At 38.1% G+C, this 288358-nt stretch overlaps 2 protein-coding genes and 1 pseudogene across 4 annotated transcripts; 1 reads left to right on the top strand and 2 right to left on the bottom strand.

Annotated features, from left to right (window-relative positions):
* Window positions 1-46205: 46205 nt before the first annotated feature.
* TPH2 (tryptophan hydroxylase 2) lies at window positions 46206-175570 on the bottom strand. Of its 3 annotated transcripts, none has more exons than XM_027873983.1 (12): window positions 175462-175570; window positions 175262-175275; window positions 170620-170760; window positions 165947-166127; window positions 165749-165849; window positions 155310-155377; window positions 136243-136439; window positions 132538-132673; window positions 114325-114451; window positions 66819-66914; window positions 47095-47228; window positions 46206-46380 (listed from the first exon to the last, which is right to left on the bottom strand). In XM_027873983.1, exons 1-12 carry the CDS (start codon window positions 175568-175570, stop codon window positions 46206-46208), a joined length of 1479 nt encoding a protein of 492 aa, XP_027729784.1. The 3 variants fall into 3 exon arrangements, with proteins under 3 accessions (XP_027729784.1, XP_027729794.1, XP_027729783.1); XM_027873993.1 differs by lacking the exon at window positions 175262-175275 and adding an exon at window positions 172910-172925 and having other exon boundaries at window positions 170620-170752; XM_027873982.1 differs by lacking the exon at window positions 175262-175275 and having other exon boundaries at window positions 175466-175570.
* An 11183-nt stretch (window positions 175571-186753) lies between these two features.
* On the bottom strand, window positions 186754-262194 carry TBC1D15 (TBC1 domain family member 15). Its single transcript, XM_027874057.1, has 17 exons — window positions 262114-262194; window positions 244434-244532; window positions 243676-243750; window positions 240733-240871; window positions 233265-233475; window positions 227244-227346; window positions 225803-226000; window positions 223890-224018; window positions 223313-223416; window positions 221423-221517; window positions 215501-215617; window positions 198173-198273; window positions 194462-194561; window positions 193885-193982; window positions 191221-191337; window positions 188847-188933; window positions 186754-188131 (listed from the first exon to the last, which is right to left on the bottom strand). The coding sequence occupies exons 1-17, from the start codon at window positions 262147-262149 to the stop codon at window positions 187910-187912; spliced, it is 2031 nt and encodes a 676-aa protein (XP_027729858.1). The 5' UTR covers window positions 262150-262194; the 3' UTR covers window positions 186754-187909.
* Window positions 262195-279953: 17759 nt separating this feature from the next.
* On the top strand, window positions 279954-282617 carry LOC114050417 (annotated as a pseudogene).
* The last annotated feature ends 5741 nt before the right edge of the window (window positions 282618-288358 follow it).

The raw sequence follows: 288358 nt of genomic DNA, 5'->3' as shown, positions 1-288358 counted from the left end.
GTGTCGGCCACCGTTTGATATCCTGAGCAAAGAATGAACCAAGTCAATTGAGAATCAGAGAGTCACATCACAAGCAAAGGCACAAACTGTCCAAGTCAAAAAGCCCTCCACTTGGCTTACTGTACGATGCAGTAAATAATGAGTTTGCTAATATCAAAATATGCCATGGAGAATTAGAACAAAAATTAACTGTAATACTATACTATAAGCAATGGAGAAACCAAAATGGTGGCTTCATTTTGTCATTGCGAGAAGCAGCATGGTATGGTGAACAAGCCATGGAGCTAGGAAAATCTTGGATCAAGTTCCACATTTGACACATATTGGCTGTGTGACCCTGGGCAGACCATTTAAATTCTCAATGTTTTAGACAGCTCTAAGACTACAGGTCGCTGAGAAGGTGTCAAGCTGCACTGGCAGAGTTTTCTCATCCAGGAAAGTTCCCTAAACGAATGAAATCACAGGCTTAGTCTATATCCTCACCTTTGCCATTGGAGAGACTTTCAATCATTTTTCACATTTAATAAAAAGTAAAATGACAGTATCACTTTTATATAAGAAGGGAGAAGAAAGAGCAGGTACTTAGGAATCAGGAGAGGACAGTTCAAATTCTATCTCTGACAATTACTGGCCATTTGACCTTGAGAGTTTCATTTCTGCATTTCTAAATTGGAAATAAAAACATGTTGCAAACCTCGTGGGACTGTTGTGAGAGAAGATGAACTAAGATGGTGGAGAAAAGGTGACGTATCAAAACTGTTATGGAGACAAGGATAATAAGACTTGTTAACTGACTCGATATGGGGAGTGAGTGAGAATGAATTTCAAAAATGAATAAATAAAAGGATGGTGATTCCATGGATAGTAACAGGGAAGACTGGGGAAAAGGTGGGTTTGAAGAGCGAGAAAATGAATTCTGTTTTTAGACATGTTGCATTTGAGATGCCTAGAGAACATCAAAATGTCCAAGAGAAAGTCAGTGGAATTGGAGCTCAGGAACTCAATTAGGAGCTAGAGCTCAAAATAGATAGTGGGAATACAGTATTGGTAGAGTTGTGAACTGATCCAGTCATTCTGGAGAGCAATTTAGAACTATGCCTAAAGGGCTATAAAACTGCATACCCTTTGATCCAGCAATAACACTACTAGGCCTGTATCCCAAAGAAATCATAAAAAGGGAAAAGGACCCACATGCACAAAAATATTTATAGTAGCTCTTATTGTGGTGGCAAAGAATTAGAAATTGAAGGGATGTCCATCAACTGGGGAATGGCTGAACAAGTTGTGGTACATGAATGTAATGGGATACCACTGTGCTATAAGAATAATGAGCAGGTGGATTTCAGGAAAAAACTGAAAAGACTTACATGAACTGATACAAAGTGAAGTGAACAGAATCAGAACATTGTACACAGTAATAGCAATATTGTACAATGAAGAACTATGAATGACTTAGCTCTTCTCAGCAATACTATCATCCAAGACAATCCCAAAGGACTCATGATGAAAAATGCTATCTGCCTCCAGAGAAAGAACTGATGTTGTCTGAATACAGACTGAAGAATACTATCTTTCTTTCTTCTTTTCTTTTCTTTTCTTTCTTTCTTTCTTCTTTGTTTGAGTTTTCTTGTACAAAATGACTAATCTGGAAATGTGTTATATAATTACACATGTATAACCTATATCAGATTGCTTATCTCTCAGGGAAGGGGAAGGGAAGGGAGGGAGGGGCAGAATTTGGAACTAAAAACTTAAACCCACATGTAATTGGGGGGAAAATAATTTAAAAAAAAAAGAAAAAAAATAGATAATGGGGTTAGATATATGGACCCAAAAGTATTCTGCATAGAGATGATAACTGAGCCCACAGGAGTTCATGTGCTTACCCAATGAAAGAGTATAAAGAAAAAAGAGAAAAAGACCCAGGACACGGCCTTGAGGTACACCCACAGTTAGTGGGCAAGTCATGGATGAAGACTGATCAAAGGATGCTGAAGAGCACTCAAATGAGTAGGAAAACCAAGAGAAAAGTTTCAGAGACCCAGAAAAAGAATCTAGGAGAAGACAGTCAACAATTTCAATGTCTACAGAGAAGTTAAAAAGGAAGAAGACTTCTGGATGGTGGTCCTAGGGTGAGAAGGGGTGCTGGTGTGGTAGAACTTGTAGTGTCAATGGAGAGGAAATCCTCCTTACAGTTCTAAGACAGAAAAGAGTGCTTGTGGTCACTCATAGACCTGAGCACCAGCCAGGAAAGGAGTAAATACCTTGCCCTTGATCATACTACCTTAGAAGAACTGAAAATTTATAGGTCTCTAGAAGTATCTCTGAAAATAGCTACGCAAAACCCCCCAAAGCTTGGGACAGTACATTCTCCACACTGGAAGCAGACCCCTACCTTAACAAAGAGTTTATAACTTAAGTAATTGGCTGGGATCATGAGCAAGCAGCACAAAAAAAAAAGTCAGACTATAGAATCTTACTCTGGTGACAAAGAAGATCAAAACATACAACCAAAAGAAGACAACAAAATCAAAGCTCCTACAACCAAAGCCTCCAAGAAAAATATGAATTCGTCCCAGGTCATGGAAGAGCTCAAAATGGATTTTGAGAAGCAAGTAAGAGAAGTAGAGGAAAAACTGGGAAGAGAAATGAAAGTGATGCAAGAAAATCATGAAAAACAAGTCAACAGCTTGCTAAAGGAGACCCAAAAAAATACTGAAGAAAATAACACCTTAAAAAATAGCCTAACTCAAATGGCAAAAGAGGTCCAAAACACCAATGAGGAGAAGAATGCCCTAAAAAGCAAAATTGGCCAAATGGGAAAGTAAGCCCAAAAGCTTACTGAAGAAAATACTTCCTTAAAACTTAGAATGGAGCAATTGGAAGCTAGTGACTTTATGAGAAATCAAGACACTGTAAAACAAATCCAAAAGAATGAAAAAATAGAAAACAATGTGAAATATCTCACTGGAAAAACAACTGACCTGGAAAATAGGTCCAGGAGAAGGAATTTAAAAATTATTGGACTATCTAAAAGCCATGATCAAAAAAAGAGCCTAGACATCATCTTTCAAGAAATTATCAAGGAAAACTGCCCTGATATTTTAGAGCCAGAGGGCAATACAGAAATTGAAAGAATCCACAGATCACCTCCTGAAAGAGAAACCCAAAGAAAAACTCCTAGGAATATTGTAGCCAAATTCCAGAGTTCCCAGGTCAAGCAGAAAATATTGCAAGCAGCCAGAAAGAAACAGTTCAAGTATTGTAAAAACACAATCAAGAGAGCACAAGATTTAGCAGCTTCTACATTAAAGGACTGCATGGCATGGAATATAATATTCTGGAGGGCAAAGGAGATAGGATTACAACCAAGAATCACCTACCCAGCAAAACTGAGTGTAATCCTTCAGGGGGAAAAATGGTCATTCAGTGAAATAGAGGATTTTCAAGCATTCTTGATGAAAAGACCAGAGCTGAATAGAAAATTTGACTTTCGAATACAAGACTCAAGTGAAACATGAAGAGGTAAACAGGAAAGAGAAATCATAAGAGACTTATTAAGGTTGAACTGTTTACATTCCTGCACGGAAAGATGATATTTGTAACTTATGAGACTTTTGTCAGTATTAGGGTAATTGGAGAGAAAAAATTATATGTATGTATATAGATAGATAGATAGATAGATAGATAGATAGATAGATAGACAGACAGACAGACAGACAGACAGACAGACAGACAGACAGATAGATAGATAGATAGATAGATAGATAGATAGATAGATAGATAGATAGATAGATAGATAGATAGATGGAGGACACAGAGTAAGTTGAAGATGAAGAGGTGATATCTAGAGAATAAAATTAAGGGGTGAGAAAGGATTATACTGGGAGAAGGAGAAAGGGAGAGGTAGAATGGGGTAAATTATCTCACATGAAACAGACAAGAAAAGGCTTTTTACAGCGGAGGGTAAACGGGAGAAGGTGAGAGGGATCGAGTGAATCTTATTCTCATTGGATTTGGCTTAAGGAGGGAATAACATACACACTCAATCGGGTATGGATATCTATCTTACCCTACAGGAAAAAGGCGGGTAAGGGGACAAGAGAGCAGGGATGATAGAGGGGAGGGCAGATTGGGGGAGGGGATAATCAGAAGCAAACACTTCTGAGGAGGGACAGGGTCAAAAGAGAGAATAGAATAAATGGGGGGCAGGATAGGATGAAGGGAAATATACTTAGTTTTTCACAACATGACTACTATGGAAGTGTTTTGCATGACTCCACATGTATAACCTGTATCAAGTTGCTTGCCTTTTCAATGAGGGTGAGTGGGGAGGGAGGAAGGGAGAAAATTTGGAACCCAAAGTTTTAAAAAACGTGTTAAAAAAATTGTTTTCACATACAACTGGGAAATAAGAAATGCAGGAAATGGGGTATAGAAATCTATCCTGCCCTACAGGAAAATAGAAGGAGAAGGGGATAAGAGAAAGGGGGGAGAGATAGAAGGGAGGGAAGATTAGAGAATGGAGTATACAGAATGCATGCCATCTTGGGGTGGGGGAGGGATGAGATAGGCAGAAAATTTGGAACTCAAAATCTTGTAAAAGTGAATGTTGAAAACTAAAAATAAATTTTTTAAAAAATTAAAAAACAAAACATATTCCAAAATTGAAAAAAAGGAAGAGGACTGAGAAAATGCCATTAGATTTGGCTACTTAGAGATCATTGGTAACTTTGGAGAGAGCAGTTGTTGAATAATGAGGGCAGAAATCAGATTGCAGAAGGCTTAGAAGAGGTGAGGAGGTATTAGCACCAACTGTAGATGGCTTTTTCATGGCATTTAGCTGAGAAGAGAAAGGCAGACAAAGGATGATAGTGTGGGAATGGTAGTGTCTAGTGAGTGTGAGGTTTTTGGTTTGTGGGGATTTTGGGTTTTTTTTTTTTTTTTAAGGAGGAAGATTTGGTCATGATTCTAGGCAACCAATATGGAGAAGGGGATAGTAGAAGCAATCTCCTGGAAAAGAGAGAAGGGACAGGATTTGGGGGGTATATGTAGAAAGGGTGATCCCATCAAAGAGAAGAGTTACCTCTTTATCAGAGACCAGAGTAAAGAAAATTACCATACACGAAGAGCTTAACCTTTTCAGTTTTAGAAGTCCCACTGTGGAGCCTTATTTCCTTGGAGAGTGCCTCATACGGCCTACTAGGTCAGGCCACGCCAGGCCAGCTCCAGATATGCTTCACTTTTCTCCCCAGCCATTTTCTTTCTAGATGCCTTGCCACCATGTTCCTGTGCTCTGCACTGCCTTTCCCCCCACTTCCCAGTTCAAGAGCCATAATGAAATCAATACTGCTATTACTACTGATCAGGATAGGTCAATCTACCCCTCTGTGGTAACACTGATGTACCTTTCCAAACCAAAAGATTCCCCCTTGGCCACCACTCTCCTTTATGTGCTCTCAGGTGCAGGCCTGACACTGGCACGCTGTTAGTTGAAGTTTCATACTGGATGAGATGAGACGCTCATAGTGTGGACAATCAACAAAAATTTTACTTCTCCCTAACAGAGCAAAGATATGCAACAAGGTTACAGTGGCCATAGCTTTCATAGAACCCCCACCCCCATCTCCACATTGAAATATGACTGGTCATCAGGGCAAGATGTGGTTATTAGTAAGGGCCTTAGACATAAACCAAGCAAGAGAGGCCCAATCTCCATGTGGGTAGGAGTTGTATACCCTTAGGTGACCAGGAAGCCCCTCAATATATCCAGAGTCTCCTAGGAGAGGGAGACAGGAGTCAATCTAGCCCTGGGGACAGCTTTGTCACCTTTTAGGGAAGCCTAATTCATATTCAGGGCTGGGGTAAATAGGAAACCTTGTTAGATGTAAGTCATCTCATATGTACTATCTCCTCCGTTAGTCAACAATCAATCAGTCCATAAACATTTATTAAGGGCCTACGATGTTCCAGGAAGTGTGCCAAGCAGTATTAGAATGTAAGTTCCTTGAGGAAAAGAATCATCTTTGTGTTTTTATTTGTATCACCAGTGCTGTACATTGCTTGGCACAGCACATTTAATACTTTTTCATTTGTTCATTCACTCATTCGTTCATTTTTTCATTTATGCATAATGCGTGATAATGTCAGTAAGAGTCAAGAGGAGAGGAGAGGTAAGGGAGCTGGAGGCAAATGACCCTGATTTTTTTTCACTGAAGCAGGAGGAGAAGCCCCTTAGCTAAGAGGGTAGGGGGAGAGGTAGGGGAGCTTTGAGGACTGAAAAGAAAGTCTGAAGCAATTGCTGTGGAAAGAAGGATAGAGAATCGATAAGGGAGCAGTAGACGGACTGCCTTCTTACAATGAGGGCTTAGTTGAGATTTGGTAACATAAATTTGTAGTGGGCCTAATGGGCGAGGTTTCATGACTTCCTACAGCTCCACTCAGCAGCATGTGAATAAAGAAGTAAAGGAGATGTAGAGTGGGAGATCCTTCGTAAGAGCATAGATTTAGAACCACAGGGGATCTTAGAGGTCGTAGAGACTAAATCCCTCACCTTTACAGAAGAGGAAACTGAGGCTGACAGATATTAAATGACTTACCAAGCATCATAGAGCTAGTTAAGTGCCTGAGGAAGGATTTGAACCTAGGGCTCTTTGATTCCAAAATCAGTGCTCCACGTACTCCACAATGCTGCCTCACAGGAACCCCCTCAAGGGCCTTTCAATAGGATGTTTGGAGTTGACCAGGGGCAAAAGGGTAGGAAAGTGGATGTTTAAATATGTGTGTGTGTGTGTGTGTGTGTGTGTGTGTGTGTGTGTGTATTTTACACTAATAAGTATAATGCAAAGTAGAACTTGATAGGGACAAAAGGCAGTTCCAGACAAACACCTCAGGAAAACTTTAGAATGAAAGGTTAGCTAGGGAGCTATAAGAAGGCTTTATAGAGAAAGGAGTACCTGAGCTGAGCACTGAAGAAATACAAAGACTTCAAAAAGCAAGAGATGTGAAGGGACTGTGCTTCCAGAGAGTGAGGAAAGGACAAGTAGAAAAGGAATCAGGGCAGCTTTCCAATATACCACTCCACAGCCTTTCAGAATTACTTCTATTCTTTTCTGTCCTCTCTCTATCCATAGATAGAATAAAGACTAGACTTGTGATTTCATGGATCTAGGGAACCTCCAGGTGAGAAAACTCGCTGTGCTAATACAAGTTATTAACTTATCTGCAATTTGTAATCTTAGAGAGTTGGTTGCCTAGAGCACTGTGAGATTAAATAACTTGCCAGGGTCATATGGCCATTATATGTCAGAGACGAGACTTGAACCCAGATCTTCCTGACCTTATGGCTGGCTCTCTATCCACTATATAGATACTCATACCAGGCATTCGAGAATCTTAGTGCAGAATGAAACTTCCTGACATTATCTAAACTACTTGCCTTCAGGCAGGTGAATATCGAAGCCATTTGAAATAGGCAGATAATAAATCTTTCAAGGGCAGTGACCATCACATCTTCCACCTCTGTGTCCCTCACATATCTTAGACCAGCGCTAGACATTCAATAAATTTCAGTTATTGGTCAGTCCTTTTTCAGTTGTGTACAACTCTTCATGATCCCATTTGGAATTTTCTTGGCAAAGGCATTGGAGTGGTTTGTGTTTCCTTCTTCAGTTCATTTTACAGATGAAGAAACTGAGGCAAACAGGGATAAGTGACTTGCCCAGGGTCACACAGCTAGTAACTGTCTGAGGCCAGATTTGAACTCAGGAAGATGAGTCTGCCTGACTCCAGGCCCAGGACTACCCACTGCACCACCTAGCTGCCCCAGTTCAATAAATACTTGCCAATAGGGACAGCTAGGTAACACAGTGAAAAGAGCACCAGCCCTGGAGTCTAGAGGACCTGAGTTCAAATCCAGCCTCAGGCACGTAACACTCACTAGCCGTGTGACTGGTCAAGTCACTTAACCCCAATTGCCTCACCAAAAAAAAAAATGAAGAGCAAACAATACTCGCCAATATGTGAAATGAGTTTTTGGCCATCTTCACAGAGATTCACAATCTCCCTCAGCTGCCTATTTCAATGTAACTCAATCCAGCAAACATTTATTAAGTACTCATTATCTGAAAGATATTTTTTAAACTATGGGTCAAGAATGACTTCACTACAGTCAATCACGATCTCTCATACTTCTTTCAAATCACAGGATCATAGATTTAGAGCTACAAGGGACCTCAGAGGCCATAGTCCACCCTCATTTTTACAGATGAGAAAACCGAGGCACAGAGAGGCTAAGTGACTTGCCCAGGGTCACATGAGTAGTAAACGTCTGGGGTAGATTTTAAACAGAAGTCTTCCTGACTCTACACCCACTGGTATCCTAGCAATGCCACCTAGTTTTCTTGGTTCGAAGATTTGAAAAACTGACTAGCCACCAAAAAAGAGACCCTAGGTCCATATCCCAGGTCTGACAGTTACAGGTATTATCAGCTCAGACAGGGCAGGTCACATCACCTCCCTAGGCTTCTATTTCCTTATCTGGAAAATGAAGGGATTGAACTGGATAATCTCAAATTTCCTCTCAGCCCTAAAATCTATGACTTATGCTCCTTCCATTATACCCCAGCCCCTGGAAAAGGTCCTAAAATTGTATCTTCATATTATGAAAATTGAATCATAGAGGCAGAGTGGAGACAAGTATGTGTAGCAGATAGAGTTAGAAAGACCCAGGTTTGAATTCCATCTCCGACAGTTACTAGCTATTAGTCAAAGGTGAGCTTGCCATCTACTTAATGAAGAGGGTCCATAGGATCACAAGCTTATAAATTTAGAGCTGCAAAGGATCCCAGAGACCAAGAATTCCCCACGTTGACAAAACTGGATTCTACTGACTCAGAGCTAGAATCCATCAATCAACAAGCAATTATTAAAAGCCTAATTTATGTCAAGCACTGCACAGGTCCAACCATATCACCCCTTTACTCCATAAACTCCAGTATCTCTCTGTCTCCTCCAGGATCTAATACAAAATGCCCTGTTTAGCATTCAAAGCCCTTCCCAACCTAGCTGCCTCCCACCTTTCCAGTCTTCTTACACCTTACTCTCTGACACCTACTCTCCAGTTCAGCAACACTGGTCTCTTGGCTGTCACACAAACAAGACACTCCATCTCTTGGCTCACACATTCTGGAATATTCTCCTTCCTCTTCTCTGACTACTGATCTCTCTGACTTCCTTTAATTCCCAACTAAAATCCCACCTCTATTGGAAGCCATCCCCAACCTCTCTTAATTCCAGAGCCTTCCCTCTGCTTATTTCCTATTTATCCTAGGTACATCTTGCTTCTTATATATTTGTTTACATGTTGTCTCCCCCATTATATTGTAAGTTCCTTAAAGGCAGGAACTGTCTTTTTCTCTTTTTGTATCCCCAGCCCTTAGCATAATGCTTGGCACATAGTAAGTACTTGTTAGATATTGATTAATTGATCAGCTTTATGTTGGGAATAAAAAGCCAAAAATGAGACAGTCCCTACTCCCAATGAGTTTACTTAGAGATCATCGAGTTCAACAGCTTCATTTCATGGATGAGGTGACCAAGGCCTAAAGAATTTAAGTGATGTACCCAAGGTCACACATATACTAAGTGACATACTCAAGACCCAAATCTAGATCTTCAGACTTTTGGTGAAGGGCTTTTTCCACTATATAATGCTGCCTCTCCACATATTTATGAATAAGGTAAAGAAGACCATTCTCCTCCTCCCCCCATATGTGGATGGACCTCCACTAAATAAAAGACCTAGACCCAAGGATGTGCTGGTACATACGTAACAACTAAGGGAAGGAAGAGAGGCAGGGAAGGTATGCACACACTCTTTTAAGTTTAATTTGAATCATGAGCACTTTCTTAAATCTACACAATCAACAAAACAATAATTCAAGCCCTGATTTGTAGCAATGATGTCTAAGGTGTAACTGTTCACAATGAAGATTTAGCAATCTGTCCTCACTGGTTAGAGCTGGCTCCAGAACACTCCTGTCCATATTCCGTGTTTACCTGGGCCAGCATTGTGGAAGGCAGACATTGGCCCAGGCGAAGTCTGAGATGTAGGGAAGGAAGTGCTGCTACAGTATAACAAAAGTATTTTCAAGAGCAACTCTATCTTGGCAAAAGCTGTCGTTACAACCTGTTTTGTATAAAAGGCAGGTATTTGTCACTAATTTAGTTTACTCTAAGTGGGGGAAATACTTGGGCCTGGAGAGGGCCGAACTCAATGATTCTCTAAAAATGATTTTTGTCAGTTTGAACGCCTATGAACATGGTGAATTGTTTCATTCCTATGCTCCTACCAGGAAGGACGGAAGGAAGGAAGGGAGGGAGGAAAGGAGGGAGGGAGGGGGAGGGAAGGAAGAAGGAAACAGGCATTCATTAAATGCCTACAATGTGCCAGGCACTGTGCTAAGTACTTTATAAATATTATTTCATTTGATCTTTAAAATAACCCTGGGAGGTAGATGCTATAATTTCTCCATTTTATAGCTGAGGAAACTGAGGTAGATAGAGGTTAAGTGACTTGTCCAGGATCACACAGCTAGTAAGTATCTGAGGCTGTATTTGAACTCAGATCTTTCTGACTTCCTTCCCTATAACCTCCAAATATGTTCATGTCTCCCCTATCCTGAAAAAAACCCTTGCTTGACCCTTCTATCCCCACTATCATCCTCAATCTCTTCTTGCCTTTGTAGTCCAACTTCTCGAAGATGCCTTTACAATAGATGACTCCACTTCCTCTCCAGGAGACATCTTAAACTCAACATGTCCAAAACAGAATTCATTATCTTTCCCCCTAAATCCTCCAACCCCCTACCTTCCCCATTAGTGTTGAGGGCAGCACCACCCTCCCAGTCCTTCTTCAGGCTCCAAAGCTAGATGTCACCCTTGATTATTTACTGTCTCTCACCTCCCTTCTCCAATGCGTTGCACGGGCCTGTCGATTCTACTTTCCCAGCATCTCTCCTGTATGCCCCTCTCCTCTCCTCCAACAGTAACACCACTCTAGTGCCGGTCCTCATCACCTTTCCCCGAACTATCGCAAAAGTCTGCTGGTGGGTCTTCCTGCCTCAAGTCTCTCCCCATTCCAATCCATCTTCTGTTCGGCCACCAAAGTGATTTTCCTAAAGTACAGATCCAACTGTTTCACCCCTCCTACTCAATAAACTCCAGTGGCTCCCTATTGCCTCCAGCATCAAATAGAAAGTCCTCTATTTGGTGTTCAAAGCCCTTCAAAGCTAGCCTCCTTCTAGCTTTCCACTTTTCTTACATCTTATTCCCCAATATGTACTCTTTGATCCAGTGACCCTGCCACTTTACTGTTCCACAAACAAGACACTCCACCTCTTGGTTCAGAGCATTCTCTCTAGCTGTCCCCCATGCCTAGAATGCCCTCCCTCTGTATCCCTGTCTACTGGCTTCCCTGGCTTCCTTCAAATCCCAAGTAAAATCCCATCTTCTACAGGAAGTCTTCCCCAACCCCTAATCTTAATTCTAGTGCTTTCTCTCTTTTAATTATTTCCTATTTATCCTGTACATATCCTGTGCTTGTTTGTACATATTTATTTGCTTGTGGTCTCTCCCGTTACATTGCAAGCTCCTTGAAGTCAGAGAATATCTTTTGCCTCTTTTCATATCCCCAGAGTTTAGTACAATGCCTGGCACATAGTAGGGGCTTAATAAATGTTTATTGACTGACTCACTCTAGGTCCAGCACTCCATCCAGTGAGCCATCTAGCTGCCTCTAAGAGCAAGAAACTGACTTTATATTTGTTTGGAGAGGGAATTGATTTTTTTAAAAATGATAAACATCTGATTAAAATTCTACCATATAGCCTCAGCATAATCTATTTTATTTTTCAAATAAGATTCCTGCAATTATGTTTATCATCTAAACCAACTCTGCTTATTCATAACTTTGATGATTCTCTCCTGTGCTCCACATGGGTTACTTTAATCGTGTTCTTATTATCATTCTTATTTAAAATTGCTAAAAATGAGACCATGACCTTCCAAAATAAGCAAATGAATACTGACCTTCCTCTGGGCTAAATTAACTTTGGAAGTAACTACAGAATAGATTCAGGCGACATGGACATTCATTTTTTTTCCCTCACTACTTAGTTCCTGATGACAGTGGCCATCTATTTCTTTTTTTAAAAGAGATGCAGGAAAACAAAGGATTATTAGGTCTGTAAGAAAATATCAGGAGTCATTAATGAAAAACAAAAGACATTTCCATCAAAGACAGTGCTGAAAGTACCAATTATGACAAAAAGAATAAATTCTATTGCAAGTGGTAAGGTTTGCAGAAGAGAGGCCATGCCCCACACCCTTTGGGGGCAACTGAGCTGGGCAGAGAGAATTATCCTCAGTCACTGGGAAGTGAGATCAGAGAGGTACAAGGAAAGGGCCCTAAAAAGGGAGAAGGACCAAAAAACACCCAGAGGCGCAGGAATGGGTGGGTCTGATGATCACTGTAGGAAGTAAGTATACTTTACCCTATGTCAGGGCCCAGGACAAAGCCCCAGTGGCCCTGCCCTAATTATTGCTAAGGTCTAAAGTGGCCATAAACTTCTTTCATTCTCACAAAAATCCAACTGATCCACCATTCTTATTTTATTGAAGGAGATCAAATATGTTCAAAGCCAAGCAGAGGTGATAAGTTGTTTTAATCAATCTATTCTAGTACCAAAAAAAAAAAGTGGTGGCTCTTATTCTTGAAAGTTAAATAAGAACATTTATTAAGCACCTACTATGTGAAAATTTATACTATACAAAGCACTGCTAAAAAAAAGATTTGACTTTTTTAAATAACAAACATGATGCTCATCAAAAATTTCTTTGGCATGTGTTACGGGCACATCATGACGAATGGGTTTAACAAGGGCTTTCATTGCCTATTCCAACATAAAAGTTAGAGATGAAAGAGAAATTGAGGAGGGAAGTTATTATTAATTGGAAAAAAATAAAATTTAATTTTAAAAACATATTTTAATAAATAATGCTACCTTGTTTAAAAAAAAGTAAGAGGGGGAGCTAGGTGGCACAGTGGACAGAGCACCAGCTCTGGCATGAGGAGGACCTAAGTTCAAATCCAGCTTCATACACTTAATAGCTTTGTGACCCTGGGCAAGTCACTTAATACCAATTGCCTCCCCAAAAAATTAAAAATTTAAATTTAAAAAAAGTAAGAAATATATTACGGCAGAGCCAATAGAAGGTTGGCCTTTGAGTCAAGAAGACCCTGCCTCTGATTCAAATCCTGCCTCTGATATTTCCTGGCTATGTGACCATGGCCAAATAATTTAACCTGTCAGTGCTATAAGCAATTTTCTTAGACTATAAATTATAGATAAGTTACCTGTCTATTTTGAAGAAAGGAATTTTCACACTAGACATGCTCTTCAAAAGTTGTAGTATTGAGATATCAGCAAAAACTATCAAAGATAAAGAAGAATGTTTGGTAGGTCTTTAAGCACTTGACCAATGAGTACTCCATGTCTTTCAAAATTCATGAAACCATTAGTTGTCATCTAAGTTAAAAAATTATTCCAAACATTTGATTAATAACTGTCTTTCTTTATAAGTTCCACATATACTACATAAGACTTTTAAGCAAGATATTCAGTGCTTTGAACCTTCCACTTGAATCACACTTAATAAAGTAAAAGAAATGAATGGGACTTCCTAAGATATATAAAGGACTTTCACTACACAAAGAACTGATACACAGCAGAAAGCCGAAGCCAATCCCTTTCATCCAGGCCAACGGAATTTGTCTTACAGATCAGACTCCATCCTTATGGATGAACACTCCCTACCTCCTGTCAGAGTACTAAAAGAATGACTACTTTTGCTCATGCATCACTATCATTAAAACTGGGAAAATAGGCCCACCCATCCCCTCCTTTTTATAGAGGAGGAAAAAAAGTGAAAAATTAATAACTCCCTATTTCTGAGCACCAGTTTTTTAAGGACTTTGTGGAGATCCATGAATTCTCCAAAATTAATAACCAAAGATAAGCCTCCTCAAATATTTTGTAGGATGCTGCCAACACATTTCTGCATGGCAAAGCAATTTATTTTGCCTTTGGAAGAGGGCGGGGGAGAGGGGGAAGAAGCAAAACTTAGAAGAATAAACTAACTTGAAAAACAAATTATAAAGCTGAGAAAGTAACATACAAAAGAAAGTCTCTCACTTATTCACAATTTTTGTAATCTCAAGATGTAAAGGAGAAATTTTCACTTACTTTCCAACAAAATCCTTTTCTGCTGAAATTGCAAAAACAAACAAACAAACAAACAAAAAAACAATTATTTTGCAAAGTAAAATGAACAAATCCAAACGGTTCTAGCATGCTGGGTATAAATGCTAAAAATAAAAGGAGGAGGGGGGAAGATGTAAATGAAAATGAAGAAAGGAGAAATAAGTTCGGTAAATATTACTTATAGGTACACATGTCAAAAGTAAACTTCCTAATTTATTAGTTGATCAACTTCTAAATTATACTAATCTCCATCAAAAGAATTCCTCAGCCTTTAATGACTATAGGAGAATATAAATTACCAAAATGCTGAGAAGGAAAAAAGATACTAAGACCACTTGTCCAGAGCCGTTAAGTTTTCATAAATCAGCAAAGGTATCAAATACACACTGATATCTAAGATGAGATTGGAAAGGAAGGCTTTTGAAAGAGATTAAAATAATTAGATTATTGGTGGGTATGTAGAGGGGACAAGAGGCTACCCGATGTTAAGTGGTAACACAATTTAACTCCATACCTCAATTCAATAAATAGTTCTTACGCACGTACTAGGTACAATAGTGACGAAGAGTAAAATTTCTGGTGGACTAGTTGGTTCTAGCCAACATAACACCTCACATTTATATGATATGGTATTTTTACAATATACAAAATTTTGTACCAATAATATTACTCCCATTTTAAAGATTAGGAAATTAAGACTTAATGGGGTTATGTTATACGCTCAACCGTGTAGTAGTAGTAGTCCGAATTATAAAGCAGGTCTTCTTTGACTCCAAATCCAGGTCTCCTTCCACTCTTCAACAAAGAACAAAGAAGACTGAATGTGGTGTTGTATGATCAGGATGGCATCTATTCTGCACGAGTAGCTTTGATGAAGATGCTTCAAAGGATCTTTGATCTCGGGAGCATTCCCTCCAATGACACAAATAGCAACCTATCCATGTCTTCTCATCCGGTCATTCCCTTCTGACCATGTCTTCTCCCAAATCCATTAGAGTGGCTTTCTTCCATCTGTCTTCATATTGTATGGATACCGATGGAGCAATGGGGCTCAGTTAGTCCCCGCTCGTCATATGATCAGCATGCCTTCTTTTCTAGTCATGCCTTTATATTTTTACATTGTTTCTCCTCTGTAATTCTTAATTCTTAATATTATGTTGTAACCTACTCACACCTATGAGATACCCTCCTACAGCACAGTGAATGACCCACAACTTAAATTCTTTGAAGACCAAGTTGTTGCTGGTCTTTCAGCTACATAGAATCATCAGAAATAATATTAACATTGAAAAAACAGGTCTTTGTGTCAGGGAGGAGATCGGGGTTATTAAAAGCATTGGGCCACTTCCCAAGGACAACCTGAATGCTTTCATCCTCCTCATCCATTCTAGCTCCAATTTACTGTCCATTTGCATTGTTTGTCCTTGTATATGTATTTACAGATCAGTTCTGTGAGTTGGTTCTCCATGCAACTGTATTTCATATTCTGGATGACAATCACTTTTAAGCACTTATTTTTCTTTAGTAGGCAGGAAAAAAATCTCTTAATTACAAATGTCACTTAACAGATGCAGCAATATTTGAGACTCTGGTACGATCAGCATAATGGCAGCTACCAGCAGGGGCACATGAAGGACCTCATCATTGCTAAAGAACATCTCTACTCCATTCGGACACTCTGTTGGACATCATCCATGACAGCGGTAAATACTTTTGGTGAGCAGCCATCACCCTGTTAATGACTCTCTTGAATAGTCATAGGATCACAAAAAGCACTTGTGGTGTTACATTTATTAAGGAATCTTAGAAAATTTCAACATGCATGTGGAAGACATCTTGTTGGAGGAGGGCCTTAAGGCAACATTTTGCTCTTTTAAATCAAATGGTTTCTAAAGTTGGCAAATAAAAATCACAGTGTAATCTTAATATTTTCTATGCTTTTAAGTCATGTGTAACTGTAAAATGTAGTTTCTTACAAAATATAATTTGCAAAATTCCATCTCTTCCCTTTACATCATCATCGTAAATGTCTTCAGCGAGTACATAGATGGTTCTCAGAAAGGTAGAAATGGAAGAGTAGGCATATATGTAAAAAAGTGATAGAGATTTTTTGGCCACCTTTCTTGGTAAGAATAAGGTCTAAGATTCTGTGTGGGTATTTTGCATCCTTTCCTTTATCACATATATCCTGAGAACTGCTCCTTCATCAGGCATAAAATCATGCCACCTTCATCACAAATTTTCCCTGCATATACTTCATCTAGTCCAGTTTCTCTTCCTATCTCTGTTTTCCTTAGCTCCGTTTCTACTTTCTCATGTAACACACAGAGGACTATGAGGTTGGAATCCAAATATGGTAGCTCCGCTGTCACTGATGGAGAACAGAATTTGTTACAGAAATCTTTACAGAACTTTCCTTTTTTGTTGTTCTCCTTCCAGTTTTATCCTTGGACACCCTCTGGATGGCACAGCTTTCTCTAGACTTGTTTCCACATCCACTGCTTCTTATTGTTTGATAAGGTGATAACTGCTCATAATCTCCCACTATCCTCCTCCATGTGGGAATTGTAGGAACTGAGTGAACCGTAATGACTCCATCTTGCGATTCAATTTGAAACTAACTCAGTTCTTTTTCTACTCAATTATGTCTAATTTCTGTTTTGTAAAAAAAACTTTATTCAATTATAGGAATTGTGAGAAAACTTCATTGCATTGTTTGAATTTAACTCTGCATGACTGGGAAGCTGGACAACCTCTATGTGTTATGTAGAGACACTTAATTAAGGACATACTAGGTTAGGCTGACCAGAAACCCAGTCAGATCCAAAAATTGATACAAGGAGTTTTCTCATAATTATACATTTCAAGCAACTCACATACCTTATCTGAACATTGGCCCCAGAGTGGCCAATCAGTTACTGTTGCCTTGTTCTTTGATTAAATACAGACACTTGGGGGGAGTGAGACACCTCTTTTTCTGATTTGAGGAAACTGCACTTATTGGCTCTCCCTCTCCCAACTCAGAAAGTCCCTAATCTTTCCTCCATTTAGAAATCAGACTACCTAATCTTGTATCCTGGTTTATATCCTGTTAATTGTTTTCTTTTAATGCATGAAAGTCTGTCTCCTCCTGTATTTGGGGTCCAGTGCCAGACTGAGAAGGCCTGATTCCATTTTGTTATGCAATTAGCATGCATTACTTAATAAATCAATATACTTGAAAGTTTGAGCCTTTGTTTCTTCAGTCACTTCAGATTTCACCCATCACATCCAAAAATGTTGGTAACTAACACATTTATGTAATTCTGTATATCATAGTCATATATTGGTCCTTCATCCCTTCCCCACTATGGATATTTGAGAAGCAAATAGAGTGTGTAATCTCCTTGCAGGCAGGGATCTGCTCTCAATTATCTTTGTATCTCCCAAGCACAAGTCCTTACAGATAGTGGACGCTGTATAAATAATACTCTTCTAGCTGTAAAGCAGTGTGGTACAGTAGAGAGTTGACCTTGAAGTTCAGAGGAATTAAATTAAAAGTCCCATTGCTGACACATATTGACAATGTGACCTTGAGAAAGTCACTTAACTGCCTACAGCTCCAGGAAACTCTCTAAGATATCCAATATGGTAAAGAGAGTTTCCACATCAGGAATTCCCTATACCAATGATCCCTAAACTGATGACTTTTTAAAATTGGTATTTAAATATTTCATTATGGCATGCAAATCACTTTAGAGACATCATTTCAATTTGACCTCCACAACATCCCACATCATAATACTATGAGTATTATTATTCCCATTTTACAGATGAGGAAACTGAGATTTAAGTCACAAAACTAGTAGGATTCAGAGGCAGAATTCAAACACAGGTCCTCCTGACTCCAAGTCCAAGACTCTTTACACTACATCATGCTGCTTTCTGAGAAACTTTTATTCAATTGAATAACCAGAATAAATAACCCTTACACAAAAGAAGAACTATACAAAGCCCTTATACAAAGAAACCTGTTGCTTTTCTCTGCCTTCCTAACCCATCAGTCAAGTCCGCAAAGCCTGGATGCCCAACATGAGTACCTTTTATTGGAGTAGAGAAATTCATTGATTTAAACTTGTTGTTATGTACATAGTACATTTCAAATTGTTCAAAAGAAGTTTAACTCCCTTAAGGACAAAAAGAAGTATGACTTTGAAAAACTGTGGAATAAAATGACTGAGGGGAGCCAGATTCCTCATATCTCACACACATACACACACACACACACACACACACACACACAAATAAAACACTGAAGGGAAAAAAAATCTGGTCTAAAGTCTAAAAAACACACGTATGAACAATAGGATTTTTAAGAAAGCAAATTAAAAGTAGCATGAACAACAGAGGCAGAAAGAAGAAAATCTGCTAGCTATCCCAAGTGATACCTTACAGTGGATAAATAACATATTCAAAGAAATTAATCAAGAATAATAAATAATAATTCAACAGCACAGATGAAAGCTTAGAGAAAGTATAAAACACCACATATGTAAGAACTGAGTCACAAAAAAACAAGAAGAAATTATGAAGAAAAACATGACTATGGAGAAAACATTATAAAAACTCAAAATAACATGAAGACTGATAAAACTTAAAAAAAAATTTCAAACAATGAAGAATAGGTAGAAAAACAAATGCAAAGAAACAGTTAACAAAAGAATTACAGGAGACACCTGAAGGATAAATTATACAATGTAACAATCTCAGGACCACAGATATCTCCTAAAACCTTAAAAACAAAAACAGAAGAAACTAAACATTATATTTCTGGAAGTTTTCAAAGAAATTTTCCCAGAATTTCTGAATACAACCAGCAAAAAATAATCCATAGCATGCCCACAAAGAAAAACCAAATATGTAACACACCTATAAACATTGTAGTTAAAAACCCAATGCTATATTAAGAGGGGAAGACAGTACACATTGCTAGATGAAGCAATAACAAGCAAGGTATATTGATGATTAAGTTTATAATTTTTTTGAATTAGGGAAAAATATCTACAGAAAGATATATATACACATATATGTGTGTATATCTATATCAATATGTATATATCTATAGATATAGATATATCTATTTCCAGGAAATCTTCCAACAACAAAGTCTCAGACAAAAAGAGAAGTATTCAAAATAACCAAAATAAAAGTTGTTAAAGAACTAGAAACTAAGAAGATGCATCTAAACTGAGGAATGGCTAAACAAATTATGGTATAAGAATGTAATGGAATAATATTTACTGTGTTATAAGAAATGACAAAGGGGATGGGTTTCAGAGAAACCTAGGATGATTAGCACAAACTGATGCAGAGCAAACTGAGCAGAGTTAAAAAGTGATAAAAGTAAAATAAAAAGATAAATTGAATGCAATTTATATAACAACATTGTAAAGACAAACAATTTTCAAAAACTCAAGAACTCTGATCTATGCAGTAACCAGCTATGTTTCCAGGGAACTAATGATGTATGCCATCTACTTCCTCACAGAGAAGAGATGAACACAGTGCAGAATGAGATACACAGTTTTGGATCTGGCTAATGTGTGGATTTGTTTTGCTTGACTATGCAAATATGGGTCTCCTTTTTCTTTTACCAATAGTTGGGAGGAGAGGGTATGAAGGATGAGAGGGACAAAAAAGAAATATTTATTCTTTGAAAAAATTAAAATGACAGTTGCTAACAAAAATGGGAACATGGAACATCCTAGTTAAGATGGTATCATGAAAGAGATTGTAGAGAAACCTGGCTCCCTCACATAAACTCCAGAAAAGACCGAGAAGGCTACCAGATGGAATAATGATCAAAAAATCCAAAAAGACAGACAAATAAGCTCCTGCAGGCAGCCCAGAACTGAACAAAAAGAAAGCCAGAAGCCGGGGACTACTGAGAGAAGGCCCACTTTGGAAGCCAACTAGCACCCTGAGGAGGAATACTCTTCAGGGATCTGAAGCCTACAGGCATGCTAGGGATGCTCTAGAGGACCTGAGCACTGACTGGGGCTACTACTAGATAAGAACTCTTTATTCATCAAAAACTGCTAAGAGAACTGGAGAGCAGTCTGGCAGAAATCAGGTTTAGACCAACAGCTCACACTATATACCATAATAAGTTCCAAATGGTTGCACAACCTACATACAAAAGGTTCTATCGTAAACAAATTAGAGGAGTAAGGAAAGATGTTTTTTCACAACCACTGATAGGGGAAGAGTTCTTGATCATACAAAGGTTAGAAAGCTTAATAATAATAATAATAACTAATCTTTCTATAAGTGCAGCATCACAGAAGATGGAACATTTTTATTTCATAAAATAGAAAAGGTTTTTCATTCATAAAAAATCAACTATACACAAAAAAGCCATTAAATTATTGATTCTCTTTGAACCAAGTAGCATTTTTTGCTGTAGCAAAGAAACAAAAGGGGTACCCATCAGTGTGTATGTTCGTGTGTGTGTGTGTGTGTGTGTGTGTGTGTGTGTGTGTGTGTACAGAGGAGGAGGACAAGGAGGAGGCGGTTGTGTGAGAGATAAAGAGTAGACAGAAGAAAGGTTTAGAGATGAGGACTAGAAGGGGTGAGGAGGAAGAGCAGGAGGAAAAGAAGGGTGGAGGGAAAAAGGGAGAGAAGGAAGTGGGGAAGGGAAGGGGGAGAAAGGAGAGGAGGAAGAGGTGGAGATAGGAGGAGGAGGCTGCTCAAGAGAGAGAAAAAAGGAGAGACAGAGGAGGGGGAAGCAAAGGGAAGATTAGGAAGGGGGAGGGGGAGGGCGGAGGAGGGGAGGGGGAGGGAGGAGGGCCGCATTCCATTACGAACCTCGTGCCTGCCGGGCTTTGTGCAACAGGCCGAGGCCCTGGAATGTTCGAAGGACGGAGCTCGTGACCAACGTCGGAGCCAACGGCCCTCTCGGTCGAGGGGTCCGGAGCGGAAAGTGGAAGACTAGGTGCAGCCCCCAGGCTGGGCAGCCGCCGAGCCCCAGAAGGACCAGTGTGCGCCTCTGGGGAAGCGGGCGCCGTCCGAGGTGAAGGGGCCAGGCTCCCTCCCGGGCGGGCTCCTACCCCCTGCTCCACACACCTGGGTAGGCTACCCGCCTTGCCTCCTCCCCCACTCACCACCCTTTTTTTTTTCCTTGGCAGCTTCTCTCCATGGTGGTGCTGGGCTTTCAGCGTGGGGCCGGACAGGAGGGGCTTCTCCTGCAGCATCGCCCCCAGGCTCCTGACCCGCCTCTGAGACCTGCGGCCATCTCCAGGACGCCTGGCACCCCTCTCAGCCTTCTCCCCAGATTAACTGGGAGGCTTAGGTTTTTCACAAGGATCCCACGATGGGGATCTGGCTTAGTTCCCATTTCAACTGACAACAGACTATTTTATGTTTAAAAATAAAAACAATAAAATGACTTACAATTAATGCAGTAAATGTGACTGAGGAGTTTTGTTCAAGGTGGGTCTGTTTGGATTAACGATCGATATAATAATAGCTAATATTTCTATAGCACCTAATGGCAGCTAGGTGGGGTAGTAAATAGAGTGCCAGGCCTGGAGTCAGGAAGACTCATCTTCTTGAGTTCAAATCTGGCCTCAGACACTGATTCTGTGAGCTTGTTGCCTTAGTTTCCTCATCTGTAAAATGAGCTGGAGAAGGAAGTGGCAAATCACTCTAGTATCTTTGCTAAGGAAACCCCAAATGCAGTCATGAAGAGTTGGCGAGAACTGAGCAAACATAGCACCTACTATGCGCCAGGCACTGTGAAAAGAAGCATATATTCCCTTCAATGAAGACAATATGGCATACTTGGCCTTTGGGGCTAAGTCAGGAAGACCTGGGTTCAAATAGAGCCTCTGAAATATACTGACTGGGTGACCCTGAACAAGTCACTTAACCTCTTAAGTGCACCAGGTGATGATAAATTGCAGAGAGGATGTTGACCTGCATTGGTAGAATTTCTTCAGGAGTTCCTTTACCATGGAAATCAGCAGGCCAGTCCTTTCCTCTATATTAATGTAAATAATGTTTTGGTGTTTTAAGAATCAGAAAATAGCTAATATTTATATAGCACCTACTACATGCCAGGTACTTCACAATTATCTCATTTTATCTTCACAATCTGTAGGGAGAGTATTATTCTCATTTTACAGATGAGGAAACTGAGGAGGTGGTGACTTGCCCAGGGTCACAAGGCTAGTCAGTATTTGAGGCTGGATTTGGACAGTCTTGTTGACTGCAGGTCCAGTGCCGTGTTCTCTCTGCCACCCACGAATTCAACGAAATGTAGAAAAAATAACCAGTAGTGAATGTACAATATAGTTACATTTCTTAAAAAAAGAAGAAAAGAAAGTCAGAAGAAAACTGGGCCAAAGGTGGGGAAATTTTGGTCTGGCCTGAAAGGGGACAGAGAATAAAAGTGTTTTCTTTGCTTATCAGTTATTTGTTAATTCCTTTGGTTCTGTTTTGTTAAAGGCCAAGGATTTGCTCTTTTGCTCCCTATTTTGTTTGTTTATTTGATTGATCATTTTTATTGATGTCTATTAAGTTTAAATTTCTTTTTTTTTTTTTTGTTAAATAGAAGCAAATCTATCAGCAAAGGAACCAGTTAGACTTGTACTAAACCCAGAAGTGGAGAGCACATTGTAAATTATGGACACTCCTAGACACAGAAGTTGAACTAGGTGCGCACTTAACTTTTGTTGTTTGAGGAAACAAACCCCTAAATCCGAAATAGTTTTAGAAAGAAATTAGGTCATTCTGTAGAGGAGAGAGCTGGAAAGAAGGAGTGGCTCCCGTCTCCTCAGGTTCTGGAAGGTTTACATTATATAGGATTTTGACAAAGGTTTCTGCACACAAGTCACACATGAATCACATGAAGGAAACCCAAAACATGAGTTTGGGTGGACCTACAAGAAGTCCTAAACTAGAATGCTGTGGGTGGATACAGGATCTGGGAGAACCTAAAATTTCTTGTAGCCATCTCTAGTATTCCCAGAGAATTACTGAGGTCAGTTTGACATTCTGGGTGCAGTCTCTAAGCATGTAAAGTAAGGTTCAAACAATATTAACGACAAATAATAATTCATACCTCTATTTGCCTCAGTTTCCTCATGTGTAAAAAAAAAGGGGGAATAATACTAGCACTTAACTCCCAGGATGGTTGTGATAGAATGAGACAACTTTTGCAAAGCACTCTGCAAAATTTAAAATGCTATATAAATACTAGCTATTATTATTAATAGTTTGTTGGTCATGACAGTAATGACGTTAACTTGATCCTGAGTGGCTAGAAAATCGTGATGGGGCAAATATGTGGGACAGATATTTTCTTCTTCCCTTTTGACCTTTAGTTAAAGAGACACAGAAGACAAAGGTCCTAAGCTTGTTTGTCCCTGTGGCATGACCAGCTGGCTCTGCTCTAAAACATTGGCACCAGAGAGCTCCGTCTCTACCCTCCCTTCCTCTTCCAGTAGGCAAGCCTCTAGACAAGTTGTCCCAACCTCAGCTGATGATCCACTGACATCCTGAGATAGACGGGGCATGTGACAAGTCCAAGCAGAGAAACCTGAAAGATTTGATTAGGCAATAACAACAGAGGAAAAGAGAAGAACAAGTGGAGTGATCTAGTTACCTGCTCCATTCAGCATTTATTAAGTGGTTGCAATGCACTGTGGGGCCCCTGGTATAATACAAATATAAGTAAGACATGATTCCTGGCCTCAAGGAGTTTACAACATTTGTTAAGGACCTATTGATTGCAGATTACTCTGTTATGTATTGGAGAGGTGCAAAGTTTTTGTAAGATAGTCTCTACCTTTAAAGAGTTTAGTACGGAGAGGAAGGGAGAGAGTAAGAGAGAGAGAGAAGGAAGAAGAAAGTAATAGATATAATAGATGATAGATAAATGATAGGTAGATAGATAGATCAATAGATGGAGGCAGAGACACAGAAGAGAGAGAAGAGAGAGAGAAGATAATAGATGATAGATAAGTGGTAGCTAGATGACAGAAAAATGACAGACAGTAGATAGATAGAAAGAAAGATAGATAGATAGATGAACTCTATACAGTTCGTAGTATCATAGATTTAGAGCTGGAAGGGACCTTAAAGGTCATGGAATCCAGTTCCTTCATTATACAAATGAGGAAACATGTTTAGAGAGGATAAGTGACAAATACGTTCAGATGTACGTATAGTTTTTTAACCCTGACTTATGATTTCATCCACGTAAGGAATTCCCAGTGTGAAGATCTGGAACTTTTTTTTTTTAACTTCTAGTCTTAGAACAGGGCTTCTTAACCTAGGGTCTGTGACTTTGTATTCTTTAAATATTTTTATAACTCAATATAATTGGTTTCCTTTGTATTCTCATGTATTCTATTTTATGCCTTTAAAAACCTCATTCTGAGAAAGGGTTCATAGGCTTCTTCAGGGGTCTTTGACACAGAAAAAGTTAAGGATTCCTGTCTTAGCAAGTTGTATAAAAAGTTAAGTGATACTTGAACCCAAATCTTCTTGACTTTAACTCCAAGGCTAGCTCTCTACCCATTACACCATGCTAACTCTCAAACAGGACACATGCATTTTTAAAAAATTAAAAGACACATGCTAAAAATTAATGTGCTATGTGCCTGAAATAAAGTGACCACATAAATTTTTAAAAAGAGCAATCAACAAGGAGTAGCCAGAGCATGACTTGGAGTCACTAAAGAGCCATCCAGAATTTGGGACTATAGATTTTGCCAAACATACTCAGGTAGATTTACTTAGAAAATCAAATATTTAAATAGGGAAGGTAGAAGGGGAGAAAGTAGAAGAGTGAGAGAGTCAATTGAGTCAAACACATCATCCCCATTTAAATAAATGATACCTTAAGAAGGCAGGTGAGAACATGTCTGATCAATAAATTCATTTAAGACATTAGACTAGTTGTAGGAACAGTCCCTGATCAACTAGAGTGACATTATAAAAGAAGCATGTTTAGATTGGTTAAAGAAACTTAAGCACATACTAGCTGCCTGAAAGATAAGAGTAAGAGCTGTGAAAGAGCAGCCCAGCAAAATTCATGAAGAGGAACTTCTTGGGGTGCGGGAGAAGTACCTCAGCTTTAGCATTGTCCCAGGTCACCTTCCCTGCCCTCCCCTCCATCTTGGCCAGAGGAGGACCTCACGAGATTTGAAAGGTCTAGAGGATTTCAGATTTCCCATCTTGCCGTTAGTATCTGAGCAACATCCTCTGGGATGGTGTCAACCGGCAGCAGGAACTTAGAACAGATGAAGCAGGATGCAGGAAGGCAGCTCATCAAGGAGCCCAGAGAAAAACTACCTTGGGGGGGGAGCATCTTGAGGACTCCAATGAAAGGACTTCCATGTACCATGAGTTACCCCTTAGATGTGCTTCATAAGTTTGAATCCATTTTCTCAGAGACTCTATATGTTCTTGTCAGGGAATATGTAATAGACCTTTGGGGGAACGTTTGTACCAACTCCCCTCACTGTACCTCCTTAAGTAAATATCTCCTTTCTAAAAGCAAATTAAGTCTGGATGATTATTGGATATCACTAATAATCTTAGGGGGAAGGGAAGCACACTGGTGGGGGCTTAGGAGCTATTGCACTAGACTGAATCCCCTGAGACACTCTCGGCTAACCCTAGACTCCTGAAAAAGATCAGCAGGAATGGAAATTGGTAGTTGCCACAGGGTATGTACTACATATATGATTATGTATGCTACATGTTTTGGTTATGCTTCTATATATACATGTTATCTGCTCCAATAGAATGTAAGCTTCTTGAGGACAGGGAGTACCTGGAACATATAGGCATGTAATAAGTGCTCGTTGATAAGATTGACTAGCTTTGTGACCTGGACAAGTCATTTTTTTCTCTCCAGGCCTCAGTTTCTTCATTTGTAAAATAGGGGGGAGTGAAGTAGATGATCTCTAAGATCTCTTTCAACCTTGAAATTCTAATATTTTAAGAAAAAAATAATAATTTCTTAACAATTAGAGTTATCCAGACATAGAATTAGCTCCTCATCCCCAGAGAATACAGTATGGATGGCCACTTGTCAGGTACATTGTAGAGCTGGTTCTTATTCATATATAGATTGGATTAAACAGCCTCTGGAGTCCCCTCCAACTCTATAATTCTGCAATACTGTCCAAAGAGAATGTAATTAATTCTCAAGCAATATTCAAGGTGTCATTTTGTCATTGCTGGTTGAAAAGTCTTGTGAATTGTATGTCTGATTTTATTGATCTATGTATCCTCCAGCAAGAGATCTCAAACTTCACTAGGATAAGGGGCACCGTTGTTTTGTTTTCCTTCCCTTGAAGGCCAATCTCGTGTGCAGTTAGGGCAGCAGTTAGAGATAACGGAGAGCACACAAATTCTACTTGTCATCCAAACCATATCTTTTCACAGAAGCCAGAACAGATGATTTTGTATTACCCTGAAGTATTGTGAACAGAGATAGTCTATAAAATATAAGCTCCTTGGGGGCAGGCACTAATGCTGCATCCTGCACTAAGCACTAGCACCAATGCCTGCTACTTAAATGCTTGTTGAATCGAATCCTCTGAAAACCCTGGAACAATGGAGAAGTATCACACCAATTCATTAGAAGAGTGAAATGGATGCATCAGGAGTCTGAGACGCTCTAAATCATTATTGATTAGAGAAATGCTAATTAAAACAACCTTGAGATATCATTTTACACCTATCAGATTGACTAAAATAATTGAAAGGGAAAGTGGCAAGTGTTGGAGGGGTCATGAAAAAACTGGGACATTAAATCATGGTTGGTAGAACTCCCATTTTGGAGAGCAAGTTGGAATTGTGCCCAAAGAGTTATTAAACTCCCTATACCCTTTGACTCAGCAATACCACTACTGAGTCTATTCCAAAGATGATTAGGGGAAAAGGAAAAAAACCTAGATGTCCCAAAAATATTTATAGCAGCTCCCTTTGTGGTGGCAAAGAACTAGAAAGTTGGGGGATTCCCATCAATTGGGAAATGGCTGAATAAGTTATGGTAAATGATCATGATGGAATACTACCATGCTATAAGAAATGATGAGCTCATTGATTTTAGAAAAACATGTATAAACTTATGTGAAAGAAAAGAAGAAAAAAAAAGAAAACGAAATGAAAGAAGAAAAAAAATAAGAGTGGAATGAGTAGAACCAAGAGAATGTTGTATACAGTAACAGCAAAACCATTTTAAGAACAACTTTGAGCAACTAAGCCATTTTGACTATTATAAATATCCAAATTAGCTACAAAGGACCTATGAAGGAAGATGTTATCTGCATCCAGAAAAAGAACTAATAAGTATGTATAGAATGATTTTACATATGCATATACATATATATGTATATATATATTTGTGTCTAATGGTAGCCATCTCTAGGGTGGGGGTAAGAAAAAAAGGGAAAAAAAGAAATTTACATGATGACTTTATTATATAGTTGAAAGGAATAGCAAGTTGTACATAATAGATTTGCAATTTCATGTACAATCATATTTTTTATTCTACTATGTTATGGAAATGCTTGTTTAATTTCATAAATTATAAATAAATTTTTAAAAATTTTTTAAAAGAAAATTATTTCAGAAGGCAAAACCAAGAAACAATACTATCTTTCCAGCCTTCTCACACCTTACTCTCCACCATATGCTCTGTGATTCGGCTACTCTGACCCCCTCCTACCTCTGAGCATTTTCTCCGGCTGCACCCCACAATCTTGAAAGCACTCCCTCCTGTTCTCCTCCTGGCTCCTCTGTTTCCTGCAAGTCTCCACTAACGTCTACCTTCTGCCAGAAGCCTTTTCCAGGCCCCTTCACTTTAGTGTCTGCCCTCTGAGTCTATCCTCAATTTATCCTGTTTATATCATACTTGTGCATTCTAGCTTGCATGTGGTTTTCCCTATCAGACTGGGGAGTCCTTGAGAGCAGGAACTGTTTGGAGTTTTTTACCTTTGTACCCTCAGCACCTAGCACGCACAATGCCTGGCCCACAGTAGGCATTTAATAAGACTGTCAGATGGGTAGGGGAAGCATTTAATTTTATTTCTGTGCCTTTGAAAAATTAGGGTTATATGATATAGAGCCCCGATAAATCCCTATTATGACAAGCTTGTGGATATTAAGTTAATCCTGACAAAACAAGCTGGTTAATATTAGCATGCAGGATTGAAACATAATTCTAAAAGAGAAACCAAATGATAAATTATGATTAGCCAGTGAAATACTAAAATGAGTCAAAACTCATGGGAGCCGGGGTGGGGAGGGAGAAAAGAAGGAACTGCATATCTGACCAAAAAAAAAACCGTAAGCTATAAATATCCACAAAATAGAGTGCGATTAGACAGAGACCATATTTTTAGGATGGTTGGTAGCTGTCTCTCCAAAGCCATTAATGCAGCTAATGAGTTAACCTCTTTCCAGGGTGAAATTAGAGGAAACGATTGGAACTCTAGACAGTCTCAGACCAGAGCTGATGTCCAGCTCCCCCTTCTTTGTATGCCATGATGCACCCACAAGGTCACAGCATACCAAGGAGAAAGCAGTGGGAAAAGCTTGAGACACAATGAGGAAGCAAGGCCAAAGTTTTCCATTAGTCCCCTACCACAAGCCATTTATTCTAAGCAGCGTTCAGTTAGTCAATAAAGGTTAGGTACTTAATGTCGGCTTAGCTTCTGACTTGTACTTTGACAGCAGTTTGGACTGCAAAAAGAAGTAAGGATACCTGAACACAGGCATAAAATCTGCCTACCCAGTAAAACAAATAAGTTTCAATATCATACTGGAGCAAGGGTCTGAGTAACATGAAGACAGTAAAGCATTGTTCTGCGGAGCTTTTAATTTTTGTGACTTTAGACACTGGGAGGGTGTGGGGGATAAAGGGGTCAATTAACATAGTGGAAATCATGATATCTTGCGTTGTGTTACAAAATGATGAATTGGGCTACATTGTCATTGTAATGGGGCTTTACACATGTCCAAATCATCTAAGATAGAGGCATCTATGTGAGAGACAGCAGGGACCTGCTTCTGGGAGAAGACATCATATCTTTCCCATCACATGAGAAGGAGCAGCTTTTTTCCATTGACTATGGAGCTGAAATGGACTATTTCTTCAAAACTGCCAGGCTTGCTCTGTTGCCAGCTGTATCTAAGAGTGAAGCTATTATTCATCCAAAGATGGGCACCATGAACTAAGCTTGCTGTGGGGGAAAAGAATCAGGCTCGGGGTTTGGTGTGTTTCCTTTGTCCTTTTCAGGCAGTGGAGTCCCCAGATGCAGGAACTTGAGCAATGGTGACCTTAGAGCAAAGATTCTGGGTAGATGTTGGTGCCAAGCCAACATCTCAGGGAAGCCCTGAGAAGCCTAGGTGCCATGGATGTGAGCCCTGGTTAATTTGTGTCTTGGGTCTTTGAACTTGTTGGGACTATGCTATTTTAGGACTCAATTAAGCTGTGAATCTAATCCTTCTCCCTCCCCAGAGCCTGAGGTGGTATATGTGTGATGGGCTTAGGTGGTATGTGACTTAGAATCAGAAGACCTGGGTTTGAGTCTCTTCTCTATCACTCCCTAGCTGGGTGACCTTGGGCATCTCCCTTCTCTGGGCTCAGCTGCCATGTCTGCAAAATGAAGGGGGTGAACTGAATCATCTGTCAGCTCCCCTTTCACTCTGACATTGGGTAGCACAGTGAATATCTATGATGAAACTATGGCGGAGGGAGGAAGGAGAAGGGAGAGAGAAAAGAGCAGCAGGAAGAGTTTACCCCACTTGTGAGCACAGTCCCAGCTGTTCTATAGATGGGGTCAAAGGGGTAGAGATAGAAAACAGTAGAGATCCACAGGAAGGGTCAGGGCTGTCCCATGGAAGACAGAATTTGTTGTTCTTGACTCCAGGAGGTAAAGCCAGGAGCAAGGGAAGAGTGGAAATGGCAAAAGAGGTCAATTTTAGGCTTGATATAAGGGAAAAGTTCCTAATAATTGTTATCCCCAAGTAAAATAAACTACCTCGAGAGGTACTGGTTTCCCCCTCATTCCAAGGTCTTCAAGCAAGTACAAGATGACCAGTCATAGAGTACATAGTAGAGAGTCTTCTTATTTAGATACAGTTGGACTTCATGGCCAACAAAGTCCCTTCCATAACTCCGAGATTCTGTGGTGCTGTTTGATTAGGAGACAGAAGGTAGGACTTCAGAATCTGTTCAACACCCTCTTTAGATTGAAGCCACAGACAAGCTTCAGAAGACCCATACGTTTAAAATGTCAGATCAAAAAAAAGTCACCAAAACTGATCTTGAAAGATGGAACATCAGACTAAGAGGTGACGGGGATCTGGAATAAGTTCATCACTTAAATGATCGAACTGTATATAGCACAGCAGTCAGATTCACCTTCTGCCTAAACTATTCTGAGACTGTAAATTGGGCTATGTTGCCTGAATGAGGGGAATAATATATTTATGGAATCAATCAATCAATAAGTATTTATTAAGCACCTGCTAAGTACCAGGGCCTCTCTTAGGCCCTGGGGATACAAAGACAAAATGTAAAAAAAAAAAAATCCTTGTCCTCTGGGAGTTTGCATTCTGTTGGGGAAAACTACATGTACACATATAAAAAGACATAAAATATATTTCAAAGCAAATACCATATAATTTGGGCTGGGGTGGGAGGGGGTAGGGTGGGAGGAAAGGATTAACATAGTTTTCAAAGCTACTTTGTAACTTTGAAAGCCTTAACAGAATTTTGATCGGGGCAATGACCAACCGAGAGACCAGAAAAGCAATGATGAAGTCGGCTGTCATCTTCCGACAGAGAGGAGATGAAATCAGGGTACAGAATAAGACGTACATTTTTTGGATGCAATGTAGGGACTTGTTTTGTTCAACTATGCATATTTGTTTAAAAGGTTTTGTTTTTCTTTTTTCAGTGGGTGATACAGGGGAGAGTGTGGGAGAGAGAGAAAATTGATTTTTGCTCATTGAAAATTTTTAATTAAAAAAACTACTTAATTTCTAATCAAGAAGGACAATCAGAAAAAAAAAGAAGCAAGCTTAGCAAGTAGAATCTGAAGCTGAAATTCAGCTGTGATTGTATTCCCTTCCAATGTCCTAATTCCAATGCCTTAGCATGACATGGAGGTGATACTGGGTTCTCCAAGGTCATGGCAGCAGGGTACAAACCCTGGAGAATCCTACTGAGCTAGAAGGACTGGAGAGAGGAGAGGGCTAGTGACCAACAGGCTAGATAGGTTTGTCTTCCAGGGACAAGACTGCCTAAAAATAGAGCAGGTAGCTTTGGCCTCAGCAGCCCATCTAATTCAAACTGGGAGACGTTATGACCTGAACCAATGGAAGAAATACCCATTCAGAAAAAAAAAATCACAGGTCCTTGAAGTTTTGAAATAAAAATGTGTTTCTCAACCAATAAAGGATCCTTTCCCCCTAGAGCAAAATTCAGGTAGATGAACAAAAGGGAAACATATCTTTTCAAAAGGCATGTGGCAGACAGAGCATCCCACATCTCCTTCCACTGGCTCCTTCCTTTAACAGGAAGGATTTATGCAGTTATTTTTATGGCCCACATACATCTCAAAGATCCCTGTTTATGTTCTGTAACAGATAGAGAGATAATTGTCCTATTGAACTACAAAACAAGTTGCTGACTGTGGGGCAGGCCCCCGAAATTGAAACCTTGTCAGTCGGTATTAGTGAATCATCTCATGAAACAAAGAGTTCCTTTTTCGTTCCGTCCATTAGCTACGAGGATGAAAGAGAATTACTCTTCCCACACATAATATTCCAATTGCCTGTGCTCACTTAACACTTGTTCCCCCTCTGCAAATAAAATGCATTTACATCCCAGACTTAATTCATCCCTTCTGACCAGGGCTTTACAAACCTAAGTGATTGTTCAGGAATGGAGAAGACCTGGCAGACCACGGGTAGGATGAGCTTTCTCCATCTCAGTGGATAGCTGACCATCAAAATGTACATTCTGCTAACCAGTGAAACCAAGAAACTGACCCCTATTTCATGGTGGTTGTTCTTTTTCTTTCTGACATTGCAAAGGCAATGAGTGCCTTAAGACCAAGTTGCCACAACCCAGTGATGTTCTAATAATTATTCAAGGGGTTATCAGTACAGTTTTCCCTTTCATGACTTTCCCCTTAGTGGTTTCATTGTATTGTGGGGAATTTTCTGGGAGCTTTGCAAAAGTCACGGATGACACAGAAAAAGTTTAGCAACTCAGAAATGCATAACGTATATGTGTGGTATTGTATAACATCAACATATTTCATCTTTTAATACCATAAAGTTTCTGGGTTTTCAGTTTTATCCTCAGTTGTACTATCTGAATTTAATATTTGACTGTTTGCTTTTTCTTTTTGAGGCAATTGGAGGTGAAGTCACACAGCTGGTAAGTGTCTGAGGTCAAATTTGAACTCAAGTCCTCCTGACTCTAGGGCCAGTGACCCACTGCACCATCTAGCTACCCCCATTGCTATTCCTTTTTAAGACTCTCAGATCATAAGATTATTCCTATCATTTCTCTGAATTTTTTAAAATATATTTTTCATAAAGTCTAGTTCACTATGCTTAGGTATCACTAATTATAAGATAATACTATCACAGTTTCCCAGGGCTCTCACCATCTCCCTTTCAACAACCAGTTCCTCTTTGTTGGGTCGATTAAGTCCAAAGTAGCAATTCACTTTTATTTTCTTCCCTTGCCTCACCTTTCCCCCTACCCCATAATCCATCAACAAGGCCAGTCAGGAATTCATCAGATGTTCTGGTTTTAATAAAATGAAGCCTTTAATTTTGGGTAGCTGAAATTCTCTATCACCACTACAATTTTCCACTGTGCCAGCTTTGTTTATGTCAAGAAAGTACAATCTATATGTTCCTTCTGACCAGGTTTGTAGTGTAGTTTCTTGAGAATACTATTTTTGTTTCTCTCCTTTCACTGTTAGCCAGAAAGATGATCTTCACTCCCTCCCTGCTCTCAGGTTTGTATGTTTTCTCATAGATAAGAATCTTCTTGTTATGTAAAACTACTCAACTAATACATCTATCAGATCTTCTTTTTTCTTTTGAAGAAGGAATATCCTTTAATTGTTCCATTGCAACAAATCTTTGTCATACCCATGAATGAATGTTTACTTCCTTGAGCCAAAATTTCAAGTTCACTTTGTTTTCACCCATCCCCTGAGAGTTACAGACATCTGCTGTCATAAGCATTGCCTCCAAGCCTCTTGCTGAGTATTTCTCCTTATTAAGTATTGGATACCTCCTTCATCATTATTATATATGTAATACAATGGAGAGAGGTTGGTCTTGGAGTCAGGAAATCCTGAATTCAAATCCAACCTCTGACATTAGCTGTGTGACCCTGGGCAAGTTGAACAGCTTCTCTCTGCCTCAATTTCCTCACCTGTAAAATGGGAATAATAATAGCACCTACCTCCCAGGGCTGTTGTAAGGCTCAAATGAAATAACACAAGTAAGGCACTTTGTAAAACTTGTTGTTAGTCTTTTTTTTTTTCAAAGAGGACCAATGACATCACAGGTGATGTCTTGATTTGTTTATAAATTGAATTTAAGTAAGGCAGAGTTGTGCAAAGTCATCAGCCTCCCTCTCTCTTCCAGGATCACTGAAGACCAGTGGCAGGACAACTGGAGATATCCCAGGATGTAGTAGATGATCCTGGCATCTTCAATGACTGACCAAGCTCTCGGTCCAAGGACCATGCAAAATTAAAGCACTATATAAGTGTTAACTATTGTAATGTGTTAACTATTATAATTCTTGTGTTATACCTGTGTTTGTCCTTAGTATCTGGTTTTAGAGTTCTACCCAGGGAGCTTTCTCTCTTCCAGTTCATTTCCAGTTTATAATCCTCTTGATCAGATTGACAAGTGTTTCACTAGACATGTCCTTCCCAGTTTTATTGTTTTGGTGTGAGGACCAGGACTTAGGCTGCTTGGTGTATGATAGAAGGTGAAAAAAAAAAAGGAGAGAAATTTGTTGCTGAGTCATTTTTCAGTTGTGTCTGATTTTCTCTGACCTCATTTGGAATTTTCTTGACAAAGATTAGGATCCTTCTCCAACTCATTTTGCAGATGAGGCAACTGAGACAAACAAGGTTAGGTGAGTTGCCCAGGGTCATACAACTAATAAGCATCTGAGGCTAGATTTGAACTCAGGAAGACGAATCTTCCTGATTCTAGGTCCAGCCGCTCTATCCACTGAGCCATCTAGCTGCCCTGATGAAAAGCAGTGCATGTCTTTACCCACAGTCCCCAGAGTCTTAAAGGGAGGGAGGGAGTTTTAAAGGCTGCATGCCAGAATTGAGAAAAGGTAAAAGGAATATACTTTCTCTGATCCAGCTAGAAGTATGGACAGTCTTGATAGCCATTCCTGTGACCCTTTTGTCAGCCACATGTAGTAATAAAAAAAATTTTTTAAATTAAAAAAAACAAACAGAAAATGCATTGATTAGCCCCCAAGGCTTACACAAGTCTCAAGAAATACTGAACATATTCCAATCCACCCCACAAGAAAAAGTCACAAGAGGTGAAAGCCTCAGAGCTCCAGCAGATACCATGGGACCAAAGCATCAAATGGTAGCTTCACAGGTTGTGAGCAAGAACAGAGGTGTCATATCGCTGAAGGCAGGTATAGAAGCCAAATGGAATATCTTTGAAGCTGATAAGGAATGGTAGAGACCAGGGAATGTATAGAACTATGTAGCCTACTGTGGGGTCTTGTGGGAGGTGGAACCAAGAAGCCAAAAGGCTCGCTGCTGGAATAGGGACCACGACAGGTACTCCAACCATGATACATCCCTTCCTCACCTTAGAACATAGGTTTTCTAGGGTATATTCTCTTCCCAACTAGCTTGGGAGGCTGTGAGATTTTCTACATGGGAATGGGAGCTGAGAACAATTCTATTGCTCGTTTTTTCTGTTATTTGCTTAAGTCTTCTACCCCAATTAAATGTGTTGCTATTTGATTTATGCTTTCCCGCCTGGTCTGTTAACAGAGAGTGCACTTAATGAGGAATGAGCTGTATTTGCATAATTATGATTACCCCAAACACCCCACACTGAACCTCAAGTAGCAGGAGGGTTCAGAGTCATGTGGGACCTGTGCTACAATTTAAAACAGTGACTAATTCCACTTAAAGACAAATCCTTCCCAGGTTGAAGTCATAGCCATATATCCAGAGTCTTAACCATTAATCTAGTCTGCCTCTCAGCTGGAGCATTTCTGTTCTTAAAGTTAAAACTACAAAAAGCATCCTTGGAACAATCCAATGGCCTGCAGACTAAATGCCAAGTCTCTACCTGGGGTTTCCAAGTTAAATTAGCCTTTCTACTTAGTTGTTGGCTTTTTCCCCAAGCATAAGTGGGATGAAGGCCATGTTATTAGTTTTTTCACCTAATGTTAGACCATTAAGCTCTAACTAGCTTAAAGCTAGCTGGGTAGTTCTTAGAAGAACACTGCTAAGTTTAGTAGGCTAAGTGCACAATTCCGACAGTGTTTGGTTGGAAAATGCAATTGATTTGATGTACTGGGTTCAAGACCTTGGAGGAATCACTTTACCTCTCTGGGCTTCAGTTTCCTCATCTGTAAAATGAGGGGACTGGATTTGATCATCTCTGAGGTTCCTTTCAGCTCTAAACATATGTTCTTTTCTGAAGATGGGATTTTTGGAATCAAAATAAAGTGCTTCAAGAAGGCTCCTTTCCCCATCTTTCTAGTACCTTCCCTCTGCAGTGACCTTTCAATTACCTCATGCGCATGTAATGCATGTAATTATTTGCATTTTGTATGTATGTATGTAATTATTTGCATGTTGTCTTCCCCATTAGAATGCAAGCATGGTATCTTTCTTTGTATCTTCAGCACTTAGCACAGTATCTATCACTTAGAAAATACTTAACAAAATGCCCGTTTGACTGACTAGCTGACTGACCAAATGAATGACTGATTGACTGGCTGAATGAATGAATGAATGAATGAATGACCAACTGACTGATTGGCTGAATGAATGAATGAATGAATGACCAACTGACTGATTGACTGGCTGAATGAATGAATGAATGAATGAATGAATGACCAACTGACTGATTGACTGGATGAATAAATGAATGAATCAAAGAATGGCTGACTGAAGGACTGGCTGGCTGGTTGACATCTCCCACCCCTCCTCTTGTGTTTACAAGCCAGATGCCAAAAGTGAGTAGAACCCCACAGAACCTTTTCCAAATGATGAGAAAACCTCCAGGACAAAAGCGGTGATGACTCGTCCCTCTGTTCCCAATTAGAGCTACAAAAGGCACATTACGTCTACAATGAAAATTAGCCTTGTCTGCCCATCATCAATTCAATTGTACTGGAGTGACCCATGCTGGTGATCTGTACTTGAAGCCATCATTTGGCTGGGTGAATCAAATTATGCTCCAAATGCCACTTCAAATCAGGGTTGTTATAGCTGCATGTATTTCCCACGGTCAGTATTAGACTGTCACTTGCTTTCTTTGAGTCAACAGCACAGGGGCAGGGAAGGCCCGGGGGCCTTTTCAGTTGTTCAAACAGTAAAGACTAAAAAGTTTTCCAGGTTTGGGGGAACACTTGTTAAGACCCTTCCTGATTTAATGGCTGGGCTTTCACAGTGAAATGGATGGCAGTATAGGTTCTGTCCTTGCAAGGTAGAGATTTTTCTTCCCAGTAACTATCTGATTTGGGGACCTCATTCTTTCATAGCACCATGTGCAGCGATCAATCAGTTGTAATGATCAGAAGGAAGCTTGTCCCCAATCAATCCTGATAAACAAATATCTGTTGTGGTGACAACTCTAATGTGCACTTGGCTCCAAATTCATTTGCCAATAATTGGCCCCATTAATGTCTATGAAGTTAAAATTTGCTGAAATTGGGCAGGGCTGTCTATTCAATGTGTTCAGTGGTTTGCAAACCTTTGGAAATGCCCACCCCCACCTTGCCCTATTCATTTAGATGAACAGGTTGAAGAGGGAGAAACCTATAAGGTACCTAGCTAGAAGGAGGAGAGCAGGGCAGGAGGAAGACAGCCAGCCACCTTCCCATAATTAACAGTCCCTTTCATAACCTTCCCTAAAATGAGCACTAGCATGGAATCCTATGTCAGAGTTTTGTTTTTGTTTTTTTGACACAAAATGAATTTGATTTCTTTGTGCCATCTAGTTTTCAAATTATCCTGCCTGCATCTGTCAGATGTTTTTGTTGTTCAGTTATAAAAACTGTATCCAGACTGGATTATGAGAATGCTGCTTTTTGCAGGCACCATAACCACAGATGCCCTTGGGTTGAACATCAGGCCCACTGCTATCTTCACAAGGAAGGAAGTTCAGTTCCAGCTGCTTTGCCAGACCCATTCTTCTTCAGGAAGGAAATAAATAGCAGTGAGAGTACTTTTCCTAAGGTGTTCTATTTGAGATGAGGCCAGGGGGAGAGAAGAGAGCAAAGGGGGGAGGGGAGAGGGGAAAAGCAGGAGAGAGGACAGGGGAAAGGGCAAAAGAAAGAAGAGAATGGGTAGAGGGAAAGGGAGACAGAGGAAGGGGAAGAGGAACGGAGACGCTGTACAGAGAAGGAAGAGTTTTAAATATAATCACTTAAATTTATCTGGTCTGCGTGTTGACATGTAGAACAGTGCAAAGTGGAAGCAATGTATTTATAACTACCCTGAGAGGAAGGCATAGTAGAGGACAGAGCCCCAGCCTCAAAGCCAAGAAGACCTGGATTAATCACATCTGACATATACTTGCTGTGTGACCCGAGGCTAGTCACAACCTTTCAATGCTCTTGATGTAACTCTCCAAGACCACAAGGCACAGAAATTGATAGCACAGTCCAAATCCACCCAAAGTTTTCTTCAGTTGTATTGGCTTTTGTAGATATTACCTTTTGGTCCAATCCTGGTGCTCTTTATAAAAATGAGTCCCAAGAATAAATCAGAAACCGCATTCCAGGCTAGCCATAAGGACTGATGGGAAGTTTAAAATTCTGTTTGCTTGTTTGTTTGTTTATAAAGATTTTAGGATGTAAGAGAGGTCCTGGACGGCAAAAAAGGTTGTACCTGTCTGTCCAAGCAAGAAAAAACACGTGTAATGGCAGTACCAATTTCCCAGATTCCCTTCTTGATGGTTCTATGAAACCTAACTAATCTGTGTCATTGTCATCTTGGTTAATACAGTGAACAAAGCTGCCAAATGCAAATTGTGAGATGTGAACCCCGCAAATCTTTAATTATGCATTGCATAATTGTGGTCTATGGGACCATAATTCAGATATTAAAAGAGCCCAAAGAACCATTGTTCAACTTATTCGAAATTAGGTAGAGGAGTGGTTCTGTGCTTAGAAACCATGTCCAGTTTCCCCTCCTAAGTCCAGTCCCTTGACAATACATTCTGATTAAATGTGATTAGAAAGGAAGTGGATACTGATTATTAAAAAACGGAAAAGGAAGCTGTATCCTGCATTAGTAAATTCCCTTCCACTAGAGGTGTTCAAACAAAGGCTTGAAGAAATGATCACTTGTTTGAAATATTAGAGGAAGCAACACATTTCAAGTGCCATCTTTTATATCAACTACTCAAACTTTCCAGTGTTATAACCTTACAATTTAAGCAAAACTTTGTAGAACCCTTATAGTAAAATCCCCTAAAATTATTGTTTTAACGTTGTGATTATTCACTCATGTTCAGTCTTTTCTGACTCTTGGTGACGCCATTTGGGGTTTTCTTGGCAAAGATACTGGAGTGGTTTGCCATTTCCTTTTCCAGCTCATTTTACAAATGAGGAACCGAAGCAAACAGGGTTAAATTATTTGCCCAGGGTCACACAGCTAGCAAGTGTCTGAGGTCACATTTGTACTCAGGTCCTCCTGACTCCAGGCCCAGTGTTTGATCACCTATGCCACTTAGCCGCCCTATATTATCTTAATGTCTATTAACAAAAAAAAAAGGGTGCATTAAAAAAAAAAACTTGAGATGTTCTGTGTTCCTTTCAGCAGTCTTAGAAACTCTACATGAAACCTTTCCTGATTCCTACAGCTGCTTGTGGCCTCCCTCCCAAAATTACGTGGTGTTTATTGTGCACACATTTTTTCCATATTTATGGATGTATGTATTGTCTCTCCCACTTACTGGCTGTGTGACCCAGGGCAAGTTATTTAACGTCAGCTTCCTCAACTGTAAAGTGAGGATAATAATAGGACCTACCACTCAGTGTCATTGTGAGTCAAATGAAATATTTGAAAAGTGCTTAGCCAGCACCTTACACGTAGTAAGTGCCTAATAAATGCATGTTTCTTTCCTTTCTTCCCTCAGTAGAATATAAACTCCTTAAGGACAGAGACCTTTTCATGTTTATATGTCTTGGGTAGGGGTGGGGAATCAGCGGCCTCACGGCCACATGTGGACTTCTAGGTGCTTGGGTGCAATCTTTTGACTGAGTCCAAGTTTTATAGAACAAATCCTTTTATTAGGGGTATTTGTTCTGTGAAGTTTGGATTCGGTCAAAGGGCGGCACTTGAGGACCAAGAGGGCCACATGTGACCCCTGGTCTAGAGCCTAGCACATTGCTAGGTACATATGATGCAGTTATTAAATGCTTTTTGATTGACTATTTCATGCTTCAGGTAAGGACTGGACTATATTGATAATCACTGAATTATCCTTCCAACTCCAAATTCTACAATTCCATGCATATTTAGTATTGGAAAAGGAGTATCATGTTAACTCTCTCAGTTGGGGCAGCTAGATGAAACAGTGCATAGAGCACTGGGTCTGGAGTCAAGAAGATCTGGGTTCAAATCCAGCCTCAGGTACTTCCTATGTGATCCCCGGCAAGTTGCTTAACTTCTGTTTGCCCCAGTTTTCCTATCTGTAAAAGGGACATAATAATAGCACCTATATCCCAGGGTTGTTTTGAGGATCAAATAAGACAGTAATTGCTAACAGCACCTGGTACATAGTACTATATAAATATTAGTTATTATTCTTTTTGTCCATTGGAGGGGACATTATGGAACTTCACAAAATAAAGCTAAAGTGGGTAAGAATCATTCTGCAAAACAAGGTTTTGGGAAAATACTCAAACATGCTGGAAACCTCTGCGCTGTTGGGTTTTTTTTTTCCCCACTATAATTAAGACAAGGTTCATGAGAGTAAGCAACCAAGACACTCAATTCCTTCAAAGTTGAAATTAGATCAAATGAATTGGAGGACAACTACATCTCGTGTTAATGTTTTTCTCCCAGCGAATGAAGAAAATGAGATGATGTGAGGCATGACTCTGCTTGAAAATGAAACTTTGTATTTCTATTTGCGTCCGTGTGAGAGCACACTGTTTTTCATTTTAGACTTTGCATGGTGGTAAATGTTGCAATACTTTACATTCATTTGGTGCAGGTCCATTTACTCTGCAAGCAAAGCAAATGCAGATCTGGCATACCCGTAAAGCATCATTTCTGAATTACACAATAAATAAATGAGGCTAAGCCAGAGAGGCCCGCCAGTAGTCACACCCTTTACTGCTAATACTAACAAAACACCCTGAATTGAAGTTGCCTGTTTTTACTTTTTTAAAAAGGTAAAATCCATTGGCAGCCAATAATTCTCCAATTGTACTGCGTAAACTTGTCATCCCAGAAAACACTGGATGGATGTCTTTCACTTACTTGGAGGAAAAACTAACATACTCCAAGAAAAAACTTTGCTAATCAGGCACTGGCTTGTCATTTGAAAAATGCAACCTTTATTATAAGAAATTCATACTCTTAGTATCTTATCCTTTTTTTGTGCTTTGACTGAATAGAGGAAAAATCAGCTAAGTCAAAACTGGGTAAAGGCTTTCAAGTAAGATGACAGTCTTTCTTTAGAATTACAATCATCCTTAGATCTAGTCTCACTTTTATGTCATAGGATCATACATTTAGAGCTGGAAGAGACCTTGGAAGTCCTATTGTCCAACCACTTTCTTTTAGCAGGTAAGGAAATTGAATCATGGAAATGTAGTGAGTTGTCCAAGGTCACCCAGGTAGTAGGTAGCAGAGTACCACCTGCACTCAGGTTCTCTGACTCTGAGTAGAGACACCCCTCCCCTCTTCTCATTGGTGTGTCTTTTGGGTCATGGACTATAATTGTAAGGTATAAGAAATTATGTTTCCACAGATGTAGGGGAAGTAGTCTTAAAGTCGAATACAAGTGTGAAAGGAGCAGTTTTACTTAGAATTGTTTTTCAAAACTAGTAGTGTGGTTAAAAGTGCTGAAAGAAGGACAAAAGTCACAAAATGCTCAAACTGCCTGTGCTTAATGAGTCTATGAATATTATCTTCTGGGGAGGGGAGGATTAACACAATTTTAGGCACAATGTTGTATGTAGAGGGAGGGACCTTGCATTTCAGGACAGGAATATAACTGCTTGCTTTCGCTTCTGTAGAGTGTGTCTGCCTCTAGCAGCACACCCGCTTCTTGCAAGAACGTATGATAAACGAGCTTGCCTCATCTACCTCAGGAGTCTTTATTTTTTCCTAACAAAAGTTATTTCTAATATAATCATGACTAATTATTACATTGAACAGGCATCACGATAGGTGTAGAAAGTAGTCATGAATGTCTTAGCACTATTCCTAAGACAGCTATTTAATGTTGGCTTTTCCAATACATTAGCCAAAATGGGATTTGCATATTAAATGCTCTCAAACTGAAACTTGGCACTCTTATTATGCAGCTATGAAATATCATGACTCCCACTATGTGAACAGAGCAGAACAAATGTACAGCAAATCAAGGGTCATCAGCACCCTACCTTGATCCCCATACAAATTTTCAAGAAACCCTATTTTTTCTCCAACTATTACTTTCTGTAAGTTATTGTTGAGTTGTGTCTGACTCTTTGTGACCCCATTTGGAGTTTTCTTGTTAAAGATAATGGAGTGATTGGTTCGTCATTTCTATCTCCAGCTCATTTTACATATGAGGAAACTGAGGCAAACAGTGTTGTGACTTGCCCAGGGTCACACAGCTAGTAAGTGTCTAAGGCTGGATTTGAACTGAGGTTTTCTTGACTCCAGACCCAGCCCTCTATCCACTAAGCCACCCAGCCGTCCAACCCCTCTAAGACACAAAACAGATTTCTGCACACATTTGATAGGCAGAAGGTTCCATTTTAGATTAATCACCTGACTAATGGTCAGTTGAAATTTGTTTTTCCTGTGGTGGCCTGCTTCAATGATTTCCAATTCTGTTGAAGTGTTACAAAAGTAAGAATGCTAGAAAAAAAAAGGGATGTTTGAGTATCCCTGTAAGTGTTTAATGAGGAAAAAGCACAAAGAACCTGGGAGACAACAGCAAACAATAGAGATTACCAAAGTCAAGTTTTCATGGTTCTAAGTTGTTCCCTTCTTTGGAAAAATTCAATAGCTACTTCTCCAAATTACTGGATCACTTGGTTTGCTTGAACTTGCACCGTTGCTGAGGAAAGCAAGATCTCCATTCTCTCTTACTCAAGTATTTCCCCTTTCTCTTCCAGTCAAATACAACTCTTTTTTCTTTTCCCTCACCCATCATTTTTTAGACTTTTCCCTTCATCCGAACAAACTTTGCTCCTACTCTTTTTTGACTCCAAATCCCTTCTCAAATTCAGCTACTTTAAGAAGTCTTCAGAGACCAAAAACTTCTTCCTGATAGTCAATATAACTAATAGTTAAAATATCTGCTTCCCATTTTGTTTTGACCTGTCCGCAAGGTGTTTTTTCATTGTCTTTCTTGTTCACCTTAAGTCTATTTAGTCTACCAGAATTTTCCCATAGACCACTGGGGTTTCGAAGTTGGGAGAAGGGCCTCAATTTTTATTTATAATTTCCAAATGTCTATAGAAAAAAAAACCTTACTTTTAGACAAGGTTGAAATTGAAGTTTCAAAACTGCTACTCTGAAGGTTACTTAATGGTGATTTCTTTGAAATGTTATTTCTTTCATTTCTGGTGGCAGCATGATAAAATGAAAAGTACACGGAACTTGTAGTCAGGTGAGATCCGGATACAAATCTTACCTCCAATGTTGATTAGATGTGTGACCATGAGCAAGCATCTACAAAATAAAGGTACCACCTGTAGCACTTGCCTTACAGGGACTACTGTTAAAGGTCAAAGGTGCTTTGCAAATTTGAAAGCTCTATATAAATTCCATTTCAGTCTTGTTCTGTCTCTTACCCACCTTCTCTCAATTACTAACATATTTCATACTAGAAGCATACATGTAACAGCATGGAAAAAGACATAGAGGATGAAAAGGGAAGGGGGAAATGAAATCACGCTTTCAATCAGTAAACTTTCATTCATAGATTGATTCAAGGCCCATTCAAGGCTCAGCTGATGGTGAGAGCCACAAGAAATTTTTTGTTGATTGTTGATTATAGGGTCTTAGGGTTAGGGCTGTGAGGCATGTTAGTGACCATATATTCTGAGAGACAGGAAAGAACTTTAGCTGTCTTCCAGTGTGACCCCACCAGTTTTGCAAAGGAGGGAACAACTTCAAGAGACTAAGTCACTTATCCATGTTTATATGGAATAGGGTAGGGATTTGAACACAGATTCATCTCCCTTTCCATTGTCTTTTTGCATCACTAACAGTTTCCAAGCCCAAACTGTGCAAAGTTTAAACAACTTCAATTGTTGTGATACTGTGTCTAAGTTAGGAATGAAAGCCCTGCGGCCTCGAGGCCACAAGTGGCCTTCAAACTTCACAGTTTGGATTCAGTCAAAGGGCCCCCCTCGAGAACCTAGAAGGCCACATGTGTGTAAGTGAACAGAGGCAAATCTACAATGTTGGAAGCTCTTTGACCAGGCGTATGCTGGAACCAGATCAAATTGACTTGCAAAAGCCGATTGTCAGATTTTCACTTATGCTTCAAAATTGGCAAACACTATAAATCAGGGCTTGATATGTTGTAGGCTTGATAATGTTTTGTTCATTGCCTAGTCCTAAGAAAGTGATGGAAAAAATGTTTATGATGCAGATTAAACTTAAAAGGGTATCATGCATACTTTTTCTTCCACAGAGCTGGTTGTTAAATATTTGACTATCAACCAAACCCTATTTAATGGGGACTACCAGTTCCCCACCTGTAGTTGTAGAGTTATGCCCATATACTCAAGTACACACAAACAACATTAGATGGTAAGTTCTTTGAAGGTAAGGACTGTTCTTCACTTTCTTTGTATCTCTAGGGCTTAAGATAGTGCCTAGCACATAGTAGGCACTTAACAAATTCTCGTTGACTTGACCAGACTGAGCACTCTGACAGTCCCACAAGAAAGTATCCAAAAAACTGGAATAAATCAATGATTATGTTACTTAAATTTATCCCAAGATATCCCACAAAATTCCAACATTTTCTCTTGTACCCAGAGAGTTTTTCAATGTCTCCTCCAGAAATATCATCTTCTAAAATTAAATACTTCTAAAATATTAAATGAAGCAGCTAGGTGGCACAGTGGACAGAGGGCAGGCCTGGAGTCAGGAAGACCCAAGTTCAAATTTGACTCAGACACTTACTAGCTATATGTCAAGTCGCTTAACCCTGTTTGCCTCAGTTTCTTCCTGTGTATAATGAGTTGGAGAAGGAAATGGCATACCACCCCAGTATTTTTGCCAAGAAAACCCCAAAAAGGAGTCACAAAGAGTCAGACACTATCGAAAACTACTAAATAATAAAAAAATTAAATATCTTCGAAAATAAAATACTATGGGATATAGGCCACAACTCAATGTATAAGGTTAAAATTATTTGCATATTTCAACTGTAGTAAGTAAGCTCTCTGACATTCTCTTGTGTAAATCCCCAATTTAAAAAAACTAGTTCCATTATTGATTCACCACATTTTAAAATAGGATATGGATTTTTTTGTTTGAAATAGGCATTGTCATGTAGAAGCAGGCAGAGCACAGTTATAAAGAGTCCTCCTCAGAGCCACAGTGACCTGGGTTCAAGACCTTTCTTTGAAATTCTGTCTGTGTGACCCTGGACAAGTCCCTTAACCTCTCAGTGTCCTAGACCATTCTGTAAAACTATAAATTGCAGAGAAAGTGCCAACCTGCATTAATGGGGGGGGCGGTTTCCTCCTCTGGAAGTTCCCTATATCAATTCAATCATAGATCCAGTGTCATGCAATTCTTGTTTCCTCAAAAAATAGAGACGGGAAAATCCAGCTTTGCTGCAATTTAAAATAATGAATTTCCTAATTTAAAAAAAAAAGGACAGGAAATAAGGACAGAGTCATTGAGATGGAGTCAAAGAGAGCGAGTTCTTATAATTTTTAATGAGAATAAAAGCAGCAAGACACAGTGGACAGAGCTCTACTTATTAGCTGTATAACCATGAGCAAATCAAGTAACCTCTTTGGGCCTCAAGCAAGTATCTAAGGTCACAATTTGTAGATGCCTTATGATCTGGCTTAGTGGAGGGAGTGCCCTCTCCAGGTCGTATTTAAATAGATGCACGTACTTTCAGGATACCAAAGTAAGTCTATTAAAGCAACCATCTAGTCTTTGGATATTGTAAATCTCTTTACGACATATATGATGATTGTCTGCTATTATATTCTTCACACGGTAGCCTAATCTTATTTGCTCTGCAAATTGCAATTAGGTAGCTATATAATGATGCAAGTTACCAGCCAAGCCTCAGCACATAGAGGGTTACTACAGAAGGAATGGCGTCATATGAGGCAGATTCATTTGCCACTGAGTGAAGGAAAGATGAGGCTGGCAGAACAACTGGTCCCAGGCCTCAGATCCCCAAATATTTGTTCATCTTATTTAAAGCATCACACACTGTATTCAGATCACTTCGGAGGTCCTGGACCACATTCTCAATGCTCCTGGTATCCTTCAGTATTTCAATGCTCTGTGTGTAAGGATTGAAGTACACAGAGAAGGGGCGAGTTATCGACTTGGCAAAGTCTCTGCAAAATAATAATAATGAAATGTTAAATAATCAGCTAGCACTAGTTAAAAAAAGAGAGTGGGATAGGGAGGAGAAGGAAAGGGAGAAGGAGAGAGGAAAAAACGGGGACAGAGAAAGAAGAGAGAGGAGAGAGATATAGGAAAGGAAAAGAGAGAAATAGAAGAGAGAAAAAAGAGAGAGAAAGAGGGAAGAAGGGTAAAAAGAAAGAAGAGAAAGAAAGATAGAAGGGAGAAAAGAAGAGAGAAAGAAAGAAGAGAGAGATAGAAGAAAAAAAAGAGAAGAGAAATAGAGGTAGAAGAGAGGCAGTAGAAGGAGAGAGGAGAGAGAAGGGAGACAGAGAAAAAGAGAGAAAGAAGAGAGATAAAGAGAGAAAAGAAAGAATGAGAAGAGAGAGAAAGAGAAAGAAAGAGAGATAGAAGAGAGAGAGATAGTTGGAGGGAGAGGGGAGAGAGACAAGAGAAACAGAGAGATAGAAGAGAGAAGGAGATAAGAGAGAGAGCAAATGAGAGAAGAGAGAAAGAGATAAAGGAGAAAGAGGAGGGAGCGAAAGAAAGAGAGAGAAGGGGAGGGGGAAGAAAAAAGACAGAGAAATTGAGAAAGAGAGGACAGAAGATGGAAAGAAAAAGAGAAAGAGAGTGAGAGAGGCATAGAAAAAATGAGAGAGAGAAATTGACAAGTTGTCTTCTTTAGACAGGAAAGGAAATAAATTTACCTCATCTTTTCTTTTGCTTCTTCAAAACTTTCGGAAACAAAGTAGGCTTCCTGAAAGGTGGTGATAAGGCATTCCTGCAGGCAAGTTGTCTTTGGGTCAAAAGCTTTCACGCAGGCCTTGTCAGACAGGGCATGCTGCAAAGGATACCCCAACACTTGTTAAGCTCCATAATGAACCTCCAAGGTTCACTGACATCCCAGTGCTACAACACACTCCATCGCAGAGGCTTCCTCCAACCCCACTCAGTTGTTAGTCTCCCATGAATTATGTAGTTCTCTCATGCATAAGGCAAATTAGAGGGTATTTTTAAGTCTATTAGATACTGAAGGGGAAAATGGGATTATGGCATTATTTTATTTATCATCAGCAAAATTCGTAGTGAAGGACAGTTCAGAGTCATACCCCCAACAGGAATGGAATTTTAAATCTAGGCTATGAGTAGGAGCAGCACCACATAAATACACTCTTAAATACATCTCTATGAGCAATGTCCTGAAATCTCACTTAAATGGCAGAAGTAATAATTACCTGCACAGAGAGGTAATTGAGGCTCTGACTAAACCATCTGTGGGAATCATCACAAGACATTTTTAGGCCAGATACTGAGAGTCACCAGAGTGACTTTAAAAGTGAGTGATTCTGGAGTTGCTAGGTGGCACACTGCATTAGAGCACCAGCTCCTGGAGTCAGGAGGACCCGAGTTCAAATCCAGCCTCAGACACTTACTAGGTGGGTGACCGTGGGCAAGTCACTTAACCCCATTTGCCTCCAATAAATAAATAAAAATTAAATTTAAAATGTGAGTGATTCTATATTGAAGATGATGACATTTATGGGATGTTGAAGAAATGCATTGCTTTCTACCGAGTGTATCACATGACTGGGGTGGGGTATACAAGGGGAAAGAGAGAATTAAGAGATTGCAATTTATGCCCCAAGTGAAGGGGGAGCAAATGTTATTACTTTCTGAAAAGTCATCAGGTCAGTTGTACTGATTACATGATTGGCACTGAGAACTGTAAGGAATGATCAGTGACAGTGATTTCAAGACAGGCGAGAGGCAAGGAGAGCTGGCGGCCCTCCTTCCACCTTCACATTTTTCTCTGCTAATTTGCTAATTTGTGTTTGCTTTAATTAAGTAATTATTTTTTTTATTTTGCACTCAGACAGCATGATCATTTCCACATATAAATGACAACAGAAAAACAAAGTGGAATATGAAATCACAGATGTGTATGTCGTGGATTTCTTAAGCGTACAATAAATTTAAAACAGTGATTCTATGACTGCCCTGTTTGGAGGTGTCTCTTTCCTCGCTTCCTTCCACTCTCTTCTCTGTATTTCATAAATGTTCCGTTAACATTGTTTTTTTTTTCCTCTTTTTTTTGACATCATCATTACTCCTACCCTTAGCACCTATAACTCTTCCTTCCACAAAATAATAATAATAATCACCTCCCTTGCAACAAATAAACATAGTCAAGCAAAACAGATCCATATACCGGTCATGTTAGAAAATGTATGTCTCACACTTGTTTACTTAAATGTACATGGTTACTCAGGGTAAGAAAAACATTTCTGGGTAAGCTAGCTTATCTAGTGTCCTGCACAAGCCCTATATCATATAGGTGACAATAAATAAATCTAGAAGGAAATATTAATCTAGTCTAGCATTTAAAGCCCTACACAATTTGGATCCCACCCAGTCTTGTTTCATATTGCTAGGTAGGACAGTGGATAGAGTGCTGGATCAAGGGTCAAGAAGACGAGTTCAAAGCCAGCCTGACATTTACAGTTTTGTGATCTTGGGTAGGCACTTGACCTCTGTTTGCCTCAGTTTTCTCAGCTGTGAAATGGGGATGATAATAGCACCAACCCCCCCCAGGTGTGTTGTGAGGTTCAACTAAGATAATATTTGCAAAGCATAAGGCACAAGGGCTACCACACAGTAGGGGCTATATAAAATATACGTGCTAACTAGTATTATTATTATTTGCTAAAGAGGTTGCATGATATGGTAGAAAAAGCACTGGTTTGGGATTCAGAGGATCTGGGTTTAAATTCTGCCTCTGTGACATATTACTTGTGTGACTTTGGGCAAGTCACTTAGTTTCTTCAAGCCTCAGTTTCCTAATCTATAAAATGGATGGACTCAAAATCTATGATCCCTTCTTACACACTCCATTCTAGTCCTATCAGATTGCTTGCTGTTTCCTTAATCAACCTTGTGATGCACAGGTTATTATTGTTCCCATTTTACAGATGATAAAAATGAGACCAAGACAGTTTATGTGACTTGCCCACAGAGTCACACAGGTCACAAATGCTTGAGACAGAATTCTAACACAGATTTTCCTGTCTCCAAATTCAGCATTCTAGTCACTACTTTCTCTGTCATTATATAAGATTCCATAAAAGGCTCAGAGCAATTTTAAGCTTTACTAACTTTAAACTGCACTAATTTTTTTTGGAGGGGACACCTTATGTTATGTCACTTCTCCTAAGCTACACGGTGCACAACATCCCATTTCCACCTCCGTGATTTTGCACTCTATGCCTGAAGCACCCCCTCTCCTCAGCTTTCTTCAAGGCCTAGCTCAGTTGTCACCTCCAATAACAAAGTCTTCCCTGGTTCTCCCCAAGAAGTCGATGCCCTCTTCCTCACACCATTACTCTGTACGTACGTGGTGTTCATTTTACATCTGTATCCACTCAATAGGACGTAAGCTCCTTGAGGACTAGGCCTGGATTGTCTTGTCTTTGTAGTCTAAACGTGTAGCACAGAACCTTGCACGTAGCAGAGGACCGATAAGCAAAGCATGATCCCATTTCGGTGCTCCACATTCCCTTTCATTAGGCCTACATCAGGAACTCCCCCCATGCCTTTGTGTGCTGAGCATCCTCCAAGATGTCCAACTTTATTTATCGGGATTTGCTGGAGAAATTTTGAGAAAGCTCTCCCCACCCACATTCCTCATGCATTCTCCAGTGAGTAGATGATCTCCATGAAGAAAGCTGAGTGTCCTCCTGTTAGGGTGTGCTTGAGCGCTGCAGAAACTGCCCACGAGGCCCCCAACACACAGAGCACACACTGTCTTGTTATTTTTCTTTTCCAGTAAGTTCACCTGTCTCGATAAATGCGTATCTGAAACTGGGACTGCCGAAGGAATCTTCCAGTGAACTCATTTCCCCTCCACAATAACTTCATTATAAGCAGAAGGTCACTACACCTGCAAATGCATCTGGGCTAAATTCAGTGCAGTGCTTTGAACATTAGGGATCTTTGGTTCCACATGACTGACGATTCCTTCCACTTAGAAAAACAATCTTATGTTTTTTCATTTTTTAAATTTCAAAATGAATGGCCCTTTAGGAGGACTAGTTCCCCTAGAAAGAATGATAGGATCATTTAGGCTTGCTTGCTTTTTCGAATTTAGAAGTATTCTCCTTTTAGTCACACACTAAGCTTACATCTTATCTATATTCTATTTCTCTAATTGGCGACTTGCCCATTCATCTATTCACATGGAAAGGTAATGTAATGATGGGTTCAGCAGCCTCACCACCTCCCCAAACCAATCTGTCTCCACCGCCTTCAACATCTGAGAATTGTTACAGGGTGATAGCAGAGGAGAAATGTGGTATGGCAGACACAGTGCCAGATCTGAAGCCAGGAAAACCTGGGTTTGAATCCGGCCTTCAACACTTACTGTGTGATCAGGAGCAAGTCACTTCTCTTTTCTGAACCTCAGTTTCCCTACGTGTAAAATGGGGATGATAGGATGATGATATCTGTGGTACTTACTTTGCAAGGTTATTGTATGGTTCAAATGGGATACTATATATTAAGCACTTTGTGAACCTTAAGGTACTATATAAATGTTGGCTACTAATAATACCAGCCGAAATGTAGCATATATATATATATATATATATATATATATATATATGCAAAGTATTTTCTACATATTAATAATAGCTAACATTTATATAATGCTTTAAAGTTTTGAAGTACTTTACATATAGATAAATAAAATATTTATTAAATGCTTACTGTGTGCCAGGCATATAGTATTAATAATACATTTATCAGGAATATGTATTACTATTATTAAAAGCTAACATTTATGTAGCCTTTCAATATTTTCAAAGAGCTTTTACAAATAGAATCTTATTGTATCCTCCCAATAATCCTATGAACTGGTGTTATTATTTTCCCCATTTTACAGATAAGGAAACTGAGACTCATAAGTGAATGCCCAGAGTCACACAGCTAGCAAGTGTCTGAGGCAGGTATCAAACTCAGGTCTTCCTGACTTCCATTCTAGTACTCTAGTCGCTGCTTTAAGCTGTCATCCCTCTGGAACCTAATAGGGATCTATAGGGTAGCAAATAAAAGTGAAGAGCAGAAGAAATTCATATTCTCACTCTGCAAAGCAACCTGAAGATGCTAGCAATCTGTTATTATGTGTGTAAAGTTCTCTTCAAATCACCTATAGAATTTCTTCTTTTTTGTAGTAAAAATCAATGAAGTTTTCATCATGGGAAAATTCATACTATGGTAATTCTGTAGTAGGTATACCCAGTAGAGCTCATGTCATCTTCCTTCACTGCTGAAGGGGATTAAAGTAGATCAACAGAAGCCCAGTAGATTAATTAGACACTCTGCTAAAGCCTGGTATAGCAGGCACCCAGAGGCTAGCGTACACCATTCAGAGTACTGACCTAAGATTTAAGAAAAGTCAGTGTGCTTAGAGCATTTTATTTACAAATATGATCATTTTGGCAACAGTTGTGATACCATTCAAGTAATGTAATATTGGAAGGAGAAAATGCAAGTTAGTGTTTGGGTCTTTGAAGCCTAAAAATATATAAAGAGGACAAAGAATGTTCATCATCCAGGCTTTTGTAGGCAGTTGGATGGACAATTCAATAGTATATGTGTATACACACACACACAGACACAGACACATACACAAGCACACACAGGCACACACATACACACATATGTATGGATATGTGTGTGTATATATATCAGTATATACATATGCATATGCATATATATGCATATACATGTACATGTGCATCTACATATACACATGCATATGCATATGCATATGCATTTACATATACATGTACATATACATATACATATATACCTTGGACAAACACTGTGGATGAACAGTGATTTAGGCCCAAAACTGAATAAGAGGAGGAGAAACAGGTAGATTGCCTTTGGAAAATTGCATGGTACTTCTAATGACCCCAAGCTTCTAGCTTTAATAGCAATATTCGTCCAGTGATGCCATGTGCCTATGAATCATGGAACACCACAGTCTCCAAAGAATTAAAATTGTAGGTCACCCAAAGAGTAGTGGAGAGGCGCATGGGAAGCGTGAGCAGGCAGCAGCATATTACTAATGAACAACAGCCTAGGATAAGCAGCATAAGGGAAATAACCAGAAGAGCATCTGGCTGGAAAAATAGGCAGCCTAGCCCTAAAGCCATAGCAAGGGATAACCAATGGAGAATCCACATGCTCTTCTGATCAATACAATGCCCCAAAATCCTAGGATCAGAGTATATCTAGAATTGGAAGGGTTCTCAGAGGTCACTTAGTCCAGAGGTACTAGACACATAGCCTGTGGAGTGCATTGGAACCAAATCAAAAAATAATTGGAACCCTTCCCAGCAACACAAGGATCTAAGACATCTCCAAAGGCCTCGTGATGAAAAATGCTATCCACATCCAAAGAAAAAACTATGGAGTTTGAATGCAGATCAAAGCATATTGTTTGCTCTTTTTCCCTCTTCTGTTGAGTTTTGTTTCCTCTTTCTGGTGGTTCCTCCTATTGGTTCTAATTCTTACTTACAACATCACTAATGTGAAAATACGTTTAATAAGAATGTATATGCATAGTGCAGTCTTGGGGATTGGAGGTGGGGAGGAAGGGAGAGAAAAATTTTAAAATCAAAAGCATATGGAAGTGATTGTTGATAAATCAAAATACATTAATAAAAAAGAAAAAAGTAATTGGGAAATATTAAATAGATCAAATAGTTTATTATTTATATTACATATTAAATTATAATAATTATTACCTATTAAATTATCATATATTAAATAAACATAAAAATATCAAATTAAGTAATAATATAGTAAAACATAGATGAAGAAGAAATAGAAGACAAGAAGAAGAGATAGAAAAAAATTTGTGGTTTTCTAAATCACTCTGTAGCTGGCAAGGATCCTTATGTACCCTTTAGTGACCCCCATTTCTATTTGGGTTTGATGCTACTGATCTAGTGCAAACCCCTCATATTACAAATGAGGAAACTGAGGCCTACAGATGTGAAGTGTCTTGCCCAAGGTCCAACAGGTAGCTTGCATCTGAACAGGAAACTAAACCCAGATTTTATCCCTGTACTGTGCGGCCTCCAGAGTTCTAGAGGAAGGTTCCTAGCTTGTTGAATACACCCCTATTCAGGATTTTCAGAAGGATATGGACAAGAGTCAAGTAGGATGAGAAGATGTGGGTGGACTGAGCTCTGAACCTATGGAGGGAGTAGCCACATCATGGGGATCTTTGATCATCAAAGGAGTGAAAAAATAAATTGTAGCTTTTATGGCCCATACTAGAGACAATGAGTATAATAGCAGACAGTGAGTATACAATGGGTGTAATCTATTGTATGGATTGTTACAATGTAAGATATTATTAGTAACAATACGGTTAATATATTGTGTAGGCTTTGTATGACTTTCTCTCCAGCTTAAACTGTAATTATTGCTGCGTCTAACCCTCTGGCATCCAATACACACTGAGTCAATAAAACTCAACCAGAATGTATTGAGTGCCTACTATATTAGGATACTTTACATCATTGGGAGGTACAAGTAGTAATAATACTCTGAAATTTCCAAAACATTTCACATATGCTTTCTGATTGGAGTCCCAAGGCAACCCTATCAGAGATAAGGTGTGTGCTAGAGTAATTAATATTCCCATTTTACAGATGAAGAGACTGAAGCTCAGGTAAGTTAAACGATTTGCTCCAGAAAGTATGAGAGGAAGGATCTGAACCCATATTTTCCTGATACCAAGTCCAGTAATTGGTCCACTACGCCAAATACTAAGATATGGTCATGTAACTCAAGGAAGCAACAGTCAGTAGGGGAGATGAAACACAAACACAAATAACTAATAACAAATAAATTTTAAAACATTAAAATGTGCTCAGGACAACGAGGAGGCATGGCGTGGGGACCAGAGACAGGTAAGGCTGCTGAAGTGAAGGGAGGTGGTCAATGAGGGTTGCATCTAACAATAATAATAACAATGAGGATGAGGATGAGGTTGATGAATAGTTAGCATTTAAATGGCTTTGTAAAACACTTTACAGATATATCTCATTTTATCCTGACACAACAACCCTGGGAGGTAGGTGCTATGATTAGCCCCATTTTACGGATGGGGAAGCTGAGGGAGACAGAGGTCAAGTGCCTCCAACTAGCTAGTGTCTGATGCCCTGTGACAACTGGCAACTGGGACTGATCTCCTTGCCTGATAATGACCGACGGGACCCAACAGGATATACCACAGGCAGTTCAGGCAATGACAAAAAGGTAATAAAACAGGAATGGCCTCTCCCTTTACTCCAAAAGGCACAGACCTGAATGGAATGCAGGACCTACTTCAATTTGTGACTACTTTTGTTTCTGCCTGTGTCTCTGTCAGTGTCTTCTTTAAGAAATCGATATCACGAGGACTGCCTTCCATCTTGTCACATGTCATACAATACTTACCCTAGGACGGATTTTTAATAAATACCGAACCCAACTCTTTCAGGCCCCTAGGGAACCATTTAGTCAATTATTTTCTAATGGTTCATAATAACATTAATATGAAGCATCGATAGAACCAATTAGGCTTGCTTTGCAACTGTTTGCATTTAAATAATGAATTTCAGCACACAATACATCATAGCTGCTCTGTCACTTTGTCTAAGCCTCCATCATGAGACTTTGTTCATTCATTTCCATTCTCTTTTCCTCTTGAGTGCTTGTAGTTAGCATCTGCTCTATTATTCTGGTTCTGCTCTTTTTTCCCCGCTTTGTGCTATTTCAGAAAAGGTATTTCCACATTTCTTTTGGGCACTTAGTCTTCATATTTGTCACCCTGTGTCACTTTATAATATTCTGTAATATTAGTGTAGCGTGGTTTATTTAACCATTCATCTGTTGTTGGGCATTTAGATTGCTTCCAGTTTGGATTTTTTTTCTTTTAAACTATGAATTAGGCATAAAAATCTTTGAACAGCACCTTTTTTTTTGTAAGACTCTCAAAGTATACTCCTAACAATAAAACTATTGGGTTAATGGCTTATGATATAAAGTTAAAGGGTATGATGATTTCTGTAATTTTTAACAGAGAGATCGCCTTCCAAAAAGATTCTACCCGTTTCAATTTCACTAGTAATGAATGAGCATACATGTTTCTTAAGAGCTGCCACCATTACTAAGTTTTTGCTTTTAATTTTTTCACCAATTTAATGGGAGTGAAGTCCCTCAGAGTTCTTTTTAATTTACTTCTCTTTGATTATCAGTGAGACTCAGCATTTTTCCAGTAATTATTAGCAATTTGTGTTCCCCTTTTTGAAAACTGTCTGTTCATATCCTTTGATGATTTCTCCATTGTGGCCTGAGAGTTTGTCTTTGTAAATGTTTAACAGCTCCATTTAGTCAATTAACAAAGTGAACGACACAATGCCGAATGGCCTCAGAAAGATAACACAACTTCCAACAAAGAAGGAGCTAAACTGAGAATATAGTTCGTTCACCCCTAGACTGTCAAACACCCTTTAAAGCAGAGAGATATTAGATAATCAGGTTTTTACCTAAACTCCCTGAAAGATCTATTCTGGACTGACTTATTCTTCTGAGTTTGCACTTGCTTTTAGAAAGAACGCTGGACTGACATTCAGGAGACCTGGATTTCTAGTCCTGGCTTTGGTCCTAATAAGCTGCGTGACCTTGAGAAATTCGTTCATCCTTTCTGGGCTTTACTTTCCTTATCTATAAAAGGATAGGACTGGACAATATGATTTCAAAGGCCTTTCAAACTCTCATTGTCCCGAGCTTTAATGCTTACAAAGAGCTAGGGTGCAGGGACAGAGACCTACCTCAAAACTCTCTTTCTGCCATTTCAACATCCTCTCTGGCTACTGGTCTAAATGCATAAGACTTTTCAATGACACAAAGCTATTTTTTTTCCCCAAACTTTAATGACATAGAATGTTATAGTCACCATTCAAATGAAGGTTGGTTAAGACTGAAAAACAAAAATACCTCAAAGATAAAGTCATGTTCTTGGCCAATTTAGGACCAGGACACACACACATATGTACATGTACATGTATATGCATATGTGCGTTTATATGTATATGTACATTGTGTATTGTATTGTGTATATGTGTGCATATGTATATGGGTATGTATGTATATATGTGTGTATATGTGTGTATATGTCCATATAAGCATATATGTATATTATGTACATATATTATTGTATATGTGTATATGTATTGGTGTATTTTTGTTGTTCAGTCATTTCAGGCATGCCCAACTCTTCGTGATCCTATTTGGGGTTTTCTTGGCAAAGATCCTGGAGTGGCTTGTCCTTTCCATCTCCAGCTCATTTACTGATGAAGAAAATGAGGTAAATGGGCTTAAGTGACTTGCCCAGGGTCACACAGCTAGTAAGTGTCTGAGGCCAGATTTGAACTCAGGTCTTCCTGACTCCAGGCCAGGTATTCTATCCACTTCACTACCTAGCTGCCCTTTTATATATGTCTCTGTGTGTGTGTGTGTGTGTGTGTGTGTGTGTGTATATACATATATATATATATGTGTATGTACATATATATGTACTTAGCACAGTGCCTGGCATATAATAGGCACTTCATAAATGTTTATTGATATTTATATATATATTATATATATATATATATGCTTATATGTATGAGCAACAGGCCTGCAAATACAAGTTTTCCCATAGAAGAAAAAACGGATATGTATATTTTTAAACCCCCCATAAAATGTATTTCCTGACAATGAAACTTGACATATCATTTCTGTCCCAGTTGTCAAACTGGGCAGTGATGGGATCAATGCTCCCTTAAAGCTTTATAAATGATACTGTCAGTTTTATCTACTTAAGCAAGCTGTTTGAGTCAAAGGGGGATAGAGAATAATTCTATCCTTCAGGCATTTACTAAATATAAGCTTAAGATACTGTCTCCCAATCTGGTTCTCACTCACTTTGTACGGAAAGTGTTTGTACTATGGTAGAACACAATACATCCTGCAAAGTCACTTGGTCAGTCAACAACCAGCATTTACTAAGCACCTGCTGCCCTGGGCTAAGTGCTGAGGATTCTAAGACAGAAGACAGTCCCTTATCTCAAGAAACTTACAATCTAACAGGAGAGACAACAGGCAAACTATATAGAAAGAGATAGAGGGAAAGAGAGAAATAGATATGGTAAATTCAGGGGTGTGCTGGAAACAGACAATTGTTAAATTTTCAGTGTGAGCATTTACACCCCAGAAATCAAAAAATGTTACAAATCAGGTCATGATTTATTGTTTTGTTGATTTCTAGACTTAAGAAAATAACGGAGAAAATGAAAACAATACAGATAAAACCTAAAATTGAGTCGATATTTTTTCCCCAGAGAGCTAGTTGTTAAACATTTACCAGCACACTCCTGGATAAATTGGAGTTACTCAATATAGAAAAAGCTATCTTCTTGTGGAAGATGGGATTTTATCTGGCGAAACCAGGAGACAAAGATGAAGAAAAAGAGAATTCCAAGCATGGGGGGGTCTGATAGTAAAAATCTCTAAGTCTGGAAATGAAGTCTTTTCTTGGAAAAATAGCAAGGAAGTCCAAGGTCACACAGAAAGTATATGTCCGAGGCAAGATTCGAACCCAAGTCATACTGATGCCAAGGTCAACCTTCTATTACATATTATATATATAATTTATTTTATATTCTAATTTGTATTATAATTATATGTGTCAATTGTGAGCTCCTTGAGGGCATGGACTGACATTTGCCTTTCTTTGTACCCCCACCAATTATTTAGCACAATACCTGGCATGTAGCTGGCACTTAGTAAATGTTTGTTGACTGGCTAAATGTCCTATCTTTTCTACATTCTCCTATTTTAGTCAGTTTTTGAGAAACTTTTCCAGATTGAATTAAAATAGAAATGGTTCTATGATATAGGGACATTCAGAGAAAGGAACCAGAAGCAGTGACATTGAAGGCGTGAATGGCGTAGTAACTCAGAAGTCAAGAATCCTAATTCCAACCGTACCCATGGCAAGGAATGACCTCAGAGCATAGCCTGGGCCCCCTCAGCCTCTCATCTTTGCTGTTGTTGTTCAGTCATTTTTTTTTTTTTGGCAATTGGGGTTAAATGACTTGCCCAGGGTCACACAGCCAGTAAGTGTCAAGTGTCTGAGGTCACATTTGAACTCAGGTCCTCCTGACTCCAAGGCCAGAGCTCTATCCACTGCGCCACCTAGCTGCCCTTTTCAGTCATTTTTCAGTCATATCTGACTCTTCATGACCCCATTCATGGTTTTCTTGGCCAAGGTACTGGAGTGGTATGCCATTTCCTTCTCCAACTCATTCTACAGAGGAAGAAACTAAGGCAAACTGGGTTAGGTGACTTGTCCAGGGCCATACAACTAGCTAGTGAGTATCTAAGGCCAGATTTAAACCCAGGTCTTCCTGACTCCAGGGCCAACGCTCTATCCACTACACCACCTGGTTGCCCATAATTATTAATAGTCCTAGTAAAAACAATATGATAAAAATCATTATGCAGGGATATTAAAAAAAATATTAAAGCTTAAGAAAAAAGCTTGATGAGTCTGCAGCCCTAAGAAACCTAAACAATAAGAGATTACATATTTAGATATTTAATATTCCAGTGACCTCTGTGGAGAGGTGCTATGCCAAACTTTTTACAGAATCAGTCCTTGACCTTCAGAAGCTCAAAAGCTAGCGCTCACCAGGTAAAGAAGAGATGACTCATTTTTTGGACAGATTAACTCTTGTAGGGGACCAAAGTGTGATTCAGACAATTAGTCAGCAACTGTGATTTGGGCATCTATTCTACCTAAATCTCACCGTGTGAGGCCTACCTCATCCCTGGAAGGATCCCACCTGTCACAGGTCAGCCAGATAATTCATCTGCTGGGAATTCTGTCTCTAACAAATACAAGACATGGTTACTACCTTCAGGGAGCTGAAGGCAAAAACTAGGAACTGAAACAATGCGAGAATTTAGGGAAAGATGAGCTTTCAAACTGGGCTTTAGAAATCTATCCCTTTAGAACCTCACATATCTGCCTCCCAGCTATCTAAATCTTGGGTTTATCTGGGCCGTTTGATGACCAAAGTCAGGAATGGACTACGAACAGTAGTAGATAGCATTTACAAACCCACTCTAAGTTTTGCAAAAGTGCTTTACATATGTAATCTCATTTTACATAATAAGCTTGTGAGATAGGTGCTATAATCTCCATTTTATAGATAAGGAAACTGAGCCTGAAAGAGATGTGACGTTGCCCCAGGTCACATTGCTATTAACTATCTGAAGCAGGATTTTAACTTTCCCCTTCCTGGCTTCCGCTCCAATACTCCATTCAATGCTGTTGTTCAGTTATTTCAGTCATGTGCAATAAAAACACAGGTATGGTCCCTATCCCCATCCTATGGACAAAAAACTAAAGGCCTCTGGGAAAAGTCCACTTTCGAAGAGTTTTCTTAATCACTCAGCAGCATAAAAGGAGAGCATGGTACTATGTGCAAACATTATTTAGGACCTTTAAAAGCATTTTATAGAATTTACGTAATCTGTGTGAGTTGCCACACAGATTTCAACCTTCACAATGCCCAGATTTATACTTGCTTTTACAAGATTTTCCATATTTATTCGGTTTATCTTTTCAAAGGTAAAAATAAGCATTGTCAAAAAGAAGAAAAAAAATAGAAGTTACGTCCCTGACTATATATTCTGCTGGCAAGCCCCTCAGCATCTCTGAAGTGCTCCATCAGAGCTGCTGAGAGACTAAGCCTCTGAAAGCATGCATTAAAAATGGGCTAATTCCAAGTTAACAGGAGGATTCTGATAGCTGTGTGGGACTTAAAGCAACTGTGCTGAAGCAATGTAAAGGCATTGAGAGCTTAGCTTACAGTTGGAGCAGCATGAAATGTTTTCTCTTGAAAGGTAAGAATGTGTACAAGCTAGAAAGTAGTATAGGTGACTGATGGGGAATTATCGTAGCATCATTACTTCAGTGAGGGGTCAGTATGGCAGGCCAGGACCCATTCAAAGCATCTAATCACCATCTGGGTTCATTGTTGCTTCTGATATTTTTCTGAATCATACAAATGCTCCAAAGTAGTCATTAGGGAGACTAGAAAATGCTTGACATTCTGAGAGAGGAAGAATCGAAATGCCCCAAAGTGATGAAACTGAACAATAAGATGCCTAACGGATAATGAGAAGCAGCCTGGTGTCGTGGGCAGAGAGCTGGGCTTAGAACTTCTAAGAGCTGCCAATCTGATCGTGTGATAACCAACTCCAGTGGCTTCCTGTTTGCTCCAGGATGAAATAGAAATTTCTCTGTTTGGCTTTTAAAGCATTACGTACTCTGGCCCCAAGCTATCTTTCTAACCTCAATGGACAGTAAGCTCCACCCCCCACTCTCTCTGCCTTCTAGCCAAACTGGTTCTTTCTCTGCTCCTCATCCATGACATTCCATCTTCCATCTTCATGTCTTTTTACTAGACATTCCCTATGCCAAGAATTTATCCCTTACCTCTACTTCCTAGAGTGTCTTTCTTCCTTTAAGACCTAACTCTGGAATGATCGTCCTCCCCACTCCACCTCAACTGCAAATGCCCGCTCCCAGACTACCTTATATGGAACAACTTTGTATATATTTGCATTTTTTAACTTTATATGTATGCAATATTTATTTTCACATGTGTTTGCTATGTCCTGAATTAAAGTGATAAGTTTGTTGAGGGTATGAATTATTTCAATTTTTTGTACTTGTATCTCCAGCACTCAGCATAAGGTGCCAAGCTCATAGTAGGGTTGTTGTATTTGGGTCATGAAGAGGACTGAAATGACATCACTATATTGGAGTCAAGTCACAGTGTACCCAACTTGGTTGATCAGACCAGTATGAGCTTGGAATGCTCTATCACAGGTGAGGCACAAATAGTCCATATGAACATAAGTACTGAATGAGTAATTCATTGTCCTCAGTTCAAATCCTAGTACTTACTAGCTCAGTGACCCTAGGCAAACCACTTAATCTCTCTGCCTCAGTTTCCTTATCTGTAAAAGTGGGAGTTCTACTTAATGGGCTCTAAAGTCCCTCCCAGGTCTAAATCTATGATCCTATGATTGTTACGCAACATATGTAGTTGCCATATCTGAATCTGAACTTGGTGACAATGACTCTCCTGATGTTGGAGAATGACAAGGTTTGCATTCCTGTGTGAGCTCTTGTGTGGATTAAGGCAGGCAACTATACCTGATGACAAAAGGGAAAAGCGTCGGTAAGCATAAGCCTATGGTCAGCTCCAATATCACCACAGCTGCAATACGCCGGAGAACTGTGACGCCCACCAAACAAAAAGACCCCTGCAATGGCAAAGACCAGCCTTGACTGGTCAAAGGGCAATAGGGATGAATTAAGGAGAGATACATCCGGGGGTGGGGGGTAAAGGGTGGGGTGGGGCAGGGTTCTGTAGGGAGAAATGATAAAAAAAAAAAAACAGAAGGAAGGAAGAGACACAAGAAGAGAGATAATCTGATGATACCTCTTTGGAACTAGAGAGAGTTTCAAAAGGAGGCAGGACTGAAAGTAATGTATGAGGACAACCCCCAACATCTGATAACGCTTGCTAGGAACAACAAGGAATTGTAGATCTACCATTGGAGTCAATGCCAGGAGAGGGCAGTAGGCCAACCCCAGATGAGTCACTCAACCAATTGCCAAGACCTCCATAGAATTAGAGAGAAAGAAAAAGTGAATATTACAGTAAGTGCCCAGGGTTTATAATGAGTCAAGTTTATTACATACTCACTATGTGTTATGTACTGTGCACCCAGCTTTGACACAGAATTGCTCCTTGGAAGGTTTTTATTGGTATTCCAAGGGCTCCGTTTTGTTTCCAAGGGTTTTTTCCCTGCTCTTTTCCAACAACTTCTTTAATATTATTTACTATGTATTTGAAAAGAGAGGTGGTGTTAGCATGCTGGATTTTCCTTTTCAAGAAAATTTTAAGACAGAGAAAAGGAAACTCAAAGTATACTAGGAATGTTATCTTGTGAGAGCCTCTAATGCAAGAGTTATATGTGAAGATTTGAGAGTGGGAGATAAAATTTTTAAATACGCACCAAAATGAGGGCATTCACAGGCAGCTAGGTGGCACAGTAGATAGAGATCTGGGCCTGGAATCAGGAAGGTCTGAGTTCAAATCCAGCCTGACACTTACTAGCTATATGACCCAGGGCAAGTCACTTAATCTCTGTTTGTCTCAGTTTCCTCAACTATTAAATGAGTATAATAACAGCACCTACTTTGCAGTGCTGTCTTGAAGGTCAAATGATATAATAGTTGAAAAAGTGCTTAGCGTAGTGCCTGGTACATAGTAGGTGCTATATAAATATTTCTCCTCTTCCCTCTCACTTATTGAATCTTTTCCCATATTTCCACATTATAATAGTATTCAGCTAATCTTTTTTTGCTTGCAAAGATAAGTAATGAGTAGAACAATAAGTAATGAGTGACGTGTATGGTAGTTTGCGAAGTGATGTACATACCTTAACTCATTGGATCTTTGCAATAACTCCATGAATGTGTTATTATTCCCATTTCACAGATGAGGAAATAAGGACCCAGGGGGCTTGAGAGACTTGTCTGAGTCAACAACAAGTCAACAGGCATTTTGTAAGTGCTTACCATATGTTAACACTTTGCTTTGGGAATACAAATACAAGCCAAAAACAAACAAACCACAAACCAGTGAGAGATAATAGTAAGAGACATTTAAAGAGAACTTTTGGGCAGCTAGGTGGTGCAGTGGATAGAGCACTGGCCCTGGATTCAGGAGGACCTTAGTTCAAATACAGCCTCAGATACATAACACTCACTAGCTGTGTGATCCTGGGCAAGTCACTTAACCCCATTGCCTAGCAAAAAAAAAAGAGAGAGAGAGAGAGAGAGAACTTTCAAGTTTGTAGCTCATATTATATATATTAACTCATTTGCACCTCTCAACCATCCTGGGAGGTAGGTAATACAGGAATAAGTAGTTACATTTTCAAAATAAGAACACTGAGACTCAGATTAGTTAAGAGACTCATCCAGGGTCACAGAACTAATAAGGGGTCAGAGATGGGATCTGAACCCAGGTTTTCTTCATTCTAAGTGCCACACTTTCTACACTGCCTCTTCAAAATAAGAAATAGTGAGGAATTCATAGTAGAGGAACAGCTAGGTAGTGCGGTGGATAGAGCAGACGGCCTGGAATCAGAAAGAACTGAATTCAAATCCAGCATCAGGTATTTACTAACTGTGTGACCTTGGGCAAGTCACTTAACCTGTTTGCTTCAGGAGGAGAAAATGGCAAACCACTCCAGTATCTTTGCCAAGACAACCCTAAATGGGTCCATGGCAAGTTGGACCTGACAGAAAAATGACTCAAACATCTTATCTGTAAAAAGGGCGTAATAAAAGCACCTTAGGGACCTAGAGTCAGGAAGACTCACCTTCACGAGTTCAAATCCAATCTCAGACACTTACCAGCTATATGACTCTGGACAAGTCACTAAACCCTGTTTGCCTCAGTTTCCTCATCTATAAAATGAGCTGGAGAACGGAATGATGCACCACTCCAGAATCATGGCCAAGAAAACCCCAAATAGGGTCACAGAGTCAGATACAACTGAATAACAACAAAGAGGAATTCAAACTCATGTCCTCCAACTGCATGTCTAGCTCTGTTTCTACAACATTCCAGTGAAGCCACAAGGTCCAAGCAAGACAACGATGAATGATCATTTTTAATAGACTCAAAACCAACATAAAGCTTATGGATGCTGAATTTGTTTCGTAATACTGTATGATGAGAAATGATCCTCCTAATAGTAGCACTGGGATCCTTACAAGAACATGAGTGTCTTTGAAGATAGATTATGAGATGGCATGACATAGTGGAAAGAACATTGGTCTTAGTGCAGGGATTCTTAAATGTTTTATGTCATATACATAAAAAGGTGGTCTTGTAAAACCTATGATTCCTTTCCCAGAATAATGGGCTTTTAAAAATTCATAATTGAAGGAAATGATAAATTTCAGTTAGAGTTTAAAATTTAGAGTTTAATTCTTTCTTTTCTCTCTCTCTCTACAGTTTCATGGACTACCTGAAATCTATTTATGAATGCTCCTCCTAACCCCCTAAGAGTAAGAAAACAAGAGTCAGAGGTCCAGCTCTGATGCCTCCTAACTGTGGGACTGTGGACAAGTCATTTTCAATTTCCTTAACTGTAAAATGGGAAAATAGGATTACTGTGAGTCAGCCAACAAGTATCTATTAAGCACCGACTATGTGTCAACCACCGTGCAAACCTGAAAAATGTAAAATAAATATGAATATTGCTGTTATGGATGCTTTTGGAATTTGAGACTATACTCCAATTTGAAAATCAGCAATTTTCAAAATTTTCAATTTTCAAAAAATGTATGGTATAGATAGGTGTGTTAGTAAATGTTTAATCTCTGGGAGGAAAAAGCATGCATGACAGGCTTTTAAGTTTAACATTATTATTAATATTTATTAACATTATTGACATTTTCTCAATCACTTTTTGAGTCTAGACAATCAAACAAAAAATAAGTCAAGCCTTGATTTGTAGCATTTGCTGATTTCTGAGGTCTAAATGCTTATACTGAAAATTTAACAATCAGCTTTATGAGCCAGTAGGAGCTATCTCCAGCACACACCTGGGTTTAGATAGCAACTCTAAAGTAATCAGAATATTCAATGAACCAGAGAACCCCATTTCCCAAAATTTCTTAATAAATGGCCTTTTCTGTATGTTAAATCAAGTATCAGCTGATTTCAACTACAAAATGGAGAGAATTTACCCTATACATAAAGTTTTCTTAAGGAAAGCTACTTGCCATCTTCAAATCATTACATAAAGCGAGTTTTTAGTATTATATCCTAACGATATGCAAACTAATTAAATATTCGGGGAAAGGTTCCAGAGTGGTAACAGTATCTCCCTCATAAAATTACTTTGTATTATTTTGCATATGTATATTTATATTGAGAGGCAGTGCAGCATAATGGTTAGAGAATTGATCCTGGAGTGATCAATATCTCTGGCAGGTATTGGCAGTGTCACCTGGGGCAAGTCACTTGACCTTGGAAGTCAGGTCTCTAAGACTGTGAATTTCTCAACCAAGTCAAATCCCTAAGACTATGAATTTCAAGGGGCAGCTAGGTGGCACAGTGGATAGAGCACCAGCCCTGGAGTCAGGAGGACCTGAGTTCAAATCCAGCCTCAGATACTTACTAGCTTTATGACCCTGGTTCATAACCCTAATTGCTTCCTCCTCCCAAAAAAAAAAAAAAAAAGACTATGAATTTCAAAGCAAACAGTGCTCTTAATTAATAGAAGGAATTTTCTCACTGGGAGTTCCCTTTGAGGTAGGTAGGTGGCAAAGTGGATACAGTGCTAAGCCTGGAATCAGGAATGTATGAATTCAAATTCAGCCTCAGACATTACTAGCTGTATGACCCTAGGCAAGTCACTTACCCCTGTTTGCCTCAGTTTCCTCATCTGTAAAATGAGCTGGAGAAGGAAATGGCAAAGCATTCTAGGTTCTTTGCTAAAAAAACCCCAAATGGGGTCATGAATAGTCAGATACAAATGAACAACAACAAAAACTTTGGTAGAAGGAACTCCTCACTGGGAGTTCACTATTCCAGTGAAATCATGGGTTCTATCCCTATCCTATTCTGTATACTTTGTATTCATGTTTGTAAATACAAATACTTCTGTACAGGCTACATTCTCCCCAGTGGAACATAAGCTCCTTGAGGACAGGAATTACTTCATTTTTATCATTGCATCTCCCTCGCTTTGTCCAGTGCCTTACACAGGGTAGCCACTTAATAAATGCTTGTTGAATTTAAGTGAATCACATTTTAGATGCCCAAAAATATTGTGTGTATGTGAATTTAAAGATAACTTTTTTTGAGGCTGCCATCTGGAAAACTACGCAAATTTTACTTCAGTAAACTAGCCTGTTCCAGTTGGCCGTTTTTTAACCTAAAAATTACAAACACAAACACAAACACACTTAGCCTTTCTGTTGATTGCTGCCCATTATTACTGATCTATTTGTGTCACACCATGAAAACCATAAATGCATGCCCCATTTTCCAAAGTGTAAAAAGTTAGGTCAGCACCCATATCTAAGGTGGTAAATCTTTGGTATTAAATATTTAAGGGATAGTTGTAAGTATGAATGCTCAGGCAGACAAATCAATATTTTCCATGACCTTGAACCGACTTCCTGAGTAGAATATTTGCATGCACAGACACATACCTTTAATTCTCCAATGGAAGAAAGGAGCCCTGCCCCATAGGCTCGAAGCTGCCCTTCTTGTTTGCAAAGTCCAAACTCAATAGTAAAGAAATAACACTGGAAAAAAAAACATACAGGGACAAAAATCAATTGAATTTGAATAGAAAGCATTTCAATATAGTAAAATGACACCCACTGGGCAATGTTTCTTTAATATTTCCATGTTCTTTTAAATCAGTTTGAATGAAAAGACCCTTTAATAGTCTAATCTCCTGAGGTCTAACCGTTCCCTAGATTTGGAAGTGATGCACAGAGCTAAACCTAGTGTGAGCCAACTGGAGTTTTTCCCCATGGCATGAAAATTTAGAGGGCGCAAAAAATTTTAATAATAATATTTAAAGATCATGCAATTTTCAATTGTATTACATTTTGATGACCCTGTCACTCCTTCAGCATCATAGAAACAAGTTAAGAATAATTAAACGAACTTGGAATCTACTGAATGCAATACTTGCTCCCCTGACTGTCCACCAGCTACTTCACACCACATTTTCTCCCTGGTCCAGCCCAGATGCAAGCCTCTTCAAAAATGACCTCATGGTGTCTCAGGATCTCCCTCATGTGGCCCAGTATCACAGGATCTCTGGGACTAATTCTGAGGTTCCCCAATTATAGTTGATTTAAGGGTGGATGCCACTTTGTCCCAAACATTATTAGGCATCAAAATGACTGATTACAGTTCTGGCAAGGCCTGTAAGAGCATTAATTCCTTACATCATCAAAGATAACAGAGTAGAACCTCATTACTCTCCACATTGGACCCCACTATGGTCATATGATTTCTCCTATAATATAATAACTACATGCAGAGAGAAAAATTGGACAAATGCAATTAGCTCACAAGGTAAATATTAGTCTTGTCCTCTCAACAACAGCAAAATAAAAGACAGTGTGGAATTTAGTAAGCAGCCTGAATAAGTTCAGGAGACTTACAAACACATCTAATTTACGATGGTGATTCAACAATAAGAAAGCAATGCCAACATGTTTATTGATAACCAAGCTTTCTAGATTACGATTTTAATTTCAACTCATATAGCCAGACAAGAGAATTACTGACGTACTAAAGGCTTCATGAATTAAGAAAATTCAGGAACCTCTGGATTTAGGAGAAGGCTCCATCAGCAGCCTAAATTTTGAGTAATTGCCAGAAATGCAAGGAAAAGGGAGTTTCACAGTAACATAGTAGGCACTTAACAACTGTGTGTTGATTGAATGAATGTTAAAGAAATCCAAAATTAGTCCTGCTGGTTTGGAAAAGTAATCCATTAATGAGATCATGGTTCAACCTAAATAAGCTAGAATTACTGCTGAAACTGTATAAACAGCTACACTTTTTCTCAGAGAGAAAAATGAGAAGTGGTGACTTTGAAGTGTAAACACTACACAGAATTAGCCAGGTCCTGTCCTAGTAATGACAGATAGTGCTAAATGTGTTGGCAAAGAGAGATATTTTAAAACTCCAGAGATACAGGGAAAGAATAATTATTTCCAACCATCAGTGACTTGTTCCATATTCCAATTAACTCGCTGGTTAATTGACCCTTGGTTTATTTTGGAATATTTTATTCTCCTAATCAAAATGATGTGCTAAGGATGATTGCCAACCAAATATAGCCTAGAACACGGAGCCCCAGGCTGGATCCTGAAGGAACTCGAGGTTTATTTCTGTGAAGTCCTCATGCAGCTCCCCTTTGTTGTAGTATCTCCACTGGAAAGTTTGTGGAAACTTTGAGGTTCTCCCCTCACAGACTAATTCTTTTGGGAAGGAAAACTAGGCCATCTTCTGCTTCAATTTTACCTAGCTTTTAATCACTGAATGCGTGTCGTCTCAGACAAAGTGAGACCTGGAAAAGACCTTAACTTAAAAAGGGCAAGGTCTCCCACTGCATCCCGGGCCATTGCCGGTAATCTTGACTTATATCTTGCCGCTGGAGTCCAATGACTCTGGAGGAGAGAGTGGGGCTGATGACTTTGCACGGCTCTGCCTCACTTAAATCCGTTCACTTGCAAATGAAGTCATCACCCTCCCGATATCATTGGTCTTCTTTGAGAATGAAGGACAAACAACAACAGCAAATTGAGATCACTTGGGATCCCAAGGTCTACTCCTCCCCGCAAATTGGCTCTCAATTGTCAAGGCTAGCCTTCTCTTCAGTCCCTAATCAGTTCTCTTTTCCGCTGCCAAGGATTAGAATCCTCAATACTTCTAACTCCCTAGAGTAATTGCTTTTCTGTATCTGTGTCTATCTGGATGTACATCTCTGCTCCCTCAAATGTGCTCCAAACTCTCTTGCACGGCTCTCTAACTGCAGTTTAAGGCATCTCCCTCTGGGTAAGTCATTGTTCTACCTCATGACCAATGGTCTGGGATGTAGAGAGGACTCATCTTCTCTTCCCCTGGTGAGGTCTCATCCCCAAAACACTCCAGAAGCTACAATCCAAGGTTTAACTGTTTTTCGTTTTGCTTTTCTTTCTTTTTAATTTAATTTTTTGTTTATTTTTTAAGTTCCAAGCTAAAAGTCCTCAAAGGGGATTAAATTTTTCACTCGGTCAATTACTTTGTTCCCTTCCGACTCAATCTTTCATACTGTAAAAGGATCCCTGGATGTTTTACAGTTATTTTAACACCTCATTACCACTTTGAAATCTTTGGATCAGCGGTTAAATCATATGACTACATCAACCAAATTATAGGAAGTGGGAGGGGGAGAAATCACATTCCCCTTCCTTATATAACATGGGCTTCCCATGCCCAAATGCCCCCTTTTAGGTGATGCTTACTGTAAAAGTATTTCTTACCATCTGTCCTGCTTCTACACCCATCACATCCCATAGTCATTGCAATTTGAACTTCTGATGTACTCCAAGGACCTTTGGGTCTTGCCATTCATTCCACTACTATGCTCTTAAACTTCTAGGACTGTCCATCCGCCTTGTAACTGAACTTATATGCATTATCCCTCCCAGTTAAGAGTGTGAGCTCCTTGAGAACAAGGGTTACCTAGATTTCTTGTTTGTATTCCCAGTGTTTATCACAGGAGTTGGCACATTGTTTTCATTTGTGTCTGACTCTTCATGACCCCATTTTGGGGTTTTCTTGACAAAGACACTAGAGTGGTTTGCCATTTCCTTCTCTAGCTCCTTTTACAGATGAGGAAACTGAGGCAAACAGGGAGTTAAGTGACTCCCCTAGGGTCACACAATCAGTAGGCATCTGAGGTTGGATTTGAACACAGGAAGATGAGTGTTCCTGACTCTAGGCCCCACACTCTATCCACTGTGCCACCTAGGTGCCCATGGCATATAGTAAATATTTAAGAAATGCCTTTTCATTTTTAAAATTTTGTCAGCAGAGGGACTTCAGAGTGTAGAACCTCTCCACCAAAGCAGATCTCAAGTTCATCTAAAACATAGAATCAGAGAGCACCTAGATGCCCCTGGAACAAAGTAAATGCTTAATAAATGCCTTTTCGTTGATTTTTGTCAGCATAGGAACTTCCAAGTGTAGAACCTCTCTCACCACCAAAGCAGATCTCAATCTCATCTAAGACATGGAATCATAGAGCTAAAGTTGGAAGGAGTCTTAGCTGTCATTTACCTAACCTCTCCCTTTTACAGGTAAATAAACCAAGACCCACTCAGGGACACACAGACAACAAATGGAAAAGCTGAGATTGGAACCCTGATCCTATGACTCCAAATTCAGGACTCTAAATCCTAATGAGCTATTATTGGATGTACATAAAGACTGAGTGACTTGCCCATGGTCACATGGCTAATAAGCATTGGAGGTCTTCTTGTCTCCAAGCCCAGCTCACTGTCTACTATGCCAGACTGCCTCTATGTGATTACTGTGAAGGGAAAACGTGCTATGAAAAATTTTTTAAAACCAAAAGCATCCTATTGCCCAGAACCAGCCCTGGGTCTGTCCTACAAAAGAGTTGGCATGTTACAAAGTACAAAGAGGGGAATGGAGCCAAATGGCATGCTTCATGATCCAAATCAAAACAGTCTGAGCTAACCTTAGAGGAAATCTGGTTGAAAATGCCCACTGAGACCTTCAAACACATTTAAAACTTCATCTTCATTTTAAGTCATGCCTGCATACCTGTTAGTCAGGGGCAAGTCTCAAAAGGTCAGCACTCAAAGTGAATCAAGATTCAGCATCAAATGCATCACCCACAATACCTTTGGTCTCTGCGTTTCTGTAAGTAGGCCAGTGTCTCAGGAAATAGATACCATATGACTTCCCGTCCATCTCTCAAAAAGGCTCCTGGACCCATACCTGTTCTGGGAGGCATTCCAGCAACTGTGACCTTCCACCCCTCCCTCCATCTGCTGATTTCTTATCTGCTTTTTCCTTCAGCACCTCTCCAGCTGTTCCCCACTCCCAGTAGACCCTTCCACATCTTCTTCCTGGGCCCTCCCTCCTTAGAGAAGTACGTATTTTGCCAAAAGAGTCTCCTCCTATTTGCGAGTTCCATGAATGCTAATTGATGAAGGGAGATACTAAAATTCCAGTAATAAACAGTACCTGAAGTTAACGAGACAGTAAAACGTGTATGATTATCTTGCTAGAACATGCCACAATTCTGACATCTCTGCCTCTGCTGCTAACAAAAACCCAGACTTTGGAGTCTCACAAGCAGGACAATTAAGGAGGAGGGCAAACTAGAATTGCCGATGCCCAAACTTTTGTCCAGGTTTAGATTTATACCTATTCAGTCCAGCTGAAAAACAGACAGAATTGCTAAATGAGATGATCATTGCTATCCCTTTCAGTCCTAAGATTCCAGGATGAGTGAGGAATATTTGAAAGGGCATTCTTTTCCCCAAACTCCTTTTCATATCAGATATTGTTTCTTCTTTCTTCTGGCATTACCTGGGAAGAGATAAAAATCTATGCACAATTGCGATTTCACTATGAAATTTCACAATGAGGAACTCTACCTTCCTAGATCAGCATCTATTTCACGACTGAGTCTTCAAAAGTTACTTAGAGCACTAGAGAGCTGAAATGATTTGCCCAGAGTCGCACAGTTCGTTTGTGATGTGGGCAAGACTTGAACTCAGAGCTTCTTGGCTTCAAAGAGAGCTCTTTGTCTATGATGCCATGCTGCCTCCAGGGCTAACGTTGCAGAAAGAATATCCTTCAGGTTTTCAAAAACTCTGTACTTTGCAAACCCCAAGGTTGGCCAAAAGATCATCTCTAGTATTTGACCACTAATACAAACACTTCTAATGAGATTAGGAAGAACACCCGGCTTAAAGAGCCTCCCTCTCCTCATTTAGCTCTGAACATTCCCAGATTCTCATGTTTTGTATGAAATTTTCTTTCTATTCTATGTGGCATGGAAGGGAGAAAGAGCTGAGACAGAATCACTCACAGAAATTATGTGATGGAGACTCCTAACTTGACAACCTGATTTTGTAGTACTTTGTTACAATCACAAGCCTGTGCTAAGTGACTTTCTGTATGTTTAAATAAGAAAATGAGATAGATCACCCAATGCTGCCATCTTCAGATCATTACTTGGTAGTTCATTACCAGTATAACTGAAAAGTAAACTACTCAAATGGGGGAACCCAGAGAGTTGGGAAACTGGGTATGACCACACAAGGTAGATCACACTTGGCAAAACATCCAATGATCTCGTCAACACCCGAGTATCATGTTTGGAGCGACATAACCGAGACTGTGAATTACATGACAAAGTGTCCACGTAAAGAGATATGTGACTTCTTCTCGGGGTACTTGCCGGGACAATAACTTAACATTCAGATGCCTCCTGGAGAGTTCTCTTCTCTCTCTGCTTCCATCCAAACTCTGATAGAAGAATGTATACAAAGTCTTCCCTAAACTTCATATTACACTAAAAGCTAATAGGTAACGTTTATATAATGCTTGTTATGTAATAAGCACTTCATGATTATTATCTTATTTGATCCTCACAACAACTCTGTGAAATAGGTGCTGTAATTATCCCCATTTTATAGATGAAGAAACTGAGGCAGGCAGAGGTTAAGTGACTTGTCCATAGTCACACAGCTAGTAAGTATCTGAGGCAGGTCTTGAACTCAGGTCTTCCTGACCCCAACTCCAGAACTTTATCTGCTGTACCACCTAGCTATCTGATAGGCACACTGATAAGTTACAGAAAACAAGAAAAACCCTAAAAAGCAGACACAAGGGCCTTAAAACTAGAGCAATCTAGGGCTGTTTCGCATAGAGACAAATAGCCTATATATCTCATTTGTTCCTGAGGGCATCAGTGTGTTAGAGCACAATATAGTCATTGATTCTTAAGCTCTTACAGTAGAGATTGTTTCATTCTTGATACTATCCAATTCTTGATACTATACAATGCTTGACACATAGTTGGTCCTTAATATTTGTTGACTTATTGATTGACAATGATCCTGAGTCACCGAGAAAATGTTTATAAAGTGGAAAAATCAGATGAGTCCATAGATATTGTCTGACCAATCAATTAACAAGCATGTATTAAGCACCTGTTGTGTACCAGTCACTATCTAACACTTTCCAAGTCTTCCTGACTCCAAGTCCAGCACCCTCTCTGCTATGCTATTCATTTTTTCTACTGTATCATCACACTCCTTTTCCATGCTCAATAAACTTTGTTTAAGAAGTCATGCAACTTTTGACCCAGATACCTCAGTGCTAGGCACATACCTCCAGGGGAAATCAAAGACAAAAAGAAAAGCTCCATATTTACCATAATATTCATAGCACCTTTGCAGGAGCTGGAAACAAAGTGTGTGCCATGTTTGAGGAAATGGCTACACACATTAAGGCCAGCTAGGTGGTACAGTGAATAAAGTGCTGGGCCTGGAGTCAGGAAGACCTGAGTTCAAATCCAGTCTCAGATACTCTCTAACTATGTGACCCTGGGCAAGTCACTTAACCCTGTTTGCCTCATCTATAAAATGAGTTGGAGAAGGTGTCTTTGCCAAGAAAACCCTAAATGGGGTCATAAAGACTCAGACACAACTGAATATGAAACAACTAAACAGATTACGGTACATGAATACAATAGAATAATACTGTGATATAAGAAATAAGTACTATAGAGAATTCAGTGATGCATGGAAAGATTTATATAAACTGATACACAAAGTGAAGCAAGCAGAACCAAGGAAAAATATATCTTGTAATAGCAGCAATGTAAGCAGAAAGAACAATGGAATGAAATTGAATACCGTGTAATTATAATGCTCAAACCTGCCCTAGGAGAAGAGCTGAACAGATATATTTGCCTCATCTCATTGCAGAGGTTGGGGATTAGGTGTATGAAATATTGTGTATAATGTCAGGTATAATCAATACATTTGTTGGTTTTACTGACTTGCTTTTTTCCCCCTATTTCTTTTTGAATCTTTGCTACAAGAGATGATTCAGTGAGTAGGGAAGAAAGTGGGGCTATGGGAAATATTACATGGTGCAAAAACAGAAGACTTTGGGGCCGGTAGGTGGTGCAGTAGATAGAGCACCGGCCCTAGAGTTAGGAGGACCTGAGTTCAAATTCGGCCTCAGACACATAACATTTACTAGCTGTGTGACTCTGGGCAAGTCACTTAACCCCAATTGCCTCACCAAAAAAAAAAAAAGACTTCAATAACATAAGTTTTAGAACTTCTAAAAGGAGCCAGGGAAATACATAACATTTTAAGAAAGACTTACAAATTCTTAAAATAACATTTTTTGTTCTTTACAGAGATTATTTTGAGTAACTGAGGTTACCTTGCACTTAACCTCAAAAAAATTTCCTATAATTCTGTTGTTGCTTTCCCAAAGTCTTTTATATGGAGAAGAACATTGTCTGTATTTATAAATCTCAGAGGAAAAGAAGAGTGTGGGATTCAAGTCTTATCCACAACATGGATTCATTGGATTGACAAGTACAGTTCTTTTAATGGTGTCAAGGCATGGTTTTCCCCTGAAGTAAGTCTTTTTTTTTCTTTTTATATCAACGTTCTTCTGGTGATCTTGTATGGCTGCAGGCCATTGAGCCTCCAAAGACTTGAAATTAAGGCTCAATCAAAGGTCAATGGAGGGGCATATAGGGGGTGTGAGCACCCTAAGATACCTTACAAACAAAGAAGGAAGCAGGTGATATTTTCTAAAGTATTTTATCAGAGAAAAAAAAAAGATGTACTGGTCGCACGCAAGAGCAAGGGGCAACAGATTAGCTCACTAGTATCCACGCAATGTCAAAAGAACAAGAAGGCCCCCAACATGGTGGATGGACCTTCCCTTGGTGGATTTATTGGAGGTCATAGACAAGAGCACATTAGATAGACAGGCATAGTTGTGTTGCCATCTGTATCACTGGAGCTCCTCCTCCTCCTCCTCCTCCTCCTCCTCCTCCTCCTCCTCCTCCTCCTCCTCCTCCTCCTCCTCCTCCTCCTCCTCCTCCTCCTCCTCCCTAACATTTATACGGGAAGCTAGATGGCTCAGTGGATAGAATGCTGAGCCTGGAGTCAGGAAGACTCATCTTCATGAGTTCAAATTCGGTCTCAGACGCCAATTAGCTGTGTGACCATGGGCAAATCACTTAACCCTGTTTGCCTCAGTTTCCTCATTTGTAAAATGAACTGGAGAAGGAAATGACAAACTACTCCAGGATCTTTGCCAAGGAAACCCCAAATGGGGTCACAAAGAGTCACTCACAACTGAACATTTTATATAGCACCCATTATGTAACAGGCACTATGCTAAGCATCTTATAAATATCATCTCATCTGATCCTCCCAGCAACCAGAGGTAGGTGTTATTATTATCTCCATTTTACAGATGAGGAAACTGAGGCAAAGAGTTTAAATCACTTGCCCAGGGCCATACAGCTAGTAAGTCAGTGGAATGGTATTTAATAAGTGGTTACTATGGGCCAGGCATTGTTCTAAGCACTGGGGAAACACAGAAGGGCAAAAATACGGTCCCTGTCCTCAAAGAGCTCACCTTCTAAAGGAGCAACAACATGAAAACTTAACAATATAGAGTATTTAACCGATGTGGTAGGTAATCTCAGAGAGAAGGCATCGGGAAGACTCAGGTGAGGGGGAGAGAAGGGACCAGGAAAGGCCTTTTTGCAGAAAGTGATCTAATAAATAAGCTAGTCATTGTTTAGGCTCTGAACAGCAATGTTTTACACACACACACACACACACACACACACACACACACACACACACGCCAGAGTATCATAAATTCTATCATTACACATTCATAACTTTGCATTCTTTCCATACAGAAATAACCATAGTTAAAACCTATGCAAAATGCTTAGGTTTATAAAGTCCTTTTTTATTTAATCCTTACAACAATCCTGTGAGATAGGTGCCTTTTTTATTGCCTTTTATAGATGAAGAAACTGAGGCTGAGAAGTTAAATGACTAGCCCAAGGTCACCTTGTTGGTAAGCAATCTAAGGTAGGATTTGAGATCAGGTCGTCATGACTCAGTCCTGTACTCTACCAGATACCCACATTAACCTCATTTATTAGGACTTTATTTCTTTCTTGTTTTGAAAGCCTATATAATAAATACCGCAACATTGTGTCTATCTTTTCTTTGCTTCCTTGTAACTTTTCTTTTGTTCTTGGCTGTGCACTTTCTACTCTGTTCTTTTTCTCCCTTCCCCCTCCATCTGGAAGGCTGAAATTAAGCATGGATGTATTTATATATAGATATAGATGTATACATACATATATACATATACACACATATATACATACATACATACATGTATAGACATATATTTTCCCTAACAAACTCTCCTCCTGATTTTTGTTTTTATGTTTGTGCATATCTCTTATTTCCTATCCCTCCTGACTCCTCTACTTCTACCTGCTACCTTGCCCTCCTATTATTTAACCTACCCCTCCAAGGACCCCTCCTCTATCCTCCCATTCCCATTAATCTAAACACCCTCCTATACCCCCCTTTGACCTATTTCCTCACCCTTCCCTCTAGAGATCCTTCCCTTATCCTCTCCCCCCTCCCTACCCCCTTATCATTTTATTTCTTTCTGTTTAGAAGACTTTTATACTCTTTAGATATATATGTATTGTTCCCTCTTGAACTGATTCCCAATGAAAGTAGGTTTCCAGAACTACCAGCCCTCCTCCTCCAACTAATTCCTCTGTGTCATTTCTTCTTCCTGTACCTCATCTGTATATGATAATTACTCTTTTCAGCTGTTCCTAAATGGTTTTACTTTTTAAAATCATATCATACTCAGGTCTACCCCAATCTTTCTTACTATCCAAATACTAATACTTTTTACATTTTATATACATTAAAGGTAAACAGTCTTTCCTTATTGAGTCCCTTAAAATTATTCTTTGGTATGTACCTTATATTTCTCTTGGATCTTGTATGTCACATCTCCTATTAAGTTCAGGTGTTTTGGGTTTTTTTTTTTTTTTACAAAATCCTGAAAGTCTGACAATTCATTTTTTTTTTCATTCAGAATTATGTTTAGCTTTGCTGGGTATGATAGGACTTTTCTTACAACCTGAGCTAAGAAAGCAATATTGTTCACTTAGAGAAAGTTTTAAGAAAGAAATATAAGAAGGCATAATAGAAAGATTTATCTATTTCAAAATTTTCACTGGATCTAATGCTGAGTAAAAATAATAATGGGAAGAAAGTCCCTAGAACCCATTTGAAGCCATTTCTCAGCCTTTCCAAAACCACTGATCCTCCATGTAGCAGTTAGCCTTTCTACAATGGAGGGAATAACAATTATAACCCAATTATATAGCACATTTAGAGAGTCTGCTAAGCAGTATAGGTGATAGAGCTCTCTGCTTCGAGTCAGGAAGACCTGTGTTCAAATCTTGCCTCAAACCCTTACTACCTATATGGCCCTGGTCAAGTCATTTAACCTCAGAGCTTTAATTTCCTCATCTATAAAATAAGGATACTAATAACCCTTACCTTACTGGGTAGTTATGAGGATTAAACAAGAAAATATTTGTAAAGTACTTTGCAAACTTTAAAGCACTGTCAAAAATGCTAGCTATTGTTATTATAATTACTGTAAGGTATACAGTGGGTCAGCTAGGTGGTACAGTGGGTAAAGCACTAGGCCTGGAGTCAGGATGACTCGTCTTTGTCAGGAAGATAAATCTGGCCGTAGACACTTACTAGCTGTGTGACCCTGGGCAAGTCATTTAACCCTGTTTGCCTCAGTTTCCTCATCTGTAAAATGAGATGAAGAAGGAAATGACAAATCATCCAGTATCTTTACCAAGAAAAACCCAAATAGGGTCACAAAGAGTCAGATACAACTGAAATGACTGAACAACAACAAAAATGAAAGGTGTATAAAACACTTGGCTCACAAGTCTGAAAGCTAGTCCAAGTCTCCTTATGCCCATTTTACAAATGAGAAAACTGAGACTCCAAGAGGAGCAGCCACTTGCCCACACTTGCCCAACTGGTTAACATCAGGGCAAGAAATTGAACCCAAGTCTCCTAACTTCAGAGCCCCCTTTTCTTTCCTATTGCTCTAATACAGTGTAGAGTAGTAACAGTATTTCAAGTATCATTATGTCACCTAATTAACTGTGACCCTGGAAAGCAAAAAGAATACACATTTTGGTAAGTTAAGAATTGCTGTAGAATAAAATAAAACAGAAAAGCCCAAGCTCTGAGGAAACATTATACCAAACCTAGCGGAAAATTGATGATCAAATATGAGAGCAACATGGGATGGGTAGGGGCTGTGGAGGGGTGAGGAGGAAGCATCAGCAGAAAGCAGTCTTTATCGAAGAATGCGTTGATGTAGGCAGTTTTCCACCGAAATGTTTGGTCAGATTTTTGTTTGTGTTTTTTAACTGCTATATCTTTTTAGAGACTTTCAAGAATAAATGGATAATTTTACTAAAATGCCCTCTGGTTATTTTGGTTTTATAGACCTTCTTGGGCCTATCTGAGAGCATTCCCAACTTCAAAGAAAGCTGCTGGACTGAGTTATCATTTAACTGGGATTGAGAATGACATGGGCCTTTCATGGTAGGAGAGAAAAAAAAAGGAAAGAAAAAGATTCCCCCAGCCCCTCTCCACATCCATTAGAGTGTGCTTGAAGGTATAAGTATTAAGGAAAGGAGTAAGAGGAGTTCTGCCTTCTTAAGAAAAACAAACCATTAATAATAGAAAGTTAGACTTAGGAGAAAATTTCGATAATTATCCTCTCTATCAGTTTTCCACACTCCCCAGGTAGCAGGATCAGAGATAGGTGGTGATTGCGGCAACGGCAACAACAAAAGTAATTGGATGTGATTTCATTGGTATAACTGATGATGATGATGATGATGATGATGATGATGATGGTGGTGGTGGTGGTAGTGTTTACATAGTGCTTTAAGATTTATAAAGTATTGGGGAAGCTAGATGGCGCAGTAGATAGAGCTTTGGCTTTGGAGTCACGAGGACCTGAGTTCAAATCCAGCCTCAGATACTTGATACTTTCTAGCTGTGTGACCCTGGGCAAGTCACTTAACCCCAATTGCCTCACCAAAAAAAAAAAAAACAAAAAAAAAAGAAAAAAAAGAAGATTTATAAAGTACTTATATATGTGATCTCATTTGATGCCCCCAAAAACCCAGCAAGGTAGGGAAAACTGCTATCCCCATTTTTGATCAATTGTTTTATCAGTCGTGTTCAACTCTTTGTGACCCCATTTGGAGTTTTCTTCTTTTTCCCAGAGTGATCTGTGATTTTTTATTTAGTATTTTATTTTTCTCCAGTTACAAGTAAAAATAATTTTTAACATTCAATTTAGGGGCAGCTAGGTGGTGCAGTGGATAGAGCACTGGCCCTGAAGTCAGGAGGACCTGAGTTCAAATCCAGACTCAGACCAAACACTTGACACTTACTACCTGTGTGACCCTGGGCAAGTCACTTGACCCCAATTGCATTAAAAAAAATTCAATTTAAAAACTTTGAGTTCCAAATTTTCTCCCTTCCTCCTTCTCCAACCCCCTCATTGAGAAGGCAAGCAATACGACATAGGTTATACAGTCGTGCAAAACATTTCCATAATAGTCATGTAGTGAAAGAAAACATTGACCCCCCCAAAAAAAAAGCTCAAGAAAAATAAAGTTTAAAAGTATACTTCAACCTGTATTCAGACACTATCAGTTCTTTCTCTGAGGATGGAGAGCATTTTCATCCTAAGTCCTTAAGAGTTGTTTTGGATCATTGTATTGCAGAATAGCTAAGTCATTCACAGCTGATCATTTTACAATATTGCTGTTACTTTGTACACAGAACATTTCCCTTTCCATCACCTCATCTAAGTCTGTCCAGGTTTTTTGGAGAGCATCTTGCTCATTATTTCTTACAGCACAATAGTATTCCATCATAATTACATACCACAATTTGTTCAGCCATTTCCCAATTGATAGGCATCCCCTCAATTTCCAATTTCTTTGCCTCCAGAAAAGAGATGCTATAGATTTTTTTTAAGTATGGGTTCTTTCCCTTTTTGTTTTTTATATCTTTCGGGATACAGATCTAGTAGTGATATTGCTAGGTCAAAGGATATGCACGGTTTTACAGCCCTTTAAGTATAGTTCATTTGGAGTTCTCTTGACAAAGATACTGGAGTTGTTTACCATTTCTTTCCCTATTTTACAGTTTAGGAAACTGATGGCTAAGAGACCTAAAGTGACTTGCCCAAAGTCATACAATTGGGGAAATGTCTGAGGCAGAATTCAAATTCAGCTGTTCCTCACTCCAACTTCAGCACTCCCGGGTGAGGAATTATCCTCTGCCAATGTAGACCAGCAACTTCTCTTGGACCTCTAGTCTAGTCTAGAGAGCTGCTGAGAAGGCTGAAAAGTTACTGACTTACCTAGAGGCACATGGCTAGCATGTGTCCGAGTCAAGAATTGAACCCAAATATTCCTAGCTTGGAGGGCAGCTTTGGTCCACTACCACTCAGTGTCTCATACTAATATCAACAACAACAATGACAAGTCCTTCCAAGCCCAGTTGTAACTCTGGTCAATTGGGCTCTTGTGATGCCATTGATGGTATTAGCACCTTGTTCTGCATGATGAAACTATTCTGAATCTAAGAATTAGATGAAGTGGCATACTTCTGAAGGTTGACAATACTCACGAACATTGTGATTATAAGTTTGACGCAGAGAACAGAGGAGCGAGTGGTGATCCATCATTTTGATATCACAAAAAGCTGAGATATATCAGAACAAATCAGAAATATCCATAAGCCACCTTCAGTAAATGTTTCAGGACAGCCTGCCAGTGGGTCTGCCCATTTCGAGTCTCTCCCCACTCCAGTCTGACCTCCATTCAGCCACCAGGTGATTTTCCTAAAGCACATGTCCAACCATGTCACCCCCCACCCCACTCAACAGACACTAGTGGCTCATTATCACCTCCAAGAACAAATACAAAATGCTCTGTTTGGTATTCAAAGCCCTTCATAACCCAGCTCTCTTCTACCTTTCGAATCTTCTTAGACCTTACTCTCTGCCACATACTCTCCAATCCAGTGACACTGACCTCCCGGCTGTTCCACAAGCAAGACACTCCATCTCTTCACTCCAGGCATTTTCTCTGGCTGTCCCCCAAGCCTGGAATGCTCTACCTCCTCAGCTCCACCTCCGGACTTCCCTGGCTTCCTTTAAGTTCCAAATAAAATGTCTTCTACAGGAAGCCTTTCCCAACCCCTCTTAATTGTAGTGCCTTTCCTCTGTTACTGTTTTCTATTTTCTTGCTATAGCTTGATTTGTATATATTTGTATGTTTGCATGTTGTCTCTGATATCAGATTGTAAGCCCCTTGAGGACAGTCATCTTTTGTCTCTTTTTGTATCCTCAGTGCTTAACACAGTGCCTGGCACAAAATAGGCACTTAATAAATATTGATTGATTGATTGATTGAGGTGACCTCAACCACTAGAGTGAGCAAACTATCAGGGCAGAAGAAATGGTCTCAAAGACACGAATATTTCCCTTGTATAACGTAAAACAATTGGAAACATCTCACTAGTTATAGGCAAAGGATTCATATTTCTTTTTGCCAAATGGTACCTTTGGCTCAACAATGCACTGCTGAGCAGTGCAAGGTAATCTTAACAAAAACAAACAAACAAAAAAAAAAAACCTTGATGTTTAAGTCTAGATTAGATGAAATAAGAGTAGGAATTAGGGTGATACTGAAATCTGAAGAAGGAAAAACTTTAAGATCCTAAGGTCCCTAAAAATCTTCATTTAATGCAAACTCCAGAAATTATACCTCATAATGAGTTGGGTGACATGCATAACATTAGCTCAAATGATTTTGAAAAAGATATGTGCATACTTAGAGTGGAATTCCCAAAAGTCCTTTAAAATATAGCACCATGAATCCAACTAGCAGGCCTGGACCTGTGATTTCATTGGTATAGACAACTTCTGGATAACAAACCTTTCTCTTACCAATGCAGGCCAGCACCTTCCTGGCAATTTAGAGTCTTAGAGAATTTTCTTGAGCACCGAGAGTTTAAGTGACTTGTCCAGGTCACACAGCCAGCATGTATCAAAGGTGGAATTTGAACCCGGGCCTTGTTGGCTTCAAGGCCAGTTCTCTATCCACTATACAGCACTGCCTCTCCAAGTAGCAGGGTAATTAAAATAAAATAAATTTTAAAACCTGATATTTGTTAACCAGGGCTTTACTAGAGCTAACTCATGACAGCCAATTGCTAAATTTCCAGTATGAGCATTTACACCTCAGAAAGGGGCAAACAACTAAAAATCAGGGCTTGATTTATTGTTTTATTGATCATCTGGCCTTGAGAATATGATAGAGAAAATGTTAATAATGAAGATTAAACTTAAAAGTGTGTTCTAATGGGTACATTTTTTTTTCAGAGAGCTGGTTATTCAATATTTACTAGCACACCTCTTCACAATGAGTGAATTCACAAATTAATACCTTCTTCCACAGTATTTGATATAAAATTTTAAAATATTTCAAGATCTGCACACAGCAGTAGATGTGATGGCTATTGCCATGGTAAGAATTATGCACACACATACACACATGTATGTATGTTTGTATGTGTGTGTGTATATACACAGACATATGAACATACACAAACACATGTGTATATACATAAATATATAACCATTGTTAAGAAAAGTGGGATTGGACTTGCATCTAAAAGGATGTAGGGAAATTACTGCTTTGCTAGTAATTTATGTACCAATGTAATGCTCTTGAGCCAATAATTAAGGATCTTATCTGGCTCCACCACTCTAGCTTTACAGAGAAGTTTGAGTTTCAGTCATCTTCCTTGATGGCACTGTTCTGGCATTGATTGTGTTAATGGTGTATAAGCCATCTGATTCTCATTTGACCCAACTTGAATTTTTGCTACGTTACTCTTCTACGTAAATGACCAAAAATTTTATATATCATGTATTTACATGTATGTGTAATATATAAATATATATGTAAATAAATTTATATATGTAAATATAAAACAAAGTCTATACATAATATATAAAATGACAGTATAACATACATAAAAATACATATATAAGATATATATTACATATAAAATAACAAATTATGTTACCAAAAGATAAGAGCAATAATGCTCCCAAATATGGGTTAATTATGTGTTTATGTACTTATACAAAGGGGCATCTAGGTGGCACAGTGGGGCATGGAGTCAAGAAGACCTGAATTCAAATCCAGCCTCAAACACTCTTTAGTTATGTGACCCTGGGCAAGTCACTTAACCCTGCTTGCCTCAGTTTCCCCATCTGTAAAATCGGCTGGAGAAGTAAATGACACACCGCTCCAGTATCTTGCCAAGAAAATCCCAAAAGAGGTTACAGAGTCAGACACAAGGGATACAACTAAAGAACAACAACTTTATACAAATCATTCACTAAACTAAAGAATAATGTTTTTAATAGATGTCACCTTACCAAATACTCATCATCTACAAGCTTTCAAGATGCAAGTGTAGCTAGTAGAAGAAATCAAAAACAGAATGAACAACATGTCATTCCTGTCATCTTGTCTGCTACTGTAGTTGTACCTAGGATGCTTTCGGTGAATCTACAGAAGATGAACTTATATCTTCATGCTTTTATTCAACTACTCCAGAAAGCAGTTATTTTATTCACCTGCACAACAATCCACAGAACAGTGAAAATAAAAGGATAAAATCAGTCTAGCAACTTGTCCTAAGACTATTATGATCTAATCATGATCAACAATGACTATAGAAGGAAATGGTAGAACTTGTGTGACACATGACTGCAGGCTTCTAAAATCTTGTACCTATCAAATTCCTAGCAAAACATGAGCTGGTGGTTAGAAATACACACACACACACATACATACATTACATAGGTACATACATATATAGGTGTATGTAATAGGTTGAATTTGGAAGGATATATTTTGAGATCTGTATTTGCAGTATGGGGATTTGTCATCTCTCAGTCCATGGAAGTTCTTGAACTTCTGGCGTGTGTGTGTGTGTGTGTATACCCATACACACATATATACATATACACACACATATACATATATATATGCATATAGGTGAGTATGTATGTATATATATAAACATATATATACATACTCACACATATATACGTGTGTGTGTGTGTGTGTGTGTGTGTGTGTGTGTGTGTGTGTATGTGTGTGTGAAAAGCTCAAGACCTTCCATGGACTGAGATATCAAATCCCCATACTGCAAATACAGATTTCAAAATACATCCTTCCAAATTCAACCAATAAATTATACTGGAACTGGATCATTATCAGAGACAGTTGTCACCTACCATTGCCTAAAGATGGTATTGATCCATTAAGGCTTAAGAATAATGTTTTTAGGGGCAGCTAGGTGGGACAGTGGATAGAGCACCGGCCCTGGATTCAGGAGGACCTGAGTTCAAATCTGGCCTCAGACACGTAACACTTACTAGCTGTGTGACCCTGGGCAAGTCACTTAACCCCATTGCCTAGCCCCTCCCCCCCAAAAAAAGAATGTTTTTATTAGATGGCACCTTACTAAATACTCATCATGTCCAATCTATCTAGAATGATCATATGACCTAGACATACACGACCTGGTAACTAGGATTATAGGTCAGATATTCTATTGTACCCATACCAAAAATGCAGAACTCACCTTGACAGTTAAACAAATAAACTAGACTGTAATCACAGGCAGAAATGCTGCCCTCGCTGAGACAGAAAAGGAGTGATCCTATGAATAGGATAAAAACTAGGAGAAACAAGAGAATAACCAGGAGGAGAGTCAAGTCAATAAACATTTAAATGCCTACTGTCCGCTAGGTACTATGTGAAGCACTGGAATTAGCTTTAGGATTAGAGAAGTCAGGAGGGGGAGACAAGAAGGGAGATAGTTTCAGGTATGTGGACAGCCAATGGAAACGCATTGATGCAATGATGCAGTGTGGGAGGAACAGAAGACCAGAGTGAATGTATTATAATGAAGGGATATAAAGTGTGAAAAGACTGAAAAGGTAAGGAATCAGAAGGGTTTTAAAAGCCAGACAGAGGATTCTATATTTGATTCTGGAGGCAACAGGGAGTGACTAGAGTTTATCAAATAGGGGATTCACATGTACTTTACAAAGATCAGTTTAATAGCTAGGAGTAACGGATAGATCAAATAGTTTTTTGAGAATGGAAAAACAAGCTAGAAGCCTTACCAATAAGATCAGGGATGAAGCAAGGATGCCTATTATCACCACTATTATTCAATATTGTACTAGAAATGTCAGCTATAGCAATAATGGGAGAAAAAGAAATGGAAAGAATTAAAATAGGCAATAAGGAAACAAAAGTATCACTCTTCGCAGATGATATGATGGTATACTTAGAGAGGCCTAGAGAATCAACTAAAAAACAAGTTGAAATAATTAACAACTTTAGCAAAGTTGCAAGATATAAAATAAACCCACATAAATCATCAGCATTTCTATATATTATCAACAATGTCAAGCAGCAAGAGATAGAAGGAGAAAGGTGTAGATAACATAAAATACGTGGGAATCTACCCGCCAAACAAACCCAGGAACTATGTGAACACAATTACAAAACACTGTTCACACAAATAAAGTCAGATCTAAACAATACAATAGAGCAATACAATTGCTCATGTGCAGGCCAAGCCAATATAGTAAAAATGACAATTCTACCTCAATTAATTTACTTATTGAGTGCCGTACTAATCAAACTATCGAAAAATTATTTTATGGAGATAGAAAAAATAATAACAAAATGAATCTGCGAATGGAGGAAACATGGGCATCTTCATAGGCAGCAGAGGAGAAATCAGCAGATAGGGAGAGATAGAAGACTAGTGAGAGAGTAGGCCAGTCTGGTAGAGAAGATGGTATAGACTGGGATCATTTGTGCATGTAGAGGGGTTGGCCTTGGCAAGGAAAAAGGCTATCTCCTCATGTGAGAGGGGAGAAGGAGGAGACAATGGGTGAAGGCATCTGAGTAAGGTGAGATAATGAGGATGAAGAGGGAGCTCTTAGAAAATGGCTTCAATTTTTTCAGTGAAATATGTACCAAAGTTCTCGAGGGTAGGCAGAGGGATGGCTATGGGAGGTTTGAGGGATAAATAGTTTGGAAAAGCTATTGTGGTGAATGTAATAATGATTCAGAGACCTATAAAAGGATTGCCTTGCCTCAGTGAGGGTCCAATGGAAGACTGTCTAACAAATTTGTAGTGAACTCAAGCATTCTGTGAGTGATTTTTTTTCAGCTTCATTTAGCAACATATAAATAGCAGTGACGATAGTGGGAGGTGGGAATAATGCAAAGATGGAGCTCAGCAGGGCGAGACTGGTGATAGGACAACGGACTCAAGAGAAGACAATAGGGTAGAGTTGAACTGATTCACCAACCAAGATCAAGATGGGGAAGGAAGGAGAGAGTAACTAGTGCAGGGCTGATGGCCTGGGAAAAACTGAAAGGTGAAGAGATTGTAGGTCACTAAGAGGATGAAGAACAGGGTTAGGGGTTATGAGGCAGAAGGAAAAGTAGAATTTTTAAAAAGATTATGATGAGATAAAGAAATTTCCGAGTTCATGAGCATGGAAATGGAAAACTTGTGGGTGACAGCAAAATCAAGGGTGTGATCATCTCTTTGTGCACCTGAGGTGAGATGGAAGAAAGGTCTTCGGGAAATGATTAAGTTGAGAAACTGGGAAATAAGGATGTTTGAGGTAGAATAGAAATACACGTTGAAGTCTTCCTCTAGGGGTGGGATTAAAGTCACATGTAAAGGGGTTGGCTCGTTAAGAAGGGCCATCTCATTTCCACAGACCAGAAGAAAGGGCAAGACAGTAAAGAATTGTATCAATGGGTTTTAAGATGAAGAGAACAGGAGTAGAGGGAACTCATCTCAGATGGCCTCGATTTTATCAATAAAGTCATCAGCTGAGAAAGAGAGGGGAAAGGAGAAGGTATGATAGGCTTAAAGAGAAAAGGTTTGGAATAGCTTCTGTGCAGAGTGAGCTAGGGAATCAGTTGGGAAGGAATAATAAGATTGCCTTGTGAGCCCTGTTGAGTTTAACTAATATAACTTTGTAGCATACCCAGTCAACATGGTTCTGACTTCCTTCAGATCTATTAAGCAGCAGGTGGGTAGGAGTTGAGGAGGCAGATGGTAGGAATAATTCAGGCCTGGGGTTTGGCAAGGGATGAATGTAAATAAGACAAGCAATAGAGGCATTAGAGAGTAGAGATTGGTTAATTATTAGATCAGCGTTGGAAGAGGAGGAAAGTGAAGTCAGAGCAAAGGCAATCACACAGTGAACTTCAAAAGAGGAGAGTTTGCCAAGTAATGGTGGTGAAGGAAGAGTGTGAAAATGGCTGTAGGGAGCAAGGAATATTCTGATTCCCCTAACCTTCCTCTAACACTAGTGTGTTGGGGGAGAAGGTCAGCGGTGATAGAAGGCACAACTAATACTGGGGAGAATGGTCAAGGATGCGAAAACCAGATCTCAATGAGGGAAAGTAAATGGAAGAAGGATAAGAGGATGAGGTCTAGAATGAGTGGAAGTTTATTCATTATGGAATGAGAACTCCTAAGGCACAGTGAAAAGGAATAACAGAGTTGGAGTGAGAAATGGTAGGCTAAGGGTGAGGGGGATGGCTGTTAAGCTAGGAAGTAATAAACTGTAGGTTCAGGATTCAGATCTGACTCCCAATCTGCACCGAACAGACTGGTTTCACTTCTCCATCCTTTCCAAAACGACTCAGTAACCCTCCAAGCATCTGAACATCTCCAAACATCAGGAAGGTGGCCTTCCTGATGGATTAAAATCCTATAACATTATAAACCTTTAGGGGAAAATGACTCTATGTTAATTGGCAGTTATTTGAAGGGAGAAGCACACTAGTCTTGCGATTGCAATGGCTTTTGGCTCTGTTCATTAGAGGCAGCAGGTCTGGAAGTCCATCGATTCAGACATCTGGATCCACATCCCAAAATGTCAAGGGGAAAGTGTTTCTCATTGGCATTTCTGAAGTTTTCAGCCAACTGGAGGCTGGCCAGAGAAAATGCTAAGCATGCTTGGCTGCTATATAGGAGAGTTTGTCTTTGATAGGTGAACACTAAAGTGCTTCACGATTCAGAGACTCAGAATTAATGGAGAAAAGAGATTTTCATCAGAGTCATTTTCCGGGCCTTCCTTTAACAGATGATGATACACGAAATCTGAGAGACACTATTTTTCTCCCAGGGGTTGAGCTTTGTGAGGTGCTCATTTGTCCAACTCCGTTTTCCACAAAATTCTGTGGGCCTTTTCCGACCACATCATGAATACAAGCAGACTGCTTTGATGCCTTCTGAATGATTATCAAAGCAAAACTTGCAGAATTAGCTCATCATATACATCCACAAAGTGGAGATGTAACATTTTTCTAGGAGAAATTTGTTTTCTATTCAGCACTGTTATTCTCTGGGTTTTACAAGTATGACTAGGGCCGAATTTATAATTTGGCACCAGAGTTCACAGTTTTGCTGTTGTTCCGTTGTCTCAGTCATATTCAACTCTTTGTGACCCCATTTTGGGGTTTTTCTTTTCTTTTTTTTTTTTGGAAGGGAGGCAATTGGGAGTAAGTGACTTGCCCAGGGTCACACAGCTAGGGAGTATCTGAGGCCAGAGTTGAACTCCTGAAGATAAGTCTTCCTAACTCCAAGCCCAGTGCTCTTTCCACTGTGCCACCTGCTATAGTTCACAGTTACATGTGCTTTATATACATCATTTCATTTAATTAGTACAATAAACTCTGTCTTTTCTTCTCCTTGTTAAATATGCCCAGTACCTTTAATCAAGACCTTTCATGATCCTGGTCCTTCTCCTATGGATGCTTTCCCAACTGTCTCGAATTGGAATGACTATTTAATCCAACTCCTTTTTTTTATTTTTGCAAATGAGAAAACAAAGGCTTGGAAAGGTTACAAGATTTGCCCAGGGTCATATAGGTGATAAGTAGTAGACCTAACATTTGAACCCAGAGCTTCTGACTCCAAATTCAGCCTATGTTCAATTGTATCGTATTGCTTTTCCAATAACCTTACTGAAATGTAGTACCCAGAACTCCATAGTACTACAGTTATGGTCTGACCAGGATATTGTAAGAATGTATCACCCTTCCTAGTATTAGGTACTATGCCTCTCTTAATACATCTCCAGATTGAATTAGCCTCCTACCTCACAGCTGCTGTGTAACGTTTCATTTTAGAGAACTGTCTGAAGGGCAGAAGAAGGGGCAAAGTGACTTGTCCAGGGTTAGTCAAACAGTATTTGTCATCAGCAGAGCTTGAACTAGGATCCTCTGGAATCTCAAGTCAAATCTCTGCCTGTTATGCCACTATAACATTTGCTGGGCTGATTCCATCACTGGTTACTTTAAAATGCCTTAATAATGTATTCAGATGAAGAAATTAAAGCTATCTATAGTCATATGAAAAAATGTTCTAAATCACTATTGATTAGAGAAATGCACATCAAAACGACTCTAAGGTACCACATCACACCTATCAGATTGGTTAACATGACAAAACAGGACAAGGATAAATGTTGGAGAAGATGTGGGAAAATTGGAACACTAATGCATGGTTGGTGGAGTTGTGAACTAATCCAACCATTCTGGAGAGCAATTTGGAACTATGCCCAAAGGGCTATAAAATTGTGCATATCATTTCACCCAGCAATAGCACTTCTAGGTCTGTATCCCAAAGAGATCATAAAAATAGGAAAAGGACCCACATGTATAAAAATATTTATAGCAGCTCTTTTTGTGGTGGCAAAGAACTGGAAATTGAGGGGATGTCCATCAATTGGGGAATGGCTGAACAAGTTGTGGTATATGAATGTAATGGAATACTATTGTGCTATAAGAAATGATGAGCAGGCAGACTTCAGAAAAACCTGGAAAGACTTATATGAATTGATGCTGAGTGAAGTTAGCAGAACCAAAAGAATATTGTACACAGTAACAGCCACATTGTGCGATGACTGACTTTGATAGACTTAGCTCTTCTCAGAAATGCAAGAATCTAAGACAACTCCAAAAAACTCATGATAGAAAATGCTATCCACATCCAGAGAAAGAACTATGGAGCCTGAATGCAAATTAAAGAGTACTATTTGATCTCCTTTTCTTTTGTTGCTTTGTTTTGTTTCTTCTATCTCATGGTTCCTCCCATTAGTTCTAATTCTTCTTTACATCACGACGAATGTGAAAATATGCTTAATATGAAGGTATGGGTAGAGCCTACATCAGATTGCATACCGTCTTGGGGAGGGAGGGACAATTTAAAACTCAAAATCTTATGGAAGTGAATGTTGAAAACTAAAAATTAATTGATTATTTAAAAATTTTTAAGAATAAAATGCCTTAATATTTCAAGGGCTTTTCCCTATTCTTTCATTTTCATACCAGGAACCAAGATCTGCTTTCATTTTCTATTCCTATTTATTCTACTTTGCACAAAAGTCCTACTTAAGCAAATGTTGCAGATTTGGAAGTTTCCAAGAGGAGACTGTTCTCATCTAAGCACTGAGGAGGAGGAGGAGGAGAAAAGTGTCATCTATGCTCTCAATCATCTGTCCCCTGGAATTCCTTGAAATGTTCTGCACCAGATCACACATCCTTCCCGGGTCTAGTGGTTTTAAAGGTTATCTCCTTAATGATAGTATGAAAAATGAGTTTTTTATGGACTCTGATGTAGAGCCGTTGGTAACCACAGTTGCCTTTGAGAATCATTTTCTTTCTATCGCTGCATTACTAAAAGCAGCCCCCTCTTAGGTCCTGGGGCTAAGGAACCTGAACTTTCTTACCTGCTCCTTTCTAGGCAAGAACTGGGAGTGATTACATTAGCTGAAAACTCACTCAAAAGGTGTGTTTAGCATGGAGAGTCATTCTTGCTTCTCCATTGCACCAAAAAGCCTTCAATTTCAAGTTTTCCTTAATGAAGCCCTTTTCTTTTCCAGTCACTAACCACTCTAGCTATCATCATTGCTCACATTCAGCCATAACACTAGCCATCTATCTGTATAAGTGAGGCTGAAAAGGTTGACCTGTGAACTGGGGTTTCTTTCTCAGCAAGACCCTGAGTAATTAGACCTCTGGCAGACATTTTGAAATTGAACCGCCATGTTTCTGAGCAATGTCTGTCCATTTAGGGATCTGTGAGAGGACGGCACTATCCCATCCTTGTGTTTCCTCCTGGCCCCCTCCCCTGCCCAGGGCCATCTCAGAACCCATCTAGAACGGGCCAGGAGATGCTCACCCACCAGCACTAGGGTATACCCTTTTGGCTTCCCTTCAGTTCCTCCCCATCTCGGCTATGTTGCTGTTAAGTCGTTTCAGTTGTGTCCAATTCTTTAAGATCCCTGGATACCTGGGTAGGGGAAAGACCTGCCACTAATGGAAAAATCCTTCTCCTTTGCCTTGTCCTTTTGCTCTGGCTTCATCTCTACTCACAGGCCTTGGATGAGATGAGAATGAACAACTCCATTCCTTCAGATGAGACAGAGGACCCCTAGACCTTCCCATTTGCCCTGCTCCTACCCTCTAAGGTCCTCCAGGCCTTCACACCTCTATGCCTTTCAGTGTCCTGTCACTGTCAACTGACATCCTCATGTACCCTAGAGACTTCTAGACCTTGCCATTGGCCCCATCACCATGCAATTAGGAGGCTTCTTAGCCTTTCCATCTGAACTGAAGCTGAACTTCCTTTTATATCTTGTCTCTCTCCATGTAGCGTGTGAGCTCCTGGAGGGTAGGAATTGTCTCACCTTTTCTGTTTGTATCCCCAGTGCTCACCACAGTGTTTGGTCGATAGCCAGCATTTAATAAATGCCTTTTCTTTCATCTGTCCATTCATTCAGCGTTGCGTTAGAGCCATGGATACAGAGCTGGACTCAAATCTGACAGTTAACCTCTCGGTGCTCTAGGCAATTCCCTAAGTACGTAATTTGTAGAGAAGGTGCTGAGTTGTATCAGCAGAAAGAGGTTCTTCACCTAAGAGTTCCCCATACCAACAAAATCACTTTGTTTTTGGTCAATTAGTTGTGCTTGATTCTTTGTGACTCTGCCTGGGGTTTTCTTGGCACAGATACTGTAGTGGCTTGCCATTTCTTTCTCCAGCTCATCTTATAGATAAGGAAACTGAGGCAAACAGGGTTAAGTGACTTGCTCAGGTTCATACATCTAGTAAGTGTTTGAGGTCAGATTTGAACTTGGATCCTCCTGAATCTAGGCGGGATAACTCTATCTACTATGCTACCTAGCTGACTTACAGTTAGTACAGTTATTAAAATATGGTAATTGGTTCTTTTATTATTTACTAGTTTTCAGTTGTGTCCGACTCTTTAGTGACCCCATTTGGGGTTTTCTTGGCAAAGACACTGGAGTAGTTTGCCACTTCCTCAGAAGACCTGGGTTCAAATCTTGCCTCTGATGCTTAATAACACAGAATTAACATCTCTGGGCCTCAGTTCCCCATCTGTAGAAGGCAGGGGGCTGGACCAAGTGACCTCAGAGATCCCTTACAGCTCTAGAGTTATCACCCTAGAAGCCCACTTCTAGAAAACATCAGAAAAGGGAAACCCCTCTACATCCCAGTTGTCTGAGATGTTGAGTTCTAATTCAACTAAAGAAATGAATATTCTTAGTGGAAAGAGAACTGGTTCAATTCAATTCAATCAACGTTTATCAAGCCCCCACTATAAGACAAGTACTATGCTAGATACTGGGGTTATGAAGATGTAAATTACCACAGACCTGCCCTCAAAGAGCATACACTCCACTGTGGGAAAACATCATTTACACAAACAAGTAAACACTAAAATGCACACAAAGTAATTTCAGGTGGTAAGCTTTGGTTTTTTTAAGCATAATTCTATTACATATGACCTTGTATAACCTTGTCAAGCTATTTACCTTCTCTGTAAAGTGAGTTTAGCCTAGGGGTTCTCTAAGCTCCCTTCAGCTCTAAGTCCTATGATTCTCATAAAGAGGATAACAAAAGCCAAGATAAAACTGGAGGGGGTATTGCCCTGTACCTCTACCAAAACACTACTCTGATGTCTCGTGATGTCCCCAAGGTAACCCTGCGCTCTCAGAGACCACAGTGGTGTGCAAGTTCAGGCAGGTCCTGCCAAGCTGGAAAGGGTTTGAGTAAGAACCAAGAGATTCTTGGTTGTTCAAAGAAGAGCCTAGTTGTGGAAAGAGGTCAATTACCAAATCAATCACCATGTGGTAAGGTTTATTTTTACCATAACAATTCATGAAACCATCTCCTAAAACAAGGCGAGGTTGCCATTTGGGTCAATGGAAGGCCTCCCCAAACCAATGAAGCCATGGTACTTGTGATGCTGAAGTCAAACTATTTAGAGGTGGTGCATAGAACACTGGACCTGGAGTCAGGAATACCTGAGTTCAAATCCAGCCTCAGACACTTACTAGCTGTGTGATCCTGGGCAAATCATTTAACTTTTCTTTGCCTCAGTTTCCTCATCTGTAAAAATGGGAATAATAATAATACCTAACTTACAGGATTGTTGTGAGAGTCAAGTGAGATAAAAATTGTAAAATGCTTAGCACCAAGTGCTATATAAATGCTGATTATTATTATTATTACTATTATTAGCTTGTGACCCTGGGCAAGTCACTTAATCCTTGTCTGCCTCAATTTCTTCAACTGTAAAATGGGGATCATTATTGCTCCTACCTCACAGAGTTGTTGGGAAGATTTAACCTAGAATACTAAGCACAGTGCCTGGCACATAGTACAGACCCAATAAATGCTTATTTTCCTATTGCCCTGTAGTATTAAAATCTGAAATTAATAAGGTCAGGCTAGAAATAAATCAGACTAAGGTTGTGAAGCAAAGATATAAAACATAAGGCTGAGCACAGTCCTACATTTCTTTAAACTTCAGATGTTCCCTTGCATTTACATGATCTACACTATTTTAAAGACATTCCTAAATTTGCTGAGGACTGGTAAATTTTCAAGGCAGTAAAATGCTTATGATTCTAAAGGCTTCAGCTCTCTCTCTGTTTAGGCAATATGGCAGCTCCATTTTGCTAGTGGACCAAACTGGGAGTCAGGAAAACCTGGGATCTTTGGACTGAAAAGGACAGAACCCTCCCCCTAACCCCTGCCAAAAAAAATGACAGAGTTAATACCCAAGATAAATAGAAAAATGATAGGAGGGAAACAAGCTATCCTTGATGGGTTAAAGTCACTTGACCTAGTCAAAAATCCATCCCATGTATTGAAAGAGTTGACTAAGAATTGCTGAGCCACTGTCAGTGATCTTTGAAAGATAGTTTAGAACTATTTTGTTATTGTTGTTCAGTCATTTTCAGTCTTGCTGGACTATTCCTGACCCCATTTGGGGTTTTCTTGGTGGAGATACTAGAATGGTTTGCTATTTCCTTCCCCAGCTCATTTTACAGATGAGGAAACTGAGGCAAACAGGGGCAAGTGACTTGCCTTGGGTCTCACATCTATTGTTCATTCTTTTTTTTTTTTTTGGTGAGGCAGTTGGGGTTAAATGACTTGCCCAGCGTCACACAGCTAGTAAGTATTAAGCGTCTGAGGTCATATTTGAACTCAGGTCCTCCTGACTCCAGGGCCAGTGCTCTACTCTATCTACTGTGCCACCTAGCTGCCCCTCATTCTTCATTTTCAAAGAGGACCAATGACATCACAGGTGGATGTTTTGATTTGCACATGAATTGGATTTAAGTGAGGTACAGTTACACAGTCATCGGCCTCACTCCCTCCTTCAGAGTCATCAAAGTCCAATGGCAAGACAAAAGTCAAGTCTTTGATGTTGACTGAGTTCTGAGCATTCCACAATGCCTGCTTTGGCTGCCTTCACAGCTTTGGGCCATAGGAACAAACTATTCTCATCCATCTATTCCACCAGGAAAAAGTCATGAAAAGTCATGTCATAGAGTGAGTACATGTCTGAGGCCAGATCTGAACTCAGGAGGATAAGTCTTCCTGATTCTAGGTGGATTCTATTCACTGTGCCACCTAGCTGCCCTAGTATAGAACTAAAGGACTGGAGAAAGTTGGGAAAATATTTTCCTTTTAAAAAAAAAAAGGAAGAAAATTGGAATCTGCAAATAACAAACCAAAGACCTGGACATGGATTCCTGGAGAAATTCCGGAACTTATTATTAAAAGGAAGGTTAATGATTCTCTAGAAAAGGCAGCAGTGATCAATTAATTAATCAGCCAGCATTTATTAAATGCCCATTATGTATCAGACACAGTGCTAGGCACTGAGGAATCAGAGATAAGGGAGACAATGATCACAAAGAGAAAACAAGGTTTTATTTTAAAAAAAAAGTCATGCCAAACTATCCTCATTTCCCTTTTTTTAACCAATAACTAGACTGGTCAACCAGGGGAATGCTGTAGATAACGTTCACCTCGATTTTAGCATAGCATTGCTAGGGATAGGGACAAGCATTTGTTAAACACCTACTGCATGCCAGACACTGTGCTAAGTGCTTTACAAACGTTATCACATGCTGTTCTTGTGGAACAATTATCCCAAAGTAAAATAGGCAGAAGAGATAGACAGCTGCCTTTTGTTGTAGTTCTTCAAATACAAGCTCGGTGGGCCATTGTCACTACTGTTGTTAAAAGTTTTCTTGTTCAGATATGGGTTGGATTAGATGGCATCTCGGGCTCATTCCAGCTCTGAGATTTTATGGGATTCCATGATCCTTCCTCTGTCACTTAGCAGCTGTGTCATCAAGGTCACATCACCTAATCTCTCTGCACCTCACTTCTCTCTTCTGTAAAATGGGAATAATAATAATACCTACTTTTCCAGGATTTGTTGTGAGACTCAAATGTGTGATGTATGTAAAATACTTGGCCAAGTTTAACATGCCATATAAATGTCAAATACCATGATCTTTGCCAACCCACATCATTACTCTAACTGGATTATTTGACCGCTCTGTAAGCTTCCTCTTCCTTCTCACTTTCCATCATTCCAACTCCAAGCATGGCCTTAGCAAAAGAATGCCGATTTCTCATTCAAGAGAATCTCAGCATGTCAGGAGCCTGAAATATGCCCTCGTCTCTCTGACCTGAACCCCTGGTATCAAGAGAACTTGATATATTGCCTCTGATTGCCTCACCTGATTGTGACTTACCCTAGTGTTCTAAACTCCTTAAAGGCAGTGTGATATAATAGAATGTAGATAGTTGATTAAATTTTTAACCACACCAGCTGGTGACCCTGGCCCATTCACTTAACTTCTATGTGCCTCAGTGTCCTCATCTGTACAATGAAAGGGTTGGCATGTGCTTCATAGCTCTAGGTCTATGATAAGTCTATCCACTATTGAGCACAGAGGAATTATGGAAGTAATCTTCATCAGTAGAGAAAGTACACATCTTGACTAAATCACAGCTCTCTTAAAGTATTATCATAGGGGCAGCTAGGTGGCGCAGTGTATAGAGCCTGGCGTCAGGAGGACCTGAGTTCAAATCCTGCCTCAGACCAGACACTTGACACTAGATGTGTGACCCTGGGCAAGTCATTTAACCCCAATTGCCTCACCAAAAAAAAATAAAAAATAAAAAAAAAGTATTATCATTGCATACAGGTAGATTGTAAGCTACTTGAGGGCAAGCTTGTTCTATTGACATTTATTACCTGGCTAAGACACTGACAATGATTTTTAAATCTTTCAACTCATCCTATACTGCAAATCCATTATGGATGACTCGGGCTTGTCTTTGACATTTATTACCTGGCTAAGACACTGACAATGATTTTTAAATCTTTCAATTCATCCTATACTACAAATCCATTATGGATGACTCGGGCTTGTCTTTTAACTTAGTTTATGTAGGCAGGGCTGCCCTTAACATTAGGTCAACTTCTGGCTGTAAGTAGGTAAAGAAAGATAACTACTAATCACAGCTCACATCTCTATGGAATTCACAATTTAGAAAGCACTTTTCTTTTAATAACCCGGTGAGGAAAAGAACCCAAGTATTATTTTCCCCATTTTAAAAATAAGGAAACTGAGACTCCTAGAAATAATGATGCTTCCCCATAGTCACATAGCTAATAATTGTTGGTGCCAGGACATGACTGTGATGAGGTTGATGAGGGCTCTAGAAACTACGCTCCAGGTAGATGTGCTCCGAGAACCGAGGCTGTTTAGCCTAAAGAAAAGAAGGCTTAAGGACAATATGGCGACATCTTTTGGTATTTGAAGGGCTGTCACACGGTTTGCTATGCTTAGCTCCAAAAGACAGAAGTAAGATTAATGAGTGGAAAGTGTAGAGAGCAAGACTCAGGTCTTCCTGCAACTTCCTAACAATTAGATTTGTCTAAAAACAGAACAAAATGCCTCAAAATGTCAGGGGTTTCCCATCACTTGAGGTTTTTAAGAAGTAGTTATATTTTTAAAAAATAGGAACAAAGAGGTCCTAGCAGTATCATTTCTCAACCTAAAATAAAAAATAGCAATCGTCAAAATTATCTGGCCCTGGTTTAAAAAGGAAAACGTAGATTGGTGCATCCAGACTAGATAAACAAGACCCAAAAGTAATTGAACATAACAGCTCAGTGTTTGAAAAGCAATAGAGGGAAAGCTAGGCGGTACAGTGGATAGAGAACCGACCCCCGAGTCAGGAGGATTTGAATTCAGTTCCAGTCTCAGACACTTACTGGGTGACCCTGGGAAAGTCACTTAACCCTGATTACCAGGAAGGAAGGAAGGAAGGAAGGAAGGAAGGAAGGAAGGAAGGAAGGAAAGCAAAATAATAGAATACAAAACAAAACCCTGGAGTAGGGAGAGGAAGGAAAGGAGCCCTGAAAACTTCTAGAAAATCTAGAAAGCAGGGTAGCAGAAATTAGGTCATATTTTACAATAAGCTGATTGTGGATGGTAACTTGATTTTAATAAAAAATTTGTATCACTAAAAAAAATTAGAAGAGTATGGAACACAGTACCTTTAGATATATGACTAGGGGAAGTACCAAGGAACAATCACAAGATCATAAAAAATAAAATGTGCAACTTTGATTATGATCTTCAACAGTGGAAACAGTATGCATATTGACAAAATCAATATGTGTAATCACACAGTAAAAATCAATTTTTATTATGTGATTACACCTAATAAATAAAATGAAAATCAATTTTTATTATGTGATTATACATAATAAAAAGCTTTTATATTAACAAATTCACTGTAACTAGAATGAGAAGAGAAGTTGTAAATTGGGAAAATATTCTTCAATCAAATATGCTGACTCTGAGGCAACATTATAAAGTGGAAAGAACTCTGGATTTGGGATCAGAGAATCTGGGTTCAAATCCTGGCTCTGTTACTTGCTACTCTTGGTCAAGTTATTTCATCTCTCTTGGCCTAAATTTCCTCTTCTGTAAAATGAGCAAATTGAATTGGACCACCACTAAGGTCTTTTCCAATTCTAAATCCACATCTTATTATAAAAATCTGATAACCAATATATATAAGGAATTGACACAAACCTATAAGACTAAACCTATAAAGGCTCTTGAGCCTTCCCAAAAGAGAAATAGCCAAAGGATATGAACAGAATTCCTTTTAAAATAGATTCTATTACTGCCTTGCATTTTAAGGTCACCTACATTTTCCACTGTATTCCTTCCCCATCCATCCCTTCCCAGAGAACCACTCTTTATAATAAAGAATTTTTGAAAACCTGAAGAAGACATTGGCAAACACAAGACACATGAATATAAAATCGGCAGACAAGCCAAAATGCAGTAGGAGAGGGAGCCAGTTTTCTAAATCCACTTTTCAGTGAAAACATGGTGTCCCTCAAACATTTTACTCTTTTAAAAGGAAGAAAAATGGAGCAAGCTTCGTTAAAGCAAATAAGCATTAGGTACAATACTGTGCAATGAAACTGAGTTAAAACCCATTTGTCCTGTCTTGCCAGTGAATCACTAGTTGATGCTTTCTCCTCGAGATGTAATCAAATAAGGCTATTTCCCAACAGTAGAAAAGATGAAGTGGAAAACTTCCAAACCTTGTTACTCCAAGACTAGTACTCCCTGCTGGGCTAATGTATAATAAAGTAAATGAATTTTTCATCAAAAAGATTCCCTAAGTCAACATCCCATTAGGAGAGCACCCTGACTCATCTGTTTCCTCTCCAAATCTGAAGTTGTGATTTTTATGGGCTCCATCAAAGGGCAGACTTTTAGATCCTGAAAAGAAAGCTAATTGTTAGGAGGATGTGTGGTGCAGTAGAAAGAATACTGAAGCCGGAGGACCTGAGTTCCAATTCTAGCTCTGCTACTTACTGCCTTCATAAATTTTAGGAAGTTACTTAGCTTCTCTGGGCTTCAGTTTTCCCAATTGTAAAACAAGGGGTGAGATTAGATTACTAATTAGATTCTATGTATTAAGAATTCTTAGGGCAGCTAGGTGATACAGTGGATAGAGCACCGGCCCTGAAGTCAGGAGGGACCTGAGTTCAATTCCGGCCTCAGACCAGACATTTGACACTTACTAGCTGTGTGACCCTGGGCAAGTCACTTAACCCCAATTGCCTAAAAAAATAAAAAAATAAAAATAAATTAAAGAATTCTTGCATGATTTTCTTGAGCATCGGAATCTTGAAGGATGTGCAGGTGACAGGATTGCTATTTCTAGATGTCCAAATTGACCAGGTTTGTAAACACAGAGGCAGAATAGCAGAGAGGACATAGAGTCAGCCTCTAAACCAGAAAGACCTAGGTTCAAGTCTCCCCTCTGATAGGTACTGATTGCATGACGTTGCACCAAATCATTCAACTTCTCAAAGGCAGCTTCCATCTCTTTCAATGATCTCTATTTCTCTGGGTGATTTATTCCTTCCAAACCTATCCCCGCCTACCACTCTTTCCTGCTTTCTGCTTGCTTCGGGCACCTCAAAAACCAGAGCTTTCATTTTAGGGGAGATCACTCACCATCGTAATATCCCACTCTGCCACCTTTCCTACTTGCAACGACAAGCTTCTAAAAGTCTCAGCAAAGCACCAGACTCATGTGTAGATAGCACAGAGGTTGGTTTTTCAGTCATTGTGTGTTCCCTTTTGTGAAGTATTTCTTATCATGCTAGTACCCAATAAGCAGCAGCTTCATAATTTACAGAAATATAATCTACACCCGGCTAAACTTGAGATCATTTTTATATCACCATTCTGAAGAGTGACTTTTGAAATCCTTTCAGCTCCTTTATTTGAAAACTACATTTGTGGAATAGGGTAATTAAATTCCTATAGTTTGGTATAGTATAACTTCTGCTAGTCTATCCTGTAAAAGAAAATCTTGACAACTGTATGCTTGTTTTTGTTCAAAACTGAATTAGATGAATCCTATTAATCCAAATGTAACCAGGATTGCTTCCCATGGGGCATGTGCAGAGAGCCTGGCCTGCTTTTGGATGACCACACATGCTGACTCAGCACTCAATCACTTTAGGATGATGAAGTAATCCCTTTATTGGTTCCTTAACCCCATGATATTGGGAGAGAGGGAGTTAGAATAGCCTCACCAGTTTGAAAAAGAGAAGCAGTTTCCATCTCCCTTATTTGCTTTGATTCTCTCCTGTGGCAAGTAGCACTCTTTCACTGGATTTCCTATGGGGGTCAGGCAGAAGGACAGCACCCCTTCCCCAACCCCAACAGCATGGTAGCTGCAAGCCACATGGCAGCTAGAGCTAGGGATCACCTAGGTAAACTTGAGTCTAAGCCTCTGGTTGCCATTTCAGTTTTGTGTTTCTTTGCCTGACCATGTTACTAAACAGTGATGCTAAGATAGTACGCCCAGAGTTGGAGGCAGCTTTATGATTCCAAAAAGTTGGAGATCCTAGGTCCCTTGGTTGGAACTGACTGGCAGCAAAGGGGAATTTCTACCTCAGTAGATACAACCACCTACAACAGGCTTTGCTAAGTCTTTGCATAGACATATACCAAGACATATACCTGAAGGGAATTGTTTGGACAGTGCAAACCCAAGGTGAAATGTCAAGTTTCTATTCAGAAGTACTACCTAATGCTTTATGTGTTGCTGGTTTTAATTCTCAACCTCCTGGAAGAGTATAACAGTAGTTATTACAATTACTTATTAGATTTATTTGGGGCTAAAAGGGCCATATTGAAGACCTCAGCTATTTCCTTTGAAATTTGATTAACTTTTCCTTCAAGTACTTAGGTATACCATTTGGTGCATATATATTGCATTGATATTATTTCATTATACATGTTACTTGGCACTCAGTCAGGCAATCATACCTATTTTTACCATTGCCTTGGCTCAGATCATTATTGTCATTCCTATCAGCTTTTCTGAATTGTCCTAAATCACAACGAATTTTGTTCCACTCTCCATTTTAATTCTATAAATCTTTACATTTTAAGAGCATTTCTTGTAAACAACATAACATTGGATTCTACTTTCTAATCCATTCTGCTGTCTTACTCCTTTGTTTGTAGGAGGTATAGTCAATAATCAGTAGTCAATAAATACAAGTAGGGAAAAGAAAAACATGAGGCAGCTAGGTGGCGTAGTGGATGAATCACTGGCCCTGGAGTCAGGAGGATCTGAGTTCAAAGAGGACTCAGATACTTAATAGCTGTGGGACCCTGGGCAAGTCACTTAACACCCATTGCCTCAAAAAAAAAAAGGAAAAGGAAAATAGTCCTTGTTCTCAAGGGTCTAACTCTCTAAAGGAGGAAGACAATATACAAAATGATGCTAGAAAGAGGAGGCCACCTGAGGGTACCCTGCACAGGAACATGATTTTCACGGAATCAAAACCAAACAAAACAGCTATGATGAGTTGGCTGAGTCTTCTATAGAAGGAGGCTTTGGGAGGAATTTTTTGCTTCATCCTCCAGTCAAAACAGTGAAGCAAAGGGTCCTGAGGAGACTGAAACCAAAACAATCTTCCTAATGATGAGATTTCTGGTGGTTTATAACATTCACATCCATTTCAATTATCAATAGTGTATTTTTCCTCTGTCATAACTTCATATTTTTCCTCTTCTTTTCATCCTATTTTTACCATGAAGAAGAGAGTAGAGAAATAAAAGGAATCTGATCAACACAAGTACTCTGTAGTTTAACTGGGCTGTATCCACTCCTTTGATCCTCCTCTCTCCACCAATCTCTGATTCTTACACTTTCTTTCTCTTTTAATCTCCTTTTATTATCAACCCTCCAAAACTCACGGGTTTTTTTTTGCTTGTATCTCTACCTTGACCCATTCTACTCTTCCTCTTATGTGTCTCTCTCCCCTTTCTGTCCCTGCCTGTTTCCTTTTTGACTTAAATATATTTCTACAAAAAGAAACAAAACAACCTATGTGTGTACGTAGGTGTGTAAATATGTGTTCAACTTTCTTGTGCAAGTTCAGATAAAAGTGAGGACACAAAAAGCCAGCTCCTGTTACTCTTTCCTCCATGTTCACATCGTCTTCTTCTTATATACCTTATTTATGTGAAATAATTATTTCCTCCCCTTTTTCTTTATTCCTTCCCTAGTATATTCCTTTTCCTTCCTTTCCTCTCTTAAAACCACGAAAATAAAATTGAATCATACATAGGACCTGTATTTATCTTATTTAGCTGACTCTGTGACCCTTGAAGAAAATAGAATTAAAAAAGCATGTTTGTCTATTCTCCTTCTATTGAAAGTTCATTGTTTAACTCCTTCCAACCACTCAAATGTCTTTCTTTAACTTTCTAAGTTTCTCTTGATACCTTTGCATTTTAAAGTTTCTACTTGGCTCTGGTTTTTTCATCAGGGATGTCCTCTTTTGAAAGTCCTCTGTTCTATTAAAAACCCATTTCCCTTCCTCCTCCCCGCCTTTTAGGATAATACTCAATTTTTTAGGTTATGATATTTTTATTTATAAGCATTTATCTTTTGTCTTTTAGAATAATTCATTGCAACACTTTCTCTCCTTTATAATAATTATGTGATCCTGTCTGTGGTTCCTTTGGTATTTAAGCTCTTTCTTTCTGGTTGCTTGCAAAACTTTTTCTTTAGATTGGAAGTTCTGGATTTTAGCTAAGCCATAGCAGGGTATTTTCAGTTTGGGGTTTCTTTTGGATGGTCATCTGTGGATTCTTTTTATTTTCCCTTTCCCTTTTGCCCTTTGGTTTAGCATCAATTCTTGGTTCTATTAGAACTGGGCAATTTTCTTGGGTGGTTCCTTGAAATACACTCTAGGCTTTTTAAAAAATTTTGTTTGTTTGGTCATGGTTTTCAGGTAGTCTGATGATTTCTAAATGATCTCTCCTTTAGGTATTTCCCAGGTCAATTATGTTAAATTGTAGGTGCCTAATATTTCCTTGCTTTTTCTATTGACATTATTCTAATATTTTTGTTGTCTCCTGAAGTCATGGAGTTTTATTTGCTCCATTCGGTTTTTTCAGTCAGTCTGCTATTTGGGTAATATTTTCCACCTTCTACTCTAAACCTTTCTTCCTCCTTTAATTTATTTTCTTTCTGAACTTTCATTTTGCATCTAATCCCACTTTTTTGTCTCTTGCTTCCAGACACTCTTATAGTCCTCATTATATATGTGTTTTTCTCTGACACTCTGCTTTTAGGGATTGATATCTTCTTGGTTTACCTTTTGACTTCTCTTAACACATCATTTCTTCATTGTATTCATTGTTTTCTTCTGGGTATTCGTATTTTTAGCATCAGTTCTTGGTTTGGGATTTTATGCTGAGGCTAGTTGCCCTTGGTACTCTTGAATGAGTGGGGTAGGCCTTGTTTGGTCTTAACCACTCTCTAGTCTGAGAGACATTGCCACTGCCATTCTGGGTAGGATGGCTGGCACTAGGCCCCACCCTCTGCCTAAATCCCTGGTTTCTACCTCATTCTCTGATTGTCTCCCATAGATGCTGGTCTTAGCAAATCTTTCCCTTTCTTTTTTGCACTAACCCCAGTAAGCAGTTGGTTCCATTCATTGCTGGGGTCCTGCCAGGTCCCAGTGGAATGTTAGAGATGATATTGTTCTTAGACCTCCTCATCAGTCCCCTACTGCTGGTGCCTAATCAGTGAATTATCCCTATTTCTTGCGGTGGTTCACAGCACTCTGAAGCAGTGGTGCCAAATCCAAACTCAAATAGAATAGGGGGAGGGATAGAACTATACCTTACATAAGGATCCCTGAAGGCTGAATATTAACTTAGAAAACCACATCTTAACATTATCTATGTTCTATTATATTTTTATTTATTTTGTTAAATATTTCCCAATTACATTTTAATATGGGTCTGGCATTAAGCCTAGTTTTGACATCTCTTTTCCAAAGAATACACAGACGAGCCCAGTCTCTATGCACAAAAAAAAAAAAAGTAGAGACTGGCTCTGCCCCCTGCTTTTGTTCCGATTGACCAGAGTCATGATCTGATTTTAGGATCTCAGATACTGGAGGTCAAACTGGGCTGCAGCCTTTCCCTTTACCCTGAGAGTGAAAACTGACTTCAGGTCTACTTGTGGGAGCTTTTACCAACTACCCTGGCATGGCTCGTCTCCATATTTCCCACCAGCCTCTAGAAAGTTTACAAGGCTTTGTTCTGGCTTCCTTGATGTGACCCTTTCTACCATCTCCTAGTTATCTTTGTATGGTTTTCTGGACTGGATGGAGTAGCTTACTTCTTTTTCTTGTGGTTTGATTTATTATTAGTCATTATTAGTAGCTTTTCAAATAGCAATTGGAGGTTAGGTGGGAAAACTAGACTTCTCTACTTCTTTTCACATCACCATCCTCACCAGAAACCCCGCATGCTTAAAGTATTGAGAAGGGCTCCCTTTAGAGTTAAACCAGAGCTCTTTTTTTCCCTTTTGTACCTTTTTATACAAATTGAAATGACTCTAGGACTCTTTTATATTCCTTGACAGATGTGTATAACTTTCTTTGAGCAGGAAAAATAGAAAGAGCTCAGCGTCAAGATTTTGATCATACTAGGAAGATGACAGCTTAATGTGGAGGACCAGAGGCTTCAGAAATTTAAAATTAATCATTTCATAAATAAAATAACAAGTTTTTCGGGGTCATGTGGCATGCCTAGGATTTTTATTTTAAGAAATCCTTCAGGTAATAGAAAAGCAATATAGAACGGAAAGAATGCTGGTTACGGAGTAAGAAAATCTGAGTTAAAATTCTGGATGTGCCATTTTTAACTGTGTGACTTTTGCAAGTCGCTAGGCTCCTCTGGGCCTCAGTTTTCTCATTTGTGAGAGACTGGGTTAGGCTACATAACCTCTGAGTTCACTTCCAGGTCTCAGTCTATGATACTAAAAGTTAATTGACCTCTCTGAGCATCAGTTTCCTTGTCTGTAAAATAAAGGGTTCAGACTAGATGAACCCCATGGTCTTTTCTTGCTCAAGATCTCAGAACCTAGAGATTCTATTCAATAATGTTTCATATGTATATGTCACTTTATCCTTCTTTTACAGCACGTCACATCTGTGATTTCATTTGTTTTTCACAACCACCCTCATGAGGTAGACAGGATAAAATTGACAGATGAGAAATAAAAGTTCTTTTACAGCATCACATAGTCAGCTGCCTCTTAGCCAAGTTCTTTTTACACTAGAACACAACAACTTCGGCAAGTGAATCATTCTTCATCTAAAAGAGGCAGCTGATGATGAGGGCATAGAACACTGGGCTTCGAGTCACAAAGTCCTGAGTTCAAATTTGACCTCAGAAATTTACTTGCTGTGTGACCCAGAGAAAGTCATTATCCTCAGTTTACCTCATTTTCCTCAACTGTAAAATGGGGATAATAATATACCTACCTCCCAGGATGGTTGTGAGGATCAAATGAGATAATATTTGCTTTTTTTTTAAAGTGCTTAGTACAGTGCCTGGCACATAACAGACACAACATAAATGCTTATTTTCTTCCTTTTTCCCCTTCCCAAAAGTATAAGTATTGCCTTTAAAGTACAACCCTTAAATCTTCTCCCTCCACACAGTCCAAACACACACAAATACACACATATGCTCTAATCTCCGTTACTTTGAAATTCTGCTCTACCTGATAAGACTGTCTTTATCCTTCAAGGATGGTATAATACCTATCTTTCAAACTGATCTATCTACATGCACATGGGTAAAATATTGTTCAGTCATTTCTGACTCTATATGACCCCATTTGGAGTTTTCTTGGCAGATATACTGGAGAATCTCTAGGTTCTGAGATCTTGAGCAAGAAGAGACCATGGGGTTCATCTAGTCTGAACCCTTTATTTTACAGACAAGGAAACTGATGCTCAGAGAGGTCAATTAACTTTTAGGATCATAGACTGAGAACTGGAAGTGAACTCAGAAGTTACGTAGTCTAACCCACTCATCTCACTGCCATTTTCTTCTCCAACTCATTTTAGAGATGAGGAAACTGAGACAAACAAGGACTTTCCCAAGGTCACACAGCTAATAAGTATCTGAGAACAGATTTGAACTCATGAAGATGACTTCACATGCCACACTCTATCCACTGTACCGCCTAGCTGTCCTATGAGTAAAAGAGTTCTTGGCCATAACCAGGGCTACATTTAAAATTCTACACTGTTTAAACCCAGGCAAATAAATAAGGTCTAGTTTGATCTATTCCTTTCTGAGGTCCAATTAGCTGACTACTGGGGTCATGTTCAACTCTAAGAATCTCTCTTTCGATGTGGTCCTGGAGAGGAGGTATGGTATAATGAACAGAGTACCAGCCTTGGAGTAAGGAAGACCGGGTTCAAATTGTACCTTTGACACATTCTATCTTTGTGACCATGGACAAGTCTCTCAGCTCCTCAGCCCTCCTCCACTCCTCCCCAGAAGCTTTCTAGAAGCGTAAGCTCCAGACAAGTTATCAATCTGCATCAGCAAAGGGCATTTACACAACACAGGCCTAGAGCGAACAACAACAATAATAATAATGTTCCTCGTAGTTCCAGAGGTCTTGGGGGTAGACTGGAGAGGGCTCTTGTGCATAGGCCAAATGTCATCAAGATAGATAGTTATCAATGTGGCTATATTTTGAAAAGTTGTCAAATATCTAAAATTTTTGCATCTGCATTTATGTGACTTCTCCCTGGAGCCCTGGGCTAAAGATATAAAATATAAAGAAAGATTTAAATTGCAAAAATATATAACTGTTGCAGATTGAAAATGTGCCTGTTTCTAAAAATAGCATGCAATTAGAATTTCTTTCAAATTCCAAAAAACTGTGTCATCATCATCATCATACTTCAGCAGGCAACAAATATACCCAGTAATGGCAACACCAAATATCAGAGGCTGAACGTACAGAAACTAATATCGCCTCGTGTCCTCAATTAACAGCGTCAGTGCTAACAAAAGAGAATTGCAATCAGAGAAGTTAGAAAAATGAGTTCTGAGACCACATGTGAAAGAAGGGTAATGGCAAACAGTGCAAGTAAGGCAATGGAAATGAAAAGAGGAGGAAAAAAATTACATGGTTAAAAAGAAAAAAACATACTCTTTGTAGGATACCTCTCTTCTTTATTCACAGTAGTCATTAAAGCAAAAGCAATGGATTGGGATGTGTAGCATTAACTTTTAAACTGTTCCTCATAGAAATAACATATCTGATCAGTTACTCAACCATCTCAATTAAGACTGTGTGAGAGCTCTTTTCGGGGCTTTGTCTACTTGGCATCTAATGTTCCAAATATGTGAAATAGTTCAAAAGCACTAGCATTGAGTAATTAAGCCTGAGACTTATTGCATGCTCTCTGTTGAGCTACCAATCACCCATGCTCAGAACTATAGCTGAGTAGGCACTACCGTCATCCTAAAGTTTTTAACTCCTGGCCAAGAAAGGTGAAGGCAAGGACACATGTAACTATTAAAACTTACTAATGTCTTGGGTTACCTTTACGTTGATTCTTCCCTTTCAAATTATAATTGTTGCTTCAGATTTATAGTTGATTACCATTCTCAGCACATGAAAGCACTAACTAAGCCTGGGTCCCTAATGTAAAATAGAAGATTTGAAATTCACACATTCAGGAAATTCAAACATATTTTCATTTACTCATGGACATTGATGGCTTTAATTGAGGCAGAACTTACTTAAATACACAAAAGATATGGTTCCACATATATGTCTATAGCAAATGTTGACCTTCTCTAATGTAGGGTTGGGAGGGAGGGATGGAGGGATACAACTAAGAGCTCAAAATCTAACAAAAAAAATGTAATTATAAAAATAAATAAATATACAAATGGTTAGCCTTGAAAACAGAAATACAGACATGATTACAGTTCAAGAATTTCCTACAGGGGCAGCTAGCTGGTGCAGTGAATACAGCACCAGCCCTGGATTCAGGAGGACCTGAGTTCAAATCCGACCTCAGACACATAACACTTAGTAGCTGTGTGACCCTGGGCAAGTCACTTAACCCCATTGCCTAGCCAAAAAAAGAAAAAAAAGAATTTCCTAATCACTTTTTCCTATTGCAATGTTAGCTGAACCAAACGTTCCTAGTAGGTCCTAAGACCATTAATAATCCCACCTTCTCAAAGACCCTGGAACAGATTTGGAAATGAATACAACTCTTACTCTTAGCAACATTCCTCAAACTTATTGACTATGACTCCATCCCTCTCTTTCCATCTTTCCTGTCCACCAAAAAGTCAGGAATTCCAGATGAGTTGGGACCTCAATTTCTTAGGGAAAAAAACCCAAAAAATAAAAAACCTGGATGAATGATTTTCCATATATAAAAAATTCCAACTGGGCCACAGGCTGATTTAATCAGTTTGTGAAACATCTGTGGCGTATTCATGCTGATTGCTTTCTCCTAAAGATGATATACAGCTTTGTCTGTTTCAAATGCCTTTATGAGGGGAGAAATGAATGAACTGAATTGATGCCATCTGCATCACAAGATAGTTACATGGTTTAGGAAAGCAGCCCCCTTAAATTTACTTAAATATGGGGGGAAATCAGCATATTTCCAGGAGTAAGTTACTAAATTCATCTAATCAGCAAATCTCTATTCACGTATCCCTGCCTGCGACAATGAACAATACAAATAGTAGAGTGCCACTGAGCATAACAGCATAACTCATCAAGAGCTACTAGATAATGAACTCGACAAACATGGTTCCCACAATGCAAAGATGTCAATTTTAGTATGCATTTGGGAAACTGACCATCATGAAAAAACATGCTGTAACAGGCAATGCATCATGGACTCAATCTCCTGCTTCCCACCACAAAATCCCCATCTATGCTGAGTTGCTTGAGTCATTCTATCTCATGAAAAATATTCATCAAGAATTCACTAGAAAGTAAGCCACCAAGAACCCTCAACCAAGTTAGAACCGAGCTCTCCAGCGGAAAAATGGCGTCTCTCTTCAGTTGAATAAATCTACTATGACAATGTCATAGATTTACTACTATGTACATAGTAAGTCCTACATTCTCTTTGTGGGACACTTTTAGTCACTGGAGATACAAAAACAAAGACAAAACACTCACCTCCCTCCAGAGCTCACGTTGTAATGGAGAATGAGGAGAGAATCAAGATGAACATGAAAAAGCAAATATGATGTTCAGACAAGATAATATAAAATAAGAGAAGTCAAAAAGGAGAGTGTGAAAAAGGAAACATTTGATCTGTCCTTGGAAGAAAGCTAAACAAACATGCTTTTCCCTATAGCGATCTCTAGCCTACCCTTACCCTTGGTTTGGTGACTAATTTTGTATATTACTAACACATAGACCCAGACAGCTGACGATTAGTATGGAAAGAGCAGAACAGCCACAATCAGAATCTTATTCATTATGCACTGGAGGGCAAATTATTTACATTTATAACAATGAGTCAAGACATCATCATCAATTTTCCCAAATACAAAAGTGTTTCATTTAAATAGTTTTCTGGGCATGGAAACCAGTATCCAAATAAAACAGAAGAAATTTCTTCATTCCCCAACCAAAGCGTTATTAAAATGTCAAAATAAATATCATGCAGAAATATGGCAAAGAGCTATAATAGCTACTGGCAATAGGGTGGTAGTGTGGGAGAAAGATCCAGAAGTTCAAGTGGAACATTGGACAAAACAATGAAAGTCTTCTGGTGTCACTCAGTCCCTTGGAGCAATTACTTCTTTCTTTCCTTGGACAGATTTGTTGACAGCACATCTAAAGTAGTTATGAAATGTCTGCCTTCACTGGGGTTGCTTAACTCCTTTCTGCCTAAATACTTAAATTTACTCAAGAAGGAAAAACAGGCTTTGCATAAATATCATCATTAATACTATAAATCTCACCTGGTGCAAAGAGTAATATCACCTGCCTCATCATTCTACATAATCAGTACTTTCTAGGTTTTTTATTCTATCAGTTTTCTTCTTGGGTCTATGTTATTTATTTCTTCCTCTGGCGCATTACTTAATGGAAACAAAGTTCAGGAAGTCCATTAATGATGTCTTCATTTCTGGTATGAATTCCTAAAAGGTCCATTTCTTTTCCCTCCATAGGCATTTTCAGCCCCTCCCAGCAATGCTTTAGTTGTTAATCTCTCTGTGTTTGGAAATGGGTCATCTTAATGGTTTTATTGCTCTGGCATGTTGCTTCGGGCTCATTAATATGCATGTTACCCATCAGCTCATTTGTTTCCATATTTACTTTGAAGCTGCCTAGCTAGAGTCTTAGCACATTTTCTCTCTCAGAGATTTTCCTGGCGTGATTCTGTTCACTTTGTTCTTTAACTGAGAGACAGGATGTTGTGCTAGAAGTCAAAAGCAGCTCTGATGTCATCTCAGGAAAAGTCTTCCTAACTCCTTATAGTGGTAGTTAATAGGAAACATGTCACTACTCCTCTATGCTCCTAATATCACTTGAGAGCTTTCTGAGCTTTTTTTGGTCTGCAAAAAAAAATTTTCAAAGCAAGAAGGACTAGTAAACCAGGTAGTTTAAAATTGAAGGTAGTTGAAATGTTAAAGTTAATGAAAACTAGGAATTGAAATGGGGGCAGGAGGAATCATTGAATACCGGGTAAATAAGGAAAAGGAATTTTAGTTGACCCAATACAAATTTCACCAGTTAAGAACAGACAATTTTTTTTAGTATACACACTACAAGTCTAAATCTTGCTCTTATTTCTTACTACTATCTATCATGGTCACCAAGTTCCAACCCAGTTGGCCCTATCACTGTTTCTCACCCTTGTTCCTCCCTAAGTTGTTTATAGAGCTTGCTCATTACCATTCCCCCTGCTTGGAACAACTTTCAAAGGGCCATTGGTCTTGAGCTAGGAGTGACCACAGAGAATTTGTGGTCTAACTCTTTCATTTGACATGTAGGGAGAATGAGGTCTTTCTCTAGTCAAAGTATAGCTCCAAAGCAATTAGACTTTGCTTTCTGATAGATATTCAATCAATAAGCATTTATTAAACTATGTGCCAGGCACGAGGCTAAGTGCTGGGGGTTACAAAGAAAGGTAAAAAATAGTCTGTGACCTCAAGGAGGTCATAAGCTAATGGGGGAGCAGATATGCATAATAAAGACAAGAATGAGGACAAGGTAGATAGAGAACATTGACCTTGCTTCCCTGAGCTACGTTTAGTTCAAGCTCATACTTAAACCAGAGATGATCTTGGGGTCACTAGGAAAGGTAGGTGGTACAGCAGATAGACTTTTGGGCCTGGAGTTAGGAAGACTCATTATCCTACATTCAAATCTGGCCTCAGACATTTGTATTAGCTGTGTGACCCTGGGCAAATCACTTAACCCTGTTTGCCTCAGCTTCCTCATCCGTAAAATGAGCTGGAGAAGGAAATGGCAAACTACTCCTGTATCTTTTCCAAGAAAACCCCCAAAGGGGTCACTAAGAGTTGAACACAACTGAAAAAGGCTGAACAACAACAACCTAAACCAGAAATGATCTTGGAGTCCTGTGGGTGACTAATCACAGTGAGGTGATAATAAACATATCCATAATAAACAGCTTTGATCTCTGATTCTGATACAGGTACTGAAAAGGACAGACCTATTCTTAGCCTGTGTTAGTTGTTCATGGTGAGTATGACTAAAGAATTATGAATGTGCTTTTATCTGGGCAGATTCAGGCCACCATACTCTAGCCTACCAAAGCCCCAGCAAGTCAATAATTCCCAGCACCCAGTAAAATACAAGGCCCGGAACAATACCACTGTGACCAAATGAGAAGCAGGCCAGGTAGAAACACCATTCTGCCCAACAAGGAGCAGGCCCAGAAAGCTCAACAGAACAATGTACCCAGTGGAGATGCCATGCTTGGTAAGGAGCAGGCCTACTGAAAGCAGTGTGATAACATCACTATAAGACACCATCCTGCTGTGTGGAAGATATAAGTTGTCCCTTCATGTGTATTCCTCATGTGTAGGCCCCTGATGCCTCATCACGTGTAATTCCTAGCTATGCCCGCTCACTCTCTCCATTGATGGTATACACATGTGATACGGTGCACCATATGTCTATTGGAGGAATGTGCTATTGTAAATCTTCTTACCATGCTATGTCATGCAATGCCTTCACTTTGAACTAATTTTGTCCTCTGTCTTGCTAGAGAAAAAGAAAACCTATTAATGGGACTTCATGAGGTAGCTAACATGTTGAGCAGGTACGGGCCAGCAAAAGACCATGAACCTGGTTCACCATGTGTTAAAACATGGGGTGTCACACGCGCTATGTACAAATGAGAAAACTAAGGCCCAGAGTGACTAAATAACTTGCCCAAGATCACAAAAGTAGCAGACATCAGAGGTAGAATTAAAACCCAAGTTTTCTGATTATACCTCTTAGCTTGCTACATGACCTCCCAACCTTCAATCCCAACATCCAATATTGGAAGCTCTATAAATACTAGAAGAAAAAAAAAAGGCAATGCGCCATAGAGGACTGGTCTTAGAGCAAGAAAGCACAGGTTCAAATCATACCTTTGACACATAATAGCTGTGTAACTATTCCCAACCCTTCTTAACTCTATTGCCTTCCTTCTCTTAATTATTTCCTGTTTATTCCGTATATAGCTTGCTTTGTATATATTCATTTATATGTTGGTTTTCCCATTAGATTCTGAGCTCACTGAGGATAGAAACTAGTTTTTTTTACCTCTTTTTGTATCTCCAGCACTTTACACAGTGCCTGGCACATAGTAGGCATTTAACAAATGTTTATTGATTAATTGATTATGAACACATCATTTAACCTCTTTGGACTCCAGACAATTCTCAAGAATGTAAGTTGCAGAAAAGTCGACCAATTTGCATCAGTAGATGAAGTTTACATACTGGGAGTTCCCTACATGAATAAAATCACAAGTCCTGACCCCCAAAAAAAGTAAACACTGAAGCAAAAGTATGATAAAATGGCCATATCTGAACATTGTAATGTAAATTATGCTCAAAATAGCAAAGTCTGTAAGGTGATCAATTCATTTGGAGGGTGAACAGAACAGGTCAAATGAATATTAAGTATAAATGTATCTAAACTATGTTATAAGCCAAGAAAATAAAACATTAAGCATATAAACTAATATTGAACATTAAAAACAGGTAAGGAAACAATTATCTCAAGAAATATTTATTGTTATTTGAAGATATAAATGTCACCTCCCTGAAATGTGATCTCTCTTCCTGGAAGAGCTAACGTCCCAGAATGTAACATGGCATCATCTATCTAGCCTCTCAATGCTACCTACTCATCTTCAAAATGTAGTTTTACTTTCACCTTTAATAACTGTAAAAATCTTTTTTTTTTCCTTTAGTATCCTCGGATGAACAGGAAGATCTTTTTTCAAAGTCTGACATGAAAACACAGAAGGACTCACCGTGGCAAGCTTCTGAACATCTTCATCAGAGGCTCCCAGGGAGGCCAGGCCTATTTCTTGTGAGAACTGAGCGAACTTAGGATCAGCAAGTAGGGGGACGTGTCCCAGGAGTTCATGACACGTATCTCTGACAAGAATGAACACAAAGAAATGTTAGCATAATTTATATTACAATGTTCAGATATGGTCATTTTATCATACATATCATTTAACCTCTTTGGACTCCAGGCAATTCTCAAGAATGTAAGTTGTAGAAAAGTTGACCTCTTTGCATCAGTAGAGGAAGTTTACACACTGAGAGTTCCCTACATGAATAAAATCACAAGCCCTGACCCCCCCAAAAAAAGTGTTGAGAAACTTTATGCCCCTCATAGAACTTGACTGAGAAATCTACAGAAGCTCCAGCTACCAATTGCCCTATAATAGGTATGGCATTTACAGTATAGGAAATGATAGAAAAAAAGGCACCTTGACACAGTGGAGAGCCTGCCTCAGAGTCAGGAAAACATGAGTTCAAATTCTGCAAGTAATACATGTTATGACACCCTAGGCAAATCACTTAACCTCTTACCCTCAGGTAACTCTAAAACTATATACACTTATCCCTTCTACATGGCGTGGGTGAGGGGCATGGCACCCCCACAATCTGAAAAATCTGCATAAAATTTTTAGCCTTCCCTACCAGAAAAGAAGTCTCGATTATTATGGTATTAAAAGGTAAAATACATTATATATTATATTATTAATTTGTATTATATATTATTAATACATATTATACAATACTATATATTTTATACATTTCTGAATTTCTAAACTTTGTGTCATCTGCTGGCTTCTGCAAAACTCCCCAAAAAATTCCCATTTAACTTCTTATGCCAACGCGGGATATAGTGAAACCGCAATAGGGAAAGTCACAATATGTAAGGGATAATTGTAATTGTTGATTTGTGTTGGTGGATATAGTTTCCTTACTGAAGAGTTTCTTCCAAAATATCACAGGATCAGACAAAAAAAAGACTACTATAGAGAAAGAGATTCATACAAGTAATCAGTGAGACATGGGAGCTAAATAAATTCATGCACTAATAGGCTGCATTAAGAGGGAGAATTTCAAGGACTAGAGAGTGAACAGCTCAGTCCTGGGTGCCACATTTTAGGAAGCACATGAGTAAGGTGGAGAATATCTATAGGACAACCAGAACAGTGAAGAGCTACCAGGGATCTTTTGGCAGTCTGGCGAAGCCTTTACACCCCTTCTCAGAATCATGTTTTTAAATGCAAAATAAAATATATAGGATTACGAAGGAAATTTATTTTGAAATAGTTATCAAAATATTAAAAAATGATAAGAAGTCCCCAGGCCCCAGGTTAAGAATCCTTCTCCTATATCATCTGATACCGAAGATCATTTAAAGGGACTGAGGATGTATAGCTTGGAGAAGAGAAGGCTTAGGAGGCAGCTCTTACAGCATTTGAAAGGATGGCACGAAGAAAAGGGGATAGGCTGATTCTGCTTGGCCCTGGTGGGCAGAGTTAGGAATACTGGGTAGAAGTTGGAGGAAGATTTCTGCTTGAGGACAAGAAAAAGTTCCTAAGGGTTAGAGAAGCCAAAATTGAAATGCGCTGCTTCAGGAAGTAGCTGGTTGTCCATCACTAGAAGTATTCAGTCAGAAGCTGGGGCTGTCACAGGTATGGCTTCAGGTATGAGTTTGGACCATTGGTCATTTCAAACCAGATGTCCCACAGATAACCCAAACTTTTGTCCAAACCAGCCCCCCTTTCAAATTATTTTTCAAAACTTTTGAATAAACTATTATTTAAATATTCCTGCTTTTGTTGAGGGTACCACCTCCTCAGTTCCTCATTTGATAAATCTTGCCATCTCTGCTTCCACAACATCTCTTGCACCCATCGTCTTCTCATTACTTGTGACAGCCACCACTTTTGTTTAGGCCCTCATCACCTCTGGTTAAAACTATCAGGGAGCTACATGGTACAGTAGATAGAGCATTGGGCCCAGAGTCAGGAAGATCTGAATTCAAATTCAGCCTCCCTTACTAGGTGCGTGACCCTGGGTAAAGCATCTAACCTTTGTCTGCCTCAGTTTCCTCAACTGGGTTTAGCACAGTCAATAGTCAATCAATAAATTTATATTAAATACCTACTATGTGCTTACACAGTACCTGGCACATAGCAGGTGCCGAATAAATGCTTATTCCCTTCCCCCTTATGACAACAGCCCCCTAACTAGACTCCCTGATTCAAATCTCTCTCCACTCCAATTCACCCACCATACAGCTTTCAAAGTGATATTTCTTAAGCACAGGCCTTACCATGTTACTCCCTTACTCAATAAACTGCAATGTCTGCTTCACATATGGATCACCTATGAACTTTTTTTGCATCACCAAAGCTTAGCACAGTACCTGGCACATGGTAGGTACTTAATCAATTAACTTGAGGGCAGGAATTTTTTTTTTTGTCTTTTTAATCCCAGTGTCCAACACATACTTTCATATTCTAATGAATAAGTGATCTCATCAATGTGGCTATTCTTTCTAATGATGTAGATATCATTGATCTAATGATATAGATATCTAATGATGTAGATACCCCTCCCTTCTCCCCATTTTGTAGGACTGTCATCCATGTTACCCAACAAATACATTATGATAGTGGTGGGGGATAGGGGGTGGGATCTACCTTAAGGTCCCACTTGACATTTCATGTGTATCAATGGAGCTATCCATTGGTTATCCCTTCATCTCTCTACATAGCTATCCTTTTTCTAGATATATAAATATAATACATATTTGATTCCATCCTTTATATAACTTCTCCTGAGTGATTGAATGTGTCACAATCTGCTCATACCCATTATTTGCCTCTCCATTGCCCTTTGGGCAATCTCCAACTTTAACTCTTCATAAAAACATAGGATTTCATAACTTGCAGTCATAAAACATTGCTGAAAGACTATAGATACTAAAGAGACTTTGTTGTGCATAGTTGGTGCTTAATAAATTTTAAAAATTAAATAAATAATTTTAAAATTAAATAAATAGTCCAACTCCCTTAAAAAAAAAAAACTGATTTGAAACCCAGCCCATGCTCACTTCACTCTTCGTTTACTCTTTGGACTTTTCCATCTTCTTATCTGCAAACTCGCTGTTGCATTGAAACTCTAATCATCACCCTTCCCCCTTCTAGTTCCCTTTTATGTGTTGTCTTACCTTCATTAGAAAATAAACTCCGTGAGGGTAGGAACTATACACATTTATTGTATTAGCTTTTGCTTGCTTAGTACAGTGCCTGCCATGAAGTAAATATTAAACAGATGCTTTTAACTAACTGTCTGGGCAGCTAGGTGGCACACACACACACACACACACACACACACATACACACACAGTTTAGAACCCTGTTCTAGAACTACAAGTTGAAGGGAAAGGGGTTAAGGAAGGGAATAAGCATGTATTAAGCACCTACTATGTGCCAGATACAGAGGCAAACTAGTGGCACAGTGGATAGAGTGCCAGGCCTGAAATAAGAAGATTCATCTTCTGAGTTCTAATCTGGTCTCGCACACTTCCTAGCTGTGTGACTCTGGGCAAGTCACGTAACCCTGTTTGCCTCAGTGTCCTCATCTATAAAATGGGCTGAAGAAGGAAATGGCAAATCACTGCAATATCTTTGCCAAGAAAACCCCAAATGGGGTCACAAAGAGTCAGACATGACTGAAACCACTGAACGTTGAACATCTATCTATCTAATGCAGGCCTCCACAACATTTGGCCCGTGGGCTGCTTGCAACCATCCGAGGATTTTACGCGGCCTGCGAAAAATGTAGGGTTGCCACTGCGCATTCTCTTGTTTGTCACGTGACCCGCAACAACCAACCATTGTCAGTCTGTCTTTAGTCTAACCTATCTGAGGCCCAAAGACGTTTAGCCTATTTTAATTTTGGCCCCTACTTACTGCCAAGTTGTGCAGGTCTGGTCTAATGCATAGCTCAGTTCCTGGCACATAGTACATACTTGAGAAATGGTTGCTGAGTGATTAATTTCCACTACATCAAATCACCACAGTAGGAAAGGGCTTGGTCATGTGAATTTAAAGTTAAGATTTCATGTGTCAGAAAACGATTACCTAGAACCTTTTTGGGGCAGGTAGAAGGCTCTAACTGCAATAGCGTAAGGAACCAATACGTAGGGAGAACAATTAATTCCTTTTTTATTACTGCTTGAGAGGGATTGTCAATTTGGGAGGATTAAAAATTATGCAAAGCCACAGAGCAATCCCTGTACTTTCAGTTGAGTCTAAAGGCCCAGAGCAATGCGCCCAACAGAGAATTGTAAATGGGGAGATAAAGATGAGCTTCATCTTACTGCAAGTGGAAACGCTGCCACTGTATTTCAGCAGTCCTCACGTTCTCTCCTCACGGCATCCTCTCTCTGTGGGGCAGAGGGCTGTGAGAAAAGAGCCTCTGATTTGGAAAGAGAGCCTGAGAGCAATATTTACAGTAAACTCTCCTCTCATGGGGCAAAGGCTTTGAGTGCTTCTATTTCAAAACCAGGAACGAGGTGATTATCTTTTATGACTTCAGAGGAACAGTCACAAAAATAAAACCAAACTGCTCTGTATTCCACAGCTTTTGCAAAGTTCCATAAACAGGTGGGAAAAAAAAAAAGGCATGCCTGGAAATATTCTCACCCAAAGTGAAACTTGGAGATTTCAAAGGCTAATGATGAAGCTATTAATTCTGGTGTTTTAGTTTCCATAAGATCAATATGGTACCTTGGCATTTCATAGACTCTCAGAATTGAAAGAGACTTTGGAGGTCATGTAGTTCTACTCTTTGCCCGTGGTCCCTTTTCAGCATCCCTGGCAGGTAATCATCTATCATCTTCTCCTTGAATACCTCCAATGACTGGGAACTTACTCCTTCAACAGATAGCCCATTCCATTTTTGCACCTCTCTTCTTGTTTCCTTATATAACAGAAGTGACTGTGAAAGCCCCGATTCTCTGAAGTGGGGCACCTCCCCCAAAGCTGGAAATGTGCACCAAGTTGCTTGTCTTCTAGCCAGGGTGCATGTCCAGTTCCTTGATGTGAAATATGCATCTTTCTGGGATGATGCAACAGCTGCTGTTCGTAGACCTATTGAGAATTGTTTTAATATTCCAAAAAAGCACGTATCTTTCTTTCAGCAAGGAGCTGGATATGCAGTCCAGTCGACCTTGGAGTACACATTCAATTCCATAGAAAGTGACCTAGCCTAGCAAAACAGGGGTTCCCTTGCTCACCCCAAACAATGCTTACATTCAGTCGAAATCTGCCCTTCTGTAAATCCTACTTTTTGTCACTTATTTTCTTCTACCTTAGGGTCAAGTCTACTCCAAGGGTTCTTAACCTTTCTGTGTCATCGACCTCTTTGACAGCTTGGTGAAGCCAATGGACCCCTTCTCTGAATAATACATTTAAATATATAAAAAAACAAAGAATTGCATAGGAAACCAATTATATTGAAATAAAGATATAATTTTCTTCCCATCTAAGCTCACAGACCCCCTGAAATCTATTCATATACTCCTTGGGGGTCTGTAGTCCCCAGGATGAGAACCCCTGGAAGAGGAAGTCTACTCCTTCTTCCAGGCTCTTAGATCCTTTATAGAGTATCCTCAAAGATAAGGTTTGCCTCCATTCCTAAGACTGAGAGATATTTACAGATAAGAAAAGAATATATTAAAAAACACTCACACACACACAAAATAGAATCTAGAGTGGAAAGGGATATCTATCCAAGGCCAAAAGAACCACATACTTGAAACCTTAAACTGGTTTCACTTGAGTTCATTGAAATGAAAACAGTTTATTTAGCCCACTTAGCACACTGCCAGTGGCCAAGCTGCTGGTTACTGCTTTGGAATCCACTGGCAATATGGATGCAGCATCCCTCACAACTGGACCACTGAGCATCTCATTAGAAATGGGTTCTGACCAGGGAGATACTTTTGCTGCTTTATTCCACTAGATCTTCCTTAAAAGATTCAATTATTCAACCATAATTACACCTGTCAGCACAATCTGTCCCCAATCTCTACATCGGCAAACTTTCCTCTTTTCAATTCCACTCAGCTTTTATGCATTTTCCCCCGAAGAATGCTTCAATGTCTCATTTTTTTTTCACACAAAAACATTCTTGTTCAGTGAAAACGCAGAACCTTTCAAAATTGTCAACGCTGTAAAACATCATGTCTCCTTTTCAAAAAAAGAAAGCTATGGATCATATCAGACATCCAACCTTTGCTGCCTTAAATTGGAATCTTTTCTGATAAGACCTGTGTTTAGGTTTCTAAAGCCTACCGTAAAGAGACTTTTTATAAGTCCAAGCAGAGCACCTCAAGCAATTGCCTGAATCATTCTAAGAAAGTTGCGTTAAGTTGGCCGCCAGCAGATAATAGACCTGGTTGTAAAGTTCACATTAAAGACAAGTCTGGCGTTTTCTTCTTCTTATCACTTTTCAAAGATGACTCCTCACACTGTGTTGAGTGACTTTTTTCTTATGTTTGTGGTAAATTAAAGCCTTTAAAAGGCATCGGACAAGCATCGAGCATTTGCTTCCCATTCCAAATATTCCCATCTGTCTTTTAAGGCATATTTCTATAGGTTTTGTTTGTTTTAAATGACACAGAAGCTGACACTTTAGATAAATCTTAAAAAGGAGGAAAATAAAAGAGATGGATGGGAGGGGAAAAAAGAGGTCGTGTGGATGAAAAGAAGCAGGAGGACGACTCTGGGAGGGGTTTTCTGCTTTAACTCACCATTTGGTGGGTAAGTGCACCTAATTGGGGATAACACAGAAGGAAACTTAACAAGGGAATGATGAGGTTTGCTTTCATCATGCTGACTAGAAAACTCTCCAGGAGTCAATTTAGGATTGAAATGGGCTTACTTATATTTTTGTTTTGTTTTGGTTTTTTACCGGTGCCCACTTCACAGATAAATGAGGAGTTTCTTCTGTTTGTATTAAGGCCAACATGCTAGCACATCTGGCCCTTTTGTATTTATATGCAACATTAAATTGACCTGAGCCGTGGTTTCATCAGTATTGAAGAGTTTCTGAAAAGAAAACCCTCTCTATCAATGCAGATCTTAAACTGTTCTGTGGCTAGGTACCTGGGTAACACAATGGATTGAGCTCTGGGCCTGGAGTCAGGAAGACTTGAGTTCAAATCTAGTCTTAGATATGTACTAGCTGTGAGACCCTGGGCAAGTCGTTTAACCTTTGTCTGCCTCAGTTTGCTCAACTGCAAAATGGGGATAAGAATAGCACCTACCTCCTGGGGTTGTTGTGAAGATCAAATGAGATCATAATTATAAAGTGCCTGGCACATTTTGCTGTTGTTGTTCAGTCGTACCCAACTCAACTCTTTGTGACCCCATTTTGGGGTTTCTTGGCAAAGACACTGGAACGGTTTGTCATGTCCTTCTCCAGCTCATTTTACAGGTGAGGAAACTGAGACAAACAGAATTAAGTGACTTACACAGGGTCACACAGCTTGTAAGTGTCTGAGACAAGATTTGAACTCAAGAAGATGAGTTGTCCTGACTCTATCCACTGCGCAGCCTAGCTGCCTCTAGTACATAGTAGGTGCTTAACATATGCTTATTCCCTTCTTAACCCCCTTCCCTTCAACTTACAGTTCTAGAACAGGGTTCTAAACTCTGTGTGTGTATGTGTGTGTGAGATGGATCTCTTTAGCAATCTGGACTCCTTAGAATGATGCTTTTAAATATGTATAATAAAATAACAATAGCTAGCATTTATGTATTTCTTTTAAAGATTTGTCAGGTGCTTTACATATGTTACATTATTTGATCCTCACAACAGGTAGTTGCTATTATCATCCCCATTTTACATATGAGGAAATGGAGCAAACAGAGGTTGAGTGACTGGCCCAAGGTCTCACAGTTATTAAATGTCTAAGGCAGCATTCAGGGATCCTCAAGTTTAATTCCTACACTTTATCTACTGCACTACGTCGCTGCCCCTAGGATTACAAAGGAAACCAATTATGTTGAAATATGATTATCAAAATATGGGTTAGAAACCAGTTCATGTGCCCCGAGTTAAGAACCTCTGTTTCAGAGAGCTGCCCGTGAGGCTAAGTGACTTGTCCACAGGGTCACACAGCCTATATCTGTCAGAGGTGAAACTTGAACCTGGGTATTCCTGCCTCCAAGGTTCTTTATCAACAAATTATACGTAAATACCCTTACATATATATATATATATATTATATATATGTCTCATCAGATACTATTTATAACTATATTTTTGGCTTTATTTGCTCATCCCTTACGCCTTTTATTAGTATTTCATCACTTAAAGAAGAATGGAGGGAGGGAGTATTTTGTTTGTGTGTGGATGCGGATGAGTATATTTTTAAATCAGACCTGGGATTTTATTTGGAGGAGGGAACTCCCAGTATGGAAACCATCAGTGCAGAATAATGGCTGCTACCTGCTCTGCAACTTACAGGCTGAGAGAGTATTTGAGAGTCATTGAGAAGCTAAGTGAATAGCCCAGTCAGACATGTATTTAAGGCAGGATTTAAGCCCGGGTGTTCCTTACTCAGAAGTCAGCTCTGCATTCACAGGCGTCAAACAGCCTCAGCAGGGAGCCTCCTGAGTCAGAGTCCTGGGGAAATATTCAACAAAATGAATAAAAATACAATAAACCATATACAACTTGTGGTTTTCTAAGTCAATTTGCTGGTGGGCAGGATGATTTAGTGGCCCCATTTCTATCTCAGTTGGATAGCATTGCACTAATATTAGGATACAGGGTGTCCCAAAGATCTTAGTGCAGCACTAAGCTTTAATAAGCTTAAAACCAAACTAACGTTTTTGGGACACCCTCTATTATGTGGAAATATTATTCCAACAGAAGTGAACTGGACCCTACTCTTCCCTGTTGGCAGATGTTAGAGGCCTAAAGTCTGCTTAATGCTTCCCGTACCTGACCTCATTACACCAACCATGTGAGAAAAGTAATACTAGTGATCCCCTCATTTTTTCAGATGAGGAAATAAAAGTCATTGAAACAAAGGGGCACACAGCTAGTGGCTGTGACTGGTAGCAGCAATAATCTCCTTCAGAGAAACTGGAGAGGTATTAACAGCATATCGGTTAGAGGCAGCATGTTATAGTGGGGAGTGTTACCTTGGTTGAAATCCTGCCTCTGACCCATATTGGCTGTATGACCTTAGGCAGATCACATAACCTCTCTGTGTCACTGTTTCCTCATTCATAAAACAATAATAATCATACGATACTACCTGTCTCTCAGGTTTATTACAATGATCAAATGAGAGCATACCGTTATTATTATTGTCTTTCCCCAAACATGATTAAATTTAGACCATTCACATTTCTTCAAATGATCCTCAGAAAATTTATCTCACAGGAACCAGAGTTGGAAAGGACCTGCAATATCCTCTAATCTAAACCTCACGCATGCCTTGACTTACTCTCCAGGCTTCTCCTCTTTTCCAGTTGCCTTCCCAATCTGGAGGAACTCCTCCCACCCCCCACCCCAGGTTTCCCTCTCCTGATTGCCCACTCCTTTGCTGAGATCATTATTTCAGAAGAGGCTTCAGCCATGCTGCCTCTCATTAATGCCTCGATTCACACACAGGACTTCTCACCAGCAACCTTGCCCCCATGTGGGTATCCTGCCTCTCTTTTTCCAATTCCCCTTCCCCAGTCATCTTCCTCAATTAGAATGTAAGCTCAAAAGGGTAAATATTGTCTTATTTGTTTATATTAGAACCTAGCACAGAATTGTTTGTCCTTCATCCTCAGAAAGGACCAATGACATCAGGAAAGTGACGTCTTCACTTGCAAGTGAATTGGATTTAAGTGAGGCAGAACCATGCAAAATCACCTACCTCACTCTGTCCTCCAGAGTCATTGGAGTCCAGTGGGAAGACATAGGTCAAGAGGACTGACAATGGCCCAGGATGCAGTGGGAGGTGTTGGCCTTTTTAAGGTAAGGTCTTTCTCAGGTTTCAGTTTGTCTGAGGCAATATCCATTCAGTATTTAAAGGCTAGGTAAGAATTGAGGTAAAAGATGGCCTAGTTTGTCTTCATAAAAGAAATGCTTAATAAATGCTCTATCACCTAATTATCTTCTTTCCATCATTTATCTATCATCTATTATCTATCATTGATCTATCATCAGTCTAATACACTTAATTCTCATTCAGAGTTTTAAGATCTTAAAAGCTGGAAAGTCAGTGAAAATTAAGCTTCTAAATTAGCTGGGGATGGCCCCCACCACTACATCCAACCCCTCAGTACACAGACCCATACACTGACACCCACATACACACACACCATGGACAGATCTTGCTTCATGATTGATATAACAAGTTTTTTTTTAATTCCCATAGATTGAGAACTGGAAAAATAAGTTTTAGCCATGGCAAACTTTTGTGTAGATGGAATAACCAGAGTCACCTCAAATATTCAAATGGATATGTGATCTTGTCCATTTAGTGATTTAGATTACAATCCATCCATTCCTCTGGATAGCTTAGAGGCAGCTAGGTGGAATGATAGGCAGAGGACTGATCTTGGAGTCAGGAACACCTGAGTTCAAATCTTATCTTACACACTTACTAGCTGTTGATCCCAAGCAAGCGAAGTAACTCTCTTGGCCTCAATTTCCTCATTTGTAAAATGAGGGAATTTGACTCAATGTCTGCTAATGTCCCATCCAGCCCTAAGAGGGCCTAAGATCCAGATCTGCCCATCTTGTGCAACACTTGTTGCCATAGAAGGGGTCCACCCAATATGATGGAGGCCTTTGATACATTCTCCTACCACGAAAGGCACCAGTGGAATACTTAAGCTATCTACCTATCATCTCTCACACATGTCCAATCCATCTTCTCTTCCTATCATACATTTCCCTGATTAAAATAGAGTCTCCTCTATGTTATAATTTGAAGAATGTTAGCAAATTCCATATTCTATTCCTTCAGGTTAAAAATGTCCAATTTTTAAAATAATTCTTTAAAAGGGGCCAACTCGGTAGACAGTTACCCATCAGTCATACCTTGGTATAGAATAGTACGTCAAATTACCATCCTTCTGACTGCAGAGCACCAAGGGAATAGGAGCTTAGATTGGGAAGGGTGAGAAAAAGAAGACAAATTTGGAAGCATAGGGCTCTGCCCGTTTAAGTAGATTAGGCTAGATAAGCCCCCACTGGGGAAGAAAGGTCTACATCCAGTCCCACTGAAGGAAGCATTACTCAAAAGCACTGCTGAAAACGGGAAAGAGCAATCATATAATTTCAAAGATGGAGGGGACTTCAAGAGGTCATCCATTACCACCCTGTACCTGTGCAGGTATTCTCTAAATGGGAAAGGAAACATAATAGAAGCGTTTGGTTTCAAACTGTATAGGTTTTAAATAATTTATTACACTTTTTTCTTATATGACATCTCCTGTTAGAGGATTTTGAATTCCTTAAAGGCACTCAGAAACCTACAGCCTTATCATCATTTTTAAGAACTTCAGAGACTATTATGACTGAAAACGTAGAGCTTGACTATGTAACTAAGCCATCTCTATGGCTTTATGAGAAACACCAGGCTTTAACCTGAGTTTAGCTGGTGCTGAGTAAAAATAGATCTATTTTGTATTTATATAATGCTTTTCTTCAGGGGTGATTGAAGCATTATTTCATTAATCCTCACCCTGGGAGGCTAAGTAACTTGCTAACGGTGGCATGGAAAGTTAATGGCAAAGCCTGAATCTCCTTATGTTCTGTCCATTAGGTCTCTTGGCCGGAGGTTGTGAGCTGTTCTTCCTATCCAACAATAACAGCTGGCTAGAGCAAAAAGCCGCCTACAGTGGAGAGACCTTGGTGCTTCTCATGCCCAAGATGTTTTCTTGAATTAGGGGTAGCTAGGTTTTTTTAAAATCTGTTACTTTTAAAATATGTCCAAGCATCTCCATGGTTTAAAGAAACAGGGTCATTCAACTAAATTAGGGAAATGTTATAGATAGAGCATAGCCAGATTTCAGCAAAGCCCTTGGCAAAGGTTCTTCATGTTGACCTTGGGGACAAGATAAAGGGAGGTAGGCTAGAGAATAGATTGAGGTAGGCAGATTAGAGACTGATTTAATGACTGGGCTTAAGTATTGATCATAAATAAATTAACGTCAACTTGGAGGAAGTTCTCCAATAAGTTGTCCAATAAGGACAAATCCTAGGGTAACATTTTTATCAGTGAGAGAAGAGCAAGCCAGCCTTGGAATGAAGAAGACCTGGGTTCAAGTCCTGCCTGTCATCCATAGTGGCTATGTGACCCTAGGGCTCTTAGCAATATTCTAGGAATATAAGTTATAGAGAAGGTGCTAACCTACCCTGGCAGTGGACATTTCCTCTATCAATGAAATTACAGGTCCCTTCCTTGCCACTGTCCCCATACTATCAATAACTCAAAGAGGCAGCATGATATAGGAGCTAAAGACTCCCCCTTAAAAGTCAGAAACACCTGAGTTCAAGTCCCACTTCTGATACCTATCGGTTGTATGACTCAAGGTAAGTCTCATAACCTCTCTTACTCTAGATAACTCTTTAAGACTACCACAGAAGAGCTGCTAATCTGTATTGGTAAGAGGAGTTTCCTTATTGGGATTTCTTGATACCAATAAAATCACAGATCGAGTATATTTTTTTAAAATTGATAACTTGAATGAAGATGTAAATAAAATGTTTATCAGGCTCATACACTGGATGGCAGGATCATGATCTTAAAAAGATCATAGCAGACTGGAACAAGGGGGTGGAACTTATGATAAAATTTAATAAGATAAATAACAAATTCCATATTGATGCCATTCAGGTGCATCACTTAACTCTGCTTGCCTCAGTTTCCTCATCTGTAAAATGAGCTGGAGAAGGAAATGGCAAACTACTCCAGTAGTTTTGCCAAGAAGATCCCAAAATGGGGTCATGAAGAGTCAGACATTACCAATCAACTAAACAACAAAACTTATTTTCACAATTCCATATATTGAAAGCTTTAATATCTAAAAAATATTCCTCCCAGATTTGAAAGGAGAAAAAGTAAAATTCATTTTATGCAATGCCAACTTATTCCTATTATTGTTATTGTTATCATTCCATTCGCATCTCTTTGTCTTTTGTGTTCTCCTTTGCCTCATCTCTAACTATATAACAAGAGCTCCATGAGATAAAGATAGTCATTCAAGGGGCAGCTAGATGTCGCAGTGGATAGAGCACCAGCCCTGGATTCAGGAGGACCTTTGTTCAAATCCAGCCTCAGACACTTACTATCTTACTATCTATGTGACCCTGGGCAAGTCACTTAATCTCATTTCCTAGCTAAAAAAAAAAAAAAGATAGTCATTCAAAAGTAGAGCAGGTAGCCAAATTGTAGGACAACACATTACAGACCTGCTTTCTTATTGGTGTCAAACCGAGAACATGGCATTTAGTCCCAGAGACAGAGCTTGTGAAAGTGTTTGGCCAGAGCACAGCACACACATAAGAATTAACCATATCAAAAAGACTGGCCCTAAGGGTCTTTAAAGGATTCATGGGAGTCAAAAGCTTAGAGTTTTACCTAAGACTTTTTAAGTACATGGGTAAAAATGTTTTCCTCTTAAAATTGTATATGTTTGTTTCCAAAAAAAAAAAAAATCTTATTTCTTGACCTTTTTTCCATCTTCCCTATGTACCTGCTGACATAATCGCACATTCTAATGAGGTACCAGTTATTAGGAGCTAAATAACAAAGCACTTGCTATTTGTCAACAGAGCTATTCATAGCCCCTGGCTTAGATTTAGTGTTTACCTTTTTCTTACTCTGAGAACAGTCCTTTGAATACTCAGTCTGCCTGAGGAAGTATTTCTTCCTGGAGTGTCTTGGAGTCCTATAAGTAACCTTTGTTTATCATGAAAACAGTTCCACTAAAACTGAAAATGATTGGGAAGCAGTGTTGTTTGTGGCAGGGACCCACTTAGTCAGTGAGGCTTATGTTATTTAAATGCAGTAAAGAAAAGGAGGTTTGAGAGACAAAGCTCTCATCGCAGATCCTCTTCTCACTACCATCTAACACAGAATGGGTTAAAAACCAGAATGGAATCAGAGGCATTCATTATTAATATAAAAATGAATAAATTCAGTGGGATGAGAAATAATGAATAATGAAATAGAGTTTGGTTAAATGTCAAATATTCAAGTCAATGGAAACTCATTGTGGCAATATGGTACACTAGAAAGATGGCTAGATTTGGAATCAGAGGATGTAGGTTCAAATCCTGATTTTGCAACTTACTACCTGTGTACCCTTAGGCAATTGAGTTAAAATCTTTGGGCTTCAGTTCTTCATCTGTAAAATGTAAAGGTTGGACTAGATGACCTCTAAGGTCGCTTGTAGCTCTAAATCTATGAGCCTGTGGTCCTATAAAAGCCTGAGTAAGCAGTGAGTGACATGACGGCATCTCTATAGGTCATATGTATCTGGCTTCTGGATGGTAGTCTTGGAATTACTTGGTCTTCATGAAAAAACCCAGAAGCCTATGACAAGGATGAAATCATCATCTCATCAGGGGCAGCATCCCTTTAAAGAGACAAGATGAGTGCTGGACTTGAAGTCATGAAATTCTTATATAAGGTAAACGGACCCTTTAAGGACCTTTTTATATGGAGTCATTTGATGATGAAAAGTGTTTAAAGGAAAATGTATTAATTTTCAAATGATACAAGACATTGCTAGTTACAGATGATCATTTTGATACCTAAAAGGAGTAGAAAGAGAATTTTATTGTAATATATACTGCTGACATACATTTAAAAAGAAAAACAACTTTTAGGCAGGATTTTGATAATTTTGGAGAGAAAATTATCTATGATGTAAATATACAGACTCAAATCTCTTTGTGGATGATATAAAATGATGGCCTGCTTGTGTAGAAAGAGTTTAATCTTATAAGTTTTATTTATTAAAAATTAGAGTAAATTTAGAGAGATATAAGTAAAGAGGACACCAAAGAAATGGATGGCCATGGAGTCTTCAGAACTACAAGTGTGATAGATACCTCAATTTATTTATATGTAACTGTTTAATAATTAAAGAGGATAAAATGAGAGAGACAGAGACGGAAATCATATAAACATTTTGAGACCGTGGTATGATTTTAAAAGGACTCTTGATTTGATAGAGAAATTTGGGGGAGTTGTGGCTTTTAAAGTGAAAGGTGAATCATTATGAAACAGGAGGCTTTCATTTAAGCCATTAAAGAAAGAAGGACCTAACATAGGAACTTGAAGAAAAGTATTGAAGACATATCAGGAAGGCTGAAAAGCTGCTCTGTTTGGAGCTCTGGCAATTGGAAGTAGCTAAGTAACGGGAGGCTTCAGCTGAGTGTTTCCTGACCGATGGGAAAGAGAATTCATGTCGTTGGTCAAAAATTCATCGACCAAGCTTCAATGATGGCTATTATTCTTCTTTCATTATTGCTCATTGCTCTCTGCTGCCACCTCTGGCTACAGAAGGAAAATAAGGAGGTTGGAGGGCATTTTAGAGAACCTTTGGTACGTTTTCTGAGCTGGATTAAAGAGTCTACCTGAGTTGTGTTGCTCTGAGCGCTATCCTGATTGGACAGAGCAGCAATTGTGAGTGAATAACTAACTGATTTAGTCTATATAGTTGAGAGATAGCCAGTTGGGTAAGCTTTGCTATTCTCTGGCTTAAAGAAAACTACTATTTACATTAAGAGCTAACATGTTTTAAATACCCTTTTGAATACTTCAGTACCTTTAATGCTACGTTTAAATAGAGAAGAAAGGACTTTCGAGCTTAAGAATGATGAGGATCAATTGTCAAGTAGTGAGCAGAAAAACAATTTGTGTATGTAAGGGTGTATGGGTGTGTGTGTGTGTGTGTGTGTGTGTGTGTGTGTGTTGCAGATGTTCTTGAATGGATCAATAATATTGAAGCCTGTAGTCCAAAGTTGTGAGTTACCCTAAGCATGTGTTTTCCTCCCTCATATGCTTCCCTGCCAAGATTCTTCTATTGCTATTGTTATCATTCCATCCTCACCTCTATGTCTTCAGTATTCATCTTCACCTCATAACATGCTTATATAACAACAGTTCAATAGATAATGCCAGTTACTCAAAAGTAGAGTATGGTAGACAAATTATAAAACAACACAGCCCTGCCAGATGTCTCTGTGTGCCCATTCTTCACTTCAAGTATTGTATGCACGGTGGGAAAGCATGATCCGGGATTATAGGTATATATAGTATATTTTATTGTTTCCGCATTTGCTTTAATATGTTAGTGTCTATAATGGTCATTTCTTTGGCCTTATTGTTAAGTAAATGTTAGGTTTAGCATGTTATGTTGAATAAATGTTATATTAAGTTTAAGATTTCAAAGTGTCATTGTGAGTAGCTGGTGGTGTAGATAGGAAACACATTGGATAGAGGCTCAAGAGCGAGAGCAGTGAATGAAATATATTTCTCTCAAACAGTACCTTAAGAAAGTTCAACTATAAGCACATGATGCTAGTGTGAGCGCAAATTGGAACGAATGATTCAATCCCAGAGAAACACGGAGTGTAGACACACCTAGTGAAAGGAGTGATATAGATACATATTTTGTGACATTGTGGAGTTGTTTACAAATCCCAACTGTAACATTGTAACAATCTTCCTTTTTCATATTTATATTTCTAGCACTTTGCACAGTGCCTGGCACATAATAGGCATTTAATGAATGTTTCTTGACTGATTGACTGACATCACATTTACCAAGTTACACTGGGTTTAAATCTCATCTCAGAGACTGACTAGCAGTGAGAACAAAAGCAAGCTACTTAATCTCTATGAAGTTTGGTTTCCTAATCTATAAAATGGTGATAACATTACCTGGGCAGCTGGGTGGCACAATAGATAAAGTTCTGACCTTGGAGTAAGGAAAAACTGAATTCAAATCCAGCTTCAGACACTTACTTGCTGTGTGACTCAGGGCAAGTCACGTAACCCTGTTTGCCTCAGTTTCCTCATCTGTAAAATGAGCTGGGGAAGGAAATGGCACACCACTCCAGGATCTTTGCCAAGAAAACCCCAAATAGGGTCACGAAGAGTCAGACACAACTAAACAACAAATCAGCACCTACCTCACAGGGTTGTTGTTAAGATTAAGTGAGATAATGTATATGAAGTACTTTGTAAACCTTAAAGTGCTACATGAATGGGAGCTATTATTATTAGCTGCTGCACATTTATTAAATATCATTTATGTGCAAGGCGAGATATTAGGACCTGTGAAAAAAACAAAAGACCTAACACTAACCCTGCCATCAAGGAGCTTGTAATCTAGGTAGAGAGTCAGGGGCACACACACACACACACACACACACACACACACACACATATGAAAAAAAATTAACGATAAAAAGCATTACATAGTAAGTGCCACATAGATGGCACAGATCACAAATACTGTAAGCATCCTGTGGAAAATAGGTTTGCTGTGGGCTGGAATTGTCCGAATAGCCTTCTTAGAGGAGATGGGAATTAAACAGAACTTCAAAAGATTGATAGGATTAAGAGAAATAGAGTGAGGAGGGCTTTCTAGATGGAGGGAAACTGAGCAAAGGCACAGAGAAGGGAATATGCCCAGCATGTTAAGAGTACAATGGGGAGAGAAATGGGAAATGAGGTTGGAGTAGTATCACAGAATCACAGAATCAGGGTTGGAAGGGACACTGGGAACAACCCATACCCAACTAAGCTACCCACAAAGTGGTCATCCAGTCTTTGATAGATGCTTGAGACCTTCAAGGAAAGAGGAGATAAACTGATGCCATAATATAGAGGCCTTTGAAAGTAAGGCTAAGTAGTTTGGACTTTATTCTTCAGATATCTAGGAGGTATCTTCAGATATCTTGAAAGTATTTCCAAGAGCCACCTCAACCTTCGGGGTGAGTGTCATTGAAATCTTAGAGATAGGACAACAATCTGCTGCAATAGAAACAAATAAGACTTGGCCTCCCACCACCTCCAGTGATTTCAAGAATACTAAGCATGGATCAGTGTCCCCCTTGATGGTTCAAAAATCTAGTTCTAGACTTGAAATATGAATACTCACGGTTCTGGGGTGTAGAGCGGATCAGAGCCATGTCTAACATACTGAGTACAGTGGAACACTCTGTAAGCCAACCCAGCGAGAAAGTCTCGAGGAGATAGGTACCCGGCCACTGGTCTCACAGTAAAGCCAGATCTTTCTAAGGAAGCAATGAAAAGAAACGAACCTTATATTAACACAACAGCACTTAATGACCCAAGAAAATGTTCTAAACTATTCAGAAAGATGCTATGGGGATCAGTAATAATATCAAACATGTCATATAGAATAACATATGTAATTTGTAGCCATCAAAATGAAGGGACCATTAATTAATCAGATAAAGTCATGATAATTCATTTCCAGAAAGACAGAATATGTATTAACAAAGACAGGTCAAAAAGTATTTAAGAACTCTCCAAAACCAAATCTGGAGGGGAAATCTGCAAATGTATAATCCAAAATTATATTTAGAACAGATGTGGGAGAACAATGTACAAAAGGCCATAATAATTTAAATGAAAAGAAAGCAAAAACAAAGTCAAATGTTGAGTAATCATAATTATTGATCTCAGTCCTGGAGAAGAAATTAGAAAATGTATCTCCCTCCTTTCAGTAGAGAAGTGGGAAATAGTAGGCATCAGACTCTGTCTTTTGGTTTTTCATAATTGTTACAAGATAGAGTTCATGGGGATGGGGGGAGGGAGAAGGTATAGATCTGGAAATGATTATGATATAAAAATGAAAGACATTAACAAAATACTTTTAAATGATAGTTACAATGTATCACATGGAATTTTTAAAAAACACCTAAGTATACATTTTTCATATATATTTGTGTTAGCACAAAAGTATTCAGATTTTCTTTGATGACTGTAGTGGGCTACAGGCTAGTCTCAGCTCAAAGTAATATGAACCAAACTCTTCTCATCCTCTACAATTGTAATTTCTTTGATATTTATGAAAACAGTCTTATTTGTTTACATATCTATTATTGCTATTTGCTTGATTATGAGCATAAAAATCAATGTGGCTTCTGTAGCTGTGAACTGGAAAAACAAAACTATCAGAATACAATTTTTAGAACCCTATTATAAAGAACCTCACTATGCTGTTATGCTATTATATAGGACATATTCATGTACTCCATGTGTCCTGTCTCTCTGTCTTTCTGTCTCTGTCTCTGTCTCTCTCTTTCTCTGTCTCTGTCTCTCTCTCTCTCTTTCTCTCTCTCTCAAATACCTAAGTGTTATTATCATCCCTTGATACCAGCTTTGTAATAGCCTCCATTCTGAAGATGTCCACTCTTTATGAGAGAACCTTGGAAGAGCAGAACATTGTTTAAAAAGCAAGATCCAATTAACTTTGAAAAGAAAGTCATTTCCAGAGCTCTTTGTGCCAGCATCCAAATGACCCTAATCTTCAACTCCAGCTTTCATAAACCACCTTCACTGATGGTATGACATCATCACTGCTCCCTCTACATTCTTCATTTCAGCTTGCTACCCACTGAATATTTTAAAGATAAATTATTTGGGGGCTTTTAATGATCCCTTCTTTGACAAAGCATGGCACCATGGAAAGAGGACTGGATTTAGAATCAAAGGACATGAGTTTAAATCCCATCACTTGTGTGATCTTGAACAAGTCACTTGACTTAGCTGGTTTTCTCATCTGCAAAATGAAGAGATGGCAGTAAATCACCATTCAGATCCTTTCCAATTCAGCATCTACAATTCTAGAAAGCAAATGAGGACTAAAGACTCACATTCAAGTGTTCCAAGCTCAGAAAATGGAAAAATCACTGTAGCTAGAGTGGTCAGAAAAGTATTTTCGGAAGATATGAGGCCTGAGGCAGGCTTGGAAACATAGGAAGAATTTCAGTAGCATAGAGAAAGACAGCAAGCACAGAATGAGCAAAGGTGTGGAAATACAGATAAATAAGTCTTGCCTAATGAACGACGGAGACTATGTCAAGCAGAAGGTTTATGTCAGGAAGCAGTGAGTTAACAAAGTTGAAAAGACGGTATGCCATGGCAGCCAAGAGTGAGGGGAAAGTTTTTAAAATAACTTGAATAGGAGAATGTTAATATTATTGATAGAAAAGTCAACCAGAAAGAGACAAAAGTTGGAGGGGAAAGACGTGGTAACAAGATGGAGCAATAGCTTCAGTGCTGGACTTTTCAATCATTTTCAGTCACATCTGACTCTCCATGATCCCATCTGGGGTTTTCTTGGCAAAGATATTGGAATGGTTTGCCATTTCCTCCTCCAGCTCATTTTACAATTGAGGAAACTAAGGCAAACATGGCTAAGTGACTTGCCTGGGGTCAAACATCTAGTAAGTCTTCCTGACTCCAGACCTGGCACTCTATCCACTGTGTTGCTCTCAGGGTTGGACTAGTTGGCAGAAAAAGACAAATTCAAATTCTGCCTCGGATTTACCAGCTGTGTGACTCAGGATAAGTTATGTAATCTCTCTGTACTGAAGTTTCCCCACTTGTAAAATGACAGGGTTGGGGACAACTACATGGTGCAGTAGATAGAGCTCTGGCCTTGGAGTCAGGAGGATTCAAGTTCAAATCTGCCTGAGACACATGACTGTGTGACCCTGGGCAAGTCACTTAACCCTGACGGCCTCACCAACAAGCAAAAAAGAAAAAGAAAAAAAATGACAGAGTTGGACTTCGTGACCTCTAAAGTGTCTTCTAGATCTAAATCCATGATCTTATGAGCTATGATTGATACACTGGAGAAGTTCTTTCCAGTGGAAATAACACTGGATTAGGTACCTCAGGACTTGGGTTCAAATCCCAATCATGCCACTTACTCCCTATGTTACCTTGGTCAACTTACTCTTTGGGCCTTGGTTTCCTCATCTGTAAAATGAAGGGCTTAGATTAGCTAACTGCTTACAGTCCCATCCAACTCTAAATTCATGATCCCATGAACTTGGCTTTGGAAATATTGACTCTGAGGTTGTGGTAATGATGGTCCATCCAAGTGGAGGGACCAAATAGTTAGCTGGAACTATGAGACTAGAGTTTAGGAGGAAGATGAGGGCTAGAGATTTCCAGGTCCCCCTGGTAGAAATACAGTTTAGAGCTATAAAGACAGACAAGTCCTACATGCAAGAGAAGGTAGAAATGGGAGAACAAAAAGCCAAGGACTAAACTCTGGGGAATACCTATTGTCAGAGAAAGGAGGAAGCCAATGAGCCACAGTGAACTAGTGTCTGTGACCTTCCTTTCTCCCTCCCCTCAAACATAAATTGAAATAAACACTAAAAGAATGGAAGTGCCTGGTGATTCTTTATATAGTGGCAAGTCACTGAAGTTTCAGTTCCCTTTATCCAACCACTAGGAAATAAGAACTTACATGGTGCTTCTCTAGCCTAATCAGAAGGGTCTTTAAGCTGCCTTTTTTCCTGGGTCCTGAACACAGCTGAATCTACAATTTGAAAAAGGTCCTTTGTGATTTAACCTTTAAGCTACCAACCAGAGATATGTATGTCCTTGGCTCTGAGATAAATAAACACACAAATCAAATTCCATTCTCACCATACTGATACATCTCAGCTTAATGGCACCATGACCCGTCTACAATTGCTTATTTAATGCTCCTTTTTTAAATTGTCATTTTCTTTGAAAGGAGCCGTAGCTCCAACTTGATTCCTTAAAAGGCAAAGAAAACACTGGTAAAGAAAGGATGAGATGCCTAAAATCTTACCTTTCAAAAAGACGGAGACATCTTCAAGTTGGGGCACATTGTCTTCTCTGTAGCCACAGTATTTCGTCAACAAAGGGAGGTTTTTCAAATACTCTCGGCAAGCGTGGGTAGGATAGAGTTTGGTGAGCTCTCTGAATACAACCCCCCAAGTCTTAGTCTCTTCTTCCGTATATTCCACTCTGGGAATGGGCTGGCCGCTGGACAAGAGAATAGAAGATTATTAAATCAGATGTCATAAGATTAAGCTCAGTCCCCACCCCTCACCCTCAGTCCAATTGTAGATGGGCTAGATCTGTGATTTCATTGGTATAGAGAACTCTCAATGAAGAAACTTCCTTTACTGACAAAGAATTGTGTAGGGCACTGGGAAGTTAAGTGACTTCACCAAGGTCAAGAACTTGAACTCAAGTCTTCCTGACTCTCAGAGCAGTTTTCTATCATACTCCAACTATTACAATTAACTAGGAAATACGGTACGGATATATTTCTAGTTCCTATCAATATAGTACTACATATTTTATAAAATGCTTTGCTGGCGATACCTCTGTGAGATAGATAATGTCAGTATTATTTCCCTTCACACAATTAGTAAGAGGTGGTCTTGGCATTTGACCTGAAGGGTTCTAATCCTAAATCCCTTGGTGTTTTCCACTACACAAAAAGAAAATAAGAATGCATCTTATCCATCAGATTGCCTCCTTCCTCCAACTCAACACCGAATTCACAGCAATCTCATCACAAAAACATCTCAGGATGTTTTCTGTTTAAAGCCATTGTTTTTGTTCTGCCCGTCTGTGTTTCCTACTGCTCACAAAGCAATCTAAAAAAACAAAATAAGATAAACAGCTGAGCTAGGTTGTGTGTGAGGCATGGGGGGTGGGGGGAGAGACAATTGAAAAAGAATAAGAAATTACTGTTCACCTTTCCCTAAGTGCCAGCACTGAGATCTATGCAAACCAAATTAGAATAAGATTAGCGTTAGTTCGACTTGGATGCTTGTGATGAGAAAATTACAGCCTGGCAAGTATTATTGGTAATACCGAAAATGTGCTAACTCCTAGGGATTGTGATGAATTTAGAATGAAAACTTGAATTGGAAAGATTTTTTTTAGTAGAAAGGGGTCAAGGACATAAATATATCGAGGAAAATCTGCTTCTGACTCAAGAAAAAAGCCACCAAATCAATCTGAGTTATCTAGATGATAAAAACTAATAAAGATGCTGAGCAATCTGAAGGAGGAAAGCCAAGAGCATGAAAGAGTAGATGAAAAGATTTAGGACTTTATGAAAACCATTATGAAGACAAACTTTTTGCAACTTCCAACATCTCCAGTGGCAATTATGTGCACCTTTCCAATCACCAAATGGGGTAGATGAATATTAGTATAATTCTGGCCCACTACCCTTTCTCTGAGGACAGCAGAGTAGCCAGCCTCTGGTGCCAATCTCTTGCTTTCCCTCCTGGCAGAAATCTAAAAGTAGGGAAGGACCTATTTCATTTATATGCTTGGGTATAACATAGCCAGCACTATCATCCTCTCTCCCAAGAGTCTTTCTATGTTGCTTTCATATTATAATCTAATTATATTACAATTTATATTGTAATACCTCATAATTTCAAGTTATAGTCCATATGTACAAGTGTGTCCATTTACCTGCCTATCTCTAAATGAACCAATTATTCAGATACAAATGCAAAAAAATGGAATTCTTATATAATTTGAAAAAGAACTTTCCATTTTCTCATTAGAAAAAGAAGATAAAAGAGAGAGAATGAGAAAAAAGGCAAGAGAGGAGGAAAGAGGAAAAAGGAAAGAAGAGGAAGACACGGAGGGAGAGAGGAGAAAAAAAGGGGAAGAGAGAGAAGAGGAGAGACAGAGACAGAGACAGAAATAAAGAGACAGAAAGGGGGAAGGGAAAAAGACGAGGAGATAGAGGAAGGAAAAAGAGAAAAGAGATAGGAAGGAAAGAAAGGGGAGAGAAAGCCAGAGACAAAAAGAAAAAGGGAAGAGGGAGAGGTAGAGGGAAAAAGGGAAATAAGAAAGGGAGGGAAGGAAGGAAGGAGAAAAGAAGGAAGGAAGAAAGAAAAGAAGGAAGGAAATAAAGAACTGCTTAGGAATATGTTGGAAATTATGAGAGCCATGTATTTTCCTGGATGGCTTAGTTATCCCAAAGGATGAGTGAATGTATTTGTGGTCCTTACCTGTCACTTCAGCTTAGTGACACAGTACCTAAAAATACAGAAGTGCTGGCTAGTAGACGTAAGAGAAAGATATGTGAACTAACATAATTGGCACTGAGGTACAACTAGGTATAGGGACTCGACTTGTGATTCCTCTGATACAGGTGACTTTAGGATGAGAGAAATTTCTCTGCCAATTCAAGTTAGCAACTCCTCTGCAACTTTTGGTTTTAGGTTGCTGCCTAGCGCATTGAGAAGTTAATTGACTTGCCCAGGGTCACACAAACATTCTGTGTGAGAGGCAGGCAGGACTTCCTGGGTCCAAGGCCAGCTCTCTATCCATCATGCCACACTGCTTCATAAGGTATCAATGCAGATTCTATATATAAGTTCTAAACTTACTATAACAAAGTTCTTTTTTTAAATTATGTAACCTTGGATTTGACAAGAAAAATCTAATAACATCCTCTGCAAAAATAAAAATATCTCCAATGTTCTTAGTTTGGTCTGTTACTAAACAATAAGTACAAGATTAATTGCTAATGGCAAAGGAGTATGATGTTAACTGATTCATAAGAGTTCACGGTCGATATAGAAGTATATTTCATACATATCAAAGAACAAAATGTTTTACTTTTTCTCTTGTATTTTCTGAAAAAAAATATTCTTTTTATAAGCTTAAATTTGGTTGACCTTTTTAAATCTTTTTGTTCAATATTGTATAGGCTTCCATTTTCTTTTCTTTTCTGTAGTGCTCTTATCAGTATAAGACTGACTTGGGGGGAGCTCCCCTTACAGTGAGATAAAACGAGCAACAATACTTCCATTTCATTCGACTGTTTATTTCACCTCCTCCTCTTGAGACAGGGCCAACGACAGTCTGTTTTTCTTACATATTTTTCAAATTTAGGGACTGAAAAATATTTGATCATGATGGTAACTCCAGGCTGTCTCTGAGAGCCCTGCTGCTAGAATTCATAAGTGAGATGCAGTCTTTCCACTAGGGTTATCATTAGAGCAACTTCTATTAAAGTAATGGTGATTCACTCATCCAGTGGAGGGAGAGAAGACAGGAGATATTTGATACTCTCTGTTTTAAGATACTGTGACTGGAAATATAAAGGAGACTGGTATTGGGGTTTTTGTTTTTTTGATTAGGACAGCAGGGTTCCCATCCTTAGCAAAAACCAAACAAGCAGTAAAAGATAAGCAGAGAGTTAGTTAAGGGACTTGGGGTGGGGGGGAACCTTATAGGGCTGAACATATTTCCTAATTTATTTTATTATGGACTATTTGAAAGCAGCTCTTTCACTGTGATAAATTTTTAATTATTCCAGGCCTGATTGATTTTCCAGCCCATAGGTTATATTGAATCCCCTCACGTCCTCCCCATCCACATCTTTTCAACATGTTTTTTGATTAGTACTTCTACCACAAGGTTGTTGTTTGTTATGTTACCTCCCCTATTCAAATATAAGCTCCCTGAAGGCAGCAACTGTTTTTAGCTTTCTTTGCATCCCCAACACTTAGCATAGTACCTAACACTTAATAAGTGCTTATTGACTGACATTGACTTTAAGCTGTTGCTTGTGGTTCTGACATATTGGGCAGAGGTGGGAGGGGAGTGGGGGGGGAGTGGGGGAGGGGGAAGGGGGAAATCAGAAAAAATATAATCATTTTTCCTCCCCCTTACAGCCCTTCAAGTACTATTTTCCCCTCCCCTTTTATGTCTTCTCTTCTCCAGGCTAATCATCCCCACTTAATTAAACTGACCATGAGCCTTTCTTCCACCTTGCCTGCCCTCCTCCAAATGCTCATGAACTCATCAATGACTTTCTTAAAATGTGGCACCCCAAGCAAACACAATATTCAAGACACAGTCTAACCAATGTAGGCAAGATCAGAACCATAACTCCCGTTTACCGAACATCTTGTCCCTTTTAGTGAAGCCTCAGGTCACATGAGCATTCTGGCTGCCATACTGAAATTGTGGTCCATTATACTCACACAAATACATGTACATACACAATCTTTTTCACAGAAAATGTTGTCTAGTCATGTTTTCTCATCGTTAACTTTACACCAAAAGTTATTTTCCTCTTCCCATTCTTCCCATCACTTGTACATTCTTACCTCCTTCCAGTTATATTGGCCTAGTAACAACTGGAATTTGTCACATTATCACAAGAAGAGCTGGTCACTTATACATCAAGAGATGGAAACACCCCAAACTTGCTAAGCATGGATTTATTTCCCTGAAATTCCAACTCTTTGAGTATAAACCTCTATTCATATGTTTTCAAGAAACCATGACTATCTTCTTTTTACTACAAGGATCCCACAAATAAACAAAGCTCAGCAATTAACCATCTGACATTAAAAAATGAGATTCAGTCAAGTCAGTTCAGTCAAGCATAATAGCAGCTAAATCTATAAAGAAGCATATTTCGGCACAAATAAGGAAAAATTTAACAATCAGTGCAAAAGTAGAATTGTTTGCCCAGGGAGTCATTGGGTTCCCAATTACCAGAAATCTTCAAATTAAAGCTGAATAAGCATTTGTCAGAGATGTTGTAGAAGGAAAAGGTTGAACCAGATGATCACTGACATCCTTTCTAAAGCTGAGATTCTTTGATTCCATAAGCTCATTTTGGGTTCCTTTGGCACTCAAATCAAGTAATCCCAGGGCTGCCAGTCTATGCCATGGAGTAAAACTGGAACTCAGTCTGCATTTTACCCTATTTCATATGCTAGCCAGGTAAGCTACATCCCTGATCACATATTTTATTTGCTTTTGCAAATGAGTTTTATACAATCAAGTTTTCCTAAATGAGTCTATGGACCCTAAAGAGCTTTCCAAAGGTAGCAGACAAAAATATTTGTTTGTTTTATTCACATTGTTAATATCAGGACTGTCTCCACAATAAACATAATGAAAATAAACGGCTGGCACATGCATAGCCTCAGAGGGGAGTGAATACATAATAAACTCTTGGAAATTATTTGCTCTCATTTGTCCTAAGTATCACAGGATGGGGCTTCTCATCATTTTCTCATCCAGCAGAAAACCCTCTTCACATTTTAAAGAAGTAATTTTCATATGCAAACAAAGCAATGGAGTCAAGGGGGGGAAAAAGATCTAACACATTAACATGGACATAGCTAATATATTTAATCATAATAATAGAGATGACAGTGATGATGAGAAAGATGATAGTGTTTAGACAATGTCCTAAAGTTTGCAAAGCATACATTATCTCATCTGATACTCATGACCACCTGGTAAAGTAGGTTCTGCAGTCTTTATTAGTCCCACTTTACAAATGAGGAAACTGAACCTCAGGGAGGATAAGTAAATGGTTTAGAGGTAGCATGGCACAGGGTACAGGACTTGGCATCAGGAAGACCTGAGTTCAAATCTGGCCTCAGACACTTACTAGCTGTGTAATTCCAAGCAAGCCCTTTCCAGGGCTTGGCACATAAATGCTTATTGATTGATTGATTAGCCTCTCTCTGTCTTAGTTTCTTCATCTGTAAAATGGGGATAATAAAAGCACCTAGTTTCCAGGATTGTTGTGAGTTTAAAATGAATTAATACATGTAAGGCACTTTGCAAACCTTATCGTTGTTGTTCAGTTCTTTCAGTCTTGTCCCATTTGGGGTTTTCTTGGCAAAGATACTGGAGTGGATTTCCTTCTCCAGCTCATTTGATAGATGAGGAAAATGAAACAAACCAAGTTAAGTGACTTGCCCAGGATCACATGGCTAGTAAGTGTCTGAGTACAGATTTGAATTCAGGTCTTCCTGACTGCAGGCTTGGTGTTCTATCCACTGTGCCACCCAGCTATACCTTTTAGTGCTATATTGTTTGTTATTTTTATTTTATTTGTTATTATTACCACCAAATGTATTACCCTGGGAAAGTCACCTAACTTCTACAATTCCTCTGGCTGTTATGAGACTGAAATAATAGAAAGGGAAATCCCATCCTAATGCATAAAATGCATAAAACATCTACTTACCAAGGCACAAAAAAGACATATACAGATTCAATTACAAAGTACTCCTTAAAGAAACAAAGAACTTAATAGTTGGAAGAATATTCAGTGTTCATGGCTAGGCTGTGTCAATATAAAAAAATTACCAAGGGGATACTTTATAGAACTTGATAAAATAATAACAAAATTCATTTGGAAAGGGGCAGCTAGGTGACACAGTGGATAGGTTACCAGCCCTGAAGTCAGGAGGACCTGAGTTCAAATATGGCCTCAAACCAAACACTTGTCACGTACTAGCTGTATGACCCTGGGCAAGTCACTTAACCCCAATTGCCTTAAAAATGATTCATTTGGAAAAACAAAAGATCTAGAATATCCAGGGAAATGATGACGTCTCTACTTCTTTGGGAAATAGCACTTCAAGACTTCAAACTACATTATAAAGCAGCAGTCATCAAAACGATCTTGTATTGGTTAAAAATAAGAAAGATAAATCAATGGAACGAACCAGACAAGGGAGAATCAGAAACAATAGAACTTAATAACCTAGTGCTCACTAAAGTGGAAAACATACAATTCCTAGTTTTAAAAAAAAATACTCCTTATTTGATAAAAACTGCTAGGACAACTGGAAAGTTGTCTGGCAGAAATTAGGCTTAGACAAACACCTTACGCTACATTCCACAATACTTTCTAAATGGATATGTGATCTTAATATTAAAGATCATACTATTAAAAAAGTAAAAGAGAAATAGATCACATGCCCCTCACAACTCTGGGTAAGAGATGTATCCTTAACCAAACAAGAGATAGATGTAATTATGAAGTATGAAATTAATAACTTGGATTACTTGAAACTAAAAAAGGTTCTTCATAGACAAAACTAATGCATGTAAGATAATAAGGAAAGCATTTTATGGAAAAAAAATCTTTGTATCAACTTTCTGATAAAAATTGCTACTCAAGATAGGTAAAATATAGATTTCTCCAAAGAGGAATAGCAAAGTATTCACAACCACATGAAAAACTGCACCAGATCACCAATAATAAAAGAAATGCAAATCACAATAATCCTTAGGTTTTACCTCACACCTTGCAAATTGGCAAAAATGATAAAACATGGCAAATCAACATTAGAGGGGTGGTGGAAGGATAGACACACTAATACATTGTTGGTGGAGCTGTGAAATGGTACAACTATTTTAGATAGTAATTTGAAATTATGCAAAAAAGTGACTAAAACTTCCATATCCTTTGAACCAGAGAATTCACTGGACTTATACATACTTCCAACGAAGCTTTTAATAAGAAGAAAGTCCTCATATACACCAAAATATTTATAGCAACACTTTTTGTGATGGCAAAGAATTGGAAACAAAGTCATCTTATCAATTGAGCAAAGGCTAAACAAATTGTAACACATAACTGTAATTGAATATTACTGTGCTGTAAGAAATGATGTGTGTGATGAGAAAAGAGAAGTATAGAAAGAGCTATAATGAACTGATGCAGAATGAAGTAAAGCAGAACCAAAAAAAATATTCACAATAATTACAATAATGTAAATGGAAAGAACAATTATATGACAAAAAAATCAAAAATAAATGTAAGAAAATTATAAAGATCAAGCAGAACTTGAATGAAGAAATATGAGAAGATACTCCCAACCTACCCCTTCATGGAGATGGGAGGTCCATAGGCATTACACATTACACGTTTTTGAACTTTTTCAATGTATTAATCAATTGTGCTAATTGTTTTTCTTCTCTAAAATATACTATTTGTTATGTGGGATGGCTCTCTGGGAGGAGGAAGAGAGTGAGGGGCACTTATACGATGATATAAAAAAAACAGAAGACATCAATAAAAATTATTTTTAAAAATACAATTGGGAAATATTAAACAAAATAAATAAAAATGCAGTAAAGAATAGATAACGGTAATTTGTGGGTTTCCAAGTCAATACACAGCTGGAGGGATACTTATGGACAGTTTAGTGCTCTGTTTCTATTTGAGTTTGACATCACTGCTCTAGGCAATATTTTAAAGCTATAAGTCACAGGGAAAAAAAACCAATCTACATTGATAGAGGTCATTTCCTCACCCAAAGATCATTTGTGAAATCATAGGCCCAATTCCTACAAACTTAGAAAGATAGCACATTTTATATGTTTAGAGACAAACAACTTCAAGAAAGCATCAGTACTTATATTCTATTGTAATTATTTTCAACTACGATAACCTGAAAATGCTACTGTTGGTTCATAAAAAAGGTGTGTCTCTTTGGCCAAAAGCTGAACTCTGTGAGAGGCCTACTTTTGGAAGTCTCCAATACAACCTTCCTTACATTTTGAGAGATCTGGAAAATGGCCTCTACCTTCCAAATGTTTAATTTTGTTCTACTTTAATTTTGTTCTATTTATCACTCCATTTCATAGGAATTAAAGCATCAGCAAATGTTGTTTATGGGGGAATCACAAAGAACTCCCACAAGCTACATATTATCTTAGCTTTATTCAAAAGCCCAGAAAGCAAATCAATGTGGAATAATGGAACGGGATAAAATGAGTTCAATCAGAAAGAAAACCTATCTTCGCTCTGAGGTGGCACTCCTCAGCAAGGCAGAATAGGGGGAAGGAGAAAAAAAGCTTGGTCTCCTATCATAATAGAATCCATGATCCATCACAATGACTGCCTAGCAATGGGACTGATGGGAGAAATATAAGTGAAGTTACATACATTACATCAACCAATCCATTTCCTTCCAAGCTAATGAAGAACAGTCAATCCCACCTCATTCATCCTCTACCTCTAATTTATAATGTTTCTAATTAAGATTAGCCTATCTAAAGGAAGTTAAAGTAGCCCTTAGTATTCCTTATAATAAGGCTGTGTTCCACAGCCAAGATCCATAAATCAAGTCCACACTGGCACAAAATGAGAAACGTTAAAGTCAACTGGAATTTCTGGAAGTTTAGACGCGGGCCCGGCCTGGTTGTTCTTCTGAGTTCTTTCGTGATTACAAATGCCTTCTGAGAAAATAATCGTAGGTAATTCTCAAATTTAGAGAAAGAAGTTGAATTCTCATGTGGGTATGTATGACCTTCCAACACAGAAACTAGAAAACGCCATAGGAGAACCCCAAGTTGAGTATCTTATAAAAGCATTGGTTTCAGGGCAAGGCAACATTTTAAAATTCAGCCCTCTGGGCATCCAGCAAAAGCTTTTAGCCCTTACTGTAATGTGTGACCTGATTTATCCCCCCAAAAAAAGGAAATAATACAAGAGAAAGTCAAATTTTCTAGCATTACAAATATGTGCATTTATAAAAAAAATTGATCAAACCAAGGGGTGAAAAGCAACAAGGGATAAAGTTGCTCACAAAAGATAAAATATAATTTTGATTACATGAAATAATAGCTTTTGTATAAACAAATCGCTATTTCCATGAATTAGCTTTAATAGGAGTATAATATGTCAGATGTAATTAACAGAAATATATAAGATCAAGAGCCATTTCAAAATAGATAAGTGGTTAAAGAAAATGAACAAACAATTCTCAAAAGAATTACAAGTTATTAAGAGTCACATAAAAGTTCCATATTTCCATTTTCAATTCCAAATTTCCATAGTTCTACATCACTAATAATAAGAGAAGTGCACATCATAAGAAGTCTGAGGTTTCACCTCACACTCAAAGATAACAAAGAAGGGAATAGTCTGTGTTAGAAGGGTTGTGGAAAGATGGGCACATTTATACATTTTTGGTGGAGTTATGAATTGGTCCGATCATTCTGGAAAGCAGTTTGGAGTTATGCTAAGAAAATGATTAAAAATGTCTGAACTCTTTGACTCAGAGATTTCATTGCTAGACAAAAACAAAGAAACGAGGAGATCAGATACAGAAAGGTCCCACATACATCAAAAGATTCATAAAAGTACTCTTCGTACTAGCAAAGAACTAGACACAAAATAAATGTTTATCAATTAGGAAATGGCTAAACAAATTATGGTATCTGAATGTAAAGAATATTATTGTGCTATGAAAAAAACAATAGGGCAGTTAGGTGGCACAATAGATAGAGTGCCAAGCCTGGAGTCAGGAAGACTCATCTTCCTGAGTTCAAATCTGGCCTCAGATTTGTGTCACCCTGGGCAAGTCATTTAGCTTTGTTTGCCTCAGTTTCCTTATCTGTAAAATGAGCTGGAGAAGGAAATAGCAAACCACTCCAGTATCTCTGTCAAGAAAACCCCAAAATGGGGTCATGAACAGTCAGACATGACTTAAAAAAATGAAAACGATGAAAAAAGAGAAGAAACATGGAAAGACTTACATGAATTTATAGAAAGTAAGATAAGCAAATCCAAGAAAACAATATGCACAATGGCTACATCAGCGTACATAGAAAGAACGAGCAAAGCCCTGAAGATTGTTTAATTCTGATGACCAAACTTGGCCCCAGAGAAGAGATGAGCAAATGCATCTAACATTGCACATGGTTGATTGTTGTCCTGCATGCTCAAGAAGGACCAAAATGACATCACTATGTCAGGGTCAAGGTACAGCGTGTCCGACTGTGGCCGATAAGACCAGTATGAGCTCAGGAAGTTTTACAGGTCAGGCACAAATAGTCCATATGACCATTTGGAGTGGAGATGTCTCTAAAATTGGCATATGCCATCAGATTCAGTTAATGCATTTGATTTTGCTCAATAATTTTTCTTTTTTTTATTCTTTGTTACAAGGAATAGCTCACTGGATAAGATAGTAGGGAGGCATGCATTTAGAAATGATAGTGATAGAAAAATAAAAGATATAAATGAAAAAATTTAACTTTTTTTTAAATATGAGAGCAAGTATGTAGTATAGTGACTTTGGAGTCAAGAAGCTTATGCTTGAAGTCCTTCCTGTGACACATACTGGCTCTGTGACCGTGAACAAGTCATTTAACCTCTCAATGGCCCCAGGAAACTCTCTAAAACTATAAATTGTAAAATAAGTGCTAACACATTACCTGGCATATAATAAATGCTTAGTGACTTTGCTCACTCATTCATATGTTACAGTTGAGTTGCTGACCTGTAATGCTAGAAGGAGTTTCCACACCAGGAGTTCCCCCACACCAATTAAATCACAAGTCCAATCCTATACTAAAATAAAATCAAATGCCCTGTTCCACATCCTTCTAAATGTGTGCCCTAGACTGCTACCTACCTTGCTGTTATGTACTGATCTAGTTCTAATCTAGTGTTCTGCTAGGGAACAACTTTAGCCAAATTATTTACTCAGTGGCCAAAACAGATTACATTACCCAGAGCCTAGAACTGACACTCATTTTTATCTGACAATGCTTTGTCTTCATTTTCTGTTTACCGACATGTGGAGGCAATGACTCCAGGGGCCATTCTCCTGCCGTGCCAACCTGTGACCAGCATGACAGCTGTCGAGTTCACCAGCAGCTTAAAAGCCTTCCTGAGACAAGGGACTTTTGTCCTGAAGCTTAATATATTCATCACAAGGTCTATGAATTCCATATTTAGACACTGCCTTGTTGTGTTTCAGAGGTCTTTAATGTGCCCTTAAACTGGATAGGATTATGTGGGATCTCTAACAAATATTTTTTCCCATATGTCAATTTTTGTCTGGGGCTATGAATAAGAAGTTGGGATTCAAGAGATGCCTTCTTCTAGCATGGTAAGAAGAGGCACCTGGAATCATCACCCAAATTTTAATGAGATATTGATCTCATCTATAAAATGAGCTGGAGAAGGAAATGGCAACCCATTTCAGTATCTTTGCCAAGAAAACCCCAAATGGCGTCACAAAGAGTAGGTCATGGCTGAAAAATGACTGAAAAAAAGTGATCTCTTACTGAATCTCAAGGAGAATGGATCATCCCTCTAAAACTTGGTCCTGTGCTATAACCATTAAAAGTCTGTCGAAATAGTCATAAGAACATAGATTTGGACCTCGAAGTGACCTCAGACACCTTTAGTCCAATCCTTTAATTTTGCATGTAAGGAAACTGAGCCCGGGGAGCTTAATGGACTTGCCTAGATTCACACGAGTACTAAGCATCAGATAAAAGATTTGAATCTGGGTTCTAGGACTCCTAAAACCAATACTTTTCCCCTGTATCAAGCCAGGATGTGACTTGAGCAAAACTATTCTTTTCAAATATGCTTATGTTTAGTAATAATAATAATGATAATAGTTAGCATTTATATAGCTCCTTAAGATTTGCAAAGCACTTTATACAAAGCACTTTGTCTCATTTTATTCTCACCACAACCCCAGGAAGCAGGTTGTATTATGACCCCTATTTTATAGATCAGGAAACTGAGGCTGTCAGAGGTTAAGTGACTTATTCAGAGTCACACAGCTAGCAAGTGTCTGAAACGTGATTTGAACTCAATTATTTCTCCAAGTCTAGTGCGCTAACCACTGTGTCACCTGTCTTTATAAATAGAAGAATCAAGAACAAGGAAGGATTGATTTATTGGCAACTACCATTTGAGTCTGACTCCAACTGTGTTGGTTTCATTGTACTTCACAACCTCACACGGGGGTCAGTCTGGGTTGCTGGGGGACATATAGCAATTTCTTCCCATAGTCCAGCTATGATTTGGGGCAACAAAGTCAGGTAGCGATCCATGTGTAATGACGCCCATAACTGCATGTGGCAAACACTTTCGTTTCCAGCTGCTGCTATGAAGCATTGGCAAAAGCATCTATCCACTGATGGGTGAGAGAAGGGAAAGGGAAGGAAAGGAAAGAAGCTTTTATATAGTGCCTACTATGTGCTAAGTAGGTTTTACAAATATTATCTCATTTGATCCTCACAACAACCCTGCGAGGTAGATACTGTTACTATCCTCATTTTACATTTGAGGAAACTAAGGCAGAGGTTAAGTGACTTGCCTTGATAAGAGGAGTTTTTCTGTATTGCTAGAGGATAGAACCGAGAGAATAGATGACAGCTATAATGACAGCTCTCCAACACACCTAGTGGGTTGCCTTAGAATGCTGTGAGAGCTCTTAAAACACTTTAGGATATTATTGGGACACTTTGGGTAGAAGTTGTATGATCAACTGTCATGAACACCATACAAAAGACTGCCATACTGGGGGAAAAAAAATATGGACTAGATGAATTCTAAGTCCTTTCCCATTTCAAGAGATTTTCCTGATAAATGGGAGCTGAAGAAATCCAGCATCAATTCACAGTCCATTAATCTGGACTTTGGGATATTGGAACTGTCTCATTTATCTTACCTATCCATTGACACAGCTGCTTATGCTACAGATGCCCAAGAATCATAGGTACCCAAACTCAAGAGGTTACTCAAAAGTAAACTCAAAAGGTTTATAAACTCAAAAGGTTACTCAAAGAGGTAACAGTAGCTAAATTCAAGTTATGGGAGAAGAAAGTAAAGTTCATCTTAACTTAAGCTAATAGAAAAATCATGATGAAATTCAAAATCAATTTAAAGAACCAAGGCAAAGTCTGAACCCCTTTTTAAGCCGTAAGATAGATTGAGACAAATACTGTATCCCTCACTACCTATTAAATGTACAGCTGATTTTTTTCAAAGTTATGATAACCAAAGAGCCAGGGAAGTGCCAGAGAGTTAGTCCCAAGACGAACACATAATGGTATCAGCAAAAAAAAACAGGATAACTTCAGAGAAAGGTTGATTGCTATAGCACCGCTGGCACCAGTCAACATTTTTGCAATCATTTTCCATTCTTCCAAATACCACTTGCCCTTTGAACTTCCCCTCAGAACCAGCAAGATATTTTCTAATCATGAGGTCCACTTCCATGTTGAATTTTCATTCATTAGAGGAAATGTATTTGACATCTTTTTTTAAAAAATAATTTCAGTAGTTATACCCTGCAGGCTCAGGTTTCCTATTAAGAATAATATTAGTGCCAATGAATCGTCAGTCCCTCAGTTATTGATGAAGCAGTTAGGTCTTTCAAAAGCTCTTGGTCTATCATCCTATGGACATCTAAGGGTGGGTGGTTAATCATGTCTCTATGCAGAGATGTCAATCTTGAAACTCACCAGAGTCTCATCTATTGACAGCTTTCAGCACCTTTACATTTCTCCACTTCCTCTTTCTTTTTCAGAATCACAGCAACATAGATTTTTCTCTACTGGTTTTCCACACAGAGAGAGATTTTTCATTTTTCTCTGCCTGTGTTGATTCCTATTCTCATTTTCTCCTTTCAAGAATGCCCTAGGAAACACTTCTATTCATCACTAATGCTATAGGAGGGGGCTTCTTGGTTACTGATTCAAGATATATTATGCTGAATCTGTTTTCTTCATTTTCACTCACTTTCAGATAGCTCAAACTGTATCTCATTCAACTTTCTTCCCAAATCTATAGGTAGCTTGAGGGGATTGGAGCACTTCCTATAGACTCTGTGATATACTACCAACCCCTTCTCTATTTTATGTCCATCTCTGCTCCCTACCACCACCACCACCACCACGCATGCTCAAAGGATTTACTCCGTGCTCAGAAAAGAATTTAACTACTCACAGCAAAGAGCAGTGTGGTAGCATCAGCTGAGAATGTTGGCAGCTTTGCTTGTTCAAAATTGTGAGTAATCCTGGCTGAACACACATGCATGCACATGCACACACGCACACGCACACGCACACGCACACATGCACACATACCAAGTATTCCATCTGAATGTTCTCTTCATGAATGTTTCCTGGTAACATGTGTTCTAGTGTATGTGCCGTGAAATATAGTCCTAAGTGGACGCCAACCCCAAGTATCTTCATCCTGGGGCACCTTTCCTGTGGGCTCTTGTAACAGGAAACATACCAGGGACTACACTAAGAGACTTACGTTTTCTTCCCTCTTTCTGATCACCCCACTCATATAATTAGCAGGTAACTAAAAGAGGGCTCCTTTAATTTGTGTCAGTGTATGTCTAAGGCACAACTTGGACTCTTCCCAACATCGTTGCCACCTTCTAACTCACCTGCACTGATAATGATGTTGATAGCTGAAGTTTACATAGTATTTTAAAGCATATAGAGCTTTTTACATGGATTCTCTCCTTTAAGCCTCACAATAGCCCTATGTAGTTGTTATGGATGTTATTATGCCTGTTATATAGATGGGGAAACACGCACAAGGAGATGAAATGACCTGCTTCTTCTCCCAGACAACTAAGTGTCAATGATGGGATCTGAATTCCCCTGACTCCAAATCTAGCAATTTAGCCATTAAAAACACTCCATTCCCCCTTTAAAAGTTATTTACATTTCTATAGAATAAAGCAAAATATCCCTACAGAGCACATGTCCTTGGCCTCATGGATTTAGAAGACCCTGGGACCATAAGTGGCATACAATCTTAACATGCCAAAACTCTAACCAATATCAATAACAATAATAGCAATGACTTTGTAGGGCGAGATAAGATAAAGATCCCTTTCTCCATCCTTCCACTCATTCCCTGAATCCCTCTATCCTCTTAAATTGTTGCCTCTATTCACTGCACTCCCTGCATAAGAGTATTCCAAAGCTTGTCATGTCTTTCTGTCCCTTTCTTATCACCCCATCCTACCACTGACCAGCCAAGGAAGACAGAGAGAGCAAAATACAAAGCCAATTATACCGTTCCAAAATATTAAAGTTGTTTGTGCCTCATCCTCTCATAGTAGAATACATAAGGAGTCAGAAGACTCAGTTTTGAATCCCAGTTTTGCTACTTATCTATGTGACTTGGGCATATCACTTCACCTCTTATTTATCTTATTTACCTCTTATTTACCTTATTCACCTCTCATTTATCTTATTTACCTTATTCACCTCTCATTTATCTTATTTACCTCTTATTTACCTTATTTTCGATAAGGAAGTTGGACCACATGGTGTTCCAAATTTGTAAAATGCCATGCTTTTCTCCACTTCTACCCTTGAATCTACTTGGTTAAAACTCAAGTGATGGGGCAGCGAGGTGGCGCAGTGGATAGAGTACCGGCCCTGAAGTCAGGAGGACCTGAGTTCAAATCTGGTCTCAGACCAGATACTTGACACTTACTAGCTGTGTGACCCTGGACAAGTAACTTAACCCCAATTGCCTAAAAAAACAAAAACAAACAAACTCAAGTGACATCCCCTTCTTAGTCCTCTGTATGATTTTAATATATGTAGCTCTGTTTCCTCATCTATAAAAGGAGAGAGGTGTATTAGATGGCTCCTAAGTCTATTACAACTCCATGCTTTCTAACACTTATACTATCACGCTATTTCCTTCCTGCTTCTAGACTTTACCAGGAAAGGAAGCAGGGAAGGCAATAAGCATATATATTTCCTACAATGTGCCAGGCACTGTGCTAAGTGCTTTACAATGATTATCTCTTTTGATCCTCACAACAACCCAGTGAGGTAAGTGCTCTTATTATCCAAATCTTCAGTTGAGAAAACTGAAGAAGGCAGAGATTAAGTAACATGTCCAAGGTCACACAGCTAGTAAGTATCTGAGGACAGATTTGAAATCAGGTCTTCCTGACTCCATGCCCAGCTCTGTCTATTGTGCCACCAGATGCCACATATATCTCATGACACCCTATGGTCTCATGCTATTTCCTTCCTGTTTCTAGACTCTGCTAGAAAACAATGACCCTCTGTCATCCTATGTATTTTACTTTATGCATTTAAAAATATTATTCTAAGAAAGCATCCATATGCTTCACCAGACTGCCTGAAGGATCCATGTCACATAAAGTAGTTAAAAACTCCTATCCTAGGCCCCAAACTACAATATTAACTTTTTTTCTGATCTTCTTTCATTTTCCCATTGTATTCTTCAGAACTATTTCGTATCTTTGAGAAAGGTCTCAAGAATCCCCAGGCTATTCATTGATCCTTTATCCATACTCATATCATAATATGAACAACTAAAAGTTCTCTGGGGTCAGCTCGACTCTTCCTCTTGCCCCAAGGCTGGTATTTACCTTAAGCAATACTAAGTTATCTTAAAAAGTCTTCAGGAAATTAGATTCTACAACCCAGATCTTTTCAGATCCTTAAAAACTCATATGCATTATCTTCTTTCTCTAAAGTCTGATTCTGATGACTCTTGATGATCTGGAGGTGATCAGGATTCTCAAAAGCTATGTCAATGAAACACAAAATAAACAGGTCTTACTAAACTAGAAAAGCTTTGAGAACAGACTCTGAAATGGACTGTTTATGTCTAGATGCTCATCATCATAAAGTTGACCACTGCTTAATGAATTATTTTTGGTCACAGTAACTCATGAAAAGTCTTGACTAAGGCAGGAGAGACTATGTTGGTAGAGGGAATAACCAAACAGATTAAATCAGGATACTTAAAGTATTCAAGACTGTAATCTTTTTTTCCCATTGCCTCTTTATAGAATTTAATCCCATTGCTAGATCTTCTTCATTAAAACAAAGACTTTTTTCATTAGGGGCATTTGTTTCCCAATGAGTGCATCATTGTATACCATTTTGCTTAAAAAGGTATAAGTATCAGGGCCTGTCTTCACTTCTCTTTTACAAATTTCAACCAGGGAGATTGGAGGTAAGAGGAACCATCCCGTGGTCACACAGCAGGGAAGTATCAGAAGCAAGATTGGAATCAAAGTTTTACTAACTCAAAGTCCACTCCTCTATCCATGATGATGCTACCCTGGCTACAATTGATAGTACGGAGAATTCATGGGAAAGGAAAAGAGAAAAAGAAAGTTTGGATGAGTAGAAGTCATTGATAGACAAAGGACTGAGTTAAGACTCCTCCACATTCTGTCCAAAATGGCAGGTATCTCACATAGAGACAAGTGTTATGTTCTCAATGGTAACAGAAACTTGTCCTTCTCACTTTGCTACATTACTACATTCCTGCTTTCTAGCCTAGAAAGAATGAACCTACACTATATATGTTACAGATTTAAGTGGTTTCTATAACCAGATAATATAGGTCTTCATACATCAGATTAGAAAAAGAGTGTTTTTATAGTGGTCTGCACATATGCAGGTAAGAATTCAATTTTTGTTTAAATTTCAAAATAGATTATTTCCCTCTCTGCTATGATCTTTGAGGAAACCTATCTAAAAGATCTGTACTAGTCATAATTAATACTTGTAACCTTACCACTTAGCAAGGTACACTGACTTCATTCCATATCTAAGATTCCCTACTTAACATAGAGCAATGTTATGGTAGATATGTAAGGGTTCATTTTTCCACACATTTCTTGAATTATCACCACCACCCTAAAAGTCCTCCTTATAGGAATTTTCCCTTTGATTTAAGGGATTAGAAATTTTGTTTTCTATTCTGTCTGTGGCACCTTTTCGCCATCTTGGGGGGGGCAGTGTCTAGCACTTTTCCTTTGGTATAGTCTGGCTTTCCTTGGAAGGAAGGGAAGGGGTTAGGAGAAAGAGAAAGACTAAAACATCTATGCAAAAACAAAAGTAGAACCTATTTCCAGAGCTGCCTATTCAAACCCTACATTAAGTGCCAAGGGAGGGCAAGAGAATGATGGAGAGTCATGCAGAGGCTTACAAAACACCTCACCTTAGAGGAACTGGGAACACAATGTTGAATATGTAGCATCTGGCACTTGGCCCATAGCCATCATTATTTTACAATTACTCCAGGATGTCAAGCATCAGTGCTGGCACTTAGAGTCTCCATGGAGCTGGCTAGTATGTAAAGGCTCACTTATACTTCTAGAAAACTAAAAGCTAAGAGAACTCAGTTCTCATTTAACACAGCATGGTGTGAGAGTGTGTTTGTGTGTGTGTGTGTGTGAGTAAGTGTGTGTGTATTTCTAACTAGCCAGCAACAAAGCCACAAGAAAGAATTATATGGATACTTACTATTTATAACTCATGGCCAGGTCCACAAAATACTTTCTTCTCTGTCGATAGACATTGTCCTTAAATCCCTTAAGCAAAGAAAGAGATTCATTTATTTAACAATGTACAAGAAAATTAGCTATAGAAAGACTAAAAGGAAATGCTCAAAGTGTTATATAATGGGTGATCAATTCAAATTTCAACATTGTGTTTTGATAGCTACCATTGATTCAGAAAAGGCAAAATTGAACTTCTAGTAAAATCTCTACATTTCGACTGCTAATTTGGAAAACATGTTCAATCAAGTTGAAGTTGACTTTCCCACAATTTATAAAGAATGGTTTAACTGAGTAACCAATCATGACTTCAGAAGGCTGATGATGCCTCAGGCCTCCTGCCCCCTGCCTCCTGGCAGAGAGGTGATTGATGGACTATCAGAAGTGTTAGACTAGAGGCCTGAAGGACAAAAGCAGCCTCCGAGATTTCCCAGTGAAACTCAAACCAGATTAAAATGTAATTGGGATAGGTTTAACAAAATAAATAAAAATACAACATAGATAAGGTTAATTTGTGATTTTCTAAGTCGATATATGGCCCTCAGAGATTCATTTCTATTTCAATTTGACAACACCCTACAAGAGGAGCAGTAGGAGACATAGAGACAGATATTTTCAGACATGGCCAATATGTTGAAATATCTTGCTTGATTTGACATACTTGTTACAAGTGAGAGCTTCTGTTTGGGGAAGGGAGTTAGTGGGCAGTGATTAAGATGTAAAAAAATCAATAAAATATTTTAAATATACAGAAGAAAAAAAAATCTCAAAATGGCAAATAAACAGGATAACTGTGTTACTTGTTTGTTAAATTTAACATACTTTTTAAAAAATTACAACAAAAGTTCAGAGTTGTATGTACAGTTGTCTTCTTTGTTCTTTGTGAATTGAGATGTTTATATTTACTGATTAAGCTCATAATCAAAAGTATATTTAATTTTTTAAAAAGAGTAGCTAAACTCAGTACATAAATGATGAAAACAAGATTTCAAGAGAGGAAGAATGTTTAAACTATTTAAAGGGAACTGTTTTCAAGAATCTTCCAAGCTTTAGAAGCTTGATTTGCAAATAATTGACATGCTCATTATAAACTATTTTTATCTCTTCATAAAATAGGTCCCCTCAAGACATCTTTGGGCAATTTTTTAGCTTCATTTCAGTTACTTTTGTGTGCTTGAGAGTAATAAGATTGTTATTTCTTTTTTAAAAGTAATTTTTAAGTCACTCATTCTCCCAAATTAGTCAAAATGGAGATTTCACTGTATTAAACGATCACATCTACAGACTTCCAGAACAACTTATATCTTGCCTGTCTTTAAGTCTTAGAGAATGTGAAAGATGCATGCCTTCTCTCTCTTCAGTGGAAATGAAAGATTTTCTGTTTTCATTAAATGGACTGTTTCTATGAGTGCATGTACATGTGGACCTTTTTTTAAAAAAAACCTAAATTTAGGTAAGTCACCACCTGCATTGCACCTGGAGGGAGTTCTATTAAACTTCTGCAAGAAGAGACCCCTGAGTGTCTCTCTGTTTTCCTTTACTTTAGATGTTCACAGCCACTTACAAATAAGAGAATTGTTTCTTCATGCTATGAGCAAAGTACAAGCAATTTTTTCCTACTCTCCTCCACATCCCAGATACCTGGAGTGATATTATGGAAGCCTCCGCACAACCCAGAAAATGGAGTCAGAGTAAGGACTGCTGTTGTATGTAATGCATCTTCCCGGGTGTTTGAGCTAAGTGGAGGGAATAATTTTAAGAGAAAACAAGACAGTAGGAAGATGTCTACAAACCTAAATAGACTCAGGCTGATCCTGCTGTCAAACCTCACAAATTCACTAGAAAATGGCCAGTTGGCTTTGCTTAATTTGATTTTAAAAAAGAAAGAAGAAAACCAAATTACCAGTATCAAAAATGAAAAGGGTGAATTCATCACCAATGAAGAGAAAATTAAAGCAATAATTAGGAGCTATTTTGCCCAACTCTATGCCAATAAGTCTGACAATCTAAGTGAAGTGGATGAGTATTTATAAAAATTGGCCAGATTAACAGAAGAGGAAATAAAATACTTAACCCCATTTTAGAAAAAGAAATTGAACAAGCCATCAATGAAATATCTCCAGGGCCAGATGCATTTACAAGTGTATTCTATCAAACACTGAAAGAACATTTCATTCTAATACTATATAAACTATTTGGAAAAATAGGCAAAGATAGAGTCCTACCAAATTCATTTTATGACCCAAATATGGTGCTGATACCAAAACCAGGAAGAGTCAAAACAGAGAAGGAAAATTATAGACTAATTTCCCTAATAATATTGATACAAAATTTTTAAATAAAATATTTGCAAAGAGATTATAGCAATTTATCGCCAGGATAATAGACTATTACCAGGTGGGATTTATGCCAGGAATGCAAGGCTGGTTTAATATTAGGAAAACTATCAGTATAATTGACCATATCAATAACAAAACTGACAGAAATCATAGGATTGTCTCAATAGATGCAGAAAAAGCTTTTCTGTTTGATTCACCCAAGGACTCCAGCTTTTGGAATAAAAACTCACTCTTTGACAAAAACTGCTGGAAAAACTGGAAAATAGTATAAGAGAAATTAGGCATAAACCAACATCTCACGCCCTATACCAAGATAAGGTCAAAATGGGTACATGATTTAGATATAAGGGATGATACCATAAGCAAATTAGGAGAGCAAGGAATAGTTTACCTGTCAGATCTATGGAGAAGGGTAGAATTTAGGACCAAACAAGAGATATAGAACATTGTAAAAATCAAAATGGATAGTTTCAATTACATTAAATTAAAAAGGTTTTGAACAAACAAAACCAATGCAACCAAAATAAGAAGGAAAGCAGAAAGATGGAAAACAATTTTTACAGCCAGTGTTTCTGACAAAGGCCTCATTTCTCAAATATGTAGAGAACTAAATTAAATTTATAAGAATGTAATTCCCCAACTGATAAATGGTCAAAGGATGTGAACAAGCAGTTTTCAGGTTAAGACATTAAAGCAATCTATTGTCATATAAAAATGCTCTAAATCACTATTGATTAGAGAAATGCAAATTAAAACAACTCTGAGGTACCACTTTATACCTATCAGATTGACTAATATGACAGAAAAGGAAAATGATAAATGTGAGAGAAGATGTGGGAAAATTGGAACACTAATGCATGGTTGGTGGAGCTATAAACTGATCCAACCATTCCAAAGAACAATTAGGAACTATGACCAAAAGGGCAATCAAACTGTGTATACCCTTTGATATTGCAATACCACTACTAGGTCCATATTCCAAAGAGATCATAAAAAAGGAAAAAAACCCACATGTACAAAAATATTTATAGCAGTTCTTTTTCTGGTGGCAAAGAATTGGAAATTGAAGGGATGCCCATCAATTGGGGAATGGCTGAACAAGCTGTGGTATATGAATGTAATGGAATACTATTGTGCTATAAGAAATGATGAGCAGGCAGATCTCAGAAAAATCTGGAAAAATTTACATGAACTGATGCTGAGTGAAGTGAGCAGAAGCAGGAGAACATTGTACATAATAACAGCAACATTGTATAGCGATCAACTATGATAGGCTTAGCTCTTCTCAGCAATACAATGATCTAAGACAATTCCAAAAGACTCATGATGGAAAATGCTATCCACATCCAGAGAAAGAAATATACAGTCTGAATGCCAATCAAAACATATTATTTTCACTGTTTTTTTGTTTTTTCTTTCTTGTGGTTTTTCTCTTTTGTTCTGATTCTTCTTTCACAACATGACTAATGTGAAAATACGTTTAACATGATTGTATATGTATAACCTATATCAGATTGCTTGCTGTCTTGGAAGGATGGACGGGAGGAAGGGAAAGAGAAAGATTTGGAACTTAAAATCTTACAAAATGAATGTTGAAAACTATCTTTACATATAATTGGAAAAAAATTAAAGATGATTAAGTGAAAAAATTAAAAAGAAAAAAAAAGGAATGGTCAGTTGGCCCTGGGTAGTTGGTCTGTGAGGCCTGAAATCTTCACAAAATGAACTTGGTAGGAAGCTGGAGGAATATATACCCCATGGCCTTATTCTTTTGAGAAGGTCATAATGGTTAGAAGATAGTGTCTTATTTACATGGTGACCACAATAATGTGAAGGCATACAAATGTGAAAGACATTGGAAATCTGGTCACCAAAGAGACCAATCTTATCTTCAGAGGATTGGCAGTGAGGTACATGACCATCTTCTTGACAGAAAGGTAAGTTGCTAGAGGCGTAGAAGAAGGCACACCTTGTCAGACATGGGCAATGTATAAATTTGTATTGCTTAACTGTACCTCTTTGTAACCAGGGAATGTTGTATAGGGGTAAAGGCAAAAGTCATTGGGAAGAAACAGTAATTTTTTAAATCATAAGGAAAAGAAAAAATTCAGTCTTAAAGGTAGTGTTTTATAAACACTCAGAGAAACAATCCAAATAAAGGAAGCAGGGGGTTAAGATTTGGAGATGCAAGATGAGACATGTATTTTTGAACATGGCTGATGTGGGAATTTGTTGTGCTTGGCTAGCCATATTTGTTATAAGGGTTTGGTTTTGTTGGAGGTTTTTTCCTCCCAAAGTAGTGAGGGGGAGGTGGAAGGGAGAGAAAATAAATATTTGTTAAAAAATAATAAGCAAAGGCCTCCCCTTCACTACAGGAGAGTCAGAAGTTGTGAGGTTTTCAAAACTCATGGATAAAGTCAAGGTATCTCAGAGGGTAAAGCTGAGACTGTCCTTTAGGCCCCCTGGATTTTTCAAAGTGACAAACATCATGGCAAAAGAAACAGGCTCCTGGCCATGGATTACTCCACATCTGCTCCTCTTCTCTGAGGCGTGACACTATACTCATGGCATCCTACTCCTGTGGGTTTTCCAGAGAAATCTTGCATACTCATTCAAAGCATGCACCTGCATCATCCCAGAGAAGCTGAGAGAATGAATTGCTACCATTCCTCATTAACCAAGTGTGGTAATTATCCAAAGGCCTCCTGTTAGCTCCACTAATCCAGACTGTCCTATGTGGCAACATGAACTAGCTAAAAGCTGGGAAGAGAAGACATTGAGTACATATCTATGTTAGCATTTAGAGACAGAACATTCTTCAGCCATCCAGCCTAAGCTGGGATGCAGGTGGTCATGGGGTCAATGTTTTGCTGCTATTGCTCCAAATAGAACACCCAGAACAGACAACAACCTCTACCTAGTACCCTCAACTGAACATTGTCATTATTGTTTTATAAATATTGGCTCAACTGTTGCGGCTGTTTGTCTTTCTTTCTTGAAGAGGATCATGACATCAGGGAGATGATACCATGTAAGGCAAGTGAATCAGATTTAAGTGAGGGAGGGTTGTGCAAAGTCACCAGCCTCACTTTCACCTCTGGAGCCATCTGTGTCTAGTGTCCAGATATGGATCAGGACAACTGGAGTTGGCCCAGGATTCGGTGGGGGACATTGGCCTTTGCAAGCTAAGATCTTTAACAGCAGTCTGACTGAGGCAGCACCCGTTCAGTGATTAAGGCTTATTAAAAAATGAGGCAAAGAATGGCCTCTTAAAAAAAATAGATCTGGGGGCAACTAGGTGGCACAGTGGATAAAGCACTGGCCCTGAAGTCAGGAGGACTTGAGTTCAAATCCGGCCTCAGACCAAACACTTAACACCTACTAGCTGTGTAACCCTGGGCAAGTCACTAAACCCCAAATTGCCTAAAAAACAATTTTTTAAGAAAAATAGATCTGGGAGGGGAAGACCCTCAGGGTTTCTGGACAAAATAGAAACAATTGTTATTCACATTCATTCTGAGCCAATCAGGGCCCAAACCATGACCAAGTGGGGTTTGGACTGGGACCTATTATTGACCAATCAGTGAGAGCCTGAATGATTTGGTATTAAGGCTGATCTTTTAGAGAAAAAACAAAACAAACAAAAAACCTGTTACAATGTTCTAGAAACCATAGAATAGTGGAAAGAACACAGGATTTGGAGTCAGAGAACTTGTTTTGAAATTGCAGCTCAGCTTCCTATCATTACAATCCTAGACTACTTTACCTCTCTAGGAGTCAGTTTCCTCATCTATAAACATGAAGGCATTGGACTAAATAATAATAATAGCTAACATACATACATATATATATACATATCCCTTTAGAGTTTGCAAAGCATCATATGTATGATTATGTTATATATGTAATACAATATGTTAATTATACATTTTATATTAATACGCTAATAATGCATATAATTAGATTGCATATATAATCTCATTTTCTCTTTCTAACAACCCTTACAGGAAGGTGAAATTATTTCCTTCATTTTATAAATGAAGAAACTGAGGCTAAGAGAGTTTAGATGACTTGTTCAGGATCAAGTAGCTAAGGAAGAATCTGTAACAGGATTCAAACTCAGATTTTCCTGACTAGAAGTCAGAAGTTCTATCTGCAATGAAGCAGTGAGGTGGAACAATGGATATAATGCTGGACCCGGAGTCAGGAAGACTGGATTTCAAATCCAGCCCCAGAGACTTGAAAGCTGTGTGACCTTGGGCAGGTCACTTAACTTTTGTCTGACTTAACTGCTGTTTCCTCATCTATAAAATAGGGATAATAATACCTGCCTCCCAAGGCTGTTGTGAGGCTAAAATGAGATAACATGTGTAAAGCACTTTACAAACCTTAAAGTACTATGCTGATGATGATTATGATGATGATGATGATTGATGATGATGATGATGATGACAACGACGATGATGATGATGCTACCTCCGGCAATCTTTTCTAGATGATCTCTGAGGTCTCTTCTAGCTCTAACTCTCTAATCCTCTGATTCTAAATCCTGTCCAATAAGCTTATCTTTCTAAATCTCACAGTCTAAGTTTCTTCTGTAGTCAGCTGATTTCCTTTCAGGGGAATCAAAGCAAGGTGTCCTGGGGACTCCAATCTCTATCTCCGTACCTAGCCTTGGTCCGTGCACAGAAAAAAAAATATCATTTCCTTTTCCTTACTCACTAAATAATAATGCAGCAAAATTAAATTTTGCAAAATGAACATTTGGTTTATTTGTAGAATAAATGTGTGGTAACAAAAAAAAACCAACACCAAAACACATGATTGAGGCAGGGAATTGCTAACTACTTGCAATTATTTCTAGTGGTTGCACATCAAATAAGAGAAGACCTCATAAGGTGGATATAATGAGGAGGAATGGGATGAAATTAAGTGAAGAGAAATTTAGACTGTATACCAAAATAAAATTTCTTCACAGCAAGGTCAGTGATGCTATAGTCATTCTGGGGAAATGGCTGACCCCCTGCTAAGGGCTGAATAATTTTCCAACTAGCTTAAGTAGAGCATTTAGGAATTTAAGGTTGGAAAGAACTCCTTCCTTGCCTGAGAAATGGGTGAGGCAATGGTAATAGATCACTTACAGTTCTGGGGTTAAGCACCCATGCTCTCCAAGATGCCTTCCAGTTGTTTTATTGTCAAGTCTTTTCAATACCCCCTTTGAGGTCCATCAGCATCTTAATTTCCACTTTGTATATAAAAAAGGGGGAAGCTAGGTGGTGCAGTGGATAGAGCACCAGAACTGCCTCAGATATTTAATAGCTATGTGACCCTGGACAAGTCTCTTCACTCTGTTTGCCTCCGTTTCCTCATCTGTCAAATGAGCTGGATAAAGAAATGCCAAACTACTCCAGTATCTTTGCCTAGAAAACCTCAAATGGAGTCACAAAGAGTCAGACACCACTGAAATGACTGAACAACAATATTAAAAAAAAAAAAAACTTTAGACTCACAAAGTGAAAGGTCTTACCTAAAAATCACCCAGAAAGTTAATAGCCTGTCTTTGCATTGCCCTAGGATAGGTACCTTTTAAATAAGAGTAATAGTTCACATCTCTACAGAACCACTGAGTTTACAGTTGAAAGGGACCTAGAGTAACATGTTTGTTTGCATGGGATCATATTTAGAACTGGAAGGTACCTTAAAATGTCACCTAGCCAAGTCTTTGCACTTACCAATGAGTAAACTGAAGCCCCAAGAAATTAAGTCACTTGCCTGAGATCACGCAGGAAATAAGCGAGAGGCAAGATTTGAAGCCTGATTTGGTGACTCTTATTTCAGCACTTTCTACTATGTCCTGCGTCTTTCTTAGGCTAATCCCCCCCAGACTTGGGATCAAATGACCTTGGTTTGAATCCCGGCTCCCTGCTTTACAGATGAAGAAACTGAGGCTCAGAGACATTAAGTGATTTGTTCAATCATTTCAGCCGTGTTGGACTCTTTGTGACTCCATTTGGGGTTTTCTTGACAAAGATACTGGAGTGGTTTGGTATTTCCTTCTCCAGCTCATTTTACAGATGAGGAAACTGAGGCCAATAGGGTAAAGTGACTTGCCCAGGGCCACATAGCTAATAAGTGTCTGAGGCTGGATTTGAACACAGGAAGAAGAGTCTTCCCGACTCCAGGTCTAGCAGTCTATCCACTGTGACACCTAGCTATCTCACTTTTGTTCTATTTGATGCTAAATAATAGGGTAGAATGAATTTTTCCACTGAATTTGTCACTTAGTACATTGTAGTCATAGACACACTGACTGATTTCTGGACTCCACAGATTTCACAGGACAAACTGCATCAAATGTCAACCATAAAGCTCAGTCAACAATGAACATTTAAAATTAATTGTTCAGCTTTCACTTTTTCATCTTCCTGTTTGCCTTCTATATTGTCATGCCTCTGATCCCAATCATTGGATCCCAGAAGAAATAAACGATGCAATGACCAAGCAAGCTTTCAGAGCACCCTTGATGAAGCATCTCCTCACAGAGAGATGACAGTCTCAAGAAACAGAACGACCCCTACATCTTGGGCCATAATCAACGTGAGAATTTGCTTTGCTTGTCTATGCATATGTTTTTAAAGGGTTTTGTTTTTCTTTTTTCCCCAATTGAGTGGAATGAGAAAGAGAGAAAATAAATATTTTTAATAGCAAAAAACAAAATTAAATTTTAAAAAGATATTTGTATGTGAGTAGATGAGTTCCTTCCCCCAGACTATTACTATATACTTCTGCTGGACTTGAAATAGTCATCCAAGTCTCATGTTAAAGAAATATTGATGAACAAATGCAAAGAAAATAGTGGAAAAACATTATCAAAGGTCCATATTACTTAAAAGGCAATATTTGTTTGGATAGAGTAGGGAGAGTGGGAGAGAACAGATTAGCCTGTTCTATCACAGTCCTGTTCTTGAAATTTTTTGCATTTCTATTGAGACTAAAGCCTATATTGTTGTATCCTTACCTAATTATTGACAAAAAATGATATCAGAGTATCATTCTTTTAGTATGTCTCTATAGGACAAGAGCTCTTAGTCATTTTTTATGTCATGGACCCCTTTGGAAATCTGGTGAAGCCTAGAGATCCCTTCTCAGAATCATGTTTTTATGTGTATAAAATAAGAAAAAAGGAAACTAATTATATTGAAATACAGCTATCAAAAAAATTTTAAATAAGTTCGTATCTACCCTTCCCCTTAAGAATCCTTGCCTCAGGACAATGATGAGCCCTCTTCAGCATCCCCAAAGAGAGTCCAACTTGGCTAATTATTATTCAAAATGCTACCCTCTGTGACTAAACAAGGTGGTTTAGAAATATCTTTCTACAGTACATTTCAGGAGTTTTGGAATCTCCACTTCCCCTATCCAATCTTTTAAAAGTAAATGAAACATTATGTGTACACAAATATGAAAATGTCATCCCTCGGTCTGGGCTTCTTAATCCTGGGAGTCCACTACTTTGGTGTGGTGTGGTTGTATGAAGATAGACAGACAGACAGACAGATAGATAATAAATGGATAAATAAGGGCAGCTAGGTGACTCAGTGGATAGAACCTCAGCCCTGGATTCAGGAGGACCTGAGTTCAAATCCAGCCTCAGACACATAACACTTACTAGCTATGTGACCCTGGGTAAGTCACTTAACCCCATTGCCTAGCCAAAAAAAAAATAGATGGAAAAATAGATGGGTAGACCAATAGATGGATAAATGGACAGATAACAATATTTCAATGTAATTAGTTTCCTTTGTAATCCTACATATTTCATTTTATGCACTTTAAAATATTTCTGAGAAAGTATCCCTAGGCTTCATCAGACTGCCAAAGGGGTCCATGGCACAAAAAAAAAAATGTTAAAACCCCCTGATCTGTCCTAATTATGGCAGGTTGGGACACATTTTAGTCTGACAAGCTGCTTTCACTGACTTGACATAAATACCATTACAGCACTATTCCACAATAAAATCTAAAAACACAGAATATCCTCAGTGGGATTTTCCCTCTTACTTACAGGGTGGTCTGCATCCAGCTCTGAGCCATACATAAGAACTCGGTGAGAACATTTGTCTAATTCAGCGATCTTCCGGGGAAACCACAATACATCCTCTAGGTCTGTTGGAAACAGAGTGTAAGGTCAAAACTATTAGCTTATCCTTCCTATGCAATATTGACTAGAGAGTAAAAGCATGAGATGCAAAAGTGTCCTTGCCTTCCTCCTCTGTCCAAATATTCTCTGGTGGATTCAGGGTCACAATGGTGGTTTGAAATTTCAGCAACTGAATGAGCTCATTAAATTCTTTCTTACTGCAGTCACAGTCCACGAAGATTTCTACCTCAGAACTTCTCCTGGATTTCCTAGACTCGATGTGCACCATGTTCACGTGCTTTTCCTATGGAAACATAACCAAATGGACTTTTTTAGAAACTGTGTTTCCCTGCTTTTGGTCTTTTTGTCATCACCACCTGGTGCTCAATAGGTTACCTTCTTCAATCAGACACCAACTTAAGAATAAGCTTATTTTCTTACATGTCGCAAAAATGATCCATGGATTGCATTTTTGCTACACTTCAAAAAAATTAATTTATTCTTAGCTTTGGTGAATGAAGAAAGGAAAAAATTGTATACAAACTAGTTTAAGCAACACAACAGTTTTAGTGATGTCAATAGAATGTCAAAACATCCAACTGTTATACTTAAAATAGCCAAAGAATAGGAGTAGTTGTTTGGCATTACATAGACCAAACATTTCATTGTCTAGCTGAATCTTCCCACCTTTCAGCCAGTAATTTTGGTGTCATATAGACATAGTTTCACTCAAGGATTCATTCAAGTGAGTTACTTGGCATATTGCTTGGAATGAAAATTCAGGCATTCTCATAGTCCAAATCTGGAACCGACCTCCATTTTTAGCCTACCCTCCCACTTCTTCCATACAAATCCCATTTTATTGTCAAACTAGACTACTTACTGTTACTCAAACAAGTCTGGAGCCTTCTTGCCTCTGAATTTTGGCTCTTTGCCATTCTCTACTCCTAGAATGCCCTTCCCAGGCCCACCTCTTCCCCCATTACCACCTCTAGGTATTCTCCTTATCCTTCAAGGCCCAACTTAACTATTACCCCTTCCTACTCTTTCCTCATAATTCTAGTTGAAAGATCTCTCCTCTTTCCTGAACTTTTAAAATATTTTCTTCATACTATATATTCCAGTCTATATTCCAGTTACTTGCCCATATATCTTATCCCTAGACTTTAAAAAGGAGAACTACACCCAAGACTACCTTGCACAATCCTCTGATCATATAGTAGGCACTCAAGTATTTGCCAAATGAATGAATATAGAATCACACAACGTTAGATTTGGAAGAGCCCTTGAGTGCATTTATTCCAGGTTCCTCATTTTGTAGATTAAAAAAATTGGGACCCAGAGAGGTTGTGATCACATAGTATTATGATCACGTAGCTAAAAACTGTCAGGACACATACACAGATCTCTTGACTTTGTGCTCTGTGCCCTTTCCACTATACCATTCTGGATGATTGGATTTGGATTTTACTTTTTAAAAAGAATCTAAATTGATTAATAACAATCCTCCACTAAATTCCAACTCCTAGGTCTTATTGTAAAGTGAAATTACCTTGGGCTCTCAAAGGCTGTACATGACGATTAACCTGTTGCCAGGCCCTAGCTGACAGATGAAACTCCATGTTTGACTACTGATGGACCCACCTATATGCCAGCAAGTTTCTGCATACTCAGGAACTGACTTAGTCAGCTACATTTAATCAATGAATGCAAGGATAGCAAATTTCATTCCAATCCAGGTAAACATGGTTAACAAACTTTCCTAATCACAATGACTTTGTAGTCAATAAAGGGGTTGTGCAATCCAGACCACTCATTGATTGACTGTCCCTAAGGTCTCCTTCCTACTCCATTCAGTCCCTGTGAATCTATTCAGCAACAACAGTCAGTTATAAGAGCAGAGGTGTGGGCTCTTGATCAAAGTATTCACCCCATAGTATGCCCAAGCCACCACTTGAGTGCCAGTGGTAGAACTAGTGGGCTGGGGAGCCTCATGTTTGCATGCCTGTAAGAAACTGCCTGACTCATGAGCCTTTGAGTACTTATGTTATTTATTATATCTCTTCACCCATGACCTCCTCTTATATACCAAATAGAGCATAAACTACGATAGGTTCCACCAAGCTAAAAGGGCTTTGAGAAAGGGCTTAGTGACAGATAACCCATCCATCATCTGAGGATGAATGTAGCTACATGTGGAAAGACTCATCCCCAAAAGATGGACCACCAGGTGCCAGGTGATTCATTTGAAGGGCTATAGCAATTCAACTAAGGTGTGAAGAAGTTACAATCTATGTTAGTGAAGGGAATACTCAAGCACGGACTCTTAAAATAAATTAATAATAATAGTAATATATCACATTACTATAGAGATTTACTGTCTTCGAGGTGATTTCATATCAATTATCTTACTTGATCCTCACAATATTCCTGTAAGATAGGAAAGACCCATATTTTATTTCCATTTTATAGATGAGAATACTAGGTCTCAGAGAGTTTAAGTGATTTTCCCAAAGTTCTAGAGCTGATAAAGAGCAGGAATTAAACTACAGTTATCCCTTGCACATCACAACTTTCCCCATCGTGGTTTTGAAATATCATGGGTCAGCATAAGAAATTAAATGGAAATTTTGAGGGAGTTTTGCGGAAGCTATAGATGGCACGCAAAGGCCAGCAGATGGCACAGAAAAAGTTTAGAAACTCAGAAATGCATAAAACATATGCATAGTATTGTATAATATCAACATATTTTATATTTTAATATTATCATAATTCAGACTTCTTCTCTGGTATGAAGGTATGACCAAAAATTTTATATAGACTTTCCATGCTGCACTTCTAACCCCCATGATATGGAAGGGATAGTTGTAGAATTCAGGTCTTCTGAATCTTGTCCCAAACCTATCTTGTCCACATTCTCTGAGTGAACTAGATCGGGCATTGGACATTTTTTTTAAAATCCCTGTTTTTATCCTGGGGGGCAAAGTGGACTTGTAAATCACAATTATCTATAAATAATAATTGTTTGTAATAGAAGAATTGGTCATTATTTATTTGTTTAATTTGATCAATGTAGCTAGCCAAGCAGGAGAGTTTATTTTTTTAGATGCTGATATGTATGTATTCCCACAGAATATCGATATAGCAGGACCTATCCTAGCCTCATCCCAACCCTTGTTCCTTATCATGTTCTAGGTATGACCTTGGAAATAAGGTCATTGTATTATTGTATCATTAAGCATGTTATTATAGTATTCCCAACATGAAAAGCTGCCAAGTAATTCCTCTATCTTCTTACTACATATTCAAGACCTTATTACAAATAAGGTTCATAATGTCAATATGACATCAATTTATGAAATCCTAGAATCTCAGAGTTAAAAGAGAATTTTAAAAGTCAGCTGGTCCAACCTAAACATTGCACAGAAGGAATCATATGGAAACCAGGGTGGGATTTGAAGACCTTAACGTCAAAGCTATTCAAGAAATTGCCTGCTCCGGGTTGCTAAACTGGTGCTTACTCTTAACTCAGTCTTTTAGGGTTATTATGGTAGATTGCATAATGGCGTTGTTGTTTGTCCTTCATTCTCAAAGAGGATCATGACATCAGGAAGGTGACGGCATGACTTGCAAGTGAATAGGATTTAAGTGAGTGAGGGCTATGCAAAGTCACCAACCTCACTCTCTCCTCTGGAATCATTTGGGTCCAGTGACGAAATATAGATCAGGACTACTGGAGATGGCCCTGAATAATGGTGTAGCTCCTGAGTGTATACACCAAACCTCCCCATGTCAGATTTGTCTCCCCAAGTCACAATAGCAGATTTTATGTGAGTTCTGCCAGTGGAATGCATCAACCGAGATAGCCATGTGGCATTTTCTAGCAGGTTCTCATTTGCAGTCATCTAAATCATATCTTTCCTACTCAACTAAGGAATTCATTTGGCCTTGAATCCATCTTATCTCTGACACTAATTATTCCTGACCATCTACAAAATGTGTGTAAATCAAATGATTTTAAAAGTCCAATGAAGCCTTTTTATTTAAAGGAATACTATTGGGAATCTTTCCTAAAAGTAAAGAATAGTTTTGTAAAGTTCATAGGATTATAGGATTTTACCCTGTAAGAGAATTGAAAAATCTTTTAGGTCACCCTATCCCTTCATTTTATAGATGAAGAAACTGAGGACAATGTAAAGAGCTCTGGATTGAGAGTCAGAGGACCTAAATTCAAATCACACATTTATCACTTATTACCTATGTGACCTTAGACAAATCTCTTCATCTTTTTGGCCATCCATTCTTCATGGTCACAAAAAAAAAAACAAATAACTTCCTGAAGTGTATGCAGTTAGTAAGTAGCAGAACCCAGAACTGAACCCAGGTCTTCTATCTCCAAGTTCATTGCTCTTTCTGCAACATCAAGCTACGAATAATAATCATACACACCCTATCTATACTTTGTGCAAATCTCCATTTTCCATACATCAGGATTGCTTAAAGAGAGACACCTCTCTGTCTCCTTTAATTACTAACATTTCTACCTGGTAATGGGGTTATATCATTCCCCAAAGATTGTTTGGATTAAAAAAGCATATTTCATATGATCTTGTTTATTCTGTTGTTTAGATGATATATGCTACTTGTGGAGCTTCATAAAGTTCTATTTTTTGAACATTCCAATATCCATAATTATACCATCCCCAGAAATTGACTCACTGCATTGAATCATGTTTCCCAACAGATTACAGTTGTATAACAATGAACATGGCCATGTCAGGGGGTTTTACACATACCTGAAAGAGCCTTAAGGCTTTTACCAATTCACCAACTTCATTTTTCAAAGAAAACACAACTGCAGTCTTTCCACTTTCCCCAGCAGCTTCCTTCTTGCCACTACCTTTGTTGCCTTTCTTATCATCATTTGCTCTGTTCAGCTATAAGGAAGAAGGGACAGAAAATTACAATCAGTCATCGGATGTTTGAGCTGACAGGTACCGTACTGTTCAGAGATTACTCACTAAATAGTATCTTGCATTTACATAGCACTTTAAAGTCTGCAAAGCACTTTACACATGTTATCTCGTTTGATCTTTACAATAACCTTATCATTCTCCTTTTTTAAAGATGAGAAAACTGGAGGGGAGAGAGATTAAATGTCTTGCCCAGAGACACATAGGTATTGTGTGAGGAAGAATTAGAACTCAAGCCTTCCTGACTCCAAATTCAGCAATCTATCTTCTATGCCAACAAGCATTTATTAAGCACTCACTACATTCCAAGCACTGTGCTAAGTGTTGGTGATACAAAGACAAAAATGAAACTGTGCTTATTCTCAAGGAGTTTATGTTCATCTAATCCAACCCTCTCTCTTCCTTCCCAATTTTACAGATCAGGAAACTGAGGCTCAGAGAGGCAAAATGTAAGCACAAACATAGAGTTAACTAGTGACAAAGATAGGACCTACACTTAGGACTATCAATTCCCAATTTAATGATCTTTCCATCAGACTATGCTGTAGGTTATGAATAAATTAAGCTTCCCATAAATGAATTTATCAGAGTCTACACTAGTACTGAAAGACAACTTTAACATGAGCAGAGCAATCAAACTCTGTCAAGATATTCTAGATACAGTTGAATTGCTCAGAACTGAAAATCAGAAATGTGACAGTAGACAATTGTGACTGCTTTCAGTCTATCAGCTAGTGATTCAAATTAAAAACAAGTGTTTGGATCCACTCTATCATAAAAAAAAAATCTAATTGTCAAGAAGCATTAAGATTTTTCATTAGCTAATGTGTTGATTTCTTCCCTTGGCTGTATTTCTTTATTACAAGGGAAAGACCCCCCAGGGTGGGGAGGGGACAGAAGAGTAATTGGAAATGAACAATGATGTAAAACATAAAATGAAAGAGCATCAATAAAACATTTAAGAAGGGAAGGGAAAAAAGAATTACTAATTAGTAATCTCTGCCTTTAGGTTTTCTTTCCAGCTTGTATCTTGCATTGAAGTATATCTCATTCAATGATCATAAAATTTTATATGACATTTTACATTTACAAAGCATTTCACATTTATTCCCCCCCAAAAAAATACTGAGTAGACATTACAAGTATCATTATACCCATTTTATAAATGAGGAATGTGAGTTTTAGAGAAGTTATTATGTGATGCAAGTCAATAAATTCCACAATATATTAAGCACCTACTATTTGCAGGACAAAGTTGGGTCACAGACCCTGCTCTATAGGATCTTTGGATCTTAAGGGAGTAGAAAAAAGGAGGAAGATAATTACACAAACAACTCTTAATACAAGGGAGAATGAGACAGGTGCATTGGAGAAGTGTTGAGTGAAGGTAGTTGTTTCACCTGAGGGCAAGGAGGAATCATAGAAGCCATCATGAAGGTACCACCTGAAATGGAGCTTGAAAGAGATTAGGGACTTCAATGGACAAAAATAGAGTGTGTGGGTCAGGATGAGGGCAAAGCAAAGAGATGGAAGATGGCAGGATGAGAACAGAGGACAGAGAATGATCCAATTCAGTTGACATGTAGGGTACATGAAGTATCAGCTAAATCTAAAAAGATAATTTGGAGCCAGATTGTACAAGGTATTGAATGCCAGAATAAGTAGTTTATATTCCATCAGATAGACAATGAAGGGTTACAGATGGTTTTCCAATAGAGGAGTGATGCAATCAGAGAAGTACATTAGTCGCTTTGAGAAGGATGGATTAGAGAGGGGAAAGCCTAGAGGCAGAAAGATCAGTAAGGAGGCCCTTAGAATAATCTGGGTAAGAAGAGATGAGAGCTTGAATTAGGGTGGTTTGAGTGAGAATAGAGAGAAGGAAATGGATTTGAGAGATATGCTGGAACTGAAGGTCACAGAAGAAACCAAAATGAATCAAGTCAAAGGTACAGGTTAGTTTCAGCAAAGTTTCAGCTTCAGGGAAGCTCTCATCTTCTGAGAGCAAAGGGAAGGAGAACGGTATGAGCAAGGATTCTGATAGGTTAAGAGGAGTGAACAGGAGAGTTAAGAGAAATTGTGCCTGGTGACTTTAATTGGCTAAGTAGGAGGCAACAGTGAGGATGAAGAGTCTGGTGCTTGAAGAGAAGTGAAAAGGTGTGAAAGGGCCACAAAAATATTATTAAGAGTCAAAATATGTTATTAAGAGTCATTTAATTTTTCAACTTTTTTCTTTGTTTCCTTCCCTAGCCAACCTCAGCAGAATACCTTGCATCTCTATCTATAGGAATAGGGAAGGGATCTATTATTTCATTGTTACGGGGAATTTCCCTCTACCAATGCAGATTGGTAACTGCTGTGTAATTTATAGTCTTAGAGAGTTGCCTGGGGCACTCAGAGGTTAAGTGACTTGCCTAGGATCACATGAACAGTATATGTCAGGGTTGGAACTTGAATTCATCTTACTTCTTGGCTCTGTGACCAGTTCTCTATATGTTATGCCACACTGCTCCTGTTCTATCTATAGTAGTTGCTTAACAAATATTATTGAATTGACCAAAGGATTTCCCAGTTGAAGACTTAAACCCAGGTCTTCTGACATCAAGCCCAGTCCTCTTTCCACTGCTACAACACAGTGCATGAATTAAACCTGTTACCAAAGCAAATTCAAAAGGATCGAAGATTCATTATTCCTATTTTTTTTATTTTTTCCAACATAACTTGAAAGTAAATAACTATTTTGCATTCTTCTATCTGACTACGCATGTGCCTAAATCAATAAAACTGCCATTTGTAACTTCTGACTCTCTAATTTTATGCTGTCAATGGAGATCTAATTGCTACAATGCTGGCAGAGAATATATCATCCGGGCCCACCTAAATCGTGTCAGTAGATAACAATTGAAATGAAGGTTAAAATCCAGACATGAAAAAACTAGATAACTAATCCTCATGAGGAAATAGAGGCATCTCTGGAACTGAAAGGTATTAAAACTTCATTAGCCATGCAAGATACTACAGTATGTGATTAAGTAATGACTAGTAGCTGGAATTTGTTAATGATAACAATGACAGATTCTTAGGAGTCAGAGTACTGTCAGAAATGAGGAGAACATGAGGGTATAAAATAACTTGCAAATTGCCTTTGACAGATGATGTAAAGTTATTGTAAAATTATGAACTGATGGTGCTCTCATCCAAATGCATAGTGTTATGCAATATACTCACTAAGCTCTGACAATTAGGCAAGGAGAGTGCTTCCCCCTCTGCAAATGAAGATATTAAAACATTTACAACATTCCCCTGCATTTTTGTAGGAACTAAGAAATGTGTCTGTGGTGGGGAATTGAGCAAAAGATAATTTGCTGTTCTCTTCTTCTGTCTCCCCTCTTTTTTTATTTTCATATTAACATTCCATCACAAGTCATTCATACTCAGTTTTTTAATCAAAAATTTGTAGAAAAAAACAAATTTTGACTTCATTATTTATGATTTCACAGACTTAGAAATGTATGTTGACTTCTGTGTTTAATAGTGATAGTCTCTTTAAAGCTATTTTGAACTACAATTTCCTATTACTTTCAACATCTGTTTCCTCACCATATTAAAAACAATCCTAAATATTTAAGCTTCAGTTTGGACATGAAGAGACTATAATTTTGTTTCTGTATTTTCTAAATTTAGTATTTCATTCTTACTTTAGAAATTCTTGATGTACTTGCTGGCTCATTTAAAATGCCTATATATTATTAAAATGCAAGGAAAATCATTTACATTTATTTAGAATTTTTAAAAATTGATTTAAATAGTTCTACAAAACAACATAATTACAATGGTAAAATTTCCTTGCATTATCAACTCATTTAGTAGTAATAATGTGTAAGTATAATAAATCTCTGGCTTATGCACAGAGCTAAGATATTCAAACAGACTTTTTTTCTTCCCACAGAATTAGAAACAGTTGATAAGCTCTGCTATTTCAATAATGAAATATCATTCAATATTTTTATTGCATGAAGACCTGGATACATTTTCTTTCACTGCAATTTTCATCTCAAATTAGGACCTAAAAACAACTCTATTCCTTTTTAAATTTTAAACAACTTTAAAACTAAACTGAGGAAAGGAAAGTGCTTTCAAAATGGAACCAATCTTTTTCTTTCCAGTTTTCAAGAAGTTCTAGATCCAGCAATGATTACTGAAGATGATTTTGAAAGATTAAAATGGAAAACAATAATTATTGACTTTAAAATTGGAAAGGACACATGGAGGAAAAAGCAATATACTGGTGAAAGTCCACAAAATCTAACTCTCCCCTGTTCTCCTCATCAAAGATATCCTTCCTAAATCCAATACACATTTTCCTACTCTAAAGTAAGAAAAATTTCCTTACAACTTCTTTTTCTCACTTGCTATAACTTTTTTTAATACTTTCCAAATAACTTTCTAAGAAGGAATCTAGAAAGACGTTAAGATATGTTACTTTATTAAATTGGTGAGTGCTTTGAATTCATTACAGGAGGATGCTTTAAGGTGTGTGTGTGTGTGTGTGTGTGTGTGTGTGTGTGTGTGGTGTGCAAGTTTACTAATCCACAGATAGATATTGTTGAGAACAAGACAGTCACCAGTGTAAGAAACTTTCTCTCAAAAGTGCCAGTCCCTGGGTACTCACTGTTAAGCTGCTGGATAGCTGATGCTCTTCAGGCACTGCTGAATCCAAAGAGAGACCCCTCCTTGCCCAGTATTTGCTGGAAAACATCATCATGGCTGGCTGCATGGGGAAATCTGTGTAGTTTCCTTTCTCTACAGCAGGGGGAACCAGCGGACTGGTGGCTAAGGCTGAGTCCTCAGCTCCAGCTGGGAAGTAGAAGAAAGAATACAAGAGAAGCTAGGGAGGATGAGCAGGCTGCTCAGGGCGCTGTCCAGAGTTTGGGTACTGAAAAGGAGCAATGAAGCTTCTCTTCTCCCTGCGCTCTTTATATGCGTAACTGGGAACTGATGAAAGGCTGATTAGACAGAGACTCATTTCTGGCTGAGATGGCTACAGCCAGATTAAAGACCTGCGCCTTTAGTTTGTCTCCAACATGGAGTTTTTTTATTTCACAGTGACCTTTTCACACATATTGGGGAAACAACACGCAAGGGAGCTTTCTTTGTACAAGAAAACAACTTGGCCTCCTCATTTCTCTTCTCAAAGAATATTTGAATCCCTTAAGCCATCATATTCCATTTTTTCACACTTGAACATTTTTTCTGCCTTAACTGTCTTTTATTATTTTAGTGTGATAGCTGTCATGATAACATACACTCTTTCCCAGTAAAGATAATAACTGAATGCTCATTGATATAAATACAAGGCAGTGTTTTTCATGTTCCATACAGGGTAGCTTTATTGCAGAAAAATTGGAAGATTTAATTTAGCTACAGGTCAGGTACTATAAACATGTTAAGTTTAAGGATTCCTCTAGATGCTGGGGAAGAGGAAGGAATGTAAAATGTGAAAGTACCCACATTCAATTATCAATAATAATAATAATGCTCTCATAACTATATAGTACATCAATTTTACACACTTTTCCCCACAACAACCTTGTAAGATACATAGTGCAAGTGTTGTTATTTACATTTGATAACTAAAAGAAATGAAGTTCACAAAGATTAATTGATTTGCCCATGTCTTTCAACTAATAAATAGAAGAGTCAGTCTTTGGATTCAAAGTCAATAACTCTTTCTATTATATTATTATTACTACTATTATCTGACATGTATATAGTGCTTCAAGGTTGGCAAAGGGAAGGAAGAAAAAGAAATAAGCATTTATTAAGCACCTACTATGTGCCAGGCATTGTGCTAAGCACTTTACAAATGTTGTTTTATTTAATCCTCATGACAACCAGGGGAGGTAGTACTATTATTATTCCCTTTTTACAATCAAAGAAACTGAGGAAAGCAGGCTAATTGACCTACTTAGGGTCACACAGCTAGCAAGTACCTGAAGGTGGGTTTGAACTCAGGTTTTCCTGACTCCAGGCCCAGTACTCTATCATCTAGCTGCCTGGGTACAGTGGATAGAATGTAGTACTTTACATACCTAACTCATGTGATTCTTTTAAAAAACCCTCTAAGTGCTAGTTATTATCAATATTTTATAGGAGAAGGGGGTAATCAAAGATGTAAATGAAAAATGTTGAGAAAACAAGTTGCTTTGCTCACAGTCTTGGTCATGGCACCATCTTTGATGCTGTAACTTGGCATTTTGAGTTACACTAGCTAGGCACAATCCTCTTCCTCCCTACATTCCATTCCATTCTCACTCTAAAAGCCCAGCTAATAGCTTGGAAAGTAACAATCCTGTTAAGCTCTAACTCACAAAGAGTAGAATAGGACTGATAGTTTCATTATTGTGGATATTCTACATTTACCAAGGTGGCTTAAGATTACATAAACTCTTTGACAGATTCATCAGCTTGTTGATTCTCATTGAGTTTGCAATTAACTAAAACCCTTCAATCATTTTTCATGTGTTGCTTTTAAGTCAAGTGTCCCCTATCCTTTACTTGTGAAGCTGATTGTTTGAATTTAAATGCAGAGGTTTACATTTATACCTTTTCAATGTCATCTGTTTTACTTAAGTTCATTGTTTCCAACTGCCAAGCCCTTTTTGAATCTTGATTCTGTCATCTAACATATCTATCCCTTCCACCTTTATGTCATCTGAAAATCTGAAACATTTTCTGTATCTTCATTCAAACCATTAAAATGTTGACCATGATAGAGCCAAGTAGAGGGTCTTCTGGCATGGCACTAGGAGATACCTCCAGGTTGACATCCTTATTTATCAAAACTTTGGGTACAGTTGTTTCAACAATTCTGCAGATTCACCTCACAATACTATCATTCAGACCACATTTCTCCATTTTTTCTGTAAATATATAACAAGAGACTTTGTTAAATGCCTTATTGCAATTAAGATATGTTATGTATTCCTTTACGTATTACATATGTATTCCTTTATGAATTGACATGGGTAAAGTAACCCTATCAGAAAAGAAATTGAAGGTAGTTTTACACAGCAGTGCTAGCTCCTAGTCCCCATTTTATTTTCTAAGTACTCAAACCAACTTTGTATACATAATTTATATAAAAAGCAATCTATCCTGACCCTTAAATAGAAAACACTAAATGGAAAAAAACTTTAAGACAACTGGGTGGTACAGTAGATAGAGAACGAGACTTGGAGTCAGAAAGACTTGAGTTCAAATCTAGCCTCAGACACTTACTAACTGTGATACTGGGAGTTTTTTCAGCTGTAAATGGGGATAATAATGCCACTTACCTTACAGGGTTTTTGTGAGGACTAAATGAGATAATATGTGTAAAGGGCTTAGCACAGTTCTAGGTGCATAGCAGGTACTACATAAATGCTAATTATTATTAGTATTATTATTATTATTATTATTACATGAAGGCAAAAAGTGGTGAGGAACAAGGGGTAATAGGTTCATTTGACGGAGTCAGCACCTCTAGTTCAGGGGTTATTTACCTGGCGTATGTGAACTGATTTTAAGATATTTTGATCATTGTATTTTAATATAATAACTGGTTACTTTTGTAATTGTAAGAATTTGATTTCATGCATTTAAAAATATTATTCTGAAAAAGGATCCATAGACTTCACCAGACTGCCAGAGGGATCCATGACATAAAAAGAGGTTAAGAACCCCTGGTTTGGTTGCAAATGCTCCTACCTTTTGATCAATTAATCAACCAATTTACAAGTATCTATAGTGCCTGCTACGCACTGGCACTGTATCTTACAGGATTACTCTGAAAATAATCTTCATATATAGATGGTCATTATTTGTGATATCAAGAATGAAGTTGTATAAATAAGAGAACAATTTTTAAACCACATTATATAGTTTAATCAAAACTATCTTTTTCTTCCTAGCTATTGTTTACTGCTATAGGACTAGAGAACATTTTTAAAAGTAAAGGCAAGACCATGACCCATTCATGCAAAGCCAGTCTCTTTTTAATAATTCAGAAATTGACATTTTGAAATAAGTTGCAAACCAAAATGAAAAAAGGATGGGACTGGATTCCACAGTAATTCTTTGACTACATCACACCAAACATCTAATCAACACAGTCTAAAATCAAGTCAAATTGGTTCATTTGGTGCCACAATTTGAAGTGACTGAATTGATCCGATGTTGAGACACAACTACAGACACTACTGCCTGTGATTTGTTCCCTGATAAAATAGTCACTTACTTTCAAATAATCATTCAAGTAAGCATTGCTTATTACTGCAATTTGCCCGAAATCTCCCATTCCTTACTCGTTCTTAGTCCATAAATGTGACGCCCATTTCAATTCACTTCAATTCAGTGAGCATTTATTAAGAGCTTCCAGGCACTGAGCTAAGAACTGGGAAAACAAATACAAGCAAAAGAAAGACAGTCCCTGTCTTCAATGTGCTCACATTCTAATGGGGGAAAACAATAAAACTTAAAAGCCAGGGGTAGGACATGGGATAATGGTGGGGGCAAAGGTCCAAAGGGTCAGGACTGGGACCTGGAGAGTAAAAAAGGATTTACCATGGCTAGCCTGGGAACTTCCTTTAAAATGGACAATCTGGGAGGAACTAACCAATCAGAGGAAAGGATTGTAGAGGTGGAAATATCTTCCAGGGTTAGAAGGTTGCTGGGAAATGATGGAAAAAGAAGTCCTGAGAGTCAGAAGCAGAGTCCCAAGAGGAATAAAGACATTTAAGTTGTGATAAATTATTGTTGTTGTCACTTGTCCATTTTATTTTCTGAACCTGTACGTACACTTCAGTTCATCTATAAAACGAGGATAAGAATAGCACCTACCTAACAGGGTTATTTATTGTGAGGATCAAATGAGATAATGTATGCGACAGGCTATGAAAAATTTATATCATTAGGTAAAGATGAGCTACTATTATTTTTGTGAGAACAAGTACTACATAAATATTCTCTATTATAATTAGCTGTCAGTAATATGTATTTAAGTGGAAGCTGCTTCAGAAACCATCAACATATCTTACACATGGCATTATATTAATATGTATAGTTCTCCACTGCAATTTAAAAGATAGGATCAACAGCCAAGCAATTTATGGTTTACCTGAAGAGGATGAAATTAAGCTAAAGGATAGGATAAGTGACTAATTCAGGGTCACGCAGTGAATTGGGAACAAACTGAGACCAGAACCCCAAGTTACATATCAAAATTAAAATTATATTGTTCAGCAATGCCATGACCAACCGTGATTCCAGAAGACCCATGATAAAGCATGCTATATACCTCCTGACAGAGAAGTCATGATTGGGACATTTTTTTTGGATGTGGCCAACGTGAGAAATTTGTTTTGCTTGACTAATGCATATTTGTTACAAGGGATTTGGTTTTCTTCCTTTTTTCCAATGGAGAGAGGAAGGAGAGAAATGTATCTTTGTCATTTGAAAAACAAAATTAAAATTTCTAAAGAGTATATTGATCAGGCTAGAGACCTGATTACAAATAAGTGAAAACAACAAGTCATTCCAGGGCTATATGTACAGGGCCAGAAGTGCTTCAAGAAGATCAGACAAAATGCACAACTATGCAATAAGGAGATATTGTGCATAATTGTGTCCATGTGGAGGTAATCAATGCAGTTACTCCAATACTTCAGAGAATTATGATTTTATCAATGTCTACTCCCATAAATCACAACTCCTTTATAACTCAGTAGATGGCCTTCAGCACTGGCTGTGCCAGAAAGATTCATAACCCTGTAGCCAGCCTGGTTATGAACTAGTCCTTAGACAAGAGACATATGATCAACTACCAAGCCCTTATCCAAAGCCTTCCCAGGGTGGTGCAGTAACAGCTTGTGCTGGAATAACCTTTGCTAACCCCAGGTAACCTCCATACCACAGTGAGGCATTAGAATAGAACTTTAATGGAAATTCATATCCAATCTAATCCACTATTGTGATGTAATTGTGATTAAGTCAATTAGGTTGACCATTTCCCCTCATTTCATTCGATTCAATTGAGGGTGTGTTGGCACTGTGTAGACATTTCATTCTTGGGTTGACATTGTGTAAGATTATATTACAATTTGCTTAAATGGGACAGAAGTTCACAACATCTTTCTTTCAAGATCTATCATCCTAAGGAAGCCCCAAGCAAACTTCAATTCAATATGTTTTTAAATACCTACAGTGTCCAAGGTACTGTACGAGGCTCTGGGAATGCAACAAAAATTAAATACTCTGTCCTCAAGGAGTTTACATTCTACCGATACTAAAATGGGCTCTGGTAGTAGCCAAAGACCTGGTGTATGTCAGTTGTAATGACAAGTGGAAGAGGTGGCATAAACTCCATGAACTATTACATTCTGTGCCCTCAGAGGAGCACCAAGATATCTGGAAAACTAATCCTAACATATAAAAATCAATTTTAGCACAAAAATTCTACAGAGCAAAACTTCTATTACTTCAGTGACACACTCCCTAGTGTCCAATTTTATACTCAGCAAGGTAAGAGATATGTGAACATCTTAGCATTCAAATAAGATTATATAGAAAAAATGGAAATGCAAAGACTGCTAGTGTCAAAAGTAGAATTTATGAAGTAAAATAAAGAAATTTGGCTTATTATATTTTACCTGGAGAACCTCATTTCCTAGAGGTGCTAAAAAAATTGGGTAGATTCCTATCTTTCTAGTATATATTAGTAATCTTTCCTAGATAAAGTTAATTACACAACACCCAGTCTATAATCCTAGCTTCCTCAGTCAGTCAATAAACATGTATTAAACTTCTACTATATCCCAGGCTCAGTCCACCACAGTACATTATCTTATGTAGAGAGAGCAATAAATTTAACGGCTAGCTGAAGTGCAGCAGATTAAAAAAATGAATATTTGTTGCTCGCAAATATGCATAATAATACAGGAATTTAGACTGGCTTCAGCTAGCTTTGTTCTTCTCCCTGGTTTCATTTGCATGTCAGGGAGTTGGCAGGGCAGGGTAGGACCGGGGGAGGTTGGGAAGAGTAGTGGGAGAGAGGCCCCCAAAATGGATTCAGGGGACACCAGCTCACAATCAGGGATTGTGAATATCAAGGAATTTTCTAACTCCAAGTCAGATAATTTCCTGAGACCAAGGACACAGAGTCAGCACCAAATCAAGACAGTCAAAAGAATAGCCTCAATCTTAAACCCCTGGGATATTGTTGGCTTTTGTTGGTTGCCTGACTGGATACGGTGACTGATAGCCATGACCATGCACTAATACGGTTTTAGCCTGTCCTTGTCAAGGAAAGGCTTTCTAGCTACTGTTACCTAGTAGACAGGAGGAGAGAGAGGAGCAGATAGCTCTGAAAACCAGAGACCAAGAAGATTGCAGGAAAGAGAAGCTTAGCAACCACATGACCAGAAAAGATGCCCACCATCCAATAAACAACAGAGGTAGTGTTGCCTAGTAGAAAGTGGAAGCAGAATGTTCAATAGAAGCAGATATAGGGTTGGCTGATTAACAGTGGATGGCAGGCAGCTCTGAAGTGTTAGAGGTAGAAACTGCACCAGCCATGTATGAGCCCTGGCCATTTATCTCCCTACATATGTGTCCTCCATACATGTTTCCTTCCCACTTTTTTTCTGACCATGCATGCTCCTTATATGTAGGCCCTACCTAAATATATCCTAATCATATCTTTTCTGTGTGTATACCCTGGCTGGAGGGTAAAATGGAAATAATCAATAGAGTAGGTTACAAATGGGTGCTGACTCACACATATCTAATACCTGGGGCAGTTTTTCTGGGGCTAGTGAGAGGAGGGGAGGTGGGGGTCAGTGTTTTACTTTAGAGTTTCTGTTACTTCTTGTTGGGCATGCTTATCCTTTAGCTCAAAACAGTATCACCACAAATCAATCAATTTTGCAAATGTAGAGGCAAATAAAATTAAGCTCAATTCTTTGTTTCAGTGACTTCAATCAATTCCATTTTCAATCTGTTAATCTTCTGAAGAGCTAGGGGGAAAATCATCTATTCAACTTTTCTATTTTCTCTTTCTTTTCTCCCTTTTCTTTGCCCTCCCCCAAGCAATTCCTTTTGATGTACTTCGTGTGCTCCACTTAAATACCAATGGGCATTTCTTATTGCTGTTACCAGTTTGATCCACATGGTGGATTCTTTACTAACTGGCCTATTTCAAGCTTTACTCAAAAGTTTTGCTTATTTATATAAGTATAGGGGAAGGAAAAACAATTATTTATCTTGAAATTTCTTAAGAAGGGCAACAGTAGAAATTAATGCTATGAACTAAATGACAAACGTGCTTAAAGAAACTAGTATCTTCCTTAGAAAGGAAAAGAAGGGAGTAGGAAAAAAGCTCTTATCAGCAGTATCTTGGCACAACTCTCACACACTCAGGTAAGTAATCCCAAATTCTAGCCACCTTATGGGTATGCCATTCAAAATCACAGCTTATATGCCTCAACTTTCCCTTTTATCAGCACAGCTTAGGTAGCTCACACCAAATACTTCAGAGATGCATTGCACCTTCACTCACCACCTATCTTCCTATTATCTCAGCTTTCTGTGAGCACTGTATGTGCTCATTTCATGCCTCTAATCATCATCCCCAAAACTGTTTGAAACCTTGGCCCCACAAGCAGGATTTTGCAGAAGGCCCTCTCATAAGGACTCCTGAAATGTCCTATTTATCCTGAGGAACTCTTCTTCTTGATCCCTGCAGGAACTGATTCAGTGGTACTTATGATCACCTTAACTAATTTTAACACACTTTTTCTTAAAAGCTATTTCCTAGAAACAACATGTTAATGTATTCTGCAGTGAAATTTATTCATTTAAAACCATCAGCAATTTTTTTTTACAGTGAAGCCACTAGCTTAACAAATGTGCTTCTACAATTTTCTCTTGTGTATTTAATAAATGTATCAGTCTTTTGCTATAAAACATATAGGTTTTAATTCTGAACAGGAAAGACTTGTTTACAGACGGCTGTCTGAAAGATCTTAATATCCATATTTATTATGTCATATCTATTATGTCATATCTTCATTAAGTCATATCTACTCTTTTTCCTTCTAAGTCCATGACACAATGGTTTGATTCTAAATCCATGTTAACATGTTATCACTGTACTTCTTTCTTGCTACTAGAGCACCATTTATCAGGCCTAGGGTGAGTAAGTAATGCCCAGGAATGACATTTTTCCCAGTACAACCTAACAACATAGCTACTGGTGATCTGGGTTTCTGCAAGATTGTGCTAATAAACTCTAATTTGCTAACAACTAGTTTTTGTCCCTCAAATAATGATTCTTTTATTGGATTGTCACAGTAAAAAAGGTAGAGAGTGTGGTCCAATGGAAAGGGGATGAACTTGGAATCAGAAGTGGGTTCCAACCATATAAACCGGCTGTGACTTCGTGTAAATCACTTAATGTAGGTCTTCGTTTATCTTTAAATTAAGAGGAATCAGACTAGATGGCTCCTTCCAGTTCTCAATCAGGATTTTATTAACAAATAGGGTATTAAAATAGCTTTCTAGTTTTACTGCACAAATCTTTCACTTAAAAAAATTACTGCTCGTGGATCCTAATTGGAATACAGTAGAATCCTCTTCTTGTCATACTTTCTATTTTCCTTAACATAACAAATGAAAAAAAGACAGGTAAGATATCCCAAGTTACCTGGGACGGTTAAGCTAGCTGATCAAATACCTCACTTTGTCGTTCTTACTTAGGAAGTGTCTTTTGCCTCTTTCTGTATCCAAAGTGCTTTAGCACAGTGCGGGGCACAGTCATTAAGTGCTTATTGACTGTATGTGTGTTCAATGGCACAAAGAAAACAGCAGGTTAAGTGTAGAGAGCAGGGAAAAAAAAAGTTTTGCTTTCCACCCTCACCCCACCCCCCATTTTAGATACAACAGGTTGAAGATGATAATATTATCTTCTCCAAGTTTACACGAAGTTTGGAATAATTACCTCCCTCTAACTCTAATGTGTACTTTACAGTCTGAGATTAGTTAGTATCTACCAAATACTCTGGAAATGCCAAGTTTAACAGGGATCACCACCTTTTCTTAAAATCCTGTTCAAGGTTTTGGTAGCTAGTAACTTCTTGTTTTCCTGAAAAGTTTTGTTAGCTTTGATTTCTGTTGTGATCACCCCTACACATCTTTAATTGTTTATCTTCAATCCACATTGATTACACTATTTAAAACGGGAAAATTTTGTCATGTCACTATGGGACAAGTCCCTAGGCTTTCTGCTCTTAAAGTGAAAAATTTTAAGACGTGAAACACATAACAATTATTAAACCATTAAAATGTAGATCCTAGAAGTAAAGCAGCTTTCCAGCCACTCGAGAACATACTTAGAACTTCAAAAGAAGTCAAATGAACTAGATAGTCCCAAAATAATAGCCTACTTTGGCTCTCTAGGATTATTTCTCCTAAGTATTTGACCTTAATTGTAGAAGTCTTTTGGCAGACTATTTCATAATACTAAAAGTCCTGTCTTCAACTGATTCAATTGAGAATATCTTCTGATCTGTCATATCTATATGGTGTTTTGAGGTTTTCAAAGGGTTTTCACAAGCATCATCTCATTTCAATGTCACTATAACCTGGTGAGGTGGACAAGAAAGTCGTTATTATTTCCTGATGAGGAGGCTAGAGGTCAGACTAACAAAATGCCTACAGTTATAGGGCAACCAGGTTGCACAGTGGATAGAGCACTGGCCCTGGAGTCAGGAGTTCAAATCCAGTCTCAGACATTTGACACTTATTAGCTGTGTGACCCTGGGCAAGTCACTTAACCCCAATGCCTAGCAAAAAAAAAAAACAAAAACAAAAAAAAAGCCTACAGCTACATATTTGGCCAGTGAAAGGGCCAGGACTGAAAGAGAGGCTAGATTTTCTAAGTCTTAATCCAGAATTTTTTTCGTTTTGCCATTCAGACCCCCTTAAGCATGTGCCTATATATCACAATATTAGCTGACCATTCCAAAAAATAACTCAGACTCAGAATCCACCTGATTCTGTTTTGTCTTTCTATGCAATTCAAGATGACAAAATGTTTACTCTCCACTTTGATTTTTGCTGTGTTTGACATAGTCTTAGTCAGAGCCTACTAAACAACTTTAATAACTTTTTATATGAAAAATGACAGCATATTTAGTTAAAAAGGGGTTTAAATAAAAAAGTTTATATTTTTTTTAAATGCCATTAATTTTATCAAACTTCAACTTGCAAAGGAGTAAAAATCAAAGTAGGTGTCAAATGGCATAGGAAATTCTCCACCCACCCACTACCCTCCCTGCCACCCTTTCCTCCAGAAAAAGCTAACATTCAGGCAGGAAGAACAAGAAGGGCATCATGATGTTCTAGTAATTTCCTGGATAACAGGAAATGAAAGACTGGAGATGTTGAGCTTTAGATCAGTTGACTTTTTCTCCGAATAGGCTTATTCATTATTAACTGATAAAAGATAACACACATGTAATATTAAAAGCTAAAACATAATGGTTCCACTGTGACGATTTTCAACATCTATTCAACTAGAGAAAAAAGTTTACTCAGCTTCCCCAACTTCCTGAAATAATCTATCTTCTGGCTCATTTTAGTACTGTGTCAAAAACTTTTTTCTTTTTACATTGTGAACATCAGGTTCAATAAGACGCCTTGAAGGGCCAGATAATAATCTCCTTAATAGTCAACACCATTGCCTGTTCTGGACCTGGTGATAAAGAAATTTTTATGTTGTGACAGGACAAATTTCTTTCTCATTTTCACAATTCATTCAGAAGATTACTTCAAGCATACAAAAGCTAAGATACTCTGAAGTCTAGCTTGGACCCTTTTTTTTTCATACTAACGAGACTTTCCCCTTAAGTGTGATTTCATTGAAAACACTAAATCAACTTCAGGTTTATTTCATAATATGTACAGTAGTTAACAAATTACAATACAGTGAATCAGTTATGTTAATTCCACATAACTTTAAAAAGTCATGCAGTACATAGTGTGTTATAAACAAACAGCCTTTGTCATATACAAAAAAAATGCATTATTATGAGAAATGTGATTACTATCTGAGGTTTTATACATATTTTAAGGTTTCCCCCCCAGGAGTCCTTCATAAAAATTTAAAGAGCTTACTAATCAGTTAATGCATTATTAGGAAAGAATAAACATTATTAGTAAAGTTAGATTACTAGCAATTAATTTTAAAATTACACCAGGAACAGGATTAAATGTATTTTCATGAAATAAATCTTTAGTTAAGAAAATAGTTTTGAAAAAAGAGCTCATACTGAAGGTATGGATTAATTTTGTCAAATTAGTTTGTACAAATCAACAGTCAAATTTATCGTTGAATAATGAAAATATGCTTATCCTTTTAATACTCATAAATAAGTGCTCATATATGTAGTATTTATATGCACAAGTAAAGAGATGTTAACATGTAAAAATATACTGTTCCTCCACTTAGGGGAAAAACACAGTTCAATATGTGGACATTAAATCGAATTTTAAAATGTCCAATTCAAATCTACATTCAATCAGCACAAATACTTAAGCAGAGTATTTTTTGTAAACAGTTAAGAAACAAATCCTTTTTTTTTTTTTTTAAGTCAAATCATCTCTACTGGGAAACAAGCTACTTTTCAACTTGACCGTAGGCTTTAATTTTAATTCCATCAAATCCAAAAACCATCAAGACTTCTGGGTAAACAAAGTGAATGCTTTTAAAAGTGCATAATTTCCGACTCATCCACTTTAAATATTATACAATTCCAGTTCATCAAGAAGAAAAGAAAATGCACTTGGCTATAAAAATATTAAGGAATGTTATTGAAAAGAAAAGGCTATTTGGTAGAAGTAACTACAAAAATAATTAGTTTAAATCTTTGTAAAGCTTTAATGCAAGAACATCACAGTACACTTTCTTTCCAAAAACCTTAAAGCATAATCAACTTCAAATTATAAATATCCACCTTTCAAGTACTTGAAAAAGAATCGCAGCAAAGCGTCTCTTAAAAAATTAGGTAAAGAAGACTGATCATGCAGGTGTTAATCTGCTGACACTTTGTGACATCCCTAACTGCCTCGTGTTGTCATCTCTGGTTCCATTGGTAGTAATTAAAGGCAAGGAGCTATTCTGAAATGCAGGTGTAGAACAACTAATCACACCAACATTTTCATCTTCCCCAGTGTCTGAATCTGGTGTTGTGACTTCACTATTCTGGAGTCCCAAAATTTCACAGACTGCTTGAGGCAATTCCTAGGTAGAAAAAAAAAATAATGAAAGTTAATAGTCATATAGAGAAGAAGAAAATTGTAAGAGTAATTTTTTGTAATGTTTAAAAAAGCATATTTCATTCAAAGCTGCTTTAGCAGGCTATTTTATTTACCTATTAAAATTGATGTTTAGATCCTTGAAGAAATAAAAAGTATGACAAAACAAGAACTCTTATAAGAAATGCTCTAGACAAAAACACAACACAGAATAATGATTTGGTTTGAACTCAACCTCCTAAGCATTAATTTTGCTTTTTAAGGAAAAAAAGTAATTTTACTTTGTAAAATGGATTAAAAGTCCAATTAGTAAACTTAACAGAAGAACCAAAATACTATTCATTTAATTATTTCCGATTATCATCTCTATTTCTCACTAGTGCAAACTTAATAGAATATCCTACTCTGCATTTACTAATTCAATTGGATAATTCATCAAGGCTTAGTGAAATTTTTTTTTTTTGTTGCCTCTCAAGTCCCTTTAAATGTTTTCAGTAATGTTTTGCTACATTGTTTTAGTATGTGTTATTTCTTAGCTGGCAAATGTTTTCAACTAAGGGAGATAATCCATAATAGTAGCCAAAAAGCTGGTCAGTGCTTTCCGTGGCATTCCTAAAACTATCATTTATTTTGCCTCAAGGAATAACTTCTCTAGCTGCACATCTCAAATTCTTCCAATTCTTAAAATTACTATGGCATACCTTGCATTTGGCCATCTGTATAGAAATTGCTTCTGCCTTGCATAGTACATCTTCCACATCAATTTTCATGGACAACTCATTGATATGCTAAAATGCATCCATAAAATAAAATTACAATCAGAAATTAGACATGTCATAATATACCACCACAAAATGTTATCAGTTTTATTTCAATGGTGATAAAATTTTTGCCATCCAAGTATTCAATTAATGCAAATATTCTTTCCACAAAAATGCTTAAACTTTTTATCCTAAAGAATAGCATTTAAGTTTATGGAGTAAGTTCAGCAACCGTACAAACCAATGCACAACCTATAAGAAAAGGAAGCCGCTCTTTCATTTAGATAAATTTTGTAATACGTTCTTTGTTAAACATAATTTTCTCTTTGATTTTGTATTTGTTGCATTCTCTCACCTGAGTCTAGAATTTCTGCACTGATTCAAATACGGGTTAAATTCTTAAAATGAAATCTTTTTGAAATGAAAAAAGCGAATAAGTAAACACTAAAAAGTAATTACTTCTCATCACTATCCTGCTTTGCATTTGGATTCTGTGGAGCCCAAAACTTCCAAATAGGCTGAGAATGGGTCACTTTCTTTATATCAACCTTTCCTTTAAATCAACCAAGACTTCTTTATATCAACCATTATTAAAGCACCTCCTTTGTTCAAGGCAATCCTTCAGGCTCTAGAAATTCCACTTCAAAAACCACAACGGTCAAGGAGTTTATATGCTCTACATTCCACTGGAGGGATACAACTTGCACAGAGAAGTACATACACAAAAAGTGAGGAGCTAGAGGGCAATAACAAATAAGAAAAGATTTCATGGAGGAGCTGACAGCTAGGGTAAGCCTCAGAGGATTCTGAAAGGTGAAGCTGCAGAAGAATTGGAATCTGGGGAAGACTTAGGTTGAGTTTATTTCAAAAGCACAAAGGTAGGAAGGAGTATGTCAAAAAATGTAAATTCAATGGTCCAGTCTGGTGGGGTACACGGCATAGGTGAAGGGGAACAGCATGAAGTGTTTTACACACAGACAAGGTGTCTTGCTTTGACTTTGCTTGACTATGCATATTTGTTCCAAGGGTTTTTTCTTTTTTTTTCTTTTCTATGGGAGTAAGGGTGGGAGATAAAATAAATACTTGCTAATTGGAAAAAAAGAGAATAGTATGAAATGAGGTTTGTTTAAGATTGATTCTAAAGAATCTTAATGTCAGGCTGTGGAAATTCTACATAGGGTGCTCCAAAAATCTTAGTGTAATTTTAAGCTATTAAAGTTTAAGCTAGAATGTTCTAAATCATCCTCAAGCCAATAAAGAACCACGAAAGGTTTCTGAGCAGGTGAATGACATGGTTAGAGCTATTCTTTAAAAGCAAAGTTTCAGCTGTCACCACTCCTGTGAATGACTGAGAAAGAATGAAAGTGTAGGTCATGGGAGTTGGGGCTACTGAACTAGGAAGCCAGAGTGCTGGAGAAGATACCAATGTGAGTATTAAAATCCCATAAAAATGAAGACAGGGACTGAGAGATTCCTTGAAAAAGGAGGAAGAGAAGCCTGGTAGAAACCAGCAACAATGTTAAAGAGGGTAACACAGCAGCTTCCTACAAAGCTTCAAAGCCCCACTACCCCAAGGGCTCCACCACAGCAGTTTTCCTGTTTTGCCTACTTCTCTACCCTAATACAAAGGTGTAGGAAGTCACCCTATAGGTTTAAGAAGCAGCTCCAAGATCATCTATCTATAAGGGATCTCCAAGTTCCTTTACAACTCTAAAATCCAATCATCTAAATGAGAAGTCAGCCATAGGACAAACCCATAAACTCCTTGCTGTGAAGGATTCTTGAGGACTCCCTACAACCACTCACACCTGGCAGTCATCTATAGATTTGAGGAAGGAAAGAAGGGTTGAAGATTTTGTGAGTTTTGCAGTTAGATCCCTATTGCTAATGATCTCTGGGTAAGGGTATATGTAGACAGTTATATGCCTATGGAAGTGATATGTCTTCCTTTCTTTGTAGCACCAGAAGCAAAGGCATCCAAGCCAGGCTCTTCCAAGAGGTGGTACCATGGAGGAGATGGAGAAAAACTCTGTCTCCTGTTTCTGCTGGGAAAACCAGTGAGGCTCTCTCTGATGAGTAGATCACAATTATCAGCTCCATTCAGGTTTTGTATAAGACTTATTTGGAGAAATGAATGTGGCCTAAATTTGGGCCAATGGATATATGATATTACTATAACTTGAAGCCATTCAAGAAATTAATTTATACTCCATTGCAAAAATGTTCTGTATGTCAATGCCACCAAAATGAAACAAAGAAGTCTACTAAATACTAAAAGTCAAGAATGTGTTGATCTTAATAAACTATCACATACCTTAAGTATTTCATTAAAACCATAATGCTTTTCTATGATTTGCTGCTTTTCAGATTCTAGAATAGCACAGCAAAGAAGAAGATGGAAATTCTGACAAGGTAATTCAGTCCACATTACCTATAAAAATAATAAAAAAGTTTAAATTATTCAGAAAGTTTCTAAGATACATTTCTTTGATTAGACAATGTTATGCTTTATATTAATCACAATGCTAAACACAAGAAGATCCTCTCCAAGTAGCCCTGATATTAGCAGGGAAGTGTGGAAAGAGCCTCTTTGTAATCAAGTAAATGAACTAAAGAAAATCAGAATAATTCAGAAAATATCAAGCTTTGGTATTCTGAATAGAGACAGCATCCTCAAGTCATGCCACACAGCCAAGTCTGACCAACTTATTTTTCCCAATCTATAAAACTGACATTCTTTAAAAAGTTCAAAAGACCTATGGGTGTGGCCAAGCCAAAGCTTTAAGGCTACTTTTACAAGATTTCTTCTGACTCCTCAAATTCTTGATTTTAATTATTTCTCCTACAAGAGACAGGCTTGGGAATGTGAATTTCATTATCACAGTTTTATAGAGGAGAAAGAGTATATAGGTATGGCTGTACCTTGCAGAATGGTATGTCCAGTTCAGTACCTTGCTTCCAATGGTGAAGAGAAATTTAAAAATCCACCCCATGCAATGAAACAAAATGCAGCATGATGAGCGGACAGTGTAGACTCTGAGGTCGAGGACAAACAATGACTGTGAAGTCACTGGCAAGTCACGAAACCTCTTAGTACCCCAGGCAGCTCTCTAAGAGCATAAATTACAAAAAGAGTGAGTAATCTACCCCAGAGTATATTCAGAGGGAGTGGTGTTCAAAGGTGAAACATACCTTAAGGGGTACGTTTGAGTAGCAACTCTACTGGAATATGGACAAATAATTCTTAAGACCAGCTCAATAATATAACCTTCAAAAAGCTATTTTCTAGAGTCATACAATAACCATGTACTTTAAATAAACAGGATATTTCTTTTAATCATGCGTAACTATTTTAGCTAGGTGGAACAGCAGATAAGAGTGCTGGGCCTGGAGTCAGGAAAGCCTGAGTTCAAATACGGCTTTAGACACTTACTTAGACCCTGGGAAATGCACAACTTCCATTTGCCTCAGTTTCCTCAACCATAAAATGAGGATAACAGCACCCAGGGTTGTTGTGAAGATTAAATAATAATCAAAGCGCTCAGCACAGTGCCCGGCACTATGAAGGTGCTCTATAAATGCTAGCTAGTATTATTAAAATTATTCACATCACTGGCCATTTGTCCTTACTAAGCCTGGCCCCTCAACTTGTACTCTGACTCCCAGGTTCTCTCATCTTTTGGGGGGCACAGCCCAGCAATTATTCCTCCTCTCTCATCTTTAAACTCATCCTTTCTCCTGTACTTTGTCTCCCACAAACACGCTCAAGTCTGCCCAACCATAAAACAAAACAAAACAAAAAAAAACCAACAACAACTTTTTAACCCTGCCATCTGCTCAGGACATCAGCTCCCTCCTACCTTCAGTAGTTTTGAGCTGAGTTGAGAAACATTCAAAGTAAATTCCATTTTAAAGTTTAATTATAATGCAATTAATCTCAAAATTTTCACTTAAAATATTCTAGTTAGCTAAGGCAGATTTCCAATATGTGGTACTTCCTTTATATTAATAAGCCTTAATCTTTTTTTAATGAAGTAAAGTTGATAAATCATGAAAAAGAATTGATAAACATGAAAAATAATACCAATTATAAAACATATCGATTCTATTTCTGAAATTCATTCTAGAACATAGAACAATCTGAAAACTGTATAAAGCAATAAAAATCTTCTCAATCTGAACATGGCCCTCTCTCCTCATAAGGCACAAGGACCACCAGGAAAGAATACTTATGAAGAATACCTGGGACAAATAGTTGGCATCATCACCACAGTATAGCATTATTAAGTGGATAGGTTTGTTTTGCTACTCTCACAATGGACTTAATTTTCTCACTATTTGCTGAAGACATCCTCTGTGCCTCTTTTTGGTTTGCCTGTGTACTTAAAGATAACCTGACATTATGCCATTTGTTCAGTGTAAAAAGATGAATGTAAGAAACTTTAATCCTCTGAATTTTAAAATCTTCTTTTAAAATGTACATTAATGTAGCATACTAATCTACATTTGGTGTCTCCTGTGCACAGCTGAACAAGCAGCCACCCTGACTTAGAGTGTCACTACTATCCCATAAGCTCATCTGTTTCAAAGCCTCCAAGGACTCTGGAGTACAAAGTACTCTGGTCTATGCCAGATTTGCTAAACTTCTTCTTGGGATGAAGCCCTCCCAAGGCACTTGTTCACAGCTCTAGCAGCTCCTGGTCAGAAGAGATGGTTCCAAGGTATACCTGACACTACCTTCCCCTTCTCCCGTCTCTGATGGATTTTGATATACTCCCAGGGACTCCAAAACACCTTGGAAGACTCTGAGCCTAGCACTTCCATGGGCAGACTAGTGATATAGAAGGAAAGACTGCAAATGTAAAACCTTAATACATTCAAAAACACCAGTAAATTCCAGTTGTACTCTACAGAACAAAATTTGTTTCTCTGGATAACAGAAGTGAAGATTCAGTAAGTATAAAATACAGTTTGTTACCTCCCATAATCGAAGAATATCTAGAAAGCTAAATTCCCTTTTGAATCTAATTAGAAGCCAACGGAAACAAAAATAAAGGTATCCTGAGTCTTGAGATTCTAAAAAGAAAGGAAAAAGACATATTTTAAAAACAAAAAGCATGCTATTGTGGCATATGTGATACTGTAACACATTTCAAAGCTATCTATGAAACTTACAACATATTTAGTCTAGGCTATTAAAAGAGTACTGTGTTTAAATATGCATTAGTAATTATCAAATAATGAAAACTCACAGGTTAAATATGAAGGGGAAAAAATCAGTTGCATACCCATGTACACACATATGAATGTACCTGTGTGCAAATACATACATATATGTATACAAATACATACATGTATATAAAATCACATTTCATTCAGTGAACCATTGTATTTTTTCCAGACTACAGTTATAAAAAGATGATTCAGTTTCAGTCATTCATTTTCCAAAAATGTCTATAAAATTGTTACAGTCTTTTTTTCTTAAGAGCTCCTTAAACGGTTTTTTGTAAACAACCTACTAAAATTAGGAATTAGTTTTGATTCACATAACATACCTAAGTAACTGCAAAATCCACTATCCAGCAAGCGAAGTAAGGTACTTAGCTGAATTAACTGTGTCTTCATGCCCTGCATCTGTTCTTCAAAATTCTGATGCTTTAAAAGGAAAGAATTATTATGGCTCCATGGAGGATATAAATACTTTATACCATCCAGATAATCACATATTACAAAAGTGCCATTTATAAATTCAAACATGGACTTATCATTATTCTGTTGATATCTGGGATGAACACTTAATTCTAAAAGTAGAACCTACAAAGATGGAAAAAATTTGGTTTGGTTGTCTTGGCAAGGCAAATTTTTTTCTTTTATTCTCTTCTAAAACAAAATGCAGAGACATCATCTCTGAAGTGAATAATTCATATACTTTCCATCAAGAACAAGAAATTTAATGGTAAAAGTGTCACGCAACTATACATAGGAACATTAAGGAAAACAAACAGTTGCCAAATTATTTCCTTTCATTCTATATCTCAAATTGTAAAATGAAATCAACTTCTTTTTTGGGTTGGGTTTTTTTTTTAAATCAACTTCTAAGTACTTCTCCACATTAAACTGATACAAATGAACAGTTGCTTAGGTGCATTTCTTAGATTTTAACAATTCCTTAGATCCTTTGAAAAGTATTATAATAAGCTTTCATCATATAAAATTGATGTATATAATAGCAAAATTAAGTTTCACCATATGTTAGTGTTTAGAAAAGGAAAAGGTAATCACTACAAGCCACAGGGGGATCATTAAGAACAATATAAGCCCATTCTCCAAAAGACAAACGGTCAAAAGATATGAATAGTTAGTTTTCAAAAGAAGAAATGCAAGCTAGCAACATCAAGTTTGGGAAAAAAAAAGGCTCCAAATTACTAATAATACAAGAAATACAAATTAAAACACTTCTGAGATTACACCTTACATATACATCATATGGCAAAAATGACAAAAGATGAAAAAGGCAATTGCTGGAAGGACTATGGGAGGACAGGCACACTAACGCTCTATTGGTGGAGCTATGAACTGGTTCAAATATTCTAGAAAAGAATTCAGACAAAAGAAAAGGTTTCAAAGAAACCTGGGGAAATTTGCATAAACTGATACTGAGTGAAGTAAAACAGAACCCTGGAGAGCAATTTGTACCATAAATGTCAATACAATGCCAAATCAGGATGCCAAGGGACCAATGATGAAACTACATGCGAAGGACTCAAGGTGAAGAATGAGACATACATTTTTGTTTTTTGAGACATATGTTTTTTGGACACAGGCAATATGGGTTTTGGTTTTGGGGTTTTTTGGGGGTTTCATTTTTTTTTTTTGGCTTAACTATATGCACATTTGTTACAAGGACTTCCCTTTCCTTTTTTTTTTCCAATGGGAAAATTGGGGGAGGAGGGAGGAAGAAAAGGGCGGGGTAGTGATGGGGTTACTTAAAAAAAAAAAGAAACAAAGAAAGAAAAGAGGATCATTGAAGTATTTTTAAAATGCACAGAAGGAAGGCTAGAATCATAGAAGCAGAAAAGCTCTGAAAGTTACATGGGGAATTTTTTGGATTTTAAAAGAAACGCAAGCTGTATATAATGATTTACAGATGTACGATCTTCTTTTTCTGTTCTATTATATATATGAAAGTGCTCATTTAATTCAATATTGATTAATTAATGAATTAAAAAAATTTTAAAGCAAACAATACTAGCCTTCAAATAATTCAAAAGCATATTATTTCTTGCCCAGGAGAAACAAAAGTTAAATGTACCCAAGTTTAATAGTAAAATAGCATTTTAAAAGTTTAATAAATTATGGATTATGTTTACTTGAGAAGTGGAGACCAGATAAATCAACAGACAGGAAGAGCTAGATGAGAGAAGGAAAGGAAGCAAAGAAACAGGAAAAATGAAAAGGAAACAAACTAAGAAAAACTATAGAGGATAGCAGTAGAGTAAAAAAGTGAGAAATGCTGTTGCTTGCTCTAAATATTTCTCACCTCAAAATGAATTTCTTTTTAAAAAATAGCTCAGTAGGCTATTCATGTACCACCCAACCCAAAACATATGCAACATGATGAAAATTTGAGATTTGTCAAAGAGATCAAAAAAAGGGGCAAGGACCTATTTACATGAAAATATGTATAGCAGCTCTTTTTCTGATGGCAAAGAATTGGAAATTGAGGGGATGCCCAACAATTGGGGAATGGCTGAACAAGCTGTGGTATGTGACTGCAATGGAATATCATTGTGCTATAAGTAATGACTAGCAGGATGGTTTCCGAAAAACCTGGGAAGACTTATGTGAAGTGAGCAGAACCAGGAGACCATTGTATATAGTAACAGTAATACTGTATGATGATTAATAATGACTTGGCTATTCTCAGCAATACAATGATCTAAGACAATTCCAAAGGACTCATGATGAAAAATGCTATCCACCTCCAAAGAAAGAACTGATGAAATCTTGAATAAAGATCAAAACATACCATTTTTCACTTTCTTTAATTTTATGTGGGCTTTTTTTCCCCTCTGGGTCTGTGTCTTCTTTTACAACATGATTAACATGGTAATATGTTTTGCATGATTGAACACATATGACCTATAACAAATTGCTTACTGTCTTAGGGAGGGGGGAAGTGAAGGAGGAAGGGATGGAGAAAATTTGGAACCTAAAGTTTTACAAAGTTAATGTTAAAAATTGTCTTTATATGTAAATGGGGAAAACATAAAAAATTATTAAAAAATGAGGAGAAAAGAAAATTTGAGGGTTGCTTTGAGAAAATAGTTTAAATCTGCCTAGGAGTGCTTCTCATTCATCAAATACAGGCACAAGAAGAAAAACATGAAAGTACAAATACATGTGTAATTTTTACAGGATCTAAACCTACCTACATACCTGCTTCTTGCTTCTTACTTTTCTCTATACCTTGCCTTCCTTTTCAAAAATCTCCTCTAAGCATCCTCTTCTTCCTCTTGAGTCAGGTCACTAGATTTCCAATTCTGTCAATAACTATTTTTGTTTCTCTTGTTACTTATCTGTGCTAAGCTCTCATCTTTTCCCTTAGAATCCACTATTTTTAGATGAATTCTCTTTATTTCCTTGTTAATACTCCAATTACATTATTCTGGGAACTTACACTGTTTCAAATGGTTTTAAGTTGAAGACAGGCACAATGTCCTATACATGCTAATAATTATACATTTCTGAGGAAAATATCAATGAATTACAAAGAAAGGGGCGTGGTTAAACAAGCAAAACGCAAGAGGAAAAAATTAGAGAGGTTGAAGAATTATTACAATGACAAAGCCCAAGGTCATACTATGATCAGGAGCAGTAGAGCGATTACTTAATGTATGATTAAGCCTTGTCTCAAGTAGATAAAAAGACCAAGATCAACTATTCTGCATGGGAAAAATTCATTTATTTGATCAATATTCTAGAAAGGCCCATGACTCTTGCACAGATATGAATGCTTTCTTATATTAAATTCTGATCCTTCTGCTATTTACATTCTTAAAAATACTTTTTTCTATTACAGAAAATAATGTCAACATTCCCAAGTCTTGAGGGACCACGAAAGGGGGAAAAAAAAACTGGAAAAAATTTATACAAATATTTCTTCAAGCCATCTAAATCCACAAATTAAAAAGACCTACATAAGGAAAATTCTATCACTAAAGCTACAATTGGTAGGTCCAAAGTAAAGAAAATCTTTTTCTTACCATTTGATCCATGTAAGACACAAAGCACCAAAAAGCATCCACCTCATTTTCCATTACATACAAAAGAGGGGAAAGCAAGTCACTCATCCCTTGGACATATCCTACAAGAAAAAAAGGGGAAGAAGAAATTAATATATTACAAACTTAAGTTAACACATTACCAAATTTTAATATCGGTAAATATGAATGTACTTTAACAATGGCAAAATTTTAATACCCTTATGTGCTCTAAAAGACACATATGAATGTCATTCATTGTTTCAATGAAAATTGATTAAACACCTACTATAGAAAGGAGGCAGAGAAACAGCATAACATAGTAAATAGAAGGCTGAACCTGGAATCTGTAAAAGCTAGGTTCAAGGACTGCCCCTAACACATACTAACTGTATGACAATGAGCAACTTCTTGAAGCTCTGTCTCAGGTAACTCTGTAAGACTACATTACAGATGACTTACTTATCTGTAGTGTGGGAAGACATTTCCACACCAGGAAATCTCTACAATGATTAAATGGCAAACACAGACTAAAAGAAAGTATGAGGCACCATCCTAAGAAAACTGCTTGAAAATTCCATTAAATCAGGTTTAGTCATTTAAAATGTGATCCAGCATATGACAATTAACTTAATATTCTCTCAAACAGCTGAATTTAAAGGAAGCTTCAGTCAACATTTCAGAAAACCTTATGGATACACATTTTATTACCTACAACTTTCTTAGGTAACCAAAAAAAGGTAGTATCTTAGTAAATTTCTGAAAGGTTATATACTTTTCTAGTCTACGCAGTCAACAGTCACAAGAAAATTCTCCAAATCATCAAGAGAGGACCTATAAGCAACTTAAAGAAAAGAATGAATTATTTCTCTCTCGTGACTTGGTAAAATGTTATTGCTATAGCTACCTATACCTACACACACTCACACACATACATGCATGCACTCACATTATCAAGGAGAAATATAACTAAAAATTATTATTGTGCAATGATGAAAGATTTTTAAAGACAAGTAATGTACTGAAAAATGTTTATGAAAAATATTTACTATAATAATAGCTCTCTATCTTAGTATCTCATTCCTCTAAGAGATTGTATGATCCTTGGGGACAGGGAGTATATTATCTAAATACTGCTATCTTCTCTAGATTCTAGCTTAGAGCTCAGCCCACAGGAAATGATTAGTTTGCTGTACTGTGATTTTATAAAGAATTCTCCCAAATGCTTTGTTATTCATTGTTGCTGTTCAGTCGTTTCAATGTCCAACTCTTCATGATCCCATTTGGCGTTTTCCTGGCAAAGATACTGGAGTGCTTTGCCATTTCCTTCTCCAGCACATTTTATTGATGAGGAAACTGATGCAAAAAGGGTTAAGTGACTTGCCCAGGGTCACTCTGCTAGTGAGTGTCTTCTGAGGCCAGATTTGAACTCAGGGAGATGAGTCTTCCTGACTCCAGGCCCAGTGCTTTATCTACTGTGCCAACTAGCTGTGCCTCCTCACCCCACCCTAATTTTAAAATATCTGCATTTTCAAGGAAAGAAAGGAATACAAAGACCTGAGGATGTAGGGAAATCCCAATAAGGATGTTCCTTCTATTATTTCATATCAATACCTATCCTATAATTTACTGTCCCAAAAGAATTGCCTGGAATGTTGAAAAGTTAAATGACCTGTCCAGGATCACATAGCCAGTCTATGACAAAAGCAGGATATGAATGAATCAAGGTCTTCATGACTCCAAGGCTCTATCATCCTGCCTCTCATAAGAAAGACTATTCTTCCAACAGTATGAAGGACAGATGAAGGGTGGAAGAGGTGGGGAGAGGTAGTAAAGGCAGGAAGACATATGAAAAGGCAAGTAGGATAATAAAACGAGTCCTAAGGGTTGATAAAAGTTTATACTAGAGCTGTGAGAAGATAAAGAAAAGGGTAAATATTCAAGAAATGTTACATGGAAACAAGACCTAGAAACTGATTAGTTGGGGAATGGGGAAAGAGAAGAATCAAAGATAACCCCAATATTTCAAACACAAGAGACTGAGTAAATGATGGTACCAAAGCCAGAAACAATGAAGAAAGAAAGTAAAATGTTTTGGAGGAAAGAGAATACTCTATTTTTAATGTCAATGGGTCATTCAAGTGAAATGTAGACAATTGTGGATGCAAATGTTCTGTTTTTCCAGTGCATACCAACACTTTCCCAATTACCTAGGTTCAAAACCTTGGAATCATCTTCAACTCCTACACACCCAATCAACTGCCAAATCCTGTAGATTCCACCTCCACAAGAGCTCTCTCATCCAGTCCCTTCTCTCTACTCAAATGGCTACCATTCTAGTTCTTGACTTCATCATCTCTCACTTGGCCTACCGCAATGGCCGCCTACCTTATTTTTTGCTGGTGCCCTCTCCAATATATCCTCCATAGAGCTGCCAAAATAATATTCTTTTTTTTTTTTTTTTTAGGTAATTGGGGTTAAGTGACTTGCCCAGGGACACATAGCTAGTAAGTGTCAAGTGTTTGGCCTGAGGCTGGATTTGAACTCAGGTCCTCATGACTTCAGGGTCAGTGCTCTATCCACTGCACCACCTAGCTACCCCTCCAAAATAATATTCATAAAGCAAAGATCTGACATTCAACAAACTCCAGTAGTTCCCTATTACCTGCAAAGTTATATACAAAATCCTATTTGGCATTTAAAACCCTTTACATCTTGGCTCGAACCTATACCTATCAGGCTTATTATAAATTACTCCCTTTCCTGAACTCTGTGGTCTAGCCACTTGGGCCTTCTTGTTGTTCCTCTAACAACATTCAATACCTTCATTTCCCTGTCCCTCACACCTGGAATGCACTCTCTCCTAGTTTACTTCAAGGCTTTGTTCAAATACTACCTCCTATAAAAAAATCTTTCCTAATCTCCTACAATGACTACAGTCATGCTCCATGAAGTTACCTTCTATTTTGTATTTACTTATATATGTGCCTGGCATATACCTGGATCAAATATGTTTCTTCAGGACAGGGACTTTCACTTTTGTCTTTCTTTTGTCTCTCAGAAGGTGCTTAATAATTGCTTGCTGATTGATTATAATATCCAGCAGAGTTAGACTATCACACAGGTCCATACAATGGGTAAAATATACCTAAAAACTATAAAATAATCTATTGGTAAATATTTTGCTCAGATACTTACTAGAGGGATAAAAACTAGACCTTTTATTTTATTGGTATCAGGAACTTCTGGATGAGGAAACTCCCTCCACCAACGAAGGTTTGTACATTCTGTGCAATTTACAGTACTAGAGATTTGTCTAGAGTACAGAGTTTGAGTCACTTGTCCATAGTCACACTAGAACATTTTAAGCATATTTACACACACACACACACACACACACACACACACACACACTCTCTCACTCACTCTTCAATTTTTAGGAAAAGGGCAAAAAGTAGCCCGTGCTCCATTCCATTAATAATTTATCCAATTATTTTTGGAACTTCTACAGTAATCATAATTGTACTCACTAATCTTTTTTTAAAAAAGCAACTGCTCTTTATTATACAAATTACCTTTCCAAAAAGCTAATTTTCACTGCATATAAGAGGAACAGCAAAATAGCACATCTAAAAGTTAATGCATATAAAACTATATAGTCCTTTTTAAAAAAATCGATTTTTCTTCTCTCAGGAAATTTGTGTTCACCCTTCTTTATCTTCCCTCTCTATATAATCCAGGAAGCATAAGCAACAATATTTCTAAGCCAATTTCTCTGTTACTGGTTCAATTTACATGTCCTTTCTCCACTGCTCATCCTACCTCAACCTCTTCTTCTCGTGCTACTGAGGCTACTCGTGATCCTGTCACAATTCCCACATTTGCTATAAATTCCACACTAGAACAGCATAACTGGTAGGCACTTCAGACAGATCTGTCAACACAAAATAAAGTCACTAGTTCTCAAAAACAAACAAAACCCTAGTCTTAGAATCCTTGTTTTCATCAAGCAATAGCCCTCATCTTCCTTTTCAATTTTTTTTTTTAATTTTGAATTCCCTTGAGTTCTTGTAATCTAGACACAGTGATCAGGGACTTCTACTAACAGGAAAACAATTCATACTGGGTTATTTCATTCAAGATATTATTAGTACCTTTTTTATATTATTGTTCAATTTTTGCATTTTTATTAATATTAAATAAATTCTTAGAACGGTGAAGTTATGGTCTGAATTGGGATAACAACTAGATTCTTGACCTTGGCCAAATCATATCCTCAATAAGCTTTAACTGTAAAAGAGCGAGTTTGACAAGAAGGTCCGAGTTCCCTTCTAGCCTTTAAAAAATTATTAAGTTCTATTCTCTAATTGTTCAAGAAATTATTTCTTCTTTTAAGAGTTCCAAAGATTTGAAGTTTATCATTCACTCTAATTCCTTTGTGTTTGGAATAGGTAAAGACAAAATACAACAAAATCATTAGTTATTAACGCTAATAGTGATGTTCAACCTTCCATCTCACTTTAATAACTTGGTTTTTCTCAATATTTCCAGGACCTAAGTTAAAAGGTGAAGTGAAAATTAATTAACAGCATAATTGCAATAAGGTAACTATTGACCATGGGGGTGGGTCATGAAGTACAGACAGAGAAATACTGGATTTGGACCTTGAATACCTGATTTGATTTAGCTCTTCCACTTTTGTGACCTTGAGCACTTAACTCTTCTGAGCTTCAATTTCCTCATTACTGAAATGAGGAAAATGGACTAGTGATCTCTAAGATCCTGTATTGTAACCCTACTAATGGGAGTGCCCAAGGACATATCTTAATTGCCTTGGGACCATAAATGAAGTGTCAGATGATTGAGTACTCTCTGCACCACAGCAGCATTAGTTAGGCTTCAGGTACAACTAAATCCAGATCCCTAACCCTCAGAACGGTTCTAAGTTGTTCTCAGGGCTTGTCTCAAACTATAAAAAGTTTGAAATGAAAGTGACAGTGGATGCAGACTAGCACAAGTACTTAGCCATGTAAAGAGCTTATTCCCAAATCTGAAGGACGGCGCTATTATTATTAGCTATAAACAACAGCATTAATAGCTTTATAATTCTATTAGAAATTGTTAGAACAAAGGATATGATTTATTATTCCTGTGTGCTCTCAGATTTCTAATAAATATTTTATTGGCCAGGAGGATATAACTTTGGTGAATTTACTGACAACAGTGATTTTAGCAATAGGGTGTATTTGTGCTCTAACTTGCAATATTACTGATAACTTAAATCAGATTTTTAACTATATATGGTTTGATTCTGAAGATAGATGAGAATGTGAAACAAAGACGAGATGAAAAGGGAGAATCATGGAATCACAGAACAGAAGGATCTATCTAATTCTGTCTAGCTGACAAAAATGACTCTTTTACCACTGAATGACTTACCTATATAATAAGAAGTATACCTATATGACTTACCTATATACTTATGTACCCAATATTGAGTCAACTTCATTTACACAAGCAATGAAAAGCTCTTCTAATTATAATCACCTTAACAAATTTAAGCTAATCCATGTATGCAAGATTAGCCAACTTTCCTAATCACAATGACCACAATCACTGGGAGTGGGGCAAAAAAGAGGGAGAGGGATTGAAGTCCAAATTGACGACTGCCCCTAAGGTCCTTCTCCCACTCAGTTCCTGTGAATCTGACAACAATCAGATATAAGGCAGAGACCCAGAGACCTGGGGTCTGGATCTGGGTACACATCATACTGTATGTCTGAGCCACTGTTCATTTGTGTGTTTGTGGGAATGGGGAGTCACACACTTGCATGCCTGGGAGTACTGCCTGACTAGTAGCACTTATGCTCCTTCTTGGAACCTCATCCACAATCTCCTCACATCACCTTAAGGATGAATTCATTTATAAATTCCTGGAAGAAAGTTATGTTTAACTTCTGACTAAGGACCTCTAAACATGAAGAACTCACTGGCTCCCAAGGCAGCCTAGTGCATTTCTGAATAACTCAAGTATCAGAAATTTTCCCTACTTTGCAGGAAGCCTACTTCTCTGTAACTTTAATCAACTGGTCCTACTTTTGTTCTCTTGGGAATAGAAGAACAATTCAAATCCCTTTGCCAAGTGACAACTATTCAGATACTAAAAACAACTGCAATCCTTGCACATCCTTTATCCCAACCAACCCAAAGCAAACTGAAAGAACTTTTTTTTTTCTGATGAGGATACCAGTATCAGCAGAAATGTTTGTCTGGTCTTCATATTAACTTGATATGCATATTACTCTTATAACTGAGGTGTGGCTGAACAGAACAAGCTAATATTTTTTAGAAAACAATAATTTATCTTGTTACTTGATGGAGCAGAAAGCAGTAGCATAATCAAATTGGTACAGCATTATCAAATGTGTGAATGGAGGATTTGGGAGGCAGATCACACCCTGATTGTGTGGTCCCCGAGTGCTGCTTTCTTGGTTAGAAAGGCACCTGTTTAGTAGTAGATATGTGTCCAAAGGTTGGAAGATTATTTTAAAAATTCATTCTACTTGCTCCCATATTTTCAAGTCCCTAACTATATCACTGTCTGAAATTCAGTAACAAGTATGTATTAAGTACTTCATAAGTACAAAGTACTGTGTATTTTACTCTAGAAATAAAAAGTTACTTCTTTCTAAGAAGTACCTTCATGATGTCACTGATCCAACACATAAACGGATAAGTATGTTCATGATTATTTGATATGGTAAAGAACACCAACAATGAGGATAAGAAAAGTTTTACCATAAAAGTGGCACATGAATTGATCCTTAAAGAAAACCAGAGCTTAGAAGAGGTAGAGGTGGAGAGGACTGGTTAGGAAGACCTTACATTTGGTCTAATACCTGCAGTACACAGATGAGGAAATAGAAAGCATAACTATCCTACCAACATTACACGGTTAGATAGTAACAGAATTGGATCTAGAACAATTCTCTGAGTTTTTCAGTACATCATGCTGCCTACCTCAATGTCAAACTTGGACTTGGAGGAATAGCAAAAAATCAAAAGAAAGATATAAGCTCTTGGTAGCAAGACCTTTTCATGTTTGTCTTTGCCTGGCACCTTAGGTAACTGCCTTGCTTAACAGCAAAAACTTATTAATGTTGGACTAAATTAGAAAAGCCAGGTGCTTGGCTCAATAGGACATGGTGTCAAGGATCTGTTATTTTAATCCTAACGTTGAGTAGTAACATCTTTGTACAGCGAAACCTAGGCTAGATGGAACCCTGGTATAAGAGGCACCCTTGGCTACCTGGGTCTTCCAAAAAGCTGAGGGTTCATGTCTTTCAAGAGTATGTTCTCCCTTAATCACTTTGGATGAACAGCTTCATAAAATGTATTACATATTGTCCTGCTTTCGTTAAATAACGTATGCTGAACACAATTTAACTTTTTCTTGGTTAGGATCATTAGAAACATCAATTTTGTACTATTTGGTAATTCAGTAATGCCCTTGAATTCATATCAAAGCACAGACAGTTCTCATTTTATATAAAGTGAGCCATTCTGTAGACTGCTATTATGCAATGCAATGCGAATTTGTTCACAGATGTAGGGAAGGGGGAAAGGTGGGAAGGAGGCAGGGAGGAGGCCAACACATGGTTTAAGGACACACAAGGGCCAGGGATAAAGAAGTGAGAACAAAAGAAGGAACACATGGAGTCCAGGGCCAGCCACATGGGGGCCTGCCACAGACAAGCAAGGATAGGTAATACCCGGGGGCCAGTAACTGAGCTCAGATGGATGGAAGTCAGACACAGGGGGCTGGACACGTGGGTAGGTGGACAGAGCAGGGAAAGGTCTCCTCTCTCAGCAGAGGAGGTCTCAAGCCAAGCCCCTGATCCAGCAGCAGCAGCAATAGTCTCTCTGCACTTCCATTTTTCTGTTTTCACTTGCAGGGTTTTAGTTTTTGTTGGGGGGCGGGATGGGGCCAGAACATCCAGCCAAGGGGCAGCAGCACAGAGAGAGAGCACAGTACTGTACAATGACGTTAACATAGGTGGTCTTTTGGAATTTGGATTTCCTTCAGCATTCTTTACGTAAAGTTGAATTTGTGTAATGCAAATTGACACAAAGTGAGAACTGTCTATATTCTGTTCAGGAAGGAGCTATTTGCCCCTAGAATAAATGGTTAAGACTGCTGTGCTGCCTTTCTGTGCCCACTTCTATCTCTTCACTTCAAGTCAGTTAACACTTCTTGCTGCTATCAGTATGTCCACCCTCTTCCCTACTGTCTATCAAGTAAAGTTCAAACTACATAACCAGGCAGCTAAACGAGCCCTCCAGCATCACTATACCTTTATAGTCTCATTTTAAACTACTCTCCTCCATGTGATCTCTGCTCCAGAGAACCCCTATACATGCCCTCATGCTTTCATTCCTTTGTTCACACTGTTCTCCTGACCTCTAATGTTCTACCTCCTATCCTAAGCCCAAGTTTGATTATCTCAGCTTTCAGCCCTAAACCTTTCTTCTCTAACTTAACTATTTCTGTTGGTGGGAACAATATTCACACATTTTTCCACAATCATAACTTTGATGTTGTGCTTACTAGGTTTACAGACACATGTACTATCACTTTTACAATCTCTTTTCTATCTTGTGTGCTTTTCAAAAATTTTACTTTCTTATAATTTTGTGAATACCTGTACCTACCCATGGAAGCTAAGATAAAATTTATATGAAATTATTTTAAATTAAATTAGATCTAAATAACTGTACCCACTCCAAGGAGAATCATTTCACTGGAACAAACTAAACCTCCTTTCCCTACTGCAAAGTATTACCATAAAAATGTTTCAACTGCAAATGCAATACTAAGTTTTGCGAAGTAAAAGATTTACAGACTCCCTGTCAGTTGTGAAAGATATCTTTAAAAGTTTTTACAGAATAAAAAATTTCTGAAGACTTAGTCGTAAACGTGAAGCTTTCATGTAGAACCACTGATATATTTCTAATGCACACTGTGAAGAAAGGAGTACAAATAATCTTGCTTTTCTGATGAGTTTTAATGTATTTTATTTTATACCTGATGTCCTTTGGAAATATGTCATGGGTTTCAGGGGCAAGAATTAATGTATAAATTCATTTTAATTAAAGAAAGATTAAGGTTGATTAAATTAGTATTCAATAACACTTCAGATTCTAGACTAGTGCTGACTGATACACATATTAATAAGCACAACTGTAGGCCCTGAAGTATTTCATTAAAATTATTTTCGTAGAAAATTAACAAGTGGAGTAAAAAGGGCTGGGGCGGGGAGAGGAGTGGTTTGCAGGAAAGAAGACTCTCAACAAGCCTAATATACTCCTTCTTAAAATGAAGAGATTTTGAAGGACACAACTCATAACAATAACAACAGGAACAGAAGACAGAGCTCTGGGGATTACAAAGCCCTTTCCAGGCACTCTGTCACTCACAACAAGCCTCGGAGGTCAGCACAACAGGCGTGAAGTCCCTGAAGCTCCGGAAGATTCAGCAACTTGTCCAAGATCACTCAGTTTGTAACCGAGTTGGATGTGAACCTTGGGCTTCATGACTCAAAGTCTAGAACTTTATCCAGTAAATCCTAATTTCTATATTAGTGGAGTGAAATTAAGAAACATCTTAATTTGGGCATCATCATGGGATGTTGTTACAGGGAAATTTTCCAGACAGCTAAAATATCAAAAATTGTTTTCTATTTAACTATCTTGGATAGAAATCTCCCTGATACACATTTTCCTGCCTCCTTAAACAGAGGGAACCAGCATCATAAGAAGACCCAGTCAGTTTTCAAAAATATGAAACACACATAGCTTAGGTTCCTACTAAAAAACAAAAATGAGCAAAAGACCCGATTGACAACAGTTCTCCTTTTCTCCCTCAAGTAAAATTCAGTTGCCACAAAAATGGTTACAAGGGCTCCAGAGAAGTATTAAGGACAGAACTTCTTTCCTCTCAAATCACAGCCATAGGCCTGCTCAGAAAGTAAAACAAGGTAAGGTAAACCTTACTTGCTTGTCATCGAGGCTTCGATATTCTAGGTATATGAGCGAATGTGTTTATAAAATTAGGCAAAGTAAAAAAAAAAGTGTGACCAGAATTATTATTAAACTTTAACCCCAAAAAGCCTTCCCTGAACAACTCTACCCTATTTTCTTCTCTCCTTTATTTGCATCTCTTGACTTTTGCAGTATTTGTATTAGTCATGTAGCATTTAGTGCCAAAAAGTAACTTTGTAAAGTTATTTCATGTGCATACGTTTGCCTCCCTAACTAAATTTTATAGTCTTCAACAATAGAGACCTCGGTTTCTGTTTAGTGCCTCCCATCCCTAATCCCCACAGCAGATGCCAAGGTGCTATGTCCACCAGCAAGGGACAAGGGTCTTCATCAGGTCAACTAAAAAGCCAAACTAAATGAGTTATGAGGCAAAAGTCACACACTGTCCTTGCCATGGACTACAGAGAGGATCTTCAAGACCATCAATATCCTTTAATCTCTAAATTTTCATCAGCACCACCACAGCTGCAGAACTCTATTCTCTCCCTACCCTCCCCACCAAATCTTTACATATGAGGAAACTGAGGCAAAGAGGGTTAAGTGATTTGTCCACAGGGTCACACAGATCTGAGACTGGATCTGAACTCACAAAGATGATTTTCCTGACTCCAGGCCCAGCACTACTCGCCACCATCTTCAATGCAAACATATCCAAATACAAGCATAGCTCATAGTGCTTTCGTTTATAAAATGCTTTCCTTCGAGTAATTCTGCACATATACTATTATCCCTGTTGTAGAGATAAGGAAACGAAGGATCAGAGAGGTCAGATGACTTGACCATGATCAAACAGCTAAGCATCACTGCCAGGATATCTGACCAAGTCTCTTGACTTGAAGTTCAATATTCTGTACATTAACCATGATGCTATGAAACCCTACTGTAATATTAGTCTTCATGTATATTGTTCCTATGGAACTTTTAACATCATAAATAACCTATATTCAAGTCACATTACTCCCTCATTGCCAAAGCTATAATTTAATGACAAACTATAGTTACTTACCAATAACATATTATCCCTAGCAGCTGTTACATCAGGTAGCCACTTCTGGTCCCCATTCTGGTATGACAGTCTTTAGAAAACTTTAAGCTCTGCCCTAAGAGTTACCAGTCTCTTAAGACTGCATGGCAGGACTCATGCCTATTCTAGGGATAACTGCCACAAGGCCACTCCAGTTTTTCTAATCCCTCTTGATAACTACACAGGAAAATGTCAAAGGAGCCTTGGTTTAGGTCTCATTAAGCAGGGATGAGAAAATATAATAGCTCTCAGAGATAATATTTCTTCAAAAATCTATCTTACTAAGGAAGAAAATGCTTTTCATATCAAATGTTAGGAAAGGGAAGGGACCTGTGATTTCATTGATATAAAAACTCCCCACTAAGGAAATTCCCACTATCAACGCATACCTTATCTTCAATTGCTAGTCTTAGAAAGCTCCCAAGAGTACTAAGATGTTAAGTGGCTCAAGGTCATAGTCAATATGTGTCACAGGCAGGACTTGAACCCAGGTCTTTCTGGTTTCAAGGCCAGTTCTCTGTCCACTATACCACAGTGCCTCTCGTCAACTGTTAAGGTACTCAAACTATTTAAGATATAAGATACAAAATGAAGCTGAGAATATCTGAATTAGAATTAAAATTACTAGGCCAAATTAAAATTTTTACTAGGAGGCTAGGTCCAACCCATATCATTTATTTAAGTGTATCAGAAGGAATAGTGACCCTACAGTAGTCAGGAGATATGGTTATGGAGCTTTGCTTCAACTGAATGAATCATAACTTTAAAGAAGGAGAGCACTGCATAGTTATAGCCTATCTCTTTTTATTTTTATGATAATTTTTATTTATTTTTTGTTTTCAACATTTACTTCCACAAGATTTTGAGCTCCAAATTTTCACCCTATCTCACCCCTCCTCCACCCCAAGATGGCATGCATTCTGAATAACCCTTCCCCTCGTCTGCTTTCCCTGCTATCTCTCCCCCCCTTCTCTTATCCCCTTCCCCTTCAATTTTCCTGTACGGCAGGATGGATTTCTGTACCCCATTTCCTGTATTTCTTATTTCCCAGTTGCATATGAAAACATTTTTTCTAAACATGTGTTTTTAAAACTTTGGGTTCCCAATTTTCTCCCTTCCTCCCTCGCTACCCACCCTCACTGATAAGGCAAGCAACTAAATATAGGTTATGTATGTGCAGTTATGGAAAACACTTCCATAGTAGACATGCTGTGAAAAACTAACTCTATTTCCCTTAATCCTATCCCGCCCACCCATTTATTCTATTCTTTCTTTTGACCCTGTCCCTCCTCAGAAGTATTTGCTTCTGATTACTCCCCTTCCCAATCTGCCCTCCTCTCTATCATTCCCCTACTCTCTTGTCCCCTTCCCCTCCTATTTTCCTGTAGGGTAAGACAGATTTCCATACCCAATTGAGTGTGTATGTTATTCCCTCCTTAAGTCAAATCCTATGAGAATAAGATTCACTCATTCCTTCTCACCTTCCCCTGTTTCCCCTCCACTGTAAGAGCCTTTTCTTTTCTGGTTTTTGTTTTTTTTTTTTTTGTGGGATAATTTACCCCATTCTACCTTTCCCTTTCTCCTTCTTCTAGTATATTCCTCTCTCACCCCTTAATTTTATTCTCCAGATATGACCCCTTCATCTTCAACTCACCTACGCCCTCTATCTATCTATATCTATATATACATACATATAATTTTTTCCCCTCCAACTACCCTGACACTGACAAAGGTTTCATGAGTTACAAATATCACCTTTCCATGCAGGAATGTAAACAGTTCAACCTTAATAAGTCTCTTATGATTTTCTCTTTCCTGTTTACCTCTTCATGTTTCATTCAAGTCTTGTATTTGAAAATCAAATTTTTTATTCAACTCTGGTCTTTGCAACAAGAAGGCTTGAAAGTCCTCTATTTCACTGAATGACCATTTTTTCCCCTGCAGGATTATACTCAGTTTTGCTGGGTAGGTGATTCTTGGTTGTAATCCTATCTCCTTTGCTCTCCAGAATATTATATTCCATGCCCTTTGGTCCCTTAATGTAGAAGCAGCTAAATCTTGTGTTATCCTGATTGTGTTTCCACAATACTTGAATTATTTCTTTCTGGCTGCTTGTAATATCCTTGACCTGGGAACTCTGGAATTTGGCTACAATATTTCTAGGAGTTTTCCTTTGGGGATCTCTTTCAGGAGGAGATCGGTGGATTCTTTCCATTTCTATTTTGCCCTCTGGTTCTAAAATATCAGGACAGTTTTCCTTGATAATATCTTGAAAGATGATGTCTAGGTTCTTTTTTTTGATCATGGCTTTCAGATAGTCCAATAATTTTTAAATTCTCTCTCCTGGATCTATTTTCCAGGTCAGTTGTTTTTCCAGTGAGATATTTCACATTGCTTTTTTAATTTTTCATTCTTTTGGATTTGTTTTACAGTGTCTTGATCTCTCATAAGGTCACTAGCTTCCAATTGCTCTATTTTAATTTTTAAGGAAGTATTTTCTTCAGTAATCTTTTGGACTTCCTTTTCCATTTTTCCAATTTTGCTTTTTAGGGCATTCTTCTCCTCACTGGCTTTTTGGACCTCTTTTGCCATTTGGGTTAGGCTATTTTTTAAGGTGTTATTTTCTTCAGTAATTTTGGGTCTCCTTTAGCAAGCTGTTGACTTGTTTTTTCATGATTTTCTTGCATCACTCTCAGCTTTTCCTCTACTTCTCTTACTTGCTTCTCAAAATCCCTTTTGAGCTCTTCCAAGGCCTGCGACTGATTCACATTTTTCTTGGAGGATGTAGGAGCTTTGGCTTTGTTGTCTTCTTCTGGTTGTATGTTTTGATCTTCGTTACCAAAGTAAGATAATTTAGTCTGACTCTTTTTGCATTGCTTACTCATGATCCTGGCCAATTACTTGAGTTTTAAACTCTTTGTTAAGATAAAAGTCTGCTTCCAATGTGAAGAGTGTACTGTCCCAAGCTTCGAGGGTTTGTACATCTGTTTTCAGAGGTACTTCTAGGGACCTGTAAATTTTCAGTTCTTCCAAGGTGGTATGATAAGGGGCGTTTCTTCTCTACAGCCACAACAAGCTGCACCACACCAGCATTCCTCCTCACCCCAGGACCGCCCCTCAGAACTGTGACCCAGATCCAAGCACCGGTAAAGCAAGAGATTCCTGCCTCAGCACTGGCAAAGAGATCCCTGTAATCCCCCTCAGTCTATGGGGCGGGAGCTCAGCAGGCAGCTGCTGCCCCAAGGGCATGCTCAGGACTTGTGGCTGAGACCTAGCTCCTCTCTCACCGCAGTCACAGACTTTTCCCACTGACTTTCTAAGTTGTCTTTGGCATTCAAGGGTTGAGAAGTCTGGAAACTGCCACAGTTGCCCGCAATTCAGTCCTCTGAGGCCTGCTCAAGGGTTGCTGAGGCCTGCGCGCCCATGCCACACTGTGTTCCTCTGCCCGCCTGGCGCGATACATCTTTTAGATCAACCATTCAGGCTGTCTATGGCTGGAAATTTGTTTCACTCTGTCTTTTTGCGGGTTCTGCTGCTTTAGAATTTGTTTAGAGCCATTTTTTTAGGTATTTGGATGGCTTTGGGAGAGAGCCCAAGACAAGTCACTGCTTTCCCTCCACCATCTTGGCTCCGCCCCCTCTAGCCTATCTCTTAAAAGAAGGAAACAATCTGCTGAATGTAATATTATGGCTTGCTTGAGTTGGAAATCTACCACCTTCTTGAAGGAAATATTGTGGGGAAAGAGGATTTCACTGGCCTTTCTAGCCAAAAGGGCTACGTGCCACTCAGAAGAAATTTGTCAGAAAGGGGTTTGAGAAAGCAAGGATCATAAACTGAGGGGTCTGACAGAGCATTTTAATTGATCATTACCTTCAAAAAGTGAGAATACTGGGAAGAGTAACAGAAAGGTTCTGCCTACTAGAAGAAGTGGGAATTTTAAATGGCAATGGGAAACAACTTAATCGATTGGGCCTTGGGAGCAAATGGTCCAGGGAAAGTATATGGACACATTTGGGATATCTGATACATAGGGTTTAATATCTCTGAATCTGATTCATCATCTTTCCCATTTCTTAGATGAATTTCCCTAATGACCTCTCTCAGCTAAGAACCTTGCCATTCAGCTTACTTAAAAAATTAAGGCTATTCAACATAAGCTCCCTTTTTCCCCATTCTCTTTATCTCAAAAGCCCTTGACATCATCACCTATTCTCTCCTTTCCCCAAATCTCAGACAAAAAGATGGCCTTTCTCTTTGCCAAGGTCAAGCCTTCTACATATGTGCTTAATCCCGTCCCCTCCCGTCTTCTGTAGCAGACTGTATGCTCAACTATCCTCCCCCTCCTCTCTCAAATCAGCAGTCTCTACCTTTCAACTGTTTTCCCCTACTACCTTAAAACATGTCCAAATTTCCCCCATTATTTTAAAAAAAAATCCACCACTTCCCCACTTACTGTGAATATTCCCCAAGGTTCTGCTCTGGGTCCCCTTTTTTTCTCCCTCTATATTATCTTGGTAACTTCATCAGTTTCCATGGATTTAAGTACTATCTCTATGTACATGACTTCCAGTTCTATAATCCAGTCCTATTCTCTCCCCCAAGATTCAGCCCTAGATCAACAATTTTTTATTACACTTCTCAAGCTGAATATCCCAGAGATATCTTAAACTCATTATGTCTAGAACTGGACTCATTATCGTCCCTCTAAAACCCTCCTCTCTCCCCAACTTCTCTATTTCTATTGAAAGCAATATCATCCTTCCAGTGACTCTGATTTGTGATCCTAGTATTGTCTCCAACTCTGTAGTTTCCCTCACCCTACATATTTAGCTGACAAATTTTACCAATTCTAATTTCGCAATTTCTCTTGCATCTAACCTCTTCTCTCCACTCACACAGGTTACCTACCTTAGTTTACATCCTCTTACCACCTCTTGCCTAAATTATTGCAAGAGCCTCCAAGTCAGTTTCCCTGCCTCAAGTCACTCATCACTCCAATTAACCTATAAAATGCAATCAAAGTAACTTAAGTGTAAATCTGACCATGTAACTTCCCTTCTCAACCAATTCCTACTTGGCTTCCTACTGCCTTTAGGATAAAAAGATAAACTCCTCTATTTAGCTTTAAAGCACTTTAAAATATGGCACCAACCTATCTTTGCAAACTAGTTAAATATTATATATCCTCACCAGTACTCTATGATCCAGATAAACTTGCCCTCACCACACTCCACTTCCCATCTCTGTGCTTTCAACTGATTGTCTCCCATGCTTGGAACGTACTCCCTCTTTACCTCTACCTCATAGAGGCTCTCTTTTCCTTTAAGATGTCACTTAGGTTCCATCTTCTGCATAAAGACTTTCTAGTTGCTGTGAACTTCTAGCACTTCCCTCTCAAGCTACCTTGCACTTAACTGCTTTGTATACATTTGTATTTGCTACCTTTATATTTATGCTGCATATATTTTTATCTGTATTGGTCATCTTCCCTGTGAGAATATAACACTGACAGCAGGAATCATTTCATTTTTTTGTACCTATATACCTAGGACTTAGCAGAATACCTGGCATAGACAAGGTGTTTCATAAATACGTGTTGACTGATTACATGGCAAGCCAGGAAGACTTGAGCTTGCCCTCTTTAAAACCTTAAGAGCCAAACTATCAGGAGAGATTTTTTGAATGGAAGAGAAAAGATTTAAAAATCCCCACATAAGGGGCAGCCAGGTGGTGCAGTAGAGGGGCAGCCAGGTGGTGCAGTAGAGCACCAGCCCTGGATTCAGGAGGAACTGAGTTCAAATCTGGCCTCAAACACATAACATCTACTATCTGTGTGACCTTGGGCAAGTCACTTAACCCCATTGCCTAGCCAAAAAAAAGTTCCCACATAAGCAATTCTATATTAGCTGGGGCATAGAAACACATACTATTTGGCAAATTATGATTGGGGATGTGTGGAATAGGGATAAAACCATTCTAAAGATTCTAGATTAATGTTAATATAGTTGTTACTTAACCTGACAAATAACCTTGCCATTTTCTGGGAAACAACATATAACAGAAAACAGAAGGATAGGACTAAATGATAAAAATCAAATACCAGTTATATAAAGGATTAGTAACAACAACAGGCACTAGCAATCAGCAAGAACTTTAAATTCTAAGACGTAAAAAATCTTTTTAAAAGGTGATTTAAGAGAACTTACCCAAGTCAAAATCATACATACAATAGGTCATCAAAATGTCATGAAGTAAAATCAATCCTGGATTATCTTTGCCTTCATAAAACTTGTTTGTTCGGTCTGTTCTCTTAACATCTTTTTCTGAAAAGAAAAAAAAGCTGTCAGAGTAATTTAAATGCTTCCCAAAGCCAATTTTATTAAGCTCAAATCTTTAAACTGCAACATTTTTCCTTATTATTGATTTTACATTGTTTCCAGGTTTTAAAGTATAGACGAATGAAGTCATCAAATGTCATTTTAAATGCTTTGAAGCAGCTGTATAGAAAGTAAAGTATAATAAGCTTCTTTAAAATGAGATGATTTACTTGAGAATAGATTTTCCTTTTTTTCCATTTTCTATATACATCTGTAGAACCTTTTTAATTAAATGGTAGAAAACATTTTCAATAAATTTAAAGCAACACTGAACACTACTGCATTTAGTTAGTAATAAAATACATGTGATATTTAAAATAAATAACGAAAAAAGCTATTACGCAATCCAGTTTAATCAAAAGGATTTTGTTTCATTCATAATTACTTGGTTTCTTAATTTGTCATAGTCCATAATCGTTTTTATTTCAAGTAGCTTCTTTATTCTCAGGCATCATCATTCAGTCAAAAATGTATTGTGCTAAAATGAAAAATAAATTATAAGTTCTCTCCAAAAATTATTCCATAGCCTTAAAAAGATAGTATGATATAGTATAATTGGGTGTCTGTCTTCTGAAGTTATATAACCATTTCCCTATTTTAATTCAATAATAAATCACTAGTAAAAAAGAATTTGTAGAACTTCCAAATTATAAACATATTACACTGTAATCAGCTCAATTTGGGTATATCTCTGTCTTCCTATCTCACCCCCTCAAATGTATATGTGAGTTGAAAAAAATTTTTGCTAGACTGGGGGAGGGTTGACTTTTTACTAATCAATAATTAACCAAAATAAATTATCAATAAGAAAACATTGGGGGCTGCTAGGTGGTTCAGTGGATAGAGCACTGACCCTGGAGTCAGGAGGCCCTGAGTTCAAATCCACCCTCAGACACTTGACACTTACTAGCTGTGTGACCCTGGGTAAATCACTTAACCCTGATTGCCTACCCAAAAATAAATAAATAAATGAATGAATAAATAAATTATTTAGAAAAAAATTTTTAAAAAAGCAAAAAGAAAACATTGGTTTAGATGCACTGTGGCTAAGGTTCTTAGGGTCTGTTTTTGTTTTTATTTTTTAACAGTATTCCCCCTCTACAACATTTTATTTCTAATACAGTAACATTCTCAAAGAAGTAAATCTATACCTCTAAAACAGTAAGAAAACTTTCCATTATATATGTATTTTGACCGACCAACAAAAATAATTAGTTATAAACTTAATAGCAGTTTTTTGATCAAAAGGTATCAAAACTGCCCATCTTAAACAGATAATTAATTAATAATCCCACATCCAGAAAATTTTAGTAGCCAGAAACTACTCTGCTGACTTCCAGTCTCATATACTCCAACTACCTACTGGATGTCCTGTAGACATCTTAAACTCAACATATCCAAAAGTGAACTTATCTTTTCCCAAAAACCATCCCACTTCAAACCTTTTCTATTATTGTCAAAGGTACCACCATCTTCCTAGATACCTAGTGTATACCTAGGCTCACAGATCTAGGTACCATCCTCAAATACTCACTCTTTCTCACTCCCCATATCAAATCTGTTCTCAAGGCCTATGGATTCTAGCTTCCCACCTTCCCTACCTTCCTTGTATATGCTTCATTCTCTCCTCTGACACTGTCCCCATCCTGGTGCAGGCCTTCATCTCTTCATGCCTGAACTATCGCAATAGCCTGCTGGTTGGTCTTCCTGCCACTCCAGACCATCCTCTACTCAGCCATCAAAATGATCTTCCTAAAGCAAAAATCCAACCATATCACTTCCCCCTACTCAATAAACTCCAGTGGCTCCCTATCACCTCTAGAATCAAATATAAAATCCTCTGCTTGGCATTCAAAGCCTTTCATAAACTTCCCACCCATACCTTTCCAATCTTCTTACACTTTACACTCCTTAAACTCTTAATGTATTCTTTGATCCAATGACATTGGTCACTTTGCTATTCCTTAAACAAGACATATCATTCCCCTGATGCCAGGCATTTTCACTGGCTATCCCTCATTCAAAGTATGCTCTCCCTTCTTGTCTCTACCACCTCTAACTCCCTTGCCTAATACCTTCAGGTAATAGCAAAAATCCTCCCTTCTAAAGGAAGCCTTTCACAACCTCTTTCAATACTACTACCATCTCTCTGTTGCCTATTTCCTATTTATTCTCAAGAAAACCCCAGGAATTGTCTTTTGTCTTTCTTTATATACCCAATGCTTAGCACCCTGCCTGGCACACAGTAGGCTCTTAATATATGTTTAATGACTAATAGTGGATTTGTAATATTATCCATTAGAGGTAAGGAATTGCATGCCTGCCTATCCAGTCCATAATTTTGTCCATATAGTCCCTTAAATTTGCCACAGAAGGGCGTACCAAATGTGCTAGAGGGTCTTCCTCAGTCTCTTCTAACATCTCAAGGATATTAATGAATCAAGGAGGTTATCCATCTCTTGGATTTGTAATTATAACTGGTCCCTTTTTTTCCTGATTGCAGATTTCTTTCTAGTTTTTTTTTTTTGTTTTTTTTTTTTGGCTAGCCAATGGGGTTACTTAACTCATTACTTGCCCAGGGTCACATAGCTAGTAAGTGTTATGTGTCCGAGGCCGGATTTGAACTCAGGTCCTCCTGAATCCAGGGCCAGTGCTCTATCCACTGAGACACCTAGCTGCCCCTGATTGCAGATTTCTTATAAAAGTTTTGTAAAAAATAAAACCTCTTCACAGTTAAACTTTATGAAAGTGATCCATGCCCAACACCTCAAAAACAATGTCTCTGCAACCCCTTCCCAAATGGCTTCAGCCTCCAAATATTATACTGAAGCTGCTCTAAAGACCCCAATCAAGTGGCATTTTTTCCATCACCTGCTTGGTCTCTTGACAATGATGACAATCACTCTCTATTTCTGGATACTGTCTCTCCTCCCTTGACTTTAAAGATAACACTCTCTCATTCTCCTACCACTAGGAAGGGAACCAGAAAAGGCAGACAGTGACATTTTAGCTGAGTCTTAAAGGAAGCCAGGTGATCTAGGAAAAAGAAATAAAGAAGGAAAGCATTCTAGACACCAAGGGAGGCAGGGCAGGGGTTGGAAGGGAGGGAGAGGGGGGATGTCAACCAGTGAAAAGGCACAGAGTGTCATGTTCAAGGAAAAGCAAGAAGGCCACTGTCACTGGATCATACAATATGTCAAAGGGAATAAATATTTGATCCTGGAGCTAAAAGGAAGCCACTGGAATTTATTTCGTAAGGGGCTGATATGGTCAGACCTGTGCACTTTGGCACCTGAAATAACGATGGTAAAGCGAGACCAACTAGAAAGCTATTGCAATAGCCCAGGTATGAGGTGACAAGTCTTACACCAGGCTGGCAACTGTGTGAATGGAAAAAAAGGGGATGCACACAAGAGATGTTAAGAAGGCAGAAATGACAAGACATGTCAACAGATTAAATACATAGAGTGAGAGTCCTGGAACATGACACTGAGTCTGCAAACCTGAGTGCCTGGGAGGATGTTGGTGGTGTCCTCAACGGTAACAGGAAATTCAGAAGAGAGCTGGGTTTTGGGATAAAGGTAATGAGTTATGTTTTGGACATGATGAATTTCAGATGTCTATAGGATATCTAGTCTGAGATATCCAACAGGCAGTCTGATGATGTGAGATTGGAGGACCAGAGAAGTTAGAACTGGCTAAGTAGACTTGAGAACCATCTACTTAGAGATAATTGAACCTATGGGAGCTGATGAGATCACCAAGTGAAACAGTATAGATAGAGAAAACAAGCTGGCCAAAAACGGACCGTACCGTGGTTACTGAGCATGACCTGGATGAAGATACAGCAAAGAAGGCTGTGAAGTGGGAGTCAAGTAGGTGAACCAAGAGAGGGTAGTGTCACAAAAACCCAGAGGGGAAAGATTATCTAGCAGAAGAAGGTAATGAACAGTGTCAAAGGCTACAAGAAGTCAAGAAAGATGAAGACTGAGATAATGTCAGTAGATTTACAACTGAGAGATCATTGGTAACTGCTGAAGAAAGCAGTTTCAGTTGAATGTTAAGGTTAGAAGCCAGACTCTAGAGTTAGAAGAGATAGAAGAAGTGGAGGCAACAAGCGTAGATGGCTTTCTAAAGCTTAGCCACAAAGGAGAGGAAAACATAGGATGACATCAAGCCAGCTTGGTAGATCAAGAGAGTATCTCATTAAGGACCGAAGACACATGGATACATTTGTACGCAGCTGGAGAAAAAACCACTAAAAGGGGAGAAATTAAAGATTAATGACAGAATCAGGACAATGTAAGAGGCACTCTGCTGGAGAAGACAGAATGAAATCAGATCACGTGTGCATGTAGAGGGGTTTGCCTTGACAAGGAAAAGGGCCACAACTGTCTATGAAACAAGGAGTAGATAGTGGAGAAAAACATTTGAATGATATGAAATAAGAAAGGGGTAAAAGGGGGGAATATTCAGCAAGTGTCCTCACATTTTTTGATGAAGTAAGAGGCCTCATCTAAGGTAGGGAAAGGAGGTGCCATGGGAAGCTGGAGGAACAAAAGATAAGATCAAACTCTTCTGAATTTCCATTTGGAATTATGCTATAAAATTGACAAACTGCCCATGCCCTTTAACCTAGTAATTCCAACACTACATATATACCCCAATGAAGTAAAAGACAGGGAAAAAAATCTAACGTATATCATAACAGTGTCATTCTTTGCAGGAAGAAAGAAATGGGAACAAAATCAGCACCCAAGAAAAATCTATAGCATATAAATGTAAAAGAATATTACCGTAGAGTAAGAAATAACAAAAACAAACAATTTATACAAGGACTACAGCAGTGCAAGAAAAAAATAACTTTGAAAGACTTAAGAACTGTGCTTAATGTAATAACCAAGCACAATTCCACTGGTACTAATTTGTTTTGCTTGACTATTGTTTACATGTTACAAAGACAGGTGGGTTAATTTTTGTTGTTGTTGTTGTTATTTAACATGGTGAGATTTAGGAATGGAAAGAGCAAGAGACGGCCTATGATAGTGACACTGCCAAAAAAAAAAGATAAGAAAGAGTCACTGAATCATTTTTAAAAAACACAGAGTAAATGGAACAAAGTTCAAGGGAAACTCAGATAAGCAGGATGGTTCTGAAGGATATTAAAAGGAAGTCAAACTCAGAGTAATGGAACAAATAAATGAAGGTTCCAGTGAGCAGAAAATTAAACATAAAGACTCTCTCCTGGCAGAGAGGCAGGAGACTACTAAGGCAGAATATTAGATACACTATCAGATGTGGTCTCTGGATCTGATATCTTTGCTTAACTTTTTTGTTTTGTTTTGTTTTTGCTGACACAGGGGAGGGTTCAGTAGGGAGAGGAAGAGTTTGGGAATGACCAGTATAAAGACAAAAAAAACAGCAATAAAGTATTTTTAAAAGTAGAAATGTGCCATATGTTTTAGAAACCTTCCTATGACCATGAAATATTTTAAGTTTAAGCACATAAAGGGGTGAATTTTAATTATGTGGAAAGTTCACTTAATCAACCAAGGATGAGGAACTATACAATAAAATCTGCATGCAATCCATCCTCCATCTTTTCAGTTTTTCATTTCTATTTTCTGACCTATATCTCCAAGTCTTAAAACATGAAGCATAAAAGTTACTTCTCTAATCTTTTAAAAATATTTTAAGTTAACCACCTCCTTCCCCATCAGTGGCATTTCCACATTCAATAAGGAAAATTACCTATAAGATTTCTATAATCCCTCAGCCTTGAGTTTCTTTTCTCTTGCTCCTCGCTGACAGATTTCCACTGCAATTTCATCCGGAAGTATTCATCACTAAAGAAGAAAACAATTTTATACCAAAGGAAGCTTTTTATGTAGTCTATGTTTATTATTTGAAAACTCTAATTTTTCTATAAAAACAAATCATCAAAGTATAAAGGAATTATCAAAAGTATTTAAGATGCCTAAGGGACACAATTTCATAATAATGCCATCATGGTGAAATCCTTTAAGTTATAATCATCAGACTGAAAATAATAATTCAAATTTACATAGCATTTTACGGTTTACAAAGTGATTTCCTCACAACTCTGTGAGATAGATGGTATAAGTATTGGTGTCCCCATTATTCCAATGAAGAAACTAAGGCTCATAGGTAAAGTTACTTGCTCATAGTCACACAAATAATAAAGTGTCTAAAGTAGGATTTGAACCAGGTCTATCAACTCCAAATCTCTTACTTCTGCCATTACATCAATTAATCACTAAATTAAGAATTTTTAATTGCCACTAAGCTAGGTGCTAGCTTAAACACCTGGAAAAATAATCTCATATAGGCCACAGGAATCTAGTCAGGTTAAAAAATATTTAGATCAGTTCTTGAAATCCAACCTACCAAATAATATTGTGATCATAAAATACACTAATCATAAAGGTTTCTAAAGCAATTATAAAGAAAAACACTTAAAATAAAAAGCTATTTAAGAGCAGCATTTTCCAATCATTAGAATACTTCAGTATACCAGGTATTGTGGCAGCATGACATAGTAGAAATAACACGAAATTTGAAGTGAGGATTTTGGTGTTCAAATCTTAGTTTACTACTTTGTGGCCTTGGGCAAGACATTTAACTTCTGTGGCCTCAGTTATACAATGAGGAGGCCGAACTAGCTAATTCCAATGATCTTTTAGACACTGGCAAAATGTATAAAATATTAATGAAATCTTATACTATTTAATCACAGTGATATCACTGGCAGAAAATATATATGAACCACTGTCACAAAGAACAATTTTGAAATCCCCAAGTAGGAAATTTGACCTGAAGAAAATCTAAATTATGCCTCCTTACATCTTATTCTCTATCAACAAATATAATGCAAAATGATAAACTCTTAATTCTTTCATTCTAAAAAGGAAAAAACAGTAAATGAATTACATTTATCTAATTTCTTTTAGTATCTAATGAACACTAATCCAATTCAAGACATTTGTAAAAGTCTCCTAACACAACAAATATGGGGATGAACAGACTACTTTAACCAGGATAGGGTAATTTTCAAAAGGCCACTACTATATTTTTTACGCATTTTGAATCAACAATCCACATTGTATCTTCTTAATAGTTTTCCAGAATTTTCTCACACAAGCTACGAAACAGGTAGTATAAGAATTATCACTTCCATTTTGCAGATGAAAAGAACACAGAACTTAAGCGCATCACCTATTGTCATACAACTTGGCAGTGCAGCAGACAAGACTTGAAACTAAGTCAGTAAGACCCAAGTCCAATGCACTTTCCAAATGACATCAGACATGAGAATAATGTTTTTCCCAATCCCCAAAGCAAGCAAAAAGCTCTCTTACAATTCACAATGTCATTATGATAGTGCATCTAATGAAAACGAATAACTGAGCCTGATGTACCACATATTAACACAAGTCTTAACTGTATTTCCATTTTTTAATAAAAATTCTCATGCGCCAACATCTGAAATATTCCATGTCCTGAGTCATCATATCTACATTAATTATGTGGATGAGTTATTTATTTTTTTAATAAAATACTTCATTAAATTCAACAAACATTTATTAAATGCCTAAATTAGCACACTGTGCTGATACTTACGTTTTTAATTTTTGCAAATGAGTTCTTTCTTCCTTAGTACTATCCCAAGGAAAATATCCCAGAAGGAATTTCCATGCTTGTTTTCTCAAAACATGACTGAGTCCCTGAGGTAAGTGCACATTAAACAAATTAGAAATAATGAAAGACTTACTATAGAATTTGCTCCTAACCTATGACATAGTAAGGTTACATATATGTGGAATTTTCATTAAAAGGTATCAATTCAAAAGATACTATTTTTTTCCTTATATCCCACTGAAACACTTGAATTTCTTAGGAGCTAGATGGCATGAGCATGTGGTCCATGACTAATAAATAGATTATAAAGACCAATCTGGTTGATATAAGGATACCAGATACTGTCGCTCTGCACACCCATACACAGGCCATGGGCAATTAAAAGGGCAAGAAACCCTTCTCCCCTAACTTCCAAGTAACTCCTCCCTCTGACTTCCAAACAGCTCAAGAGATTTATTTCAGCATCAGCACCTCATTTCATCAGGAAAGCTTAGGACTTTGGGAAAATAACGTAGCTCTTCCCTTGAACAACCTATAATATAACGGTTAATTAAATTACCCCTCTGAATATCTTTTGCTTCATGCCATCTACATTTAAGATTCTTCCTTCTGAATCCATGTTCTTAGACCACTCATCCAGGGATACAGGATCCCTCCTCTGAACAACAGGTCGTTCTCCTAAATCAATCTAAAATGGAAAGATAAGTTACAAACTTTACACCATTAAGCAATGATAGGAAATAACTTCTTATTACAAAAAATGAAATAATAGTATCTGTTGGGCAACATAAGAACCCTTACTTTTGAAAATGTTCTTCCATTTATTTTCTCATTTCATAAACTTACTTAGTAAGCAACATCTAAACTGCCTGATATAGTTAGTATCAAACACATTTTCCTCCCTGTTAACAAACACATAAATGATGGGTACTAAGGCAAAAAAAAAAAAAAAAAATCACAGAATCTTAAATTTGGAGCTATAAGAGATTTGAGAAACATCTAAACACCAAGAGCTCTTAACCCTTTTTTTTTTTGTCATGGCAGTCTGGTGAAGCCTATGGAATCCTCAGAATAACATTTTCAAATAAAATAAGCTATGTAAGACAACTAAGGCAACCAATTACATTGAAATTGTTATCAAAACACCTTTTTAAAAAGTTCACACACCCAAGGCTACAACACCTGATCTAGACCAACTTCCTTCTTTTATAACTGAAAAAACTAAGGCCTAAGGAGATGAAGTGATTTTTCAGGGCAACTGCACACAGGTTGCAAAACAGAAGAGTTAGCTAGATGCTCTAACTCCAAGACTAAACTCTCTGTACCATACCACGCTAAAATCTCATAGAAGCAACTTATAAAGTGTGTAACAGACTGCTCAAACCAGTGTACTACATTACATTTTTTTTCTAATTTTGGTTATAAAGTTATTCTATGAATTATCACCTAGAACACATTTTTACTCACCACTAAAAGATGTCATTTTTAGGTAACTAATCCATGACCCCTTAAGTAAATATTAATAATTTTGTACTATACTTGGTTTAGCAGATGTAGATAATTTATAACTAAACAAATTTGTAAAATAATCCATTTTTGCAGCATAATTTAAACATTTGAAATTTTTTACATGTATTCAAACCCAGAACTTGTCAAGAACCAAAGACGTCTCTGAGCAGGTATAACAGTATGTCACAGGGGCAGCTAGGTGGTGCAGTGGATAGAGCATGGGCCCTGAAGTCAGGAGGACCTGAGTTCAAATCCAGCTTCAGACCAAACACTTAACACTTACTAGTTGTGTAACCCTGGGCAAGTCACTTAACCCCAATTGCCTTAAAATAGATAGATAGATAGATAGATAGATGGATGGATAGATAGATAGATGGATGGATAGAGAGATAGATGGATAGACAGATAGATAAATAGATAGATGAATGAATAAATAAATAAAATTGGGAGGAAAAAGATTAAAATATTTAAAAAAAAAAGGTATGTCACAGTTCAGGACTTAAGGTCCTTTGAGTGAAAACAAGTGAAAACAAAAGCTCTATTTAGGGAGGAGATAGAGCAAAATGAGAATAAATTAAGTCCACAATCAATCAGCTAACAAGAAAACATTTGTTATTTTTAGGCCCAGGTTCCATAAGTGGAAATGAACTAGGGGTTTATTGGGCAGAGGCTACTTCCTCCAAAGTTACAAAGCACTATAGCAATATACAGTCCATCAATAATGAGGAATAACTCAAAGAAAAAAAGTTGGTCAAGTTAAAACCAAAAGCATTTGATAACAGAAAGTGCATTACAGGTAGGGAATACTAAACAGTGATAGATGGAAGGCTCAAGAGAAAGGGTTGATGATAGTGATATGTCACTATAGTCAAACTAACCTTTAGCTTTTATACATTCAGTACAAGATTTTTTTTTTTTTCAATCAGTAAAATAAAAGTTGTATAAATACATATTTCCACTCACTCTAGTAATGACTTCAAATCCTGGTTCTTCCTGCTGGTTTATTTTTAAACCTGGAATAGCATCGCTAAGAAAATCTGCCATTTCTGAAGGTGGTCGCTGATGAGCTGAAGGATCATTGCCTCTCAAACTATCAAAAATGTAGTTGGTGACTTTGGAAAATCCTACAAGAGTTGCTGTATATGGGTCCTTTTTGATTTTCTACAGAACAGGAAGACAAACATAACTTTAGCAGTACTATAGTAAAAAGTAAACAAATGAACATTAATAGAAGGGTCAAACAGAGTAAGAAAGGAGAATCAAACTAAAACAAAGATTTTCTCTACAAGATTCGATTGTTTTCTGGGAAGGAAAATTTGAATTTTTCTATGCTAACCTTTTAATTGAGTAAAAATCAAAGAAAAGTGATTCTATCATAAGTATCAACTTGCTGCTACTGATTCAAAATGCAAAAGAACAAATGATGTGTGGGTCTCATTCAGTCCACATTCAACAAAAATGTATATAGTCCTTACTTTCCAATGGTGAATGGCCCACGACAACTTTCTTCTGTCTAGTAGTCCTGCCTTCATAGAAAAAATATTTCTTGAAGCATGGTATACCCTATCACAATCTTACAAAAACCTATTTAATATACATCCGAAAACTGTAATTCCTTAAGCAATATTAATTCTGCTTGTAAATAAGTTAAATTATTTGATACTCTAGAGCCACAAAGGACAAAACTAATTTATGAGGAAATGCTATAGATTATAAACCAAAATATCCAATAATTTCAAGATGAAAATTAATCATTAGTGAAAATAAGGATCAAACTCACAAAAAATTTTCAGAGAAATAAAGATTCTTCTGTAGAAATCAGCAAGTATAACAAACAGCATAAAATAATTTCACAGCAGAAAGTAGCTGGATATTTTAGTGGAATACAATTAAGGAGATAAATAGGACTAAATCCTTTGGTATCCCAACACTCTCTAAGGTTACATGGTTCCAAAATAACTGAGGAGTCAATGACAAAGAAATCAATCCAACAAGGTATTTATCTGAACTAATTTTTTGATTAGCTCAAGTAAACTAACCCTATACATTCTACAAAGTTGAACTATGCTAAATTTATTCAATACTAATAGAAAACTGATATAGAATAGAAAATTGCTAATTTGCATTGTCAGAATTATGGTCATAAGGAAAAAACATCACTGAAACATTTGCTAAAGAACAAGAAAGAACAAGTTACCAACAACCTTGAGAGTTTCTTACTCTAAAAATTCAAAGCATAAGACTCATGATTATAAAATGATGACTGGGTCCATGAGTCACACACAAAGTCAGCTTCCTTAAACTACAGACCCAAGTTAAATAGTATTTGGGAACAGGAGGGTAAAAGGGTTGGAGGATTTTTGAAGACAGAAAGATTAGCCCTACAGGTACCTAAAAAACATACTTGAATTAAGCCATAGGCTGGTTCATCAAGGAGATTTTCAAAGGACTGTGAAAGACCCTTATTCTGACAGTTCACAAGAAGAGTCCTTTTATCTTGTGGAGATCTGTAATAAAATGAAGACTGTATTTTTAATTTATAGAAAAAGTGACAAACTGAAGTAACTACTGAATTTTTGAATAATTTATGGATTAGCATTTATATAAGAAAAATCTTCAATCTACTAAATAGCATTAATCTAATAACAACCTTAAGATTACAAAGCAATTTCCTCATAACAATCCTGTGAGATCAGTACTATAATTATGCATCCCTATTTTACAGATGAAGACACTAGATTCAGAGAGGTTACACGACCAACTCTCTACACAAAGAATATCAGTGCCAGAAATCAAACCCAGGTCTCCTGATTCAAAGTGAGAACACTGTTCCCATTTCACCATGCTTCCTCTCTAATCTAATGCTAAGGAATATGCGGTGATATCTGCTATGAGGGTTGAGTTTTCCTTTTCTCTTTTTTCCCCCAATGGGAAGAAGGAAGTGGGAGGGAGAGAAAACAAATGTGCATTGATTAAAAAATAAAATTCTTAAAAACAAATATGTAATAGTCAACTATAACTAGTTTTAGAACTTCAAGAGAGAATTTTTATGTACTTAAAAGAAATGAAATCTGGAAGTTGCCTACACAACAATGAAATCACAGGTCTAATCGCTACCCTTATCCCTAGTTTTTTTAATTAATCTTTTAAAAGTTTACACCCTGTGCTATTATAAATAATATATAAATAACATCAGCAAGACTGTCTGACTATTCTTGTCATATAAGTACATGGAAAAAAAAATCAGTTAAATACAAAAGGTGATATTCATCATACTAAAAAGCATTGCTGTTCGGGTTCTAATTACAATTATGGGTTTGTCTAGATGCACTTTCTAACTCGAATTCTGTGATTCTACTCCTTTATTCCCAATTACAAATAAATTTATGTACATATATATAACAATGTTAAACATACAGTTTTCAAAACTTGCTCAAGTTCTGGTCTCAATTCTTCGTACAAATTTCTCTTATAACTAAATCACATAATATAAGTCATTAAGAATATTAACAGCTGAATAACCAAACATTTTTAATGTCTAAATTAATAAAAAACTTTATTTTTTTCCAACCTCTAAAGTTCTTAACTCAAGAAGCTGAATGAAATAAAGCCACGATTTTTAGGTCTTTAAAACAACAATTTCATTTGTTTCACTGCTACCTACAGTATCTACTTTGTTATAAATGTCTGAGATAAGAACTTTAATAACAGTTATCTCTTTTCAATTCTAACATGACAGGATGCAACAGTAATACTAGGGGATATGAAATCCAAAATAGGATCTTGCTCAGAGACAGAGAATGTACAGTTCTCATACTTGCTAGGTAAAAGCGATTTCAAAGCCTTCGATTTTGCTAAAAGCAGCAGAAGGAACAAAAGTTAAGTCACTTAGTCATGTAAACAAAATACCCTAAAGATTTTGCTACATTTTCTCTGGACACCTATTTGGTTGATGTTTATTGTGGGGACTTATTGATAGAACTTTACAGGTCAGTTACTCAAAATGTAAACACTTAAGAGGCAACAAAAGGAAAAAGAAAACAGTAACATTTAAGCATAGCATTTTCAGTAACAAAACCATTCAATATTCATTCCATCTTCATCAAGAATGTTTTTAAAATTCAATTACTTCTCAAAAGTTCAGACCAAAAAAAGTCATGAGGCTTTAAATGTTAGAATGCAGTCGTATTTCTCTACCCAGAGACTTGACTTTTCTTTTTACCCCCACTACTTAGCACAGTGTCAGACACAGAGTAAACACTTAATGCATGCTTGTTGAATGATGGGTCATACCCAGAAGTAGGAAGAGAAAAGAAAACGGAAAAACCCTCTTTGGCAGCAAAGCAGTATCCCCTGAACATTCAGCAACAAAGAGTCAACAAAATCCTAAAACACAAAAACTACAATTGAATAACCGTGATTTAGTCGGTCTATCAAGCAGCAGGGTTCAAAAAGAAGTCAATTTCACAGATGGAAGAAATATGGCCAGATAGCAGTTTTCTGGAGGGAAAGAAAGAAAAAAGAAAGCTGGAGGGTTTTGTGGCCCAGAAGCACAATCTGAGTCAACAGGATCATCTGAAGCTGCATTAACAGAAATATAGCAACCAGAAACAAGGAGGTGACAGGCCTGCTACACTTTTCCATGGTCACTTCCCATCTGTGTTCAATTCTAAACACCACATTTTAGAAAGGACACTGATAAGCTGAACAGAGAGCCAACAAGATAGTTAAGAGCTTCAAGTTCATGACACAGGATGATCATTTCAAGGACCTGGGGATATTTAACTTTGGGGAGCATGTTTGGTCCTAGAGAGCACAACAAGGAGCAATAGGTAGACACTATAAAGAAGTGAATTCACGATTGATATAAGAAAATAAAAACTTCCTTGGGTAGTGAGAGCTACCCAAAAGTGTAATGGGCGACTTTGGAAAGTAGTGGGTTTCTCCTCATTGGAGGTCTTCAAGCAACAGCTGAATGACCTCTTGTTTTTATTGCTGCTTTTTAACTAAATGGCCACTGAGGTCTCTTTCAACTCCAAAATTTTGTAATTTAAAAAGAAATAAAATGATAGCAATTAGATGCAGCAGTAAGCAATAGACACACCTGACAATTAAAAAAAAAAAAGCACACCAGCTTGGGAAGTTAGTCAGTCACAGAAGATACATCTCAGTAGCTCCTAAGGCTATACTATTGTCAGGTCAAAGGCACATCAAACCTTTGAACAGCTCTCCTGTGTGGAAAAGGTAAACCTATTTAGATCTCAGTGGCCCCAAAGAAGGTATCAATGTATAATGTTAAAATACAAAAGACATTAAATAATAGATGGACAGTTACAGAGCTTATTCTGAAGAGTTTGATTTCTTGTAGTATTTATCATTTTCTTTTCATAACTTATCAATGCTGTGTATTAATTTGGTCAATAATTCTAAGTAGAAAAGAATTTTAGAGAAGAATTTCAAGAGAAAGTTAGTATGTAGTACAAATACTATACATAATTTTTAAGCCCTTCATAACAGTATGTTGCTTATACTTAGAACTCTGTTCAAAGTAAAATAACAAAGGAGAACTTGGAAAAAAGTATGACCTAGTGATATGTCTAGAGAAGGTTCATCTTTTCATGAAGAAGTTACAAATTTTGGAGCAAGTTATCCCCACAATATCCTAGCACAAATTATCAAACTGCTCCTTCACACCCCATGAACAAATTCAAGATAAGCAGCACATAAGGGCTGGCACAAGTTGCTGAGGAAGTGCCTATGTTAATTTTTTTCAGTGAGATACAAATTATAGATAATATTCTGAATGGTGCTGACAAAACAAAGTACATAACTGATAATAAGAATATAATTTTCTGGAGGTTAAAAAGATACCTGGAAGATGGCTATTTCAGACTTTCTCTGGTCTACTAATTAAAGTTGCAGAAAAGTGTCCATGTTACCCTCCCCAAGGTTATCCAGGTACACATTTCACTCCACCTTCATAAGAAGGAAGCAAAAAAGATAACACCAAGGGCCTTTTCAAAAAAGCAAGTTCAAGGGTCAATTCCCTTTCCAACTATATAACACATCAAAAAATTTTAGAAATGTATTATAATACCACCAGTTATCAAGAAAAGATCAAATTGTATGTGTGTATAATATGTGTGTATGTGTGAACATATAATATATATATTATTTTTTTAAATCTGAATTATTAAAATAGCTGCTTCTCTTAAATATCCTTATAAAGGTATGATTCTAAACACTAGAAAGCAATTTTAGTTATTTTGGCACCTTTTCCCACCAATGACATAAAGGGGGAGCAACAAATAAATATTACCCATTAATAGTAATGGCTAATTATTTATGCTAATATTTACAGAGGCAGCTAAAAGGTACAGTGGATAAGAGTGCCAGGCTTGGACTCAAGAAGACCTGAGTTCAAATCTAGCCTCAGACACTTATTAGCTCTGTGATTCTGAGCAAGTCATTTAACCTTGCTTGCCTCAGTTTCCTCATCTGTCAAATGAGCTGGAGAAGGAAATGGCAAACTACTTCAGTATCTTTGCCAAGAAAACCCCAAAAGGAGTCACAAAGAGTCAGACATAACTGAAAATGACTAAACAACAATGATATTTATGCAGCATTTAGCTTATAAAATGTTTTACGTATTATCATTATCAAAGTTGTATTCCCGGTTATTATAAATTCAGAAACTGCAACCCAGAGAAGTTACATGATCTGGCAGTGGTCACACAGCTGACAAGTGTTGGAGAAAGGAATGAACGCAAGTCTTCCTAATTTCAAGTCTAACAGCACACTCATTATGAGATGCTGCCTCCCTTTGAAAGCATTCCGTGCTTTTTTTTTGGGTGGGTGGGGGGAATGGCAGGAGAAGGCAAGCAGAGATGTGGTAAGGACTTAGATTTGTGATTTTATACATGCAAGAAATTCCCAATGTAGCCTCTCTCCTCCGAACCAAATCTACAAATCCCTTGTAGCTTTCTGTCTTAAAACAGCAGTCTGGCCCATGGTCACACCACTATTACTTGTGTCAAAGGCTGAGCTTGTCCCAACCTTCCTGTCTGATCTCTAGCCACCTCGCACACACTGCCTCTCGTGCTTTTGAGACCAGGCACAGGGTTTTTCTGGTATAAAAAAATACCTATGACAAAACTCCTACCAGGGCAGGTTGGCACCTGCTCAACTTAAAGTGAAGAGTTGCTAAGGGCACTGAGAGATTAAGTGACTTGTCCAGGGTCAGATAGCTATGAGGTATCAAATTGAACTTAACTCAGGTCTTCCTGGCTCCTAAAATGGTTCTCTCTACTACTCCTTTTCTACTTCTGCCAAATTGAAAAAACTAAAGAGATAAATTGGTCAATAACATTGCTTTAGTACCAGTATATAGAGAACTAAAAAATAACAATTTTCCCTTATTAGGCTTCCCATATTTATCCAATTCAGTGCCTACCTAATACTAAATCTCCTGTTTACCCTAATCATTTTATGTCTTAAATTAATGATAAAGAGTTCTTGCTGACAAGGAACAGAAGAGTGTAGTAGAAAAGACACTAGACTGGAGTCAGAAACTCCTGGGTTTGAATCCCACCTCTACAATTTGCTAGCTTTGTGAGAGTCATCAAATCTGTCTAAACCTTGATTTCTCTGTTTATAAAATGAATATATAACTGCTCTAACCATACTATAGCATTATTTTAAGGACCAAATGAAATAATGTTTGAAAATCACAATACTATATATCAATTCTCAATTATTAATTCTAGACTAGACAAATTATTCCAGTACTTCTTGCCTCTCTAGTCTCCTTCCCCTGTCCTGTGTGGTTCCAGGCTCAAGCCTCACCTCATTCACGAATTCTAACTCAAAAGTATTGAGCACATCTTTGCCACTAACAATAATGGGCAGTCAGAGGCTATGATAGAAGTTATCTCAGGCTCTGAAAGTAAATAATGTTAGAGGAAGATGCCATACACAGCCCAGGGTACTAATACATTATCTAAATTATTTCTAGACCCATATAATCCTATTAGACAAGGTTCTACTGTAAGGATTAATAAGTTACTTCTCACATTGGAAACTTTGGTATTCTATTCCACTTGTAAAAATGAGCTTAAGATTTTATGTTTAATAAAAAGGGTATAATAAATAATAGCAAATTCAATAAGCTATGGCACCACAGTTTAGTCATAGTAAACATAGTGTTTTAAGATGTTTTAATTTAACACCATTAAGTTTATAAGCACAAAAATACAAACTTAACATACTGAAGATATGATTAATGACTAACATCAACGTCATGGGGGAAAAGAATACAGCAGTGCTTAGGCAACACAGACTTCAGATAATAAAAACCAAGAATACTTCAGCCTATAATTATTACAAGAGCCCAATTTGAAAAGATATAAAATAATGTAATACTTACTCACACAATACCACATATTTTTCAAGAGATTCAATCAGTAGTTTGCTATCTCCATGATGAAAATGAAGAGCAGGGAGAACGACGTCATCCTTTAGACAGAATACCAAATAAGACCAGCCCATACCCTCTTTGTTTTGCTTGATTGACTTCAGGTCTGTCAAACTGAACAGGAATGACCATTTGCTTTTCCCATTCGTATGACTTGGAGCATCTTAAAAACAAAAAATCATGCCATAATATTTTGTTCACCTTTTTAAAAAAGGTATTAATCAACCACCTCATGACTACCTGATAAAAATTTTCTGCATCTTTTTGGATTATAACAAGAACAACTATGCTTTCCCATCTGTAGTGAATAGAACAAGATATTCACTCTTATGTCAATTTTCATAATGATTGCTCCAGGACTAAAACATTCAAAAATGTATTCTTCCTTGTTTCAAATTATTTCCCCTCCTCTTCACATTCTACAAAATCATCCATAAGCTAAGGCAATATTTGCACATCTGTTGCTGGTACACTGGTAAATCATTAAGTCCTCATGTGGAATTAAAATTCCTTTGTCCCTTGACAGTAACCACATTGAATAATAACGGTTAGTACGAATTACACACACACACACACACACAGAATGTAGATATATATACACAGAAGAGCGATAAAGGGTACAGGCAGACAAATGACAGAACCTGGGTCTGGGTTCTAGTACATGCTCCACCATTAATTAACTATATGACTTTGGGAAAGTCACATCCTCTCTGGCCTCAGTAGCCTTATCTGGAAAAGAGGGGAGTTTGATCATAAAAACCTTCACAACTCTAAAATAATTATTCTATGATAAAACATGACAATACTCCCTTACCTCAAATGTACATGTGTATTAATAAATGTAAAGGTCTGAGAAACACTTAAGTAGGACAAAAACTGCAATACATACATGTATATACATGATTATATACACAGCTTTAAATATTTATAAATACAGAAGTACTAGGAAATGTATTTATTTACATTCTAAATTTTGATTCTATTGTGAAAGATAGTAACTTGTTACATTTTTTTAGATCACTGTGATTTTATGAACATTTTGAGAAATATGGATAAAAAAAAGAAATATGGATGAAAAAAATATGGAGACTAGAGAGTCTTTACTGTGAGTCAAGCACTGTACTAAATGCTAGGGATACAAAAAGAAAGGCAAGACAGTCCCTGCTCTCAAGGAGCTCACATATGCTGGTGGAGATAACATAGAAGAAAGTTCAGCTGCAGGGCCTATGGAAAGGCTCTGAAGTCCTAAAGGTTCAGCAGCAAAGAGATTGGCATGGTCCAGGTATCCTTAGGGTGAATCTAAAGTCAAACAGCAATGCCAGGCATGTTTAATGTGTGAAGGCCCATGTGTAAAGGAGACCTGGAGGTCTTAAGATGCAAGTGGCAGGGCAGATGGTAAGGCTTCTATTGTAACAGAATTTCTAGATGAGTTGGTTGCTTCCTGCTCATCAAAGTGATATGAGTAGCCATAACCAAAAGGTAGAAAAGAAGGGTGTCAGCGTAGAGATGGAAGAGGAAGGCACTGGAAGGAAAGTTGGGGATAAAGCGTACCTGGTAGTAAATGCTCTTTCAGATCTATGGCACCTAGGTGAGTCGTGAACAGGGGTGCCAGTAGTCAGTCCTATGGCTTCACACACAGTAGGGCTTAACAAATGCTTTTTCATTCATTTATTCATTTCCTCTCAAAATTTTCATAATATTACAGTGATATGAAAAAAGTTACCAAATTACTAACTTTCACAATAAAATTATCAACAGTTTGTAAATTAAAGAATGTTCTGACAGTTTCCTACTTGCAAAGTAATACTGGGTTCCACCTAGGAAATGAGAAATGTGCAACTAACATAAAAAGTATTTAACATTCAAAAATATCTCCTAGTAATATGTAAAACAATAAATCAAGACCTCAATCCAAAACAGGTGAAACAGATGCATAAATGCGACCTGACAGAAGAATTTCCTAATAGTTGTTTGGTTTATAAACATCCCCCCACACCAAAACAAGCACTCCATTGAACCCTTAGGAAGTACTCACACACTGTACCAGGTGATGAAGGAAAGTCTTGTCCTTACTCTTAACAAATGACATAACTAAAAAATAACCTCATATTATTTCATATAAGTAAATTTATTGTTTCAATAATTTCAATAAATTATATCAATAAATAAAACATTGATTAAAAAGAAAAATCATGTTATTCAAGTTCAAAAACCAAATGGTACCTGTTTTAAGGCTGTTGTTTCTTGGTCTAGACTCTAAAATTGATATCCATCTTATTTGAATATGTCTTATTTTTATTAATTATTCATGTTAAGAGTTAAGAACGACCTGCCAGAATTTGCTTACCCCTGACAACACTTTGCAAGGCCCTGGGTCACCTCCATTTCACAATGAAGCACAGGAAGCCTTTGGCAGAGGTTTATGTGCTTGTTATAACTTATATCTGTGTTTCTCTACTAACCCTAGTCCTAAAGCTAATCCCTGTGCACCCTTTACACTATTTGTTACATATCCTCCAGAACTTTGTTCCAACAGTCCATCTCACCAGCCTTCACACTCCCTCTCCACTGCTGCGTTCCCGTCTGCCAACCAACACACTTGGGTCTCTCCAATTTACAGAATCCTTCCCTTGGCTCCTGTAGCCCATCCAGCTGTTTCTCCATCACTCACCTCTGTTTTATTGCTAAACTTCCTAAATAACCCACCTAAACCTGATGTGTCTACATTTTTTCATGATCCACTCTTTTCAATCCATTATTTGATTTCCACTCTCAACTATTCTCCTGAAAAAAATCAATAATCTCCTTATCAGAGAATCCAATGACCATTTTTAGTCTTCTTGCTCCCCAAAATATGCTGACCGACCATTCTTTGTTTCTAGACACCTTCTCCTTACTTGGCTTCTCCAGTTTCTCAGGCCTCTCTAACTACTCTTTCTATCTCCTTTGAGAATCTCATTTTATTCTCAGTTCCTTAATGGGAGTGTGGTTCAAATTTCTGTCCTTGACCCCCTTTTATCTTTTCCCTCTACACACTCTCCCTAGGCAATCCAATTCATTCTCATTGCTTCAACTGCTAAGTCCCAAATTCAAATTTGCAGTCTTGATTCCTCTTCTGATCTCCAGACATATATATCCCAACTTCCTACAGCTGTTTTCTACCTAGTTGTGCCACCAGCACCTCAAATTCGAACTATCCAAAACCAAGCATTTTCTGTTTAAATTCACTGTTCTATTTCTGTCAGTGACAACTGTTCCTGTTCAAAACTCAGGTGTTATATTTTAGCCTCTCAAATCCAACTAGATGCCAAATCCTATCAATTTCATATCTGCAGCACTTTTCTATTTGTCCATACCCCCCTATTCATTCAATCATCCTAATACAAGGCCCCATTACCACCAACCTAGGGCTATGGCTTTTACTTACTCTCTACTCCAACACAGCCTTTATACCAAGGCCAGAATAATCTTTCTTTATGAATATATCTGGTCATGTAATTTTTATGCTCAAAAATCCTCTTAAGCTCCTTAGTACCTAGCTACCAAGGTTTAAATCTTTTGCCTGACTTTCACAGCTCTTCACAAACTGTTATCAACCTAGTATTGTAGCCTCATTCAATATTACTGTCCCCCAATCAACCAACAAGCAATCATTAAGCACCAACCAAACTGGGACTATTCTGTTTCCCAAATATGTCCTTCACTTAACCTATGTCTGTGCCTTTGTTCATGTGATTCTCTTTATCTATAATGGTTCCCTTATCTGTATCCTCTAAGCTCAACTTAAATGACATATCTTCCATAAAGCCTTCCTTGTCTTCTCCTCTTGGAAGCGCTCTCCTCTCTTAGACTTCATATAGTGAGTTACTCTGCACTCAGAATATGTCATAGATGTTAAGTTCCAAGATGTTAAGGATCATCTAGTCTAACCCTCTTGTTCTGCATAGGAGAAAACTCAGGTGCAGACAGTTTAAGTAATTTGCCCAGAGTCACAGAGGTTAAATTTCAGAGGTGTAATTTCAACACAGATCCTTTGTTTTTTGAGCTATTACTCTTTTTACTGTATGACACTGCCTCCATTTCAGTTATCTGCATGTGTGACAACACCCTACTAAACAGTACACACAATGAGATTAGAAACTACAATTTACCTAAACTCAGTAACTCCCCCAATACCTAACACAGTGCTCACAGTGGGAACTTCAATATATGTTCTTGAATTTGCCAGCCAAACTGAATGAACCAATGGGTACCACTCCTAGGAAAATCAGAAATACTAGGTGCCATGGATTCTATAGTTAAGATAAGAAAATTCCTGGAGTGTCAAGATGAAATCCACAAATATTCTCATGCACAAATGTAGACACACTGTAAAATTCCCATAATTTCCATCAACCCGGAGGGAGTTCCTAACCTCCAGAAAGACCAACATGTCACCAAATTATGACTTTATCACACTGATTTAACTAGCCTAATTTCCAAGTTAATAGTCTAAGTTGTAGATACATAGGTAACAATTTCACATAATTTTGTTTGAAAAGTACTTATAATATAACACAAGGCATAATGAAGGAAATCTACCTACCCTCTCCCAATAAGAATATCACTACCTCTTGGTAAAGGAAAGTGTAAAACTACCTGAAAGAAAGGGTTAACAAAAATTGAAAATCTAAATTATCAAGATTCACTTTTCAAAGACATCAGTGATGTCAAAAATAACAAAAAGAAGCTAAAGTAATGGATAATGCTTTTAAACTCATAAATCTCCAAAAGGATATTCATTCTAACTAAGGAAACAAGGCTTAATTGGAAATACATTGTTTCGTAACCAGAAAACGTGAAGCGTTTACTTCACGTTTGAGCAATATAATTATAAGCAAACTTATTTCCCTAGTTAATGGGAAAAAAGGCAGATGATGTAATAAATATAGAAAAAATTGCTTTCTTGTTACATTTCCTTAAATTAAATTAGGAGGGAAAGGAAAACAGGAGAAATAGTTAAATATTAGCATAGCACGAGGTCAATAGAAAAAAAAATCTATAACCTAACATACCAACAGCTGGAAGGACAAAAAGGAAAACTGATAGTGCTCTCAAGATCATAATTTTTCTTGTTTTTCTATGAAAAGAACCTGGAAAAAAGTAATTATTTTTCTTTTCCCTTTGCAGCTATTACAGAAACAGGTAGAGAAACATTGGTAATTATATACAATGTACTTAATATGTCACCAGGTCTATGTGACATTCTGAAGAACTGACATGGGAAATAAAAGTTTTTTTTGTATCATCAAGAAAATTAAGGTGAAGGAGGGAAAGAAAGATCTTTACTTTTAGCAATAATACATTTCTTACCAACTCTTGACCCAACCTACCACTTAGCTATTTTTATATAGGGTCTCAACCTTTATTATTACAACATAAAGGTCCCTCCTATCGTATGTCCCACTGCAATCCTTTAATGGTATTTTCCTAAATTATACATCTAATAAAAAACTGTAGCCGAATATTATTAATCTCAAATTTATTTCAAACTGTTTCCTTTTTTCTTCCTGAGTTGAGAAATAAAGAATAATGATAATAATGGCTACCCTATTTTAAACAGTCTCTCAGTCTTTGTTTTTTGTCTCAAAACGTCTATCAAAAACAGTCAACACTTTAAAACACTACTTAATTTCATACATATAACCAATTCCTATGATCTGGTCCAGAGGGGCCTTTATTACTTCATAGATCACATACCAAAATCCTACTCTGCTCTCTTTTCTAGGGATTCCAAAGTTTTAGTGATAAACTTAAATGACGTATTAAGGTCAAAGACTATATATATACACTGTAAAATCACAGATAATATTTCTGATTTCTCTAAACAAGAGCTTCAAATTCTTGTTTAATTACAAAAACCATTTTCATCAGAAATAATTTTGTCTGCAGTATGACTAACAAATTCAATTCCACAATCCATGTAAAACAATCCTACTAATTTCTTAATATTCACTAAATATATATGCACAAATATAGTTAAGACTGTCTCAGCTAGGATCTAGTCAGCTTATTCATGATCTGAATAATGAAATAGGGGGGAAAAAAACAACACATAAATCTTAACTGCTGCCTTAAAAATAATACTAACAAGAAAAAAGCACTTTATGTTTTAAAGGCCCAGATAGGGCATGAAACTTGGAATCAGGAAGACCTAAATTGAAATCAGCCTCAGATGTTTACTAGTTGGGTGACCCTAGGCCAGTCACTCAACCCTGTTTACCTCAGTTTCCTCATCTGTAAAATAAGTTGGGGAAGGAAAAGACAAACCACTCCATTATCTTTGCCAGTAAAACTCCAAATGGGGTCACAAAGAATCAGATACAACTGAAATGACTGACAACTTAAGTTAAAAAGAAAACACAACACAACTCATTCTTTTAAAACTAAAGGTCTTCATAGTATAACTACTGAGTAACGTTCATTAATTTTGTTGAATTGTTCTCCACAACCCCCCCTCCCAATTTTTTACTGCTACAAGGGAAGATAATGTTTAAAAAATGAAGGTAAAATGTTAAATTAAAAAAATCAAAAAGATATAGTATCATAAATTTAGAGCTAGAAGAGATATCAGAGGCCACCCAGGCCAATGCCTTCAATATTACAGTTAAGAAAACTAAGGCCAAAGAAAGGTTAAATGACTTTCCCAGGGTCACAGAGCTAAGTTAAGTCCAGTTGAACTCAATTCTTGCTGACTCCGAGTCCAGCATTCTATGTCATCCTACCTCAAAACATCAATAAAAAAATTTATAAATAAATAACTGGAGGGGGGGTGTTCAGATATAATGACCTAGACAACCACTACACCTCTCCTAATTCTGAGAATCTGTGGTTCTGAGAATTTTAGAATAAAAGATTTTAACTATGCTTTGCCAGATCAAATTGACATTTTTATTCTAAGACAAAAAATGTTAGCTTACTAGTTTTATTTTACTTTTCTTTAGTCTATAAAACTTATTTCACATAGATAATAGCAGATAGAGAGGTACAGCAAAAAATACAGTGAGACTACAATATACTATGTAGACATTATGTACCTCTAAACTTAGAGAATTCTCTCTTCTCCTGCAATAGTATCTTCCATCTCCCCCTGAGTATGTTAACTAATGCAACAAAACTACTGGATAATTATAGTTTTACTCTAATGGATTTTTAAAAGTAAAACAAATGAGACCTTAAAAAGTGAAAATATGTATTGTAACTACGATATACTTCTAAAACCTGATACAGATGAATTTCGATGATTTTAAGTCTTGGTTGGGGGGGCTAATAAAAGCACCTAATCCTTCTGCCTAGGGAACATATTCATTCTCTTAACTTCTAAATAAAGAGTATTAAGTATCTGTTTCTGGAAGCAAACTTTGAAAGAATTCATTTATACCTCCATTAGTATGTGGTCTCTTTTTAAATGAAACTGTGTTGACCATGTCCCACTCTGCTTCATAACTGGTCAGATGCTCCGATCCCCGACGACCTCTCTCTTTAGGGGTCTGAGTCCACTCCACAACTGAACTGGAATCCTAAAGTAATTTAGAAAATATTTTTGCCAGAGTTTAACTTCAATCCATGAAACCTATTAACACACAAGAAATACTAATATTAATTATTATTATTAAAATTCATATGGAGCTTTATGGTTATAAAGAGTCTGCTTTATATGTTTTACTGCATTTGATCTTAAAATTAAACCAGTAAAGTGAGAAGTCCAAAATATTTTTCTCAGTTTTATAGATGAAGAAATTGAGGTTCAGAGAGGGAAGGTGACCATCAAAGTTGCAACTAGTTAGTGGCAAAATGGGATCAAATTAAGGTCTTCTAACTCAAGTCTAGAGCTTTTTCTACAACACCATGATGTCTCTTTCCATACATACATGACAATTCTATGAAGCTTAGAAATTTAAAGGTCAAAAATGAAGACTTCGTTTTGTTTTCTTTGTTTTTCTTTTTTTTTTCTTTTTAATTTAGGTAATTGGGGTTAAGTGACTTGCCCAGGGTCACACAGCTAGTACGTGTCAAGTGTTTGGCCTGAGGCCACATTTGAACTCAGGTCCTCCTGACTTCAGGGCAGGTGCTCTATCCACTGCGCCACCTAGCGGCCCCTCTTTGTTTTTCAAGTCTGGAAATTAGAATGAAACAGGGCTAAAAGATCCAGTGACCAATCCAAAAATCACAGGGACTCCCAGGCCAATATTCTGTCCTCTATCCCACCTTAAGACATCAGACAAAAAATCAAATGATAGATGCATATGCATTTTCAATCAACAAAATCAAGTACCAAACATTTACAATACAATCCCTTATAAATAACCAGCTTTCCCTTTATAGTGAGGAATGGAGTATGTTATCAAACCAAGAGCCAAACCAGAAGACTGAATTTGGAGTCAGAGGACTTAAATCCAAATTATGACACTGATACATGATACCTGGGTGATTGTGGGCAAGTCATCTACTATACAAGACTCAGTTTCCTCAACTGCAAAATGAGGAGAGTGGAATAGCTGATCTCTACAATTACTTCCAGCTCTAAATACTATAATCCTTCATCATAACCTGCACTTCAGAATAAAATCTTCCTCCAATTTCTCTCACAAATCTGGCCACTCCTACAACATCTTCTTTACTGGTTCTTTTACAAATTTATTCCTCTAACAGCAAGAGCTAAGTCTCCATTCTTTGTTTCTTGTCTTACTAAGTAAAACAGCCCAAGTTCAATCAAGGCCACGAAGCACTGGATTTTGAATTAGAAGACCTGCTTCTGAGTCCTCAATTCTGACACTTACTAGCCACGTGACTCAGGTTAAGTCACTTAACTTATGTCTCAGTTTCCTCATGTGTAAAAGAGTGATAAGAAATACATATACTACCTCCCTGACGTAAAATTCCTTGAAAACTGTTACATTACTCTACATTTAAGTTATTAAAATTAATCTGGAACTTACACATCTACTCCTATAACACAACTCTGATTCAACACTCCACCAACTCAAATTATGGTGAAGAAATACCTATTTTCCCAATGTTTTTACTGCAGTTAAACATGATCATCTTTTGTCCTAAGCCAAACCCTGACCCCATATTGTTCTTCAGCATTTTTCCTTGTCCCTAAACAAGGTACATCAAATAAATTGTCAGATCCTCTTCAATGCAGTATCACCACATTCACATTCAATTCTTAGTTGAACTATTTTTAAATTTTCAAGGGAATCTCTATCTCTTCCCTCAACCTCTTTCAATCTACTTTCACATTACGCTCAAAGTTGTTACTTCTAAAGCTCAATGACAGATTAATAACATCCTACAGTCTGCCATTCACACTGTGCTCCAAAAACTCTACACATGGGAATCCTGAATTACCTTACTTTCTCTGTTTGTTGTCTCCTAGCTTGCCATTTCAACTTATCTCAAGTAGACCACTCAAGCTTTTTATTCTGTTGTTTGTCCTGTATCATGTATAAAGGGCATCAATATGTTTACAACCTAAGAATCGCTGGGACTTGTCTTTTACCCCACTGCCGCACTCTTAAAACTTTTGGATCTGTCCATCTGCCCTGTAGCTAAACTTTCTTTTATGTGTTGTTTCCCTCAATTAGAGTGTGAATTCTCTGAGAGCAGGGACTGTCTTGCTTTTTCTACTTGTATTCCCAGGGCTTATTATAATATCTGGCACACTGACACATAGTATGTGCTCAATAAATGCTTTGTTATTCATTCTTTTATTCACTTAACTTCAACTGTAAACTCTGTATAGAGCCTATGAAATCCTCCACCTGAATATCCTAACCACAATACCAAACATCATTCAGAGATACGACAGCAAAATAACATGCAGAAAACAAGCAAAATTTTAACTTACAGAAATATTTGAATCCCTTCACTGTGCTAGGTTCTGATTCAAACCCATTAGTGTCCTCCCACGGAAATTTAATGATTTTTGATGACAATGAAAGCAGCAATTTAAAAAAAAATGAAAAGGGGAGGTTAAGAATAAGTGAGAAACAAGGACATAGGGAAAAGGGAAAGAAGAGGAAAAAATACAATAAAAGTAAAGAAAAACAAGGAAGTGAAAAATGTTAAATATAAATAAGGAATAGTGGAACTGAAAATGGAAGGAAAGGAGCAAAGCATTAACAAAAATTATAAAAAGGCATACAATTAATGAATAAGAATAGGAAAAGATGGCAAATACACTATAGGCTGAATACAAAAGATCTAAAAAGAAACTGAAAATAAGAAGCAAATACGTAACAAACTAGATAATAAGAAAATAAGAATCCATTTTCTCTCTTATAAAATGGGAAATGTTTATGCAATTTTTCTTAAATACCTTTCCAGCATAAAGAATACTAGAAGAATCTAACGTATCATCCAATGGCCTCCAGTCCACTATTATATCAGCATCCTAGAAAACATAAGGTACATACTATTAATATTTGTTACACAGTTCATTCTTTATAGAATTATAACTTATTCACAGCTCTAGCCAAATATTTTAACATTCAGTAGGACTAAAGAAAAATTCTTACATTTAGGAAATGTTTTAAACAAAATCTTTGAATTTAATTTTACCTTTAGTTATGAAAAATTATATAGTTTTATGCTAAAAAATAGTTGTTGGAAGAAACTTTGCCTTTTTCACTGAAGAAATTGAATTAAATTTGCCACTTTGAAAACAAATTTAATAGAATACACTGTCCCAATTTTAAAACATAAACATAAGCCACTAATTGAACCTTTAGAAAAGTTAGTCTTTTCATTGTCTGACATTCTACTAGCTTATCAAACTATCTGACTTCAAAGACCACATTCATTTTAAATTCAAGACTTTCCAAATACAAGATGTGCAGGCATACTATGGTGCCTAAGAACACTAAGGATAATTTATTCTTAAGTAGGCATAGGGCACTGAGCTCTACCAGTAAGGAAGTCCCATATCAATGGGTTTTGGGACTTGGATAATATACATCAACTAACTTCACTTTGCAGTCTCATCTGTGACATTTGGCAAAAATTTTCCAATATTTTTATGGAGGGTAACCATAACAAATTTTTGTGAAATGCAATTTTTTTTAACTAGATCTGTACCTTTTCTAGGACACGCAATATTCCTGAAATCAAACTGTCTTGATCGTTGATCTTTCCACAAGATGAATGAATAAATACACCCTCCTGTTCATATATAATCTGTAATTTAAAAAAAAAGGAATATATTTATTTTTATTTATATCAATCACAATATTTAAAATATAAACATATAAGAAGCATTCTTATATTATCTGGGTAGATAGAAGGCTATGCTCATTACAAAGTTTAATATTTAAAGACCATCTTAAAGTTTGGATGTAAAAGAGTAACAATAACAAAATTCTGATTAATGCTGAATCGAGCATCCACCAGTGCTTCTATATTACCAGGTTTTTACTAAAACTGCATGAGCAACAAATCTCAAGATATAAAATAGTTTGGGGGACACATGATAAAATCTGCATACACATCAAGGCTTTTGAGGATATGGCTAGGTTGTGACTTGCACTGGTAAATTAAGTACCTATACCTGAGGGATCAGAGATCTGTCACAATGTCCAAATAAAAATTTTTTTAGAAAAAGATTTTCAGTCAAGATGGCTGGCTGAATAGAGGCAAACAGCCTAGCTCTCATATACTTACTCCAACAAAAATCTTAAAATAGCACTAGGCTGAATAATGATAAGAAAAATCTATGAGAAACTACAAAGAATTATTTCATCCATGACAGAACTTCACGAAAAGAATACTAAAAGCCCATGGGCGATAAAAAAAAGAGGGTTTGCAGCCAAAAAACAATGCCAGCGCAGGAAAACAAGATGGAAGTCACTTAGGATAACCTGAGAAGGACCAAAGACATATGCAACCCACAGGACTCGTAGTCAGAGGCAGTAGCAAAAGCTGAGTTCCCATAAGAAAGCCAAATGATGTTTGGAAACCCACAATGTGAACCTTGGAAGCCACAGTAAAAGCAGGAGAAGAAGGATGGGGATGGGGAAAGGTACATGAATCCTAAGGTCCAGAGGTCTTTAGCATGATATCCTAAGAAGATTCTATGCTTTGAACTTCAAAGAGCCAACAGGGCCTAAAACTCACCAATGCTCATAACCTGGGTACACCCTGGGGAAGAGGTCAGTGCAGGAATCTTAAAGACCAAACAACGCCAACCAACCAACCCAAAAGCACAAGAGGGAGCAAAGCCTATCCCTGTCACAAATTCAGAAACTAAGGTTGAAGATATGAGTAAACAAGAAGACACTGAACAGCTTTAAAACATTACTTTCACAACAACTTCAAGCAAAGACTCAAAGGGGGGAAAAACAGATTTTCCCTAAGGACTACATGAGTATCTAGAAGAATGAAGCAAAAGATAAAAAATTAAATAAAAGATCTGAAGGAAAGAATTATAAGATTAAACAGTTTAAATCACAAAGTAGTAACCCAGACTCCCTCAAAAAATTAGAATAAACCAAAAAGAAACTAATGCCCGAGAGAGCAAGAAGTATATAACAAAATCAGGAGGTTAAAATTTTGAAGAAAATGTAAAACATCTACTATCAAAGATAACTGACTTAGAAAAAAGGTCAAGAAGAGTAATTCAAGAATCATCAGACTAGATGAATGAAAAACAATGTTCTCACCCCAAAAAAGCCAAGATATTTTATTTCAAAAGTCATAAATTAAAACTGCCCACATCTACTAAAAATCAAAAGGCAAAGGAAATATAGAACGAATCCATCAATCATTCCTGAAAGAAACCAAAAAAGGAAAAGTTCCTGGAATGCCATAGCCAAGCATCCAGAAAGAAGCAATTCAAGAACCAAATAACCATAGTCAAGATTACAAAAGACTTGGAAGCTTCTACAACAAACAACAAGAGATGTTGGAATATGTTACAAAAGAGAAAGAATAAACTTATTAAGAATAACCTGCCCTGCAAAACAGAGTATAATCCTACAGGGGAAGAACTAAAATAAAGAGCTTTCAAAGCATTCATAATGAAAATATCAAAGCTGAATAGCAATTTTGAAAGGCCAGATAAAAGATGAACTCCTCTGAGAGGAGTTCTTTATCTAAATCTCAACCTGGCCCCAATTTATCTTTCCAACTTCACCATACATAGTCTTCCCCATCAAGCTCTGAAATCCAGCTAAATGAGTCTTCTGTTTGTTCGTCATTCACCATCCTCCATCTACAATCTTTCACCGGTCTTCCTCCCCCACACCAGGAATGCACTCTCTTCCTTAGTTTCACTTCATAGAGTACCTCCCTTCCTTTAAGATGCAGCTCAGGCACCATCTTCTACAAGAAGTATTTTCCTGATCCCCCAAATGCTAGAGCACTAGGGTGCTCTCACTCTCCCAAACTACGCTATTTATAATTGTTTTGTAACGTGTGTGTAAACACATATATACGTAAATATTTTATGTTGTTCCTCAGTTATTTCAGTTGTGTCCAATTCTTCATGATCCCATTTGGGGTTTTTTTGGCAAAGATACTACAGTAATTTGCCATTTCCTTCTCCAGCTCATTTTATAGATGAGGAAACTGAGGCAAACAGGGTTAAGTGACTTCCCCAGGGTCATACAACTAATGTTTGAGGACAGATTTGAACTCAGGTCTTCGACTCCAGGTCTGGCTCTCTACCCACTGCACCACCTAGCTGCCCCTATATATTTTATATGTGCTATATATTTATCTTTGTACTTGTCACCCTTTAGAATTTGTCACTGCAAGTAGGGATTATTTCATTCTTTGGACTTGTATGCCCTGGGCCTAGCACAATGCCTGAGATATTGAAGGCATTTAATAAATAGTTGCTTGAATGAAATATAATAAAGCCATGTAAAGAGGACGAGGATGTTCATACGTAACAGAAACCTCTGGAACACGGATTTAGAACTGGAGGGGCACCTGAAAGGCCATCTAGCCCAATAATGCTCTCACCTTACAGTTAAGGAAACAACAAAACTATTGAAACTGAATATTAGAAAATAATAAAGAATTACCTAGGCCCCAAAGAAAAAGATATGAAAGGACACTTTCTCCCTCCCCCTGGGCAGAGGTAGAATCTATAAAATCTGAAATACTGCATATATCATCAGATTTTTCAATGGGTTTTGGTGATTTTTTTTAATTATTCATTTTAAGAGACAGATCTCAGAGGGAGAAGGAGGAAAAAAGAAACAGTTAAATCTGGGCGATATAAAAACCAGGTATCAGCAATTTTTTTAAAAAGGTGAGTCACTAGTCAAAGAGCTAGGTATTAGATACTGTGATAAGCACTGGGGAGACAAAAGCAAAAACAGTTCCCGACCTCATGAAGCTGACATTCTAATGGTAAAGGCAACATATAAACAACTAGGTACACACAAGATATAAAGAGGCTAGACAAAAAGCAGTCTGAGTGTAGAAGGAAGGCATCATGATGCAGCTGGGGGACAAAGAAAGACCTCCTGTAGAAAGACACGTGCCATCTCGAAAGAAGTCAGGTAAACCAAGCAACAGAGGTGATGGCGTAAACAATGGGGTACAGCCAGTACAAGGCATGAAAGGGAGTATCCTGTTTGAGGTTCTCCAAGTAGGACAATGTGGCTGGATTGTACCATGTGTGGAAGGGAAGTTATGAAGAGCTTAAAATAAAAAGAGCTTAAAATTCTAAGCAGAGAAGTTTCTATTTGATCTGGGAGACAACAAAGGACTGTTAATAAACTGGAGTTTATTAAGTGGGAGTGGGGTTTACATGGTCAGCCCTATGCTTGAGAAGCCACTATAAAGCCATTCAAGGAGAGTTCTATCTTCTTCACTATGGTCTCAGATTAAAAAGGTAGCATTTCTCTTGGCCGAAGTCAATTCTCCTATAGGCACATCTGATCCAACCCCCTCCAGACTGGAAAAACTGCTTCCACTGTCATCCTCCCTCTCATCTTCCTTCTCTGGCTCCTTCCTTGCTGCCTACAAACACGCCCACGTCTCCTCCATCCTCATGTAAAGGTGCAGTAAAAACCACCCAATTCTATTCCACTTCAGTCTCATAGTTTAATGAGGTGAGAACTAATTTCAAATTGATCAATCAAAAGACCTTAATTACACCTGGGGTTCCTAAACTGGGATCCATGACTCCTAACATTTTGGTACCTGCATTTCAATAAAACTGGTCTGTCTGTAATCCTATGTGTTTTATTTTATGTGTTATAAAACATTATTATTCCAGGAAGGAGTACGTAATCTTCACCAGACTGCCAAAGCGATCCATGGCACAAAAAAATGGTTAAGAATCTTCACCTTACACAAAATGGAAAAAGTCTTTTAAAACCATTTGATGAAGTGAAATGACACCAGACAAGAGGTCTGTTCCAACTGGCTGTGAGTTAGCTGGAATGGGAGATTTTTTCTAGAAACTGGATTGTGATTTTCTATCAGATCCCTGAAGAAGAACCACCTCGGGGGAGAGGAGATGTCAGCGTCAGCCTTGGTCCGTTTTTTCCATTGAGCAGAGGAAGACCCTCCAGCTGTAAAGGGTCCAGGGAATGTCAGACTTCCCATCTTCCCATTGCTGTCCTTGTCCTGCAAGGTGTCCCCAAATGAACTGGCAAAAGTGTCTGCACTGGGAGGAATGGAGAGACTGTACTCAAAAGCTCTACAAGGAACCTAGCAACAAAATCACAAAAGGCCTAAGATGAACTTCTTCAGGACCCTATAAATTGAAGGAAAGGACTTCGAGCAACCAGGAGCTGGCTATGAGTTACCCCTATGCCACATATGTTCTCTAAGCTTGAGGTCGCTATTCTCTGGATTCTGTCTGTACTCATGGGAAGAGTATGGAATAGACATTTGAGGAGATGTTTTATACCAAGTATTCTTACTGTACCACCTTAATAGATATCATTCTAAAAGCTACTTAAGACTCAATGACTAAATCATTCTTAATCAATAATCTTGGAGCACACCAGCAGAAGCTCCAGTCAGTGGAATCAATGAAGCACTCAGCCCCTCTTAGCCTCTAGGGTACCACTACAACTCTGAGGCAGAGATGTAGCCAAGTTCTTGGGACTTGACTCCTCTGTGAGAGTGGCAGCTGGAATAAGGATCCTTGGAGTTTACATGGACTAAAATCAGTAACAATAATTATCATCATGATGATGACAACAATAATTATGATGATGAGGAGGAGGATATGATTATATAAGCACAGTTACATAGTGCTTTAAGGTTTCAAAGCCCTTTTTTACTCACTTTATCCTCAACAAGTTGGGTGAGTAGGTGCTATTATCCTTATTTTACAGATGAAGAAATTGAGGCAGACAAAGCTTAAATGACTTGCCCAGGGTCACAAAGTGTCTGGGACTGGATCTGAGCTCAGGTCTTCCTGACTCCAGATTCAGCCTTCTATCTACTGTGCCACCTAGATGCCTTAAAAAAATCACTTGATCCTACATCTCCAGCTAGCTATCATTCCGTATTTCTCCACCTCTTCCTGATAAACTCCTTGAGAAAGGTGTTTACATTTGGTCAAGCTGGCCTCAACTTCCTCTCCTCTCACTATCTTCTAAAATCCTCTATAATCTGGCTTCCAACCTCATAATTTAACTGAAGCTGTCCTCCCCAAACTTACCGACGATCTCTTAATTGCCAAATCTAATGACCTTTCTCAAGTCTACTGGACCCCTCACATTTGATCCTATTGATTACTTTCTCCTCCTGAACACTCTCTCCTCTTGGTTTCAGGAACATGATCTCTCCTGGTTCTCTTCCTACCTCCTCAATCTCATTTGCTAACTCTTTACCCAGGTCATGCCCCAAAGAGCTGGCCTGATCCTGCTCCTCTTTTCACGCCACACCAGGCCCGCACAACTTGCAAACTTCTTCAGGCTGAAGATAGGTTACACTAGAGACAGACTGACCATAGTTGGTTGCGTCAGGATCACATGACAAACAGGAGCGTGCACAGCAACAACCAGGCCACCCAAAATTCTGTGAGCAGCCTGTGCACCATATGTTGTGCAGGCTTGCTCTACACTATCTCACTAGGTGACATCAATAGCTCCTGTTCATTCAAATACATTCTGCAGCTAATTCTCAGGTCTATTTATCCAACCCTAACTTCTCTACTTAACTAAACTTGCATCTCCAACTGCCTACTGGACATCTCAAACTAGATGTCCCATAGACATCTTAAACTCATTATACTCAAACTGAACTTAGCAGCTTTCCCAAAAAACCATCCTCTTTCCTTAACTTCCCTATTACCACCAAGAGCACCAACATCCTCCACAAACTCAGGGTCATCCTCAACTCCTAATTCTCTTTTTACCACCACCTCTACCCAATCTGTTGCCAAGGCCTGTCTATTCTAACTTCTCAATATTTCTACTGTACTCTCTTCTCTCATCTGACACAGCCACCACCTTGGTGCCTACTACAACAGCCTACAGGTTGGCCTCCTGGCCTCCAAGTTGCCTCAAGTCTCTACCACTCCAGTATATCATCCATCCAGTTATCAAAGCGATCTCTCTAACAAAGCAGTTCATACTCCTATTCAATAAACTCCAGTGGTTCCCTATTACCTCTAGCATGAAATATAAAAAGCTCTGATTTTAAAGCTCTTCACTACCTGGCTCCTCATCAGTTTTCCAATCTTTTTTACACTTTGCACATAGTCTACAATTCAGTGACTCTGGCTTCCTCCCATCACCAGAATCAGACCAATTTCACTGGTTGTCTCACATGCCTGGAATTCTAACTCTCAAAACCTTAAGTCTTAAGTTAGTGTCATCCTGAATTCCTCACTTTCACACCACATATCTAATCATTGTTAAATCCTGTCATTTCTACCTTCACAAAATCTCTCACATCTGTCTCTGTAGGAGCAAAACCATAAGGCCCCCACCCTGACTGCAAATTGCCCTAACCTGTCAATAGAAGGTACTGAACTCATTCTCATTTTGGGGGGGGGGGGCACAAGGCAATCGAGGTTAACTGACTTGCCCAGGGTCACACAGCTAGTAAGTGTTACGTGTCTGAGCCTGGATCTGAACTCAGGTCCTCGGACTCCAGGGCTGGTGCTCTATCTACTGTGCCACCTAGCTGCTCCCTGAATCCATTCTCAAGACTTGCTTGCCTCAGGTTTCCAAAGGCTTAAATAACATTCCCTGGTTCCCTAAGTACTCAATAGCTCCAGAAGCTGTCTGATGCTTGCTTGGGAGACAACAGTCAGGGAAGCTTACTTTGACTAAGTAAATCTTTTGTTAACTGTTGAATGACCTCTGTCTATCACATTTTATTCAAATACCTACCCAACTACCAGGAGATTGGCCAAAAACAGGCCCAATGCAGAATAATCCCCTTCTTTCTAACCACAGCCACAAACCTGATTCAGGCCCTCATCACCTGTCCACCTACACTACTGCAATAGCCTTTTCTGATCTTCCTGGCTAAAGTCTCATCCAGCTCCAATAAATCCTCTCCTCAGCTGCCAAAACAATGTAAGATCCTCCCTGAGGGCAGGAACTGTCTTGTTTATTCTTATTTTGTAAATCTGACACTTGGCACAGTGTCTAGCACAAATTAAGTGATTAAAAAAATGCTTAAGGGGCAGCTAGGTGGTGCAGTGGATAGAGCACTGGCCTTGGAGTCAGGAGGACCTGAGTTCAAATCCGGCCTCAAACACATAACACTTACTAGTTGGGAGACCCTGGGCAAGTCACTTAACCCCACTGCCTAGCCAAAAAAAAAAATGCTTAAGCATCTCCCTGCTATTCTACTCTAATCCATCCTCCACTGCTCAGCTGCCAAAGTGCCAGCTATATCACACACATTTTTACCCTCAGTAAACTCATAGCAGCTCCCTATTACCTCCAGGATCAAATTCAAAGTCCTTAGTTAGATATTTAAAGCACTTCATAACCTATCCCCTTCCTATTTTTCCAGTCTTCTTATTCTTTACTCTCCTCCATATATTCTATGATGCAGCTATACTGGCCTATTCGTTTCTCAAATACCACATTCCACCTGCTGTCTTCACGCCTTTGCTTGACTATCTCTCCCATACACGGAGCACTGTCCCTCCTCACTTCTCCCTCTTCCTTTATTTGGCTTCCTTCAAGATTCAACTCAAATCCCACCTTCTGGAGGTCTTTTCTGGTTCCCTCCAGCTACTAGTGACTTCTCCTCTCAAGTTATCTTCTATCTACTCTGCCTGCATTTTGCATGTATCTAGTTACTTAATCCCAATGAGATTGTTAATCTGCTAAAAACTAAAACAGATATTTAGAGCTCTGAAAGATGACCCAATGATAAGAAAGGCAATTAGCACTCAAAATTACAGTTTCTACCCCCAAAACATGAAAAAGGAGAAACAAATAACTGAGGTAGTAGCAATTGACACTATCAGTAATTTAGATCAACAATTTACAAGGTGAAAGGTTTGGGCTCTAAATAAGGAAAAACTAACAATTGGAAATTGTCCCAAAGTGGATTGAACTGCCTCATAAGGTAGAAGTGAGATCCCTCTAACTAGAAGGATTCAAACATTCATTCACTCTTTCTCATTTCAATACTTTGAGCTAAGATTTAACTAATGTGATTCCTGTAACTGAATATCACAACCCACTCATGCTTTCTCATTCTACGTTTTTTGTCCACCCATAAATCCTCCAAAGATGATTTACTCAACTCACCAGGGGTCTTCCTTGACATTTTTTAATATTTTGTGGTTCACAGTTATGGTAGGAGAAATATCTACCACCATCCCCTGCGAGATGAGTTAGTTAGCTAGTTCTTTTCCTTAAAAGAAACTAAAACTGTTCTCGAGACTTGAATGACTCAAGGAACTAAAGCTCAGGCCATAAACTGGGCTTTCTGGTCACCTAAATACAAATAATATGGAGCAGCTCCAGGAAGGCCCTGAGGCCTGAGAGAAGAACTACCATGGGCAACACACAAGAGGCAGGGAAACTGTACTCAGCTGAAGCAACCGCATATCCTCAACTAAATGTGCCTTGCTTGGCCTAGTTAAGTAAACCTCTTTGTGAACTGCTGGATGGACAACCGTCTCATTTCTTTCCAATTTCAACCTAAGACACTTGCCCTGGCCTACTCCTCCAGTACAACACTCAAGGCTATTATTATCTCTTTTTCTCCTGCCATGACTGCCCATTCTTCGTTTCTAGTCATACACATCCTTGATAATATTTATTTTTCAAACTTGCAAGTAATCACCAGTAATAAGATGCAACATACACACATAGCCACAATGAGTCTTTTGCCCTTTGGATCATTAGCAATTTAAATTCTTCTATAATCATGGGCCCAGCAACAAATTTTACGTCCAGTCTAAATTCTCATAGGCTCATCACTAGAAAGGTAACCACAATATAAGTTCCTTGAGCCACAGTAACTCAGAAAAATGACGACTGACAGAAATAGGTCCAATATACACCAAAATATTTACAGCAGCACTCTTTGTAGTACAAAGACATGGAGGCAAAGTGATGTCCACTGGTGGGAGAAAAGCTAAAGATGTTATTGTATACTAACTTAATGATGTATTATTGTAGTGTAAGAAATAAATGAATGTAAATACAGGGAAGCATGGGAAGACATACAAACTGGTGTAATGTGAATTAACAGGAAAATAATGTGTACAATGACTACAACAAAGGTCATTTTTTTAAAATTAAAAGTGAACATTATATAATACTGTAAGCTTTGCACTCAATAAGAGGTATGAATGAGAACACGCATGGGGACACTATGGATGTGGAACACTGCATGTATTGATAGATCAAATGTATTGGTTAGTTTTTCTGGACTATTTTTTCTTCTTTCTTTTTATTTCTTATTATAAAGGATGGTACCCTGTAATAAGGGAAAGGAAGGGACATATCAGCAAGTGAGAGGATGTAAAAACAAAGGTATCAATAAAAATGTTTAAGTGTCTGCTGAGTCCAGGGGTATTACTCTTCTGAATCAACAGAGAAGTAATGCACTGATGAAATCAGTGTTCAACTGTGTCACTAAGGAGATGGAAGAAAGAAGTTGGTGTGAATAGTTTTAAGAGCCCTGAAGCACCACAATAAAAACTTAAGAACCATTTCAAGATCCTCTAATTTAGCCAGGAAGTTAAAACAAGCAACTAGTTTAATATAAATGGAAGTTATTTTCCAAAAAGAAAGTCTATGAAGAAATTTCTTGCTTTACAATCAGTTGTAAAAAGTGCAAAGTCTTTTAAGTTTCTCTATGCTTTGCATTTGAAAGCATACCCTCACGGTGTCAAATGGATGTGCCATTGGTACATCTGTAGTGCCCAAAACTAATACTGCTAAAAAAGGTTTGAATAAGTTGAATGCTATAGTTTCTACCATGACACATCTTCATTTCCTCCCCTTTCTAGACACTACTTCACTAACACTTTTTCTCCATTTCCCCATTCAACTACAAGAATTACAAAGGCACTTAAAAGTTTTTTTTGTTGTTTTATTTTTCCTGTTATCTGTCTCTGGATGGGTGGGGACTTACTCACCAAAGGAAGAAGGAAGAGAAACCCCACGACCAAAATGCCCCTATCATAAATGTATTTGCTTCTTCCTCTCACTTAGAAAGAACAAGAGGATGTAGGTGGGGAGAGAGGGAAGAAGATGATTCCTCCTTCAATGTGTTAATTTTGTCCTCCACTCCAAACCAGTGCTCCTCAGTCTGATCAATTTTTTTATATGCCACTGAATTCAGCATCCTCTACATTCTAAGTCTCTATTACAATTTCAGATTAACTTTTATGATTTGGCCACCCCAGAAAGTATCTTCCATATATAGTTTCTCTAGGAAACTAACTGCCCTCCCCACCCCAACTACTAACACTATGGTGTCACAGAATCAATTAATGTGAGGCAGGTGAAGAATATGTCTATACTTTAAAATACAAAACACACAGCAAAAAAATCATGCTGCCTCCCTAAACAATAAATTTGTGTAAATGTTTGTTCTCTTGAAAATATAAAGCTACACTGTACATAGCAGTAAAAACTCCTCCAAAATGTTCCTATAATTAATGTATCTAAAGTTTTTTCATTATAAATATGCATTAGGTTTTCAAAAACTAGAAATGAAGTTAAAACACTAAAATATAAAACAAACCTAACAAGTTTAAGTAAATCACTGGCTCTAATCTCTGCAAACATGGATACACAAGATTCTGCATTCCTAAACTTTACAAGTCAATTATAACCAAGTAGTAATACATAATTTGATACTAAAATACTAAAAAATTGTTTTGGTATCTAAAAAGAATAACAAGATAGGGAAAATAGTATCAAAAAGTCCTTTTTAAAGAAATGACCATTAGCTAAAATAAGATCTCAGCTTCTGGAACAGTTCCAAACCAAAGAGCAATACTGACAAAGTCTCCAGAACATACAGCTATAATGAACATAAAAGAAAAATGTAGAGAACTAAAGATGTGCTATAATTAGGTTAGTAATACAAAAAAGTCAACCTTTCTACCACCACTCCCAAAAAAAAGTATTAGAGAAGTGATAGGACACAATTAAGAAGAAAATGAAACAAATCGTGGTACATGAATACAGAGAAAAATGAAACTTGTAAGAACTGATTGAGAAAAAAATACACAGTGTCTACAATAATGTAAAAATGAACAACAAAGAAAACTGAAGGCTCTATCATTACAATGATTAAGCTTGGTCCTTAAGAAGAAAGGAAAAAATTCAACCCCTTTCCTTTTTTCACAAAGTGAAGTAGCTAAGGGTATAGAACACTGCATATATTGTCAAGCCCAGTGGATGTACTGGTTGGTTTGCTGAACTGCTTTTTGTCTTTTTTATTCTTTGTTACAAGGGATGGAGGTAGAAGGGAGGTAGAGAAGAATACATTTACCTTTGTATGGAACAGGAAAATTTAGTTATTTGTAACTGTCAATGCTATATCCTCTAAGGACAGTTGGTTGTCAAGTATAAGATGAATTTAATCAATACAGTTACTAGCCTGGGAAGACAGTCACGGTAAAAGTTGAGTTGTAGAATCATAGAATCCCAGAGTGAGAAAGGAGCTTCAGGAGATCATCAATACCCACTCAGAATAAATCTACATCATCACCACCAGGCTTTACCTTAAGTCAGAGAACTCTACTTTCAAAACACAGCCTATACGTTTTTAAGCAACTCTAAATGTTAATGAAATTTCCAATTTTTTTTCAAAATTCCAAATATTCCAAATTTTCTAAAATTTTCCAAGTAATGATAAAGAGCATTGTACTAATGTCAATGGAACACTACAAATCTATCTCAGTGAGATCCATAATTATTTGGAAGAGACCAATATAACCATCCACACTGACAAAATAAATTGGATGAAAGATATATTCTCCCTCCTCCCAATTAAAAAATCCAACTGGAAAAAGTAGATTCTGCCCATCACTGGGGAAGAGGAGAAAGGAGAGAGGGGAGAATTAGTCACTGTTGACAGAAAGCTGGACTCAAAGTGACAAAAGACCTCAGTTTTAAGGCTCTCCCAGACTAAGCTACCTATCTAAATGCCTATCTACTACTAATATTTAAAATGAATTTCTACTGTGAATTCAGAAATTTTAAGTGAATTTGTATCTTAATGCCTTCATTTAACATCTATATGCATTTGAAAAATATGAATATAAGCAAAATATTTATTCAATCTACTGAAAGCACTATTTATTATATAAGATGGTTTTTATTATTTATGAAAGCACTGTCTATAAGATGGCTTAAGTATATATGGAGGTATAAACCACTTGCAATAACCTATCACCCCAATCCTCAGGGTAGGAAGATCCTTCTTAGAAAGATCAATAACAAAACTTGCACTAATTCAAAGACAAACTCTTTGGATGAAAAGAGTTGTAAAGAGTACATGTTACTAACTAGATGCAGTAAAAATGCTTAGTATCATTTGTTGATGAGTTTAGAAAAATGAAACATTTCTGCAATGTATATTGTCATTATTTCTTCACAAGAATTAAAACCTATTGGCTGGATATTCATCCCTTGTATCATGGAACCAGGGGAGAAAAAATAATAAAAAAAAGAAAAGGGAGAAAAAAAAAATTCGGCCAAGACTTAATAATACCTCACTCCTATTTTGAGGTACTATCCTACCTGCTACTATTTCCTCTCCTAACATTATCAAGTGTTTGAGTATATCAAAAGCTGTAATTCTTTACTATAATTACAGATTGCTGCAATAAGTTGAAATTCAATGCAATAAAGTAAGGAAGAGGCTGGCATAGAAAGGTATTTTATACATATATTATATATTTTATATATTTACATATTACATATATAGCTTTCTGAGCATGTGGAATTTACCTAGATTCATTCTAAGTGTCTCTTTTGTGTAATGAACTCATGATTATGTTATACACCTGTTAGTATGGCTATAAGTAGCAGAAGTCAGTCAAAGTCTTATCACAAACACTATTAAAAATCAAATCTCCATATAAGAAAAAGTACCAACATATGATCTAAATAATATATCAAAATTGAAGTATAACAAAATAATCTGGACAGTGGTTTGGAGCTTAGTATAATGGGAATTAACTTCATATTAATAACTTCATAACTCAGATCTACCAAAATCACAAGTTTCCTGTGAGAAAAGTGTTTTGTAAAAAAAGTACTATGGAAATGTGAACATAGTTATTGTTCCCTCTCAGAAGGCCATCAGATTAATTTTTTTCAGTTTATTAAAGAACCTACTAATGCAGAGAGTGGCTGGATTTCCTTTTGGATCTCACTGTTAACAGGATCAAAAATCAAGAACAGGAAGAGACCAGTGGCCATCTGATCTAATCCCCCTTCATTTTACAAATAAAATGATGGATATATGAAATATTCAAGTGTTATTCTCTAAGAATTAAGATCTTTAAGGAACCTTAAGGTCCAACCCATATAGGACCAAAAATCCCTTGTACAACATACCAAACAACTGATCATCAGACTTCCAAAAAAGGGAAAACTCAATTCTAATCCAAGGCTGCCCGTTTCATTTTTGGACAGCTCTCATTGTAAAGATTTTTTTCCTTACGCTGTATGTAAATATGCCTTTCTAAAAATAACCTTGTCTTTTCTCTCCTTTCCTCTTCACTAAGACACATTCTACCAAATTTTTGTATATGCTATCAGCAATTTAAAATTATGGAAGCTTTTCTTTCCTTTTTCACATGCTTGGTTCTTCAGAATGCAAACTCCATGAACCATGGCACTCACTTGCCTTAAAAAAAAAATAAGAAACAGAGCTCAAAGAAATTTCAAGTAAGCCATGACCATCAGGTGCACTAGGTAAATGGCAATTAATATTACTTCCTCTTATCCACTCCCTTTTCTAGCCCACTTTAAATTCATACAAGTTTCCATTTTTTAAAAAATCTTACTCCACTGACACACTGTTTCCAAACCAACATTGTCCTTCAACACTATGACCAGGGCAAAACAACTTTATTATTTAAACTTCTGTAGTGATTGTTTTTAGTCACTAAAATATTCTTCTAGGCTCTCTCAGTAACAAGGATACACACCATACAGCCAATCCCCTGACCGCTCAGAACCCAACTAAACATTCTGGGTTGTGGATGGAGCCTTTCCTGATCCTAACTGCTAGTGTCCTCCCTTCCAAACCACCATGTATTTAACTAACTTGTATTCAATTATATTATTTTTTTTTATTGTATTTATTTATATATGTATTTCTCATCTCTCTCTTTAGAATGGAAACTCCTTATGAGTTGTTTCCCCCATTAAAATGTGAGATCCTTGAGCGCAAGTACTGGTTTTTCCCCTATCTTTGCATCCCCAGGCTTAGCAGTACCTGACAAATAGTAGGTGCTAAACAAACTGATTTGAGAGTTCCCACTGTTTCATTCTTTGCACTCATATCCCCAGAGCCTAACAAACAGGAGCCCAGGAATGATCTGACTGAATGAAGATTAGCTCCCTCTTACCTACTCAGAGGAGACTGAACTGATATTTGGACACCCTCCTCCTCTTCCCCAGGCGTTTGGGAAGACTCTATATCAGGCCTGCACAATCTGCAGGCCAACCGAAATCCTCTGGCGGGTCACAGGTTGTGCGTGTCTGCTCTATATCACTGAATCCCAGATTCAATTTCCCAGTCCCTTTCAAGGCCAATGAAGACCTGGAACGGGTAGACCTCTGAAAATTCTGATTCAAGTCAAAATAGTGGTTACCTAAAGTATGAAAATCAAGAGGCAGTCCTGAAAAAATATTTTGTAAACAAAATGACAGAAATGGTATAGTGGAAAAAGGAAAACAAAGAGAGGGAAATTCATAAAATGAAGCTTCAATATATAAATACTTCAAAGTAGGAATCTGTACTTTGCATTATACTTCCAGAAATTTTCCTTTTTTTTAAAGTGCTTTACTTACTATCACTTTAAGGATTTATATAGCACTTTACAGACTGCAACTTGGTTCTTTCCAACAACCAAGTTAAACAGCCAGGGGCCTCATTTTACAGATTAGGAAACTGGTTCCAGGAGCTTAACTGACTTGCTAATGGCTTTAGGTGACCCGTCTAAGAGAAAATTCAAACCCAGTGTCTGGACTCTTTCCCATCCCGATTCACAGGTGATATAAAGGGCACAGAGAATGGAGGTATCTCAGAGCCAAGGTTACAGAGATCCCAATTTTCTATATTCCTAAGCATAGTAGTCCTTACCCTAAATCGCAAAAGCCCCCAAGTGATTGAGAATAACAATTTTAAGTCACTTTTTTGTCCTTCATTCTCTAAGAGGACCAATGACATCACAGGTGGTGACTGACTTGTTCAGGAATTGGATTTAAGTGAGGCAGAGCTTAGCAAAGTCACCATCCTTACTCTCTCCTCCAGTCATTGGAGTCTAGTGACAAGACAAAAGTCAAGACTACTTGTGATGGCCCAGGTTGCAGTAAGTGAACTTGGCCTTTCTAAATTGTCTTTCCCTGGTCTCTGTTTGTCTGAGTCAACTCTCATCCAATGACTATGGAGGTAAGAATTGACACAAAAGATGGCCTAGTTTGCCATCACGAAAGTATCAATCTGGGAGGGGAAGACCCTCAGAGTTTTGGGACCAAATAGAAAACCACTGCCATTTACACTCATTCTAAACCATCAAAATTTAAACAATGAGGAGGCCTGGACTAGGGCCTATTATAGACCATTTGAAAGCCAGAGTGATTTGGGTTTAAAGGTTTAGTCAAGTAGCTCCATTTGCATCGAAATTAATCACTGTTAAAGCCTTTTTTTTTCCAGAGCTACATTTCAAGAAATCATAAATGAAACCTACACAGGACAAAAAGTAAATTGTCCTAGCCTTCTGAAAACAAAAAAAAATAATAATAAAAATAAAGTTGTTTTAAAAATCTAGCCACCAAATCTCAAAATAGCTTACAAAATATAAGACACCAAAAATTATATTCCTATAAACTGAGCATCCACCCGTAAGGGTATGGCACTCCAAGTGGAGACAGGGACCACACCTGTCTAGTGAAGAAAGGGAAGGAGAAGAATTCCAGAGAAAAGAAAGATAAAGCATGCTCCTCCCTCCTCCTCCTGACATGTCAACAAGCATTTATTTATCTCAAGGAGAAGTAATCAGAGACTTGAGGTGACAGACTCAAGATGTTAAATGAGACACACGTCTATGGACTTGACCTGACCTACGTGGGGATTAACTGCGTATTTGTTACATGGGTTTCAGTGTCTTCAGGGGTGGGGACCTAAAATGATTAACTTAAAGAAAATTTTAAATTACCAACAACAATGGAGGAATGGGGGGGAAGGGGCGCCTTACTGAACACAGTACCAATCTAAAAAAGAGTAAATAGGCCCTTGGCGTTCAATGTTTCCTCTTCTCCAGCAACGTTTACCAAATATACAAAGCTGGAAAATGCTGACACCGATTCCTTGGGTATCTATCTGACGGTATGAAATGACTGCTCCGCACACACCAGGAATGACCTGAAATCCTCAACCAGAGGCCCCGGCCAGGCCCCCACGCCCGCCCCATTTAAAACTGTGCCGTCCTCCCCCACCGTGAGGAGGAGACCGAAGGAGGTGCAAGGGGGGGGGGGGGGGCGGGGAGGGCCCAGCGAAAAAGAAGAGCGGGCCCGAGGCGCGGAGGCTCACAGGAAAAGAAGGGGCTCAAAGCATCACAGCCCCAGGCGACCCCCGCCCCCTCCACCAGACACACCCCCTGAGCGACGAGATAAGGGGGTGGCTCAGCCGCGGAGGCTCACGGGAAGAGAAAGGACCCGACAGTCTACCCGCCAAAGGGAGAAAGGAGGCAGCCGGGACGCAGAGGCTCACGGGAAGGGAAGGGGCTAGAAGCTCTACCTGCTAAGGGGAAGAAGGGGCGCCCCAGGCGCGGAAGTTCACGGGGAGCTAAGGGGCTCGAAGCTCTAAGCTCAAGGGAGGAGGGGGTTGGGGGGGTGTAACGGCTCGGCCGCGGAGGCCCACGGGAAGGGAAGGGGATGGGGCCGACGCAGATACGGAGGGGGGGGAGGGGGCAGCTGTCACCGCCACGTCCTCTTTCCCCTAAGTCCCGCCACCGGCTGGCCGGGCCAAGGTTCGGAAGGGGGGAGGGGAAAAAGGAAGAGCCTCCCGCCTCAGTTCAGGGAGGGGGGAGGGGGCGGTGTCCCCTTCCGCCTTCCCTCAGGGAAAATCAGAGGCTCCTTAGAGCCCCAGAGCCGTTATTTACCTTCCCGCTCCCGACACCCGCCGCCGCGGCCGCCATGTTGTCTGTGCGTGCTTGTGATGACGTAGCAGCCCCTCACGTGCTTTGCCCCGACACACCACAACATCCGCCGAAACTGTGGGGGGAGGGGCATGGAGGAGAGAGGGAACTGCGCGTGCGTACTGGAGCTTTTGGGGTAGGGGGAACTGTTCTCGCTTGGGATGTGATTGATGGTCCTGGTTGATTAGGAACCAGATAGAGGGAACCAGCATTAGGAACAGGGTCAGTTCTACACATCTCTCGCTTCAGATCCTTTTTCTCTACTCATCTGGCTGTCACCCTACTTAGAAAATCAATCACTCCACCAAAATTAAAAAAAAAAACTAAAACTAAAGAATCTGCAAGTATTTATTAAGTGCCTAGCGCGTGCCAAACACTGTGCTGCGCGCGGGGAACATATCCCGCGCTTAGCTTATTAGCAGAGTGCCTGGCACGTAGTGGGCGTTTAATAAGTGCTTATTGACTGACAGTCCCCGCTGGCAAGCATTCTAGTAGGGGAGAAGGAATGAATGAAGCATTTATGAAACCCTTATATTCAAAGTTGTGTACAACTGACTGAGGATACAAATAGAAAAGACAGTTTCTGCTCTAGGCACCCGTGTTCTAATGGGGCAGATAGCACATATGGGAGGTTCCAATTGCAAATCAGCTGCTATATCCACCATGACTGGTCCCCAGAAATAACAAGTTTAATTCCAACAACGTTAAAACTCCCAGCTCTCAAAGCGGTTACCTGCTAATAGAGGGAAATAACATTTATGGGAGATTTCAGCAGCAAGTGAGATGGAAACGCCCCATGGTCGTTATGGTGCAGTGGTAATGTCTTCTTTAATTTAGTTTAATTTCCAGGGGCAGCTAGGTGGCGCAGTGGGTAGAGCTCCGGCCTTGGAGTAAGGAGGACCTGAATTCAAGTGCTGCCTCACATAACACTTACTTAGCTGTGTGACCCTGGGCAAGTCACTTAACCACATTCCCTCATCAAAAAAATTTTTTTTAAATAATAATTTAATTTCCACTGATTTTTATCAATGAAATCCTATTTGGTTCCTATGTTCCCATTCCAAGGGCTCGTTCAATTGGAGATCCTGGGCTGTCTCCATCAAAGTTCTCAGAGAGATAGTAAACTCCTGGATGAAGAAACTCTCTAATAATGCATATCAGTTCCTTTGCAGCAACTGGTAGAATGGAAATAATGTGGGATAGGGGAATTGGAAGGGTTCAAATCCTGGCCCAGCTGTTTGTTACTTGTATGATCCTGGGCAATTCATTTAAACTTCATTGGACCTCAGTTTCCTCAACTATAAAATGAGGGGGGGGGGCTAGACTAGGTGATCTCTGAGGTCACTTCAAACTCTAAAGCTAAGATCCTAAATTTGTAATATTTGGAAGTTGTCTGGGATACGTTGAGAGGTTAAGTGATAGCCCAGGGTCATACAGTCGTCATGTATCAGAGATGGGATGTGAAGCTAGGTTTTTCTGGCTTCAGAACTAACGTTCAGACTCTCATCACTTCTCTTCAGGATCACTGCAGTAGCATCCTAATAGGTTTCCCTGCCTCTCCCCTTTCCCTATCTCAGCCTATCCTCCACATCACAGCTACAGTGATTTTCTTTAATGCGAAAGTCACTCTCCTCCTCAGGAAACTCAGGTAGATCCCTTTTGCCTCTTGTTTTGTCAAATACAAACTTCTATTGCAATCTAAAACTCTTCACCATGTGGATCCAACTTACCTTTCTAGGTTTCTCTTATATGATTTCCATGATCTGTCTTCATGATCTATCCCTCACACACTGTACCATATTGACTGAGCTTTTGCACAAGCTCTTCCCTCTGTGTGGAATGTTGTCCCTTCTCACTCTGCTCCTTAGAATTCCTAACAGCTTTCAAAGCCCAGTTTACAAGTGCCCCCTCTGGCATCTAGGCCTTCCCTGATGCCACCCCACCCCCCAACTGCCAATTAATCCCCCTCAAATTAACTTGTATTTTTTTGGCATATATCCCACAAATATGTATATATCTATATGAACCTTGTATGTATTTTCATATTCCATATGTGTATATACATATACAAATATGTACATATAGATGGGTAGAGTTATAGATATCACACTAGGTGCTCTGAAATGTACAAAAATGAACAAGAAGAGATGGTTTCTGCCTTCAAGGACCTTACAATCTAATGGGAAATCTGAATACAAAAATAAATATAGCACAAGACAATATGTGATAATTACCATTTGAGTAATAGAAATATTGTAGGAGTATAGGGAGTAGTAATACTTCTGGCTGGGTGGCTATAGAATAAGACACCTTTTAGTTGAGCCTGGAAAGACTAGTAGCATTTCCAGACACAAAGACTATCCAGAACACAATCCAGACTGAGGAAATAGACTTCCTCTCTCATTCCTGAGAGTAACCGTCACCAACCTTTTCTTTACTCCACCCATCACATGTAAAGCACGTGCCTCTGGCTTGAGTAGGAAGATTGAGGCCATCTGTACCAGTCTGATAAGACCAGCTGAGTGCTGTGTTATTTCTGTGAAGCCTAACTGTTCACTTTTGAGCCAAGGAAGGAATCCACACTCCTATTTGGGCCATCAAGCATGTCTTTTGGCAAGGATGGGAACGTGGACATTCTGCCCATAGTCACCTGGGGCTCTTAGATTCCCCCAAACCCTTGGGTGAGTGTCTAGTTCAGATGAGAACCAGCCAGCTTTCATGAAATGGCACAGCATTCAATTCAGAGTTAATAATTAGGCAGGGTTTTTATCCCCAGGAATATCAGTGTCACAAATCTAGGTATTACCAAGACTATGAGGGTTCTTCTTTGGACTTGGGCCAGTTCAAGGAAAGGTGATATGGTGAGCTAGTCTGGGTCTGACCACATCACCTTCCTGCTAAGGAAGCTTCAGGGATTCTCTGTTGCCTCTGGGATAAAATACAGATGCCTTGGTTTGTCATTTAAAGTCTTCACAGTCTAGCTCCAATCTCTCTTTCCATACTTAATTCCTATTATCCTGCTCACCCACCCTCCACATTTCAGCAAATTTGGACTGTGTTCCTCGCATGTAAAACATTCTTTGGCTTTGCAAGGAATGTGTACTTCATTCCTAGACAGTTCCATATCCAAAGAAAAATCTCCTCCCAGAATCCCAAACTCCATCGAAGGCGCAGTTCAAATGCCTTATCCTCCACGTGGCCTATTTTGATCCCCCACCCGCCTTATTAGTGCTACTCCTCTCCCATACTCTCCATAGTCACTTTGGTTTTGTCATCGTTATTGTTTGTTTTGTTGTTATTTGTTTTTTGGAGGCAATCCAGGGTTAAGTGACTTGCCCAGGGTCACACAACTAGTAAATGTCTTAGGCTACATTTGAACTCAGGGCCTCCTGACTCCAGAGCTGGTACTCTATCCACTGCATCATCTAGCTGCCCCCATATTCACTTTTTTTTCCAACAAGGTGTTTTCCCCAATAGAAAGTAAACTCCTTCAGGGCAAGAACTATTTTGTCTTTGCCTTTATATCTCCAGCACCTGACATAATGTTGGCACATAGGAGGCTCCTGATCAGTGCTTGTTGAATTGAATTGAATTGAATTTTTGTATCTTTTCTAGAACTAGGAGTCATCAAAAGTTATATAGGGTTCCATAGGTGCTAGTGCAGTGTTAGCGCATTTAAACTTTAGCACAGTTTAAGCTTTAACAGCTTAAAAATGTAGTAAGATTCCTGGGATGCCCCATAGACCCCTGAACCAGTACACATTTCATATTACAGCCTTATTCCTAAATAAAGCATTTTAGGGAGTTTCAAAAAAGGAACACATGTCATATAATCCTCAAATGAAGTCACCCAGTTAAAGTCGTGTTTTTGCAGTCGTGTTACACACACATCAATTAGGGAATGAAGCACACGTGGGGGCAAAGATAGGCATTACATTAGGCATCAAGTGCCTCAGTGTGAGGGTCTTATCTGGAACAGATGAGGGAGGCAAATGAAAGAAAGGAGCAATTCTGGGAAAAGGCTGGGTGGTGCCTATATGTGGGGGCGTGACTAAGCAGGCAGGAAACAAAAGTATTCTGTCAAAAGTATGTTACAAAGGTCTATAAGCAGCTAGGTGGCAAAGTGAATAAAGCAATGGACCTGGAATCAGGAAGACCTGAATTCAAAACCAACCTCAGAGACTTAATAGCTATGGGACCCTGAAAAGTCAATTAACTGCCTCAATTTTCCCAACTGTAAAATTGGAATAATAATAGCACCTTCCTTATTGGGTTGTTATGGGAATCAAATGAGATAATATTTTTAAAGTGCTTAAAGGCACAGTGCCTGGCACATAGGAAGTGCGTGTTTCTTTTCTTCCCGTATTGGCCAGGATCGCTGGACAATTACATGATCCAACAGGAACCCCTGAACTCACCAGACCATGCCTCAAAACTTTTCAGCATCATCAGCTATCCTCGCCTTCCCTCCCTTCTCTCAGAAAGAATTGTTTTTATTTCTTGCTAAAACTAATTATTTTAATCCATCTCCATGATTAAATCCTGTCCTTCAGATCCTTCAGATTTTTGCTCCAGCAGCCACTCTTTCTGTCATGTGTCTTCCATCTCTTTTTCCCTGGCTTCTTCCCATCTGAAGCAGGTTTTCCCAATCCCTGATCCTGAAGAAATCTTTTCTTGACCCTTCTAGCCCATTCAATTACAATTTCTTCTTTTTCCTCCTGTTGGTTGTCAGGTTTCTTGAAAAATTTGTCTTTGTGACATAAATCAGAGCCAAGAAAACAATTTGTAAACAGACTACAACAATGTAAATGGAAAGAATAATGACCACAAAATAATAAAAAGTTAATGATGCAAAATTGCAGAGAGCAAGCTTGGCCCCAAAGAAGAGATATAAGAAATCTCCTTTGCAAACGTGAGTAGTCCGTGGGTATGGAACATTGCGTATGTAGTCAAATTTTTTTTCAATGTTTTGATCAGTTTTGTGGATTTTTCCCCCCTTTTTTTAAATCTTCATTGTATCGGATGGCTTTCTGGGAGGGAGAAGAGAAGGTATCCAGGGGAATGTAAGGCAAAGTAAAAAAAAAAACAAACCTTCTCAAGTTGATTGGGCTATTTGTTCATACACTGTCAAGGAGATGTAATCTCAGAATGGATGGCCATAACTTTTACACAAACATAGGAGACTGGAGAACAGTAATCTCAGGGAGAAATAGTGACATCAGAAGGAAGAAATGATTTAGAAAGAAAGGTGATTGTGAGATATAGCCAATTTGTTTGTTTTTTTATTTCCACAAAAGTCAGGTGGAACCTAAGGAATCTAAGGGTTAGGTAGAAGTTAAACAAAGGGAGCCAGAAAGAAGGATTGGATGAATGGACTAACCAGCGAAAACCAGTTCTTAGGTTAGGTATAGATGAACACATCGGCATCCCAAGCAGAAGGGGTGTGAGCATACCCAAATAAGGGCAAAAGTAAATAAGGACCAGGGTCTCTGAATTGTGGGGAGGGGGAGATGTAAACAGGGGTGGGGATTGCAATAGGGAAATTAGGCGCTTCAGATAGGCTATACCCTCTATACTACCCAGAGAATGGGGAAACAGGAAGGAAATTCGATGGCGAATAGGGAGTAAAAGGTGTGCATCTATCAAAACGTGCTCTCACATGCGTGCTCTCACACATGCAGGATGCCCGACCTTCCAGGTCATTAATAAAGCTTCTTCTTGATTCAACAAAGGCTTCGTGGAATTTGTGATATAGATAACAATGATGAGCTCTGTTTTTGATACACTGAGTTTGAGATACCAATGAGAAATCTAGATAATGACATATAGGCAGTTGGAAACATAGGTCTGTAACTCTGAAGAACAGTCAGGATTGAAGACAGACATTTGAAAGGGCTCTGCATAGAGTTGATTGTTGAAGCCAGGAAGTGAATGGGATTGCTAAAGCAAAGAGTGTAGAAAGACAGGAGCGTACTACTGGAGAACACGCACATTAAGGAACTGAGAAAAGAGCTAATGAAATGATAGGAAAGTAGGAGGAGAATGAAGAGTTGGAAGTGTCTCTGAAGCTGAGGTGGGACAATTTACACAAACATAGAGAGTGGTCAAGAGAGTGAAAAATTGTAAAAAATGATGAGGACTTACAAAAAGGTCATTGGATTTGTCAATTAGATCATTGGTGGGGGCAGTTTCTGACTAGAGCCTAATTTCGAGGTGTGGTAGAAAATAACACCTCTTTTACAAGGGCTAGCCTAGTCTTTTTAGGGGACCGGTAGCACATTTGGCTTCCTTATTGCTCTAAACACAAAAGGCTCAGCCCTGGGGAAATTGGTGTCTGTCATAGGTTTGATCAAAACTCTGTTTGCTTTTGGGGAATGCCTTCCTGACCTAGCTTGACCAGTTTTCTGTGGAGGCAGAGGAGAGTAACATATCTTTTTTAACTTTAGAAGTTGTGTTCTTTTAATCTCTTATCAGTAAAGCTATTTTTATTGTATTTTATGGTCCATGAATGTCTGGTTACATTTTAGCTTCTGCAGAAGCATATTAAAACTTCCTTTTAGTTTTTCTAGCAATATTAAAGATAGCCTAAAACCTTTTCCAGACATTTCCTTTTAAGAAAGAGGTAGAACAAAAACTAAGGTATTTCTTAGGGAGATGGATTAAGGATGGCAACCAAACTTAACTCTCCTCTAGATAAGCTCATGGTCTCCTGTCTCCTGGTCCACCTAAGGTTAGTGCCTTTTTCTACATTCCAATTTAAGATATTGCTCTCTTTCTGGTCCTTAAGGGGAGAGGTCCAGGTAGGAACTGAGTGGTGATTTTTCCGGCACATTACTGTATTTTAACATATTTGATCTTTTTTTAGTTCAAGATTCCTATAAATAGTACCTCCAATCATCTTGGGATAGAGCCGTGTCAGAAGCCACGAAGTACAATGTCATTTTGGACATCTTGTTCTCCGAGCTAGAAATGGCTTGGGTATCAGATTTGTGTAGTCAGCCACCGGGCCGGATTTTAGTCTGAGTGACCCCCATGTTTAGGCTGCAGGAGAGGGAGGTTCACTGAGGACTAATCCCATCTCCTGAGCGCTAAACCCATCTCCTCATTGAAACTGTACCAATCAGGATTGTCTTACCCTCATATGGAAAACGTTTTACTCTGGTCTATAAAAAGCCTTTTACGCATCAGGCATCGTGCTACCTGCTTATGATACAAGACAAAAGTCAAACAGTCCCTATCTTAAGGAAGCATATACTTATGGGGGAGATACCATATACTAAATAAATAGGTTTACACAAAATAAATAGCTGGTAATTTAAGGGAGAAAGACATGGAGTAGCTGGACCACAGAGTGAGGAAAGAGAAGTGGCGTGCAAGAAGGTAACTGAACAAGCATTTATTATGCTGGTACTATGTGCCAGAGGAGGCAGCTAGGTGGCTCAGTGGATAGAGCGCTGGACCTGAAGTCAGGAAGATCTGAGTTCAAATCCAACCTCAGACACTACGTGCTGTGTGACCCTGGACAAGTCACTTAACTTCTGTTTGCCTTAATCCACTGGAGAAAGAAATGGCAAACCACTCCAGTACCTTAGCCAAGAAAACCCCATCAGCGTGATATGGTACCCGGGGTTACAGAGAGTCACATGCAACTGAACAACAACAATGTGACAGACCATGCTAAATATGCTAGGACTAAAAAGATTTTTGGAAAGAAAACCTGATCCTTACCTTCAAGGAGCTTCCCTTTACTGACTTGCCCCCTCATGTTAAATCTCCAAAGTCTAGCTCACCAGCTAAAGTGTCAGCTACCCTCTCTGACTGCTTAATTAAAAGCAAAGAAAAAGGCATGCTTCCGTCATTGTTCTACACCTCATTCACTAGGCAAACCACTGTTTCTTTTGAAATCGTACAGCCTTACTTTCTACTGGACAGGAAAAAAAGATATTCTTCCTCTCTACATAAAGTTGCTATGCAAAGAAAAGAGACTGAGTGAAAGTTTACAGAGTATTTTAGCATTATTTGAAGTTTTTTTCTGTTTGTTCCATGCACAAATTATTATATATATAATTATATATAATTATGTTATATTATCATAATATAATAATAATAACTATTTTAAAGGAGCTTTCAAGTTTGCAAAGCATTTTACATACAGAATGTAATTTGAGCCTCATAAGAACCCCACAAGGTGGTATGGGCATCATTACCCCCATTTAGTATACTATTGTGGACATTATTCTCCCCATTTTCCTGAGAAGACCCCAGAAGCTCAGAGGTTAATGACTGGCCTGAGAACACACAGCCAGCAAGTATCAGAGCATGAATTGGAACCCGCATCTTCCTAACTCATAAGTCTGGTATTTTACACCAAGCTGCCTCCACTTTATAAAATGCACATGAACAATGGGTGCAGCTCTGTTCACTTAAATACCTCAAGTAAAAAATACCTGTGCCATATTTAGACGAGTTTTTAATTAGTCCAAATATAAAATTTAACATAAAGTCACTCAGTTCCCCCAAAGGCTAACAACAAATAATTAGCATTGTATGTTGAATTTAATGTAAAATCATTTAGCATTATCTCAAAAGTAACAACTTCTAAAGGTCTTTCTGTTGTTTCTTAGGTTTATGCAATAAAAGAATCATAAATCTAAAGGTGGAAAGGACTTTAGAGACCACCTAGTCCAATCTTTAGATGTAAATATGGTTATTCATTAGTTATTATAATTGATCTTTCAGGAGTTGTATTATTGCATATATTTTTCTCAGAAGTATTGTTAGGCAAATTATAGTGGGACCTTTTTTTGGAAATGAAATTAACTTTAGAAATAATCTAGTAATACCTAAACCCCTTCATTTTATAGAGAAGAAATTCAGATCTAGACTTGTCTGATCGATCAATCAATCAACAAAGTATTTAATTAAACACTTATTAAGTGCCAGACACTGACAGACCTAGGTTCTTTGAATACAAAGAAAAAGCAAAAACAGTTCCTGCCCAGTTTACATCCTAATGAGGAGATAAGTTATATAAATATAAAAGTACAAGTAAGTTGAATAAGTAAATGTATGGAAATAGATATATACTAGGCAGCTAAGTGGCCCAGTGGGTAGAGTGGCCAACCTGGAGTCAGGAAGACTCGAGTTTAAATCTCACCTCACTTATTAGCTGTGTGACCCTGGGCAAGTCACTTAACCCTGCTTGCCTCATCTGTAAAATGAGCTGGACCCCCCCCAAAAAAAATGAGCTAGAGAAGGAAATGGCAAACCACTCCGGCATCTTTGCCAAGAGAACCTCAAATGGAGTCCCAAAGAATAGGACATGACTAAAACAACTGAACAACAATAAAAAATATATATATTCTATGAGATACAGAATAGTAGGACGGGCTGATATACTAAAGCTATTTTCCACAGAGCAGGGAGAGGGGCTTGTGACTCCTAATGCAGTGTTCTTTAATTGCATTGTTAACTAATCCGCACTGTAATGAACAATGCTTCGAACTCCTTCGGCATTTATTGTCTAGGCCGTTTATTTGGGCCTCACATGCTAGCTTGGATTGTTAGTGATCTCCTCAGACACGTTTTATCCTGAATTCCCCAGCTTCCTTCAAGCCTTAGCTAAAACCCCGTCTTGTGCAAGAACCCTTTCCCAGGCCCCTTTAATGCCTTCAGTGTCTGTTGTTTAGCCATGTCCAACTCTTTATGACCCCGTTGAAAAGGCTGCACTTAAATGTGGCCAGGAAATGGGTCGTTTTGTTTACTACTTTTTGGACCCCATTTGGGGTTTTCTTGGCAAAGATACTGGAGAAGTTTGCCATTTCCTTCTCCAGCTCGTTTTACAGATGAGGAAACTAAGGCGATCAGGGTTAAGTGATTTGCCCATGGTCATACAGCTAGTTGTGTCTGGGGTTGGATTTAAACTCAGGTCTTCCTGACTCCAAGCCATGCCTCTGTCCCCTTCAACAACCTAGCTGCCTTCCTCAAAAAACTCTTACTTAATCCCTCAATAGCTATCTCATCTTGTAGCTCTCCTTCCCTTCCTGGATAAATTCCTTGAGAAAGCTTTCTACATTTGGTGCCTCAATTTCCTTTCCTCTCACTATCTTTTTTTAAAATAAATTTATTTTTTTCTATCAGCAAAAATCTATCTTCTCCACCTCCTCCTCCCCTCCATTGACAAAGAAAAACAAAACCCCTGTTACAAACACATGTAGTCAAGCAAAACAAATTTCCACATGGGCCATGTCCAAAATAACATGCAGTCAATCCTCAACATTTGGGCATTTAACTTCTGTGACTTTAAGCATTCCTGTGATTTTATTAGTAACCTCATTTTCACTTTTGCTTGGTAACCAAACACATTTGCAACTATGTGTGGTACAGAAAAAAAAAATGAGAGGTGTGATGTGCAAAGTTTGTAGAGACACTGATATCCTACTAGGTGCTTCACTGCTCCAGTTCACCCTACCTATTGTAAAAAGCTCCCCTTCATTCGTTGCATATTTTCGCTATTTGCCTTTAAAACTCAAGTTTTGTGTTGCATTTATGCCCCAAAGCAGGGTCACTCTGCAGCTACTCCTGGTCTAGTCTCCCAAGGTCTGCTCCGCTCTCTAGCCTGCATCCTTGCACCCAGAAGCTTCTATTCTAGAAGCCTGGGTAAGTGGAGTGGACACACAGGAATAGCTGTACTTTTCTGCATATAATTCTTTATAACAAAACATTAATTTTGGTAATACGCACTTTTCCTAACACAAAATATAGTACACAAAATAAAATTGGTAACATGCAAAACATTTTTCGTGCTAGTAGTACAGCAGTCTCTAGCAAAAGATTACAGTTTTTGGTGGTCCTGAGAATCTAATCCCCTGTTTCCCATAGGTTCAACATACAATTTTCATGTTTTTTACTTTCATGCCATTTTCTAGGGCAAAACCTCCACAAAAAGTTGAGGATTGACTGTAATTTAATTTATTCAGCCAATTGATGGGCACCTCCTCAGTTTCCAGTTCTTTGCTACCTTTAGAAGAGCTATAAATATTTTGTAAATCCTTATTTAGTTTATTTTGCTTATAACTTATCCCTCCCTTTCTCTTCTGTTTCTCTGTTGAGTAAAATGTATTTCTGTACTCAACTTTGTGTATGCATGTATATATGTGCATTCTTTATTCCCTTGACTAGATTTCTCACTATCTTCTAAACCCTCTATAATTTGACTTATGACTTCATCATTCTGCTAAACTGACCTCCCCAAATTTATCAATGATTTCTTGATTACCAAATCTAATGGTCTTTTCTCAATCCTCATCCTTCTTGACCTCCCTACAGTATTTGACCTTGTTTATTACCTTCTCCTGAATACTCGCTCCTCTCTTGGTTTCTGGACTGCTCTCTTCTGGTTTTCTTCTTACCTTCTCGATCTCTTTTGCTGTCCCTTTATGCAGGTCTGTGACATATTAAAAGTTTAAGAGATATAGTTTCTGGGTAATTAATTATTTTATTAATAGTGCTATCATATTACCAATAAAATGGGTCAGTGACACTCTCAAATGCCAAAGACAATTCATGGCAATGGACTCACAGTTGGTCCTAGAAGAGTGGGTATGCCTGAGAGTGGCAATCAACTCTGATTGGTTAACAATGAGAGAAAATGAATATTACAATGAGAGGTGGATCTATTCTAGTGAAGGGCTAAGGGGATGGAACTTCGGTCATGTCATTTACTTCCAAATCATCCCCCAGCCTTGAGGAAATCTAGACAAAGGCTCTATATCCCCTACCCAGGCCTGAGTAGAACACAATGGGCCTGGAGTTCAACGGATGTTGAATAAAAATAAGGGAGTGGTGGAAGCATAAGGAAAGAAGAGAAAAGAAAATTTTGAAAAACCATTTGTAAATGTTTCATCTGTTGTATAACGGATTTAAGGTCATAGTATTACATTACTTTCCAAATAAACACACAAAATGCAAGTTATAACCGATCAGTGGTCAAGTTCGACAACAGCTCTTAACAAGCAAGTGTTGGCAGGCGAGTGTGTCACACTTTGTTAGGAAGTCCAGCATGCATTGGCAGGAATATATAAATGTAATGACTTGTTTACAATACAGTACTATACAGTTACATGATGCAATATTGTATCATCAAAATTTCAATGCAGGAAAAAACCCACAAATTTACAATAAATTATTAAATTTAAGATGCATCATTTTAAAAAATTGTATTTTTTGAAATGATGCAAATTTAAAAAAAAAACATTAAAGAAAGTAGATTTCCAGAAGGGTGCTAAGTAATTTTTTTAAAAGGGGTAGTAGGGCAAATAAGTTTGGGGAACCTCTGACCTAGATTGAGGAGAATATTAATCCTATCTGTTATCATCAGACCTGGCTTTCATGGTTGAGCCTTGAAATGAGGACTTTAGAAAAAGGGAGGAAACTCTGGATCTCCCCAAATCATTGATTATTAATAATCATTTCTCTCAGTCACACCCAGTATGGGTGTCTCCCAAAAATCTCTCCTGAACCTTCTTTTCTTTTCACTCTATATTATCTTACTTCATGATTCCATCAGCTCCCAGGGATTTAATTATTATAATGCAGGGGATTTTCAGGTCTATTTATCTAGCCCTAACCCTCTCTTGACCTCTAGTCTTACCCCTCCAACTACTTATTAGATGTCTCAAGTTGTGTGTCCCATAGACATCTTAGACTCAGTATATCTAAAATTGAACTCATTCTATATCCCCTAAACCCCGCGTTCTTCCTAATTTCCTTGTTACTGTCAAGGGTACTACCATTCTTTCAGTGAGAGAATGTCACAACCTCAGTGACATCCTTCACTCTTCACTCTCTTCTCACTTACTTGCCATCAATCTGTCACCAAATCCTGTCAGTTCTACCTTTCCAATATTGTATATGCCCCACTTCTCTACCTACTCCTGTGTACCCTGGTCCAGGCCCTCATCACCTCACACCTAGTCTATTCCAATAGCCTCCTGGTTGGCCTCCCTGTCTCAAGTCTCTCTCCTCTCCAGTCCCTCCTCTACTCGGCTATCAAAAGCCATCTTCCTAAAGTGCAGGTTTGACCGTGTCACTCCCTCATTCAATCGACTCCAGTGCTTCCCTTTAACCTCCAGAATCAAATAGAAAATCTTCCATTTGGCTTCAAAAGCCGTTCACAATTTGTCTCTTTCCTGTTGCTGTTTGTCCTTCATTCTCGAAGAGCTCCACTGTGACCCTGGCCAAGTCACAACCCTGTTTGCTTCAATTTCTTCATCTGTGAAATGAGCTGAAGAAGGAAATGACAAACCATTCCAGGATCTTTACCAACAAAACCCCAAATAAGGACACGAAGAATCGTACACTATTGAAAAACAACTGGATGACAACAAAAAAACAGTTATCAAAATGTTTAAAAGAAGAAAAAAGTTCACAGACCCCTAGGTTAAGAGCCCTTCCTCTAGATATTTTACATATTTATGAAGGGCAGAGTCACACTTCTTTGGTTTCCCATGAAGAAGATTATTATCCTCACACCAGTCCAGTATCCTTTCCATTATACTACATTGCTTCCTTCAGAATTATTTTTAAAAATCAGAGATAGACCTCAATTTATGAATTGATTCAATGTTTTTAAGTCCATTTGTAAGTCAATGGTTTGAAAATCAAAATTATTTTCCCATTAAAAACAATGTTATAAATAGTGGTTCTGACCCTGGGAACCTCTCAGGTACAGGGTGTCCCAAAAATCTTGGTGTGTTTAAAGCTTTTAAAAGTCTGTACCAAGACTTTTGGGACACACTGTATTTGAGCTAGAGTACTAATTATACTCTACTTTCCCATTTTTTCTATACATGAGGAAGTGTGTCTCAAGTTCGAACAGAGCCTCAGGAAAATCTCTCCCACTCTGGCTCCAGACTAGAATAAAATCCTTGCCCCTTTTCTTTTTGTTCTTACAGTGAGAGAGGATTTCTTCTCTTCCTCCCCTTTTTGCCCCGTGTGGGGAAAAAGGATTTTTTTTCTACTGCCCACCCTATAGAGTTATCACAGTGGCCACTGTGGGCATTTCTACATTTAATATTAGTATTTCATGGACAGCCTGTTTGGTTTCTTATTCTCTGATATTTATAATACATACATTTAGAAATAATGCTAAAGCTCCCCAGACTAATGGTTATTAATGACTCACTTCCATTTCCTTCAAATATATATACCATGATTTTATGAAACATGGTCTATATAACAACCTGAAGAAATTTTCACATTTTAACTGTGTGGAAGCCCCCATTCTCTAGTTATTAGAAATTCCCTTCCCCCTTTGAGTTGCTGGCCTTTCACTTTTTTTTTTTTGCAGTTTTTAAAAGCTAAATTATTTTTCATGTACCCAATGGCAAAAGAAAGCAACCTTTGTTTAAGAAAACATTCAGCAGTGTGAACAACACATTTTAGAGATCATATGGTATATCTGTGTAATTTTCCTTTTATTCTCTGTGTTGATGCTTTTCATTGAAAACAAAAATAGCTATTTCAAGTCTTTCATTAAAATCAATTCATGAAAATTACAGCTGGTCCTATATAATCATCCCTTCCAAAGTTTGACAGGATGTGTTTCCCCATAAAAGTATTTAACAAAAGTAGTATATATCAACTTCACCTGGGTAACAATATAAGCACAATTAATTAGAAACTTCCACACCATTTTTAGTTAGTATTAACCTTAGTGTACCAGTCAATTAATATTTCTGATCTCAGCTTTGCAGATTATATTCAGAACCAATTCTACAAATCTTCTATACCTTTGTTTCTTCATCTAAGAAAAAACTAAAATGCTGTAATACTTAATGATTTCGTCAATATAGAGAATTTCTAGTGCATAAACTCCCTCCACCAGTGTAGATCAGCAAGTCCTTCTGTAATGTATAGTCTTAGAGAGTTATTTAGGGCTTTGAGAATCTAAGTGACTTGCCCACTGTCACACAGCCAACATGAATCAAAGGCAGAATCTGAACCAAAGTCTTTCTGACTATATGCTCCACCTTGCTACTTTTCTGTGAAATCACAGGACAGGGAACAATTCTATCCCCAAACTTGGTAACTATATTTGTATATCCCATTGAGAGTCAAGGGAATTCTATGGAAAACTTAAGCCTCCAAACCTCACATTGTTGTGGTCATATTAGCTGTGTTCTCTTTTCCCCTTCCCAGACTTAAATATTTTGATGAGTCTGTTATCATCCCAATAATAGTATGGATCACACCCCCATCCACACCTTCTCAATGGTTGTGGCTCTTGTCCATATCCTCCCACAAATTCTCCACCAAGGTTCCACTTGACCTGAGAGAGCCACCCCACTAGATCATGGGGTACCGTCAGGTTACCAGTAGAACATACTGACTGTGTCAGTTCCTTGCTCTCAAAACATGACTAACCCATCTTTTTTCAGTCATGCATCTTTCTGATGAAATCTCTTATGCCATCATCATACCTACACAGCTCTTCATTGGGAATGCATTGTAGCACTTATACCCAGTGCATCTCTCTATTGTCCTGTAGGTAGTGACTCTCAACTATTTGTAGTCTTTGGTGTTCTATGACTTTTAGCCCTACAGTACCACCAGAAGCATGCTGTTGTCAAAAAGAGGGGCCTTTGGGACAGCTAGGTGGCACAGAGCACTGGCCCTGGAATCAAGAGGACCTGAGTTTGAATTTGGCCTCAAACACTTGACACTTACTAGCTGGGTGACCCTGGGCAAGTCACTTAACCCCATTGCCTAGCCAAAAAAAAAAAAAAGAGAGAGAGAAAGCCCCTTGTTTCAGAGTTTTTTAAAAACTATGTACAATTACCTAAAGGCAATATAGCTATTTCAATATAATATATATTGATTATATAGTATATAATGATTTTAGAGCAATATAGCTCTTCTTTTTCAGTTTTGTACCCTGCTCATTGTCTAGCTATTCTGACTGTGCAAGATAAATGAGCTGACCTATATCAGCTGGAAGGTCCCTTGCAACTCAAAATTTGTGATCCTTGAACAACTCTATAGATTGCTTACCCAACTGTACGTCATAGTCTAGGCCAGGGATTCTTAATTTTTTTGTGTACCATGGACCTTCTTGGTAGCCTGATAAACCTATAGACCACTTCTCAGAATCATGTTGTTTTTTCAGAACTGAAGGAAGTGCTAAATTTTTGCAAGTTAGTTAGTTAAGATAAAGAAGTAATTTTTCCCCCCCAAGTTCATGGACCCCCTGAATCTATCCACACACCCCTTAAAAGCCCCTGGTCTAAACAATAGACATCTTTTTCATGCTTATCATCTACTTCCCCTCCATATATAACATGTATTCATGTGTGTTGGGAGAATTTTCCCATGGGAGTTCTAGCTTCTCTTGGCAGAAGCGGAGGGTCACAACCTGTTGTGTGGCGAAAACAAGGAAGTCTCACAAGACCTCTCCTTTGCTGACACACAGCTCCCACGGTTGGCTTGGCTCTCCTCTCATTGGGAGAAAAATCCTACTCGTACCCCTGACTTGAGGGCTGCAGGTGTCCAGCAGACTTGGTGATTGGCTATCATGTGGAGATCATGCTTTGATCAGGTGTTACTAAGGATATAAAAGAAAGCTACTAGCACTTAATAAATGGAGCTTCTGCCATCTTGCTGTCTCCCGCCTCATCAATGCGCCTCCGGATTAAGAGTATTGAGCTGATCTCATGCTCACCGCTGCAGCGGCCGTGCCACATGTGCCTATGCATATCCATTTACAGATATGTTCTCTGTTTCAGTTTAAATGTTGAGGGGTTGAGGGCCAAAATGTTTCAGTAATTGTCTTAGTTCTCTACTTTTCTGTAGGTAGATATTTATTCAACCAGTAAACATTTGTTCAGGCCCTCCTATATGCATGATACTTTTCTTGATGCTGTGGAGAAAAGGAAAGATCATTGCCTTAAAGGAAGGAAGATGAGACATGTGCACAAATATTAATTATATGCAATACAAAGCCACATGGGAAAAATACCATGAGAAGTACAAACACAAAATAGAAAAACATTGTGGGATTTATTCCATTCAGCTAATAGCTGGTGCTAATATTAATATTTAATTTGTGCCTCCAAAGTACTGGGTTAACAATTAAAATCCCAATGATTAATCCATCAACAATCATTTACTAAATATTTACTATGTATCAGGCACTGGTTAGTGTAGGAGACATTTGATAATGCAGAAAAGCAGGAAAAAACAACTTACCTCTGCCGTAGAAGAAACCTCACAGAATATTCTTTCCTAGGTGGATAGACTTCACACTGTAATTGTCAGCCCTCTCAAACTGCATAATATTATTCATATGGATGATAATTCACCTTCTTAAAGTGCTTTATCATTTGCAAAGTGATTCTATCACAATAATTCTGGGAGATAGGTAGTATGGCTTATTGTTTCCATTTTACAGATGATCCAACTGAGGCTCAGAAAGGTTAAGTGATTTGCCGATAAATAACATTTGGAACCAAGACTCAAGCCCAAGTCCTCTGCTTTTAAATCCAATGTTCTTTCCATTATATCACACTGCCTAATGAAACGGGAAAAGAGAGGCAAAGCCAAGAAGGTGGAATAAAGGAAACATTTTAGTGAAACTCTCCCAACCTCCCCCTCTAAACAACTTTTAAAATAATATATCAAATCAAATTCTTAAGTTGCATAACCAGTAAAATTTGGTCGGGGTGAGACATTTTTCCAGCCCAGGACAACTTAAGAGGTCAGAAAGAGAGGTCTGAGGCACTGAGGTAGGGGTTAGTTGGAAGCACATGTGGAAGCAACACCAGCTGTTGGCCTGGGAGGCAGAAGTGGTGGCAGCAGCAGTAACTGGAACTCTCATTGCCCAGAGATGGTAAGAGATTGAACACCTGGTCAGAAAAAGATTCCAAGGGATCCCTGTGCTAGCACTTGGCACAGGACCAGGCACCATTTGGCAACTTCATTGCCCATTACTAAGTTTTGAGTCACACTTTCAGGGTAAAGAGGAGTGCTTATAGTCACAAGGAAGCAGGGGCCATAGTTCCAGGTCACAGTTCCAGGGAGGAGAGGAATTGTGATTGTGAGAGAGCAGGGGTCCTACCTGGGTAAGGACCAGAACACAGACTAGGAGAGCAATGATCACACCTCTTCCCACGTCATACCAGCCTAGAAAGAAGCGTGGAAAACTCATAGGCCCCCAACTATGAAAACACTGAGTCAAAAAGCCTCAAACCGGAACCCACTTCCCCCACTCCAGAGGTTAGCAGAGCCTAACTCTAACAGAGTTCAAGATCAAGAAATAGACTGAAAAACGAGCAAACAACAAAAGGAGGAGGAGAAGGAGGAGGGGGAAGGGGAGGAGGAGGAGAAGAAGAAGAATCTAACCATAAAAAGCTGCTATGGTGATAGGGAGGCTCAAAAGTCAGAAGACAGTAATGTAAAAATGTTTACAAACAAGACCTCAAAGAAAAATGCACATTGCACAAGCTCACCAGTTTTTCAAAGAAAGAATTTTTATGACTAGTATTAATTTGGCATATAAATTCTTATGGTCTAAGAATTTGGGTTCATTCCATAAACATGCATTGCTCTTTTTTTTGGACGCAGCTTTTTTAAAAAATTTAAACAAGTAAATATCAGTACCAGGTAGAAAATCTTGTTTGAATGAAGTTTGCTTTCTCTTTTCTCAAACTTGGTAAATGTTAGGTCAAGTCTACCTTGTACTGGCATGTAGGACCTAATCTTCAGTTTTGTGTTAAAGGAATGGAAAATAGGGCCCATGAGGAATAGTAAAAGAAAACTTGGATTCTTTAAACAATAGAGAAGGTTAGAAAGTGGATTAATAAAATTCTGTAAGCACACACAAAGTTATATGAAGAAAAGTGACCTGCTTGTTATAGTTACTGAGCCCCAAATGTCAAGGAAATGGGCTCAGACTGCCACAAAAGGAATTTAGGTGAGCTAGAAATCTAAGGAAAAAGTCCCTGCTATGGTTTTTTAGCACTGGCCTGGATTATCAAAGGATTTTCCTTCTCTGGAGAACTTTGATATTAAAATGGAACTTCAAAATTTGTCTGGGAAGTCAGAGGCATGAATACTTCCCTTTCATACTTATGGATTGCAGATTAAAACTGGGTTGATCATAAATTGAAATACGCCTTTCCCTAATGACCTAACTAGCCAGATTCAAACCAAATGGCAGATGCAAATAGGCAGATAGTGGAAACGAGATGTATGGATACTGTGTGGCAGAATCAGGGAATTTGTTTTAATCAAGAAACATTTTGCCATTTTGAGACAATTTCACTATTTCTTAGAATAGAAATGAACCATTTTAAACAACAAATCTAGGAATCAGCCCAGTTTCAGGGCCTGAAAGAAATAACTGTGTTAAAATCAATCAATAGGCATTTATTAAGTATCTGCTCTATTACGGTCACTGTGCTCAACCCTGCAGATACTGAGACGAAAGTGACACAGTTGCTGCTTTCAAGGACCTTCCATTCTAGTGGGTATGGGAAAACTTAATTGCATTCTTCGAACCTAGTTCTACGTGACTGAGAAAGCAGATCTGCTGCTTAGGGACCAGAGTTGTATAATGCTTAACTCAGGACCTAGGTTATGCTAACCAGAAATCCAAGATGAAGTAAGGAGTTTTCTCCTGATATCCATCTGGAGCTGCCCATGTGTCTTAGCTGGAAACTGTTTCTGTGCTGGTCAATCAGCTACTGTTTCCTTGTTTCTTTGTTTGAACCCTATGTAATGTGTAACTTACAGACCTTTGGGGATAGTGGGCCACCCCTTTTTCAATTCTCCTGTCTGCCAAATGACTTAATAAACTTCTTTCTAAGATATCTCATTTCTAGGTTTTGTTCACTGCCACATCATTGGAGAGACAACATGTACATGTGAGTATAGACAGAATGTATAAAAAATTGAAGTCATTTGGGGAAGGAGGGCACCAGTAGTGGCAAGATTAGAAAAGCCTTCATGGCTCTTCCTTCTCCTCCTCCTCCTTCTCCTCCTCTTCCTCATCGTCACCACCATCATCTTCCTCCTCTTCCTCCTATTGCTTCTGCTGCTGCTGCTTCTCCCCCCCCCCTTGTCTCCCGTTTCCGTAGATTGAGCCATCCTGGTGCCTCTTTTGGGAAGCAGCGGCTGGACTGGCATATGACAAAATGCCGAAGGAAGGAGTCAAGATTGAAAACAATGACCACATTAATTTGAAGGTGGCAGGGCAAGATGGTTCGGTGATGCAATTTAAGATTAAGAGGCACACACCACTTAGTGAACTAATGAAAGCCTATTGTGAATGACAGGGCTTGTCAATGAGGCAGATCAGATTCCAATTTGATGGGCAACCAATCAATGAAACAGACACACCTGCACAGTTGGAAATGGAGGATGAAGATACAACTAATGTATTCCAGCAGCAGACAGGAGGCACTTACTAAAAATAAAACATGCAACTCCACTCCAGAATTGTGCTCCCAAGGAAAACAATACATTCACAATTAGAAAACCAAGATTTGGTTCATCCACATCCTGATGACTGCGGTATGGTTTTCTCTCTTCTTTGATTCCCTTCCCCCATTCCTTTATTGTACGTAAAGTAACTTGTGTATGTGCACAGGCATAATGCATTTCTTTTTAACCAAACGGCCAATGGTATGTTTTGATCAACATCAAATGGAGATGGGGAGGGGAAAAAACAAACTGGTTCTGTGAAAATATCACTTTTCTCCATTTGTGGCATGCTCGTTCAACTTTTATCTTTATATTCCAGTAAGTTATTTTGCTTTCACTGTTTAACAAACACACACACACACACACAAAATTTCAATGTTTTTCTTTCATCATTGTAAAACCAAGGATGATTTTATAACTTTTTTGTACCTAGCTGTTACATGTGGGGCAATCTCTGTCTTTCAGTAGGGATAAATTACTATAAAGAAATTGATTCTAGATAGTTTTCCCTTCAAGACAAATATCTTGTTGTTTAAATAAACTTCTTGTTTAAAATAAAAAAAGAAAAGCCTTCATGTAGAAAATAATACTTAGGAATGTTCTGGTAAATGTTTAATAACAAGCTCTCCAGGGGGAAAATTGTGTGAATGACAAATATTTAAGCTTAATCTACACTATTGACATTTTCTCCATCACTTTCTAAAATCTAAACAATTAACAAAACAATAGATCAACCCCTAATTTACATCATTTGACCATTTCTAAGATATAAATGCTGACACTAAAAATTTACTAATTGGCTTATGAGCCAGTACAAGCTGGTTCTAACACACCACTGGTGGAGTGTCATGTATAAGGAACACCAGGTTTGCCGGTAGCATGTTTGAAGGGGAAAAATGTATATGAAGATTGGAAAGGGCCAGGTTGTGAAGAATTTTAAATGCTACCTTAGAAGCTCTTTTACAACAAGATGTCTCACATCCATATGTCAAAAATTATTCAAGAGTCTTTGAAAGAAATAACAGAAACAACCCTGTTAAATGACTCTTTGATCATAAACATCAGGCAAGTCATTAAATAGGGAAATATACATTTGCCAAAGGTGTTTGCCACTTTGATGGAAGAGATCTAGTGCAGAGTCCAAGAATAGGTGGATTCCCTATGGATGGTGAGGTCCTCCAATTGGCCATGTTTGCAGATGACATTGTGCTGGTTGCATTAAGCCCAGGAACAGTGTGGTACCTCACAGAAGATACTTTTATACAAGCAAAAGAGTTTGACCTGACCATCAACACAAGAAAGATAAAGACAATGAAGAATGTCTATCACAAAAATTATGATATGCGTTTGCAAGCTATCAAGTCTGTCCATCAGTGTGGAACAGCAGTACAAATGGTGATGATTTGGGCACAGAGTTGAACAAGAGGAAGAGAGTGGGCTGGATTGTTTTTGGGAAGTTGAAAAGCTCTTTCAGTTGACCCTAAGCTTCCTATGGAAATATATATTTTTATTACTTACTTTCCATCAATGTTGCTATTTGGCAGCAAGACATGGAATAGTAATGCCTCCGAAGAACTAAAAGTTAATATCGAACAGAAAACAATGGAGATGTGCATGTGAATCTGATCAGGTTGTAACCTACGAACAATAAAGAACATCAGAGAACAGCAGCAAAAGATGTTATATCAAGGAAATGTAAATAGGTGAACTGGTCATATGTCAAGAGGTGAGGGATGACAGGTGAAGTCAGAGTGTTTTCCTTGTCTCCCTGACCCCACATATGTCACCAACAAGAGAGGATAAAGTGAGGAATGGTTCTGGCATATTGGATGGACTCCCTGTGGTGAGTTTATGTGAGGATATAGGACAAGAATCACACAGGATGGACAGGAGTTGCAATCTGCATTGGAGAAAATTTCCAAATCAATGAGATCACAGATCCCTGTGAGTATTTTAATTTTTAAAAATTTCCAAAAATGTATTTTTTGTGTAATTCTTTTGTGTAAATGTGTAATTTTTTTAAATTGCTTTTACTTTTCTGGGCCCCTAATACTCACTGTCGTCATGTTTTTGATAAGGAAATGAATGGACTATATTTATGATTTCATTGTTATAGAGAGCTCCTAGGAAAGGAAACTTCCCACCAATGCAGGTCAATACTTTCTCTGCAATTTACAGCTTGAGAGCATGGCCTATAAAGAGAAGCCTGAGAGGGTGGCTGGCCTAGAACCACAATGGTCAGTGCATGAAACTGGTGGGGCTTGCACCCAGGTCTTTGTGGTTTCAAGACTAGCTCATTATGCTGCCTCTCATAGTAAATAGTGTAGCCCACCATTTACAATAGTAAATATATGTGTGTATGCCCATATGAATATATCTGTGTGTATGTAGGTATACATATATATATACCTACACACACACACACACATATATATACCTGCACATACTACATATATATATACATCTATACACATATGTGTACCTATACACATATGTACCTACACACGCACACATATATATACACCTACAAACACATATAAACCTACACACACATACATGTATGTATACCTGCACATACATATTTATCTGTACTCATGCACACACATATATAACTATACACACAAAAACATGTACACACAGACTTCCTAAATGTTCAAATCTATCTTCATGACTTTCTGGTAGAGAGAAGGTTCTAAGTTCTTTTTCCAATTCTGTCACTGATATATTGTGTATCCTTGGGCAGATCATTATGTTTTCTGCTCTTCAATAGTCTTACTTGTAATGGCATTCATACTATTGATCCAGTTTAAAAAGGGTCTTAAGAGGAATGGGAGCAATTCTTGTCTAAACAATGCCGTCCAATGGGTGAAGTAAGGGTGAAAGACTCAGAAATAAAGTTCTATCATTTGCACAGAAAAACCCACATATGACCCTGGATCTAAATGATGTCTACTATTATGTGATACATTACATGATGCAATTCATTGCCACCGGGTTAGATGGGAAAGGAAGATAGAACACATCTCTAGATAGCTACTATAGAATAAGTGAAATAACACGGCCCCAAGAAATTTAAGCAGAACTGAACTCATTAAGGCCAAACCATAAAACAAGTAATAGAGGTACACCCTACATCTCACTGCCCCGGCCCATGTAGTTTCACAGTGATGTCATTTTGACATCACCATTACATGCCATCATAAGCATCTAGAACCCTGTAATCTACAATTTCCTTAGACCTTTCCTTCCTCTGTTTTCAATCTGGGCAGTTCTGTTTCACCAGAACCTGTGTTTTTAAGGATCCACTTAATGATTTAGGTAGAGCCTATCGAGTAAATATGTTTTCCTAATCAAAAATTAGAACATGATCTAGTAAAGAGTGATCCTTTTGCAAAATCTTGTTGGTTTCTTTTTTTCAAAATAGAGACTTTCCCCAGAACCAGGATATCTGATTTACATAGGCAACCCTCTACAGCATTACCAACAAGTGCTTGAAAGGAAAGGAAAGACAGACCATACTGATATAAATGAATAACAAGTCAACACATTTGAACACCTACTATGTGTAAGACCCTGTAGTGGGCCCTGCGGAGAAAGCAAAGATGCTTAAGATATTATCCTTTTGTGAAAGTTTATAGCCTAGTTTTTAAGATAAGACATAATGATGTGACAAGCTGAATAACAAGTTTTTTTTTTTAATTGTGCAAGACAACAATAGAAATGTCAGGAAACAGTGACTGATTGGTTGGCAGTTTAATTATATAGACAATAATTGCTACAGAAGTCCAGCAGAGGGAGAGATTACTTCACATTGGGGTAGTTAGGGAAGGATTTACTGACAATATGATTTGGGATGAGTCTGGAAAGATGCGTAGGATTTGGAAAGTCAGAAAAAGATAGAAGGCGGTCCAAGTAGTTGGGATGGCACGGGCAAACACTTAGAGGTAGGAGATCTTGAAGTATATTCAAGGGACAATAATTAAAGTAGTTTGACCCAAACAGAGAAATCATAGACAGTAGCAGTGAATAATAAAGCCAGATTGTAAAGGGTCTTGTTTGAAATTTATCCTGTTGTAATCTTCGCTGGGACAGGAAACATATCTTATTTAATTTTTAAATTACCCCCAAGCTTCTGTTCTGCAGATGTTCCTGTTTGTGCATGGTGATGTGGTGGTTCCATCGAGCCACAGAAAAATATAGAGCCTGCTCAGTGAGATTAAAGTTACTCAAAAGAGATCAGCCTAATGACACACACAAGAAAAACCTAGCACATTAAGAATGTATGTTGTCCAGATTGTAATGAGTCATCAAGACACCATATTAATCAATTAGCACATACACATTGGACAGGTGCTTTAGATGGACAGTGCTCCAGGTTCAGAATAGAATCAGAGATAAGGCTAGATTGCTTTGAGGAAATTGCTTAGTGTTTTCAATGCTACCAAGCTGCCTATCACCAAACTTCATTTTTTCAAAGCTTTATGACTGTGAGTCATGAAACATGGGCTATCTTGGAAGAATCAAAATTTCAGAGGAATGGAAAAACACCTGGTGAGTATAAAGAAACTACGGAATATTCAGAATATTGCTAACCATGACTCACATGGAGGAAGTAGTGAAAAGAGTTTAAGAATGTGTAGGCCCATTGATTAGGGAAATGTAAATCAAAACAACTCTGAGGTACCACATCACACCTATCAGATTGGCCAACACGACAAAACAGGTAAATGATAAATGTTGAAGAAGATGTGGGAAAATTGGAACACTAATGCATTGTTAGTGGAGTTGTGAAATGATCCAACCATTTTGGAGAACAATTTGGAACTATGCCCAAAGGACTATAAAAATGTGCATACCCTTTGACCCAGCAATACCACTTCCAGGGCTGTATCCCAAAGAGATCAGAAAAATGGGAAAAGGACACACATGTACAAAAATATTTATAGCAGATCTTTTTGTGGTGGCAAAAAAATTGGAAATTGAGGGGATGCCCATCAATTGGGGAATGGCTGAAGAAGTGGTGGTATATGAATGTAATGGAATACTATTGTGCTATAAGAAATGATGAGCAGGCAGACATCAAGAAAACCTGGAAAGACTTGTGTGGACTGATGCTGAGTGAAGTGAACAGAACCAGGAGAACATTGTACACAGTAACAGCCATGTTGTGTGATGACTAAGTGATAGACTTAACCCTCCTCAGCAATGCAAGGATCTAAGACATCTCCAAAAGTCTCATGATGGAAAATGCTGTCCACATCCAAAGAAAGAACTATGAAGTTTGAATGCAGGTGGAAGCATACTATTTGCTATTTTTTTTCTTCTGTTTTGTTTTGTTTCCTCTTTCTTGTGGTTCCTCCTATTGGTTCTAATTCTTCCTTACAGCATGACTAATGTGAAAATATGTTTAATAAGAATGCATATATAAAGCCTGTATCATATTTCATGCCATCTTGGGGAGAGGGAGGGGAGAGAGAGGGGGGAGGAAGGGGGTGAAAAATTTAAAACTCAAAAGTTTATGGAAGTGATTGTTGATAAATCAAAATAAATTAATAAAATTTTTTAAAAAATAAAAAAAGAATGTGTAGGCCCAAAAGAAAGGGAGAGTGGGGCATGACCAATTAGAAAACTAATTGTACTAGGATCTTTAAAGTATCCATATATGTAGAAGAAGTTCTCAGGTGCATTGCGTGGATCTATCATGGAGTTTTTATGGAATGACACAACT

This window comes from Vombatus ursinus, unplaced genomic scaffold, assembly GCF_900497805.2.
Source record: "Vombatus ursinus unplaced genomic scaffold, bare-nosed wombat genome assembly UNPS02003292.1, whole genome shotgun sequence".
In the NCBI taxonomy this organism is placed as follows: domain Eukaryota; kingdom Metazoa; phylum Chordata; class Mammalia; order Diprotodontia; family Vombatidae; genus Vombatus; species Vombatus ursinus.
The sequence above is the reverse complement of the archived record's forward strand: the minus strand, read 5'-3'. Positions and strand labels throughout refer to the sequence as shown.

Excerpts from the sequence above, each read along its gene's own strand:
- TPH2 (XM_027873983.1), bottom strand. The coding sequence starts at position 175,570 with ATGCAGCCAGCCATGATGATGTTTTCCAGCAAATACTGGGCAAGGAGG. Across the intron at positions 132,674-136,242 it reads TGTCTCCGTCTTTTTGAAAG|AAAGATCTGGCTTTACTGTG; the intron begins GTAAGATTTTAG and ends TTGCTTCCTTAG. Across the intron at positions 46,381-47,094 it reads GAAGCAAAAGAAAAGATGAG|AGACTTTGCCAAGTCGATAA; the intron begins GTAAATTTATTT and ends ATTATTTTGCAG.
- TBC1D15 (XM_027874057.1), bottom strand. The coding sequence starts at position 262,149 with ATGGCGGCCGCGGCGGCGGGTGTCGGGAGCGGGAAG. Across the intron at positions 188,934-191,220 it reads GTTTTAATGAAATACTTAAG|CATATCAATGAGTTGTCCAT; the intron begins GTATGTGATAGT and ends GATGCATTTTAG. Across the intron at positions 188,132-188,846 it reads TACAGATGGCCAAATGCAAG|GAATTGCCTCAAGCAGTCTG; the intron begins GTATGCCATAGT and ends TTTTCTACCTAG.